Here is a 235,000-nt window from a genome sequence, read left to right on the forward strand (position 1 = left end):
TTAAAGACAAGTGACATTTGTGGGGGGGGGGAGTCTTTAATTTGACCCAAAATGCAACACTGACTTTTAACAAAATGCAGAATACTGTAACTGCAGGTGATAGTGTTCAACAAAAATGACATCAGAGAAATTTCCAGAAGGGAGCTATAAAGGCCGTTTGAATTGGCCATGGGGGGAAGCACATGTAAATAAAACCTTCTGCCTTCGCGTTTCCTTGCTAGCTTGTGATTGTCGACGAAAGGCAATATTAAATACAAAATCCCAACACAAAAGACAAACGGTGAATCGGATACCTTGGCAAGGCTATGCAATTTCGCTTTTGAGCACCGCTGCACTTCATATGAGCATCGTACCTGTGAAGTTTTGAACTTAAGTCTTGGTGCTTCGTTAACATACATCATCACTTTTGCGAAAGCAGAGGATTAGTTTGGTGTTACCAACGTTCCTGCACACCTGAGTCGGGACATAAAACAACATGCAAAGGGGTGCATCCTAATATCCAATGATAACCACGTTTTTTTTTTGGGGGGGGGGCATTATTAATGCACATATTCACATTCATTCACAAATATATATATATATATATATATATAAAACAAAAATTAAGTGTTTTGAAACAGCACACCATTCACTGACTGTAATTATGCAAACTAGAAATGAACCCGTGTCAGCTCCTACATACCAGGATAATCCACAACACAGGCTGTGGCTGTTTGGGAGCTGAATTTGGGTTATAAATATGTGGCACAGGTTAATCCAGGAATGACGCCATGGACAATAACAGTAGATCAGGGTTGGAAATGCATAAATAAGGGTTTTGATACGTACGGGTAAAGAGAAGTTCAGTATTTTTCAAGGATGATGTCCCATTAATGACCTTGGTGTCCTGGTTACCAAGATGATACAGAGAACAGACATGGACTAAAAATACTGTCAGACTCAGAAGGAATAATTGTCTAGCCCTCTGTATCTCCCCATTTCCACTTAGGCATCGGGTATAAATTCCAGTATGCTTGACAAATCCTGTGAAAAATGGTTTCACTAACGTCGAGCGTGACCAGATATAGAAAAGGAATGTCGCCGTGAGGCGTAAACAAAGGAGAAGAGCGAACAGGAAAGCAAAACTTAAGACAAACATTAGTCTCAAACACCCTTCTCTGTCCTATACCCTTGCTTTAGATGTCATAGTTACAGAGGCAAGAAAAAAATGCCTTAGCAAAACCACTGGAGGAAAACATCTCAAAACACTGAAAGTAATGGATGATATTAGCAAAGACATTTGCTTCCATTTCGACCGGTTCAAAGCTATCCTACAGCCACAAACCTAGGTAGAATACAATAATGTATAGGTAAAGCATTTGCTGTACACAGTATTGGCTTGTATCAATCCTGCTTTGGCTTTGTGCCATCACTTATGGAGTGGTGAGGTAGAGAATGATGTACGTACATGCTGTTGTTGGCTGACTAATGACTGAGACTGCATGGTAGCTATATTTGCTTCTGAAATGCATGGCAATACGAGAGGTAGAGGATCTGTACTCCTCACACAGGAAACTGACAATCTGCCCTGAGCCTGATAATGCACTGTTGTGTGTGTATGTGTGTGTGTGTGTGTGTGTGTGTGTGTGTGTGTGTGTGTGTGTGTGTGTGTGTGTGTGTGTGTGTGTGTGTGTGTGTGTGTGTGTAGATGTGTACTGAGAGGTTATGTTGTCTATGGCCTTATGGGTCTCCATAGGCAGAGGCCTTGTCTTTTAACAGGTCCAGACACAGGTGACAACTCCAGCTTCCTGAGGGGGGGGAGAGAGAGAGAGAGAGAGAGAGAGAGAGAGAGAGAGAGAGAGAGAGAGAGAGAGAGAGAGAGAGAGAGAGAGAGAGAGAGAGAGAGAGAGAGAGAGAGAGAGAGAGAGAGAGAATCTTTTCTTATAGAGCCAAGCTGTACACAGGTATCTTTCACACGTGATATAACTCAACAAATCCAATGTAATATGAAAGCTGCGGTGCCCTCACCCTCGGGGGGTTGGGTCATGGGGGGCTTCAGGCAGTACATGTGGTAGCCTCTGTCACAGTCATCACAGAACAGGAGTTGGTCCTGCATTGTACAAAGGGCAAAATACAATAATTATTTCTATAAATTACTGCTTGTTATTTATTATATCCTGCTTTTATCAAATGCACTAACTAGTTTTTTTTATCCCTATATACACTCAAAATGTAATTCTAAACTAAGATACACAAAAAAAACCTTATTACATCAAGGATAATTTGCCATGTGTAAAACCTGCAAGGCAAATTACTAAAAAAATGACAGGGTGTATTATGTTTGACAGGTGGCAAAATGGCTGGAACATTTTGTAGAGTAAAAAGGAGAAATATAAAGGTCAAACTCAGTCAGGAGGGATAAAGATCTGGATAACCTTGTGACGATCATCACATCCAGACAATAATTGCATTGTGTTGACAAATGCAGTGCCATACAGAGATTGCTATTTGGCAACTGTTAATTCCCATGATTGCGTACTGTATGTCCCAGAATGCCTGCTGACGGGCCTGCCGTACTCACGTCATTCTCAGAGGTGCCACAGAGGCTGCAGGACTTGCACTCAATGCACTGCCACTGGTACGTCCTGACCGCCTGCATCATGTTCTCTGTGAACTGCAGACAAGTGGGATGACCTGTGGAGGCAAGGTGGGAAAAATGGGAAATGAGAAAAAGGGGAAAGAAAAGGAGAGATGGGAAGAAACAAGGAAGCACTGAAAAAGTGATTGTCTTTACAGAGTACCATAAGGCACCGTTTCCATTGTTTGACAAGCATTTTACATATCTAATATACCTCCATTATTGGCCAAAAAAAAAAGAAAAAGACTGAAATTTGCTTGTGTCAATGCCTTTGTCAACTGACAGTGTAATAAAAACAATTGTGGAATTATTTCGCTATGCTGAGACCTTGCAGTTTTAACTGTTTCATTTGTTAATGTGAAGGTCTTTAAAAGGCAGAATACGAAAAGTTCTATTTTTTTTCTGTATTCAATGTTTAAAGAAAATCCTCTCATTCAACCTGAATTGAATGACTCCTTACAGGAGTGAACCCAGGACTGGCTCTACAAATTTTGAGATCAGTAAGGCAGCCATTTGCAATAGCCCTGTATCTGCAGGCCACCGATTTGTGTGTCCAGTGCAGAAGAGGATCACTATGTACTGTGTTTTTGGTGCAAACAGTATATGATTAGCAAGTGTCCACATATGGCTTAAGACTCTACATTTCTACTGCATGCCATACTATTGACACTCCAGCTGGATGGACTTGGGGGGGGGGGGGAATACAGTTGAGATGATCATGCAAAGAGAAATCATTACACTGACTCATACCAAAACAATAGGCAGAAAATTCTCTTGGGAATATTATTAGCACTATATATATATATATATATATATATATATATATATATATATATATATATATATATATATATATATATATATATATATATATATATATATATATATATATAAACTGTTAAAAGAAACACTCAATGGTAGGGATAGTGCTCAACAAATAAGGAGCAAAATAATCCATCATTGACAGCTGATGATTGCTTAGAGCATGAAACAGGCTTGTACTCTGTCTCATAGAAAATTTACTTGACTAACTGGATTTTATATATCAGGATGTTGCAATGAAACCTTCGATGTAGAAAAAAGAGCTCAACAATTCAGGAGCAAAGATATATTTTTTTATAACTCAAAGTTGTTAAATGGCAGAACAAGCTTGTTTCATGTTCAATGCACTCGTCAGCTGCTTGTGTATATGTATATATACATATATATATATACATACACACACAAGCAGCTATATATATAAGCTTGTACTGAAATGCATTGAAGTTTTTTTCCTACATCTATCTATCTATCTATCTATCTATCTATCTATCTATCTATCTATCTATCTATCTATCTATCTATCTATCTATCTATCTATCTATCTATCTATCTATCTATCTATCTATCTATCTATCTATCTATCTATCTATCTATCTATCTATCTATCTATCTATCTATCTATCTAGATATATATATGCACCATCATGAATAGGGGAAAAATATCATTGATCCATAAAATGACGGCCTGAACAACACATTTAACAACTTTGATATGGCTTGGAAAATGCTTTAGTCTGTTGTTTTGCTAGCCAATATTTTACCATTACAGCAATTTCCCTAATTTCGGCATACCGTGAACCTGTACAGCATAACACTGTTGCGAAGCTATCAGGATCTCATGCATAGAGCCAGCTCGGCATCATCTTCAGAGGTCAAGCCGTTATCAATGGGGTATCAATGAGCCATAAAAGAGCCATAATGAAGGATTTATCTGGACAGGGAGGGCAGCCAAAAACAGAACACATCTCTCCTAACAGACTGAGAGCCTCTCCTGTCAGCACATTAGGCACAATGAAAAGACAAATGCGACATGACTGGAATTTGAAATGGAAAAAAAAAGCTGCTGCCTGTATCACAAATAAAATGAATTACAATAAAATGGAAATTAATTGTGATCGCGTGATGGCCTATCAGTTTAGATGGACGCCACACGCCATGCGGCGGTAGAGTAAGCATATCTACCCTGTTCTGACGGGTGTCTGTGGATAAATACAAGGGCCTATTTAAATGAACGGAGAGGAGCAATTGAATGCCGATTGGCTCTTACCTCTCGGCTACCTGGCCGCTCTGGCCAATGGAGTGACTCAAGAGTCCACGTACACTCCTCCACCTGCCACATTATTGGCCCTTCATGTTCATGTTGCCATGGAGACCTCATGTCAATCATTCCTTGTTCTTGGCCCACAGTGTCTGCTGTCAGCCTTTTTAATCCAGAGGTAACAGCTATAGCCATGAAGTTTAGTCTGTGACTTGTTTACACTACATAATACAGCCAAGTTTGTGTCCTTTTATTTCTTTTGTGAATGACAAAAAAAAAAATCTTCAGTACCGAGCAGTGAAATCCATACCAGGATGTTTGGAAAAAAATGACTCTGTATTCATCAGGGAGATAAATATGCAAGAAAAAAGCTCTTCTGTTGAGTTCAGTTTTCCTCTGAGGCGGATGCATCCTCATCCCTTCAGAGAAACCAAAAACAAATCCAGAGTCAGCTGTTGCAGATAGAGATGAACTTTGCCGTCAAGGTAAAGAAACTTAAGTTCATTCTGTGCCTTCACGGTCCTTCAGTGGCCCCTTAACAAAAACGTCTCAACTGGGAAATGCGTGTGTTGCGATGAAGCGAAGCTAAAGAGCAGCCTTGTTTCTCAGCTGTCGGCCTCAGCGTCATCATCTGAAAGCAAAATGCCTTCCAGCTCCGCATCCTCAAAGCCATGAAACGTGGATGCCTCGCTGTCTGACGCATTGCAGAACAATTCTTCTAGAGCACTCATCTTCCTCCCATCCTTCTTCACTCCTCCTCTTCCAACTACCATGAAAACATCAGCGTCAGAGAAACAGAGACAAGGCTACACACTCTCTCACAGCTGCTCTATTAGACTCCATAGCATAGCAAACCATGGCAACTCTACTGTGACAAAAAAGAAAATGGTTCTCTTGCTTGAAATGATCATCTTTTTTTTTTTTTTTTTTTTAGTATATGGGATGGTTGGAGTGAATCCATCAATGAATTTGTTGAGGTCCAACAGAAGCAGCCTTGACTAGTAGTTCAAAAAAAAAAAAGGAAATGAAACAAAAATGCAGCCAAATGTGCCATGAAGGAAAAGCATGAAAACGGAGGAACAAAAGAGCGAGTTCCTATCTTCTACAGACAAAAGTCTTTACGGGTGGATGTGGCGACAAGCTGACATGAAGAAGCATGCAAGATGGAGGCAAGCAGCAAATGCTACCAGTCACTGTCATTATTAAAAGAAAAAAAAATGCAAACAATTCAAACTGTTGGCTCTCAGGTCTCAGCAGCTACAAGGCAAGGCTCATTGACAACCCATTGAGATGACATCCTACATAAACCACCATCACAACACAACCCACTGTAAACCATACTTACCTAATTATATCAGTTTAGACTGCGGTAGGCGATGGTACTCACAGGTAGGTATGACAATGATGACTTGGAAAAATGTTGCGTCATGGTATGAAATGGGACTAACCTTTGTGCTTTTGATAATCCCGTTTTTGATTTCCACATTATCAAATTGGCCCTTCTACTTTCCTGGACACCACAATTAGGCTCTGTGATGATAACTGAGCTGTTGATGTGCCTTACAAGAGATTTATGTCCAAACAAAAGCGTGGGATATTTTTTCCGAATCTAAATTTGCTGCACAAATTTCGGTCTTCTGTTGTGGTGTAAAAGCAAAAAGACAGTTCTTTTGTTTTATCATTTATGCTCTGCATCAATGCAGAGTTCTGGTGTACAAGGTTCTGTGTACAATGTCCACCATGCTTCCACAGATACCCTCCAGGTGTCGGAGAGGGGTGACTTACCGGAGCGTCCACAGTCAGAGCAAGAGACCAGCTCCTCGGCCTGGCCTGTCTTCCTGTTCGAGTCCTGGTCCCCCAGGCAGAAGTCACAGTAGTCATTGGGGATGATGGCACCATCTGGGCCCTTTTGAGCTGTCAGTGGGGACAGCTACATTACGATTTACATTTACACATTTAGATGTTTTTTTTCCAAAGCGACTGACAAGAGCCAGCAATTAACAGATAAAATCCAAATGTTACCAACTGGCACTGGCATAATAGACTGCTGAATAGTAATCTTTTTTATTTTGAGGATTTTTTTCCCCCCATTTACTCCTCAATTTTATCTGGCCAATTACTCCACTCTTCCGAGCTGTCCCAATCTCTGCTCCACTCCCGCTGCCGATCCGGGGAGGGCTGCAGACTACCACATGCCTCCTCCGATACATGTGGAGTCGCCAGCCGCTTCTTTTCACCTGGCAGTGAGGAGTTTCGCCAAGGGGACGTAACGCGTGGGAGGATCACGCTATTCCCCCCCAGTTCCCCCTCCCCCCAAACAGGCACTCCGACTGACCAGAGGAGGCGTTAGTGCAGCGACCAGGACACAAACCCACATCCAGCTTCCCACCCGCAGACACGGCCAATTGTGTCTGTGGGGATGCCTGACCAAGCCAGAGGTAACACGGAGATTCAAACCGGAGATCCCCTTGTTGGTAGGCAATGGAATAGACCGCCATGCCACCCGGATGTCCCCATGAATAGTAATTTTACCATGGCCAAGAATGCATGTCGAGTGCATTTAGTGTTGGAGCACCTTAGAGCATCAAGAGTCAGGGAATAGAAGAATAAAGTACATGTAAAAGTGCATTGATACATGTAAGAAGGAGACTTCCAGCTTTGGTGAATGTTGTTACTTTCCGGATTAATTATATCAGACAGTCTGTAATAATGGAGCCATCTGGGCCACTCGAAACTGAATGGCAGAGAGGTGCGTGCATATGCATGAGTGAATGAGTGAATAGCACTGCATGGATATTTGTGTGTCCGTGTGTCAGTTTAATGTTAGTGTGTCTGTGTGTGTTGGGCTGGCGTGACCGCCACTGGCCGGGCAGCCTACTCTTACGTTTATGGTTTTCAGATCGTGGTGGAGGGGACGGAGCCATCTCCATCTCCTTCTCCTCCTCGCCCTCCTCCTCTGCCAGGTGGGTGTGGGTGTAGTGGTAGCTCAGCCCGGGCCGGTTCTTGTAGCGTTTTCCACAGACTGGAGATAACACAGCTCAGATCCATCAGAACCAAACAGAGACCTATGGTGACCTGGGGGCCGCTGCCATATTTAGACTAACCGCCTGCTCAAACTCAACCGTCACAGCTGCTGAAATCACGATTAAGACGATAGTGTGGAGGACGGAGAAGGAACCTTGACAACACTTTGTCCTGCTGTATCATGGCTTCATTGCTTACAGAGCAAAAGTTATAGCAAACAGTCAGCAGTTTTGCCTCATATTTTTTTTATAGAAAAAAATTCGATTGACTGGTTCAATACTTAGTCACTTACAAGTGACTATTTTAACTCCTTGCTGTTTTTTGAGTTGGTTCCCAGTTAGGGTGGCTGTATTTTATATTATTGCAAGAGACTAAAATGTTATCTTCTGTGTATAGGGGGATGTAAAATGAAGCAAATATGCGTAATATATTTTTTGAACAGACATTTTTACCACAATAATTCACACACACCACAATACAAAAGGATAACTGTGGCCAACCGCCTGATTCTCAACAGATGAAGTATCAGAATATAGCAGACATATGGATGTCATATAATAGTGCAAAAGTGAGCTGTTCTTCTGGTTTCTTGACTGCTGAGCATCTCCGATTGCTGCAAAAACTGTGCTACCGAGAGAGCTGTACCCATTCACAGGACACATTTCACCTTAAGAGGTAGAAGAGCATTTTAAACGCTGTGAAATCACCACTTAAAGGCAGTCGCAGTAATGCAATACAACAGACAGGACAGAGAGGAAAAAAAGACCCATCAGATAATAGGACTACTGGGCTTATAGGTCTACTGAGGCCATTTTAAATGCTTGGTAGCTACTTAAGATCAGGTCACAAAGACCTGTTAAAACAATCAGCCTACAACTGCTTTCCAAAACAGCTTATTTTTAAGGGCTCTTAGATCGCTGATTGTGTTGCAATACCCTGACTTATATAAGGCTATTATCATATTCTGTCAAGTCACGGAAGTTGGAAAGTTACTGTTCCACTCTACTTTTTATCTTGTTGTAGTTCATCTGTTCAACTTGGCACCTTTCAGCGCAAGCATTTTACAGCTGTAGCCATCATAGAGGTCCCCCGTCATGCATCAATCTTTCATTCAAGCCATGTTTGGTTAGACTAAAAAGGCATGCACCGATGCAAAACCTCACCCATTCGATGAAACAACTGCCGTCGCAGTTACTTGCTTGTGCCCTCTTGCCCTCTTTCGGCTTGTCATTTATCAAAACTACAAGCATCGAATAAATTCTCGTGGTGTGGTCGTAAAGCAAGGCACATTGTAAAAAGGTACTTCTACTATGGCTACATCTGTAGGTTGTTCCACGTCACAGCTAAAGAAGCCTGAGAAACATGCATGCCTGCACAGCACAGCACAGCCACCTTAGCTGGTTCTTACAGATCACTGGTGCATGCCTGGCAATGAGCAAGCATTAAAGCACGTGGCATGGTGTTAGTGTCATGCAATGCCTGCACCGATTTGAGGAAGCAACGTCTCAGCAACTTTGAAGCGTCGAAAGCATTAGAAATCTCCAATGGATTAGCATTCAGTTAGCCATTCTCAGACCAGATGCCCATGCTCACACAAAGCAGTATAATTAGAACAGCTCATAAGCCCCCTGGAGAGAAAAAGATGGCGGACAGGTTCAGATACCTTCTTCAGCCCTTTTTGAGTTATGCTTTTGTTTGTATCTATCTGGAACAGAGAAGACACAAAAGCAAACAATAAAAGAAAAGAAGGACAGAACAAGACACAAAACACAAAACAAGGATGAGATTCATTCGTTTGAGGCTTGGTCAAAGAAGCTTTCTTTATGGCACATCCCCACGGTGGCCAGGGGGATTCTCTCCAACTAGGAAAGTTGCATGCCAGCCAGGTCTGGATTAGCAGCAAACTCTTTTCTTTCATGCTGCAGAGAGCTGCTTATGTTTTAGGAATAGAGGGAGAGATGGCTTTTGACAGATTAAAACAAATGAACCGTCCAGTACATTTTTCTACCATCATGATGAATTACATTTACATAGCGCTTTTCTAGACACCCGAAGCGCTTCACATTGAAGGGGGGAAACTCACCTCAACCACCACCAATGTGTAGCACCCACCTGGGTGATGCACGGCAGCCATTTTGCACCAGAACGCTTCACCCCACATCAGCTTGAGGTGGAGAGGGAGGAATCATTGAGCCATTTACATGGGGGGATGATAAGGTGGCCAGATGGAGAGCCAGGACACCGGGGATCCCCCAACTCTGCGATAAGTGTCATGGGATCTTTAATGACCACAGTGAGTCAGGACCTCGGTTTAATGCCTCACCCTAAGGACTGCATCTCCTACAGCACAGTGTCCTGTCACTGCACTGGGCTTTTTTTGTTATTAGGACCAGAGGGAAGACTGCCCCCTACTGGCCCACCAACACAACTTACAGCAACAACTCAGTTTTCCCAGGTCTCCCATCCAAGTACTAGCTAAGCCCACATCTGCTTAGCTTCTGTCATTCAGCAGAGACATGTTTGTATGGCTGCTACCACTGCCTAAACGTATTTTTGAGTATATTTCGGGATAACTTGGAGAAATGGGATTGTCACCAATGGAGTAACACTAAATTCGAGTAACACTAAATATAAACACTGTGTAGAGAACATTATATAGGATAAAATGAACTTTTATTTATTTTACACAAGCAATACATTATCTTATTATGTGACTCTTGAATTAATCTAAAATGAAAAGGAAAATTCACAATTAATGGTAATATTTGGGTAAATAGGGTTTTCAAATTACACGAGCTTAGCTGTGAATGATTATTTAATCTCAACAAGGTTTTATTCTAGTATCTTAGAAAAACGTCCTCTGAATGGGTGCAATCATTTCAATTGCACCTGGTGCAAATCAATGCGTTTCACATTTTCACCTTGCTGCTGGAAAATTCCTGACTCCATTGAAAGTGGATTGTAAAATAAGAGGAAATATGTCACCCCACCAGCAGAATTTTACATTTATTAAACAACAGAAGAAAACGGTTTTCAGACCGAACACTACATCTAACCGATTCACTCATCATCAATTCACTCATGTGCTGGAGCCAAAGTGAATCTGAATTCAGAGCCTAGATGTGGTCCAAACTAATATTGTTACTGATCACATGAAATGGTTCTTGATGCAAAAACGGGTATCAAGAGTTTCGTTGTCTCTTACTGTCACAGACGTAAGGCTTGTCCTGGTCATCGTTGGTAACAGCTTCTGTCTTCCTGCGACCTGATCCTCTGCCCTGTTCAGAAATACAGACCGCCTGATTAAATTCACATCATCCAATGAAAAGCATCCGCCACTAAATACCCTGCAGGGGCAGTATTGCATTCAGACATAACCTGAATTTCATCAGTCAGTATTTCAAAACCAGATGATGATCCTAATGAACCTTACTGTTTTGAATGCTCAGGGGTTAAGATACAACTAAATCTCGTTCTCATGTCCTCCTGCCCCCCACCTCTCTCAATTCAATTCAATTCAATTCAATTCAATTCAATTCAATTCAATATGTGCTTTATTGGCACGACATACGTTTGTGTACATATTGCCAAAGCATGTGAAACAACAACAACACAATACAACAATGATTATAATAATAACAGCAACAACAACAATGATTATGATATTAAACAACAACAATCTCTCTCTCTCTCTCTCTCTCTCTCTCTCTCTCTCTCTCTCTCTCTCTCTCTCTCTCTCTCACCCACACACATACACATGCACACAGAATATAGCTGTCTGTGACACTCACTTTCCCTCTGTTCCTGTTTTTCCTCTTCGGGGTGTCAACCTCAAAGTCTTCATCATCGTGGAAACCGTCCCCATTCTCCTCTGCCTCCAGGACTCTCTACAGAGCACAAACAAAACAGAGATAGGTAAGCAGAGACCAACAACAGAACAGCAGAAATACCAGTGAAGAGTTTGGAGTTTGGAGGAGAAAAACAGACAAAATTGAGGTTTGGGTTGATATTTCACTCCTGACATTTTTTTTTTTGGATTTCCCCCCCTTTTTCTTCCCAATTGTACTTGGCCAATTACCCCACTCTTTCGAGCCGTCCCGGTCGCTGCTTCACCCTCTCTGCCGATCTGAGCAGGGCTGCAGACTACCACACCAATACATGTGGAGTCGCCAGCCGCTTCTTTTCACCTGACAGTGAGGAATTCTGTTGTTGTTGCTTCGCCAGGGGGACGTAGCACGTGTGAGGATCACGCTATTCCCCCCCTCCTGAAAAGGTGCCCCGACCAACCAGAGGAGGCGTCAGTAAAGCAAACAGGACACACTCACATCCGGCTTCCCACCCGCAGACATGGTCAACTGTGTCTGTAGGGACACCCGACCAAGCCGGCGGTAACACGGGGATTCGAACCGACAATCCCCGTGTTGGTAGGCAATGAAATAGACCGCCGCATTACCCGGACGCCCCCACTCCTCACATTTTGACCCATCCATAGTTATTTACGTTCATTACATGAGTTTGTGTCTATGTGCGTGCGTGTGCGTGCGTGTGCATGCATATGAGTGTGTGTGTGTACATAGGGGTTGGGGGGGGGCAGTTCTCAATTCCTACATAAAAAAGCAATGCTTGAAGGAAAAACTATGAATACGTTTTTCAATTGACCATCAACAACACACACACTTGCTTGCTTGCTGGTTGTCCATCGTGCCCGATGATGACCATCTTCTTCTATTTGTGGGTCCTTTGGTGGCTGAATAGTCCGATCCTGGATGCACAGTTGCGGTTGCAGACCGGGCATGTAAAAGTGGTGCTGGAGGGGGTAGTGGTAGCTTTGCGAGCATGCCTCTTTGCACGCTTTGCTACACGGTGTTGTGTGCGCTGGTTTTCCATGTACTTCACTCCCTCTGAGATGTGAGAGCGCCAGGTTGTGCGGCAGAAAGCAAGTTCCTCCAAAGAAGAGGGGTTGATCTGACATCTTTTTAGTGTGGTCTTCATTTGGTCTTTGAACCGCTTCTTCTGCCCACCAGCAGTGCGTTGACCAAGGCGTAGTTGGCCGTAGAGGACTTTTCGTGGGAGTCGTTCGCTGGGCATGCGAATAACATGCCCAAGCCACCTGAGTTGATGGTGTTTTAGGGTAGACTCCACGCTGCAGCTGCCTGCCCGCTCCAACACCTCTGTGTGTGGCACCCTGTCCTCCCAAATAATGCCAAGGATCCTCTGGAGACATTTTACATGGAAGGCCTCCAGGCTTCTGAGATGGTGGCTGTAGATGGTCCATGCCTCACATCCATAGAGTAGTGTGGAGATGCACACTGCTCTGTAAACAAGCACTTTAGTGTGGAGATTGAGGTTGCTGTTTTGGAAAACCCTTCTCCTTAGACGGCCAAAAGATGTTGAGGCTTGTTTGAGGCGGTGCTGAATCTCATCGTCTATTTTGCAGGTGTCGGATAGCATACTTCCCAGATATTTGAAGGCAGGAACAGTGGCCAGTTGTTGCCCTTCTGCTGTGAAGGTTGTTGGGTGGTTTGGGAGGCCGGCAGTCAACTGACAGATTACCTCTGTCTTTTGGGTGTTAATAATCAGTCCCATTCTCCTGTATGCAGTTACAACTGCCGACAGAGTGTTTTGTAGAGCTTCTGGTGTGTGAGCTACCAGGGCACAATCGTCGGCATACTGTAGCTCAATAATGGTCTCAGAGGTCAACTTGGTGGTTGCCTGAAACCTCCTGATGTTAAATAGGTTACCATCAAGCCTGAAGTCAATGGTGACTCCAGCCTGCTTCTCCAGCCTCCTTCGTAGCAGTGTTGTAACAGAGACTAAGAAGATATTGAACAGGACTGGGGCTAGCACACAGCCTTGTCTGACTCCAGTCTGCACACCAAAGGGCTCAGAACTGCGGTTCCCCACTACCACTCGGGCCATCATTCCTGAGTGAAACTGTCCAAGAATGGTAAGAAACTTGGGTGGACATCCAAATTTCTTCAGGACTTGCCACAGCAGGGCCCGGTTAACTGTATCAAATGCCTTTGAGAGGTCTATGAATGCTATGTATAAATCCTTGTGCTGTTCTCTGCATTTCTCCTGGAGCTGGCGTGTCACAAAGATCATGTCAATGGTCCCTCTATCCTTTCGGAAGCCGCATTGTGACTCTGGTATGACCTGTTTGGCTATTGCGAGTGTTAGTCTGCGGAGCATGATCTTGGCTAGAACCTTTCCAGCAATGGCCAGCAGTGAAATACCCCTACTGTTGGAGCAGATGGATTTGTCTCCTTTGTTTTTATAAATGGCCACAATGTTGGCATCTTTCCACTGTTGGGGGACACACTCGCGACTCCACACCTCAAGGATAGAGATACAGTGTCCTCGTACAGAGGTAGCCTCCTTCTTTGAGGATTTCAGCTGGAATATTATCAGGTCCAGGGGTTTTGTTGTTTTTTAGGGTCTTGACTGCATGTAGGATTTCTTTAAAAGATGGTGGGAGGTCTAGGTCTTGCAAGGTAGGCTGTTGAGGGAGTTCTGCCAGTACAGTTGAGTCCACTGAGGTGGGCTGGTTGAGCAGGGTGTTAAAATGCTCGGCCCACCGCTCCACTAACAGAGCCTGATCCTTGATGAGAGTTGTTCCATCAGCAGACCTAACGGGTGTCAGGGAGCAGTTTCTGGGGCCATAGATGGCCTTAACTGCATCATAGAAACCATGCATGCCGTTCTTGTCTGCATGAGCCTGGATTTCGTTGGCTTTCAAAATCCACCACTCATTTTGCAGTTTCCGCAGAGTTGCTTGGGCCTCAGAGCGGAGGTCTTGCCATTTTTTCTTGAGAGGTTGGGATAGTGGGTTGCTGAGGGCAGCTCTGTGTGCCTTATGCATGTTGTCCAGGAGGGTGGAGATCGTTCCGGCATTGTCATCAAACCAGTCCTGATGTTTCTTGGTTTTGAAGCCAATGGATTGGGCTGCATTGTCAAAGAGGGTGGTGCTCAGAGAGGTCCACTTTTCATCCATCCCAGACTCTGAGTTGATCAGCTGTTCAATGTCAACTAAGTTGCCGGCTAGAGAACGGCGGAAGGTGTTTCGGGTGTCGCTGTTGGATAGTCTGGCGCAGTGGAGTGGTTTCTTTTTTGGCCCAGATTGGCGTCTCAAGGGTCGGACATGTACTCTGACTTTTGTCAGGATCATACGGTGGTCTGTCCAGCAGTCTGCTCCTCGCATAGCTCTTGTAAGGAGCACGTCTTTAAGATCAACCTGCCTCACGATAGCATAATCAAGCAGGTGCCAGTGTTTGGATCTGGGATGCATCCAGGATGCCTTGTATTTATTCTTTTGTTGGAAAATGGTGTTTGTGATGGTGAGGTCATGTTCCGAGCACAGACTAAGAAGTCTTATGCCATTGGGGTTGACTTTTCCAATGCCGTGGGCGCCAATCACTCCATTCCAATTTTGCATATTCTTCCCAACTCGGGCATTAAAATCACCAAGCAAAATGACTTTGTCGCTCCTTGGGATGTTGATGAGTACATCATCGAGTGCCTGGTAGAAGCGATCTTTCTCTTCATCATGAGATGGTAAAGTTGGAGCATAGGCACTTATCAAGGTGATGTATCGACATTTTGCAAGGGGTATACGGAGAGTCATAAGCCGCTCATTAATGCCCACTGGTGTTTCTTCGAGTTTGGGTAAGAGACTGTTCTTAATTGCAAAACCAACTCCATGGATGTGTTGACCTCCTAGGGGGTATCCTTTCCAAAAGAAGGTATAGCCCTCTCCTACTTCATTGAGCGAGCCCTCTTCAAGGAGCCTGGTCTCACTGAGTGCCACCACATCCACACAATAGCGCCTCAGCTCGCTAGCAATAAGTGCTGTTCTGCGTTGAGGTCTGTCCGTACCATGGCTGACGTCCAGGAGTGTTCTTATGTTCCATGCTGCAAATCTTAGTGGTATAATGTTTGTTTTTCGACCGCATAGTGGAATGGCCCGGCAGGTGCGGTTTCCTGCCCAGGCGCAGTGTTGAGTGGGCAATTTTTGGGCCACCTTTTCTAGGCCGTTCCCTGAAAGGGGTGAGCAGTGCGGTCCCTAAATAGGGCTGCTCAGACGCACAGGGGTCTGCCGGAAACAGCTGCCACTCAATCCCAGCTGCTAACGACCGTTGCCCTGTGCCGCTGGCGTGCAGAGTTCCAACTAAGAGCTCCCAGCTCATTCAGACCTGCTCCCGTCATTGGATACTCCATCGCCGCCAGACTTCATGAGGTCGGGGACTCAGATAGCAGAAGATACCTGCGCAGAGATGGTTTTTAAAGTGGCATGGGGGGTGTGCTTCTCCCAACGCCACATGACTTGATTGTAGAGGAGATGGTTCCGATGGCAAGGGGGATCCCTAGACGACCTGGCACCTCCACACAACTGCAGGGGGCTGCCGGAAATCCGGTTTTTCGGGAACCGCCTCGAAGCGTGCCGCCACAACTTGCTTTTCTGTTGGGGTAAGCTCCCTTAGCCTTATGTCTTCCAGACTCACCCACAAGGCAGCGGGGCAGTGGTTGATAGGTGCCAGGGCGTGTCCACCAGGGTGGGCCTGCACACCATATCTCTGGGGCCCACTGCTGCTCCGAGATCCCCTGCCAAGTTAGCCTGGGGCCGCAAGACCCCAGTTACCATGTGTGGCCACGGGGAGGCCTGGCAGGAGTCTTGGTGAAGGAGAGGCTATGTACTGGCAAGGAAAGGCTTACACGCTAGGATGCTTCCCTATTCGCCACAAAGGCTAGCCAGCGGCAGCAAGCTAAGGGCAGGAGGGACACAAGCGGGTTGGAAGAACACATGCACCTTCCCTCCAACTTTACGCTGCTGCACTAGACGCATCACAACACCCTGTGTGTACCTACACACACACACACACACACACACACACACACACAGCAGCAGTTGTCTGGACTTCCACTATTATGATATTGAAAAAAATTGAATCATCATTTTCGCCTGACTTTAAAAACGGGACGTTGTACCTGTATTTCCAGCAGGGTCTCCTCCTCTTTAGTGAGGCCACTCTTTTTCTCCAGCAGGTTATCCCCCCTCAGCAGGGCCTCCAAAGCTGTGGCCTCCCCAGGGCCCCCTTCTCGCTTGGGGGCTAACTCCGCTTCTGGAGGGTTTGGGGGTCGAACAGAGAAGGGGGGGGGGTCAGGGGAAAGGGGAGTGAGCAAAATGAGAGAATCAAAATAAGAAAGGAGCTTTTGAAAAGGCAGGTGTGTGTGAGTGTGTGTGTGTAGGGTTGTGTATGAGTCATATTGTGGACCGTGTGTGTTTATGTTTGTATGTATGTAAGTGCATGCATGCATGTGCAGATGGGGTTTCTGTGTGTGTGTGTGTGTGTTTGTGTTTGTGTGTCAGGGTGTAAGGCCGGTGGGTGCATGTGCATTTGTGTTCGCGAGTTCGTGGGTGTGGGACATCTGTGTGGGATACAGGGGGAGCTTAAGCTAACGTGGTTTGGCAGGCTGTTTTTTTTTTTTTTCATTTGACTGGACTCCAGAGTTGGTTTCAGACCCAGCGCCCTGACACGCACCAGGTGCTATGGGAGGGATGAAGTGGGCGAACGAGAATGAAAACGAAAAACAACACACAGGTCGGCCAAAGGGAATCTGTTGTTTTTCATATCCGGGTTCATTTTCTCTTTTCAAGGCCCCAACCTTGCAAGTGGCTAAAAAGTGACACCGCTGAAAATTCTTTCCCCACCTTTTCCCACCTTCTGTACCTTGTTTTCTCTTTCTCACTCTGTTAATCGTTCTCTCTCTCTCTCTCTTTTTCCATCACACCATCTCTGTTTTCCATCTCTCCCTCTTTTCCATTTAACATATTTCTTTGCCTCTGATTTTTCTTTCTCTAACTTTTTTCTCCGCCTCTCTCTCTCTCTCTCTCTGCATCGCTCTCTCTCCTTTTTTTCATTTCCGTGAAGGTGGACTTGGTGAGTTCGCCTGTCTGAACTCTAATAAAAGGATGAGACGGGTACATGGACAGAGAAACTGGGTGGTAAAGCCACGCTTATTGAGTGCGCAGCTTCTAGACCTCGATGCCCCCAATATCTTCTGTGTGGGCAGGTCGACTCTGAGCCACCGATGACGAAACAGTTCCTCTCCCCGTCATGCTTATTGCACCCCTCAACACACAGGCTCGCCATATGCCTCCCCGCCTCCTCCAACCAGCTCCCACCCCCTTACTTCTCTCCACTGTCCCCTAACACCTTCTCACCTTCTCTCCACTGAATTGGCTCCACCATTTTACACACACACACACACACACACACACACACACACACACACACACACACACACACACACACACACACACACACACACACTTACTTGTGGGGACCCCTCATTGACTACATTCATTCCCTAGCCATTAACCCTAACCTTAACCATCATAACTACATGCCTAACCTTAACCCTTACCCTAACCTTAACCTCATCCTAATTCTAACCTTAACCCTAAACCCAAGTCCTAACCCTCAAACACCCTTTTCCTCATGTGGACCCATAAAATGTCCCCACAAGGTAGGTGGTTTCAGGCTTTTCTATCCTAGTGGGGACATTTGGTCCCCATTAGGATAGAAAAGCCTGGTACACACACACGGGGAAACCCCTCATTCAATCAATCAATCAATCAATCAATCAATCAATCAATCAATCAATCAATCAATCAATCAATCGATCGATCGATCGATCGATCAATCAATCAATCAATCAATCAATCAAGTTGCATTTTATATAGTGCTTTTCTAGCTGCAACAGTCACTCAAAGCACTCGTTGACTACATTCATTCCCTAGCCCTTAACCCTAACCCTAACCATCATATCTACATGCCTAACCTTAACCTCATCCTAATTCTAACCTTAACCCTAAAACCAAGTGCTAACCCTAAAATAGACCATTTCCCTCAGAGGGACCCATAAAATGTCCCAACACACACAAACACATTTGCCCCCCCTAAGCCATCCTCCATTCTGCTCCTCTTTTCCTAGCCCCCCTCACCCCCCTCCTCCTCTGCCTCTACCTCCTCTGGGAAAAGGGCGCGTCACACTCTTTCAGCCAGGGAGGAGCACATCCCCATCCCTCACACACATATACATATGCACAAACACACTCGCACAGATATACATATATGCAGACACGCATACGCATCCTATTGGTCTGAACCCACCACTGTAAGCCAATAGGATATCAGAAAGGGTGTGATGTCATGGCCATGCACAAAGTTCACGAGCCTACACGTATGCCATGCCGGCTCAGCAGCGAATAAGACAGTGAGATACTTTCATGCAATGAACATTAGGATAACAGGCAGGCTTACACTGGACCACAGTGTAATACCTTGTACCTAATGCTTTCTGCCAGTATTAAACTCATTGTAGGTCAATCACAGATTAAGGCAGAGAAAAAGACTTGCAACATTTTTATGTCGCCCCTCAACAAAAAAAAACAAAACAAAAAAACAGTATGAGTGTTTTTGTCAAGGGGAGACAAAATGATTGCTGATGCAGAGCCCCCGGTATAAGTATCGGCTCTATGAAACACGGTATAAAACGTCTGCTTTCAAATCTCATCAATGCAACTTGTGTTGTGTGTGTGTGTGTGTGTGTGTGTGTGTGTGTGTGTGTGTGTGTGTGTGTGTGTGTGTGTGTGTGTGTGTGTGTATATACATGTACAGACAAATCTGTCTGTTCAGGAAATGTTAAATAAACAGAAAACATTTCTAAAAGCCCAAGAGAGCGGAAGCCACATCCCCCTGTCCTGCAATGATAGATATCTGGGCCAAACTTTTCAGCTCGATGTCTGCAGACTGAAGACACTGAAGACTTCTACTGTTTGACCCTCATCAGAATACCACGGGGTACAAGGGCCTTCCTGTTCTTGCTAACTAGACAGCTGGCTCGCTCTCCCGCCTTGTGTGTATGGCTCTGGTTGGTCAGCTAATGCTCTAGCGAGTTTCTTCTTTCCATTTCTTGAGAACGATTTTGCCTTCTGCTTCAAGCTCCACAGTTCTTGGTGTAATATTGCATCTGGAAGACAGCTAGGGGGAAACAATTGTGTGGCAAAGCTCAGACAAAGACATATTTTTTTCCCCCTTATCAAGTTCCTGGGGCATTCCTCTGCTAAAATCCCCTCACTGTTACTGGATGGATGCACACGCTGGTGCACGTGTGTGCACACACACACACACACACACACACACACACACACACACACACACACACACACACACACACACACACATACACACATTGTATAAACACACACCTCCATCTCATAGGACTCACTTACATTCTAATGCCTCATGGACAAATGATTATGGAGGCCCAGTTAGGGTGCTTCTGTTCTGCAGAGGAGAGGGAGAGTGTATGTATGTGTGTGTGTGTGTGTGTGTGTGTGTGTGTGTGCGTGTGTGTGTGTTTGCATGATTGTGCATGTGTGTGCTTGTGGGTGGGTGTAAACTACAAGAGAACAGAGAAAAAGCATTGATTCAGGGGGAGAACGAACCTGGAGACCCAGAGAGAGAGACAGGCTAACCAGAGCCAGATGGTTAGATAGCCAGCATTAACGCCACTCTGAATGCTAAAACGATGTAAGGCTATACAGGGCGGCTTGGGGGGGGGGGCAAAGTCGCAGTGTACATGAGCCTTTTGGGCAGTAATACTTTGAACAATATGTCGTGTTAGTGGACGATAATATCATGAGGCAAGTCTAGAGCGTAAACAGTGAATTGGATGCAGCATGCAGTGGTTACTCTGACTTTCACTGGATAACTCTTACACATCAATTCTGAATTATTGTGTTGCAGTGAAAAATGATATAATAGCAAATGGGCTGTATTTATATAGCGCTTTTCCAGCTGCTACAGCCACTCAAAGCGCTTTTACAGTTAATGCCTCACATTTACCCACGCACATGCACACACACACACACACACACACACACATATATATATATATATATATATATATACATACACACACACACACACACACACACACACACACACACACACATACCACTCTGACGGTGTCGACTATGCCAAGTTAACAACCAGTTTATGGGGTGCAGTAAGGTATTATGTATCATGCTCAGGGGACACTTTGACATTTTTGGCAGGAGAAGCCATGGATCAAACCAGCAACCCCTCCGGTTGGGAGATGACCTGCCCTACCTCCCGAACCACTGCTGAGAAGGAAACAACTACTATGGCCAAAACAAATTTCTCTTTCCAGAATACTGGTAGTATTCAACCGTGTGCCATGGAGAAGCATTATGCAGGTTCTTTTTCCTAACAAAAACAACACAGGTTGATTTCACCGGGTAGTCTGCTGCTGTTTGGGTGAAGGTGTGTTAATCAGTAAAATCAGATGGTGCTGTGTTGTGCTGCGTGTCATAAACATGGCTCCACATGGCACATGGTTGAATACTAGATGCTCTCAGTATTATGGTCCCTTAACCCTGCATTTGAGTGTGTGTGTGTGTGTGTGTGTGTGTGTGTGTGTGTGTGTGTGTGTGTGTGTGTGTGTGTGTGTGTGTGTGTGTGTGTGTGTGTATGTTGTTTTACCTAATCGCAGCTCACACAGGCGGAGCTGGGGATCCAGGGGAGGATGGAGCCGCCTCTTTTTTCTCCAACAACGAGCTGGGTAGGTGTACATCTGTCCTGCAGCCTGGCCTAGACACAGACACACACACATGCATGCACACATACACACACACACATATCCAAAGACACACAATCACACAGGCACACAGGAAGAATGTTAACAACCGTTGGCAAGTTGACATTCAAACAAAATATGCATTGAGACCTTCCTACACCCCCCCCCACACACACACACACAAACACACTTATACACACATACACATACATACAACACCCACACAGTGCACAGACTGAAGTAGACATGTTTTCCTGACACTTGATATGAGCTGAGGAGTCTTGACTTCGCCATTCAGTTCATAGCGTCCATATATTCTTTCTCCAGACACAGAGACCGCGCTCTCATGGCCAGACCCAAGCAAACACCGCTGGCAGCTCATGATTCAACCATTAGCTCTAGACGTGATGTTGCCACTATCGCAGAATGGGGAAAGATGAAGGGGTAAAAAGTGGAGGGGGGCAGCGTGAGATGAAGGGAGGGGGAGAGGGAGGGTAAGAAGAAAGGAGGGCAAGAGGAGTGTAAGAAGAAAAGAGGGATATAAAAAATAAAAAAGGAGGGGGAGGACTTAACCCAGAATAAATACATACTATAATGCGAGCTGGGTCTGCCACAAAGTATAGGGTGTGGCCCAAGGGCTTTGCATACAAGATGGAGAACAGTCTATTTGTGTCCAGCTCACAGTTAGAAACAGATTGTTCCCTTTGGCTTTACAGATGACCCAGATGTGCATGTAGCATGATGACTGCCTGTCTCAGGTCAAGGCAGGAAAAACAGCGGTGGCAACATTACAAAATTGATGAAAGGCCCGTGGATGTGTTCATAGGTTAGCCGATGCTGGAGAGAATCCAATCATCTACATTAAACATCTATATGCCTCATCATTGTCTTTACATTACTCCACCCAAAGACCGACTTCATTCATTGCTCCTGTTCAAAATACATAGGTGCTTAAACCCAAACCAGTGTCCATAGTAGGATACAAAAATTATTCTGTATATTAGGACCATTTTTGGGTCGTAAGAGTATCTGTATCCCATAGTTTGGCAATATCTTGATATACCATATTTCCCGGACTACAAGTCCTACTGGAGTACAAGTAGCACTCAGCAAAAAACGCATTGTTGTGAAGATAAGTCGCATTTATATGGCGGTACAGTAGAAACTTATTGAAAGTAGAGTGGACATTCCAATTCAAATCAACACAGCAGGATGGTCAGAGCTGCGGCGGCCATTTGAACCGCTGCCATTGCTAAGAACTGTGACCGTTGTAGCGGGCTAACTTCCGTATTTACCCACCGCAGGAAGTCGCTGACTCTTTGTTTTTGTTGTCACTGATTCACTGAAGTGAGGTTTTGCAGTAACAACCAAACGAGCAGTGGAGTAGTACAAACATTTGCGGCCCCACTGACGTGTGGTGTCACCATGACAACTAACAACAATCGCCATTTTCTTTGGAGCTACTCAAATAACCACGGGCAAACAGTTCAGTGTCCGTTCTACTCTCAATTTCTCTCCCCCCCACTTTTTTTCTCCCCACTTGTATCCGGCCAATTACCCCACTCTTCCGAGTGGTCCCAGTCACTGCTCCACCCCCTCTGCCGAGCCGGGGAGGGCTGCAGACTACCACATGCCTCCTCCAATACATGTGGAGTCGCCAGCCACTTCTTTTCACCTGACGGTGAGGCGTCGCGCGTTCTCATTCAGTTTTTAGAGGCGGTACCATATTTTCAACTGAGTCACAAGATTAAATTGAAATGCAGTGTATATGTCCGGCAAAATTACATTGTATAAGTCGTTTTGGAATATAAGTCACAGGACCAGCCAGACGAGTTAAAAAAAAAGTGACTTATAGTCCAGGAAATACGGTAATACTGATAATGTGATATGAGATGAGATATTGCCGGGTATTTTGGTTATCGTAATATTATGATATAACATAAACGTTATAACTCCCTGGTCTTAAAGACTACATTACACTAAAGTGATAAAATTTCGTGAACTTATTAAACTGTTTTAGCCAAATTAAATGTACAATGAATGCCTCTACCTGCTTACTAATGATAATTATGAATGATAAATTCCCAATATTTTCTTGTGTGAAATATTATGTGAGAGCACCAAGAGTCATCATCAAAATATCATCACATTATTGATATTGAGGTATTCAGTCAAAAATATTGTGACATTTGATTTTGTCAAATATTGCCCAGCCCTATATAATCTTTAAGTAACATAATCACAGCATGAGCATAAATCATCTTAATGACACATTTGGCCAAGTTTCGAAAGATCTGAATAGGAATGCACAGAAAAATGTACATTTTTATCCTTAACTTTACCGAACCTGTACCATTTTATGTTAAAGTAAGTAGATAAATGGACATTTAAGTAAGTGATGGAAGTACACCACAAACTGTTGCTAGAAGTTAATGTCAACGGATAAACTGATTGTTTGGCCCCATTCTGATTCTGATTCTGATCTGCATCAGAAAAAAAAATCTTTTAAGCTGGGCGCTAGCAAAAGAGCCCTGAACGATCCCTCACCTGGCTGGCGGTGACGCTGCTCCATCCAGATGTAGCAGTTGTTCTGAGCCACACCTGTCTGAGAGTCCAGGAAGGGCATGCGCACGCTGCGTTCAGCACATAGACGGGCATTATAGCTGCGACAGTGTTCGATGGCCTCCTTATAAAACTGGTCACCCAGCCTAAAGACAGGGAAAGAGGGATTGAATGATGCAGACAGACAGGCAGACAAATAGACAGACAGACAGACAGACAGACAGACAGACAGACAGACAGACAGATAACCATGCAGACAGATGGAAGACAGAAAGACAGATAGGTAGATGGAAGACAGGCAGACAGATAGACAGATGGAAGACAGATAGAAGACAGACAGACGGATGGAAGACAGGCAGACGGACAGACAGACAGGCGAATGGAAGACATGCAGACAGGCAGACAGACAGATGGAAGACAGGCAGACGGATAGACAGACAGGCAGATGGAAGACAGGCAGGCAGATAGACAGACAGACAGATGGAAGACAGAAAGACAGATAGATAGATGGAAGACAGACAGATGGACAGACAGACAGATGGAAGACAGGTAGACAGGCAGACAGACAGACAGACAGACAGATGGAAGACAGGCAGATAGACAGACAATTAGACGGATGGAAGACAGACACAGATGGAAGACAGACAGACAGAGGGAAAACAGGCGGACAGATAGACAGATGGAAGACAGACAGACAGGCAGACAGACAGACAGACAGGGCATCGGTCACACAGACAGACAGATACAGACAACCAAAGCACAGTCAACAAGACAGACACACATGAACAGTAACGTAAGACAAGGCAACTTTATTTGTATTTCATCAACAAGCCAATTCAATGTGCTTTACAGATAAACTATAAAAGGTATTAAGACAAAATGTAAAAGCAACACGAGGCAATAAAAAGAGCCAAAAAAACAAACAAAACAAAACTGTAAGCCAACTGTCTATGTTTAGTTTTGAGTGTGGGGACAGAAAGCAGACCTGTCCCAGACCATCTGAGAGGTCTAGATGTTTCATAGCCTAGCAGAAGATCAGAAATGTTTTTTGGCCCTAAACCATTCAGTGCTTTATAAACCACGAGCAGAGCTTGAAAATCAGTTCTTTGATGGACAGGAAGCCAGTGTAAAGACTATCCTTATGTAGACATAAGACGGACGACGAGACAGAGAGACGGATAAGCAGGCCTGAACACTGGAAGTGTACTTGCCATAATACAACAGACTCATAGATTATACCACATTACAGAACGACTACCTCATTTGCTACAACAAAGAAGATAGATCCTAGATAATTTGCCTGTCAAACGCAAGTCGCCTTTTGTGCTCTTTATCATGCTTTTATTAAAGTGAAATAATCGGATGGTGGGAGGCATTGATTCAAGCTGTTTTGCTGCTATTTCTCCTGTGCTGAGTTATTCCTGCTGGGCGTTGGATGCCTGTCAGCTGAATGCCAAGACTGTTTGGATATTTAATAGCATGTGCTGCAAGACCCGAGGCTTATGGTCTGCAGAGTATTATTCATATATTTTTTTCGATGTTTATTTGATAGGGACAGATGCAGTATACATAGACAATTGCACAACAATTACCCAATGCAATGCATCACAGCATTTATAGCTACTGCTAATTTCCAACACCTCGTCCCTAGATGGGCCTTTAAAACAACAGGCATAAAACATGTTCAGAGATGACAGAGTTCAACTATGCTGTAGATTTTGTTGACCTTATAGGAAGAGCAGTATGACTTGCCAGCATGCACATACACACATATGCATACCTACCCCCCCCCACCCCTACACATGACTACAAGCGTGATTGATTTTTTTTTTTTAATTCCTTCAGTTTGATTTTAAAATGTTGGCAATTTTGGTCTGTTTTGAGTTCAGTAGGCAACGTTATTCCATGTTAGCCCCCTTTATAGAAGAGGATGTGGAAGAAGTAGGCATCAGCAGTCCTGTCCAGCCCTGGTCTACTACAGCTCACATTACCTCACGCTTGGGTTCAATTTGTTTAATAAAGTCTGGTTTGGCCACATAAATTAGCTGGAACAGCATGCAGACAGGGGAGCATAAAGGGAATGTCTATGAGGGCTAAGTGAAATAGGGGCTCTGCAGTTGGAGCCATACAGGCAAATATAAAGGACACAGAGAGAAAAGATGAAGTTTCAACCTATCAAGTACAGATGAGCGACAGTGACAGATAGAAGTCTACCCAAAAGATGGAGGAATGGAGATACTGGCAAGTGTGTGTGAATAACACACACACACACACACACACACACACACACACACACACACACACACACACACACACATACACAACACCACGCACATGTGTGTGCAACACATACACTCGGAAACACACACACACATGCCCTCCCACCCACCCAAGCACTCATTCCCATGCAAACAGACACGCACATATGACCACTCCTACAAACACACACATACCCCAATACAGACACACATAAATGCCCCCCCACACACACACACACTATCCATCACCCAAGGACAGTGCAAGACACAGGCCATAAATCAAGACGAGAACCATCAATAATCTTTATAGACTCAGTCTAGCTCTCTGCAGCTCTGGTCATCAATGACAGAGACAGAAGGGAAGGAAAACATGAACTGACTTTTTGTCAGACACTGCACATAGAGCTCTTCTGCGCTGCTTTTGATTTTATCTTTTATGTTCCATGTTAAACAAGGCACACAACTGCATATAAATGAGTACTTAATTCCTATAAGCGGGCTCAAAATAAAATACTCATCCCAATTTAACACTGAGGGTTTTGGCCACATTCACCTCATTCCATCCATAGCCATCTTACGTTTTGGAGGCATTATCCACTCGGGCTTACACACCCAGATAATCAACATACAGTCAACGCCGATGCGTCTTCAGTGCCTTTCTCATTCCAAGAAACAAGCACCGAACAAAACATATGAAAAAAATTGCAAAGAGCCATCTCAGCTGCAGAAGAAACAGCAAAAATAGGGCAGGCCTCTGTTTTCTGTTTTTTCTGTTACCCCATATGAATGCCTGCCTGCGTGCCCATCTCTTAGTGTTTTTCTGACCGAGTCGGCAGAGATGGGACCTCTGAGGGCCAGTGGAGACACAGATATGTAAAGAATGCCAATCTGGATAAAGACCAAGCACTGGTCACAGTCAATTCCACAAAGATGTGCAGTGTTGGGGGGGGGGGGTTGTGGACAGAGCGAGAGAGGAGAGGGGAGGGTAAAAAAAAATCATGAAAGGTAAAAGGAAATAAAGATGGGGGAGAGAAGAGAATACAGAGAGAGGATTTAAAATATGGGAGGAAAGTTGAGAAATGTGGAGGGAGAGTGAGGCGGGGGTTTCACTGCAATGTACAATGAGCAAGCACAGGTGCTGCAGCTGGAGGGGAGGAGGGGGAGGGTAGAAAAGATGGGAAAGTCAAGTCGACTGTGTTTCCAATGAAGAAGAAGAGAAGGAAAAATAGGAGAAAAAAAAGAGGTGTGAGAAATGAAACGCAAGTTTTGTGGAGTACGGATAAAGATATCTTCTTAAGGCCGTCTTGCTCTGATGCTATTGCACTGGTACTCCAAAGTAGAAGTACTTTGGTGTACTAATGCATCTGGACAGAGATAAGAAATGAACTCTCAGGTCGCCACTTTAGATGCCGTGACAATTGACATGACCATTCCTGACAAGAATTAAGGCGCTGATATTTAGACAAAGCTCTATGCTGACAATGTTCTCCAGATTAGAGGCAGAAAATCGAACTAATTAACATGCTCCATTAGCTAACAACCAATTACTTACACAGACAGTACTTAACTGAAAATGGAGTAATTTGTACAAGTCTATGTTGTTACTAACCCACACATAACCAGGTCAATTTAAAATGCTATCATCGGGCTTTCTAACAGCCTGATTTTACAGGACAGAGGACGGAACCATATCAACAAGCACAGAATTCAACGTGACCCCACCAAACAGCGTCAAATGAGAGCTTTTGGAATGGTGTTACGTAATTTTCCGACTCCCCCGCAGAATCTGACTCCCCTTGGCGTGAGGCTAGGTTAGGTTAGGTTAGGCTAACCCTAACGCCCTCATCACCACCCTAACCTCCTAACCGTGCCCCCCCACCACCACCACCACCACCATGACCCGTTCACGCCAAGGGGAGTCAGATTCTGCGGGGGAGTCGGAAAATTCCATAACACCGGCGTCGGGTGGGTCACCATCCCCTATGGGGCTGTGCGATATGACGATATATATCGTGTGACGACGGAAAAACGTCTATGGTTTCATATTATTGTGTTGTATTTTCTGTATATTGTGTTAAGGACCCCTTGAAAACGAGATGGTTGTTTTCGAGGGGTTTATCCTTGTAATAAAATGTAGCTAAATTATTTATTTGTTTTTATTTATTTATTTTATTACTTTATTGATCCCCGTGGGGGAAACTCTTCCTCTGCATTTAACCCATCGTAGCTGTGTAGCTAGGAGCAGTAGGCAGCTGTGCCGACTGTGTCTGTCTTCGATACACACATTATGCTCTATCGTTTATTTTGATGTGTCGCAAATCACACGCTCTACGGCAATATTTTTCGTCATTTGGAGTCTGTCCATCTTTCAAGCGGATTACGTCAATAAATTGCTCTTATGGGCTTTCTACTCGCGAAGCTTTTGTTGCATTTACAGTATGATAACTAGTGTAGTTGTCAACTCTCCACCACTGGCGGTCTGTCTCCCCTCCACTCCGCTGAGCCCCGCCCGCGGCGAAACAGAGCAGAGAGGAGACGAGAAACTATAACACGACCATAAATGACAGCAAAACACAGCTTAGACTACGTTTATTTAATTTATTCACCTAATTTATGCGCACTCATTTCATTTCAACTCAGTGCGAGAGCTTCTACCGTTTTTTACTGTCACGGTCGCGATACTCTCCTCTGCTTTGTGGCTCAGCAGGGCAGGGCTGTCGCTGGGGGGCAGGGCTGTCGCTGGGGGCGGGGCTTCCCCTCCACACGCACACGCAGCGTGTGCACACGCTTGGGGGGGGGGGCACGGACCAGAAACTATTGTTATTCATTGAATTTACAGAAAATGTGCTATATCGTGATATGTATCGTTATCGCGATATGAAACGACCTATATCGGGATATGAGATTTTGGTCATATCGCACAGCCTTACTATTTCATAAGTTCTATTTTATAAAAACTGAACAAACAATATGTGAGATACGGTATGAGCCTATTTAGAAAAAAAAACAAAGTACAACAGAAAGCCAAATGACAGTGATACACAGCAAAAGCCAAGGGCTGTCCAAACCCATAATGCCTGTATCCTGCAGTGTTTTTCAGGCAGTTTGATGTGCAGTAGATGAGAAGGAGCTGCAACAGAGATTCAGTGAGCGTGTAAGAAACGTGGAACTTATCCGCTAGCTAAATCTGTGCCCTGGTGATCATGATGTATGATGTCTTGGCTACAATACTCTGAATGCATGCTAAGATGCTGTTCAATTACGTCTCTCCATTGACTAAAATGCCAGCCGAAACGTGATTGATTAAGGTTCAGGTATGTGACTAAAAACAACTGAGTGTCAAGCAATTTGCATTTTCTGGAAGTGTGGACTGCATCTTCTCTGTAGTCCCTTCCAGATCCTTGAATTTTAGTATCTACTCTAAGTCACGCTTTGCCATCCTCTCACTTTGTATTTTCCTCTGTTGGTACCTCTCCCTCCTTCCCTCCCTGCTCCCCTCTCCCTCTGTCATTCCATATTCACCCTGTTTCTGTCCCACTTCCTACAAAGAAGAGTCTGTATAATGTCCTCAGGCAGGTTTATAAACTCTTACATAAGCAAGAGAGAGAGAGAGAGAGAGAGAGAGAGAGAGAGAGAGAGAGAGAGAGAGAGAGAGAGAGAGAGAGAGAGAGGGTATACATGTGTGTGTGTGTGCCTGTACATGGCCATGCTTGTTTGTCACTGTGTGTGTGTGTGTGTGTGTGTGTGTGTGTGTGTGTGTGTGTGTGTGTGTGTGTGTGTGGGTGTGTGTGTGTGTGTGTGTGTGTGTGTGTCTGTGTTTGCTTAAGTAAGAGTAAAGAGACAGTAAGGGAGAGTGTGTACGTGTGTGCCTCAGAGACCATCTGTCTATGGCTAGCGTGTCCAATGATCCCCCCTCACCCCCAACCCAACCCAACCATCACACACTGTACCGTTTTCAAATGTGCTCCTATCTGTGCCCATTATGATAGTTGTGCAGAGTATGGCTGATCTGAGAGATGGGGCTTATGTAAGTGGAGTTTTGCATGTCAAAGAACACTTTCCTCTCAGCTAACAGCTTCCTGGATATACTGATGGAATCTCCTGTAGCTGGGTGTACATGTGTGTGTGTGTGTGTGTGTGTGTGTGTGTGTGTGTGTGTGTGTGTGTGTGTGTGTGTGTGTGTGTGTGTGTGTGTGTGTGTGTGTGTGTGTGTGAGTGAATCAGTGCCTGCTGTGTATACCACTGTGCTTGTGTGGTTTTAATCTGAATTGTTTTGTTCCCATACTAGATTAGGGAGGCTCTGTTTTTGAAGGTCACTTTATCAGACCAAGTAGAGGAGAACGATGATGGGAGGACCGCCATCGCGTCTGGTTGTCCCTAATCGTTCACAGTCCAGGTAAGGCTGTAGACACAGCGGAAAAGAAAAGAGCCAGGGGAGGAGAAAAAGAAAAAAAAAAACAGAAGAGAGGAGAGGAGAGGAATAGAGGTACCTGTAAATCTTCTGCCATTCTCAGACTTGCTTTCTCACTAGCTCTCTCTCTCTCTCTCCTCAACTCTTTCTCTCCCATCACCGACTCTTTCATGTTCCTCAAGATCTAGTCGCAGGGCCCTCCTGACGGTTCACATCTGAATTCTCCCTTTTGTTCTGTCAGCGGACACCAAGACCCACCACCATTTTCTCACAGCTCCCCTGTGAATGCTCGAGGGGCTAATTGCTTTCCGTGAGCACCAGGCTACAAGAGAGGCGACGACGTCGCGCTCCCAATGAAGAGCTTGTGAACATTATAAACACTCAAACAGACTTGCTGAATGGCATACGGCCCATCCCTGTTTCTCGTCTGCTGTAGGGTGGACGACCGGGATGGAAAGTTCCTCCAGTTATACGAGTGGGAAACCGAAAGAGTCTTGGCTCTATATCTGTCACTCTTTTTATCACCACTGGTCGTCTGCTGACCTACCTCTCCATCGATCTCACTGCTCTTTACTTCCCCTTGCACACTCGCCCCTTCCATCATTCATTTCTACTGGTTATCCTTTCTTTCCTCTTCGCTGACAGCGCCTCCTCTCTCATTAATCCCTGAAATAATTAATCACTGCCATCGTCCTCCACTTTAGATTTATCTGTTCATTTTCTTCCTTGACACCCTGTTCCCCCTCTCTCTCTCTCCCTCTGTCTTTTTTCTGATGTGTGACGAGTTTAATGTGATTCATGACTCTGGGAAACAGATTTCAGTTTTTTGTTTTTTTGGGGTTTTTTTGGAAGGAATTCTGCCACCACACACACCTTCTATATAAAACTCTGAATCGTCCCCGTATTCAAAAGTGTTTTTTCCCCCTACAATCACATCTCTAACTCTGCAACACCGCCACATATGGTTGTCATCACTCCTATTCCCATCTGTGCTGGTTCAAAGCTCAGCGTCTCTCCACGTCCTCCGAGCAAACGTTGCCCTCTGTCAGTCCGTTCACTAGTGCTCGTCCCAGAAAAAAATGCATAGACGGTAGAATAATGACATGTAATTCGCCAGTCTGAGGAAACGTGTATGAGGCTGTGGGTCAGGCGGTAATCCAATAACACCAACTAATTAAGTCAGAGATGGAAATCCCTGTTTTTTTTTCCTGAACATTGCTGCCCCACAAAATGAGCCCTCCCAATCAGATTAACTTGTTAGAGGTCTGCTTTTTGAACATGGCCTCAGTGCGTGTATACGTCTAACATACGTATACATATCCAGCCCAACTTAAAACAGACAACCTCAAAGTCTTCTCATCTTATCCCGTTTTAGAAAACACATCCTTCTGTTGTGCTTTGTAAACCTAAATTAAAAAAAAACAAACAAAAAAACTTGCACAATATAAGTGCTTGAAGATGATGGTGAGGATCATGGTGATAATGATGACACATTTTGAAAAAACTTACATAATGTAAGTGTTTAAAGATGATGATGAGGATGATGGTGATAATGATGATACATTTTGAAAAAACTTATGTAATATAAGTGTTTAAAGATGATGATGAGGATGATGATGATAATGATACATTTTTTAAAAACTTGCACGATATAAGTGTTTGAAGATGATGATGAGGATGATGATGATGATACATTTAAAAAAAACTTGCACAATATAAGTGTTTGAAGATGATGATAAGGATGATGATGATAATGATAATGATACATTTAAAAAAACTTGCACAATATAAGTGTTTGAAGATGATGATGATGATGTTGATAATGATACATTTTGGGAAAAAACTTACGCAATATGTGTTTGAAGATGATGATGATGATGATGATAATGATTATGATACATTTGGGAAAAAACTTGTGCAATTCAAGTGTTTGAAGATGATGATGATGTTCATCATCAGTTGTAGTAGTGGAAGAAGGGGATTGGTGCAAGTGTAGGAGTCATAGTATTATAGTAGGAGTCGTAGACTGTGATGTCACAGTCTGTGACATCACAGTCTAAGCATTGAAAGTAACAACAACAAAACATCTGCACAGTTTACCTGATTTATACTTGAAACAATGTTTTGCTTCTAAACTGGAGTTCTGACAAAAGGCCAAAAGGTTGACTGATGTCCAGTCAAGAGTCCTGGTTTCACATCCACACAGAGTACATGAAATATGAAACACATTTCCACTTTTCCATGCACTGATTTGGGTATTACATTTTTTAAAACTAGGTGGGATCAGACAGTATTTTTAACAGTATTATTTTACAAAAATATAAAGTTCAAAATTTGAACTGAAGCAACACTACTAATACTACTAGTAGTACTTTTTACTTCACTTTTTGTATTTTCTGTCGCTAATGTGAATTTAATTGAAGAGCAGGACATTATACTATCAACAGTATTCTGATGTGGACAGACAAAATGCAGATCACACCATCTTCATTAAAATGTCATGTCATTTCAAACACCTGGCACAATATTGTTCGTCAAACCCACTACTAGTACCACTGAGTTCTGTAAGCAGATAGCACAACATCCATGTTTCACAATCAATCCAAAATAGGGCCGAAGACGGTGAGGAGATAAGTTGTATTTTCGGCCGGGGCCCCTCCGACTGGGCTTGGAGAGGGTATGGAATAGAAAGGGAAGCGCAGTGCAGGGTAAGAAAATATGGGCAAGCAGTGAGAGGCGTCTTTGTGGCACTTTGTCGGCCAAGCTGGGGGGGAGAGAGACAAGGAGAGAGGAGCGAGACAAGGGGTAAGAGCTGAGGAGACAGAATGGAAAGGAAGAGGAGGGGTCTAATGTGTACCGGGGCACACGTGTTCCCTTTCAAACCCTGTCACACTCATTTTCTCTCACACGTATGCATGTGTGTACGCACGAGCGCACATGCACACACTTACCCCATGCACATGCATGCAGACACACAAAGGAAAAAGGGGGAAATTGTACAGGGTGCAGCTGAGGGGAGATGATGGGGGGGGGGGGGGGAGCCACGAGCAGCTAAGGGGTAGTTTGATATATAACACAGAGGTGCTGGGGTGGTTTTTACATTCTGCTGTTGTTTTGTTCCAGTGGGTGGTGGTTGTGGAGCCAGAGGCTTGTGGCGCGTGCAGGGTGAGGATGTGAAAAGAAACATGGGTTCAGCAGCAACTTACTGCAACACAGCAGGGTATCAGTGGATGAAGTTTAAGAAAATTTATCTCCCAAGCCAAAAGCAACGTGTCTTACACACATTTTCAGCGAGTTAAACATACCCCCCCCATATACACACACAAATATTTCTGTCATAAATACACGCACGTACACATATAAAGAGAGAAACATGCCAGGTCCATGTGCAAAAGGGGAAAAAAGGGGACAGATCACTCCATGGAGCTCGCCTATAAAAAATGTTCCAGGCCAATTTAATTCCCTATACCTGGAAACCATTCCCGTTCCCTAAGACTGGGGAGACAAAGGCCGGGGTTCAATCCTGTGTTGAGAATCTTGCATGAATACATGCAGTAAATGCAGCTAGACGGACAATCCCCCCCATCACTCACTCACTGCCTCTCTCGCGCATGTTGGGGGAGGGGAGCAGACCCCAGAACAGAAAACAATCTGAGCATGCAACACACAAGCAAACACACACACACACGCACACACACATGCACACACACACACGCACCCACATGCATGCAGGCACACACAACACCCCCCCTTACATTTCCCCAAATCTAAGCCTCCATTCTCTCAATCCTTACGAAAACATGGCCACCTGAGCCCTGTCACTCATTGAAACAACCCTAATATAAAAAACATATACGCATAAACACATATCCTGGTGAAATGAATTCCTTTAGTCAATCAGTCCTATGTCAGTTTCTTTTCTCTTTCTCAATCCTTTTTTAAAAATTTTTTTTACCATGACTTTAAGTGTCATTGCACATAACAAATCCAAATAACGACAACCATCTATGAACAAATAAAGCTAACATTGCGTAGATAAACATGACTGAGTGAGTGTAGTAAGCCAGACATATTTAATGCCCCTCGCTGATTCTTGTAATTCATTTTGGACAGCTCTGCACCGGCAAGGGAACGGGCTAGATCATTATCTTCCCCTTATTGAATGCATATGATTTACTAGCCACATCCTGAGCAGAGACAAGTCTCTCCTATTGTTTCAACAGACAATGGACCCAAGTAATCATACCGGCTGAAAAATAGACCGTGGTGAGATTTCTCATGGTAATAAGTGATGTGTAACTTGACGTCATGTCAGATAAACTACCAATCCTAATCTGCCTACATGTCAGTCTCCTGGTGATAGATATAGCTGCAATGCTGATTCTTTTTAAGCATTCATTTTCAAGATAAATGCTGTATTCATAACAAATGTGTTATTGCGGACGGGCCGAGTTGTTTGTTGAAACTGGACTTAATTTTGTCTTCCATGCACATGTGCACGCACACGCACACACACACACACACACACACACACACACACACACACACAAACACACACTTTGGTGATGGGATAGTAGTGAGGTGTGGGGGTGTAGGGAAGAAAGTCTTGCCATAGACGTGGGACAGATGGGACTCCCTCCCTCCATCTCTCCTACCCTGTCTGTCTTTTCATGAACCACTCTTTCAACAGATGCACCCAGGAGGATACTGGGACGTTCTAATCTGCTGCTCGACTTGTAGACCCTGTTTATACACAGCGGCACACACACACACATACACACACACAGCACTTTCTCCAAAAGATAACCTATTTTACCAGCATATTGGTTAATTGCTGACAGGCACAATTTGGAGTGTCATGCAAAAGTGCTTGTTTAAGTGTTGTGCTGTCCCATTTTCTTTGTTACCCCAAAAAAATAAACAAATAAAATAAACAGTCAGAACCCATAACTATTTACTTGAAGGACAAAACTGCATACTTCTTTTGTGTAATCAGAATATATTTACTCGAGCTAATGCCATACTAAGAGGCTTAGGAGGTCCTAAAACGCAAGACCTCTCAATAGAGCCCAACAGTTAATAAATGACAATGGCAAATATGAGCAAAAGGCTTTTTTTCCCCGAATGCATGATGCAAAAAAAAAAAGAAATACCGCACAATACATGCTTTTGTCTGTACACGATAGACGCTGATATCTATCTAACTCTCCCCACATTCCACATGGCAGTGGTAAACATCTGCAGCCAGAGAGTAAAAGGACATATTTCTCGCAGGCGTATACTAAATATGACTAACAGAAGGGCTAACTATTTAAACGGGTCCGCTATATTTACACTGCTCTCCATACATATTTGGAGAAATTAAAAATGGGTGACTCCAGTCTTTTAACTGCAGTCTGCACACAAGGGGGGGGATGCATGTTCAAATACTTTTTTCTCTTCTTCTACGTTTTCAGAAGTTTACATGCGTCTGATACTTCGCCCTGACAAATTAGGAAAGGGGGTCGAAGTGCGCCTCAAGCTGCGTCAATCGTGCCGCTTGGAGCGGAGCGACAAATCCGATTTTAGAGGCAGGAGCTGATGAATAACAACGTCTTAATTCGTTGAGCTATATGTTGTTACTCGGGACAATCTGACAGGAAACACATCTGTCATACAGAGGAGCATACTCCGCACAACGCTGAATAACGCCGTAACATGAAATCCCTGGGAATCCCTCATGACAACGCCTGTTTCCAGCGTAAACAAAGCGCCCCGCAAACTTGTACCAAACACTATTAATTAGACAGGGGACGTTTCCTCCAGGCGAGTGCAGCGCAAGTGAACATGCGAATACATTTGCGTGCGGTTAAAAAAAGAAAAGAAAAAAAGCTTTCTGTTTGGCCTATAACGTACGCTTTTCTCTAAGTTCATCCACCAGCGACAACGATACCTAATTTAAACACACGCGAACCTCACCTTAGTTGATGTCCGATTGTTCAAATTTGTGAATTTTAATTGAACGCGCGTTTTTTTAAATCAGCGCTCACGAGCCTTGGGTCACAGCATCTACTTGGAACATACATTTTTATTTTTTTCATGAGTAATTACAAGAATTTACTTACGATTTTAGAGGATTATGAATGACAGTCGCCATTTTCCAGCAGGACTGTAACGCAATATTGCAAATCTCTGTGTAGTTTGGGACCCTTAAGAAAAAGGGGGAAAAAAAGAAAAAGAAAAGGGGGAAAAAAACAACCAATGCGGTCCTGGGCACCGTGTTCCCTACCAATACAACAGCAGCATCAATGAATTAGGCGTGGCCTCGAGGAAAACTGTCAAAATTGCATCCCTAGTCCCCAACGAGCACGCTAGTCTACGTTTCATAACTTTTTCGAATTAAAAGTTTCGATCGAGCTATTGAAAAGCACAGCTTTTGAAATCACCACGTCTCATTGTGACCTCTGTTGAATATGCAGTGTCCTTTGGGATGCTCCGTGAGAAATTATATTCTATATTGCTTCAAAGATAGTGAGCTTAACCTTCTGGTTTCACCTGCCCATAATATCGCAGTTCTATTTATTGTATCATTTGGGGGAGGGGGGGGCTGTAGTATCACACGTGTGGACGACGGGAATCAGCCGCCGTTTAAAGCAGGAGCTGAATAGTGGTTTGGGCTGTTTGTGTAGAGAGGACTATCCCGTCATGGTCAAAAAAAAATATTTTGATGGAGGGATGGAAGTGATTGACGTAACCAAATAACCAATGGACGCCTGTAACGTCACACACTACGCGGCCGTGTACTCTGAGGCGGGACCTTTACAAATCACGTGGCAGCAACATGGAAGGAACTGTACGGTGTATTTAGCTGTTAGCATATGTCGATGTTTTAACGCTTTGACAGTTTAGGGAAGAGTGAATAATTTACGTCTGGTAGAAATACAGACATAACGAGCCATTAAAATATGGAATACAAAATTTTAATCGTGAATACCATCCCTGCTGTGAAAGATGCCTAGCGAGTGAATGGTAGCTTGCTAGCTAACAAAGTAAACACGCTCTTGTTTCTCTCAGACAAGAAAAAAAAAGTTAATGACATTCAGGATTGAGGATATTTGATTGTCAGACCCATAGATACCAGGGATGAAGAGATCAACAAACCTGCGAGTGAACCAGCGATCACACAGGCGGAACCGTGGTTATCGGCATAATAGGTACAGAGCGTCCGTACTCCGGTCAAAATTGGAAGGAAGGAAATGATAAGATGTTAAGTGCCAGTTAACAGACGGCGACATGCCTCATTTTGCTCCTGTAGTTATCAGCAGCGTATAATTTATACGTGCCAAAACAAACCGACTCTGCGTTTTGCACAAGTCCGGCGATCCTCGTTTTGGTTCGAACATTATTGAATACAGTCGTTTTTCTTATAACTGTAGACCAGACCTGTTTTGTGATGATAGCCAAGTGACGCTTACTATCATGGAAGTGTTGATACATATTCTGATTTTCAATCTGCAGGTTCCAAGATGAGGAAGCAGGGTCATCTTACAGGGCTTCTGAGGGAACCAGTGATGCTGCAAGCTCGACCTCATCTTCGTCGTCTTCCTCCAAGGCCAGTAGTGCTGCACCTGGTCAGTACCAGAGAAGCTAGCCACAACGCCACTCACACTTCTCACACACTTCTGCCATCTACTAGTTCTATAGATGATATGACACAACATATCCAAGGACTTTTGCCCAATGGCCACGGAAGCATTGTGCAGTTGTAACTGAACAGGATTAGTTTTATTCTTTTCCATTTTGCCTTGGTTGTGTCCTTCCTTTCCTTTCTTTTGCCAGGTTACAGTTGTTTATAAGCAAGTGTCAACAAAACTCCCAAAGTACTGTTTTGAGATTATTCGATTATTTATCAAAGATATGACCATATCTTGCTTGGGGTAATGTGGGAGGGGCATGCATAGAAATATTCTTGGCCACAGCATCACCCATATGAGATGAAAGCTTGATGTGAGTCCACACACAGATTTATGACAGTGTGACAGAATAAGAAATCTTATCACTGGGCTCCACATTAATGCAATGCATAGTGTAATGGGGTTGACACATGGGCATATATGTATTGGCCTGACTGTAAGACCATATATTTTTGCTGATAAGTACACCCGAAAACGGATGGTCATCTTAAATTAAGAGGCTAGGCTTTGGAAATGCAATTATGTTTCACAAAAAGCAGTCAAACTTACCACTGGCCAATAGACCAGGAATTTCCTAACCAACTCAACCAGACTGCATACATCACTGCAGTCTTAGAAAGGGCTAGAGGATCGTGAGAGAGATTTAGTAGGTCTAGTGATTATCTGGAGAAAATACTTTTTATAGAAGCCCAAGTAATCAAACAAAGAATAAGGGTTTTAAGCCATTCTTATCATCATGGTGTTTAGGTAAGCAGAGGCGTCAAAAGGTTCCATCTGGCTGCATAAAAATATGGTATAAAAAAAGGCCTCTTGAATGCTAGCCGACAGAGAAAGGCATTTTGTGTAAGCTTTTCAGCATTTGACAGGAGAGTGAGCAAATTTTTCGAAAAAAAACCCCAAATGAAATGAAGATGTGCCATCACCATTATTCCACCGTATAAATATTCTATTATCATAGTTAAAGAGCCCAAAAAACCCACAACTGAGCTCAAAGTGAGACTTGGCTGGTGTAAAAGATTGATACACCACAATGGATTGTCACTGCCATACTTAAAATGCCTATCCCAGCACTTGCCCACAAATCTAAGAGAGGAGCTACTCTATTTTCAGATGTATTTGATTTCCATACAAAAAAGACAAAACACTTTTACCCCTACTCTTAGCTCTCTTACTAAATCAGATCAGCGATGCCGATCCTACTCTCTAATCTATTTTGGTAATCCAATTTTATTTTCTAAATAGGCGAATTCTTTTTGTAAATAGTGTTTTCAGTATGCATAGCCTACCTGTTGTATACTAGACATATATGGTTTTGTGCTACCAGTACACTTCCTTAATTAAAACATCTTTTATTAAAAAACAAAAAACAAAAACATGTATTCTTTCATGGAGCTTCTTTTTTTCTGGAAGTCTTGAGAAAGGGGGATCATTCTCTAATGAAAGTCACCTTATAATTACGTCAGTATGGTATAACTTTTCCTAATGTGTTGACCAGTTTGTGTGGCAAATTAGCTAATTTAAGTTATCTGGCCTTAAAAACACAAAGGGAAACCCTGATGGGTATAGTAGTACTTGAGGAGGTGAGGATACTGCAATACCTCTATTATGGACATTTCAAGTATTTACAGGCTGATACAGCCATAACAATTTTAATACTTTTTCCTACAAATTAAACCTCTTTGCTTTCTCCATTGCCAGAGCTGCCCGGGTTTTACTTTGATCCAGAGAAAAATCGTTATTTTCGACTGTTGCCTGGACACAACAACTGTAACCCACTGACCAAAGAGCAGCTGCAGGAGAAAGAAAGGGAAAAACGTAGAGCTATGCTGCTCACTGAGGATAATAAGGCCAGAAAAGTAGGTCCTTTGTGTGTGCGTGTTGGGGGGTTGACTATCATTTTCTAACTATGAGTTATATTATGTTGTCCTTTTGTTATGTGTTATTAGACTGTCCATAGTAATGAAACAGACAAATACAGACAAATACTCCTCTGGTTGATCGGGGCGCCTGTTTGGGGGGGAGGGGGAACTGGGGGGAATAGCATGATCCTCCCACACACTGCATTCCCCCTGGCGAAACTCCTCACTGTCAGGTTAAAAGAAGTGGCTGGCAATGCCACATGTATTGGAGGAGGCATGTGGTAGTCTGCAGCGCTCCCTGGTTTGACAGAGGGGGTGGAGCAGTGACCAGGACAGCTCGGAAGAGTGGGGCAATTGGCCGGGTACAATTGGGGAGAAAAGGTGGGGGGGGGTTGCTCTGTTCTATTCTCTAGTCTAAGTGCTCCTACAAATTCTTATTTCTCTAAGATAAGGTGTTAAGGCATCTTGATGCATGGTCAATAATCCAAGTAAGTAAATCACAGAAAGGTGAATCAGTTCATCTGGACACGATGTTTATTGATTATGTTGTGTCCATATGAACTGCTTGATTCGCCTTTCTATGAAGGTGTTAAGGCATGGGTACTTTTTGTATTTGATACTTCCTGTTCATGCTACTGACGGCACATGACGCATAACATTTGACTCGAGGCTCTGATTCTGTGCAGGCGTGTGGCTTTTATATTAATGTATTCTCTATTTAGAAAGGTGTCAAATGCCTAAACTGTAATTGTGAATGAAACTGAATGACATGAATTCTGACTAGGGGGTTTAAAGTAATCAGTTTTTCTATCCAATTGGTTTGGTTGAATTGATATAGAGTTCTTACAAAAGAGATGATATCTGATTTGGCACTCAGTGCACTGAAGTGTTTTTATTTATATTGATATGACAACACATTTCTTCTGCTTCATAGAAAGCACCAAGAGCTGGAGTGAACGCAGCACTGCTACTGCAGAAAAGACACCTCGGCCTGTTACCTGGGAACTCCTATTGCAGGTACTGTATCAACTGTGCAGATTTCCCTCTATTAACTTTTTAGGACACTTATTGTGATTATTACAAAAATTAACTTAAATAACAAAGTCCAACTCATTCTGTATGGAGAGACTCTCCTCTCATGTTGTAGCACAGTTGATATATAACTATGTCAATGGTTACAAAATGGCATTATGTTAATACCATAGAAGAAATACTAGACAAGGCACAGAAAACAGAAGAAAACACCAAGGAGGCAACAAAACTAAAAAACTGAAACAGTTTATAAAAGTGCCTCCCCAAACTACCACCACCAACACCTCAAGTTTATTGACATGTGTATGAAGTTGTTGTTCTGATGTCCCGTGGCCTGTTGTAACCACTACTAGTCTGTTTAACCATGGTTATTGCGTTTCTCCAGGTTAGTTCATGAAGTGAAGGCAACTGGAATGAAACGCCACAGAATGGCTATTGAGGGTATAGATGACCCTAACACAGACACTTTCAGACTCATAGTGGTGAGTCAATAAACTACTACTAGTTCTATGGGCTATTAAATAAAGAAAAAAAATCAGGATCAGGTTTTTTTTTTGTATGACGAATTTGAAATAAGGGCAGCACGGTCACCTCACAGCAAGAAGGTCCTGGGTTTGAACCCCGGGGTTGTCCAACCTTGGGGGTCATCCCAGGTCATCCTCTGTGTGGAGTTTGCATGTTCTCTCCGTGTCTGAGTGGGTTTCCTCCTGGTGCTCCGGTTTCCTCCCACAGTCCAAAGACATGTAGTTCAGGTGAATCTGCCTTACTAAATTGTCCCTAGTTGTGAATGTGTCGGCTCTGTGATGGACTGGTGGCCTGTCCAGGGTGTCTCCTTGCCTCCCGCCCAATGACTGCTGGGATAGGCTCCAGCATCCCCGCGACCCCGATTGGGATAAGCGGTTTGGATAATGGATGAATGGATGGAATTTGCAATAATTTTATTCCAAAGCATTAAACATACAAAGCATTTTATATACATTTGTTTTTTCTGCATTTAAAGTAAAAATACAGTATTGTGTTAAAATGTTCCAATCTTCCCCAGGAAGATTGGATGTGGTAGTGATCTGTATCGCTCTTTCAATTTTGTTGACCAGTATAGCAACTCTTAACACATGCAGACACAGGCACTCATTTCTATACACCATGATAAAGACACTTTAAAAACTCCTAGCAAAGAAAGATGCATATTCTCTGGAACACATACACAGCTCAAACGAGTACACTTAGACTCCAAAACAAATGAAAATATGTGAAAACTTTATTTCTCTGTTGTATTTCTCTAATGTATTCTCAGATGTCCTGTTGCTGCTTACTCTAATGTTTTATCAGACAATTTCTTTGTCTTTCCCAGGGGGATTCGACATCCGAGCGAGTGTTCAGCGTCAGCGACGTCTCTCACGGAGGCAGCAAGTACAGCGTTATGAACCTTGGGAGCTGCAGACAAGGCACCCTCTCTGTGGAAATGTGTGACAACCAACATTTTACCAACCGTAAGGTGGGCAGAGGTGAAGCATCGATGCTTAGATCAAACGCAGATCAAAAGTTCATTTCCACCTTCACATGCTCAGTGGGTTCTATAGTGGCATGCCATTAAACCCTATCAAAGACTGGTATATTTAAAGAAAAAAAAAAGTAAAGTCAGCCAGCTTTGCTCAGTTTCTGAACAGCAAGGTTTTTGAGATATAGCCCCACATTTATAAAACTTACCAGCAGGGTTAACAATGCAGTAGTGTGTAATAGCGTGGCGACAGGCATTTTCCCAATTCATAAACGTGAATTTAATTTGTACCTCACTTTATACCACTTGCAGTCTTGATTGCATGGCCTCCTTTTGAGGACTTGTGTGGATTCATAAAAGTACATCACTGGACTAAAATACTGCCTGCTCACGCAAGGCAGTATAGTTTCCAATGTAGATGATCTATACTAAAACAGTTTCATTAATTAACAAAATATCTCTTAATAGTAATGTTTTGTCAGTTTGTGTCAGTTGCATCCTTGGAAACAGGTAGCCAAAATAAAATGCAGTATTTGGCAGTCCATTTTCAGTTGCCTATTATGGACCATATATAAGGTCCATGTCTTTATGCATGCTCAGTAATCCAGTTAAGAAAATCAAAGAAAGAAAGTTGAATCAGTTCATCTGGACACAATGTTTCTTGTATATGTTTCATCACTCATCTAAGTGACCTCTTCAGTCTTAACTTGAGACTGAAGAGGTAACTTAGATAAGTGATGAAACATATCTCTCAATATATATAAGGTCTAGTTTCCACTGAATTGATTTGGATTCGTGGCAAACATTGCAGGTATGCCACCGGAATTGCATGGGGAAGAGGGTGATTTATTAAAGGAATACACAGCAGTTAGATTACAAAGACATTTTGTTATCAGAAATGATAACCTCCTCTCTTAATACACAAGAGTTCTGCTGCTGAAAACTTTGGTTTTCTTTGTATTTCTGGCCAATGGTGATCTATTGTGTTTCTATGGCTGTGGGTGATCAAGAGGTATTAAATATGCAATGTGGATTTTAATTGGCTTTTACTGAAGCCACCACTGACGACACCCCCATGTTAGTGTCTCTGCAGCAGTAAACACTGTCACGCTATTTCTTATAAACTTGGATTACCACGATGTAGATTTTGTGTGACACAATGCTGTTACTGCTGAGTTTTATGAATATAGGCCATAAGGGTTTTTTTTGTTTTTTTTTTTGCTGTCAGTAGTTCATTGTCACACATTTTTTTCTGATTAAACTTCTTGTGTTTCAGGTGAACTCTGTCTGCTGGGCCTCAGTTTGTCACCCAGACTCTCACGTGTTGTATCCTTTCCAATATTCTTACTATGAAGTTGAGTTTTATATATGTCTACTTGTTTTCAATCTCAAGTATCGCTTGCTATTAGTTTGGATTATTTTTATCTTTGCTTAATTTTACTTCTTTTCTCATGGACTATTTCTAGTTTTGACATTGTATTTAAGAATAAACATGTCTACTGGGGAACTCTATTTTATGCTGCTGAACCTCATGACAGGATCTCCTATTAACAGCGCAGACAGTGTGTTCTCTGTGTTCTCAGCATATGGGGCGCGGAAAGTTAAAAATATTTCACAAATGTCAGAAAGTGCCATGTCTCGAAAGGAGCGTTGCCTTCACCCAAGTGTCTGCTAAGTTTACAGGTCTTTATTTTCTTTGACCAAGCTCCTCTTTCAGGCTGTGTGTGATGGGAGTTGGAAAGACCCCTGGCAGTGTCACTTTACTGCCTGCATCCTTCTTCTGCAACTCCAGCCAAGGTGAGATTAGACTGCAACAGTATTTTTCTCAGGCCATTCACATTGACCGTACACTTCCTTTAACCTCTTGTGGGCTGTTAAGATGGGCTTTTAAAAATTTGGACTGCTTTATAATGCAATAGCCTTTAATATTTCATTTAGGCTAACTGGAGATGCAGAGATTTTGTAGGGCTTTGAAATGATATCCTTTGACACTAATTTTCATGACATAAATTTGCTGACCCATATTAATTATCATATAGTATCTGAATTCATTAGCTTTGCCTACAATCTCAGTTGATCAGAAAGCATTTTTGTTAATTAAAGTTGTTGTTGAGGCATCTTGTCTCTACCACCACCATCCCCTCCAATTATTCCTCCTCCTGTCTGCCTCCTTTCTCTCCCCTCAGAGCAGCCGTGGGTGGTATGTAGCTTCAGGATCTATACAGCGTGGTCCTGTGCTTGGTGTCTCAACCCTCAGGCAGACAAGACCTTCAGCACAGGTCGGCCACAGCAACGTCTTTCTACTTCTCATAGTCAGTGGTGTCTCTGCCTATTCAGTGAAAAAGAAAATTAAGTATTTTCTTTTAAATTATTTTATTACTTTATTGATCCCTGTGGGGAAATTCTTCTTCTGCATTTAACCCACCCTAGCTGTGTAGCTAGGAGCAGTGGGCAGCCGCCGTGCAGCGCCCGGGGACCAACTCCAGTTCGTCTTGCCATGCCTCGGTCAGGGGCACAGACAGGAGTACTAACACTAACATACATGTCTTTTTGATGGTTGGGGAAACTGGAGCACCCAGAGAAAACCCACGCAGACACGGGGCGAACATGCAAACTCCACACAGAAAGGACCTGGGATGGCCCCCTAAGGTTGGACAACCCCGAGGTTCGAACCTAGGACCTTCTTGCTGTGAGGCGACAGTGCTAACCACTGCGCCACCGTGCCGCCATATTTCAGACTTTAAAAAATGGTCAGCAAGTTTGGACCCCATGGCTTCAGTATGAAATTTTCTGAAGTTTCAGTCTTAAAGCCACAATTCCTCCAGGGTTGAATGAGGAAATTAATTTCTCCTTTTTTGTGATCACATTATGTGTGATGACATTTGCATTTAATTTATCCCTTTTGGTTAGGGGCGGGTGCTATATTGAATATACTCAATGTATTGTGGGCTGGTCTACGTGGGATGTAGTAAATGACTATATCACCAACATCAAGTGCAAATTGTCACATAATTATTTTAAGCTGCTAGCATGACACTCTTTGGCATTTCGCTTCTCTTGCTGTCCTATGGCTCTCTCCCTCTCACACACACAAGAAGAAAGCACACACATCGCACACAGGTCTGCCCATCCAGACCACTGTCCTGGGCAAGTGTGTGTGATGTATATTGATGAGGCGTGTGGAGAGAGCGAAAGAAGTGAAGCGCCAAAGCGAGTTTATATGTGCTGTGTTTGGAAACGGTAGTAGAAGATGGAGGTGGATGAATTGGTTGGAAACAGCACTGGCTTTGTTGCTTTGAGCTCTGTTTTTCCCACAGCGTGCGCGCAACTGCTGCTATGGGCTATCTGTGGGCTATGCATCGCTAATTGTGGTTACTCCCTCACTCATGGACAAACTGAGAGGGACGTTTAGTAGGGAAGTTTAGTAGGACACGCTCACAACTGATGTATGTACACTTGTAAGACGACAAATAATGACAACAAATAGCACCATGAGTCTGGACAGTTTCATGCTTGTTGTTAAGGGTCTTTGTTGAGCTTGAGGTCAATAGCACGAGACTACAGTATGTAGGCCTACATCATATTTATTTTCAGTTCACAGCTGTTAAAAGCCTATTGCCTGGTTTGAATAAATACTGTTTGGTTAAATTTAACTTGGTTGTGATTTCCCCCATTTTGCATGCAAGTTTAAAGTTGTTCCAATAGAAACCACTCATGAATATAACCAACAATGATTTAATGCAGACATATGTTGCAGGGACTACTAGGCCTTGTTCAGACTGCAGGCAAATCCGATTTGTTTCTCAAATCACATCTGTTTCTCAAATCAGATCTTTAAGACAGACTGTCTGCACTGTTATTTGCAAGGGATCAGATCGGATTTGTGTGTCCAGACATCACCAACCTATCTGCATGGGTTGCTGTGGTAACGACATAGGCGTGAGTCACTATGTACACTGGTGATGCGGTTTAACAACACGGAAGCATAAGAAATGGAGATCCATCGTCTCACCCTCCAAACAATTGCGCTGTCAAGTCGCAGTGCAGAACTCCTCCGTCGCACCAGACAAACTCGGTGATGGAGGAGGAGGCTGGTATACATTGCCGTGTTCTGTGCTGCAGTCATGGGGCAGGCATTCTGGATTTGACGTTGTCGTTGTGTGTCGCATTGAGAGGGACGCAAAAGACAGTTTGAAATTCGATTTGGACAGCCAGAGTGTCCGGACTGAGACGCATCTGTAGAAATCCGATTGGAATCGCATTTCAAACCACCTCCGAAGGTGGTTTAGATCTGATTTGCAAAAATCACATTTAATATGGTTTTTTGCTGTCCAGGCTTTCTCAAATCAATCTGGATATGCCAAAAAATGGATTTGGGCTGGCAGTCTGAACAAGGCCCTAGAATAAACATACTGGTGTGAGGCATCACACCAGTATGATTATTCTGTTTAAATCGAGCATTTATGAAGTGCTTTAGGGGAGATTGCAAAATATCAAGATATATTGTGTATCACGATATAGCCACAAAATATCACAGTATTATTTATAAGCCATATTGCTCAGTCCTACTTTTGGTAGACCTTATTGTACACACAATTAGATGTTTGAAAAGGCCCATGCAAAGAAAAGGGACATTTTTGCACAGTGATGTTGGATTCAAAGTAAGTGTAGAGATAACAACAGAAAGGATTAAAAAAACAAAAACAAAAAAAAAACAGGTAGGCCAGTTGGATACAGTCTGGTTCTCTGCTAAATTACCCTCTAAAAAATCCACATGTCCTCTCCTGCAGATTATAACATTACAGGTGTAATTGTGTTCGTATGTGTTTACAGGTTTGTCCAATGGGGTTTTGGTGAGAGATACAGAAACGGGCCAGACAAAGACATTTGATGTGGCTAGCGACGTCCTCGCACAGCAGTTTGCTGTCAGGGTGAGTTGCCTGATGCAATTAAACTGACTTTGGCATGTGAGATTTCATGATTTTGGGGTCTCTTGGAGTTTGAAGATGAAAGGGAAAATAGTGAGACTTAATGAAAAAAAATAGTGACATTTTAACGAAGGGAGTATATCACATCCTCTGTTTTACATTACCTTACTAAAATGCCACTAGTATTGAAATGTGAAACGTAAACCAGAAAATGCCTTCTTTTGTTGCTCTGTCACTCCTCCATCTATCCTTGCTCAACCCCCCCCCCCCTTACTCCACCTCCTCTCCCCTACCCAAGACTCCTCTGCTGTACAATGGTTGCCGCTCGGGGGAGATTTTCAGCATTGACCTGCGTCAGAAAAGCCACTGGAACTACAACTGGAAATCCACCCAGTTCCACCAGGAGTCAGCAGTTACCTCCATACGCATCCTACAGGATGAGAACTACCTGCTGGCTGCTGACATGCTGGGCCAGGTCAGATATCACACTTTAAAGCGGCACTGATTTGTTTTTGTTTTTTTAAATGACTCAGGACTAAAAATGGGTCACAGACCTATTTGTGGTACGCATCACCAGGCGCCTTTAATACATTGGCATATCAAAATCACTCGGATCCCGAGACTAGGCTAAATTTACCCAGTTTGGGTCATGAGGTGAAATGAATTAGGCAGCCGCTACCTGTTTTTATATCAGCAACTTTTCTACAGCTGAGTTAAGAGGGATTTAAGAGGCTTTAGCCAATTAAGCGTTTACAATATTGTAACGCGGTTTGTTTCTTTGGTGCTATACTTAGTCTACATTAACTTTTGCAAGCCTAAAGAGGCTAAACAAAATTACAGGAAAGTTTAAAAAGGGCAGTTACACAGTAAATATGTTAAAGGCGCTGCATGCTCATTAAGCCCCGTGGTTGAGACCAAACTGTTGACACAAGATGACAATCATCCGTAGCTGCAACTAACCAACCTGATAACCTTTTTCATTTTCTCAAGCCACGTAAATATCACAGGCGTGGACCCAAATAACCCTGATCTAACCTTTTCCCTTGTATTGAGCTGAACAAAGGGCACTCTCAATGGAATCCAAAATCCCTAAATCTTCTCAGCATGGGACCTTCTTAAGCAATGTTTTTCATCCATGTCTCAAGCTCACCAAATAACAAGTGTGACATATCCACACCTGTCATGCTAGCTGTGCTGACAAGTTTATAATCTGTGTTAAATTCTCACCACGCCAAACATTCTGTACTCTTACCTTCCTTATTGCTAAATCCTCTTAAGTGTTGTGGACTTACAATACAATGTTTTCTTTAGTCTGTTGTTTTTAATAATGTTTTGTCTTTTAAGCTTTTTTAATCTGCTTTTAATCGGAGGGGGGGGGTTATAACATAGACATCACTTATCTATACTGAACTGGGAATATGTTTGTTCCACGTTGTGTTTGTGTACAGATCAAATTGTGGGATGTGCGAGTGACAAAGTCAGTGCTGCAGTACAAAGGGCACTACAATGAGCACACCTGCCTCCCCATCCACGTCAATGAGCCAGAGGGGCTGCTGCTGGCAGGTAGGAGGGCAAAACACTGTACAAGAGTTCATGAAAAAATGACACAATATCACCTCATCCTTTTAAATACGTCTTCTCATCCCCCCTCCAGTGGGCCAAGACTGCTACACGAGGCTATGGAGCTTAAGGGATGGCCACTTGCTCAGGACCATCCCATCCCCTCAGCCAGCTGCCAAGGACCTGATCCCCAGCGTGGTTTTCTCCTCCCAGCTGGGTGGCCACAGGGGGCTTCCTGGCCTCCTAATGGCTGTCAAACAAGATGTGTACTACTACCCATACATCGCTGACTATCAGGAGGGAGGGGAGCAGTAGTCTGCTTCCTAAGGGAGGACTCTACGCTGACTGCGATCAGTACAAAGAGACCATTAGCTGACATCATTCAGAGCTGAAGTACTACATTTTATGTAGCCCGGTTTAAAAAGGTGAACATAGGTGGTAGCTACCTCTCAAAATATAACTAAAGCCCCAAGAGACAGAGCTGCAAATCTACATAAACAACACTCTGTGCCCTCTAGCTGAACCCATGAGCCAATTTGCAGTTCATGGCCGAGAGTTTGTACTGTACTTAACATCTCATTAGAAGAATGCTTTCGTCAAGGGAGTTCTTGAAACTCAGGAGAAATTATTTTTATGCAGACGTGTTTGTGCCAACAGGAAACACCAATGCTTCATTTGTGTGTTTTGTTCAATGAAAGTTCCAAATATAAAGCAAATTTGATTTACAATTTTTTTTATATTAGATTTGGGCTGATTTGATGCTTCAAAAAAGATACTGTTTATAATTAAAGATATTCTTATTGTTGAACTCTAAAAATTGTTTGGAAACCAGTGAGTTATTGAATGTCATTTAAATGACGTAGACACTTACAGGTCTTTAAGGTTTTGCAGTTTATTATGAGCATAACATGAACATAAAAGTCAGGATTAATAATACTCTTCTATCAGATCTGTATATTTTCAGCCTTAATCCGAGATGGGAACAGTGGCGATTAGATAGATCACCGTTGTAGTCAAACCATTATTCCAGTTAATTCGTCTACACCCTGATTACACCAACTGTCCAGATCTCACCATGACCTGGATTAGTTTTGAGTACAAAAGCCTACAGCATCAAACGACGTATCTGTCCGGTCAAGTCTCTCACGCCATATCAGTTATTCTGTAACATTTTCCTGAAACTCAGACAATCTGGAACAGTGAGGACTTTGCACTGCAATTAAATAAGTGACTATCTAGCTATCTTTACAGCCTGAGAAGACGGTGAGGATTATCTCCTGCTAACAAACTATTGCAAAATGTTTTGAGGGGCCAGCCTCAGTGTTTTTTTCCTTAATTTCTGGAGGATATTACTCTCGTGAGCCAGCCACTCTAAAAGCAGTTCCCTTTTCTTTTTTTTTTTCCATTCCTCTGCAGTGAGATTTATGTCTCTGATAGTGGTAATACTACTGACATTTAAAGATGAAGGAAGCCGTTTTAAAAAAAAGAAACACTTTTCCCTACTATAGAAAACTCAATGCCGTGTCTCATAAAATCAAACAGGTCAATTTAGAGAGCGTTTTTAAGGCTACTCTAGCATCTTCTGCCTCTTCAAATGCAGATACAACTTGCAAAGGGGTTAAGGGAGTATGCTGATAGTTGTTAAGTCTTAACAGAACATGGAATGCATCTGTGTGCTACGGTACATAACTGCCATCTGTTTCTTTTATTTCCTTAAAATCCAAAGACCACCATGCAGAGAGCTTGTAGAACTGAAGTGGAGGAAAACCGTTGTAGATCTGTGGATTAATGGATACGATGTGTTACAAGAGATCCTTTTCCATGTTTTCTATCTTCTCCAGGTCCGATAATACTTCCAAAATATTGAGGGCCCCCTCACAAAGAATCGTAAAATAAAAGGGCTTAACTGAGATCCATGTACGATACTCAGTCTGTACATACATAGAAGCTTTGTGCATGTTGCATTTTTTTCTACTGAAAGGTGTGAAAACCCTTAACGTGTCTCATCGGGATAGATTGTCAAAGGATTTCGCGTTTGCTGTGCATTAATACAAAAAGATTTGTCAGGATAAAGGAGAATACATGTGAATTTGCCCAAGCACACTTCTCATCTACCAGGTTGAAAAATCATCATCTCACTGTTGTAACAGCATCTGAACTCTGTAACTTCACTTCATTCTAAAAATATCTGCCTTACTCTTTACCCATATTCTTCATTGTCTACCATGCAGACGTATTACAGTGAAAGTTGAATTAAGGGACTGAAGTGAGATGTGACAACAATGTCAAAAAAGGCTAATCCAACACAACGGCGGAGTGGCAGTGACACTCCTCCGAAACGCTTCAGCTGCAGACAGGAGGGAGGGGGTAGAGACTGTCAACCCAGTTCATTGCAAAGGATGGACTGAGATAGGCCTGAGCTGTTCCACCAGCAGCCCCCTCCTCTTCCTCCTCATTCACTCTTAATACTGCTAGAGATCCCCGGGTTTCTGGTTGCAGCCATTGCACACCCTCACTGGGTGGTCCCAGCCCCGGGAAGGCACAGCACGCCGCTCGCAGGAGCAGTCATTGCACACGCCCTGGCCACAGGCGCGACAATGGTGGATGGAGAGGCGTGGAGAAAACTCCCGCTGGCACTCACAGCAGGAAGTGATGTCCTGGTCCGGGACCCAGTAGGCGGGGCGCGCCGCTTCCTTCATCAAGCCTGAGGGGGCACAGGGAAGAGGCCAGGACACATAAATACACAAAATACCTAGGACTGGGGGGCATCTGGGTAGCGTAGCGGTCTATTCCGTTGCCTACCAACACAGGGATCACCGGTTGGAATCCCCATGTTACCTCCGGCTTGGTAAGGTGTCCTTACAGACACAAATGGCCATGTCTGCGGGTGGGAAGCCATGTGGGTATGTGTACTGGTCGCTGCACTAGTAACTCCTCTGGTTGGTCGGGGTGCCAGTTCAGGGGGGAGGGGGAACTGGGGGGAATAGCGTGATCCTCTCATGCGCTACATCCCCCTGGCAAAACTCCTCACTGTCAGGTGAAAAGAAGCGGCTGGTGACTCCACATGTATCGGAGGAAGCATTTGGTAGTCTGCAGCCCTCCCCGGATCGGAAGAGGGGGTAGAGCAGCGACCGGGATGGCTTGGAAGAGTGGGGTAATTGGCCAAGTACAATTGGGGAGAAAAAGAGTGGGGGAGCAAAAAAAAAAAAAAAAACCTTGGGCTGTGCAGTGTGATGATGGAAAAATGTCTATCGTTTCATTTCTGTATATTTGTGTTTAGGACCCGCTTGAAAACAAGATAGTTCATCTCAAGGGGGTTATCCTTCTAATAAAATGTAGCTAAATTATGCTCTATCATTTATTTGGTTGTGTCGCAAATCAAATTTTTACGGCAGTTTTTCGTCATTTGGAGTCTGTCCATCTTTTGCGCGGATTACATCAATAAATTACTGTTATTGGCTTTTTACTCGCGAAGCTTTGATTGCTCTTACAGTAATGTAACTAGTGTAGTTGTCAACTCTCCACCACTGTCTCGCTTCGCTCCGCTGAGCCCTGCCCGCGGTGAAACGGACAGCAGAGAGAAGACGAGAAACTAACACGACCATAAACAACAGCAAAAGGCAGTTGAGACTATTTATTTTATTCACCTAATTTATGTGCACTCGATCATTTCAGCTCAGTGTGAGAGCTTCTACTGTGTTTCGCTGTAATTTATGATCGCATTACTCCCCTCTGCTCTGTGGCTCAGCGTGGGTGGGGCTGCCCTGGGGGGGGGCTGCCCCAGGGGGGCAGGGCTGGCCACAGACCAGAATTGAATGTACTATATTGTGATATGTGTCGTTATCGGGCTATGGGATTGTGGTCATATCGCACAGCCCTAATAATACCAGGATACCGAGAGGAAGTGAAGCAATGTGACTCAATTTATAATTGTTTTTATTTATTTATTTATTTTTATTATTTTTTTTATTTCTGATTTTTCCCTTTTTTCTCCCAATTTAGTAGCCAATCGATCCCTATTTTAATTCAAACACCCACCCTCGTACTACATGCGTTCGCCAACTGCATCTCTCCGGCCGGCAGTCTCGAAAGAGACCGCCTCCCCACTTTCGTGACAAGGCGACTCCAGGCCGAACCACTGTTTTTCCGACACACCAGAGACGCATTCATGTGACGAACACAAGCCGACTCCGCCCCCCTCCCGAAGACAGCGCTGCCAATGATTGCTGGTTCACCGAGTCCGGCCATAGTCGGATCTGACGAGACCGGGGCGCAAACCCCAGTCCCCAGTGGGCAACTGCATCGACACAAAGCCGATGCTTAGACCGCTACTCCACCGCGGACCCTCAATTTATAATTGTAAGAAGCCAAGAAGTTGCTGCCTCAGGTAGCTTTGTAAAACAGCAGCGAAATGGTTATTACAGAGTGCTAGTGCACCTAGCACTACCCAGTTACTGTGACAATGTATGACATTACATTTAAATTTACTCGCTCAGCAGACAATTGTATTCTGAAGTTACTTACAGGAGAGAGCAGTAACCATAGCCAAGAGTGCAAAGTATATCAAGTGAAATTAGTTTAAGTGCACCTCAGATCATCAAGGAGGGATGGGAAATAGCATAGTCATAAATGCATATCATGTCAAGTAGGATGGCACAATAGTAAAAAGAGACATCGGTAGTACTGGTGTCTAAGTAAGTAAGGCCACTACAGTAATATCAGACACTAGCATTTACAGTAATGACTCATAATAGCTGAACAGTGCCATTAATCAATTTAACTGGATTACATTAATATCCATTTTGTACTAGTCTTAGTGTAAAGCTCTCTAAGATTAAGATAATGGTGATTTAAGCAATAGTTGTACTTTTCTCTATGATATTTTGCCAGTTGCCATGCTCACCCAGGGGGATGTCTATGGCACCAACTACAGCTCCAAGAGTATTTTGAACAGCCTCCCCGACCTTCCTGGCAATCAGGGTTCCTCCCTCCTCCTCCTCCAAGGCAGCATCCAACAACTCTGCAACAGAGAAACCCGCATGTACCAAGCCACAAACGCATACACATTTGCAATTCAGACAAACATCTCAGTGCACAGCATCGCATCTCATGACTTGTATGATTTCACATACCAGTTGAGATCCCCCTGTTATGGAAACATGCATCGCAGACCCTGACGGGGGCCAGACCCCAGCCCCTCTCGGGTACAGGCCGGGTCTTTGAGGAGCAGGCATCGCAGAAACCCTCTCCACAGGCACGGCAGTGGTGCTTCGTATCGTTGGGCTGGAACTCCTCCCCACACTTATGGCATTTCTGTAAAAGACAGAGAGCAAATATAGAGTAAACACTACACTTTGAACGTTTGAAATCTGTCTATCACGTGACTACATGTTAGGGACCTACAAGTATATTGGTAAAACTCATAGCTTAATGGAAGTCTAGGCAGTCTACACCAATCTACAGGCCAGTGGCCACTCTTTCAAGGATGAGGATGTGCACATCCTTGATAGGCAGGAACGCTGGTTTGAATAGGAAGTCAAAGAGGCCATCTATGTGAAGAGGGAACGACCATCCCTGAACCGGGGGGGGGGGGAACCTAAGAGTACATCTGTCACCATCTTACAATGCTGTGATTGCAAACATTCCCCAATCCGCTGTGAATAGTACACATGGCCATTGTAACTCCAGTTAATGGTCACGGTAATTTGCATATGAAACTGATCGTTGGTTTCGGTCATTATGCCACTGTATTGTTTATAAGGGTGGGGATACCTGCAGTCAGTTGAGACTGAAGAGGTCACTTAGATGAGTGATGAAACGTATCTCTCTCAGTAAATGTTGTATGCAGATGAACTGATTCAACTTTCTGTGATCAAAGCTTAATGGAAGAATCTTCTCTCTCCTTCACCGCTAATGTGCTTGAGCAACCAATGAATGTTTCTCTCAAGACCCACTCGTGTTTTGAAATGCTGCACCAATGCTATGTTTCTTCTTTTTGTCAGAGCCGTGTGAACTCAAACAAACTGTCTGACCAGTTCATCCGGATCTGGCAAAATGCCCAAAGAACCCTTATCTTAAAACTGTTTCTTGTTGATGGAGAATAATTAACAAAAGAGCTAAAAGCAGTAAACATTGTGCTCACATGCTGGTCTTCAAGGCTTTTTTCTATGTACTGAAGACCTTCTATGTGGAAAGTTGAATCAAGTATGTGAAAGGAAACAACAGAGGACTCTAACCACACAGTAACTACTTAACATAACAAGTTCAGTTCGTGCGAATGGCACTTTGTCGCAATCTATTTTCCCCCCCTTTAAGTATAGTTCTGAAAAAGGAAATTCTGCTGTCAGCACTGGTGGAATGTACAAAGGGTTTTACAGGTTCTAGCTGTTTACCAGGATAAGGGAGTTGGGTATCCAGTAGGCTGGTGCGATCTGATCGGTAAGCCAGGAGGTGACCGCTTTAGCAGGCTTGACGCTGAGCTCGGACACGGACTGGGAAATGTAGTTCACGCCATCCAACAACCTCTGGGCCGCATTGTTGTTGTCTTTAAGAAAACCATCTGACTGAGAGGACAGCAGGAGAGGACACATATATAAACAAGCTGCACAGGTACAAGATCATTGGTTTGAGAAAGATTGGAACGACAGTAACACATCGAATAAACTAGCAGGATTAAGTATAGATGAAGAAGTCAGTACTTTAGACCAGGGCATTTCCAAGCTTTCATGCCGGGATCCATCTGTGCAGCTAAATAAGCAATAAATTCTAATTGCCGGTCAAAAAATTAGATAATTAACAATCTTCTCTATATTGTTCACCAGTGCAGTGTTCCCCTTTTCAGTCTTCACTCATGGCTTACTAATGCTCAAATGAAACAAACGAGCGATGTCAACATGAAACATTTCAATGATATTTTGGGATACAATAAAATCATTGCATTGTTTGCATCGCTTTTAAAAGTATGGGAATTGATGTTTTCTGTATTCTTTTTTAAATTCTTCCTCCAAACAGTGTGTTTATTGTGGACATGCTGTGACCCACACTTTGACAAACACTGTTCTGGACATACAATCTGGGGGCCCTTGGTGAACATCCACAAAGGTGGGTGTACTTTTGTACCCCACTAAAAGACAATCACTGTGTATCTTTAGATTATTACCGACTCCAAACTAAACATTAAAGGCCCTGTAAAATGACATTTAGAGCACCGCAAATATCTGCAATTTGATGTACATCGGGATGTGGGATTATGTGAGGGGTGGGAGTTTACTAACAGCCAGCAGTAGCCAAGCATTTTTAGTAAAATGTGGACATTGATATGCCAATTACTAGTTTTGATTTGGTGGTAGAAGAACACTCATGGGGCATCCGGGTAGCATAGCAATCTATTCCATTGCCTACCAACACGGGGCTCATCGGTTCGAATCCCTGTGTTACCTCTGGTTTGGTTGGGCATCCCTACAAACACAACTGGCCGTGTCTGTGGGTGGGAAGCTGGATGTGGGTATGTGTCCTGGTCGCTGCATTAGCGCCTGTTCAGGGAGGAGGGAGAGCTGGGGGAATAGCATGATCCTCCCACGCGCTATGTCCCCCTGGCGAGACACTTCACTGTCAGGTGAAAAGAGGTGGCTGGAGACTCCACATGTATCAGAGGAGGCATGTGGTAGTAGTCTGCAGATCGGGGGGGGGGGGGGGGGCAGCGACCGGGGCAGCTTGAAAGAGTGGGGTAATTGGACAGGTACAATTGAAAATAGGGGAGAAAAATGGGGAAAAAAAATCAAAGAAAGAAAAAAAGGAATACTCAATTCCTGTCAATGTTGCTCCCATTCATTGGACATTTTTGTTAGCGTCAGTCTGCAAGGATGCAGGATGACGTTAAGGAAAAATGTATTTGCAAGGAAGAGAAAAAACATTCTTAAAAACACAGAAAAAAAAATTTCTTTGAGAATTTCAAGGACATTATGTTAAATAGATGTAAAATTGAGTGCAGATAAAATAGGTGACCAGAATGAAAATAAATTTTTCATTTTATGGGACCTTTAATTTTGCCTTACTGCCAGCCATTAAGACAAAATTATGTATGCTTTTAACACAAGCATAGTCAGCTATTATTCACTGACTGACTGTAAAAATGCAAAAGATCTGATGTTTTTTTTTTATTCGCTAACAGCCAATAATAAAGTCTGGAGGGGTTATAAGCTTTGCTAGCTGAGAATGACTAATTCTTCAACAACGTGTTCATCAACACATAGCAGGGAAAGCATATTGTCATCTCTGTTTTAAACATACACTCTGAAAATAAAGCAAAATTACTGTTTAATGTCAATGAACACATAATTTAGAGCATTTTTTATATTTACTCCGGGGGCATTTTGTTGGTCATCTGTGACCATCTAAGACTGAGAAGAATGTAACCCAGTTGTGACAACGCATGTCTTTGTTTATCCAGATTAGAGGAAAATTCAATGATTCATGTAGGGAAATGGGATTGTTGCAGCGGCATGAGTAAATTGGATGTGAATAGAAAAATTATAAAGGAGACATAAAACACTGGAATGATGCAAATATGTTAAGCTAAAAGATAAGGGTAATGCACGAATTAGCATCATATATGCACAAAGAGCAAAAGCAGAAGTAAAATTTGCCAATTTCATGACAACTGAGCACTGTAAGTAAAAAACATGGAGGACGAGAACTTTAAAAATGCCTAAAAATCACAGGACAGATTTAGCTGTATACAGCAACACTAGAACATTGTCATTTAAGTATGAACCAATTAGAATGTACAAACACCACACTTTAAGGCCTTTAAGGTCTTGGGCCAAAGTCTTAACTGAACCTAGTTTACGTCACCCCTGTGGAGCTTTACCCCAGGCCAGATGTGTTGGATCTCAGTCCGGACGACTGTGTCTACAGGGTCCTGGTTCCCATACCAGTACTGTCTGCTTCTGTAGATCACTGAGCAGTTAGGGCACTCGATCACATACCTGGAGGGAGACCAAAGCATAGAAATGCTAACATGAGAGGCAGAAGATCGAATTCTGTGTGAACCTTTGGCCACTTTGGTCTCAAAGGTGTTAACATAGTTGCAGGCACCATCTGCCCTGTTACACATTTTTTACTGGGACCTGCCATCCATCCATTATCAGTACCTACTAAATCTAATTTTGGGTCATTGGAGGCTGGAGCCAAGGAGGCACTGGGTGCCACTCCATCACAGGGCACGCACACACACACACACACACACACACACACACACACACACACACACACACACACACACACACACACACACACGTATAAACATTTGTAGACCCCAATTCACTGAAAGCCAGGAACACACTAGAAGACTTTTAAAGTCCTACTCAACTAGGAATACACACAGCACCACATGTTTAATGATTGACTTTCACAGATTACAGTCGTGGACATGTACACTGGTCACCACTGCAGTCAGAGGTGCATGCACCAGCTGATGAGTCCAGACTTGTCCAGCTTCCAGCTGTAAAAATCAAACATTCTGGCAGGTTGAAGGCTCATTGGGGAGATGGGCAATGTGAATCTTAAAACCCCACATGTAACACAAGCTAACATGTACCGACCTGTCCATGGTGACCTGCACTATTTTGCGCTGACCAGTACAAGCTTTCCATGATCTTGAAAATCAGACATCACGGCCAAGTCAGGGTTAAAAATCACCCTTTAAATTACATAGTATGTTCCCAGCTTAAAATTACACATACAGCATCGTACCAAGTCAAATTCCTTATATTGATCATACTTCAATAAAACTGACTGTGACTCCCTCTGAGGCGTCTTTGGACTATGGGTAGAAATCTGAGTACCGGGAGGAAGTCCACACACACAAACAGAGAAAACATGCAAACTCCAAAGAGATGGACCGGAAGTGAGCACAGGAATCTCTTTTTGTGAGGCAACAGCAGCACTAACCACTAAACCGCTGTGTTCCCCTTATTGAGACCTGCTCTGTTTTATTTCAGCCGTCAGCCAGCGGGTGAGCTGCTCAGTTTCAATAAGTGGGAGAATTGACACATTTTGTTACCCTAGTTAAGAATAAATTTAATCATTTGTGCTCAGAGGGATAAAATAGCATCTGCTCTCACCCGGACCAGGCGTAGATGGCCAGACCAAACCAAGGCGAGTCAGAGGAGGCAGTTGTTTTGGGTACCACTATCACCTCCTTCCCTCCCTCATAGCAGGCCTGAGAAGTCGAGCACAGATATTCAAGGCCATAGCAAGCATGTGTTTTACAGGGAATAGGTGTTTGTGTGTGTATTTGTTCATCTATGTGTGTGTTTGTACTTATATGTGTATGTTCATACATATGTGTGTGTGTGTGTTTGTACATACTATGCGTGTACATATATGTGTGTGTGTTCGTACATACATGTATGTTTGTTCATATATGTATATTCGTACATATTTGTGTGTGTGTTTATACATATATGTGTGTTCATACATACACTCACCGGCCACTTTATTAGGCACACCCGTCCAACTGCTCGTTAACGCAAATTTCTAATCAGCCAATCACATGGCAGCAACTCAATGCATTTAGGCATGTAGACATGGTCAAGACGATCTGCTGCAGTTCAAACCGAGCATCAGAATGGAGAAGAAAGGTGATTTAAGTGACTTTGAACGTGGCATGGTTGTTGGTGCCAGACGGGCTGGTCTGAGTATTTCAGAAACTGCTGATCTACTGGGATTTTCACGCACAACCATCTCTAGGGTTAACAGAGAATGGTCTGAAAAAGAGAAAATATCCAGTGAGCGGTAGTTCTGTGGGCGAAAATGCCTTGTTGATGCCAGAGGTCAGAGGAGAATGGCCAGACTGGTTTGAGCTGATAGAAAGGCAACAGTAACTCAAATAACCACTCATTACAACCGAGGTATGCAGAAGAGCATCTCTGAACGCACAACACGTCGAACCTTGAGGCAGATGGGCTACAGCAGCAGAAGACCACACCGGGTGCCACTCCTGTCAGCTAAGAACAGGAAACTGAGGCTACAATTCGCACAGGCTCACCAAAATTGGACAATAGAAGATTGGAAAAACGTTGCCTGGTCTGATCAGTCTCGATTTCTGCTGCGACATTCGGATGGTAGGGTCAGAATTTGGCGTCAACAACATGAAAGCATGGATCCATCCTGCCTTGTATCAACGGTTCAGGCTGGTGGTGGTGGTGTAATGGTGTGGGGGATATTTTCTTGGCACACTTTGGGCCCCTTAGTACCAATTGAGCATCGTGTCAACGCCACAGCCTTCCTGAGTATTGTTGCTGACCATGTCCATCCCTTTATGACCACAGTGTTCCCATCTTCTGATGGCTACTTCCAGCAGGATAACGCGGCATGTCATAAAGCTCGAATCATCTCAGACTGGTTTCTTGAACATGACAATGAGTTCACTGTACTCAAATGGCCTCCACAGTCACCAGATCTCAATCCAATAGAGCACCTTTGGGATGTGGTGGACCGGGAGATTCGCATCATGGATGTGCAGCCGACAAATCTGCAGAAACTGCGTGATGCTATCATGTCAATATGAACCAAACTCTCTGAGGAATGTTTCCAGTACCTTGTTGAATCTATGCCACGAAGGATTAAGGCAGTTCTGAAGGCAAAAGGGGGTCCAACCCGGTACTAGCAAGGTGTACCTAATAAAGTGGCCAGTGAGTATATATGTGTGTGTGCCTGAATTCACCTTGCAGGTGTAGATGCGGTTGTCGTACTGTGCAGAGTAGCGACAGCGATGTTTGGCTTCATGGCCAATGTCTTCCTTCAGATGATTCATGCTGTTCTTACAACCTGACCTGGAAGTGGGAGTACACTGGAGTTAGGCCCTGAGCCGGGATTCTTTTGGTGGGACAAATGTAAGGGACATTGAAGGATTCAATGACAAACATCATGGATTCATGAAGTTTGTCACACTTACAGGAAATCAACCTTCTTTTTTATTATTATTTATTTTTTTACTGGCAATGCCAATTGTAACTGAAATTACAGGCCTTTCCCTTTAACGGTTACGACAATATCGATGTGTGCTTCGCAACTGGAAAACCTATGTTTAGCTGTCACATATACTGCCAATCTCTGTATTAAAAGGTAAATCGATTTTAGAGAAAAAAAATATTTCTTCAAGTCCAATTAACCATAACAGAAAAAAGTGAGGACTGAGGTGACCATTACAATTCATTGCGGTTTTTAAATGATGCTTATGTTTCACATCGACCAATAGCAACCTGCTTAAATGTACCAGTTAAATTATGATTAAATAATTATTGCTTTCAATACGAGTTCATGTGCAATGGTTTTGTGAGTACGCCAAAGCTGCTAGACAGGGTGGAAAGTGGCACCTACCCACAACTGAGACATATACTAGAACAGGTGAAGTACTCGTCTGGGAAGAAAGAGTTACTGGCCAATTGCTCATCTGGTATCTCTCCACTGAAACGCTCGCTGAGGGCCTGAAAAACGAAGGACGGATGATATGGAGGGAAAAGAAGACAGCGCATGGAGACTGAGTTCAAAATCCTCATGTTTAGTCACCTTTGGTAAGGATGTCGGCTAAATGCCAAATACTTGAATTTAGATATACACATTTATACACAAATATTGATATCCATAAAGGCACACACACAAATCTACTCCCAACACAGAACAAAAAGTCCAGCTATGTGCTTTCATTAGGGTCTCAGATAAGCACTCCTAGCACCACGCACATACAAATCATTTTCTCTGTGGGCACATCACACAAGAGCATACTCATAGCCTGCTGGATAATTTCCTATTCCCTATCACCACCACCCCTTCCTACCTGCAGGGCCTTGTAAATGACCCTGGCGGAGCGCGGAGAGCGAGTGGTGTTGTTATCCAACTGCTGCTCCAGGCTGCGCAGCAGACCACTGAAGTCTGTGGGAGGGTTGTAGGTTCGAGTCCCCCGGTACTGGATGGAGCTGAATGCTTCTGGGAACAGACCCAACTTCCTGAAACGCTCCTGAATCAAACGCTCAGCTGAATCGGTTGGCTTGTCTGTGGAGTGAGAGATGGAGAGAGAGGGTGGAAAGGAGTGGAAGGTGGGGGGAGGTCAGAGACAGAGAAAGAGTGATGAGAGGAAGTGAATTAGAGAGTATTAAATAAGGATTTTCTAAGAACAATCATGGATTGAGCCCTTTCTGCTTACTCGATCTCTGTAAATTACAAATGAACAAAATGAAAGGGATGCACAAAGCGTATGGTGACCATAGCACCTTGACATTTCGCACAAAATCATGTCATTAAATGCTAACCCAATTTGGCTCAAATTTAACTCAACCCATTGGTGTTGTGTCAGGGGGTGCTGAGGGTGCAGTACACAATAAACTGTTGATTCTGTGGCAAAAGTTTGCAAGAGTCTCAGGCAATGTGATCTGAATATTGTGTTTTTACTGCCACTGAGAAAAAAATGCATTACATCACCACAGTATGTAATAGAGTTAAGCACGCACCCTTAGTCAGCACTGAGTACTCACAGCTTTAAAAAAAGAAATATAATTGCTTTTTCTTTTCTTCATTTTCAGGATAATTTTGCTCTTTCATAAGTCTCTCGCTTTGAAATATGTGAACCGACGGGTATCTTCCAGATAAAAACAACTGCAGACAGATTGCTTGTCTATTAAATCTAATGGTACTTGACCAATAATAATTGTTGGATCCTTTGAAATAAATACTGGAATGCAAATCCTCAAAATCTGAGATGTGCTGGAACAGGATCAGGCACAAATCAAGCACTGTGTTCAAATATTGAGTACACAAAATAAAAAGCAGCATAATTGACGGTCATATTTTTCCTGATATACCTGATCCCAGTAGCTTGGTGTGGACCGTCTCATGGAAGATGATAACTGCAGGCCCCAGAGTAGACAGAGGAACATCCAGGCCGCAGCGAGCCGTAGTGGCCTTCAGCTCCCTGGTGAAGTGTTTCAGGTAGGCATCAGATGCATCACCGAGGAACTTGAAGAGGTCATCGTGGAGCCGGTCAGCGTGGGTTCGGTAGATGACCAGGTCAGAGATAGCCAGGACCTTTAGTAACAGTCGTGTCCGTTGACCTTGGCTGGCTCCTGTTAAACAGCAAAAGAGAGGTGAGTGCACATATATCCCTTCAACTTAGACCAAACTCAATTTGAAGTAAGAAAATCTACCCAGAGTGTTTAGTTTGTTAACACTGGTGTGTTATGTTTCTCCTTGGCTCATATTTGAATGATCTAATGCACTAGATCCCACATTATTACCCCTCGATTAAAGGATAATTCAATTTTTTTACAACCTGGGTCTTATTTTTATAGTTTTTCCCATCAGGCATATCAGTTATGATAACCTTTTACTCGCCGGCTTCGTTGTGGAGATCTTGGATACCAGACCACTTATAGGCACAGCTTTAAAAAAGTGTATTATGAGGCAATGGAGCACAAGTGTCAGATATGTTTCAACAAGTCCAGTTTGTTAAGCCAAACCATGTATTTGGAAGTGAAAACGACAGTGCAGGTTAAACATCATTACCGGTAGTGTCAAATATTGCATTGCTGAGCTACTTCCTGGTTCAAATTGCAAGAATGGCCAGCCTATACTTACTGTAGGTAGAAGTAACCATCAATAAACTATCAGACTGAGAAGTTATAGATAATGCAAAGTCATGGAAACAGTCAAACTGAGACACTAGAGGTTTTTTTAATTTAAAAATTTTGTTCCCCCTAATTGCACTTGTACATGGCCAATTACTCTATTTTCTGAGCCGACCCGATCGCTGCTCCACCCCTCTGCCAATCTGGGGAGGGCTGCAGACTACCACATGCCTCCTCCGATACATGTGGAGTCACCAGCCGCTTCTTTTCAGGGGGACGTAGCGTGTGGGAGGATCACGCTATTCCCACCAGTTCCCCGTCCCCCCGAGTAGGCGCCCCGACTGACCAGAGGGGGCGCTAGTGGAGCGACCAGGATACATACCCACATCCAGCTTCCCACCCGCAGACATGGTCAGTTGTGTTTGTAGGGACGCCCGACCAAGCCGGAGGTAACACAGGGATTCGAACCACTGACCCCCGTGTTGGTAGGCAACGGAATAGACTGCCATGCCACTCGGACACTACCAGAGGTTTTCTTACGTTGTGGTTGTTGTCGAAAGGACAGGTTTAAGACTTATGTTCAGTTGCTCCATAAGATGCTGTTACAAAGCTTCCTAACAGTGGTCCCACATCCAAAATCTCTATGATGATGAAGTTGGTGAGTAAAATATCTTACATGTTACACACGATGACAAAAACTATGGTAATAAGACCCAGGTTGTAAAAAAATGGAATTTTCCTTTAAATAGGCAATTTGGAGTAGGTTCATCTTAATGTGCTTTTTCCCCCCAGAAGAGAGAAAAAGCATAGAGCTCCCTCAAGACATCTCGTTTTTTTTTATTAATTTATCACGAGGGTTATTAATTCTACCATTTTAGGCCCATACCAACATATTTTAACCACATAAAATGTTGGAAAAAAAAGTTTACTACCATCTAAACTATCTACTTTACGTGTACGAGTAGTGGGCAATAGTATGCCATCAATGATTGCACATTTACAAATTCAACTAAAGACTGCAAACTGATTTCGCTATAAGCACACCTTTAAACAGAGAAAGGGAACTAATAATAAATAGTGTTGGGAAGGTTACTTCTGAAATGTAATGGGTTACAGATTACTAGTTACCCTGTTAAAATGTAATAAGGAATGTAACTATTTTAATAACTTCATCAAAGTAATGTAACTCATTACATTTGATTACATTTTGATTTCTTTTCTAACAAATGTTTTAAACTGGGCAATAAAGCTGAAAATCCTAAAATGTAAATTTAAACCAGGCAGTGTAAACCTCACAAGAGTACTCAACACGGAGTACTGATTAAATTTAATTCTGTTATTCAATATAACTTGAATTAAGATTGGAATGTTTTGATTTTAAAGCCCAACCACCAAAACAAATAATCTTTTTTACCGAAAAGAATATATTTGGATGTAACCCCTTTGTAATCACCAACATATTGATTAGTAACTGTAATTTAGTTACATTTTTCAGTAACTGTAATGGATTACAGTTACATTTATTTTGTCATTTAATTACATAACGCCGTTATATGTAACTAGTTACTTCCCAACACTGAAAATAAACTCCGCTGATGGGTTGTTTGGTTGGAATGAAAACCTGCATACACATGATGCTGAATGGCACTATAACAAGTCATCGACACTAATCAGTTTTTCTTTTAAGGGCATGCAGTGAGCAGTGCACTCACCTGTAGTATTTAATTTCTATAGTGGGAAAAGGCTGAAACGGACACAGTACACAGGAGACATAGGAGAGAACCCTCTGGCAGGATTTAATTCTAGGCCAGTGGAGCATATATTTGACTTTGTAGTGTTACATGCTATATGTTGCTATATGCTGAATGCTAAACATGCTTAACTGACTCCAACCTTAGTTTTTGTTTTCCTTAATATCCTCCCCACTTATGGACCATAGCATGTGCTGGTGAATAATATCATAATCCTATTTAATGTTTGTCTCTCACCAGCTCCCAGCAGTCCCTCGGTATCAATGACCACCACCCGGTGTAGGGGGTCCATGGCTGCCCACACACCCACTGTGCAGGACTCTTGGGTTGGAGAAGTCTTAAACACTTCCCTCCCAAGGAAAAATGTATGGTTGAGGGTGTGAGACTTGCCCTCGCCGGTGTTCCCAAAGATAGAAACTACCTTGAGGAGCTCATCTGGTCTGCATTCCAGTCGGCTCACAAAATCCTCTTCATCCTTCACCTGAGAGCAAAGCAGAAATCCACATAGAATATTTGAATCATCACAAAAACAATGATCATCCAAAGATGTTCATATTAGGGGAATATGTATGAATGGTGTTTAGAATAGCAGGCAACACCACGCTGAGTCTATCACTGTTGCTCCCAGTCCAAGCACAGTAGACATCAAAATGACAAATTTCCACTCTAACACTTATATCAATACAGTATAGGCTAAGTTACCCAAAGAGATGGTGATTTGTTGTTCCCTCTTTACCTGCATTTCCTCCTTCTCGTCCACCAATAGAAAGCTGCACACTTTCTCCAGCTTGGCTTTCAGGGCCTCCATCTCTACCTCCACAAAAGCCACGGTACCCTCCTGGGGAACTTTGACTGGGGGGTAAGGGGTCAGTGGGTGCTTTCTTTTGTTGACTCCACTGTGGGTGCGCTTCTGGCAGTCTAAACACAAGTTGATCTTACATCCTTGGCAGCGCACCACTGCTCTCAGACGCCCACCGTTGATGGGGCAGCTGCTGTCGCCTTTGCAGGAGTCGCAGAAAGGGACGTGACCCGGAGCAATCCGAACCCGGTCGTGGTTCCGCATCCGCTCCTGGCGATGGAGCTCCAGTTCACAGCGGACACACTGCAAGCTGCCACATTCATCACATTCAAACGCAGCCTCGTCCGAGCCCCCGCAGGCGTAGCTCTCCTGACAAACTAGGATCGTGTTCATTCCTTTGTCTACAGGTGGACCTTGACCGCTCATCTCAAATCTGACAGATCACCTCGATCACCTTGTTGCCGATAACTTGTCTCAACTGTGGCTGTATTTGTGAGACAAGGCTAGGATTGCAAAACGTAAAAGCAGTGCAAAAGGTCGAGGAAATGGTCACGTTTAACAAATCGCAATACTACGATGTGAAGTTGGAAAAGATATTCTCTGATGTTGTAAACAGCCAATTGACTTCATTGCATTAAGGCCAAGTTGATGAAATTTGTGGAATGTTTTAAGGTATGGGCTCTAAGATTTCAGATTATGCCTTGACCTAAGAGTATGTAACTTGGTTCGCAGCAAAGCAAAACAGTCGAGGCAGCAACCTTAAAAATACATGTCCACATATGTATTTACTTCAAGCGTTGCAAAACAGCTCGCTACACATTAGCTGTTCTTTGCATCTCTTTTCTTATTTGATAAAGCGTTCCGCGGACAATGTCAGTTTGTTAGTTGTAATTAAGCCCGAAAACTCACCATTATTTAGAAACCCAATTTAATGAGCTGTCATAATATGAGGTAACATACGGTTGTAAAAAAAAACAAAAACAAACAGCCTTCATTAAAATCTGCCGACTAGTGGCTCTAGCGATCCGCAGGACGACGACTACTCGTTCATCTAAAAACTCTTCAACAATTGAAAAGCGATCGTCTTCAAGAGATCAAATTCTTTATCTAATAACATATCAAGTACTGCCACAGAAAAGCTTAGATAAAAATTTAGTAGAGATATTTTGCGTTAGATCCCTGTTGATGTTGTGGCTGGTTTACATCAGCTGATCGGCTTGTTTTCATCCAGAGAGGTCAAAGGTTGTACAAACTCGCAGTACATGCTGGGAAATGAAGGATTTGTATGCTGGTCTACAGCGTTTGGATTACAAGGCACAGAATTAATATTTTATATTTTTTTCCTCTATTGTTTTGTGTAATTCATATAATTTATTTTTTTCTGAGGAGTTTTTGTTTTTTTTTTTCGTAAAATTTGTGTCACAGCTTGTGAGGCAAAATAACTCAATTGCCCACAATGCTTTGCAGGTTGCAGTAGCTGGAAACTACGAGAGGTCAAATTTTGTACGTTATGAATTGTACTCTTTGGAAATATTCAGTGTCCTGTGCGATTATATATATATATATATTTTTTTTACAACAGGGTCGTTGGTGAAGGAAATTATCACGAGTGATTTGTTTGTGTGCAATTTGATATGTGTCAGATGTGATACCTTTTCTACCCGGCTAAGCTAGCAGCCGAAACTGTAACGCTAATGTCAGATGACGGTAGTTCAATGAAACATTAGCTAGGTTATTTTCCTTTGTCTGACGTGTGCTTTCCGCAGCTCACCTTTATTCCAACTGTGCCAGACGCTGCTTTGGATTCATTATGGAAGATGAGATTTTTACCGACATTAATGGCAAAGTTATATCGCTGGACTGCCAAAGCCACTCAAGTCTATGCAGGGAGTTCACTGTCAGCTCCCCCAAAGTGTCCATTAGTAGGGTGATGGTGTGCACTTGCTCTGTGTGGCTCTTTGCATACGTGGTTTTCTTCTTCACGGAGGTAAGTCTTAATGGCCGTTGTAGGCTTTTAGAGTTGTTTTCTGCACAATGCAAATGTGTAATACGTCCTTCTTACAGACCATTTGCACACTGTATCAAGAGATTAGTATACTCCAGGGATTTTTAACTTGAAATTTATTCCTATGCATTTGTGTTCTTTTTTGTTACACAAACTTAGGAGTTGCCAGTAAACATGTCACTGCTCATTGTAACTGTACGTGAAGTATGTGACAAATAAACCCTTGATTCTTGCATCTTGAGTTGTGACATGATACTTGGGTGGGCATTCACTTTGTCCTGTTTAGAATTGTTTTGTTTTTTTCATGATCAGTGTTAGTCAATATCCATTGGCAATATTCAGAACATCCTTTTTTAATCATGTACACAGGTGTAATCCTGAGCTTGATATGATGCATAAAAACGTGTCACACAAACTAATACTTTAGCAAGACTATGAAACCTTTTTTCCTCTTTTCACAGAACACTGCTGTTTTATCCAGTGCTATACTCATCACTCTGGTGGGGATGATGCTTCACATTCATTTTGTGAAGATAGACCATGAATCATTGCTTGTCATCGGCTCTTTGGGAGTTCAGGTGTCTTCTAGCTATGCGTCTGGGCGAGAGAGCACTTCCTTTATTGAGATGAGCAAGATCAAGGATATTGTCATAAACGAAGCTATATACATGGTGAATAAAATGTTGCTTTGCCCAGCAATCATTGTCATTCTCCTGCTGTGCTCTGTATTGAAAAGTCCGCATATGAATAGTATTCAGCTAAGTCAGTTCAAGCTTTATTAGGATGGATAAAATGTTTAATCTTTTTGTTTCAGCATCGAATCATATACTACCTATGCATATTGGTAAAAGACACATCAGACCCTGATGCAATTTCAAGCGTGGTCCCATTGTTTCAGGTGAGGCTAGGCTTATTCCTTTCAGAGGGCTTTAAGATGACACTTTATCAATATCTAGGGGGCGGTTTAGTTAATTTGATTAATCTGTATAAGAGTAGATGAATCTGCTGTCCTCGTACTTGTACATTTCTGTCATACAACATTAAATGTTTGGTACCAGATGTTTGTGATTGCACATTGTATTTAAAGAGCTGGTTGGAAACGGGACAGATTCACACTGACCTATTTCTAATGGAGACCCTTTTTCTTTTTCTTTCAGAGTTCAAAGCCCAGGCTCGATTGCTTGGTGAAAGTTTACAAAAGCTGCCAAGAGATTCTGTCTAAGTGCTGACGACATGCTAGAGATCTAAGACTAGCCTTGTATATACAGATGTTTCTAGTCTCTCCATACTTCTCTGCACTGATAACTCGTGTTAATTTTAGTTGAAAAAACAGCCTTTTTGGTCCATTTTGTTCCTTTGATCTCATGTGTTGTACATATGTTGTCCTCCTTTGCCCAAAACGACTTTATTAACAAGTCTATGGAAACGTGCTTTCTGAAGGAGTGTGTGCAAATGTAAGTTTTTACAAGATGCATGTCATCGTGAATCACCTCTTTGTTCCATGCAGCTAATACAATATATTTACAATTACATAATTCAATTCTGTGAAAGAATATAGCACTATTATTGAATAACCTATTTTTACCTGTAAAAACAAACCTTTTTATTAACATTATACTGCAAACAGTTTAAATAAATGTATAATGCTAAATTATGGCAATTGTGTATTTTCTTAGTTTTATTTATGCTTATAGACTAAGAACAATTGAATACTTCACTACATTTTAATCACCTTCTATGTCTGGTTTCTCCACATACTAAGCTTTTAATTATTTTTTAACCGTTATTAAACACATTGTTCATCACCTGTTTGTTTGCTGTGACAGACATGTCTACTCGGTTTTTTTTTGCCCTCTTTTTTTTTCCCTCCAGAAGTTTTTCTGCCCATCTCCTGTGGAGGGCAGCACCGTATTAATTTAAACCGCCTTCAATCAACCTTTTTCACAAACGGTGAGTCAGCTCTGCCTTCCTTCCCCTTCTCCCAACCATGTGAACTTGGGTTCTCATGTGTCCCACTGGTCCCAGTTACACACCACAGACTGCCATTTGTCCCAGGGACCCCAATACAGGAAGACTGTTGTTGATTTAATATGGAATTTTATGTGTGTGTGTGTGTGTGTGTGGGGGGGGGCATAATAATGGTAAGAGTTGATCCTAAGATTACAGAAAGATTGTTGTGTGTGTGTGTGGTGTGTGTGTGTGTGTGTGTGGTGGGGGGCACAATAGTGGTAAGGGTGGAGCCTAAGATTACAAAGGTCATTCTTAAACACTATTAACCGACTTAACGTCCAGTGAATTAGGTGATGGGGAAAGTTAACTATTACGGCCAGTTAAGTGTGATCTGCCAACATAGTCTTCTGAAGTTATTAGATGAAGGCTGTAGTCTGGATGTCCCTGGTGGGTGGTGGATGGAAGCTCTGCCATTTTCAGGAAACAATTTCTTTCTAAACAGCCTTAAGCATTGTAGTTTGCATATATGTTCAGCTTATCAGACAAAAACCAGAGGAGCAATGCTGCACAGGGCAATGGAAACGATCTTCCCTTGCCAATTAAATATCTGTTATAGTGGAAAGACTACAGTGTTACCACTGTTATACAGTATAATGTGAAAACCAGTTACATGTGTATTGCTGCTAGTTTCTAGAAGTAGAGAGGACTGTGAAGTGTAAAGTAGAGGTGGAGGTTTGAGTGCATCGCTAATGATCCTCCAAATTGTTTACACAAACATTAAGTGCTCTTAGACCGTGTAGGCCCAGTGCGTGTCTTGTTGAGCAATACAATTAGGGACAATTATGTTCTGCTAGAAAAAAAAAAAAGAACCGGAAATTTTGAGAAAAGATGACATGGTGCTATTTCTAGGGATGTCATAATCTTTTAATGTGTGCTACTGTTCTGGTGTTGGTAATTTGTTTCCGTTGCTCCTGAATTTGCACCCCATGCTGTTTAACACATGTTTTATGTTACATATTTCATAGCCTCCTATATCTTGTTTTATGCCCATTTTCAAATCTGTATTTTATTTTCCTTTCTGTGTTTGCATGTCCTTTGCTGCAGGTGCAAATCACTTTCTCCACAGGGATCACCCGAGTTTGATCTAATGTCCCTTCTAAACTAATTCTCCACTGACACCCCACCTTTTCTTATTGAAGGGACGATGATGGTAAATGAGGGGTAAGATAAGCAGATGAGAGTGAATGTTTTACTACTGGGTCTGTACTGCCCACAGTTCAAAGTTCAGTGACCTAATTTTTCCCTCCAGTTTGGCCGGTGTTTCCCCTCCAGACGTAGTGTTTTTTTCCCTCCGTTTCGACTCCCAATGACCATCTGTGCAGCTCCCTTTCAGGGCTGTGCGTGAACCCCGTGCTCCCCGGCCATCAAAACAAGCAGTTGGGTGCGATTTTCACAGGGCGAGGTGTTACGCTGCTGTGAAGAGCAGTCCCCTGACACGATAATGGTCCCTCCTGGAGGTGTGAAGCGGGCAGGAACTGGGGTGGGGGGTGGAGGGGTAGAGGAGTCAACCTGGGAGTGACCGGCCCACACCTCAGGGCTCCTGAGCAGGCCTCATAAACCAGCGAGCCCCCCGCTGAGCATAAATCACAGGGTGTAGAGGGGTTTATCAGGGCCGGGACAGAGGGCCTTTCTCATGCCGTGAGAACGAGTCGGCTCTCCGATGAGGTTCATTAGTTATCTGCATTTATATCGGAGCTCTAATTGCACATTAACTCATAGCACGGTCATTGTGAGCATGGTCCATGTTTCACTTATAGCGAATGCTCGGAGTTTATGTCAACTCAACCATGCTTACCTCACTCCTGCTGTGCAACAGGAGGGTTAACCGATCTGATTTTGGCTGTTTGATTTTAGAATTTGCCGGTGTCTTTTTTTAAAAAAAAATCATATTTTGTTCCATTAGTTTCATCTTCTGGTGAGGTTGTAAATGGTGTAAATCAGGTTTATGTTGTGTGGGTATTAAGGGTGTGTGAGCCTAAAAGGAGAAGGAAAAGTTGGGAGTCTACCTTGAGCAAGGCAGTACACTGACCACACACACAGACACACACACACACACACACACACACACACACAGATAAGCACTAATTTTCTGTCTTCTATATTTTCTTTGTCGTTAATATTTCAATTTAATATTTTATCTGCATATGCTATTTTTATCATCTACTTTTATATTACTTTTTATCTTCCATTTTAATTTGATTATTGAGAGCACCTGCAACTAAGAATTTCATTGCATTGGTTGCACTGTCTATAACTGTTGTATAGATACACTTACAACACACACACACACACACACAGCAACATGTGCAGAATAGCATATACACATTTTAACCCGCTTGTGAAAGATATTGCCTTTCCCTGGCCGCAGCGTGTCACATTCACATGCTGTGAGCTAAGCACAACACCACAGTGGTGGAGGATGGAGTCACGTATCCGTGTAACCGGCTCTCGCAGTACAGACCAAGTTAATACAAGCTGCTGAATGGTAAACACTGCTGAATGAATTGTTAAAGAAAACTCATAACACAATATGTTGGACAGCTTATGACTCAAAAGTTTGGTAGTTGGGGGCAGAGGGGCATTTCCTGATTGGGTCTGATTGTTGTAGTCCCGACCCACAGGTGATGAGAGACGAAAGCTTCGCTCTTTCTTTTCAAAAGAAGGTATTGTGCTTATAGTTTCTACCTGTTGGCTCACACAGGCAGTTGCAACTGGATGTCAGTTAATGACTTAGTGCTTTGATTTGAATCTCGAAGACTCGCCTACCCTCACTGATGTCAGAGGGAGTTAACCAAACTCACACACAATCCCCCTCTCCTATCTCTCTCTTGCTCCCTCGTTGTCTCTGTCCCTTGCTTTTGCTCTGCTTCCTCTCTTTGTCTTTGTCTTCCTCCCCGTGTCTCTTCAGCTCTCCCTCACTCCACGGACTTTTCCTTGGGGGCGACGGTTGATTCTCTCTCTCTCTCTCCCTCTCTCTCTCTCTCTCTCTCTCTCTGATCTACAGAAGGGCTTGCTGAAGCCCATTGTTCTCCCTAACGTTTGCCATACATCTGATACTCTCCCTTTACAATGAGTCGGCATCACTGTATTCTGCAGCACTACTGGTTTTTTGGCAGCCCTACACATGCAGTTGTTTAATGGGTGACCGAGTGAGTGATGGAGTTTCACCATTGGTCAGCCGGTCGAGTTGGAGTTTCCCCATTGGCTGTTGCGCTTTTTCAAAATGAATTGGCGCGAATGATTTTCTATTATGTCCTCAGCTGTTCACGGGACCACTGTCAAAACAGCTGCTTTTTAATCAGTCATGCAAAAACAGTCGTTTAATAAATGTAGTAACAGTCCAGCCTTATACTAGGTTTTAACCTCGTCTTGTTCTTCTTAATCCACCAGACACTGGTAGCTGAGGCAAGAAAACTGCCACTGATGCATGCGAGTACTGTGGAATATATACATTTAGAACTTAAACAATATATTATCCAAATGGGAATATGCTCAAGAGGCGGTTAATAGTTAAAAGTTATAAGAAAATAAAACTAACATCGAATTCTGTGTTGCCTGCTGATATGTTACAATGACACACTAATACAATTAAATTTTTTAAAAAAAGTATAATAACTCATTTTATATACTACATCTCGTTAATGGAAACTCCCAAAATGCTAAAATGACTGAAAATAAAAGCAAGGTACAGAACAGTACAGATAGAAGCAGATAGCTCATGGGGCCTAAGGGTTGAAGCAGCTTTAAAAGATGGATATCAGGCTGTTCATAAAAGAAACCAAAGTCTGTGGCGCTATTGACTAACACAGAAAACTCTGACCATGACTGCAAGTTTGCTGGATGAGGCTGTAGCGGGCAGGGCTTGTGCGGCTTATGTACAGATAACAATAATGCAGATAAAAAAAAAACGGTTTTCAACAGCCCCTCTGTCTTATTTGGGAATAAGCCTGTGGTGGGAGGTGCAGGGGCTGGGTGGTGGTGGTGGTGGTGGGGTATTATAAAACTAGACGGCAGTTGGCACAAGTGAGCAAAAAGCACCTTGGGACATTTAAAACAGCATGACCCAGTGTTTAAAAGGGTACTTTGTAGTTGTGACAGATCAGTGTGGAAAAGTTATTAGACATAGTATATAAAGTGGTGCATCCTGGACCAAAATTGGCGTGCAAACCGGGACCAGTTACACAAAGAACACTGTGTAAATGCCTCTGCGTGTCTGCCATCTTGAGCTATCTTTATCTGCTTTCTCGTCATAGTGATAAGATCTTTGAGCTGCTAACTGGCACGCACATCGCACATATGTCCCAGGATTAACTTTCATCCAAAACCTCCCTCATCCTTCCTATTCAAATAAAGGTGTCCAACCTCGGTCCAACCAAAGCTGTGTGTGTCCCTGCATGTTATTTTGACTTTTGTCCCAAAACAGACAATAACTGCTTTGAATATATGGCCCCAACGCTCCTTAGATATTAGGTTCTGATGAATATGGCGTACTGGAACCCATAGTAATAGATGACATTGATATTAGTGTTTATATCAGTCATTCAAAGAAAGTTACAACTTGTGGTTTTCCCACTAAATGACTTAACCTGACTTTTACTTGGGATGCCTTTAAGCCATTGTGATTAATTTGTTTTCCTTCATGGGTGATTTGCTCCCTATTTGCTCTAGAGACCAGTTTTGTCCCTGGACAGGAAAGCCCAGCGCTGTCCTATCATCTCAACAACAATGTGGACATTGTTGGAACATATTTACCAAACGCTTTATCATCATCTCACTCAGCCTGTCTGCACTTTCCTCTGTGAGCGATGACCAAATCTGCACAACTCTTACGATGAGCAACATGCGAGGGGTCCATTTTGTCATAAATAAAGCTTGTGTGCCTCACTCCAACAGCCTAACATCCACCTTCTGTGCTTTTTTAATCTACCGTTGATTCACCACACAATCCACATGCAAATTATGTTAGAAAGCACAATGGAGGGGAGGGAGAGACTACTCATTGTGCCACTCCCTTCTTCTCTGGTTAGTGTTCTGGTGTCACCTGCTAGGTGTGAGGTAAGTGAGATGTATAGTTCAAGTCAAACCGGCTGAGAGGACTTGGTGGCTCTGTGCAGGGGAACGATAAGAGAGAGGCTTGCCAAACTGGTCTGTCAGGTGAACTGACAGGTGAAGGGCAAGGAGAGAGCTGGCTGCAGACACATTCGTTTCCCCTGTTTGGGGCCACAGTGAAGTGTGATATCCGTGTGTGTGTGAGTTTGAGGGATATAGCGCTTCTCATACACACTTGTATCTCCATTTGCAAATCAGTCATATACCATCAAAACGGGGGATTAAAGTTCCTATTAGTTTCACCACTTGGTACCATTAGTGGTGATACCATGTCCTTTAGGGCAGTGGTTCTCAAAGTGGGGTCCGCGGACCCAAAGCCAGGGAGTCCGCGAAATAATTTGCTATAAAATTGTGCTGTATCATTAAAAAGTGCATATCTACAGATGGGGGCCAATTGTGCCAATAAAACAAGCATATTGTGTCCATTACTCCGACCCACATTAGCTTTGGACCAATAGAAACTCTGATATGATTATGACATCACGTCAACCTGTCATGGATCACTTGCCTCACCCAGGGCACAACACACAACAAACTGTTCCTACATCTCAAGTATTGAGGTTGGAAAGTTTTAGAATACAAATAGTTCCAATGGCATCTAAGAGTACAAATGGTAGTAAGCATATGCTTAATCGGTGTTATGATTATGAGGGGGTCCTTGGAAATTTTTCCCCCCTGTAAGGGGGTCCCTGGCTCCAAAAAGTTTGAGAACCCCTGCTTTAAGGGTTAACCACAGTCACTAACTGCGTCAGAAATCATTTCAATTGTACAAAGATTTACAGCCGCAATTAAAAACCAATTTACAAGAGAATGTGACTCAACCGATGTCTCTCTTCACAGGGTCTGTTGAGTTTGATTTGTTTGCAGTGAATTTTACTGAGCGAGCAGACCATAAAACTGAACAAAACATAATTTTCTTTCTTTTATGAAGTCATCTTTCAATGATGAATTACAACAAAAGTTAATGCTTTCCGCAAACAATTAACTGAATTCGACTGGATCTTGGTTTGAGAACTTGCATGCCGACGCCAAAAACTGGCCTCCCACGGCCTTGGAAGGGCTCTTTCCCTGGCTGCAATACAATGAGAGGAGAGGCATGTGCAGTTTGTATGTCATCAATAAGTAAACTTGCTCTGTAATTTGCCATCACAGAGAAGAGGCTTTCCTACATGTTTAGTCACCTGTTCAAAAATACCCCCGTAGTTTTACTGCATAGCGACGCCATGTGTCCTACACATGCAGAATGACATCACCATCAGCAGACAAAACAGGAGATTAGCGGCAGAGGACTGGATTCAGGAAATGGGGTTAACACACACTCCACTGAGTGCGTCCTTTGTACCACAGGGAATCACTCTGTAGGTAGAAAGAAGGGCAAAAGAGAGGCCTCCGCCGTGAGTCCCTACAAGTGTGAGTAAACGCTTGTCTCTGTCCATTCAGTTTGAAAAAAGTGGAAAAAAAAGCACGCAGATGAAGAGGACAGTGATGGTGGTTTGGGTTTAGACTGAAGGTGGCGTCTGGATACCCGGTCTATCCCGTTGCCTACCAACATGGGGATTGCCAGTTCGAATATCCGGCTTGATCGGGCATCCCTACAGACACAATTGGCCGTGTCTGCGGGTGGGAAGCAGGATGTGGGTATGATTCCTGGTCGTTGCTTTAGCGCCTCCTCTGGTCGATCAGGGCACCTGTTCGAGGGGGAGGGGGAACTGGGGGGAATAGCGTGAGCCTCCCACGCGCTACGTCCCCTGGCAAAACTCCTCACTGTCAGGTGAAAAGAAGCAGCTGGCAACTCCACATGTTTCGGAGGAGGCATGTGATAGTCTGCAGCCCCCCGGGATCAGCAGAGGGGGTGGAGCAGCGACCGCTTGGATGAGTGGGGTAATTGGCCGGATACAATTGGGGAGAAAAAGGGGGGGGGTTCAAAAACAAAAAGACTGAAGGTGGCGGTGCTGTAGATGAACATCTTGCCCCAGCTTCTCACAAGTCTACCCAGAGAACTTGGTTGGCTAACACCTGCGTGTCACCTTCTCTTCAACTCATATTTTATTGGTCTACCATGCTAGACCCCCCCGTGTGTTGGCTACGCAATAAAGGGGTTCAGGATCTTTGATACCCTCTGATGACATAAGCAAATTAAAGGGAAAATCGTCAATTTTTCAACCTCATCTCTGTCTGCGACAGGGACAGCACATGAAAAACACCTGGAGTTGGTTCCCATCGTTTCTGCATTTGTGGGGTGGCAGTGAAACAGGTTTTTTTTTCCGGCTGTCAAGTGACGTATCGTGACGTCAGTTGGTGGCAGGAAAAACTACTGCCTAGTAAGGTTTCTAGTACTCTAATCTAATCCAAACACGCTGTCTAAAATACATCCTCGTTCTCTTGGCTAAACTACATTTCTGATGGTGTAAATGTTGTCCTACAACAATAGTACCGAGGATTTTATGGACGATACAGAGGCTTGCATGCAATCCATTCTGGCACGTATAGTGTAATGTTTATGCACATATTACAGCGATTAATATTTACGACAGTGACGTATTGCTGTCATGTGCAGTCATACATTACGTGAGGCAGAACCCGCGAAATCAGTTAGTCAGGCAGTAGTTCACGGTACGGCTGTATGCACTGAACTTGAGCTTCTCCAGTAACGTTCCGCGTTTGTTTAATAAGTTGTCTGCCTATTTGTATTACACACGAGAACATCACATTGGCGACGAGGACAAAAGGATGACGAATGACACACTCTGCACGCAAGTAAAGAAAAGGAGATGAAAGCTAACCCGAACAAACACCAAGTGCTAAGCTAACCAACGGACGACCACGAGTGGCTAACACAAGAGACTGAATGAGAGGCTAGCAAAAGACTGAATTCAAAATGTCCCTCGCAAAAACCGTCACTGCCAGCTTTTGACACAGAAACGGGTCCAAGCTTAGGACCACGGTGGACCCGGGGTCAGAGGTTTGAAAATTGCACTACTGCCATGAACACTACAGGCGATGCAAGGCAAAAAGCATTGCTGCTACACTTAGCAGGAGAGCGCGTGCATGACATTTATGCCACGCTAGCAGCAGAGGCAGACACATTTGCTGAGGGAAAGCTGAAGCTAGGAAAGTACTTCGCGCCTATAAAGAATGTACAATACCAAGTGTATATGTTTAGAAAGGCAGTGTAACAGCCAAGTGAAAATTTAGACACATACTGTACAAGACTACATAAACTAGCGAAGAATTGTGAGGTTAATGACGTCGACTAGGAGATTAAAGCGCAATTGATTCAAAGCTGCTCTTCAACGAGGCTACGCATATGAGCGCTCAGGGAGGGAGTCTGATAGCAGCCTGGAGGAACTCCTCGAGCACGGGATATCGCTGGAATTGTCCAAGCAGCAAGCCGCAGGCATGAAACACAGTGTAGCTGCGTCAGTGAACGCAGTACATCAGAAGGGGCAACCAGCAACCAGCCGACGTGACGGGAGAGCCTAGCCCAACAACCAGTGCCGGAACTGTGGTGGAAAATACCCTCACGATGGAGAATACCCAGCAAAAGGGAAAGATTCTCTAGTATGCCAGTCCAATACACCCATAGCACAGTCGTAACCTTTGAAGATGTCCGAACTACCAGTAGCCCCCTGGCATAATGCCAGTGCAGATTTCTATGGCCCACTCCCTACTGGAGAATACCTGTTAGCTATCATAGACGAATACACACGCTACACAGTAGTTGAAATTGTGAGGGCCACTTCAGCCAACACAGCAATCCCAATCATAGGTAAAGTGTTCTCCATGTTTGGAATTCAGAGAAACCTAAAATCAGACAATGGCCCACCTTTCAATAGTGAACAGCTCTCCAAGTTTGCTGGCCATCTAAGGTTCCACCACCAGAAAATAATGCCCCTCTGGCCTCAAGGAACTGCAACAGCAGAATGCTTCATGCACACACTTGGAAAAGCCATCCACGTGGCAGAAACGCAGCATCCTATGAAAACAGAGACTCAACACATTCCTCCGTGAGTACCGCTCCAGACCACACAGCACCACTGAAACATCACCTGCACAACTGCTGTTCCAACGCACAATCCACACCAAGATCCCAATGATCACCACGGCCATTGAAAGTGACATTGATCACAAAATCAGAGAACAAGACAAGACTGCTAAAGCAAAGATGAAGTCTGACTCAGACGCATGCTGTCATGCCAAGTGAAGCGCACTCACCCCTGGTGATACTGTGCTTCACCAACAACCCAAGCACACCAAGCTCACCCCTCCGTCAACAGTGAGCCTTACACAGTGTCAAAGGTCAAAGGCTCGATGGTCACAGCAACCAAAGATGGACATTCCATAACCAGAGACTCTTCTTTCTTTAAAAAGCTCAATACAGGACACTCAAACAGATCCTAACTAGGATGATAGTGTCACTGTTACTGTTGCAACACCGAGGTATCCTTTCAGAAGCAATCGCCAGCGCCCGTCATACCTCAGTGACTATGATTAAGATGGTTACCTGTAGGCGGTCAATGTGACCAAATGAATGAGTTTAACAATATAGATGAAAACTGTTATGTGTTTCAGACTGTTTACATTCAGTGCATTAATGGATTCATATGAACGACTCTAAAATGACTGTCTTTAAAACCATTTACACTGGGTACACTATGAATGTATTTTAATGATTGTGAATGTTATATCTTTGATACTGTTTGCACTAAGCACACCAATGAGTTTATTTGAACTTGAACTAAGACAATGTAGCATTTGAATTTTAAACTGTATGTTGTGTTGTGATTGAGAATTAATATTGTTATTGCAGATAGTAAGTGAATCAGTTATGTCTAAGACCTTATAACCTGTTTGTGAAGACAGTGGTGTTAATCAAAAGGTAGTGATGTAATGTTTACGGATACGTACAACATTACAGTGATTAATATTTATAACAGTGACGTATTGCCGCCATGTGCAGTCATACATTATGTGAGGCAGAACCCGCGAAATCAGTTAGTCAGACAGTAGTTCACAGTACGGCTGTATGCATTGAACCTGTGCTTCTCCAGTAAAGATCCACATTTGTTTAATAAATTGTCTGCCTATTTGTATTACACATGAGAACATCACATATAGGTGCCATGGGAAAGACTCTGTGAGCAGGAGAACACAGATTTCTCCATCAAGGTGGCACCATGGCCCAGTGATAAGCATTGTTGCCTCACAGCAAGAAGGTCCTGGGTTCGGACCCCGGGCCTTCCCAGGTCCTTTCTGTGTGGAGTTTGCATGTTCTCCCTGTGCCTGTGTGGGTTTCCTCTGGGTGCTCCGGTTTCCTCCCACCATCAAAAAGACATGCATGTTAGGGTTAATATTCCTGTCTGTGTCCCTGACCAAGGCAATGGAAAAAAGAGCTGGAGTTTGTCCCCAGGCGCTGCAGCCGCCCACTGCTCATATACCATAGGATGGGTTAAATGCAGAGAACAAATTTCATTGTAGAAATACAATGTCAAATAAAATGGCTTTCGGCTTTTTTATTACTTCTGTAACTCTTTCACCATAGGCTTGTGGTAAGAGGGACACTACGCTGCAACCAACAACGTACTAAGCCTCCTTAAACACAAATTTATGGCAAGATGATGAAAGAGACATCTCATTGTAAAAGAACCCTGTCTAGGGTAAACTATGACTCTCACTCCCTTTAATAGCTGATGAGAGGCTATGGGAATAATACTGATTTTGATAGTGAAATGGTACAAAATATATGAATTAACCTCTTCAGTTGCACAGCATGTGATAAGGGAATACCACAAATGCAGTAGCTCAGTTTCACCTTTGTACTAATTGAATATAAAACGTCCACATTCAAAATGCAGAAACCCCAGTATGATATAGAATAAAACAGAAAGACCCGGGCAATTTAGTATTTATTCTGTGTTAACCTGAGTGCTCTTTTTGTTCGAATTAGTTCTTTATGCAATCTTGCATTAAGGTTTGTTGGCGCGCTTAACGTTGGAGCTCATGAAGAAACAGAACAGCGGTACCTCCTGGTGTAGAGTGAAAACAGCTCCTACCGCGTCTGTAGAAATCAGTCGGTCGCCAGACTTTTCTCAATCTGCAGCAGCACAGTAGCGATGAGCAGCACGTGATGGAAGATGGCGGCGGGAACTCACGGTTTTTGTCCACGTCTACGTCTGAGTTTGTGTCATCGTGTGTTATTTTGATCGTCGATCCCACCCGTTTAATGGCTAGGAGAGCTAGCGTTGGATCGGCTGGGTGAGCCTGGTCTGGCGCACCTGGTGGGCCCAAGGACCACGGCCCCTACCCAGAGCTGTGCCTGAAGAGGAAACACCGAGGGCGGTCTGACAGGACGCGGAAACTGGGCAGGCTGCTGGCCCATGCAGACCGGGGCTGTGTCCGAGGTCACTAAATTCGCCATTTTGTAGCGCTGTCCGAATGTATAGTGGGAGTTATTTTACCCTATATAGTGGACTCAGTGTATCCCACAATGCATCGTGAAAAGTAGCGTACAACCACGGTCACTAACCAAGCAACATATACCGTCATGCATTGCGCTGAAAGAAAAATGGCAGACGGACGAGAGGAGAGCGCCGTGAGAGAGCTGTCATACAAATGTAAGCAATTTTCGGTTTAATTTTGTTAAATTTATTGAATATATCAGATACTTTTACTTAAGTAAATTGTATTATTATTATTATTATTACTATTTATTATGGACGGTCCACCCGATGTTGATCTGGCACGTTTTAATTGTGCGACAGCAATGACGTAATTAAAGGCGTAGAGAAAATGACCCAAATAGTGTCCGAAAGCGTTTTTTCATTTTGCCGATGAGCTCACTATAAGTCCTCTACATAGAACTCCATTTAAAAGGAGGAGTGAATGAGTGAGTGATTTCGGACACAACTCGGTAGTTCTGATCGTCATCCTGGCTGACGTTCGCTCTCTGGACGGTGTCGTTTATGGACTGTGTTGCACTGAGTGGACTGTGTTTTTTTTTTTTTGCTTTGTTCGCTCTCTTTTTTATGTTTTTGGTGGTGTCATTTTGGATGTGTTTTTATCTTTTGTATTGCACTGCTGTAGGCTGGGAGAAACGACATTTCATTTCTTTTGTGTACGCAGGTACATGATTGAAATGACAGTACACAGTAAAATCCTGACTGTTAATGTAACTTGCTGAGTGTTAATCTAACTCCGAGAGTGTACAAATGGATCTGTACACTCTCGGAGTTAGATTAACACTCAGTTTTTAACTGTGTGCATTGTTCCTGATTCCCGATCCGCAACGACAGCGGACCACCCTCGGCACTCGGCAACACATCTACGATGACCGCTGAATCTCCTCCTGACCAGTCTCCCCTCTCACTCTTTCCCATCCATCCATCCATTATCTGACCCGCTTAACCTGCTGTCAGGGTCACGGGGATGCTGGAGCCTATTCCAGGCCATCACAGGGCTGACACACACACACACACACATTCATACCTAGGGACAAGTTTAGGTTGGCCGATTCACCTGACTTACGTGTCTTTGGACTGTGCGAGGAAACCGAAGCCCCCGGAGGAAACCCATGCAGACCAGTGGGGGAACTAGAGTTTTTTTTACATGGGGTGGCCAAGGGGTGGCCAAGGCTATTCAGGGGGGGGTCCATGATATCATGACAGAAAGTTAATGTGTAGGCTAACCCTAACCTGGCGTCTTAGAAGCATTAATGCCATTATTGCTGATTAGAGGTGTATGAATGAAGAAACATGCCGTCATTTACCTTTATTTAACCAGGTTAGTCCCATTGAGATCACAGAATTGCACGCGACTGGCCTAACAGCCGAAAATCCTCAAATCGAATATGATCCTTTACGCCGTTAGGCCAGAACTTTGTAAACTATATTTTGCAAACTTTTTGTAAGAGTGCATCACAACTGCGATGTTTTGTTTCCGTAAATTTTTCTGATTTTCACTTAAAATGTTGTTCTTGTAAACACAGATCGACAATGCGAACTTCAGCGTAAACTGGTTGCTAAGGTCCAGCTGTCCTCCAACATGGCGGAGCCGTTCATTATCAATGAAAAAGTCACGTGATTGACAGTAACCCATACACTGCAAGACAGTCATCTATGATACACCACGATAGCTGTGTCCCTAAAGAAGAAAAGATACCCCTAAAAAGGCAGGGGGAAAAAAATATATATCTGACATCTCCTCAAGATTGCGGCAGCTAAACTAGCCTAGCTGTCTGGCTTCACAGCAGAAAACACACACACACACACACACACACACACACACACACACACACACACACACACACACACACACACACACACACTCTTCCTCACAGTAAACAGTCCCAAACTCGCACAATTCCGAGTGAGTTAGCCAAGAACAGCTCACAGTCCAACCTTAAATGAAATTACACGGTAAACAATATATAGTCCATTACAATGCTCACTTGTGTTTAACTCGCTGCTCTAACCCATTTCTGTCACCATTTCCTCATCTCCAACTGACTTCCTTCTCCTCTGATTACCCCCAGGTCAACCGGATATCAACTCTTCTGGGTCCTAATTCTCTAAAATAACATGAATTATTAAACTTTTTAAGATATTGAACAAGCCTTGAAACCTCTTGAAAAAAAAAACATATATTACCTGTAAATTATCTAATGCACATTAACATCTACTGAAAATGAATTATGCTGCATCTCTCTACTACTACTACTATTTTTGGCTGCTCCCATTAGGGGGTCGCCACAGCGGATCATCCATTTCCATTTCTTCCTGTCTTCTGCATCTTCCTCTGTCACACCAGCCACCTGCATGTCTTCCCTCATCACATCCATAAACCTCGTCTTTGGCCTTCCTCTTTTCCTCTTCCCTGGCAGCGCCAGTCAGGATCCTTCTCCCAATATACCCAGCATCTCTCCTCCACACACGTCCAAGCCATCTCAATCTTGCCTCTCTTGCTTTGTCTCCAAAGCATCCAACTTGAGCGGTCCCTCTAATATAATCGTTCCTAATCCTGTCCTTCTTCGTCACTCCCAATGAAAATGCTGCATCTCAATAATTGGCAATATTTAAGATGAGAGAAAACAACTGATATAAATCAGGTTATTACACTTAAGTCAATATTGATTACGCATCAATACTGACTGCACATACACAAAATCATTGGTGAAATTTCCCTTTTAATGTGTGTGTGTGTGGGGGGGCATTGTAGTGTGAGTTTTGCTCTGGAAGAAACAAAGAGCAGCATCGGTTTTCTTCCTCAAAGCGACCATCCCACATAATTTATCACCAGGGCAAACAATTTTGCCATCTTAAGGAAATCAGCTCAATATTAAAAAAAATGTTTAATGCCTCTTTAATAGACTCATGATAGCATAATGAGCTTAAATGTGTGGAAGAACCTGCTTTTTATTTGAACTTGGACTCTCTCAAAAGTTTCTGTATCGTTGATAGAAGGTGAAATTACTCTTTCAATGTGAAGAGGGTTGTTTAAGGATAGGGCCAAGTCAATTACTGTAGCTATGTATGTATGTATGTATATGTATGTATGTATGTATGTTTCAAAGTGTGCTGAAGGGCAATTTTGAGGCAGGATACAAATCTAGTTCAGGGTGGGGGGGTTGTTGAGTTATACCAGTTGGGGAAAAAAAACAACCCTGGTTTGGGAGAGGGTTATGATTTCCGGCCCTCAATTCAATATGATCCTGTGGCATCTTGGCTGTCATTTCATGCAAATAATTATGATCACATGACTTGATGATCATGAGAGTTTTAAATACTTGTTTACTCTTCATGCTGTCTCTCTCTTATTGCTTTCCATGATTGTCTGCCTGACATTAGGCCCGGTACTCCCTAAAGTAAATTTCTATTATGTAAGGTCTTGACATATACAAGATGTCCTGAACTTTGTTTTACACTAAATCTAATCAGTGCTGGTCTTCCGTGTCAGCTTTTATTGCCATATTCATTCACATTCAACACTGCTTTGCCCATATGCTCACCACTAACATGCTCCATTGAACTGTGATTGTAGCTTTTCTCAGGAGGAGTTTGCTTGCTTTAGTCTAGTAACTCCTCAGGAAACAACAGAATCTTTTATTTGCATGCATTTGTATTTTCTGTTATGCATAAATAGATCATGATATTTCTGCTTTGTCTTGTTTTCTGTGGCACTTGTGGCAATTTGCAGAATTTCCTTGTGAATTCGGTTATTTCCATACCCCCATACTAAATTTGCTGTGTATGAGTTAATATCCACTTCTAGTGTTCGTTCTTTCCCCGAGCTCTCTGGTGCCATAACTACTGTATACAACTGTGTAAATAGAGGACTGAAAACAAAGAAAAGTATTTTCAGAGATAAGGCTATATAGAGGGGATCAGAATTACACTATAATAATATGAAGGTCTTAGGCCTGGTGGTAAAAAAAAAAAAAACTCTTAAGAATCTGTTGAAAAAATCTTCCATTTGGAGGTCATTGAAGCATGTTCAAACTTTACAGTTTGTCAATGTGTGACAACTTTGGTTGTCTGGTTCTTGGCAAAGGGAGAGGTTTGGTCATGTTCAAACACTTGATTGGTCATAAATCACATGACTATCAAAACTGTGCCAGTTCTCAGACAGAGAGGTCTGTCTGAAGTCCTTGGAGACTTCAGATAAACCTCGTGAGTTTCTCCTCGCTAGCTGACGATGACACATGTTGACGTTGCCACAGACAGCGTCAGACAGTCCTAGCCGGCGTGCTGTGAGTAATGTCCACTAAGACCAGTCACTCACCACAGGACAAGTCCTGACACACCCCCTTGGAAAGTTAACATGCAACTCCATAGTCATTTACCCATTATCTCTCATTAGAGACTGTTTTTTAAATGTAAAGTTTATTTACAATGATAAAATTTGAAATTGTAAGATTACAATTATATATGTATTGGGCTATACAAATAAAATAGACTTGACATCGTATGTGTGTATGTATATATGTGTGCGATCTTGTGATCCTCATGCTGTGTATGTGTTAGTGTGCGCACGGTACACCTGTTCATTGGGACAACATGGGCTGTGTCTGGGTGCATCATGTCTCCACTTGCTTCATTGCCACCTCGCTCGCTGATGTGCATCCTGTGTGGATGTCACAACAACCAGCCTACCTCATCTCTCCTACCCCCCCTTCATTTCCAAAACGCCGGTGTGAGAACATCACACCCCCTTGATTCCCAGACGTGGGCACTCCCAGTTTAGAAAAACTCACCACCAATTGAAATCCACCCTTCCTCCATGCAAATGATGCTTATTCTCTCATAAACAAAGACAACTGTCGCTTCACTAAACTGAGAACTTTGACGTACAGATAACCGACGCAGAATTTGACGAGCCGTGTCAGAGCTGCAGTGGGTTCACCTCTGCCTCATTTCGCCATGTTGGCTGTCGATTAAGATGAGATGATGGGGGTTTATCTCTTGACCTCCAAAATAGAGAATAATGATGTCAGACTGAGACCACAAGGTCACACCGATCATGCACCCAAAATTTTTTTATTTCTGTCATATCTTTTAAATCATATGCCTCATCTGGACAGTGGAGAACCAAATCCTGTCTGTGTCCCAGCATACTGCCCTCACAGCTTAAGAAATTTACATTTGATATAGCCGATATATACTTGATCTTATCATCCAAGATCTGTTTTTATCATATCTTGTTTTGTTGTTTTTTGGGGTTTTTTTGTACTATTTGCCCTCATTCAGTTATTATTTCACCTTTTCCAAAATGGCTATTCATACCTATCATTAAAACAATAGAATAATGACTAACATCATTAGTCATTATCTTGTTACTGGTGTTGTCTATCTGAACTCATCTGGCTCCTCAAGTTGGCATTCTGGTTACATGATAATATTCTTGGTAAGGCAAAGCCATTGCAATTTTATTCTTAATATTGTGCAATATTGCAATTGTATTTTTGGCCAAAAAAATTTCTAATTTGCATATTTCTCACTGTCCGACTGTATATATGCTGCAATGAAACTATCTGAAACTATCGGTTACAGTCTTTGGTGTATTTCCAAGAAGTCGTGAGGGGGAAATTATATCTGGTATGATAGTGTCACAAAGGAAAAGATGGAGTTATGACAAACTTTTTGGCACAGTTTTAGCTAAAAAGAAGTCAGACACTGTTTGCGTTTTCCTCTTTCAATCCACAACTAATGTGTATTTCACTCTTGGGTAGTGGCTAATTGACCATGTATTGTGGCCCTACCAGCAACCCCCACCACACACACACACACAAACAATATCTTCTTTTTTTTTTTTGCCCAAACCTTTCTCTCTTCCCCCAGTCTCCTCACATTATATAGCCACGTCTGACTCATTATATTTATGCAAATGTGTTAAAGTCCTAACACGGATCAGATCTCATCTCTTCTGAAAGGATGATACTGTCTTTCCTTGTGCGATGGTGCTCAAGGAGACAGACTTGTTGAAGGTGGCCTGTGGTGAGGACGATTAAGTGCATGTTGACATCTTTAGGGAATGAACCATCACTCAGCCCAGCAGTAGGCGCGGGGTGAAAATGGAGATAAACTTTATCAGCTTAAACCTAGAGAATGGTTAGCTTATGCAAATGAAGTGCCACCGTTTTGATTTCTCAGTAGGCCCATTCACAAGAATAATATTTCTCTCGGTAGGTTTCAGCATGGCTCAGGGCTTAGGGAGGTCTTCCCCCAGTGGGAGGGCACAGACTTGATCCCCCTTCAAACCCTTGAAACATCCTTGTGTTTGATACTCAACCACTATCTCTCCCTCTGCATTACTGAGCTGACCCTGTGCCCTAACAGAGGAGCAGATCTCAATACCTTTTAGACATACATTAATAAAGTTTAAAATCTATTGACGTAATCTATTAGACAACCCTATAGAGTTACCAGGTTAAAATTATTTTGGGTTTTCTAGGGACATAAAATGGCCCTGAACAAATGGAGAAGTAGAAGACACTTTATTATTTGTCATTGTACATACATACAACGAAACTCATTTTCTGCATTTAACCCATCCTATTGTATAGGAGCAGTGGGCAGCTGCAGCGCCACGGGACCAACTCCAGTTCTTCTTTCCATTGCCTTGCTCAGGGGCACAGGCAGGAGTATTAACCCTAACATGCATATCTTTTTGATGGTGGGAGGAAACTGGAGCACCCGGAGGAAACCCACGGAGACATGGGGAGAACATGCAAACTCCACACAGAAAGGAATTGGGATGGCCTGGGGTTTGAACCCAGGACCTTCTTGCTGTGAGGCAACAGCGCTAACCACTGGGTCGCCTGGTGGAGCTCATTTGCCCTCTTTGTCATGATCACGATGGTGGCAGAACTGTGTCCCCCTTCTGTATGATGATTTAGGTGAATCATAGCACACGGGAAAAAGTGTATGTAATGCACTGGCCTTTTGACCACTACACCAGAAGTAACATGTCATGTACCCCCCATTAAACAAATAATGAGGTCACGGCGGATGAAGGGGCTGATAATGTTCTGGTTCCCTAAAGGTTTGTTAACAGTGTAAAGAGACCCTGGATGAGTTATCTGAAGTGCTAATTATCTTATCAGCCCTCAAATGCTAATTGTCCTCCCCAGCTCTCCTGTCCGGGTGTTACAAAATATGAAACGTAACTTCAGGTCTACGTGACTTTGATCATACGTTGTGATCGGTAGTCTATCTGAAGTCATTATTTCTCTCGTGATGACTAAAAGTCGACAGAAATGTCCAGTCTGAAAACATGCAAAGAAGCTTGCCCTCTCTTAAGCCATCTCTTGCAAAGCTGCCGATAAGATGAAGGATCTGCTGCAGCGCTCTGGAGTTTGTTTACATCTATTTCAGTCTGTTGAAATACAGTTAAAAAAGTGTTCCCATGTGCAGCGCAGCCACATGAAAGAGATAAACAACAGATTCATAACAGTAAGAGGAGGCTATTAGGAGGCATAAATGAGTGTTATTGCCTCCAGGCGAAGTCACAGTCGGCAAACGGGACAGGTCTCACTGTCTTTGCCACACACCCGAAACTGACAGTTTATGCTTTGACAAAACATTTGAAAGGGTTTTTTTTTTATCATCAAACCTGTAGCGTATACACGATTGACATGTTGGCTTTGCTAGATCATGCTTAAGGTAAATCATCAGGGAGCCAACTGCGGAAGGAAGGAAGCTGAAAAACAATGCACTGATGGATTAAAATCTATGAGATAAACATTCAGTGTATATTTCTAATCTATGACTAGCAGTTAAAGGAATTAATGCTGCACTTAACCAGGGTTATTTACACCTTTGCCCAGTCATAATAACACATCAGCTGTTTGCTATTCTCAGATCTCCTAACTACCTGACCAGCAACTAGTTTTCTGTGTCTGTGTGAAAATGGCACAATCTGTGTGATATTGGCAGGTCCTGCCTGAGGCAATAACTGTTTTAACTGCCAATTCGGATGACCACGGAGCAAGCACTAGCAGCCAATAGGGCTCTGTCCTAGCCCGGGAAGACCTGTCAGTACACCTGCTGATTCCCAGGCCTTCTTGCCAAGCTTTGGCTACAGTGAAACTCAGCAGAGTGAGAGTGAAACTGGCCTGCAGCCAGAAGACGAGTTAGCTGACTGCGCCTGACAGGCTGGCTTAAAGCGGGGAGCTCTTTAGGGAGGGACAACCCACCTCCGTGAGGCGAGAGGAATAAAGGGATGACTAACTGTGAGAAGAGTGAGGAGGAAGGAGAGGAGGAGAAGGAACATATCACTATTTATTCATGGGAACCTGAAACCTGTCCAACTAGGCCCGATTGCACAATTAGTGCAATGTGTATTGTGTACTGTGTCTTTACAATTGTGTGTGACCAAGCATACATCATGTGTTCATCTGTCTGCATGTGTGTGCTTGTGTGTGTGTTTCTATAAGCACACGTGTTTGTGTGGAAGGTGGAATATCTTTTGAGTAATAGCTCTGTACCAAAGTGAAAAAAAACACTGTTTTGGATCACAATATTTTCTGACTTTGAATGAAAACACATGTGCTAGTCATCTCTCCCTGCATGTGTGCATTATTTCCTGCCTCTCCCTGCATGTGTGTATGATCCCCCCCCCCCTTTTCACGGTCTATCTTGAGTTTATGTCTCAGTGGAGTGTGACCATATATAAGACATGACTTTCCTGCACGGTTCTCAAGGAGTCTCACGGCCCCACTTGACCCAGGGCTACTGACCTTTGATGGGGGCATTAACCCCAGTACTGCTGACCACCACCTGCCCTAGACTGCAAGATCCTCCACCTTCAAAACACACACACACACACATACAAGTTGATATCAGTCAGTCATATCTAATTGGTTATGCATAGTATGTTTTATTATTCTGAATGAATTATAAGATTCCAGTATTCTTAATGAACTGTTTATATGTACACACGTGATCTCATGTATATTACAATCAAACTTTTTGACGTGTGGAGTCCATTACCCATGTTCTGTTGGTACCTTTACAAAATGCCTTTGCATTGAACTTGTTACCTGTTTGTTTTTTATATTTCTTTGAGGATGGGAGACCCTGCAGACATCGAGGCAGTTAATAGTACACAGAACATTTAAGATTTCCACTGTGAAAACTGCTTTGCCACAGACCAGTTTAATTTACCTCACACCAAATTGTTGGGCTTTTCTGACAAATTGCACCTACCCTGAGCGAAAAAAAACCCCACATTCACCATAAGATTAAATGTGCTCCGGTAGCCAACTAAGGCATTAACGTGGATATTAGCTGCTAATATTATTTCATGAATTGATTTATTAGAGGTTTATATCACGCCTTTCAAAACAAAGGGAATTTTGTTTAAAAGGTGCTATCCGTTTAAACTATGGTAGTCACGTTACACACTTTTAATCAGATTTGGATATTAATTCGGTATTAATCAGTGGGATATTAGGCTTCATGTAAGCTTGGCTATCAGTGTTAATAAAGGAATGGCAAGACAATTAATTTCAAATGGGCAATGAGCAAGATTCTTTGGCCTGCTTTAACCATTTCTCAACTCCAGAAGTTTTGAAAAACAAGAATTTTAGCCTTTTCTTTTCAGTCATTAAAACACTTCTCCTTCCAGTACGGGGGTCACCGGTTCGAATCCCCTTGTTACCTCCGGCTTGGTCAGGCGTCCCTACAGACACAATTGGCCATGTCTGCGGGTGGGAAGCTGGATGTGGGTATGTGTCCTGGTCGCTGCACTAACGCCTCCTCTGGTCGATCAGGGTGCCTGTTCCAGGGGGAGGGGGAACTGGGGGGAATAGCCTGATCCTTCCACGTGCTACATCCCCCTGGTGAAACTCCTCACTGTCAGGTGAAAAAAAAGCGGCTGGTGACCCCACATGTATCAGAGGAGGCATGTGGTAGTCTGCAGCCCTCCCCAGATCGGCAGAGGAGGTGGACCAGTGACTGGGATGACTCAGAAGAGTGAGGTAATTGGACGGGTACAACTGGGGAGAAAAGGGGGGGCGCAGTTCTCCTTCAATTTCCATATTGTGCTTTAGATGTGCTTATTCTATAGTTTGTAGAGTTGTACTTTCTGAAGGTCTTCATCTAGAAAGTGCTCCTCCACAGCAGGCTAGATTTACCCATCAGGGGCTGAGCTCTGACGCCTGTGGGGGGGGGGGTATGGGGGCATTCTCTCCCAGGAGACAATTTAGAGAGAAATTAACCTCTAAATTGTGGATGTTGTGTTGCTGTAAAGCCCACTGAGGCAAATTTGTAATTTGTGATATTGGGCTATACAAATAAAATTGACTTGACTTGACTTGACTTAAAATGGACCATTTTCATGCATTTTCTTCTTTGCTGTGAAGATCTACACACCGACAAAATGAGCACAAATTCTACACACTTGACTAACCGTCTCTAAGTGGGAAAAACTAGCTTGTAAATGAGCCGCAAATCATGCCACAATGGTACTTAGAAAAAAGTGAGAAAACACTGCAAGCAACCGGTAATAAAAAAATGACTTGTGGAATAATGAAAAAAGTAAACCACTGCTCATGCTTTGCTCAAAGAGACTTAAGCCATTTCAAAGGAAGGGATGCATCATTTTGTCAGCTTGGTTCCTTGACTGAACTTGTGAACTTCACAAGATAGCAGTCTTAATTTTGTCTATCTACTGATTATAAAATGCTGGTCACATCTACTTTTGCTTGCCAAAGTTAAATCTAGAAAAGAACAGCAAGTATCATTAATCCTGCCAGGCCAAATTAAGAGTACTCCTCTTTATGACTATTTTTCTATTTATATTATCAGCTGTGTGAGTCATCTGTCGAGTTGTTAGTCTCTGTTCTCTTCCCTAAACTCTCCTTTCCGCTCATCTCCTCTCAGCTATCACAGTAACATAGAAAATACCTGTATTAACAGTTTATCTTTGATGATCTAGATCTATGTATATCCTTCACAAACATATATATATATATATATATATATATATATATATCAATACGGAGGAGTGGAATATCAAAACCTGTATTGATATTCTGCTCCTCATTGGTTGAGCACTTCTATCAACACCACTGGCGGTTTCGGGGGGGGGAAAAACCGCGATATATATATATATATATATATATATATATATATATATATATATATATATATATATATATAGCGTTTTTCTTTTTGGAAACTGTCAGTGGTGTTGGTAAAAATGCTCAGCAAATGAGGAGTGGAATATCATGATAGATGTAGGAAAAAAAACTTTAGAAAAGTTTTTTTATCAACACCATTGACGGTTTCCTGAAAGAAAAAAAACTCTATCTATATAGATCTATATATATATATATCAATCCATTCATCCGTCCATCCATTCATTATCCCAACTGCTTAGCCTGCTCTCAGGGCGGGGGGATGCTGGAGCCTATCCTAACAATCATGGGGCAGCAGGCAGGGAGACACCCTGGACAGGCCACCAGGCCATCCCACAGGGCCGACACACACACACACACAATATATATATATATATATATGTGTGTATAGCTGGTTTTTTTTCTCCCGAAACTGTCAGTGGTGTTGATAGAAGTGCTCAACTAATGATGAGTGGAATATACACTACCGTTCAAATGTTTGGGATCACCCAAACAATTTCGTGTTTTCCATGAAAAGTCACACTTATTCACCACCATATGTTGTGAAATGAATAGAAAATAGAGTCAAGACAGTGACAAGGTTAGAAATAATGATTTTTATTTGAAATAAGATTTTTTTTACATCAAACTTTGCTTTCGTTAAAGAATCCTCCATTTGCAGCAATTACAGCATTGCAGACCTTTGGCATTCTAGCTGTTAATTTGTTGAGGTAATCTGGAGAAATTGCACCCCACGCTTCCAGAAGCAGCTCCCACAAGTTGGATTGGTTGGATGGGCACTTCTTTGAGCAGATTGAGTTTCTGGAGCATCACATTTGTGGGGTCAATTAAACGCTCAAAATGGCCAGAAAAAGAGAACTTTCATCTGAAACTCGACAGTCTATTCTTGTTCTTAGAAATGAAGGCTATTCCATGCGAGAAATTGCTAAGAAATTGAAGATTTCCTACACCGGTGTGTACTACTCCCTTCAGAGGACAGCACAAACAGGCTCTAACAGGTACTATTTAATGAAGATGCCAGTTGGGGACCTGTGAGGCGTCTGTTTCTCAAACTAGAGACTCTAATGTACTTATCTTCTTGCTCAGTTGTGCAACGCGGCCTCCCACTTCTTTTTCTACTCTGGTTAGAGCCTGTTTGTGCTGTCCTCTGAAGGGAGTAGTACACACCGGTGTAGGAAATCTTCAATTTCTTAGCAATTTCTCGCATGGAATAGCCTTCATTTCTAAGAACAAGAATAGACTGTCGAGTTTCAGATGAAAGTTCTCTTTTTCTGGCCATTTTGAGCGTTTAATTGACCCCACAAATGTGATGCTCCAGAAACTCAATCTGCTCAAAGAAGTGCCCATCCAACCAATCCAACTTGTGGGAGCTGCTTCTGGAAGCGTGGGGTGCAATTTCTCCAGATTACCTCAACAAATTAACAGCTAGAATGCCAAAGGTCTGCAATGCTGTAATTGCTGCAAATGGAGGATTCTTTGACGAAAGCAAAGTTTGATGTAAAAAAAATCTTATTTCAAATACAAATCATTATTTCTAACCTTGTCAATGTCTTGACTCTATTTTCTATTCATTTCACAACATATGGTGGTGAATAAGTGTGACTTTTCATGGAAAACACAAAATTGTTTGGGTGATCCCAAACTTTTGAACGGTAGTGTATATATTGTAGCGAATTCGGGGGACAACGCAACCACAGGAACTGCTGCGGCCGAGAAGCCAACCCGTATCGCCCGCACCGCAGGAGACATCGCTAACCGCTCGACTAAAGGGTCAGACCCGCGAGCCAGCGGCCAGCGTGTCTACTTATCCATGCACGTTACAATATCTTGCAGCAGCCTGGATTTGAATCCGGCCCATACCCTTTTGCTGTATGTCATCCCCTCTCTCTCCCCTGCCTTTCCTGTCTCTCTCGACTATCACTATCTAATAAAGTCGGAAAATGCCAAAAAAAAAAAAATCTTAAAAAGAAGAAAAAATTTTATACCACATTACGGTAATGCAGCCTTTAAAACCAGGGAAACACAACCCATATGTCATATCACATTATTATGATATCCAAAATCCCAGACGATCTCTAGTCTCATCTTACGATATCGATATAATATTGATATATTGCCCAGCCCTAGGAAGTGGTGACACTAATTATTTCTGTGAGACGCTGGGGGAGGTGGGGTGGCTTTATAAGGTTTCAGGGCTAGGAAAAAAAAGTAGTCTGGGCTTTATCACTGAGAGAGCCCAAGTCTGGATGCCCTTGTCCCACAGTTCTGACAGTCACAGTCTAGTCTGACCACTTGGCCCTGGGGTCAGTGCAAAGTGCCGTATGAGTCCACTTGTGTCAGGGGTGTCAGATGACAACATGATAGGGCCCGTGACCTGTCCCTATAATCCACCTCACAGTTCATTAGCCATAATTTCATGAGAAGTCTGACTCATTGTCTACTGCCCAAGATGAACAGAGGCTTACTAATAGCAAACAGATTGCAGTGCTGTGTTCCAAAGTATCGAGCTGAGTTCATATGTGTGCATGTGTGTGTTTTCCCCTCAACCTCTCTCATGTTACTAATGAACAAACAAAGACCAGAGCGGTCAGGCCTCTCTCTCACTCTCTCTCTCTCTCTCTCTCTAGCCACCTCCACTTGCTCTACCAGCTTCTATTCCCTTTTAATTTTCCCTCAACTCAGAAACAGGGGGGCGTTTGGGGGAGTTTTTAGTTCCCTGCTCGCTCACCTCGATGTCATTGATGCTGTCATGTTTCATAAACAATTTGCCTAAAGCATTGTGTGGATGAAACAATACACTTGTTTTTTTTTTTAAACTTGTTTATACTGTAAGTCAATTTGGCTGATTGACACTTGTGTGAATGCTTTTCTCCTGTCTCTGCAGACCCGTCTAAAGGGCTTCATTGAAGACACAACAATCGCTCACAGCATGCCGCCACTATTTTATATCATCGGTCACGTGGAATCCATTAAAAATGCTCATCCTGAGCCCAGCAGGTTTCCTGAGGGCACTTATCATATGCTTGGATGAGGGATGGTTAAGGAAAAGTGACAATGCAGATTATTCAGCCCCCCGGTAGACAACAGTTGTCAATGCTTAGGTACTTTCAGTGACTCCCTTGAAAACTCTTTTGTCCTGAATTTAAAGCAGGGCCAACAATAATACCTGGGCGGCATGGTGGCCCAGTGGTTAGCACTGTCGCCTCACAGCAAGAAGATCCTGGGTTTGAACCCTGGGATTGTCCAATCTTGGGGGTCATCCAGGGGCGGACTGGGAATGAAAAAGGGCCCTGGACTTTTTGACTCAGACCGGCCCACCACTAACCCCCTCCCCAGCAATACTCCACCACCCACAAAAACCATGCCACACTTTATGTAAACAAGATTACTACAATATTAAAGTTCTCTGCAGCACTTCAACCTTTTTTTAATGTCCCGCCCCATCCAGGCTGTGATTGGTTGGTTCACGCAAAGTTACACTGACGAGCGCTTGTTTCAACCAAAGGCACCCAATATAGCTAAATAGCCAGCTAGCCGAACTCAAACATTAGGTATCTTATCCATATTCAATTCAATTCAATTCAATTTATCGTCATTAAAAACAATGTGCAGGCACATGTTAAAAATGAAATGAGGGCTGTGGCTTCACCAAACAGTGCAAGACAGACACAGAAAAACACAGCAAACACAATATAAGATATACACACATGAAGACCAAAAGCTAAAAATAAGTTAAAAGAGAGCTGGAGTACAAAATATTTAGAAATAGCTACAGACATTCAGTGGGTAGCCAGGTTCAGTTGGGCAACAGCTTGTGGAAAGAAGCTGTTTTTGAGCCTGGTAGTGTGGGCTCTAAGGTTCCTGTAGCGCCTCCCAGAACGCAGGGGGGAGAACAGTCCATGGTTGGGGTGGGTGGGATCTCTGCTGATGCTCAGACCCCTTCGAAGGAAGAGTTTGTGATAAATGTCTTTTATGGCTGGGAGCTGGGTACCGGTGATATGCTGGGCCGCCTTGACGATCCGCTGCAGGGCTTTCTGGTCTACTGAGGTGCAGTTGCCATACCACACTGAGATGCAGATGGTCAGGATGCTCTCTATGGTGCAGTGGTAGAAGTTGGTGAGAATTTTGGGGGGTAGACGGGCGCTCCTCAGCCTCCTCAGGAAATGCAGGCATTGTTGGACCTTTTTCACAAGGGCCTGGGTGTTTAATGTCCACGAAAGGTCCTCGCTGATGTGGACTCCAAGGAATTTAAAGTTGGAAACACGCTCCACTTCCACCCCATTGATGTGAATGGGGGAGTGGCTGCAGCTTCTAGACCTCCTGAAGTCCACAATCAGCTCCTTTGTCTTCTGCACATTAAGGACAAGATTGTTGGTAGTACACCATGATGTGAGGTGCTCAATCTCGTCTCTGTAGGCCATCTCGTCATTGTTGGTGATTCGGCCAATGACTGTGGTGTCATCTGCAAACTAAACTATAACATTTGAAGGGTGAGTTGGCAGGCAGTCGTGGGTAAAGAGTGAGAAAAGGAGGGGGCTAAGAACACAGCCTTGAGGGGCACCTGTGCTGAGGGTCAGGGTGGAGGAGGAGTGGTCACCTAACCTAACAGACTGAGGTCTGTTGGTCAGGCTGTCCAGGATCCAGTTACAGAGGGAGGGGTTGAGGCCAAGGGAGAGGAGTTTGGTGGTTAGTTTGGTGTTGATGAGAGTGTTGAAGGTAGAGCTGTAATCTATAAACAGCATCCGGATGTATGTGTTGTTAAGTTCAAGGTGGGTCAGAGCAACGTGCAGGGCAGTGGCAATGGCATCCTCAGTAGACCTTTTGGGACGGTAGGCGAACTGATGTGGGTCGAATGTGGGGGGGATAATGTTTTTAATGTGAGCCAGAACCAGTCTTTCAAAGCACTTCATGGCAATGGGGGTGAGCGCTATGGGTCGGTAGTCATTCAGACATGTGGATGTTGGTTTCTTGGAGACAAGAATGATAGAGGTGGCCTTAAAGCATGCCGGGACTTTAGATTGGGACAGTGAGAGGTTAAATACAGGTGTGAAGACCTCAGCCAGCTGGTCGGCACATTCCCGGTAGACCCAACCTGGTATGCCGTCTGGTCCGGCAGCCTTCCGTGTGTTCACTCTGTGCAGTGATTCTCTGACCTCTGCGACTGATAGAGTGAGCACCTGGTTTTCTGGGTGGCTGGGGATTTTTGTGGCTGGGTCAGTATTGTCCTTGTCAAAGCGGGCATAGAAATTATTTAGCTTGTCTGGCAGGGAGTCATCATGGACAGTGGGACCGCGATTAGAGCTTTTGTAGTCTGTGATAGACTGAATGCCTTGCCACATTCGCCGAGGATCAGAGTTATTGTGAAAGTGGTCCTCTATTCGTAGGTAATATTTGTGTTTGGCTGTTCTGATGCCCTTTTTGAAGTTGAATCTGGCTGCGCTGTAGGCCTCACAGTTACCTGACTTGAACGCTGCATCCCGGACTTTCAGCAGCTGCCGGACCTCACTGCTCATCCAGGGTTTCTGGTTTGGAAAGGTGCGGACTGATTTTTTTGTTGTGACACTCTCAGTGCAAAAGTTAATGTAGGCTAGTATGGCAGGTGTCTGCTCATTAATGTCTATATGGGAAACATGGGTAGCTGAATGTGCAAAAATACTCCAGTCTGTGTTTTCAAAACAGTCCTGGAGTTCAGAGACTGCTCCTTCTGGCCGGACAGTGATTGTCTTTACTGCTGGCTTGACCCGTTTTATTAGGGGTTTGTAGGCTGGGACCAGGAACAGGAAGAGGTGGTCAGAATGCCCCAGATGAGGGCAGGGAGTAACTTTGTATGAGTCCTTGATGTTTGTATAGAGATGGTCCAGAGTGTTTTGTCCCCTAGTGGGGCAGGAGACATGCTGATGGAATTTGGGCAATACAGTCCTGAGGTTAGCCTGATTAAAGTCACCACCTATGATAAAGGCATTAACCGGGTGTTTGGTCTGTTGTCTGGCACATTGTAGCTGCTTAAGTGCTTCCTTAGCATTAGCATGTGGGGGGATGTATACAGCGACGATGGTAATGGCCGTTAGCTCCCTGGGCAGGTAAAAAGGCCTGCACTGAATCATAAGGAGCTCTAGATCAGCAGAGTAATGCCTTTCGACGATCTTTATATTGTTGCACCAAGAGTTATTGACATAAATACTCAAACCTCCTCTGCGGATCTTGCCGGAGTCCGCTGCCCTGTCTTCTGTCTTACCGTTTTAGCAGCAAAACCTTGACTAACAGTTGAACTGATATCGTTGGGCTGCTCTCTCTGCTCTCTGTTGCCAGTGCCTTCCCAACAAACAAAAGAACTTCCCCAGCACGCCCCCTAAAGGTCCTCTCCGAACATCCGGTAAATGCCATTGTGTAGGGTTTTCATTACGTCACGGGAACGTTATTGCGTTCCCCGTGACGTCCCGGGGACGTCTAGTAGACGTTCCCCTAATGTCCCTGTAATGTCCTCGGAACATTCTTTGAACGTCACGCAATAACGTCCCCTTGACGTCCCGAGGACGTCTAGAGGACTTTCCGACATTACAGGGACGTCCCGTGATAACATCCCCGGGACAGTGCTGTAACGTCTGAAGGACTTTCCCCTAACGTCCCTGTAATGTTCTCGGGACGTTACAGCGACATCCCGTGATAACATCCCCTTGTCATAGTGAAAACCCTACACAATGACATTTATTAGGCGTTCGGAGAAGACCTCTAGGGGGCGTGCTTTGAACGTCCCCTAAACGTCCGTAATAACGGCCCCATGATGTCCCGGACGTCTTGAGGACTTTCCCCTAACATCCCTGTAATTTCCTCGGGACATTCTTTGAACATCACACAATAACGTCCCCTTGACGTCCCGAGGACGTCTAGAGGACTTTCCGACATTACAGGGACGTCCCGTGATAACGTCCCCGGGACGGTGCTGTAACGTCTGAAGGACTTTCCCCTAACATCCCTGTAATGTCCTCGGGACGTTACAGCGACATCCCGCGATAACATCCCCTTGTCATAGTGAAAACCCTACACAATGACATTTATCGGGCGTTCGGAGAGGACCTCTAGGGGGCGTGCTTTGAACGTCCCCTAAACGTCCATAATAACGGCCCCATGACGTCCCGGACATCTTGAGGACTTTCCCCTAACATCCCTGTAATTTCCTCGGGACGTTACAGGGACATCCCATGATAACGCCCCACGATAACGTCCCCGTGATGTGATGAAAACACTACACAATGACATTTATCGTACGTTCGGAGAGGACCTTTAGGGGACGTGCTGGGGACGTTTTTTGTTTGCTGGGTTCCGGCTCACTAAGCTATGATGATTGGCGGTAAATGGCACCAAATGAATAATTTGTTAAAATGTGGCTTTGGCTGCATCAGCCTCAGTGGACTTCAACATATTCTCTCTCTGCTTTTCAGCACCACCTTTACGATTTTTCTGTTTTTGATTGTCCATCTTGCTCCACTATATATCCAAATGTTGCCACTTCACAGAGACGGGAAAGGGATGGAGCCTAGGAAACATTAGAATGGACCGGACCAAAAGTAATTGGCTGGGAGAGAGAGGCTGACAGATTTAATACCCAACTGCAGTGGGCCGGAAGCCCACTTACCTGGGCCAGTCAGACACACAACACTTGGTTATTTTTATATATGTGGGGGCTGGGATTATTTATATTTTGCGTTGCATTGACCCCAATTGTCAAGCAGCCCACCGGGAAAACTCCCAGTGATCTAGATGGCCAGTCCGCCATTGGGGTCATCCCAGATTGTCCTCTGTGTGGAGTTTGCATATTCTCCCAGTGTCTGCGATGGGTTTTCTCCAGCTGCACTGGTTTCCCCCACCATCAAAAAGACATGTATGTTAGGGTTAGTATTCTTGTCTGTGCCCCTGACCGAGGCATGGCAAAATGAACTGGGGTTGGTCCCCAGGCACTGCACGGCAGCTGCCAACTGCTCCTAGCTACACAGCTAGGATGGGTTAAATGCAGAGCATAATTTCCCCGCGGGGATTAATAAAGCATATCAAAATCAAAAAAGGAAAAAAAGCTCTTGGTGTGTGGACACTTATTTATGGAAAGAAGGGCTTTAGATTTACAGTCAGAATATCCATCTACTCCTCTCTCTGGCAAATAAAGAGAAGCCATCTTCAAAAAGCCAGATGTTGTTCGTCCACGTTCAGTGACGAGGGCACAGACACCTGTTAACCCCTTGTTAGAAGTGGATGTGGGGTTGGAAACGGTTGTTAGGATTACACAGACCTGCATGTGTGTCATCATCATCATCGGTGGTCACTCGGGGTTGAGTATGACCATCCTCCCTCTGGGTCCCTCTGGGCCCTGAGTTGGGTGTAGAGACCGATTCTGGAGCCGTATAATGGGAGGACTGCCTGTGCATGACAGCTTTTTACATGGAGTAGCTGATGCACCTGCAGCCACCACATGGTCCTTGGCAGGCGGTGGCCAGAGTCCAGTGGTATGGAGAACCGAGACCAAGACATGTAGTATTGATATCAATGCAAAAGCAGTCATTATGGATGTGTCGGTAGTCTCATCTGTCATCTGCGTCACCTCTGTCATGTCCTGCCTCCTGCACGCTCTACCCAGGCGCCACCCCTCGCCTAAACCACACTGAGGTGAGAACGCATCTGACATGGACTATCTCCTGTCGGATTAATTAGTATTAGACATGTGTGGACGAGCAACTCTGGACAATGCCCGGATCTGATTCTCTGCACATTATATATATATATATATATATATATATATATATATATATAGTATATAAAATCCAGTGAGTCAATTTATAATGCAGTGAGTCAATATATAATCCAGTGAGAATTTACTTGACTCACTGGATTATTTTGCTCCTTATTTGTTGAGCACTTTCCCTACCATCATTGAATGTTTCTTTTAACAAAGTTTTTATATATATATATATATATATATATATATATATATATATATATATATATATATATATATATAATCCAGTGAGTCAAGTAAATTCTTCATGAGACAGTACAAGCCTGTGTCATGCCATAAGCAATCATCAGCTGTGGATTATGTATATATATAATCAAATCTTACTTTATTCAGACACATACGTAGGTCCATATTAAAAAGAAAACTACAACACAGGGCAACAACACAAAAAATATAGCAAACAGCAGTTCACAAGTCCACAATGATTAAAACCTATTCAGACATTTGTTCCAATGTTTCCAGAAACAAGAGGAGTACCTTGTGTCACTTTGTGTAGGCTCAGTTAAGAGCATTATAATTACATTTTTGGAGTCAATTAATCGACACATAAATGTATACATAAAATTCCTCAACACAGCATGAAAAGTGGGAACATTACTAATCACAAACATATGACTTGCACTTGTCCATCTTGGAAGTTTGAGCAAGATTCTGAATGCATCGGTATATGCCACCTGCAGCTTTTTCACACACTCACACACACACACACACACACACACACACATATATATATATAACTTTGTTAAAAGAAACAGTGGTAGGGAAAGTGTTCAACAAATAAGGAGCAAAATAATTCAGTGAGTCAAGAATTTACTTGACTCACTGGATTTATATATATATATATATATATATATATCAATAAGAGGGAGGAACACAGGGTAACATATAAGAGTGAAGTAAAGTGCACACAGGTGGACTATATTTTATGTAGAAGGAAGGCGCAATCTGAAAGGGATTGGAGACTGCAAGGTGGTGACAGGGGAGAACGTAGCTAGGCAGCATCAGATGGTGGTCTGTAAGATGACTTTGGAGACCAAGAAGAGGAAGCGAGTGAAGGCAGAGCCAAGGATCAAATGGTGGAAGTTGAAGAAGGAAGACTGTTGTGTGGAGTTCAGGGAGGAGTTAAAGCAGGCACTGGGTGAGAGTGAAGTATTACCAGATGGCTGGGAAACAACTGCAGAAATAGTGAGGGAGACAGCTAGGAAGGAACTTGGTGTGTCATCAGGACAGAGGAAGGACGAAAAGGAGACTTGGTGGTGGAACGAGGACGTCCAGCAAAGTATACAGAGGAAGAGGTTGGCAAAGAAAAAGTGGGATGGTCAGAGAGATGAAGAAAGTAGACAGGAGTACAAGGAGATGCAGCGTAAAGCGAAGAGAGAGGTGGCAAAGGCAAATGAAAAGAAGTACGGTGAGTTGTATGAGAGGTTAGAGTTCAGGGGTGGGCAATCTTATCCAGAAAGGGCCAGTGTGGGTGAAGTTTTTTGTTCCAACCAAACAATTACACACGTGTCTCCTAATCAAGTTCCCGAGCAAAGAGTCTACTGGTTGATTAGTGAGATCAGGTGTGTAACTGCTTGGTTGGAACAAAAACCTTCACCCACTCTGGCCGTTTCTGGATAAGATTGCCCATCCCTGGGTTAGACACTAAGGAATGAATAAAGGACTTGTACCAATTGGCTAGACAAAGGGACTAAGCTGGGAAGAATATGCAGCGGGTAAGCGCGATCAAGGATAAAGATGGAAACGTGCTGACAAGTGAGGAGATTGTGTTGAGAAGGTGGAAGGAGTACTTTGAGGGGCTGATGAATGAAGAAAATGAGAGAGAGAAAAGGTTGGATGATGTGGAGATAGTGAGTCAGGAAGTGAAGGCAGCTATGAAGAGGATGAAGAGTGGAAAGCCAGTCGGTCCAGATGACATACCTGTGGAGGCATGGAGATGTTTAGCAGAGATGGCAGTGAACTACTACATGTTTCTTCCAATACATGTGGAGTCGCCATGCAGCCGCTTCTTTTCACCTGACAGTGAGGAGTTTCGCCAGGGGGGCGTAGCGTGTGGGAGGATCACGCCATCCCCCCCCCCAGTTCCCCCTCCCTCCCCCCCAGTTCCCCCTCCCTCTGAACAGGCGTCCTGACCGACCAGAGGAGGCGCTAGTGCAGCGACCAGGACACATAACCACTTCCGGCTTCCCATCCGCAGGCACCGCCAATTGTGTCTGTGGGGACGCCCGACTAAGCTGGAGGTAACGCGGGGATTCAAACCGGCGATCCCCGTGTTGGTAGGCAACGAAATAGACCGCCACGCTGCCCGGACGCCCCCGTCTCTTCTAGAATACGTTATTTTAGACTATATCCTCCATGGGTAATGTTAACTGAAATCATTAAACAAGACATTGCGGCAGTAAATTCTACATTAATTAGCATGCACAGAGCCTAATGCAATGTCGTTTCATATCTCAATTGTTTTGACAGCTTCAGAAGCTCTTTTCTCGCGCATGTGGCGTTAGCTACGTCACCAGGCTGAATTCGTTCTCTTCTCCGACTCTGATGGATTGTGTGTGTGTGTGTGTGCGCGCGCGCGCGCGCGCATGTGGAGGGAGGGGGGGTAGAATCATGTTTCAGCGAAGGTGGGGGGCGTTACAACGCCCACGCTGCCATGTATCGGATGCTTTTGTGTTGCGATCCAAACACAAATAATGCAGCAGTTACACTTTAATTTGTTTCATACGTCATGTCATTTATTTGCATCACATCACTCCAACATGTAAAAAAAAGACAAATAGCTCAGAGCAGAGGATGTTAATCCTTCCATTAGTGACAAAGATATGAAATTTCACAAAGGTTTTACTCATGGATGCTATCAAGACATTTGAAAATCCATGAAATTTTCCAACATTGCAGACAAGAAAAACTTGACAAACGACAAACTGTTTTTCACAAACGGAACATCTTGTTCATTACTTATTGACTTCCACAAGAAGCATAGAAAAGCCTTGCCTGGACGTTGGCCACTTGGCTTTTGTCGTCAAGACGTAATCACACCATAGCTGGGAATATGACTTCCCAAAATACAAACGTGACAGGCACCAGAGCTATTGGACAAAAAAGGGTATGTTTATGTTGAAGTGGAGGCGGTGTAGCTTTCCTTAACTTTGCAACTCTACAGCTTGTGAAGAGGCCTCGGTTATTGGGGAGACAGTGAGGAGTGTATTGTTGCATGTAAACAAAGGGCAGCTTGTAAAAAAAAAAAGGGTCTTGTTTTAGGCAGATCACTGCAGTGGGAGGTTCACCGGGGGGTTGGATTTAAGACTCCAGTGGTGCCCCCGCTTTACAGATGCAGATTATCATGAGGCAGGTATGAAAAGACCGGGATTACTGCTCCCCTGAACCCCTTCACTTCGGGCATGGGAATAGATAAGACATTTCCAAATGGGGTTTCGTTGCTATTGTAAGATTATCAAAACAAGGAAACACACTTGTTTCTCATCTACCATAAACTAATCACCCAACCGTGCCTCTTTTGCATGATTGTTTATTCAGTTCATAACAAATAATTGTTAAATATCAAATGCTCTGGGTGCTAATTCTGTCAGTTGATTGAGTCACCAACATAAGACAGCCACTAGGACAGTTTTGTTTTTGCACACTAGTAAGAGTTTGACACCTTGCATTGCAACTTTGCCTTCTACCCGTTGCGTATGAGTGGGCTGGGGTAACTGGGGCAGCTAAGAGCACAATAGAGATTTGGCTTTCACCGTATCTCCCTATTAACTCCCACTCTTTCCCTTACTGACACACGTGTATACACTCACACATATAATCCAAAGGAAACAGTGGGCAGCAATCCACACCATGCAAATTAACAGTATTTACATGGCTTTGTGTCTTTTCCCTCTTGGGACAGGGTGTTCAGCATGGCCTTGTCGGATGTAGTATCTTTGGGGGGAAAAATGCAGTGCTCTTTCCTATCTACTGGTTGGCCAGTGCTGGCCGAGAATACTTCTCCTATATTGACTTTGTATTCTTTATTTACATTGCGCAATGAAGGATAAAGATGGGAGATTTCTTCCGAATCTGCCCTGCTCTTCCCAGTAGTCCACTGTTCGTCACGCTCGCTGTCCTTTTGGTTTGCCTTAACTTCTGCCTTGTTGGATCCGAGGCAGGGTTAAGCTGAGTGGGGCATGGGCGGGATGCTAAACTGCCACTGCTAATTAGCAACAAAACAGGGGATAGTGGGGTTGTGACATCAAGTGAACACAAGGAATGGTTCAATAAATAACCTTATGTCCTTGGCACAACCCACAGGGCTAATAAATCAATTCAGTGAGTTCAGATGAAGCAGAAGAACTTCTTCCAGCTGCATCTGGAGAAAGCTTTTGTACGTCTGTCGGACGACCTCCTCTTCTTAGCCTTACGGGCCTTATGCTTAATGGCAGCGAAGATCGCCGCGTCAAACGCCTCTTTCAGATTTTTTTGAGTCAGAGAGGAGCACTCCACATAGTCTGTAGCCCTTATCTTTTCCACCATGTTTCTAGCCCGAGAGCTGAGAACTGGCTTGACCTTGTCCTTGTCCAGGTTTATTAGCACGTTAACGTCCAGTAAGAGGTCCGACTGGGTGCCCACCAGAATGATGGGCGAGGAAGGGTTGTGCGCCCGGATCTCTGGGATCCACTTCTTGGTGATGTTGTGAAACGAGGTGGGGTTGACCACACTGAAGCACAGGATGAAGACGTCTGTGTGGGCGTAGGACAGTGACCGGAAATCGTCAAATTCCTCCTAAAAGGGCCACGGTGAAGAGAGAAATCGTGTGTTAGTTTCATCCAAGCTTTGTGTAGTGAGTGGTATGTGAGGACACATAAACGGGATACTGAATATTTTATGGGTGGCTTTCGTGGATATTATGGGATAAATAATGGCTGAGGTCTTCTTACCTGTCCAGCAGTGTCCAACAGTTGAACTTTGACAGGAGCTCCTTCAACTTGGACCTGACCTGTTGGAAGATAAATGGGACACACAGTTTAGCCATAGATTTATAATAGTGCGCTGGAAATGCTCACCGTGCACAAAGTCCACCGAAAAACTGAAACACATTTCAGCAGAATATCAGTGTATCTCAACCTTTTTCAGAGTAGCATACTTTTTAACTCCATTTCAGATTAAATAGATTATATATTCTTGAAAGCGTTGGCAGGGAATGCAACGGTAAACCAAAAACACCCCCCCCCCTTCCCTTTGGTAAACTAATGGTGCTATGTGATATATCTTAATCAAGAAACGTTAATATGCATAAAGAAATTTATTATATTGTTATTTCAAGCTAAAACACTCCGATTTAACATGCAGCGTGTGTTTTCAGCTTGAAGTGCATTTATTTAATGTGCTGTTAACATTGTATAGCGAATGAATATTGTAATAAAGTGAATTCTTGACTCAGTCAGTGCGAACACAGAATAACTAAAATGTGCTGTTAAATAAAGATAATACATATAAATAATCTGAGCTCTCAAAGTCTAAAGTGCTCAGTGAAGACCCCCCCATGCACCCCCACCCAACCTCCAGACCCCAGCATACAACTTGAATTGTCATCATGTATCTATTTTTGTACAAATCGACCACGGACTGAGTGCATGTACGTTCGCTCACCTGAGAAGACGTCAAATCCCGTTTGTCTGTACTCCGCCGGGTATCCGTTGGACGTGTAGCTGACGATCATGCTGGTCTTTCCGACGGCTCCATCCCCGACCAGCATACAGCTGATGGTGCCGGGCTCCAGCTCATCTTCATGGGTCAACCCGCAAGCGGACGGGACGCGCGATTCGTGGTAGAAGTAATCCATGTGAGGTGGCATGTCGAGACGGACATGAAAAGCTGGCGAATCGCACCCTCAGTCTGCTCTTGAATACAGTGAAACTGTATTAAAATATATATATATATATATATATATATTTGACAGACTTTCTTTCGGCTGCTGCTTTCACCCTGACTCGTCTGTGGGAGTGCTGACTGGGAGGACTGGGCTTTGGGATTTAGGCAATTTTCCGCTCAAACAGGTTGTGATTTGCATAACCACCCCCACCGAGAACAAAAAGGTGCGAAAGCTTTCCTGACTGGCAAGCGATTGTCGAAAGTGTCACAACTCTATTGTACCGAATCAACGAGATGGTGGGTTTTCTGTAGAAATTGCAACGTGGATTGGATCGGATTGGATCACACTTGATTAATCTTCCGCGAGAGAAGATTCGAGTGTCATAGCAGCGTAGGAGTCCACACATGGACGGCACCGACCGCTACGTATACCCACACCCGGAGACATAAATTGTACTGAAATGTGTGAATAAATATAATTAAACATGTGATCTGAAATACGTAAATATACCTATGAGCTAAATCTAAAAGTATACCAAACTATATATACTTATATTTATGCAAAATGATAATCTGTTTATAGCATAACTCCTAATTGCCTCGGAAAAATATTTTTGCCTTATAATAAAAGAAAACAGGTACAGAAATTACAGTTTGAATGTCTTAATGCTATGATGCATTGATTAAGTCAGTTATTAGATGCGTTAGTTAAATCAAGTGACAACGGTACGAACAGAGTGAACTCATTCACAATTAGTTTATGATACGCAACACCCCCTTTTGTCCCTATAAAAGGGCAAAGTGACTCGACACTCCAGCTGGCTAAATAGCGCTCTCTAGTGCCACAGACGGAGACCTAAATTAATGCGAGTCACATGATTCCCAGTCGGCTCTGTCACCTGACATTGGGGTCCACCCTGAGCTAGTCTGCGTTTGGAAGCTAAGCTAACGCTAATTGTGTACGTCCATTGAGCGGGTTTATGCTACCATTTAACGAGGCGTTTCCCGCATAGTTTCTTGTTTCTACAGACGCATGTAAATATAAAAAAGAGCGGATTGGCGTGCTCTTTACACGTAGGAACTGAAAATTGCCATGCCATGACAGCCAAGGCTTGCAGCCAAGTTAGTTAGGTCTCCGTTTGCAGGCCCATTTCTCGCCCAAATATCGCCATTGGCAGAACGCGGATCCAGACATGGCTTCAATTCTCGACGAGTACGAAGACTCGCAAAATACGAGGAAATCTGCGCAACACAGCCGTCTCTCAGCTGCCAACATCGGGATAACACACTCAGGTGCGCTGGTTGGTTGGTTGGGATGGGGCCTCGATGTCAGTCTGCCTCCCACATGTCTATAATGTTATTTCATCACTTAAATAAGTAGCTTAAAAAAAAACATGAACCCGAATTTGTCTTTTCCCCAGGCTTTGTAAATGTGAGACTTGAGGAAGAGAAACCGATATTCAACAAACAAAGAATCGATTTTTCACCTCCTGAGAAGATCAACCACCTTGCAGTTTGCAACAATCAGCTATGCATGAGTTTGGGAAAGGACACCATTCTTAGGCAAATTATACATTTAAATGCACGACTCCATCTCAGTGGTCGTTGGTGTAGAGGCAGTTCGTGCTGAAAATGCTGTTTGCATAATTGCAGGCTGATTAGGTTAAACTGCCTCTCATAACAGTTTTCAGCGTGATTAATTGCCCACTCATTTAGTTTGTATTGAGTCTACTGAGACATCTATATATCTTGTCATGTTTTTTTCCGTCTGATTCTGATATTTGGCATGTTAATGCATCGTACATAATGAATGTTTTAACACTTCTACTCTGTCCAGGATTGACCTGGGCAAGCCAGATCAACCCAACCAGATTGAAATAGGGAGGAAAGATGATAGTAAAGTGCACAAACTGTTCCTTGATCCAACAGGTGAGGAAAAACCTCCGTATAACTACATTATCTTAGTCAGATTTTTCCTTTGTGAGTCTTAGTTTATAGTATGCGTTAATGGATATAGAATTGTAATCATTGAGCTTTAAAACATAGTACGGTTTGTATCCATAGACATATGTGTTTGATCAGATATTCACTTGTGCTTTTGGTGTGTCATTATTTGCTCATCAATTTTGATAAATGCCAAACTGTTGAGATATGAACAATGTTTTTAAATTGTGTATATGTGTTATTAGTAATTACTTACCCTCCACCTGCTCAAGTTTTGCTCTCTGTTGTATAGTACACTTTATTTGGGCATTCTAGTGTTATAGTATCACTAAGAAATGGGATTTTATTTCTGTTTTTCTGTAGGTGTAATTCTACATTTTATTCTACTTCTCAGATGATTTTAGCTGATAGTTATCTTTGAACAATCGTATTTTATGTAGTCCAATAAAAATGGCTGCGGAAGTCATGTAAACATCACTGGAAAATTGCCCCAACCCCTTAGGTTCTGTGCCTGATGCTTAGGTTCTGTGCCTGATGCTACTTCCTAATTCATAAAACTGATGTCCCTAATACATGTGTGTGTGTGTGTGTGTGTGTGTGTGTGTGTGTGTGTGTGTGTGTGTGTGTGTGTGTGCGCGCGCGCGCGTGCGTGTGCCTATACCAACTATATTCTCTCACATCTTTCTAATTGCAGGATCCCATCTGCTGATCAGTCTGAGTACCAGCGAGTGTATGTATCTCAACAGGAACACCCAGAAGGTTCGCAGCCTGTCACGCTGGCGGGGCCACCTCATTGAGAGCGTGGGCTGGAACAAGCTGCTGGGGAGCGAGACCAACACTGGACCCATCCTGGTTGGCACGAGCCAAGGCATCATCTTTGAGGCTGAGATCTCTGCCACTGAGGGTAGCTTGTTCAACACCAATCCTGATCAATACTTCAGACAGGTAAGAGAACTGGGCAAACTTTAATTGTGTACATTTAAAGGGTACTATTTTAATATGAATTTACATATTTTATTTTCATAGTCTGCAGCAATGCAATCTGTATTTGAAAACATGAACAACTATTCAGTAAGCTAAAAATTATAAAGTTGAACCTGATATTTTATCAGTACGTTCTTAAAGATGGTTAGGACACTCGGTTGAAAAAAGGTGTATTTTATGTTTCAGAACTTTAAATGCTTCTATTGAATAAATGTCCTTTGTGTTGAACAATTCAAAGTAAAAGGATCCACAAATTCTCCCAGGTCTCATCTGTTGAGCAGCCTATAATTTTTCTTGATATCATCACAGATTTGAACCTTATGTGTCCAAATTGAGGAGGGCACACACACACACACACACACAGGAATAACACACAACCAATGCATTCTTATATTGTTTAATGGCTGTCATGTGAAATACATGAAATGCAATAATTTTTCATATCCTTGTGAAAAGTATGGCCTTGTACATGAAACAAGTTTTGAGGTGTTTTTTCCAGTACCCCATTTTTCAGTATCATTGAGTTTGACTACTGTTAATTCCATAATTATTTAGTACATTGGAAAACACCAGTGCTTTGTCAAGACTGTCAGATTTTTCTCAAACACACGCTGTATGGCTGGATGAATAAAAGGGTTTTGTTCAAAGTAAGATGTCTACCATTTTGTAAATGGGGCATCTACAAAATTATTGATAACGTAAGGTTTTTTTGACAAAGTGACTCAATAGAGTATATATGCCTTATCTCAGAGATGGTGAATGATGAGCTTCAGGTAGGCATTCCTCTTAAAAATGTATGTGTGGTGATTTGGAACAGGCTGGTTTATACACTGTTCCCTTCCTGCGGCAGGTTCACTCCCTGGAAGAGGATGGGAAGCCGGCACCGGTCTGCTGCCTGGAGGTTGAGCGGGGCCTGGAGAACAAGTACTTCATCATCGCCACCACCCGCAAACGCCTATTCCAGTTTGTGGGCAAGGTGGCTGAAGGCTCAGAACAGCAAGGCTTTAGCTCCATCTTCACCCAGAACCAGGATCTGCTGCCCAGCTTTCAGGAGTTCCCAGCCAACATGGGCTACAGCGAGATCACCTTCTACACCTCTAAGCTTCGGTCCTCCCCCAAAGCCTTCGCCTGGATGATGGGAAACGGCGTTCTCTATGGTCAGCTTGACTATGTTAGGCCGGACTCCCTGCTCAGCGATGTGCAGGTGAATATTTGTATAAGAAGGATTTTATTTTTTATAGCGGCAGCTTCTTAGGAGGTTCAAGTATTGCCTGGAAATTATTGTACAAGTTGTAGTTGTTAGTATTCTCTTTTGCAGGTTTCATGCATATATACTATATATATATATATATATATATATATATATATATATATATATATATATATATATATATATAAATTATGCTTGCTTAAGACAAGTTGACATGCTGATGAAGAGATTATACAATGAAGAGTGATGAAACATCGCTTTTGCTGAATTCAGCACTGGCATTTCTTGTCACCCTAAAGATAATAGAAAAAAAATACAGCTGAAAATTTGTTTAACATTGCTAAACGATTTTCTTTGGATAGGAGCATGGCTGTTGTGCTGCATGAACATATGGCCCAATATGACATTGGCATACTGTAGCAATGAGAGATTTATACACAGTTTTGAGAGTTGCCTGCCCAAATGTGTTGAGCCACATGGTCCAACCCAATGTCACTTCCCCTTTCTCATCTTTTTTGTTCCCTCCGGTTCTCCCTCTTTTCACTTCCTGTCCGTTTGACCCCTCCCCCCCTCTTTCTTTCTCTCAATCCATCAGGTGTGGGAGTACACCCCTGACATAGATCTCACTTTCAACAAGCCCATCTCGATTGTGTTGACCCAGTTCCACTTTTTGCTGTTGCTCCCTGACCGAGTCAAGGCCATCTGTACCCTGAATGGCCAGGTGGTATACGAGGACGTGTTCCCAGATAAGTTTGGCAGCTTGAAGAGGATGATCAAGGACCCAGTTGGTGGCTTGGTCTGGATCTACACCGAACGGGCAGTCTTCCGGTACCACATCCAGCGTGAGGCTAGGGATGTCTGGCAGATGTATATGAGCATGAATAAGTTTGACCTTGCCAAGGAGTACTGCCGTGAACGGCCCGAGTGCATGGACATGGTGCTAGCCAAGGAAGCAGAGCACTGCTTCCAAAACAAGCGCTACATAGAGAGTGCCAAGTGTTATGCGCTGACACAGAACTACTTTGAGGAGATAGCACTCAAATTCATTGAGGCCAAACAAGAGGAAGCCCTGAAGGAGTTCTTGCTGAAGAAGCTAAACAACCTGAAGCCGAGCGAGAGAACCCAGATTACTCTGCTGGTCACCTGGCTGACTGAGCTCTACCTTAACCGGTTAGGCCAGATGGAGAATGATGTCAACAGCCCCGTCTTCCAGGAGACTCGGGATGAATTTCGCCACTTCCTCAGCAGCTCCAAACACAAGGAATGCCTCTTCAACAATCGGAGCACAATATACGACCTGCTGGCCAGCCACGGCAATGTGGATGACATGGTCTACTTCTCAGTCATCATGCAGGACTACGAGAGGGTAATTTCCCACCACTGCCAGCATGACGACTACAGTGCTGCTCTTGATGTGCTCTCTAAACACTGTGATGAGAAGCTCTTCTATAAGTTCTCCCCTGTGCTTATGCAACATATACCCAAGAAGGTGGTGGATGCCTGGATTCAGATGGGCAAGCGACTGGACCCCAAAAAGCTCATTCCTGCCTTGATGAACTACAGTCAGATGGGCAGCACACAGCAAATCAATGAGACCATCCGCTACATGGAGTTCTGTGTGTACCAGCTGACTGTGACAGAGGAGGCAATCCATAACTACCTACTGTCTCTCTATGCCAAGTACAAGCCTGACTCTCTGCTGTGGTATCTGGAGCAGGCAGGGACTCACGCTTCAGATATCCACTATGACTTGAAGTATGCCCTCAGACTGTGTGCAGAGCATGGTTACCTCCGTGCCTGTGTTCTTGTCTACAAGATTATGGAGCTCTATGAGGAGGCAGTAGATCTAGCATTACAAGTAAGTAATATTGTGTTTTGGGGTAAGGATAGTATGAGAATGAATCCTTTTTCATTGGATTCCATTCTGAAATCATGTATTTAATTTTGTGTTTCATAAATGCCATAGACTCAGTTTCTCGCATCCATCCACAGGTGGATGTGGACTTGGCCAAGTCATGTGCCGACCTGCCTGAGGATGATGAGGAGCTGAGGAAAAAGCTGTGGCTGAAGATTGCCCGGCATGTGGTGCAAGAGGAGAAAGATGTGAAGAAGGCCATGAACTGTCTGTCCAGCTGCAACTTGCTCAAGATTGAGGACATCCTGCCCTTCTTCCCCGACTTTGTCACCATAGACCACTTTAAGGTTTATTCAGGATCCTTTTATCTCAAAAATGATTTTTTAACAGATTTACTTGTAGTGGATTTACTCATGTAGGTGGGTTTAGGGCTGAAACATAATTCCTGATAGGTACACATAAATGTGCAGAACTATGCATTGTACCAATGCTGATTAGTTGAGCAGGGGAGGATATTGAGTGTTTTTCAGCAAAACACTCCAACAATTCATTCTCTAGCGGAGCACACAAAGTTAAATTGTGGTTCAGTGCATCCTGTGACTGTCTGTATTTGTCCTTTACTTTAGCAATTGTTTGTGTGAAACATTACACATTTATATCAAGAGTTTAAACACACTCTGTTTTGTTCTAGCATAGTTTCTGTTTCCAGATTTCTTCCGCATTTCCAGTTTATTTTGGTTTTGTAAATGCAGTGCTTCCTTCAAGGGCACTCATGAGCGCTTGTGCAAGTATGTAGCCAAGCTTCTATGTGGACATCAGCACTGATGCAGCACACATGCTCACAAATGTGCAGACTTATGATCATGAATCACATTTTATTCAGCATACACACAAAATCTAGGATACAGTATTGAATTACAATTTTATATATAATACACAATACAGAAAGCTCTAGAGAAAACTGCTTTAAAGCGATGCAAAAATTGTCTGCTAACCTCTGAATCACAGGAGGCCATCTGCAGCTCCCTGGAGGAGTACAACCAGCACATAGAGGAGCTAAAGCAGGAGATGGAGGAGGCTACAGAGAGTGCCAAACGCATCCGGGAAGATATCCAAGAAATGAGGAACAAGTATGGTGTGGTGGAGTCCCAGGAGAAGTGTGCAGCCTGTGACTTCCCTTTGCTAAACAGGCCCTTCTATCTGTTCCTGTGTGGACACATGTTCCACTATGATTGTCTGCTCCAGGTAACTCAGGTGTATCTGTGAAATGATACTGAATCTATATAACCTGTTCAGTGGCAATACCAAATTCACAAGACAAGGGCATCTGGGTGGCATGGTGGTCTATTCTGTTGCCTACCAACATGGGGATCGCTGGTTAAAATCCCTATGTTACCTCCAGCTTGGTCGGGTATCCCTACAGACACAATTGGCTGTGTCTGTGGGTGGGAAGCCGGATGTGGGTATGTGTCCTAGTCGCTGCATTAGCGCCCCCTCTGGTCAGTCGGGGCGCCTGTTCGGGGGGGGGGGGCTGGGGGGAATAGAGTGATCCTCCCACGCCCAATGCCCCCCTGGCAAAACTCCTCACTGTCAGGTGAAAAGAAGCGGCTGGCGACTCCACATGTATCGGAGGAAGCATGTGGTAGTCTGCAGCCCTCCCCAGCTCAGCAGAGGGGGGTGGAGCAGCAACCGGGATGGCTTGGAAATGTGGGGTAATTGGCCTAATACAATTGGGGAGAAAAAAGGGGGGGGATTCACAAAACTGCAGAGGTTGTTCCACTAAGGGGGACAAATATTATCTTCTATAATATATTCCAATATAATCTACAATGTTATTTTTTTCCTTGTCTAGGAAGTACACCCACACCTGACAACTTACAAACAGAGTCGCCTGGAGGAGCTTCAGAAGAAGCTGGCAGCAGCCACGCAGTCCTCTAAGTCTCGCCACCGCCCAGCACCCAAAGAGGACATTGACTCTGCTAGCCTGGGAAAGGGCAGCGCAGGCTCCAGTCGCGAGCAAATAAAATCGGACATTGATGACATAATTGCAAGTGAATGTGTGTACTGTGGCGAACTAATGATCAAGTCCATCGACAAGCCATTTATTGATCCTCAGAAATTTGAGGAGGAGAAGTCCAGCTGGCTGTGAATGAGGCCTTCCTTCCCACCATTTCATTTGGCCGGACACACATTTGCCTAATGACCAAAACAATCCCCTCACCTCCAGTTTGATGTAGGATGGATGCACTGACAGATCAGATATGCCTGCTTGCCTACTGATGCCTCCTGCCTAGTATTCACATTCGTTCGATTTCCACAGAATATCCTCATGTTGTTGTCTGTGTTCAAGGCTGATCGCAGCAAAGAGCGACTGTGAACTGTGATTTGTGTCACTGTGATAAAGGGATGACATATTTCAAGCTAACTGACAAGATGTGGTAATTGCCAGAGCTGTCCATGTGTTTGCCTCTCAACCACTGTAGGTACTACTTGGTGTAGAGAAAGAAAAAATAACACAAGTGCTTTAACGCAATACAGAATGCATCTGTACATCTATTAAATCTGGTTAATTTGGTCTCTTGCTTCTGGTAAATGCTTTAACTACCCTTGACCAGCATCTGTATGTCTTGGCACCTTTCATTCACTAAACTGCTTTGCTCTCTTCACCATCTAACAAATAAATTTAACTAGGATTAACAAAATAGTATTTCCCATATCCATTGTATTGCATCTGAACATTGCACATTTATGATTGTTTGTTCAAATGGATGTTGTTATTCATGGTGTATATTTAAATAAATGGTTTTGTTAAGTACCCTTTGCAACTGTCTGATTTTTACATTGTGTAATTTTATATGTGTTTAATAGGATGCAACACTTGTGCAATTTGAGACAATTCAAACCTTTACTGTCAAGAACATTATTCAGAGCAATAAATGTTTGGGGGGAAGCCCAAAACTGAAATAATATTTGTCTTGATGCATCTCAATATCCAGGTAAGGAAATCGGTGTGTGTGAAGGATATATGATTTAATTTTAAAAGCATACCGTTTTAAGACAATATATTGATATATTACTTGATTTTTTTAAAAAAAAAATCTCAAGTTTTCCGTAGGTAATGCATACAGCATATCTACATGACTACGCCAATAGGTTTAAAAATTCATCCAGTTTATCATTCCTAAAACGGAGTTACCTTTGTATGACGTAACACGCAGCTCGGTAATGTTCGCGGCGAGCAGACACGACGAATCGACATCGGAAAACGATCGATCGCGTCAAAATGCTTGCATAACTGTGCTCCCGGAGAGACACACGGGAACGACACGCACACAGCGTGGAATAAATAGACGGAAATGTTCTTTTAATTATAGCGAACTCCTCGAAAACAGCGACGGGATCGCGTCCACTCTCTCTGTAATCGATTAGCTAGCCTGCTCCTTGCTGTATTCTCGCCATGGCGTCGTGTCCCTGCTCCCTCTGTAACAGAAAGTGGCCGCCTCTCTGCTGCTGTCGATTCAAAGCTCACCGACTCACTCGTTGCTTCTCACCGCCATTTTGGAGTCGGAGAACCGAGTGTCGGCAGCAGCATCGAGAGAGACGAAAAAGGGGGATACGGGGCCAAGGTGAGACAGTCCTTAGCGGTTGTTATGAGGCGGGAGCAATGGGGGAAGATGGCCGGGAGGGAGAAAGAATTAGAACATAGGGATCATTCACTGGGCACCGAGTCCCCCCTCATGCCCGTACCAAGTATACGGGAGGAGCAGGCTTACGGGGCCTTGCCGTCGCGGCTTTACCTGCTAGCCAGATAACGTGGTTAAAATGCTAAAAAATAATTCTAAAAAAAGATGTTTAGACAGGGAGGAAGTGCCCTTAAAGAGACAGAACCGATTTGAATACTTCATAATAATGATGTAGGTGACGCCAGTGCCAGAACCTCCTTACAGTATTTTAATCAGCTAATGATAAAACCTGATACAAGCTAGGTAGCTAGTGTACTCCTGTTGAATTTGTCAAAGCTGGATTGATATTTGACGTTGTACGCTTGTGCCAGAGAGCTGCCAAATCCCGTTACATTGGCACATTGACCCTTCGCTATCATTGATCGGGTGCAGTGCAGCGTGCATGTGTGCTCAGTTAGCTAACAGCTCCCAAGCTAACGTTAGCAATATTTTGCCATCTAGATTGGTACGTAAGTGGCGCCGAGCCAAGGTTAGCGAGCAAACCTTTGCTAACATTAGCTTCTGTTTGCTACCTGGTCACTACGGCGCTATTAGCCCCACAACTTAATAAAGTTTAGGATAAGAAATGCATTTCACTTTTTTTTTAAGATGGAGCAAAGTTCTTGCCTGGCTTGAGTGGTTTACCATCCACATAATACACGAATTTAGCAGGCATGTATAATTAATAATGGGCTAACTTGTTTTCTTCAAGTGAATAGTCGCTGGCAATCTACACAACTGTCACTTAACCAATTTATTTTACACTTCCTGTTTCTATGACCTGAAAATGAACGCGCAGACTATTGTATTGTTGGTTTAAGAATTGTTACGGTGCCCTGGAGAAGTTTGGAGGAGATGAGATCAATTTATGTCATACAATATTCACCTGTTTGCCTCACCGCTCACCAGTCTATTCTGTTGTTGCAGTGCACTCAGCTCTGATGTGATGAGAGTCACTGTAACAGCCTGCACGTCATTCTTACAAAATACTGACAAAATAGGAAAAGTCAGGGGTTTGTCGTGTCTCAAAAAAAATAAAAAATAAAAATCTGTCGAGTAACACAAAATGCTCTCTCAAACACACACAAACACACACACACACACACACACACACACACACACACACACACACACACACACACACACACACACACACACACACACACAAATACAACAACTTAGATCTGTATAGCGCCTTTCAAGGAACACATGAAGAGCATATAAGAATATAGTGTATTAGCGCCCAAAATTATTATTGATCAATTTGCCGACTGACTCAAAATCACCTGATTACAACTCTTGTATTCAGTTTCGTCATTTATCATGTAAAAATACCCGACGTGTAGGTTACAATTTCACAAATGTTAAAATTTCCTTGCCTTACTCCAATTCATGTAATTATTAAATGAGTTCTTTAGGGTGGCTCTTTTCTGGCTGCTGGTCATAGCAATTAAACAATTTAATGCCGTCACTCGGTTCTAGGAGCTTTTGATGGGAATTTGTCATTTTTGACATTTTATTCACTAAATGGCTAATTGGCTGAAATAATAATTAACAGAATAAGCGCTAATGAAAATAATCATTAGTTGCAGCCCTTATCTACGTTAAACAGTCCTGCATAGCTGCCAGAAGTATACAGAAGTACCCCATTTAATCTTTTTTTCCCTGACTCTTTGGCAAATGGAGTTAAATTTTTGTTTTTAATGTAAGATCCATGTCACTGAAGAGTCAAAGTATTAGTAACCTTTTGGAAAACTGAAGCAGACACCTGCTATATCAATGTAATACAATGACACTGGATGTGGACAGCAACCAAAACTATGCTGCAGCAGCCATAACATGAAAAGCAAGGCTTGTATTTATTGGTAGAATCATTCTGATATTTATGTTGCATTTCATGAACTGTTAACACTGATTGTCATGCTGTTACATCACTCTCCTCTCTATTCTAGGTCTTTTTAATTCCATTTGTCTTACTGCTCATCTTGGAATTAAAAATGATGTCCCTTATTCAGAAGGTAGGTCCACTGTGTTTCTAATCTAATGGACCAAATTTGGGGTACCATGCTGCCAACCTAAGTGTGGTTTAGAGGGAAAATGTAGAAGAGCGTTTCCAACCCTCAACACCAGAGTAGCTGGTGTGCAGACGTGGAAAACTAGGAAAATCCCTCTCCTTTGGCCCTGTAACTGCTGTTAAACTTCAATGGAGCAAGGCACTGAATTGATAACTGTTCTGAGTTGTCATCATATTGTCTTATTCTGCACCCTTCCCATTAGATTTAGGTGAACTGAAATAAATTTACATAGCCTTTGCAAAATGTTAGGTTTCAATGTCCTGTATTTACCTCGTTCTTATTAATTCTAACATAAACCGATTTTTTTCTGCGTTTTTTGTTTTTTCCTCTTCAATTCTCTACCCCCAGTAAAAGTTCCCACCCTCTTGGGTGGAGGTGTCTGTCCTGCATGGCGTCGGGGCTGGGGCGGCAGGAGACTGTGGTGTCGGGCAGTTCTGGCCTTGCCAAGCCCCTCCACTTGCAACGCATTGAGAGAGCCCTGAGGTTGGACAGCTTTCTCCGCCAGACTGCTGCCATCTTCAACAGAGATATAACCAGGTAAACAAAAAGGGGATTTGACAGGGCGAAAAAAAGATTGCTTGTCATCTGCTGGAACAGCTAAGTAAATGCTGTGTTTCCTGTAAAATTATTTAAAGATGTGGAGGATTATGGAACTAGTTTCCCTGTGTGGATTAATAAAGTTTTCTTATCTTGAGTCTTAAGGCCCAAACATGTGTTTTGAAGTACACCTATTGTTTTAAATGGCTGAATGCACACCAAAAGCATTATGAGGTGCTTCAAACTACCTTGATGCTCCTACTCCAACCTTGTTTTGATTTTGGAGCATCAAATGAGGACCCAGAGACCAAAGCTGTGTTTTTTTCTGCAGCCACAATACCTGTTTAGGGAGTTCTAAAAGGAATAAAAAGGCAAGGATTTTTTTTCCCCAGAGGACAATATTTTATTAAAGAAATAAGTTGTTAATAATAATAATACTAGAAAAATAAATAGATAAAAAATAATTTGACAAGATATGTCCATATGTGGGCGGCACGGTGGCACAGGGGTTAGCGCAGTCGTCTCACAGCAAGAAGATCCTGGGTTCGAGCCCCGGGTAGTCCAACCTTGGTGGGTCATCCCAGGTCGTCCTCTGTGTGGAGTTTGCATGTTCTCCCCGTGTCTGCATGGGTTTCCTCCGGGGGCTCCGGTTTCCTCCCACAGTCCAAAGACATGTAAGTCAGGTGAATTGGCTGTACTAAATTGTCCCTAGGAATGAATGTGTGTGTGTGTGTGTGTGTGTGTGTGTATGTGTGGGCCCTGTGATGGCCTGGCGGCCTGTCCAGGGTGTCTCCCCGCCTGTCGATTAAGATAATGGATGGATGTCCACTCAAATAGAAATGTATAGAAAATTAGTGGGGGGTATTTGTGAAGCATAAAAAGTTGTGCCTGCCTACATATAGTGACCTTTTCCTAAAATTAATGTAATTCTATGGTGTTGGCATTTCATATAACATTACTCAAATAGAAATGTATAGAAAATGAATAATTTATAATGTAATTTCCAAAATTTTGCCTAAATAGCGACCTTTTCCTAAAATACTGCTGGTTCTGTGGTGTTGGTATTTCAAATCTGATGCCTGCTGTGTGTCATAAGAGCATGAAATGACGCGTGTCAAATGAGGTGCGTCAATTATCGCTTTCAGTGCATTTGGACCTTTAGAATCAGGCCTGTCCCATGATCAGTTAGTTCTCAGAGGTTTTGCAGTTGAAGAATGGCTTGCTTATCTATCTATCTATCTATCTATCTATCTATCTATCTATCTATCTATCTATCTATCTATCTATCTATCTATCTATCTATCTATCTATCTATCTATCTATCTATCTATCTATCTATCCATCTATCCATCTATCCATCTATCTATCTATCTATCTATCTATCTATCTATCTATCTATCTATCTATCTATCTATCTATCTATCTATCTATCTATCTATCTATCTATCTATCTATCTATCTATCTATCTATCTATCTATCTATCTTTCTGTCTGTCTGTCTGTCTGTCTGTCTAATCTTATCTTTGTTCCATGATACATGAAAAATTGTGTTTGTAAAGGCTCTTATTTATTTTTGTAAGCAGTCTTAGCAATAAAACTGAATTACCGTTAAGATTTTCAGGAAGTGGCAATAAATTCTCCCTGTTAAAGGAAATAACGAACTGCATTGCAGAATCTTTCCCTACGCACTGTAGATTAGCTACAAACTAAGAAAAAACACAAGTTTGGCCACCATCAACCCTTTACCCTCTGGATACATGAATTGTGAGGGTTGTACCTTTGTCTAGGGTTTTTATCTTTTGAAGATTACCTTAGGTGGGTTAGGCGAACTGTTTTTTAACATTGTACATTACGTAACGCTAACATTAATGTAATACTGAACATCTCTTTGAAGGCATGAATTGACCTGTCTGGGATGCAAAAGATGCAAGTGGTCTCAGTCACAGCTGTATTTTTTTTCATGTCCTAGTGATGACAGTGATGACAGTGATGGTACATTGGGAGAGGGACTATCTCTGGACCCCACCAATCATCACACACTTCTGACAGTGAAGGATGAGTCATGTGACCAAGAGGGTGGGTTAACGGAGGGTAAGCCCCTCAATGGGATCCTGCTGCAAGCCAAAGGTAAGACAACCTGTGACTCTCTTCCTCCACCACCACCATCACCACCACAATCTTGTTGAAAACACCAAGGAAGTACCATTCGTAGCAAACAAATGCTGCTACTGTGCCAAACTTGTAAAGTGTAGCATTAAAGCCAGAGTTTTTAGCTGTAGCACACCTTCCCTCTTGAAATATTGTTTCTCCCCTACTGGCTTTGATTTGTTGTGATTCATTGTGCTGAAGATAATACTCAAATTCAAATTGATTGGGCTTTCAAAACATGCAGTGCAATACGACAGCTAAACATGAGGTTTACTTTTGTCCTCAAATTCTAATGAAAAATACAAGGCACATTTTTCAGGTAGAGGTTGAAATCTACCAAGAATCAGTGACAAAAATTAAAAAAGTGTACGGCCAAAAGGGACTCTGTGCTTTGTATTGCATTTTCCCTGCATAGTCATCAATTTATTCTCACGCAATCATGCTTCCCTTAACTTCCTACAAGGGCACGGTCTCATTTTTTCATATGCATTATTCATTTACATTTTCCATATGTATACAGTATTGAATGTACATCTCTATCTTTACACTCCACAGATCAAAAGACAGACAAAACCAGCCTTTATAATTTCTCCAAACTAAAGAAGAACAGAAAATGGCTTAAGGTACCTATTTTCCCTACCATGCATCTGGTTCTCAGTATTTTTTCTGAATTTTTGACAAGGTAGTACTGACACGCTGGAAATGATATCAAATGATACACTGAATCTGTCTTTTGAGTTACAATTCAAGATGGTGCAGCTCCATTGTAAATTTCGCAGTGAACCTATAAGGTTTTTTTTTAACCTTTGTCCACCTATAACTCTTTCTCCAGCTTGTGTTTGCTTCTTCATATATTGTTGTGCACTTTTCCCCTTGTTTTGTTCATATTGCTCCTCTCTCTGTTGAAGAGTATCCTGTTGAGTGATGACACCACTGACTCAGACACGGACTCTGACAACTCCGACTTCACTATGTCCAGGGAGGAGCTGCATGACATGCTTCGGCTACACCGTTACACCAGGCAGCACCAAAGCAAGTTCCACTCTGACCGGGAGGTACAGACGCATACACATACACGTGCAGCATATACACAATTGATCTGTACAGTCCATGATAGAAATGTACCCGTTATATTGGTTCCCTCTGCATGTACCTCCTATGCAGCTCCACCAATACCAGTACTACAGCACAGGACTCCTTTCGACCCATGACCCCTTTTATGAACAACAGCGACACCTATTGGGGCCAAAGAAGAAGAAACTCAAAGATGAGAAGAAGTTCAAGGGTAAAGGACAAAGGAAAAGGCTGGAAATCGAGCCATAATCCTATTCATGCTATGAAACGTGGTAACTTCATTAGTTTAATAACCTCTGTAATGGTTGGCAGGGTGCCCACTCTGTTTTTTTTGTTTTTGTTTTTGTTTTTTTTGTTTTGTTCTGTTCCTCCTTATCCCTTAGCCAAACTGAAGAAAGTAAAGAAGAAGAAGAAGCGAGGAGAGGGGGACTTCCTGGATGAGGGGCGTCCCTATGTCACTAAGATCTTCGCCAAGTTTTCCCATGATGCCCCACTGCCCATAGTGAAGAAGAAACACCTGACCGTCGAACAACTGAATGCACGGCGACGCAAAGTTTGGCTCACCATTGCCAAGAAAGAGATCCCCAAGGTTAGTATGCACATTTCTAATGGGGAGATGGTTAGCAAATGAACGATGTTGTGTGTTGGTCCTTGTGTTTTTTTTTAATTTTTTTTAATTGAGTATGTTTGCTGTAGTCATACTTGTCTCAACTCTCATCAATATCTCTTTCAGTCTTTCAAGCAGAAAACCTCAGCCAAGAACCTTGTATTGACCAATGCTAAAAAGGTAAGTCAACATTAACTTGTTTTTATGCTGGTTGGTTTTATATAGGTGTGTTGTACAACAAGTATACATATTTGCGTGTATGTTTTCAATGGTCTGATTAAATCTATCAATCCAAAATAATGAAAGAAAGAAAATGTCTTAAGATACTTTATGCAATAAAACATTTTGCTGTCATGTCAGCAAGTTGGGTATATCGTTGTTAATTTTGCAGTCTCATTACAGATGCAGACTCTTTATTTGTTGATTGGTCAGAAATTGAATTTTGGCTTCAGTATAATGGTTAAAGTCTGTCTTTTCTGTCGATTCAGCTGGCTCACCAGTGCATGAGAGAGGTGCGGCGCGCTGCCATCCAAGCACAGAAGAACTGCAAGGAGACGTTGCCCCGTGCCCGTCGCCTCACCAAGGAAATGATGCTCTATTGGAAGAAGTATGACAAGGTAGAGAAGGAGCACAGGAAGCGGGCAGAGAAGGAGGCTCTGGAGCAGCGTAAGCTGGATGAGGAGATGAGGGAGGTATGTATTTTACCTTTGAAATCGCCAACACAATTTTCATTGGTACAGCTTTTTTTTCTTTTGTTTATTTTTTGTTTTGTTTGAAATCTATTCAGAAAATGGTGGATATTGATTTGAAGGACTTTTTGCACAGAAGACAGCTTATTTTCGTATTTACTTCCATGTTGTCCATGTTTTTCATTTTTCTTAAATGTCCTCATCTCTCTCTCCCAGGCCAAGCGACAGCAGCGCAAACTGAATTTCCTCATCACCCAGACAGAGCTGTATGCTCATTTTATGGGTGGCAAAGCCAGCGCAGGGGGTCCAATAGGAGATGTGGCACAGGAGGAAATTCTGAGGAAGCTGGAAGACACCTCGGCTCAGAGGCAGATTGACATCGGGGGAGGGGTGATGGTCAACATGGGGCAGGAGGACTATGGTATGAATGTAATGTTGCTTGACATTGGTTTTATGGGTTATTTCAACATGATTTTTTGATATCTGAGTTGAAACACAGGACTTAAAGTTATCACATAGCTGTATACCCACTCTTAAAATTAAAGAATTGAATTAGAACTGGAAAAAAAGTGGATCCTTGTAGGATTCCTCCAAAAAACATCAAATGGACTATTGACATTTATGCATTTATTGCCGCTGTGACCAGCTATGAATTGGTGATATAAATTTCCCACTTTATCTTCCCTATTTGCGATACACAGATTTCTGTCTACTGGTACCGTAAGGATGTTTTTGCAGAGAGTTAAGTCAGAGAGCTCACAAATTAGAATTGTGTCTATACATCAGAGTTATTTAGACTTTTATATTCTGTTGCTGACTGATATTTTTCAAGATTTAACATTTGAAAAACTTTATTGTCTATCACATAATGATAGGAAATTGTCTTAGGGTAAGGACTCACAAACAGCATAAAAACAAACACCCATACCGGGAACTCTGGTTCGAATCCCTGTTACCTCCGGCTTTGTTGGGTGTCCCTACAGAAACAATTGACCATGTCTGTGGGTGGGAAACCGGATGTGTATGTGTCCTGGTCGCTGCACTAGCCCCTCCTCTGGTCGGTCGGGGCGCCTGTTCGGGGAGGAGGGGGAATTTGGGGGGAATAGCGTGATCCTCCCACCCGCTACGTCTCCCTGGTGAAACTCCTCACTGTCAGGTAAAAAGAAGCGACTGGCGACTTCACATGTATCGGAGGAGGTACGTATGTGGTAGTCTGCAGCCCTCCCCGGATCGGCAGAGGGGGTGGAGCAGCAACCGGGATGGCTCAGAAGAGTGGGGTAATTGGCCGGATACAACTGGGGAGAAAAAGGGGGAACAACCCCGCCCCCCCCCCAAAAAAAAGCAAACACCCATGAAAGACTTATATAAAATTGCATTAAAGCACAAACAATCAAACAATTCCATAAATAAGGGCATGTGAGCAAAGCTGCATTAAAAGGTAGTGACAGTCTATTAATCCTATTTTAAAATGGAAATGCAGTGGGAATGAAAGAGTCGTAAGTTCTCTTTTTGGCTAGAGGTGTTCTGAAGCGTCTGCCTAATGGAGGTAGCTGAAAGGAGTGGTGAAGGAGGTGTGAAGGGTCCTTACTGATGGAGTTCTATTTACTGCGTAACTGTTAAGGTCCGAGAGTTGGGTTTGAGTGGTGCTGGTGATTTTGGTTGCATGCTTGATGATTCTTGTGAGTTTTTTTCTTGCTTTTCTTTGTGAGGAAGTTGCACCAGGGTACAATGTTAAATGTGAAAACTGATTCGATGAGTGATCAGTATACTGCTTTTTGATGTCTTATCTGACATTAAAACCTTTCAGCCTTCTTGGGAGAAACAAGCGCTGTTTGGCCTTTTTGTAGACCCCGTCCGCATGTTGTGTGAAGGACAGGTGGTGGTCGATCTCTCTGCCCAGGTACTTAAAGATCTCAACCTGTTCCACCACCTGATCCTCCAGCCTGAGTGGTCCAGAGAGAGGGTGTGGGGTGTCAGGTGCCCGGCGCCCCCCAGAACACAGCTCTTTGATCTTACTGATGCTCAGTTCCAGGGAGCTCTCCTGGAACCAGAGGACGGACCATGGTGTCCACATACTGCCTGTATGTGGACAGGGAGTACTTGTCTGTCAGCTGGGCCACCAAGGCCATGTCATCAGCTTATTTAAAAAGTGACAGTCTGTTGCTATTGCAGGTGATTTCGTTTGTGTATATGGAGAGGAGGATTGGTGACAAGAATCAGCCCTGTGGGACCCCAGTATTTAAAACAGTGTTGCTGGATTTAAAACCATTTACTCTTAACATATTGGGGTGTGTCCTTTGAAAAAATCCTTAATCCATAAAACCAGCGTTATGTTGACTTGTTGCAGAAGTGTGTTTGTGTTTACTGTATTAAAAGCAGATGAGAAGTCTATGAATAAAATCCTGACATGAGTTTGAAGAGTTGAGGTGCCTAGCCACTGTATCCAGAAGGGTTAGGCTGATATCCTCCACTCTCTGTTTTGCCTTGCAGGCAAACTGGAGCAGGCCCAGACTCTCACCCACCATGGTGGTAAGCTCCCTAGCGACACCCTCTCCATGTATTTGCAGAGGATGTAAATGAGTGCCACAGGCCTGAAATCATTCATGGCTTTGGCATGGAGCTTTTTCAGGACAGGGATGATGGTTGTCTCCTTCATGCCCTGGGGATGAAGTTGGTGTTCAGGAACAGCTGGAAAAGCTGTGCCACCGCACCGCCCAGCTGAGCTGTGCACTCCTTCAGTATGCGGCCCTTGAACCTGTCTGGTCCAGGAGCTGTCCTCGGGTGTGGCTTGGAGAGGAAGGAAACGACCTTCAACTCCTCCACACCGATTGGTGTAGAGGCGTAACTGGGTGTTGGTCAGGGTCCAGTCCTCCATGGTGTCAGTACTGTTGAACCTGGCATAGGTGTTCAGCTGCTCTGCGAAGGAGGCGGGGGCTGGGGACTGCATCTTGGCTGGTTTCTGAGCTCTGCCCATCATTGTGTTGAGACCCTGCGATGCCTCCCTCACATTTCCTCTGATGAACCTCTCCTCCATCTTATTTTTGTATCGGAACTTGGCCAGCTTGGTTTTGTGCTTCAGCCCCCTTTACAGTTCATCGAAAAGTTTTTTGTCTGCTTGTATAAATGCAGTTGTTTTGAGGTTGAGACAGTGTTTGAGCTCTCTGGTGACCCAGGGCTTGTTATTAGGATAGAGCCTGACCTGGTTAGTTGGAATGACACTGCCAGTGCATGACATGTATGTTCAGATCACCCTCGCTACTCTGGAAGAACATCTCCCAGTCAGTGAGCTCAAAACACCCCCTCAGCGTTTCCACAGAGTCATTATTCCAAACCTGGATGGTTTTTAAGTGGATATTATGTGTTTTCAATTTTTGTCTGTATTTTGGCAGCAGTAATATTACATTATGGTCTGAGAAACCAAGGAGAGGGTGAGGCTTGGAGACTTATGCGCTGGGTATATTTCCAAAAAATTAGTCCAGCGTTCTGTCCGGTCACGTTGGAGATGTGAGATACTGTTCCAGGTGTGGGAGTAGTGTAGTGACATCACAGCTATTGAAATCCCCAAGCAAAAAGACAGGCTGCTCAGCTGCAAGCATATTGTCAAGGCCAGGAACATAGGCAAGAATCATGGTCAACTGTGTGAACTTGTGAGGTAGATAGTGGGGACAGAACGACAGTCACAATTTCGTAGCGCCATGAGCAGTCAGTCTCACAAACTGTAAAGTTGATTGCCCCTTCATCGTTTATGGCCATGCAAAGCCCGCCCCCACTTGATTTTTGTGTTTTTCTAGTGTCCCGGTCAAAACGTATGAATGTAAATCCATCAAAACTCACTGTAATGTCTTCAGACAACCACGTTTCAATGGGGTGAGAAAGGTTAGGTGTGGTCACCAGTGACCCTGTTGATAAGGTTGAACCACTTGTTTATATGATTTTATTCAAAACTTGATTATAATCTATTGCAGATAGTGAATATTACAAATCCCAGGCCCTAAGGAATGCCAAAGAAGCCTATCAGATTCACCAGGAGAAAGTAAGTAGACTCCCACCCCTACCACCCCACCCGAGCATGCACACGCGCGCGCACACACACACACACACACACACACACACACACACACACACACACACACACACACACATACACATGAACACAATATTTTGATCGAAACAATCAGTTTGCTTATGGCCATATGTCTCTCCACATAGACACGTATGTTTGATGAGGAGGCCAAAGACAGTCGCAGTGCCTCTCTGAATGCAGCCAGTGGTGCAGCCTCAGCCTCGGGTTCTGGGTTTGGAGAGAGCTACAGCCTGTCCAACCCTTCCATCCAGGCTGGTGAGGACATCCCTCAGCCCACCATCTTCAATGGCAAACTTAAGGGCTACCAGCTCAAAGGCATGAACTGGCTGGCCAACCTTTATGAGCAGGTGACTAAATTTGTTTCTTGCAAAATCTGCCCGAGCTTCTTGAGGCTCTTTTGTCACAAATTTGTTATTTTGGATAGAGACATACAGACACGTGTCTTAAGTCTGATACACTTGGAAAGATTACAATTGAAAAATTGGAATATTATGAAGTTAAAGTCTGTCCTATCACATGTACATGCATATTAACATTTTCTCTCTCCCACCTAAAGGGCATTAATGGAATCCTGGCAGATGAAATGGGACTTGGAAAGACGGTCCAGAGTATTGCGCTGTTGGCGCACCTGGCAGAGGTGAGAGGGGTCATCGGGGCAAAGGGGTTCATTTGCCACACACTTTCAAACAAAGCTTTTTGAATACTCACCCATCTTCACTTTCAGTATCAGGATAGAAAAGATGGAACACATTAGGTTCTCTGTGCATCTGCATCCTCTTAAAGGGCTTTCTCCCATTAGTAAGCAAGCTATTTTGAAAGTGCTCACATGGAGCAGGTCATGTGACTTTTATTGTTCTGCGCACCTGATTAGGAATATCTGCAGACATTTTTATCTTATATCTTCAAAGGGACAAGGATTGGAATTATGGGGAAATGAGCTTTTCAGCGTTGAGGTATTTCTCGCAGGAAGGCAGTGTCGTGTTTCTCTCAGGTTTCCTGTTTTTTCAGTTGCTTGCACACACACACACACACACGGACACACATACACACGGACACACAGATGAGGACCACCTGCCACAGCCGCTGACCATGTTCCCTTTCTTATGTTCCTGTGCAGAGAGACAACATCTGGGGTCCGTTCCTGATCATCTCCCCTGCTTCCACACTCAACAACTGGCATCAGGAGTTCACCCGCTTTGTGCCTAAATTCAAGGTGAGAATGCAGCATGTTGGCGGAAACACCTGCTTGCAAGCTGCAAACCCCGGGGGGGAATATCCCCTCTCCCTTTCTTTCCTCCTGTGAACCTGATACCATCCCACTTGGTTCCTCAATGACATGATCTCTCCACGTTTAAAAACAAAAAACAAACAAAAAATGTGTGAGAATAGAGCACTGGCCGTGGTACTTCTCTCGTAGGCCAAAGTAGTGCTCAGGGGCACTTGCATGATTAAGACTGTTCAATAGGAGGCAGTGTTGTATCAGAGTGTTAGCAACTGTGCAAATCATGGTTGTGAGGTTGTTACTGCTGTGGATGAAGATTAATGACACTGTTTTCTCTTTATCTGTTACTGTGCTGTGTACGTTCTTATAGGAACAAGGCAGTTCATATTCATAAAAAACTAATTATGCACATGCTGCTCTCACGCAAACATGCAAGCATGTGTGCACACATAAGGTAGCACGCATCACCCACTTGTGTTCTCAACTACTTTCTCCCTAGTTTAGATGATAATAAATCATCCCCTGTCTGTTCTGCTAATGAGGTGTGAAAAGACCAAATTACACAATCATGGAGATTAAGAGTTCTGAGTACATTCTAAGAGGCATGGAAATACTGACCTGTAAACAATGGATTCTCAGACTGTGCTTGTGTTGAATGACTTTTGATTGGCAAATATTTACATATTACATATAGCATCAGGAGCACATATCAAGAGATTGACAAATGAAGCTGTAATTTAATATGTGGCTGCTTAGAATGGATTTCCCCTTGGAAGTAGGGCTGTGCGATATGACAATATATATCATGTGTGACGATAGAAAATGTCTATCGTTTCATATTAAGCTCTATCGTTTATTTCGTTGTGTCGCAAATCACATTGTTTACAGCAATATTTTTCGTCATTTGGACGGCCCTTTCCGCTCTTTGCACGGCACGGTCACAGGGAGGAAATTTGCGTGAAGGCAATACAAACAAACATGGAGGACAGTGAATGTAACACAGAACGGGGTAATTCCGAACAGGACTCCGACCAGCCAGGACAAAATGAGGAGCTTTTACCTAAAAGAGGGGCTACTTCTATCATATGGACGTGGTTTGGGTATGAAAAGTCTGACACGAACCAGAAAACCGTACTTTGCAAAATATACCGCACACTGGTCCCCGTAACAGACTCAAACACCACTAGCCTCTTTTACCACCTACACAAGAATCATGTCAAACAGGACGGAGAGAGTCTATTTTAACATGCTTAATTGAAAATGTGCACAGCGGTTCAAGTAAAAGGAGAAAAATAATCAAATATGAGTAAAGACCTTTTATTTGTCGAGTATATGATTCAAAATGTAATAAGAAATAGGCCTTTCCATGTGGTCGTTTTATATAAACTATTTATTCATTGAATTTACAGAAAATGTGCTATATCATGATATGTATTGTTATTGTGTTATGAATGACCTATGTTGTGATATGAGATTTTGGTCATGTTGCACAACCCTACCTGGAAGTATGATTATCCTACATTTATTTAGATTTATTACCTTCATCAATGTGAAGGTAAACATTTTGGCATCATACCTTCTTATCCTTCAGGTGTTGCCGTACTGGGGGAACCCACATGATCGCAAAGTGATTAGAAAATTCTGGAGCCAGGTAAGAAAGAGATGATTTTGATGATAATAATCTTGATCTGGAAGTTGTGCATTGCAGCTATGAAATTGATGTAGTACACAATTTAGTGGGGGGGGTATTGCACTTGTGGTTTTGTGTTTTTCCTTCTCTTTCCAACTCTCCCTCTGTCTCTGTGTGCATAGAAAACGTTGTACACGCAGAATGCACCGTTCCATGTGGTAATCACCAGTTACCAGCTTGTGGTCCAGGATGTCAAGTACTTTCAGAGAGTCAAGTGGCAGTATATGGTTCTGGATGAGGCCCAGGCACTCAAGAGCAGCACCAGGTGAATTTGTTCATTTCAGAATTTGGTTCTGGAAAGTCTGAAAAAAAAAGATAACAATGGATTTTGACAGTTTTCATGTCCTTGAAAAGCTTTGAAAGTAGACAAAAAATTAGAAAAAGTATAAAAAATGGGAGTGGCACAGTGGTTAGCTTGGTCACCTCACAGCAAGAAGGTCCTGGGTTCGAGCCCCAGGGTAGTCCAACCTTGGGGGGGGGTCATCCCGCATTGTCCTCTGTGAAATTTGCATATTCTGGGCGTCCAGGTAGTGTAGCCATCTATTCCATTGCCTACCAACACGGGCTTGCCGGGTCTAATCCCTGTGTTACCTCCGGCTTGGTTGAGCAGCCCTACAGACACAATTGGCCGTGTCTGCGCGTGGGAAGTTGGATGTGTGTATTTGTCCTGGTCGCTGCACTAGCACCTCCTCTGGTCGGTCGGGGCACCCCCCCTCCCCGGATCGGCAGAGAGGGGTGGAGCAGCGACTGGGACGGCTCAAAAAGAGCGGGGTAATTGGCCAGATACAATTGGGGAGAAAAACGGGGAAAATTGGAAAAAAAGAAAAAAGAAATTTGTATGTTCCAGGCTCTAGCATCCCTGCGACACTGAGCAGAATAAGCGGTTTGGATGATGGATGGATGGATGGATGGATGGATAAAAAAAAAAGTTAATCGTCAAAGCAGTGATGGGTATCGTTGATACAGCAGATTAATGATGGGTCTCAAGTCACTGTGTCCCTCTGTGTTGTTAGTGTTCGGTGGAAGATCCTCCTCCAGTTCCAGTGTCGAAACAGGTTGCTGCTCACTGGGACACCAATCCAGAACACTATGGCTGAGGTCAGACAAGCATATGTGTAACGTGTGTGCATGTGTGAGCATGAACATAAACATGGCCAGACGCGTATTTGTGCCTCTGTCAGTGTATGTGTGTTTCTCCCCCTTGTTTGTATATGCAAGATGAAGTTGTTGACATCTATATGTTATTGATGTTTCCCAGCTGTGGGCCCTGCTCCACTTCATCATGCCCACCTTGTTCGACTCCCATGAAGAGTTCAACGAGTGGTTTTCCAAAGACATCGAGAGCCACGCTGAGAACAAATCTGCCATCGACGAGAGTGAGTCAAACTTTTGAGCTCTGAGAGCTGAGCCTCAGCAGTCTACTGTGAGTGTTCGCTCTGACCAGTGGTTTTGTTTTTATATGCTGTGTCTACCAGCTTACATCACACATCAATCTTCAGCCCATTCATATAGAAATTCTCTCATTTGTGCGCCTGTGTTTTGTTGGCGCTCACCCTCGCATGTGATATGTAGATCAACATTGAGCTGTTGGATGTTTGTGTTTCAGACCAGCTCTCCAGGCTGCACATGATCCTCAAGCCCTTCATGTTGCGCAGGATCAAGAAAGATGTGGAGAATGAGCTCTCGGACAAGGTAGGAGAGAGATCATTCACAGATGCCTGTACCCCCCCCCCCCCCCAGAACTGTACACTTAAATTACTTAGATGAAATAAGCTTTGAAATGGTACAAGAGAATCACATAAAACACCTTTGTTTTTGTTTTCTAAACAAAATATTCAGGTTTTCTGTGGAACGGATGGCAGACAGATGAAAATGTTACCAGTAGAAAGTCTAAAAGTATATTTAAATCAAGAATAGAGTAAAAGTTAATATTCAAAATGGTGTGAGTGAATACTTTTTTTGGATCACATTTTTGAGAGGGTGGGCTTATGAGTTGAAATAAAAGGAATTTTGTGAATTACCACATTTTATTTCAGTATCATTAGCCCTTATCCTCTTGTGCCTGCTCTCTCTGTCCATCTGTCTCTCTGTCCAGCTCATGTCACAGGAAGCGCGGTAATAAGCCCATGAATGATGCTTGTGCTGGCAGATACGCTTGACAGATGTTAAACTTTGGGTCTCTCCCTTGTCACACAGTGCACACATTCTCTTGAACAAACACACACACGCACACTCACGCGGTGGGATTCTCAATACACAAGTTTTTAGAATGACAAGAGTTCATCGCTCCCCCGCATCTGTCATTTTCACTTTCCTTCACACCCCCATACCACCCTGCCAGCGCACTTCCCTCCTCTCTTCCCCTCCTTCTGCTCTCTCTTCTCTTTCCAAGGTCAGTGGTAACCAGCAAAGTTAAGTTCTGGTTCACATTGAGGTTTTCACTCCTGGTTTAGATTTTTTTTAGTTTTTTTTTTTAGGTATTTTTATTTTGTTTTTGTGTCCTCTGCCTTTCACATTATGAGTCACAGGCTTAGGTTTGGTCAGGAAATAAGTGGGAGTGTAATTTTTCTAATTGCTCACAGTAAAATTGATAATGATCATAACACATGTGGATGTGTCTACACGTTCATGCAGAGCTCTTTTGTACACATACATTGTCATAATTTTATGAGAAATTAATTTTCACAACATTTATTGTAAATGTATCTTTTTTGGTAAATGATATATTTACACATTATTTACAGTATTGTGGGTGTTGTCTGTCTTTATGACAGTCTAGCTGATAAGTTTCGGTGCTACACCAGTTTCTAAGGTCATATGGCAACATCTTATAGATTTAGAAACTAGATTATCTGTCTTCATACATGATACACTTGTGAGTCAGAAAAGTTGTGAATTTTATATAATTGTAAATTTATCTTGTGTATCATCTTTTACATCTTTCAAGCAAATTAAGAACAATTTAGAAACATTTTTAGTTGCAATTACTTAACTATTCTTAATTTGAGATTATTGAAGGTTTTGTTGGAACCTTTGTTTCTAGATTTGCACCATTTTTGGCCACTCTGACATCCTCAAATGTAGGTCAACTGCAGTAAAATACTCTCTGTGCCTCGTCGACCTTAAACTTGTCAAAACAATTTCAAACACATCGTAGAGCGTCTATAAGCGTTTCCAGAACACTGCTCCGATGGGACAGATTTTCACACCCTAAATGACTGGTGTTTCAGTCATACTAAAAAAAGATAGTTTTTGATGACGTGGCGAAATAATCCACACAGTCTCAGATACCTTCAATTGCCAGTTTTGTTTTCACTTTTTCTTAACCAGTCACGACAAGAAGATGATGACAATTAACACGTTTTACCTGAGGATTTCAATTAAGCCAATTATTTTAGCTGTGGCATGCCTGCAGAATTGTTAGCGTCTCCATTTGCAGGTCGGCAAATTCAAATCAATGGTGCCGATGTACAGGAACCTGTTTTCTGTCTCTTCAGATTGAGATCCTGACATACTGCCAGCTGACCTGTCGACAGAGGCTCCTCTACCAGGCACTGAGGAACAAGATTTCCATCGAGGACCTCCTCCAGTCCTCCATGGGCACAGCCCAGCAAGCCCACAGTACCACTTCATCTCTCATGAACCTGGTTATGCAATTCAGGAAGGTAGGAAACATGACACACAGGCAGGACCCCATCCCATTGTCTTAACATGAAATTAATAATAATGAGCATGTGCATAATGGTGAATAGTTCCTTTACCCTTAGATACAAGATATATATTTGTGATTACACTCTTGATTTATCCACTCCTTGGGCTATACAATATTTGGTTGTTCAATTCTTAGATGTGTGATGGTCATCCTGTTTGGGCTTGTGTGTAGGTGTGTAACCACCCTGACTTGTTTGAGCGGCAGGAGACACGCTCTCCTTTCCATATGTCCCTCAAGCCCTACTTCATGTTGAAGTTCCTCTACCGCCAAGGCCTCTTACACACATTCAGCCAGAACAAGTAAGACATACTGCACACACACCTACATAGACACGCGTACACACACACTGCATGCATACCTAAGTATAAATAGACACGTGCATTCGCACATACACACACAAACACACACACACACACACACACACACACACACACACACACACACACACACACACACACACACACACACACACACACACACACACACACACATTTTTCTTTATCTTGATAACTATGCCCAAATAAGGGAGAATAGGGTGGACAATATTTTCTGTGTTTTATATAATTGTTCTTCATTGTGTATACGTATAATCTGATGTGATTTGCAAACTAAAAACCAATAAATATATTGTTAAAAAAAGTATGCCCAAATCCAACAGGATAGGTCTAGCGAAATGCTAAATATTTCACTTAATTTCTCTTGTTGGGGTTGGGCTTATAGAATTATGTGGAATTTTTGCCATTGGCAGATTTTGAGCTCTTTCCCTCTATCACAAAAAACAATTTTGCAAGGCCCAGCTAGCATCAGGTTCGAGGGCTGACCGAATCGCTCTGTCTGTCTGTCTGTCTGTCTGCCTGTCTGTCTGTCACACACACACACATAATCCTGTATCTGTCTCTCTGTCTTTCCCAGGCTACTTCAGGTGCTGCTGTCTCCCTTTTCGCCAAACCACATTCAGCAGTCTCTTTTTCACAGGAGAGGTGAGCTTATATCAAGCCTCCACTCCAAACCCACACAGCCTGAAAAACTATTAAACCTTTGTCTCTTTATCCAAATGCATCTCTTTGTCTTTTTTTTTTCTAGAAGAAAGCCGTGCTTGTAACTCATGTTTGGAGCACATCTAAATCAGAGCTCCATTTTATTTTCCTCTAGCTCTCTCTATCTCTTTGTTTGCCTCCCACTGCTCCTGCTCCATCTCTTTCTGTTTTCTTTTTCTCCAGGCAACGACCAAGGGAGCTGTTTCTCTTTTCTGCGCTTCATCGATGTGTCACCAGCTGAGATGTCCAACCTCATGCTTCAAGGCACTCTAGTCAGGTGAGCTTTGCGTTTATTACCCTCAGTTATTCACTTTCACATTTCTGGATGGGAGACATTGGCAGGTATTGAATAGGAAAACTACCCTTTGACCGAAAGGCCTGGGGTCACATCCCTGTGTTGGCATACATCTGTCCTGCTAAACTACACTTGAAAAGGATACTGAATCCCCACCTGTTCCAGGGTCACTGTTCTGTAGTTAGCTGACCCTGTACTCTAAACTTCATGGGGAAGAGGTAAGCGAGATGTCATAAAAGATGACATAATTATTTATATAATTCATATTGTCATCTCAAAAGTGAAGTTAAGTCAAAGACTGTAAAATCATAAATGCTACAATATCTTTAAAATATTTGCAAGTATCTGCAAGGCCCATCTTATAAATCCCCTCTTTGTGAGATGGGTCAGCATGTTTAACTAACTTACTGTACTCTCAAAGGCTGATGTCTTGGCCCAACATTAATAAAAACTTGGAAATATCTCTCAAAGAAAGATTTAGCTATTTTCAGGCTCACAAACTTGAAGTGGTTATGTTTCTTTCCTTGCTGCGAGCAAATTGTCTACCCAGGGGGGGGATCACTGAGCAGCTAAGGGTAATGTCTGAATCAGTATGTTCAAGATGTATGTTCAACAGTCAGTGTAGGGTATGTAGGGACGTGAGATTTCGAACTAAAGAATACATAAGACAATAGTTGAGTGTGTCGTTGATTTCTTCTCAAGCATCCTTTCTCCTCTCTTAGGTGGTTAGCCCTTTTTCTGGCCCTGAAAGCTGCCTACCGGCTCCACCATCAACGTCTTTTTGGCCTTGAGAAGGAGGGCATGGACGGAGCAAGTCTATGGCCCAGGAGTATGTGTCTCTCTCACAGAGATCTGATTCTTTGGCCTGACCGACCCACCGCCTTCCCCAACACACACACCAGCCCTGTACTACAGGTGAAGAAAACCCACACACTTATACATACACACACATATGCGTATGTGCAATAAAATTCATTGTGCATGTGCAGGATCCTCTCAAATAGTTGAAGGTGGAACGAGTAGGATTTGTTGGTTGGGGTTTGTAAACGCAACATTCAAAGTTGGTCCCTCCTCCCTGGCTCAACGACACTAGAAGCACACGCCCCCTGATTGCAGTTGCCAGTACACATCTCAATGTACAGGCCAACTCCGCGTCACTCTTCATTCCCATCCTCTCCTTCAGTGCTTGTCGACGGGTGAAAGCAAACCCCAGATTCACTCTCGTTTTGGAACGAGCTTTGTCCACTTGGTTTTTCAACTCGCTATATTTGCGTCTTTTTGGCACTGTGTCCGCCATCGTTGTAGCTTTATCTTGGATGCGTGCTTACGATTTCGATCTGGCACCTGGTCGCTACATTTTTATAGAGCCCTGCTGCCCAAAGGTTAACACCCAGAAACGTCCTGTACACAGCAAAATACGAAAAATAAGAAAATACAGGCAGACGACAGAGTCTCTGCAGATACAGACACTGCCACACACGTCTCGTCGGTCATAAGTGATGATTGAGAGGGATTATTGTATGAGTCTATACATTGGTTTTTAGGAAAATCCTACTCATTCTACCTTTAAATTATGGCACCGCTGTGTACGTGACAGACAGAAGATACTCCACCAGTGAAGCATGCTGCCTCTGACAAAGATGATTTTTTTTTTCCGGAGCGTCACTCAGCATTTGGCCACTCAGTTCACTCTTCGCCCCGGGCCTCCTTGTCCCTCCTCTGGGATCCAGCGTGGAACCTAATCCCCCCCAGCCCTACAGCTATTCCCTCCCCCTATGAGTCTCCAGGGCTTGTGCAAACCAGCATCTCTCCACAATTCACTGCCAGATATTTGGAGGAAAGGTCCTGGATGCTTCACTTATGCCCTGGGCAAAATGGTTTCTGAATATGTTCTCAGCATGTGAAATTTGGAACAGGAATCCTTGGGGTGTTAATATCTAGCAGGCATTATAAGAAACTAGCACAATGCGCGGTACAAATTCTGATGAGGTATAGCTATGGGGGTAACAATTTTCTATACTGCCAGCTACTTTGGTTGACAACCAGCTATTATTTTGACAATCTTTGCTTTCTGTGTTGATGGTGAAATAGTGAAAGTGACTGGAGAATTCTGTCCTTTTTCTTTCCTTCTTGCAAGTGTCAATTTTTAGGCCTGGCAAGGTGTCCTTCTCTTCCTTATAGGCTTGCAAAGAGACAGCAGAGAGAATATTATACATCCTTTATCTTTATTTGTAAAACAGTAACATTACAGAGAGACAGAACAGTAAGTCAAATGTTTGTAAGCAAGCGTGGGTAACAAGTTCAGATACTTTGATCCGATTAGAAAATTTGAACTGGTGAACTAAATGAGATTACTTTTTTTCACCAACTATCATTGAGGTACCCCTGTGCAAGGCATGCTCCCCATAAGTAATATTGAGTAGCTGCTCACTGGGTAAAGGTAAGATGAATAAAAATGTGGTTGTAGTAAAACTTACCTGGATAAAGAAGGGTTTAAAACCCATCACATGACTTTTTCTTTTTACCCAGTTAAGAATTACCCACCGGCAGAAGCATAGTGGCTTATTAGCCTCCACCAATTCCATCTTCATTTGTTCGGTGGAAAATACCCAAATGAAAATGCTGCTGGGGTAATTCCATCCTCCTCTTCCTCCCCTGGCCTCTTCACACTGTCAGGCAGCTGCCTAGCGTCTTAGGTTCCCCCCCTGGAGCGGCTTCTGGAACGAAACAGTAGAGAAAAAAACAGAGGGAACTGAAAAAGAGAGAAACACAGACACAGGCACCTGAAGAGCTAATAAGTGTACTTTGTGACCTAGCTGACTTGAGACTCCCGCATGACCATCAATAACTTACACCCACTACTTAGGCCCAGTTTCTTACTTTAAGATTCTCATTTTTACTGAGGTGGTACTTAAAGTTGGTGCACGTTGCCTCCGCTTTCTCCATGTCTCATCATTTTCTGGCTGTATACTAGAGAGTGTGGTCAGTGTTTTTCTACCCCTGTGGAGAGGAGACCCAGACAGTGAGGCTCCTCTTTTAAATTCCTCCTCTCCACGCCTTGGATTTACCCATATGGCAAAGGGGCACATTTTCTGTGATGATTCTCTGCTCATCTTTACCAGTATATATCCATCGCTCTCTTTGTCTCGGTCTCCTGCTCACTCAATCACTCACTCTCCCACACATTATCTCTTTTTTTTCTCTCCTCTCCGCCATTCATTATGCTTTTTTTTCTACTGGTTACGTAGCTACCCTTTGGCTGACACTGTTTGAGACTCCCACACGTTGGGTTATTGCAACACTCAGATGCACCGATGCCACTTCTGCAATGTCGCTACAGTCTGTGTATTGACTGACTTGTAACACAGCTGATCAGATTTTTTTCCTCAACAATTTAGTATCAGATTGGGTGCATTAGATGATACTAATTATAAAAAAGAAAATTCATGTAATTCTTTAAATCTTGACCAAGTGAGGGTGAGGGGCAAAGAAACAAAGACATCTAGTCTAGTGCCAATTGAGTATTGAGAAGCTTCAGAATGTAAACAATTAAATTATGAAAAATGGTTAACAAGGACAGTTAGAAACTCTGTGTTCATGCTTTGGATGGATCCTACCAATTTTCTCCTATTTAGAGATAATTGCAAGTCTGCTGCAAATTCACCAAGATCTTACTTGTTTGGACTCAGTAACAGGAATGCTCCGCATCTATGACACATGTTTTACCTAAGTTGGCCAATATCTAGTGGCAGTATCAGAGGCATCATGTTTCCTCCTTTGCCAAAAGGTGGCACTATGGATTTAACATTTTCATAGGGTGGCATGGTGGCGCAGAGGGCGGCATGGTGGCGCAGTGGTTAGCGCGATCGCCTCACAGCAAGAAGGTCTTGGCGTTCGAGCCCCGGGGTAGTCCAACTTTGGGGGTTGTCCCGGGTCGTCCTTTGTGTGGAGTTTGCATGTTATCCCCATGTCTGCGTGGGTCTCCTCCAGGTGCTCCAGTTTCCTCCCACAGTCCAAAGACATGTAGATCAGGTGAATCGGCCGCACTAAATTGTCCCTAGATGTGAACGTGTGTGTCGGCCCTGTGATGGCCTGTCCAGGGTGTCTCCCTGCTTGCCTCTCAGTGACTTCTGGGATAGGCTCCAGCATCCCCTTGACCCTGAGAGCAGGATAAGCGGTTTGGATAACGGATGGATGGATAGATTTTCATGGTGTCTTGAGCATGCAGGAATTCAAAGGCAAAAGAAGAGCTCTTTTTATGGGTTTTAGGGAGAGACAAAGTGCCTTATGCGTGTGCACACACACACACACACACACACACACACACACACACACACACACACACACACACACACACACACTCTGTCTCTCTTTCTCTCTCGCACACACACACACACACAGTTGCATATTCTGCCAATGCATTCTACTGACAATGCATTACCCTTGAATTATTCTCTCCTCTCTCTTTTGATCCACATGGTTTTATTTTTCCAAAAAGTTCAGTGTGGAGAAAAATGAAGGAAGGTCATGGAAATATGCTCTATATCCATCCTATCCTATGACATACACTTTTCAAATCATGTAAGCTGCTCCAATCGTACATAATGTTTTCCATCATGTTGTAGGCGTTCAGCCTAAATTTTATATAACATTTCAGGCATGTGTCCAGTGAAACTTTAACATACATTTAACACAGTAACGCGGATCGGCCAATGTCATTAAAACCTATTATGTCATATTTAGAAGAGAATCCTACCTATAAATCAGAGAAAATGGACACCAGATTAACAGGGCTGCTCCTGTGACTCTAATAAGAGGTGATTTATGTTTTGACATCACAGGCAGTTGATTATGGTTCATCCATTACTATAAAGCAATAAATTAATGGTTTTATTTCTTTGCAAACATACTGCTCAAGTTTTGTTAAAGTCATTTTATTGGTGATTTTTGTGTGTGTGTTTTCAGGCCTTGGTGTTCACAGCACACAAGCAAGGTGTGGTGGGACACAGAGATGTGGTGATTCACAGCCGAAACGCTGCAGTCTCCACTTTACGGCCCTGCCAGCTCACACTGCTGCCCAAGTTCCTGCTTACCACTACACCCAGGGTAAGGTGTGTGTGCAGATGTGTGCGTGTGAGCTTGCTTTGGGGAGGATTGGGAGAGATTGACTACTAACCCTCTGGCAACACATGTGTGTTTGTGTGTGTGTGTTGGCCTCTGTATGACAGCAGAGCAGGTTGGGTGGTCGGGAGAGGGGAAAGAGAGGGGGGAGCTTCTTTGTGTTGCCTTTAGAGACTTTCAACAATGAGCAGCTCTTATCTGTGAAACTTATTTTTGTGTGTGTGTGTGTGTGTTGGAGAGATGACTGCAGTGACTTGCAGCTGCATTTAAAATAAACAGAGCTTCTAAAAAAGAGGTTTTGTGCTCAGTTTGTGCACTACTGGGGCCCTTTGTTTGTTTACCTTCTGCCTACCCTAATCTCACTCACTCACACACACACACACACACACACACACACACACACACACACACACACACGCGTAGAACCTGCTGATTCAGTGAGTGTGTTCTTCACACTGGGATTTCTTGGGCTTGTGTATAGATTGAGGTGTTGGAGTTGTCTATGAGTTTGGAGTGAGGACCGAGGGCTTAAGACAGACACACAAAACGTCATGTGCAAAACCAAGTCTGATAGAACCCAGCCCAAAGTCACACCAAGGAAAAGTATACAACAGATTATTCAATGAAAAGCAACCCACAAATATGTTGCATGACATCTTTGGGATCATATATTCTTTTGAAGGGGCCAGAAAAACATGACAGCATGAAGGCCTCAGTTCTCACCTGTAGTAACAGGTGAGAACCCTGTCCATATTAACGTGCTCTGGAAACGTAACACTTATTCACTCCACATTACATTATCTTTGGTGTCGACATTGTAGCATATTTGTCTTCCTTGTGTTAACACAGGTGACAGCGATGCCTATGGAGCGTTACTGTGCTGACCGCAGTGCTGAGTATGAGTGGCGGCTGACACGCAGTGGTGGCGGTGTGGTCTCCAAACAGTGTTTCTTCTACGGCTCCCCCGAACTTGCCTCTGATTGGTGCACCAGTGCCAATACTTTCCATCCACAAACCCCAGGGGGTGTGATGGCCCTCTACCCTCGCCACGGCTGGTCCTTCATTAGAATACCTGGTAAGCAAAGAATGTGTGTGTGAGGATGCACGTATCTGTTTGCGTGTTTCATACCTGTATTTTTTTCTTTAGTGTAACACTGCTATGTTTTGATGGGACTTCACTACAAGTCACTGTCCAGTGTCTTGTGAATGTGTACATGTGTGCTGTGCTTTCCATATAGATTACTCTGCACAAGAAGTATAACATAGCTAAAAAGATTGATCATTTTTTCAAACATCGACATGACATAATCTCATTTACCAATCCCCGTTACCATAACCTGCAACACTGACCATTTGAACTCTTGTCAAAATAGCTGACAGCGCCCCTGTTTGTTAGTAACTATTGTTTGCGGCTGTTTGCTTGGACCAAGGTAACTGTGAGGTGCAACGCCAACTGTTACTTAATAATAAAACTGCAATAATAGCCTGTCTGGTTGTCTGCTGTTGTTTGGCAGTGGCCAACATTTCCATGCCAAAAAACAAAGAAGTTATGGAAACCGTGTTTACATTGTTGCACTTGTTTTAGTTCACTGAGTTCATAGAAAATAAGTGCAGCGACTCTGGATGTCTGGATGTTTTTCTGTCCTCTGTGTCAGCGTGAGGGAAGTCCAGTCATGTAGCAGGCAACCCTGGTCCCCGGTAGGGCAGGGTGAGCAGTATTAAGAGGGGAGGCGAGACCCGTGGGAGAGTCCACATAGGCCAACCCAGGGTCACTAAAGGAGAAATGGTCATCTTGCTCTCCTTCGTCTCTGTCTGTCTTGTCTGCCTGGCAGTTCACCCCTTACAATCTAAGGGAAGTGTTTTTGGTGAAAAGGTTCTACACACGTTTTAACTTGTGTACACACACATACACACGCATCCTTAAAGGTGTGAGTATCTGACTAAATGGCGTGCGTGCGTGCGCATATGTACATACATACATGTGATTACAGGCTCCTTATCATTAGAGCTTGGTTTGTTGGGTCAAGGGTTAGACGGAGCAGAGTGTGAGAAGATTTGCTGCCAAGGGTCATATGACTAATAGCTGATAGGTTAGATAGGCCACTCTAGCTTTACAAAAACTACACTTCCCCTCTCTTTGACCCCCAGCCCTCTTGCCTCTGATAAACAGCTTGCCTCAGCCAGGGATTATGATGACTGCTCTTTTTCAGTTTGTGTCGTTTTGCTGTTTCACCCAAGTGTTTTTCCGATGCAGAAAATGGATGTGTGAGCTTTGGGAGCTGTGATTCCCACCCCAGGGTGGTAATATTAGCAGTTCATTTAAACCTCAAAGCAACAATGTTGCTTCTTAGTGTGTCATGAAATAGTGAGTATTGCCATTTCATTGTCAATTTATCATTTACTGTGATTTGCCATCCCTTCATCTGCTAAACACTGAAATGATAGCCCACAAAGCTAGCCTATAATCCAGGCACACTTTCACAGATTGCAGTGTTTGTGTGTGTTCATATACATATTAATGTGTATACAAACACAAATATGTTTGTGTGTGTGTGTGTGTGTGTGTGTGTGTGTGTGTGTGTGTGTGTGTGTGTGTGTGTGTGTGTGTGTGTGTGTGTGTGTGTGTGTGTTTGCATGCATGCGTGCGTGTGTGTGTGAGAACAGTTGAAAGCCTCTGAAGTTGTATGGGAGGCAGACAAAGTGAGGAAGTTTAGCTACTGGTCATTGTTCAAGCACATAGTTAGGTAACACTAATACATGCTGTGTGTGGGTGTGTGTGGGTGTGTGTGAGAGAGAGTGTGTGTCACATATCATTGGGCTCATTCATGGAACGGCGCTGCGCTCACACGGGTCTGAGGTGTCTCTTACCTCGCCTCATACACGCTCCCACGCTCGGAGCTCTTGGCTCTCCTCACATGCAGACCAATGATCGGCTGAGCCGACCTCCACTCCATCCTATCTCGTTAAAGGACAGGTCTTAGCACTGATCTGAAAACAGCGTCTGGCCACAAATGCTTCCACCCCCCCCTCCCACTTCTTTCTCAGCCTCAGTAGGAAGGAAGTGACCCAACGCTCCGGCAACCGTCATCCCCAGAACATATTGTTGCCACATCAAGGCCCAGATATGTACAGTAGCCCTGCTGAGGTTTCCCACCCTCCCTCCCCACAGCACTCCCTGCCCCACACCTTCAGAACAAATGGCAGAGCTGAAGAGCTGTTTGTTTTGAGTGCCGTGGCGTGAGTAGGGCTGCCCACCGATATCAGTGGAGGAATCTAATCGGAGGGCCTATTAGGGATAGGGCCATGGTGGAGGAAAAAACAATGGCGCACTAAAGGCTCAGGCCTTCAGATTTTTTTCCCAAAGTGTTTGTGATTTGATTATCTTCTTTTATTCTTTTTTTCCACTCCTTGTTTGCATTTTGACTTTTCTAGATAGCACATGTAAAGATAGATCGGAAGGTAATCGGCTGCAAAGTGTCAGTCCTTTGTGCCTACTGATGTGCCTTTGAGAAATGTGGTGAATCCCCAAAATTGACTCCTCCATTGGTGCCAATTTGTAGCTGATTTTACACAACCTTCCTGTTGAGAAAGGCAAGTGACAGGAGACTTTCCAGACAGGAATCGAAGCGTCATTACTGCTACCAGAAAGAAAGGTTAGAATCAGCCAGGATTTGAACCCATGCCGTCATTCACCGACTGAGCTGCCGGAACTCGACAGAAGAAGAGTCCCTACCCTGATTATAGGGTTGAGCTGGCCCTGTTTGTTTGCAAACCCACCCACAGGTTGTGGTTCCCCTTTTACCCACTCCAGGCTCTTAAGTTAAAGTTAATGAGCCATTTTGTTTCTAAACTCAAAATGATATTGCAGCAGTTCCTCGTGCTGGGACAATCAGACTGGGATGAAATTTATTTTGACTTATGTGCGGGAGGGTGTATTTGTAGAACATTCCCCGCTTGGATGAAAATAAACTGTCACTCTTTCTGTGTGGGCCCCATGTTTCTTCCAATAATTAGAAGGAAGTGCTCCAAAAATAAGGGGCTTCTCACTATAGTACTGGCACTGTGCTTGTCTCTGGCTTTCATTTCAGCTGGGAGTTGACAGTTACCACTTTTTGCCAGAGGTTTACACATGTATACAACTCTGTGTGTGTGTGTGTGTGTGTGTGCCTGCCTATGGATAGAGTGAGAGAGAGATGATTAGAGAAAGACCCGAGAGAGAGAATATGGCCTATTTGTATAACATGTTTGCCTCTGTGAGCATCTTATATTTATACGTATGCATATGCATGGTCTTGAATTAGTGTGGTTTTTCTTTTCTTTTGTTTGGCTGTGTGTGTGTGTGTGTGTGTGTGTGTGTGTGTGTGTGTGTGTGTGTGTGTGTGTGTGTGTGTGTGTGTGTGTGTGTGTGTGTGTGTGTATGTGTGTGTTTGCGAGCGAGCCGAGTCAGGTCTGGCCCAGCAGCAGGCTGTGGGAAATGCGGTTGTGCCTTCCTGTTCCTTCAAAGAAACCCTGCTCTCCAGCAAAATGGCAGGAAGCCTCTCTGGCCCTCTGATAGAGGAGCACAAAACAACCCTGACGGCTAAGCTCGCCACATAACTGTCTGACTCTTAAGTCACTCTGTCTCTCCCTCACTGGCACTGCTCGCCGTCCATTGAACTTGGCTATGTTTCAACTGAGCAGCAACAATATACAAAATGACAAAAAAAAAAAAACAAATGAGGAAGAAAATCCCATTTGCAAATTAAAGAAAGAACATATTTTGACATGAATTGTTTTTAGTATCAAAATGCCAGAGAGAATAAGTGCATATACTGTTATTGAAAAAGCATTAAATCGAAGTTTTGAAAATAAGCAAGCCTGAGGGGGGCGACATTAGCCATGTTATGCCGCTATGCTGATGTCTTTGAATGAAGTGGAAAGTAATCTCCGGCTCATCATGTATCCCTCAGCCAGAACTGCGGTGTGGTTTTTGAGTCCAAGATGGCCAAGTATAACTAGACTTTATCTAGCTTAATGACAGTGTTCAGAGTGGGTCGGGCTGCCCTCTCACTCACTCCTATGGCTGTGTGGCGTGGTGATGCTCCCCACTGCTCACTGAACCATCATCAGACTGTCTGTCTATCTGTCTGTCTGTCTGTCTGTCTCTCTCTTCCTCCCTCCCTTTGTCCACCTCACAACTCTCAGGGAGCCAAAGAAGAGCTCCTCTTATGTGTTTTAGGGGGAGATAAAGTGCCTTATACATACACACGCTCTCTCACGCTCTCTCTCTCTCTCTCTCTCTCTCTCTCTCTCTCTCTCTCTCTCTCTCTCTCTCTCTCTCTCTCTCTCTCTCTCTCTCTCTCTCTCTCTCTCTCTCTCTCTCTCTCTCTCTCTCTCTCTCTCTCTCTCTCTGACACATGTGCACACAGACATTATACACAAACACATTTCTGTCCTTTGAGGAAATTGACATTGCCCTTTGACTCTCTCCTGTGTCTCCAGAGTGGAGTTACGGTGTTACAGACATAGATTTGTGCATTGCTTCATTATTACAGCCATAGCAGCCCCTCAAAAGAGGAGGCCTGAATCCCTCACTCTTTGTCAGCAACTTCCCTCAGATATGCACTCAGACCTACCCGCTGGCATCTGGCTCTTAGCTGCCCTTGTGCTTTAGCTGAAGGAAAATTAAGTTTAAGTTGGATTATGTCAATACATGCAGAGGTAGCACCAGAGTAGTGTCAGGCTAATATTTCCCTCCTTGGCAGCCCTGAACAAGTGTTGCACATTGACTTATTGATTGCACAGTGTAATGTATCATTATACAGTGAGGGGCCAGCCACTTGATTCGATCGTTGATTCGATCTGTTCACTGGGCCCCCCATCTGTCTCTCTTTCTCACATAACCGTCTATCCATCATCTTTCATCTTCTCTGGCTTCTGTCTTGCTGCCATCCTCCTCCCTGCTTATCCTCCCTTCTCTTTCACCCTCCATCTATCCGTCCACATCTGGCCCCGTTCCTCTTCCTGCGGAGGGTCTGCTCCTTGGTCTTAGCAACAGTTAAGTGGAAGGGGAGAGGGCAGGAGAAAAACAGAGAATTGTACATAGTGGCGTATTAATGAAATTAGCAGTGTAGCTGGTTTGGGAGTATCAGGCGCCAGGCATCAGGGCTGGGCCGGGGTTAATTAGCTGGCAGCAGGGCTCTAATTGGGTCAGGACCATGTCAGGCCCCAGGCTCTGGCCCTACAGGGATTGGATTACACCGTCCAGGGAGAGACGTAGAGGGGTAGGGTGGGGGGCGGGGCAGCGAGAGGGTGTATTTGGGGATGGCTGGGTAGGGGGGTGGTGATTATTTTGTAGGCGAGATGGGAGGGATGTCGGGTGAAGGTAGGATTGGATGGTGGATATGATAGAAAGAAGAGGGGGAGGGCCGTCTAATCTAGCAGCAGGAGGTAAGGGTGGGGTGGTGAGGAGGTAAAGAGGAGGGTTGGCAGGGTGAAACGGGCTATTAGACTGGATTGGATCGGGGGGGTGAAAGGAGGCATGGCAGGTGGTGAAGCTTGATATATGTAGCCATAGCAACAGCCGAGTGGTTGACACCGCATGCGGTTTTCCTGTGTCCGGGGTGTGGCTCCACACTGTTCTCCTGTTTGCCAGCATACAAAGTTGTTATGTTATGATGTCATTTTAATCCGGATTTTTCAGTATGGTTTTTGTTACTGAAAAAGAATTGCTTTGTACAACTACCAAATGTCTGGCAGTGTTTGTTTACACAATTATATCACTTGTGCACCTGAGGTGATCTGATGCAGCTATTGTTTTGCCATCAACTGTTATGTTAAGCTGTTACCATGTGAACTAATCTTGGCTGGTTGATGCAAAGTCCACAAAATTAAATGAGTCTCTAGCTGAAGTGGAGGGAGAGAATTATCCTTTTTAGTCCATAAGCCCCTCTGTAATCTATATTTCATGTTTGGTCTGTTACATCCAATTTGCTCACTTTTATGACCAATGGTCATCTGTTGTCTGCAGCCATATGTACCCTATTATATAAGCCATAAGTGTCATGTTGGAATGAGGTGGACCACCAAAGCCCACCCAGTTCACAATTATTCATTTTCTTGGCTTTGTTTCTTTAGGGCATGGCACATTTGAAAGTACTGCTATATGTAGTGCTAAATGTTTTGAACTCAGTCACCTCTCTCAGGGTAAGCCATGTTGGAGAGATTGAGGGAGAATTCCTGGTAAAAAGGGTGGAATCTTTTTATGCATTTGGAAAAAAGAAATCCTTTTCATTTCTATTAGACATTTCCTGTACTGACTTTTCCCTCTTTACAATGCTAAATATATTTTTGCACCACTTTACGGAACATTGCAAAAGGCTCTCCAGGCAGGTAGAAAATCACCAGAAAAAGAAAGGAAAACTAAGATATTTGCTTTATTCGTTCATTCATTCATTCATTTGTTATCCAAACCGCTTATCCTTAGGGTATTTACTCAGAATATTTGCTTTATACTTAAAGTAATACTTTTTGATTGTTGAAATACTTTATCGTGCACTCTTTTTTTTCTCCAGTGCCTTACACACCCGTTAAACAATGAGCTCCAATTGTATCAAGGTCCTGAGTCACTACTCAAAAAACAGAAGGCCTCAAATTATTGAAGCTAACTCCCGCAGCAGAGAAGTCCTCATTCTGTTATAGGCCTGTTTCATAATCAAGTCAACTCAATTTTATTTGTATAGCCCAATATTACAAATTTGCCTCAGTGGGCTTTACAGCAACACAACATCCTGTCCTTAGACCCTTTCATCGAATAAGGAACAACTCCCTAAAAAACAAAAACAAAAAAAACCCTTTAACAGGGAGAAAAAACAGGAAGAAACCTCAGGGAGAGCAACAGAGGAGAGATCTCTCTCCCAAGACGGACAACATACAATGGATGTTGTGTTTACACAATTTACACAATATGACATTGAAAGAGGATAAACAGAATTATAATGGACATAAAATTTATGAAGAATATGATGCGCAGGATGCCGAACAGTGTCCAGACGCCACCGGAACAGCCCAGGACCCAAGCCACGCGACCAGCATCATCATGTTAAAAAAAAAAAAGGATTTATAAAATATATAAAAAGAAAATGTGATGAGGGGAATGTCAAGCAACCACGGAGACCTGAGAGGAGAACTGACTGCACGTGCACACAAGGGAGACTCACATGACACCATTCACACACAGAAAAAGAGAAAGGAGAAGACATCATTCAGAGGAGAGAGAAAAGACATGTGAGAGAAGAGAACCGTTTGCAATAGTCAATCATAATCAATTAAGTCATTAATTAGTCATAATCTATATGCTATAATCTCATCAACAGAACAGTGGTTGGTAAATTCATTGAGACAGAAAACAGACCTGCCATGCAGTACAGGTTGTGAAGTACTCAACTTAAAGGAAACTAATTGTAAGCTAAGGCAAAAAGATGAGTTTTAAGTTTGGATTTAAAGAACTCAACAGACTGATTGTCTGATGGCAGCAGGCAGGTTATTCCACAAGAACGGGGCCCAATAGGAAAAGGCCCTGCCACCAGCTGACTTCTTTTTAACTTTGGGTACACACAGGAGCCCTTTATTTTGAGAGTGAAGAGCTCAAGATGGAATGTATGATTTAAGGAGATCAGGCAGGTAAGATGGGGCAAGCCCATTTAGGATTTTATAAGTCAGCAGAGGCACCTTGTATTCTGATCTAACATGGCTAGGAAGCCAATGAAAGGAGGCAGGAATTGGTGTAATATGGCCAAATTTCCTAGATTTAGTTAGGATTCTAGCAGCAGCATTCTGAACCATCTGAAGACTTTTAGTACTAGAATGTGGCAGACCTGCAAACAGAACATTACAGTAATCAAGTCTGGATGAAACAGATGCATGTATTAGAGTCTCTGCGTCAGCCATGGACAAAAAAGACTGAATTTTAGCTATGTTACGTAAGTGAAAAAAGGCAGTCTTGGTGATTTCTTTAATGTGCTTATCAAAGGAAAGGCTGGGATCAAATGTAACACTAAGATTTTTGGCTGCCACACTTTGTGAAACCACAGAGTTGTCGATTGTTATCGTTACTTGATCAAATTGGTGTCTGTGTCTAGCAGGGCCAATGACCAGCATCTCGGTTTTATCCAAATTTAAAAGCAGAAAGTTAAGTGACATCCACTGTTTCACAGTAGCCAAGCAGGCCTCTAAATTAGTCATTTGAGTATGATCATCAGATCACATACGACTGAGTATCATCAGCATAGCAATGGACATTTATTCCATAACTGCGTATAATTTGGCCAAGAGGTGAAATATAAAAAGAGAAAAGTAGAGGGCCAAAAACTGAGCCCTGAGGTACACCATATTTAATCCAGGTTTTGAAATCAAGGGTGGGTCTGCCACCAGTACTCGTAACATGGTATTCAGCCATTCTGTCATTTTCAAGTTGATCTACAAGGCTCTCAAAACAAGGTTTAACAGTATCTGACATCTCACCATGAGTTTCAGTAATACTTTGAAGTGGTAATTTGTTTATGATGTTTGTAAATATTGGAGTTAAGTGGACCCAGGACTATGCTGTGGGCGACAATGGGTTTTAGGAAGTTACAAAAAGCAGATTTCCCTTAGTCTGCAGCGCAAACCCACCAAGAATCTGTTTGAGTAAATATGCCGTTTAGGCCCGTGTGGTCAGAGAATTCCCTTAGATAGGGACTTTAACTTATCAGCAGATATGACATTGGAGTCAGGGGGCTTAAACAGCCTGTTAAACAGAAACAGACTACTGTAGAGTTCAAGACCATTGCCTCATGTGAGTATTTGCAACTTTGCCAAAGTGGTGGTGTGCCTCTTGGTGGCTGACATGGAGACCCATGGCGCTTGTGCCCTTGACTGAGCATCAGCCTTGGTAGACCTGGCACCTGCGGTGAGTGGGCCCCGTCTGATCGAAACCACAACATCACCACCGCCGCCACTAGGCTAATACAGCCTTGCTGTATGCGGAGCCACCACAGAGACACTTCCCCCCTCTCCCCACAAGCCCAAACCCACCCGCCTTCCCACCACAACCTCATCTCCCCCTCTCTGTCTGCCCTTCTTTTCTACCCATGTCTACTTTTTTTCAACTTTTTCATTCTCCTTTTCTCTCTACTCCCTTTTTCAATTCACTCTATCCAGTTTTTTTTTTTACTGCCCTTTTCTGCCCGCTCCGTTTTCTGCGTTCCCTGAACGCCAAAGCCAATTATAAGCCTTTGATGGCGCGACATGGTGTTTGTCTATCTCAGGGCCTGCGGTGCGTCGGCCTCCACATGCACACCACTTTCGAGCCGCAGCGAAGTATAACATTGCGCTTGCCTCATGTTTCTTCTCCCTGCTGTCTCCCTTTCTTTCCTTTTTTTTTCTTGCTCTGTCACACACACACACACACACACACACACACACACACACACACACACTGTCATGCACACACTAAAGTCCTGTTGGCATCACAGGCTAATTTTAATACATGTCTTGAGTCCACTATTCACTGTCATTTTCCACTGATCCGGTGAATCTCGGTTATCTCTCTGTCTTGTTGTTTCTCCTCAGAGTCACTGTCGTATCTTATCTTTTTCCATCTGCTTTGTCTTTTTTCTTTGACTCACCTGTATGAAAAACATCACAAGGAATTTAATCTTTCATTTTGGCGCCACGCTGGCCCAGTGGTTAGCACTGTTGCCTCACAGCAAGACTGTCCTGGGTTCGAACCCCAGGCCATCTCAGATCCCTTCTGTGTGGAGTTTACATGTTCTCCCAGTGTCTGCATGGGTTTTCTCCATTCCTCCCACCATCAAAAAGACATGCAAGACATTCCCCTGACCAAGGCAATGGAAAGAAGAACTGGAGTTGGTCCCTGGGTGCTGCAGCTGCGCACTCCTCCTACACAATAGGATGGGTTAAATGCAGAGAACAAATTTCGTTGTAACCTGTCCAATGACAAAAATAAAGTGGCTTTCTTTCTTCTTCTTAAAGAAAAAAAAAGAGGATTATTATATCCGTTTCAAAAACACTGGCTTTTCAACACCAATGCCTTCATCAGACTGCGGACCAAGGGTTGAGTACCCTAATTTAAATGTCTTGGCAAAGAAATGGCAAAAAAAGAGACAAACTTAATGAAGACTTAATGAAAATGCAGAGCTTCAACCCTGTCATCAGCATCATAGGGAGTTCTTGGGAGTTCAGGCTCTGTGTGTGTGTGTGTGTGTGTGTGTGTGTGTGTGTGTGTGTGTGTGTGTGTGTGTGTGTGTGTTCAACAGGGTGACAACACTCCAGAGTGACCCAGAGGTGAGCGACCCGCTCCCTGCCCATAATGCTCCCCGTTCATCTGTTCTATTAGTTCCTCTTTAACACCTCTACAGGGCCTGACCTTATTGGGGGTTGATACTCAGGGGGTCACAGGTCAGGGTTCAGCCTGAGTACGCATTAGTATTGGATGCTACTGGCTAACAGTTGTGAATGGATTTGGTGGGTTTGGTTGTCCCAGTGGACCGTGGAGGGGATTGTCTGAAAGATTGTGAGTTATCTCATATCCACTGTTTCTTAGAAAGGGTAATGCATGATACATACTTATGTTATTGTAGCCCCGTTCTTAGCTGTTTTGACACTGGATTGTGGGTAATGGAACAGGTTTTTTAAAACTGTTGGTGCTGTAGAGCTGACAAAGCATGGAAACAAAACCTAGCATTATTTATGAGAAGGGGCTTGCACTGTACAGAAGGGCTTGAGAAGAAGTTTTCAACCGGAGTGGGAAACGTCCAAGCTTGCCTCTCCCATTGGGACTCTCTTGTGGCCCTGCCCTGACCCTGGTCCCCTGACCCTGGACCTGGCCTTAGGTACCCCCACTCAGGGTCATGACCCCATGGTCAACTACCATAGTGGGCCTGTCACTGGGTCGATGGCAGCGCCGGCCCCTCTCTCTGTGAGCCATTGTGCCAGATGACGTTAATTCCTCATCAGCTGGACATAGAGGCAACCACTTCAACAACAGACCCTGGGTCAGATTAGAGGGTTGAAGAGCACCTGATGTGATGTCAGCAATTATGTGACCAAGACCAACTGCCAGGCCTATTTGCTCTCCTTTTGTGCCATTGTGTAAGATGGAGTTTAAATCACTTCATCACCCCTCTCTCTCCCTCTTAATATGTGAACTCTTTCGCTCTTTCTGCTGTTTGGTAGTCATCACCAGTGTGGTTGATGAGGGTGCAAGTTTTATGTAAGGGATCACCAGATCAGGGAAGGTTTTGGGGGGTGGGGGGGCGTGGGGATTGATGTGCTGAGCTGATTCACGATGTTGAAAGGTTTTTATCCCAGAGAGTATGGAGGCTTACCAAAGACTGCTGTTGATTCGGGCACAGTTAATAACTTTTGATTTCAATAGGTTATTTTTCTCTATGCTCAGAGTGAGCCAACTATGTTCATATGCTGAACATTTGGACCCAGCTGATACAGGATTTTTGTCTTTGTTTGATGGTTGGGAGAGCTGGCCCTGGATCGGCAGGGAGAGCTTGGTCTGCTGCATCCTGTGGGCCCAGGGACTACGGCCCTGCCCGGAGCTGCGCCCAAAGAGGAAACACTGAGGATGGTCTGACAGGACACGGAAGCAGGGCAGGCTAAGCAAACTGCTAGCCCATACAGACCGGCAGTTCCGATAACACCGAAGGTGGTCTGGTGGTGGCCTCGCCTGGCGTTGACTGTGTTTTAGTGTCATCATGTGGAGTACGGGGAGGTGTGTTGAAGGTGTCTGGCTGGGAGAGGTGGTGTTGGATCGTCTGGGGAAGCCTGGTCTGCTGTGTTTGGTGGGCCCAGGGACCACGGCCCTGCGGAAATTGCAGCCGAGGAGGAAACACTGAGGGAGGTCTGACAGGACACAGAAGCTGGGCAGGCTAAGCTAACTGCTTGCCCATGCAGACCGGTAGTTCCGACAGTCATCCTGCGTTCATTCTCTTGGACAGTGATTTTTTTTCTTTTTTTTTTTTTTAGTTTGATATATGTGTTCTTGTAATTTTTGGATATGCGTTTTTGTCTTTGTGTTGCACTACTGTGGGCTGGGGGAAATGATATTTCATTTCATTTCATGTACTTGCATACATAAAAGGAAATGACAAATAGAGTTCGTGATTCCTGATTCCAGGAAAGACCAAATTTAGCTATGTTACATTAGTGAAAAAAGGCAGTCTTGGTGATTTCTTTAATGTGCTTATCAAAGGAAAGGCTTGGATCAAATGTAATACCAATCTCCTGCAGGCCCGCTTAAGAGCACATGTCGTCGTTAAACCAGGGTGTAGGCCTCTTTAGTAGCCTAGCTCTGGTAGTGAGAGGTGCGACTGAATCGAGGAGATTAGAGAGGGCTACATTTATGTCACTAGTGAAATTTTCAACAGAGTCAGTCTCTAGAGTGAAAGGAGCCAAGACTTCATGCAGCTGCTGGCCAAATGCAGCTACAATGGATGAATCAATGTGGTGAATGGCAATTACATCTGTGCCGACATTAACAGGACAGGCCAATAATGCTTCAAATTTGATGAGAAAATGATCTGACACAGCAGATGTGGTTGGCAAGACATTCAAATCAGAAACAGCTATCCGTTAAGATAAAACCAAATCAAGGGTGTTGCCACTGCAATGAGTCGACTCTTGAACAAACTGAGCACGTTGTCCATCTTGGGAGAGAGATCCCTCCTCTGTTGTTCTCCCTGAGTTTCCTTCCTATTTTTTCTCCCTGTTAAAGGGTTTTTTGTTTTTTTTAGGGAGTTGTTCCTTATCCAATGCGGGGGTCTAAGGACAGGATGTTGTATTGCTGTAAAGCCCCCTGAGGCAAATTTGTAATTTGTGATATTGGGCTATACAAATAGAATTGACTTGACTTGACTGAGTGAATCCAAAAGTATCAAAAAGTGCCAGATAGGCTTTACTTAGAGGATCACCAGCCTTAATCAGATGATTATTGGAATCACCAAGAATTAGAATCTCATCAGAATGAGTAACAAGACCTGAGACAAACTCTGCAAATTCTTCAAGAAATAGTGAGTAAGAGCCAGGAGGTCAATAGAGTATCACAATCTGGACTGAGCAGAGTCTATTCATGGCTGAGGGAGATGGGCCCAGAACAAGAGCCCCAAAAGATTGGAATTTAGATTCAAGTCAAAAAGTCAGATTGAAAATAGACTTAAATATTAAGGCAACACCCCCACCTTGTTTATTTGCCCGAGCTAAATGGGCATAAGTGTAGTTGGGTGGGGAAGCTTCATTTAAAGGAAGGAAAACATTTGGTTTCAGCCATGTTTCACATAACCCAATCACATCAAAACTATGTTCCAAAAATCAGATAATTTATTAGTAAGGCTTTGGTAGACAGTTATGTGATATTTATAAAACCAGATTTAAACATCTTGTTGAAGTGATCAGTAGTAGGCAGAACTTTAGAGCTACCAGTAGGTGACATTTTAATTGGAATTAGACACCTTGAATTATTAGTTGACAATTTTTACAACCTATGCTTTGGACGATATGTGGTCACATTTTTGATAATATTAGTTGTTTGGTTCTGTAGATTATTAGATACTTTGTTGCACATTTCTCCGCCACCAGTAGTAGGAATGGTTACTGGATTATTGTGATTAACATATTTAGGAGAGGAGAGCTTGGAAGCAATACAACAGGGTAGGGAGACAGTCTCAATGTTATAGACCAAGCTGTCAATCTGATAATTATCAGTTTGACAGCTCTCATTGTATACTATGAGAGCTGTCTACTATAATCTATATTATGAGAAATTCCCTGACTAAACATATTAACTAAACTAGTTGATTCCACATCCACACTAAATTTAAACCCTAGCAGGCTTTCTAATCACCTGCAATTTGCTGAATGATAAGTCAAAATAAATGTAGACAATTATCTATATTGCTAGACAAAAGAGCAGTGCTGTCCCCAGTAGGGTGAATGCTGTCCGCGTTCAGCAGGTAAAGGCAGCCCCAGAAAGAAGGCCAGTTATCAACAAAGCCGAATCCCTGCTCATTACAGTAACGAGCCAGCCAGCGGTTCACTGAGGTGAGCCTACTGTACATCTCATTACCCCTCACAGTAAGGGACCAGAGACAATTAATCGATGCCGACACATCTTTCTGGCAAACTCAAGCATCTTGACTGGGCTAGCTTTTGTGACCTATGATTGCTTCATCCTAGCATTTTTGGTGCCAACATGAATAACAATGTTGCTGAAAGTAGCGGTGCTGTGTGCCTGGGTTCCCTGACTCTCCCTCCGTGATGCCAGCACCCTAAGATTGTCCTCTATGTCGGAGACTCCGGCCTCGGGTAAACAGAGAACCAAGGCTGGTGAAGCTAATCTGATGGTAATGGAGTCTCCTATCACTAGCGTGCATTGCTTTACTCTGTCGACAGGAGCGGGAGAGGCATGTAAGACTACCAACAGGGCTGGTGAGGGGCGACAACCGGTTTGCAGTTGGGAGAGGTAACTGCAGACCAGGCCACACCACTGGTGGCTTGCTCTTGCGAGCCTTCCCACGCCGGTAAACAGAGACAAACTCCGCCGCATCTGCTGACAAGGCTGAACTAGTGCTAACAATAGCAGGTCTGCTGTCAGGCCCGGGGCTATCTGGAGTGCCCGTCACATCCAACGTAATCCTTGCCGAAAGAAGCTGCTCTAACTCACGGACACTTCTCTAGTAGAGACAACCTATCTGTAACTGCGGAACAGTCACCACACACCATCGTTTTAACGAGGCTGCTTTGACTGTAAATGCAATAGAGCTAACTGCTAAGCTAGACTTATCTCGAAGCTAGTAACAAACTAGGAATGAGAGGCTGCCTACTAAACACGAGTCATTTGAGAAAGAAAGAAAAGAGAATCTAGATATACGTGAACTAAGCACAGAAAATAGCTAAATCAGTGAACAAATGAAGAGATAAACCTCAGTTATCGATCTCACAAAGCCGACTGTCATTGTAGTATATGGGTTTGAACATATACACATATACGGCAGTACTACCATAGTATAAGCTCACCATCGTATTATGTTATGTATATGTTCAAACCCATATACTACACTCATGAAGGCGGCAGCTGGCAGTGGCGAGCAACCGTATAGGTATTTATTTCAATACAAGCATGCTTTATCTGTTGTGAAAACAGCAGATAAAGCACTCAAATTGAGATGTTTGGTTGAAGAAAAATGGTGATGGCAAGAAGCTCAAATCAGACTCAGAATACTTTATTCATCCCTGAGGGGAAATTGGGTGTTTGGAAAATGGTGGATTTCTTTACGTTTGGAAAAATCCAAACATTTGCTTCCTTTCATTGATTCTACCTCATTGATTTTTGTTTTCAAATCTGGAAACATCGATTATATCTTTTGATACAGTACATTACTATTAGGTAATTGCCTTAAAATATTGCAAGAACAAGTCTGCCTGAGATTCACTGACTTGAGAAATGCATGGATTTTCAAAATGATGGGTAGCTACCAGTTTGCTGTGCCATTTTGAGGCACATTGGCCTGTGCATCACTAAATTCCTGTCACTTTGGCTATCTAAACTGGCAACATTATTTTTTGACTAAACAAAATATAACTCCAGATGATGGTTGTTTGCAAGCCATAGTGACTGGTGGTGTAGTGAAAGTGCCAGTCATGGCTCAAACTTTTTTTGTATTTGCTCCCTGATTATCAATATAAATATATCTAGCTCCATGATCTCAGGGTATTCCAAATGAATAATGATATGGAGCAAAATAATAGTATCTAGCTCTTCAAATGCTAACCCCCCTTCTTGATTTTAATTTCAACTCAAACTTTATTGGAATGATGTGCATATGCACATTTTGCAAAAGCAGCCAAGATTTGAACATAAATGAAACAACGTATTTCTGATAAGTTTGTGTTTTTCTCTCTTCTCTGTCAGATAAGGAGAGCCTTATCACAGAGAGTGGCAAGCTGCGTACCTTGGATGTCCTGCTGAGTCGTCTAAAGGCCCAGGGACACAGAGTCCTCATCTACTCTCAAATGACGCGAATGATAGACCTGTTGGAGGTGACACACACACACACACACACACACACACACACACACACACACACACACACACACACACACACACACACACACACACACACACACACACACACACACACACACCTGTGTGTCCTAAAGTGTATTGCTCTATTAGCGAGAACTCTGAAAATGTTCAAATATAACTTCTGAAATGCTGTTTATGTAGACAAATCATCAGGGAATGGTTTGACTGTTGGACAGCTTGGAGAACTGGAACGCCATTCCTGACTTCAGTCAGACAATTATATGAAAACATCAAAAATTGGTTTTTGTTTTTTTGTTTCGTTTTTTGAAGGTCATCTGCCTAAAGGGTTGTTGCCTCTTGAAGCCAGCCCACAAATTTTATTTCACCCATTGTGGTCTAGCAAGGCTCTTATTACTGTTAGGGTCGACATCAATGGGTTTAGACAGAAAATACTTAAAAGCTGATTGGATCAGCCTTTAATCAGACAGAACTGCAAACCCCTTCACGTAGAACATAGAACCGCAACGCTACATTTCCACATGCGCTAGGAGGTCAGTCAATGTAAATAGTTATTCTGTCGGTACACGATTGTTGCCCGTCTTGTAAATGTCTTTCATAACCTAGTTCTATGGCATCATTAATGCTAACCTCTCCTTGCACTGCCATTGTTGGCATTTTCAAAATACGCCACTGCTTGTTATCATTGTCATCTAAACCACTCCATAAAGTTCACTGATTGGTCCGGCTTCCAGCTGCGGGCACAATCGATTCTCAATCCTTTCCAGACTAATATCCCCTAGTGAACTGAGCTGTGCTTATGAGATTCTGGCTACCTTTGCGAGGCTACAAAGAGAAGTCCTACATCTCGAAATGCCTTCCTGTCAGATTGTTGCCGTGTTTCTCTGGTTAGGTCCCATCAATGTGTCTACCTCTACTGGAGAAGCATTGAGCTCCAGTCCCTCTGATCAGCCTGCCTGTCCCTTGTTAGCGCACTCATTAGGAGGCTAATTAACAGGTCAGGCCTAATTAGTGAGGCCTCATCTGCACGGCAGAGCACCAGATGGGAAGAATGACAAGAGGAATGAAGAAAGAAAGGAGGTGGGGGCAGAAAGGGGAGATGGGAGTGGCAGAGGTCTTGTGGGTTGGGGAGAAAGAAATGGAGGCCTGCAGAAAATGAAAGATGGAAAAAAAAAGGAACAAACATCAGTGATGTATTTTTTTTCTTTTCTCCTTTGTGTGTTCTTGTGTTTGGCTGCATTGAACTTATAGGGAGACATAGGAACTGCCAGGGTGAATACAGCAGGCCCCCATGTAACAACAATCACACTCCTACCATACCAATTCATTGTTGCTCCAAAAGTTGAAGGAAACACCACTTTGGGGTTTAAAGTCTCTGCCATGATGTCATTGGTAATCCCCCCCACCCCGTTCACTCATCACGGTACCCCGTCCAAAGCCAAGTCTTTTGATGGCAGATGGGCCCAGCCCAGGTGGCTAAGGACTGTCTTCCTGTGTGTCTGGAAACTGTGGGAATGCCTAAAGATTAAGACCAAAGGGACAGGGTGGGTATTGGTGAGAATGCTTTTTTGTAACTTGGAAAACTCACCTAACCCATTCTATCCTACTGGGTGTCTCACTACTTACCTCAGCATTAGTCATTATCCTTGTATTGTGACTCGCTCTCACCACACAAATGAGCCATTTGTCATGTTGATCTTACATTGCCATGTTGCATTTTTTGATAGGTGACCTTACACAATTCACCAGCAGAGGGCAGAGTAGACTGTCTCCTCCAATGATGACTTGTAGGTTCACAAACTAAATCATACTGTCTGCTGATCTTACCTCAGTTTGCCCTGCACAAATTATCCTTCTCACTGGCATAGGATGGGAATGCTGCAGATGGAGTTAATTTCCTGAGTATGAGGCTTTGAGTGAGAGAGAGCGAGAGGGACAGAGTAAGAGATTACAAGAGTGGTTGATGGTAATCTCTGTCTCTGGCGTCATTGTTTTTGTCGCCAGTCAGCCGACGGCCTTTTTGGGTGACATCACATCTCTGGGTGATGGATCGTTGAGCTCCGGGTGGCCTGACGGAGAACAACATTGTTGGCTTTCTCTGGCAACAGGCGACGACAACTGCGCTGGACCGCCAAGTCTCTTTGTTTTAAGCGGCACTCCCATTTACTGATCTTTGTGTCTGAGGCTTTTTAGACTCTACTTAACTGTACTGCATGTCTGCGGGGTCAGATTACAATGCTGGCAGTATAGCCTACACCAACTCTTTGGTAGCTCAGCCAAATAATCAACAGAGAATTGTATCAAGTAATAGAGATCTAAGATATACAGCTTTGGCTGAATTTGTCCGTTCAATCCCCCTTTTCACTTACAATTTATTTAATAGTTTGATAGTCAATAACTCAATGCAAAATTTCTTATGTTTACAACACACCAATTTATTTAGCCCTTAATAGCTTGTGATAGTCATAATAACTCAGTGCAATATTTTTTCATGTTTACAACAGATTGGCATTGTAAACTGTAATTTATGTAGCCCTCCTAAGAGCCAGTGCAGAATATCTTGCATAGCTGATGTCAGTTTTTTTTTCCATGGTGTTTTTGATCCAGTGTGGCATGAACAAGCATATAGAGACCTGTAACACAAAATTAAAAGCCAGACTTAAATGTTTGAAGGGCTCATTGATAATGCAGTCTTATTCATTGTGGTCTTTAAGGCCCTGATGGATCAATGGATTACAGTGCTGTATTTTCTAGGTCTTCATCATGACCAGGGATCATATACTACTTCAGAATTGGTCAACTTAGAAGTAATTTATGTCCGTGTGCTTGATCCAAAAATCAGCATCTCAGCTTCAAGCAGAGATGGGCAACATGATCCAGAAAGGGCCGGTGTGGGTACAGGTCTTGGCTCCAACCAAGCAGTTACACACCTGATTCTGTTAGTCAACCAATAGTCTTGTTCCAACCAACTGGTGACAGGCATGGGTGCAAGTCCATGAATACTGGGATGGCATCCAGCACTTCACCTGTGCCCCCATCCATAGGGTTAGTGGTTGTGTCAGGACGAGCATCTGACGTAAGATTTTGGCAAATCATTATGCGGATTGACTAGACCATACCAGATTGTTTGAGGCTCTATACGGGATCGGCCAAGGCCCGGCTTAACAACGGCCACCATTGGTGCTGTGTCCTCACAGTGTACCAATGGAAACTGTAATATCTGCTGTGGTGACCCCTTAGAAACAGGGAATAAGCTGAAAGAAGAAGTCTTGTTCCAACCAAGTAGTTATACGCCTGATGCTATTAGTCAACCAATAGTCTTGTTCCAACCAAGCAGTTACACACCTGATTCTATTAGTCAACCAATAGTCTTGTTCCAACCAAGCCGTTACACACCTGATTCTATTAGTCAACCAATAGTGTTGTTCCAACTAAGCAGTTACACACCATTATATAAGTCAACCAATAGTCTTGTTCCAATCAAGCAGATACATGCCTGAGTCTACACAATCAAGGTCCTTGACAAAGACTATTGATTGACTAATAGAATCAGGTGTGTAACTGCTTGGTTGGAACAAAGACCTGCATCCACACCGGTCCTTTCTGGATTATGTTGCCCATCCCTGAGAGTGTTTAGGAATAGCTGCACAGGATATTGTTAGGACACTTCTTCATCGTACTGGTTTATGTGACCTGAAATTGTTTACTCTATTCAGTTCTTTTGGGGAGGCAAGAGCATATCAGTCAAAAATTGGTGTATATCCATCAGCTACTCCCCAGTCCACATGAGATGTGGACTTGGGCCACATCCAAATGAACTCTAGGGCATTTTGTTTAAAATTAGAATGCAATTTTTCATGAGACAGGGATGTAAGCCAGGGGAAGGCTCATTCAAAAAAGCTGATTGAAAAAAATTTTTTTCTATTTTTTTCTGAAACTCTTTTTATCTCCACCAGGGGATAGCCCGCAGGGGTTTATGCATTTGGTTGGGTGTGCGTGTTTGTGTGTGTGTCTGTTTGCGGCTAATCTTGCAAACTACTCAAATGATTAGCCTAAGTTCTTTTGTGCATAGTTATGAGTGAATGATGAAGAGCCTCTCATGGTTGCGGTGAACCTTTGAAAAAGGTTTGTTCTCACTATCGCTGCGCCTTCATTCACTCTCCAATTCCCTTGACCAATGCTGCTTTGTGTTGCTGCCCGGTCTAAGTCAAAACCAAAACATTATTCGGGTACAAGTCTTGAAAGTAAACGAGAGGTCGATCGTATTTCGTAAGCCTGCAAATCATTCACCTCTGATCTCAGCACTGGAGGAACACTGGATGACCTCGCCGCCATGCAGAAGTGCCATAGTCTCCAGTGTTAAAACGCTGCTATAAAAATACAATTTCAAGAGTAGGATTAATCACAGTCACAGCTGGAAATCATCTCAGTAGCTACAATAAAACATTTCCCATGGCTGAGCTATGTTTTCTTACCGTAGTTTTACGAATGAAAGTCAATCGGCAGAGCAGCCATTCGCCTTGGTTCATTTTATATCATGAAAACGGCAATGGTTAAACACCTTTTTAATAAGGGCTTTGAAATTATGGTGGCCTGATCTCTCATTTCGTGTCAGATTGGGTCGCTTTGGTGCAAGGGTCTGCGTTGGAAGCTGCGTATCCACAGACTGACAGGCAAACATTTTTATTAGGTAGATTTTTTAGCTTGAGCCCTGCATATTAACAATATTTTTTTCCATATTTCCTGTTCAATCAGCTTGGGCATTGCTCAAAAGACTTATAATAGCAGGAAAAACACTGTTTTTCTGTCCTTGTGTGCACATTTATTTCCCTTCTCCCGGTAAGCAAAAAAAGGGGATGGTTTGCCAACAAGTTCGAACACCAGAGCAGAGGCGATACGTATGCCTGACTGAGATCTGCACTCTACTAAATGCACCCCTCTACTTTTACATATCATTTTGGTTTACTGGTAAACTATTGTTGTAATTAGAAAAAAATTTGCATACCAAATGTTATGCGTAATCATTCACAGACTGTAAACATGAATAGACTCTGTCAGTAAATGTCTGATCTGGACATGGCTTTATTTAAAAAATGGCTATTTGTCACCTCGGAGTGAAACACAACTGAGGCAGATAAAAACAACAGAAAAATACAAAATGTTCTGTTTATTTGTAAGAATTCAAACATACCGGGGGCGTCCGGGTGGCGTAGCAGTCCATTCTGTTGCGTACCAACACGGGGATCGCAGGTTCGAATCCCCGTGTTATCTCCAGCTTGGTCAGGCGTCCCATCCCTACAGACACAATTGGCCGTGTCTGCAGGTGGGAAGCCAGATGTGAGCATGTGTTCTGGTTGCCGCACTAGCGCCTCCTCTGGTCGGTTGGGGAAACTGGTGGGAATGGCGTGATCCCCCCACGTGCTGTGTCCCCCTGGCGAAACTCTTCACTCTCAGTTGAAAAGAAGCGGCTGGCAACTCCACATGTATTGAAGGAGACAGTTGGTAGTCTGCAGCCCTCCCCGAATCAGCAGAGGGGGTGAAGCAGCGATCGGGACAGCTCGGAAGAGTGGAGTAATTGGCCAAGTACAATTGGAAGAAACAAGGGGGGGGGGGGAATGCAGCCATACTGCAGAGAAGAATATAACCAACTGTTAAAGTGTATCCCATCAGGTGGGAGTCTGCCAAACACCAGTTGTTGAGTCAGGATAACCGCCTCTTAAGGGATAAATAACTTTTTATATCTTGCACAGGTATGTAGCTTCCAAAGGTTCTGCTCATTTTGTGTCTTTTTTTTTTAAATCAAAGAAGAGTCAACAGAAACTAAACTGTTGAGATGTACCTTTTTATCATCGGGTCCCTGCCTTATGCTAAACTTTTTCCTGCTATTAGAGCAAAGCTTTGAGATCAATTTGATATTAGAAAGACTATAAGGCTTTCAGGGGAGGCAACGATGTCTACAAGGTCTTGCTGGCAAAATACCAACAGCTGATTCAACAAGGTTAGCTGCATTTTGGCGAGCACCACTATAATGGTCCCTAATGTAGTCTTCACTCGGAGCAGATGGGGTTATTGGGATCTGAGCCAGACACATAGAGAGGAGGCCTTGGGCTGCTGGGGCTAAGACCCTGGGTGACATGGTGGTGATGGGAGGGTTGGCAATAGGGGGTGCGGATGAGGCAGAGGTATGGGGCTGGGAGAGGTAGAGTCAGATTAATGTCTACTGTCAAATGATGGATATTATGGGGGGGGGGGGTTAATGACCGGGTGCGCTGTGCTATCAACGTAGAGGTGAGATGCGATGTTTATGGGAGGTGTAATTGGTTCGTAAAGGGGCACTGAGATGTTTCAGCGCACTCTGGGGATGGCGGCGGGGGTTTGGGGTTTAGGGAAGTCCTAAACGAGAGAGATCAACATGTCACCTCATCACTGCTGTTGCTCTGACCCTGCGGGCTCTCCCAGGGTCTCCCATCAGACTCAACACCCACAAAAATGCAAACCTAGAACAGCTTAGCACACTTTCAGGGGGAAAAGCATCAGTCTCTTTGTTTTTCAAGCTCTCTTCACACAGGGATTGAGGTTTGAAACCAAGCAAAAGCACATACGAGATGTGGAAAATGGGTATGTTAGCTTACCAAAGGCCGACCTAAAAACTCCCCCTCTGAAGATGCATTTCCTGACCTTTGGACTTGTGCAGTAAATCTCCAGAATTTATCTGCTCCTTAGAGAACCACTTAAAAGTGCAACACAAGTCTGAAATACCGTTAAATTCAACTAATTTAGTAACAGACTGAGTGGTAAGTGACAACCGCCCCTGGAAGCGGTTGAAAATAATCCTGCATTCCAATTTCCTTAAATTTGGATGACTACAGCCTGAACTGTAAGTTCCGAGGGTCCCAAACCTAATTTAGGGGGCCCTAAGAAGTATTCAAAACCACATATTCATGAATTCAAGAACAATATTCATAAATTATGTACAGGGCCGAAGCCAACTCCAGCAGAGCTCAGTCTAAAATATAAGCTGGAGTGATGGAATAAGACAGTGTTTTTGTTCTTTCCTCAGTGTTTCTCCTCATAATTTTCCTTTGTTTCTTCCCACCCTGTCTTTCCAGGAGTACATGGTTCACCGCAAGCACACCTACATGCGTCTGGATGGATCCTCCAAGATCTCCGAACGTAGAGATATGGTGGCAGACTTCCAGAGCCGGTGGGTAGATTTGTGGACATTCCATGCAGTATCTCTCGCGCTCTCTCTCTCTCTCTCTCTCTCTCTCTCTCTCTCTCTCTCTCTCTCTCTCTCTCTCTCTCTCTCTCTCTCTCTCTCTCACTCACTCTCTCTTGCTGTCTCTCTCGCTGTCTCTCACTCGCTCTCTCTCGCCCTCTCTCTCTCCCTCCCTCTCTCTCTCTCTCTCTCTCTCTCTCTCTCTCTCTCTCTCTCTCTCTCTCTCTCTCTCTCTCTCTCTGTGCTTGTTTTTCTATCCCAATGGGGATGTCCCCATTATGATAGAATAACCAGAAACCACCTTCTTTCTGCGGACATTTTATGGATCCCCATGAGGAAAAGGGTCTATTTTAGGGTTAGGACTTAGGGTTAAGGTTAGGCATGTAGTTAATGATGGTTAGGGTTAAGAGCTGGGGAATGAATGTAATCAATGAGGGGTGCCCACAAGTATAGAGAAACAAACGTGTGTGTGTGTGTTTGTGTTTCTGTGTTTGCGCATGTTTATTTGTCTTAATATACTCGCAAACATTCTAGAGCTTCTACATTTCTCTGTATATGTGTGTTTGTGGGTGGGTGTGCATGTGTTGGAGTACATCTACGTATGTGTGTGTGTGTGTGTGTGTGTGTGTGTGTGTGTGTGTGTGTGTGTGTGTGTGTGTGTGTGTGTGTGTGTGTGTGTGTGTGTGTGTGCATGCACGCACCTACATATCCTTTGCCACAATAAAACTGACTGTAAATCCTCCTCTCTACATACTGTGGTCAGGCATCAATGGACAATTTAATCTTACATGCGTATGTGCACACACATGACTGTGTTTGTGTGCCTGCATGTGCGTTTCCTTGTGAGTCTGCACACTCTGGTTTACATTAGCGTGGCTCTCTGAGGGGCCTGTACCGATCTGGTTCTTATTGAGAGGAGTTCAGGTAAAAGACTTTTGGGTTTTACTGAAACATCCCTGGTTATTACTCTGCAAGACTTTAAAGTGCATTTTGGGTTTTGCTAAACATGCTATAAAGCTAGCAGGGGGTGACTTCCTTCATCCAGTAACAACAAGTGATTTACTCTCTCACTTGCTCATTCACTTTGGTCTATCTGTAAGTTTTTCTGTCCGTCTTTCAGAGTTGTGATGGTTGGTGATTTTACTTATGTCATACAGCAGAAAAGCCACACTAGTATTATTAACTCCACACCTTCACTGCTGTTATTTTGTGGTTACAAAATGAAATGAAAGCACATATTTTGCTCTAGCGCTGAAGTCTGGCAGCTATATTAAATGTATGAAAATGCACAACAATGCACCTCTCATGCTGAACACTAATCAATGTCAGCTGAAAATATGTTTGTGTTACTGTCTGGCCACGTATCGTTGCTTGCTTTTAACAAATTACAATGCCACCTCGATTCAGTTACAGTCTCACATGAGCAGGGCTGCTTCCAAACTTCGGGAGTTAGTATTCATCATGATGTTGACCCCATGATGGTGAAAAAAGAGGCAACAGTTATCATGAGTATTAAAGGGTAGCGAGGGTCTCCCTCTCTCTCTGTCTCTCTCTCTGCTTCTCTTTCCCTGCTATTTTTTTGTACACATGCACTCACACTGTGGTCTCTGTCCCTCCACAGAACGGACATCTTTGTTTTTCTCCTGAGTACGCGGGCTGGAGGACTCGGCATCAACCTGACTGCTGCTGACACTGTAAGTTACCTAAACTTTTAGGAGCAGAGAGTGTATTGTTATAATATCAACATAACTTTTATATATCCTCAAAACATCTCAAATCCAGTCATTTTAATTGCCACGTGCAGTGTTGTCATTACAGGCTGACATACAGGCGTGCACATGAATTGACAAGGCCTTCAAAAGGGCTGAAATCAAACTTACTTTCTTTGTGCAATCCTTTAGTTGAAAACAGAAAAAGTAGGAAGTGTCTTGGTGGTAATGCAATGACATCATTATATGATTGGCTTTACTATGTCACAGATTTGTCACAGGGCTTTGTTTGTATTCCCCCCGGCTTTCCTTTTTCATTTGTCTTTCTCTTGGGATCACTGAAGTGGCTAATGCAAGAACTTTTTGTTGAATTAATATATAGTTATATTTCTATTAAATTTGTTCTTGCAAAAAGTGTGCAATGAGAAAACAACGTCTGATTCATGCGACATTCTTTTTTAATGAATACACTAACAATATAAAAACATTTAACTCACGTGAATTTAACAAATTAGTTAAGAAATTTAGTTAAGCAATTTTTGTGACTAACAAACATTTATTCACCTTGCACAATTCTTGTATGAACAAATTCAAGAGAAATTAAGAAAAAGTTAAGAGAGTCCTCTTGCATGAGTCCAATTCTCTCTCTCTTGCTCTCTCTCGCTCTCACTCTTTTTTTTCCTCATTCTTTCTGTGGTTTCATGACAGAGGAAATAACTAGAGAGATGGGAGCTATAGCGTGGTTGATCAACAGCATAATTTTTCTTTTTTTTTGTATTTTCTCAGTGTTAACATTCAAAATTTTTCTCTCTGCTTTTCTCTAGGAAGGGCTAGAAGGTTTTCTGCTGTAGGTTTTTGGTCAAACATCTCAATGATGACCAGTAACAGTTTCTCTCTCTCTCTATCCTCCATATGTTTGTCCCTTCAGGTGATCTTCTACGACAGCGACTGGAACCCCACAGTGGACCAACAAGCCATGGACAGGGCACATAGGTTGGGCCAGACTAAGCAGGTCACTGTCTACCGCCTCATCTGCCAGGGTACCATCGAGGAGAGGATCCTGCAGCGCGCCAAGGAGAAGAGCGAGGTCTGACTCTCTCTCTCTCTCTCTCTCTCTCTCTCTCTCTCTCTCTCTCTCTCTCTCTCTCTCTCTCTCTCTCTCTCTCTCTCTCTCTCTCTCTCTCACACACACACACACACACAACGCCACATATCGAATGGCAAACACATCCACAATGGCACAAACTTACAGACTGACACAAATACATGTGCAGTCATACAAACTATAAAGGGTGCTAAGACTACAAAGGGTGTGCAGTACCTTATCTCAAAATGCTATAAATGTGCACTTTGTATAGGCATGAGAAGCAGATAAAGCCTTTTAATTCAAACTTATTTCCAGGTGTTTTTGGGCCATTACAAGTATCCTCAGTTATATTAGAGTTAGACTTAATAAGAAAATTGACTTAGAAAATGTTTACCACTTTTTTAGCCCAAATGAAACTGATTTTATTTAATTGTTCTACAACCATTTCAGTGTCTCAAAATTGATAAAACTAAATGGCATGCTTCTACAAACTTCAACCTTGTATGATAAACTATTTCATAGTTTAAAGATATAAAACTATCATCAGTCCAGTAAATAAAAAAAACTTAAACTAAACTAAACAACAGTGTTTCAAAACCAGGTGACATAATGCAAATATAAACTGGGGCCTAAACGTTTACTAAGTGGCTTAACTCATTTTTCCTGTACAACTAGATCCAAAGGGTGGTGATCTCAGGGGGCAACTTCAAGCCCGACACCCTCAAACCCAAAGAGGTGGTCAGCCTGCTACTGGATGATGATGAGCTGGAGAAGAAATGTGAGTGTTTGAGCATGTGCATAAACACACACACAAACACACATGGAAACAAGTTACACTACAAACAGGTACATCTTGATTCTGCCTGCAGTGACATTCCATTTACTTCCATTATTTGCCTTGACTTAAACTCCCGACATTAAATTGCACCACAAATTCTTTCCCAACCTATACCTTAACTTAAAGGCTGAAATAAAAAGCGTATTGTCAAACTATCTGGATCGTTTGCTTTCCCACAGTGCGTCTGAGACAGGAGGAGAAGCGGCAGCAGGAGGAAAGCAGCAAGGTGAAAGATCGTAGGAGGAAGAGAGAGAAGTACGCCGAGAAGGTACAGTCTACCGACTAACTCTAAACCTAACCCAAACCAACGCAACCCTAACCCTGTCTTTAACCAACGTGGTCAGGGGGAGCTTGTTCGGTCAAACACAGGGAAGGATGGATTGCTGGAAAAATGAAAGAAGAGAATATAGATTGGAAGCAAGAAAATATATATGTATTTTAACCTTAAACCTGTTCAGGTAATGAAACAATGACCAGCTTGATGATGTTCATTCATGTACATCTGAAAGCTGCCCTGTTCAACCACAGTCCTTCAGTGTTGGCCGTTGAACTGCTGCACTGGAGCTGAGCTCTTTCAGGAAGTAGCTTTTGTTGAGGATAGAGAGACAATGATTCTTTTACTCTCCAAAAAACACTTTTTTCAGATGGTTTGGGGTTCTGACTTGATGACTTTGGGGTCACATGCCTGCCTCCAAACTGTAGACCACCGCTATCCTTAGAAATGAATAATTCAAGGATGGAAGGAAACTAGAGAGTAAGGGGGGAACACCTGGTAGTAATACTAACAGGGCCTTTAGGTTGAGGAGATTCAAGAAGGAGTTGGATAAAAGTTGAAGTGGCAAAGTGAGGGGGGTGGAATGAGTCCATGATGCCAGCTAAACTGGCCTGGACAAAACAGTGTTAAAGATGATGACCTCTCTCTCTCGCGCGCGCTCTCGCTCTCTCTCTCGCTCTCTCTCTCTCGCTCTGTCTCTTTTCTTTTGCTTTCTGTAGAAGAAGAACGAGGAGTCTGAGCCCAAGAAGAGAAAGGAGGTGAACCTTGTCATCTCCCATGCCCCTTCAGCAGACAACTCCAATCTCTCTGCTGACGGTGACGATTCCTTCATCAGCGTTGACATGGACTCAGCCATGCCCAGCCCCTTCAGCGAGGTGAGACAGTCCTGGCAGAGAGATTGTGGATTGTGGTTGTATCATGTGGATTGTGCTGTGTGTGTGGGGGTGAACCGCCTTACATTCAGACATGCTCAATTTCATGCTCAGTTTCAGAGTGGCAAAACAAGTCAGTTAGAGGGAGATGGTGAGGAATAGGGAGCGAGAGAGAGACATAAGGGGTCATTTTTGAAGGATTCAAGGAGGGTCAGTTTGACCTTGAATCCAAACACTCACTCTGTTATTTTACATTTTCCTCCTCCTGCTTTTAAATTTCTGCCCCTTTTCCAACTCTTACCTGGATCTGCTATTTTCCATCTCTGTCTCATCATGAGATTCATTTTCCTCTCCTCTACATTGTTAATGTGCTTGTTCCCTTCTGACTTTCTTATCTTCTATTTTATCTACCTTGGTATTCCTTCCATTTTTCCATTGATACATCCTTTCTTTTCCTTCCTTCCTTTCTTCCTTCCTTCCTTCCTTTCCCCTCTTTCTCTCCTTATGTCATTCACACTTCATTTTTTGCTGCTTTCCCTCTGATCGGGTTTCGGTTTTCCATTTCCTGCTTCCTGACATCTTTCCTTCCTTCTGCCTTTTTCCAACTTCTCTTTCCCTCTATTTTCTCTGTATCCTTCCATTCTTATTATTCTCCCCTCCTCGTTTTACTTCGTCACCTTTATTCTTTCTCACCTCTTTTCTTTACATCCTTCTTTCTTTCCTTCCTGCCTTCCTTCTTTCCTCCACTTGCTCCTCGCTCCCCGTGGCGCTGACTCCCAGCCTTGTGTGTCTGTGTGTGCTCCTGTTCCCGCCCAGATCTCCCTGAATAGCGAGCTGCAACCTGGCTCGCTGCCACCAGATGCCGATGCCGATGACAGCAGCAGTGACATGCTGGTCATCGTGGACGAGCCGATGTCTTCGGCGCCGCAGTCCCGCGCCACCAACTCCCCTGCCTCCATCGCCGGCTCGGTCTCAGACAACATGAATGGTGAGAGATTGACTCAGGCAGGCTGGTACAGTGGCCACTCAATTGCATGTCTTTTTACACGACATTGGAACATTTACAGGGCACCTGTTGCTGTTGTAAAAAAGAAGAAAAAATAGCATCAGAAGATGAAGTGAGGGCCAGCAGAATAATGGCTCCATTATAGATCAGCACCCCGGGAGCTGGTAGGGATACCGTATAAGGCATGTAAGGCAGGTACCCTACTAACCAGAGGCTTAAGCCAGGATGTATAAACCAACAGCTAAGCTACCCTGGCATCCATACAATTATGCTGCCCAATATAGTATAAGCTACTGCCAAAATGTTCATATTTTATCATAACAGATAATAAAGTCCAGCTTTTTGCTACAGCAGGTCTACTCTCTGCATAAGAGCTGCATTACAACTATACAGCCCACTGCTATTCGAAAAACTCCCAGTATAGCAAATTCTCTGTTATCTATTAGATAGTATTATCATATTTCTGTTCCATTAGCAGGGGTAATCGGTGTGACTTACACTAAGGTCGCAATTAGCATAAACACAAGTTCAGAGTGTTCTCTTTATCAGTCCTGACATATGAATAGGTCCGCATCTGTCAGAACGACTAGTCTCTGACACCTCGTAGGCATTAGAGAGCTGATTATTTAGATTTATGATGGTGAAAGTTTGTCTTGGCTGCAGTATCTTTCAGTGTTCATTCCAATGCCTGTTGGACACTGATAAAGAGTAAATCTATCGTTTCTGTACAGTATCAGTGCTTTGGACGCAACACAAAGAAATAATCCCCCCTATATACTGTACTAGTTTATAAAACACTATGTAGAGTTCAGCCGTTGTGATTCGAAGCTCCTGCCAGGAGAAGTAATTAATGGCTCCTGTTTACCAGGCCCATGAACTGTACTGTGAGCTGGGAGAGGGCTACTCAGTCCAGGGACTGTTGGATTAAGGACTTTCTAAAGAGAGAGTTGTTCGTGGAGGAGTTGCTACAGACAGTAAGGGGAAGTCTGGCCGAAGCAGATGAGGAGCAGTTGTGGAGCTTGGCGAGGTTCGAGAGGGACAACAGGGCAAGGACAGGGACGATCGGTGGAGTGTGGGAGGGAAGGTTTCTTTGGTAGCCAGTGGATGTACAGAGTTTTAGGGAGGAGGGGATTGAGTTTGTGAAGTAATGGGGTTTAGAAAAGGAGAAAGAAGGACAGAGGTTGATGCATTTTGTGGAGCGGTTTAACTTGGTGTAAGGGGTGCTGATGGGGTGCTGATACTTTAGCTCCACCGGAGTATCAAACATCAGATTTTAAATTGTTCTGTTAAAAGTTTGTTGCCTAACACTTTATTTAAACAGACATCTATTGACCTTTTTTAATTTACTATTTGCACACTGTAAGAGACTTCCTTTTTCCTTTTTTCCCCCCCCATTTCATTGCCTATTAAGTGAGGGAAGGGCTAGTTTTAGATGCGTTCATCTGATCTTGTGCCATGTGTTAGTTAGTATATGTTGTATGCAATCAGCCCAACTAGTCAAACTACTTGAGTGTGCAAAGTTACTTAGACATTAAAAACAGATTATGATTCTTAGATTGAATCTAAATTCGGGCCACACTATCTGTCTCATTTAAAAAAAATAGATAAATTGGACAAAATTGCTGAGGAAGGTAGGAGAATGTGGGAGTCAGAAAGTTGGGAGAAGATTTAGGGATACCAGAGGATTAGACATTACCAGTGACTCACAGTCTAGACATGGTTGAAAACAAGTGCATAGTTGCCAATTTTCCCCAGGCCGTGTGCTTAGAATTACAACAAATAATCCAGTGTAATAATTCCTTTCCATTAAAAGTACCTTTTAACCTTTTCAGCTTGCTTGAGGGACTGGTTTTAATGCCAAGCCACGCCCAGCGTCTCCTCTCTCAACTCTTCCAAAGTCATTTTCCATCTATCACTTTTTTTTCTTTTTCTTTTTTTTTTTTAGTGATGGAAAAGAAAATGCCTCAAAACTTGTCTTTGGCAGAGAACAGACACTACTCTTGTCAATATATTATACATATAAATCTATGTAGGATGTGCAAGATAGTTTCACATGCTTGATCATCTGGCCATTGCACATCATTTCAAAATTGTCGGCCTGTTATATATGACTATATGATTTAAGAAACACCAAAGAAACTGCATATTCTTCCTGCAGGTATTTCAGGCCAGGATACAATCAGTTCTGGTCGGGGGCGGTCTGGGCGGAGCCGGGGGCGACCAAAAGGATCTGGAGGCGGAGCGAAATCAGGAAAGGGCCGAGGGCGCAAGTCGACAGCGGGCAGTGCAGCAGCAATGGCAGGAGCAATGGCAGGGGCAGCAGCTGCATCGGCAGCAGCATATGCCGCCTATGGCTACAGTGTTTCCAAGGGTCAGTACGCACCCACGCCGTCGCACAAACACATGCTCAAAAGGTATTAATTCACAACCCTTGCAGATAGTGGACACATGTAGACTTCTGATTGAATAAGATTATCCTGATTTAGTTACCTTTAAGTTTCTTGTCTTGTATTTAGTTACTTATTTACCACATTATAATAATGAAAACCTGATTAAAACCGGACGGGCTCAGCAAGCCGGGGGAAATAGTTCCACAGATATATGGATTGTAATTCCAGTAAATTCAGTTTCTTTCTTCTGATTCAGTCGTTAATATTCTAGTAGCTGTGAAAGTTGTTAATAGTGAGACCACTTTGTTTCTTTCAAAGAAGTGCAATAATTGAATAGGGGTGCCTGTGCAATTGAAGAATCTGAATGATAAATAATTCCACGTAGCTCCCACCATTTAAAGTTTTTGACAAAGGCTGTTTGGAAACCCCTGCACTGAACCAAGAAGATAATGGTTGAAGTTGTTATTTTTACTAGCCTGTAGATACATTTTCCATCTGTGATGTTCAGTCAGGATGCGGTGTCGTTTCCTTCTGCTGCTGTGCATTATTAAAAGTATTACATACTTTTTTGCGAGTGCCGACGACTTCATTTGCTATTTTTGTGCCTTTTGGGTCAGTACCCATCATACTCTGAAGACCTTTTGAGTTGACCTCCCTGTTCCGTTGTTTGAGCAGTCAGGATTAGGGCTGATGAATTTGGGAAAATTATCTAATTTCGATTTTTTTTTAAAGATCAATTTTGCGATTGCGATTTAGTGTGCAATTTTTTTCAAAAGTTCATTATCTTCTGTGTTAGACACTAAACACAAGCAATAAATCATTCTATAGTATGACCAACACAACAGTCAACATATAAACTGCTTCCTCCTGTAGGCCAGGCCTACATTATATGATGAAATGAGATGAATTGATGCATGAATTGATATGAATAACATATCTTCATTTAACTATTTAATTGTAAAAAGAAAAACCTTCTAGAATATTGACTGATTGATTTAACTTCAAGCCTTGTAAAGATGTAATGTAATTATCATGACTTAACTTTAATAAAATCTGAAAAAGGAACAAATAAATACGAACTTCAGTCGGTAACAGTAACAGATCACACAAACTAAACAAATCGGTGGCTGTATCACTCTAAAAATATGTAGATAATGCAATGTTATTGTAATAAACATATAATATGCAAACATGTGGACTGGACTTTTTAATAAAATCTAAAAAGAAACACTGTGAACATACATGTACATATTAAATAAATATCAGTCCAGTCAGTTCCAGTAATAAACCACACAGACTAAAGTGCACAAGGAGTATGGCTCTGTCAGCCATTATGTCGTCCTACTGTATCGTTCTCAGTAGCTCACAGATTTTTTGCCAGGAAAACCAGCATCTCAACTTTTGCTGGTTTTATTAAGGATGAACAAGTGCAAGTTACTATATTCCCTCCAATGCTAAACAGACATTCTGAGGGGGAACTTGTGGTTGTTACACAAAGATACTTGCGGGCCAACTTCTTCTCCATCGATGGCAGGGGTCACTCAGCCTCCATGACATCTTCAAGTTGCACAGGCAAAGCAGGAGATGCCACACTGTTCTTGAAAAAGCTGCTGAGAGACGTCTTTGCCTTTTCCACAGAGGACTTTGCACTTTGAGGCTTTAAAACCATGTGTGTGGGTGTGTGTGAGGATAACATTGTCAGTGTCCTCTTTAGCCAGGACTGATGTGGCCAGAAGATGGAGAACTGGCCTGAGGTAGAAGATGCTGACGTACTCACCAGAAAGAGCATCAGTAAATTCCTGGAGGGGATGTAGTGCCTTGTGAATAGACTCTTAACATGCCAATATCCTACCAAGTCTGGACAAGGCAGCGTGCATTTCGGTCACCTGGATATGGCCTTGATCTGTTCCAGCACTCTTGCAATCATCATTTCTTTGGATCCCTATTTTGTTGGACACTCAACTATGAAGATGTGCTCAGGAAGATTGAGCTCCCTTTGTGCCTCAGTGATTGCTGCCTTCTTCTTCCAACTGTGGGAGAAGTGCTCCACCAGCTTCTTGCACAGCCCTGTTGCTCTTGACTCTCTGTCATCTTTCATTACATTTTCTTAAAGAAATTTAAAAAAAAGATTTAAATTAGTGTACGTCAAACAATTTAAGTTATGTGTTATTAGGCTAGGCGGCATGGTGGCACAGTGGTTAGTGCGATCACCTCACAGCAAGAAGATCCTGGGTTCGAGTCCTGAGGTAGTCCAACCTTGGTGGGGTCATCTCGGGTCGTCCTCTGTGTGGAGTTTGCATGTTCTCCCCATGTCTGCGTGGGTTTCCTGTGGGGGCTCCGGTTTCCTCCCACAGTCCAAAGACATGTAAGTCAGGTGAATTGGCCATACTAAATTGTCCCTAGGTATGAATGTGTGTGTGTGTGTGTGTGTGTGTGTGTGTGTGTGTGTGTGTGTGTGTGTGTGTGTGTGTGTGTGTGTGGGCCGGTCCTGTGGTGGCCTGGCGGCCTGTCCAGGGTGTCTCCCCGCCTGCCGCCCAATGACTGCTGGAGTAGGCTCCTGCATCCCCGCGACCCTGAGAGCAGGATAAGCGGTGCAGATAATGGATGTAGGGATGGATGGGTTATTAGGCTATCACAAGCACACACACGCGCATGCGCGCACACACACACTCACACACACACACACACACACACACACACACACACACACACACACAGCTACATTAGAAAACAAACTTAATCATTCATTCAACCATTCTGTTCTAAATCTTTCACGTTCTCTTATTCTCTCTCTCTCACTCACTTACTCCTCACTCACACAAAAATACTGGAAAAAAAAAACCCAATGGCAATAACCCTTCTCTCAGGCTGGCTGCAATGTTCTCCCCAGTGTGGTCGTCCGGGAAGTAAGCAGTCTGCAGACAGCAAGCTTTGGGGTCGAATTCTTCATTGATGAAATGCACAGCCAGACTCTGATTGGGTTCTGCTGTACGGCTTGACTATATGTCCGTGGTAGTAGCGAAAAACTCGGCTGTTTTTGGTTCTGATGCGACTCTGCCTACACGTTTTATATAGCTCCGGTATGGCAACCTGGCTAAAATGTGTACAGGATGGCATGCTATACAGTTTATCCAGTGTACACCCAATATACTGTCCAGAGCTTGTTTAATCTCCCTCCAAAACGATTTAACTTTATTGCATTCCCAAACACCGAGAAAAAAGGTCCCTTTCTGCTGTCCACACCTGATACGCAAGTCTGGGATAGCGCTATTATACTTGTTTAGCTTGTCATATATGTCCTCATCAGCCAGTTACATTGCAGCAATTTGAGCCGAGTATTCACAGTTTGTGTTTGTGCTTCAGCACATGCTGCTTCCCAGTCCTCGGAAGGGAAATCCTCTTGTAAGTCCTCTCTCCGGGCATTAAGTTTTAGTAAGGAAGACTCAGAGGATCCCTCAACTAAAAGATTCTATAATTTTGAGATAATACCCTTTCCAAAGCGGTTGTTTTGCATTTCTGTTTCCAATATAGATAATGGGGGAATCGACAAACCCTGACTTTGAGATGATCTAATAAAGTTTTTCACCTGTAGGTATTTGAAGAAATGTTTGTTTGAGATATCATATCTGGCAACCAACTGCTCAAATGACATTAAGGTCCCATTATCCGGTACCATGAGGCCCCCTATTGTCTTTAGACCTTTTTTAGTCCACTTCATAAAACCTGCATCTGCTCTGCCTGGTGGGAAAAAATGGTTACCCCATATTGGACAGAAGCGTGAGAGAGAGAGGGTTTCACCCAAATATTTCTTAACCTGATACCACACTGTAATCATATTTCTAACTATGGGATTTTTTTAAATTCTTTTTCAATATTCTGACTTTTCCTGAGTATAAATACTGAAAAAGAGGCAGTGTGACTGAGCAATTTTCAATATTCATCCAAGGTGGAGGGGATTTATCTGAAAAATAAAACATCATTGTCCTTGGTTGGGCTGCCCAATAGTACCAAAGTGGATTGGGGCATTTAAGACCTCCTCTATCATAAGGTATGTACAGGAGTGACAAACGTAGCCTAGGGCATCTATTATTCCGCAGAAATCTTACGAAAACGTTCCTTAAGTTTAAGAATAGGTTAGGAGGAGGTGGCGATTAGATGTTCTGAAACAGATAAGGAGTTTGGGCAGTATGTTGAACTTAAGAATATTAATTCCTCCTATAAACAATAAGGGTAAGGAATACCATCTGTCTATGGAAGAGATAATTGAATCTACCACGGGAGTATAATTAGCCCCCATAATGTCCCTAATACATGGCACGATCTTTATACCCAGGTATGTAAAACAGTCTACTACCTTGAATTGAGAAAATGTTCCAGTATTGTTTCTTTCTTCTGGTATAAGTAGCATCAAGGCAGATTTGTCTTTGTTTACTTTATATCCTGATATCCTTGCAAATGAATTTAGCAGGTCAAGCAAGGCTGGGATAGAATTTTCCAATTTTTTCCAGAAAGAAAATAACGTCATCAGCAAATAAAGCAATTCTGTGTTCCTGTTTGCCTATAGACACACCAGTTATGATTTTGTGAGCTCATACAGCAATGGTAAATGGTTCAAAAAGGGGATAAAGGGCATCCCTGACGACAGCCTCGTTGGATTTTAAATGGTTTGGATGTAATTCCATTTGTTAATATTTCTGCATTTGGATCGTTATATAAACGTTTACCCCATCTGCAGAAGTTATCCCCACAACCAAAGCGTTTTAATAGTTCAAATAAATGAAGCCATTCAACTCTGTCAAAGGCCTTTTTGGTGTCTAGTGACAGTAAGGCAGTGTCTGGCTTTTCCTGCTGATTATCAAGAATATTCAACACTCTTCTGACATTGTGGAATCCTTGTCTGCCTAATATAAATCCATTCTGCTCGCTGTCAATTATGTCTAGCAATATTCTTTCCAGCCTTCGAGCCAACATTTCACAAAGTATCAGATGAGAAAAAGTGAACAAATCTCTCTGACCAAGGCACTCCGTGTAATTAAAATGTCTTTATTGGAACTTGGACATATCCAAAAAGGACCTAAAAATGCCCACACGTAGCGGCTCGGGCCTTCTTCAGGGCATGGTGAGACAAAACAGGAGTGAATGGTTTTTGTGCAGGCACAGAGCACAGGTGGTAGTTGCTTGATTGGATCTGAAGCAGCCAATTGCTAAGATCCGCCCCTCACACAGATCCTAGAGCGCAGTCACGTGCCAAACACAGTTCTTTGTAAAAAGAAAACAAAAACACAGATTAAGTGTACACACACCCACAACTATAGCACAATAAAGGTACATGTTCACAGTGACTCGGAAAGACAGTAGACTATAAATTAGACATTTTTATAAAAAAGGCCTATAGTCTATCTCCTCGTTCAAACCGGGATATTCCATTGCCTTAAAATTCCAGATCCAAAAAGTTTCCTGCTGCAGCAACTTTTTCAATCTATCCCCCCCACGTACAGATTTCTTTTATCATCTCAATACCCTGGACTCTTAAGGATGAAGGGTCGCTATGGTGTATTTCTCTATAGTGTTTGGCCATTGGATAATCTTAATTGTTGATCCTTATTGCATATTTGTGTTCAGAAATACGTTCTTTTAATTTCCTCTTTGTCCTACCTACGTAAAAGCACCCACATGGGCACTGTAGGCGATACACAACAAACTCAGAATTACAATTAATAAAGCCATTGGTTTTGTATTCTTTTTGGGTTTTCAGGTCAAGGAATGTCTTGCACTGAATGACACCCACACAGTGTTTACATGACCCGCACTTATAAGTTCCCCAAAGGTCTTTATGCAACCATGTTTTTTCTTTTGAGCCTGGCAGGTAACTCCTGACAAGTTTGTCTTTTATAGAAGGTGCTTTTCTGAACACTGTCATAGGTGGATTTGGGAAAATTTCCTTTAGAAGTGGATCACTATTAATCATTTTCCAATTGGACCTGATTATTTGTTTCATCCTGGAGGCACAGCGGCTGTATTGTGTGATGAAGCATGGTCTGGGATTGTTTTTAACCATATTAGTTATTTTATTTTTCGTTAAGAGGTCAGACCGATTTTGGAACTGGGCTTTTTTTACTGCATCATCAATCAAAATTGGGGAATAACCCCTTTCACAAAATCTCAATTTCATGTCTTTGGCCTGTTTTTCAAAATCTGAATCATTGCTGCAAATGCGTTTCAAACGCTGAAACTGTCCAAAGGGAATGTTGTCTTTAAGTCCCTTCGCATGGAAACTGTCAGATCTGAGTAAAGTGTTCCTGTCTGTACTCTTTCTATATATTGTGGTTTGTAGAGAGCCACTCCCATCAATAGAAATCGATAAGTCTAGAAAGTTTACAGACATTTTGGAATAGTCAATTGACAACTTAATGTTAGAATTTGCACTTGAATCTTTGACAAAAAATGAACAAATTATTATTAAGCCTGCTGATAAAGGCGGTGCAGTGGTAGTAATGGATAAAAGTTACTATGTCACTGAAGCTCAAAGGCAATTGGGCAATAGTCTGTAAACTTTCTAGACTTATCGATTTCTACAATTACAAGATTTACCAGGTTTGGGCAGCAATGTAATCAGAGCTCCTCTTAATGAAGCAGGTAGGATTTCCCGTTCAAATGAATCTGAGAACATATCTAAGAGAGGGGGGAGAAATTTAGTTTTAAACTTCTTATAAATTTCCACTGGCAGCCCATCTGGGCCTGGGGCCTTAGCTACTTTCATTATCTCTTGTCTGTGAGTTTGTGTATGGTCTGGGTAGATTGTGAAATTGATTTGCCCTTCTGGGATAAATAAAGTTGTCTGAATCTGAATCGTTTGCTATAGATATTTCATCCTTAGTTATAGCTGCACCTAGATCTGTACTGATTAATTCTGAAATATTAGGTATTTGAAGGGCATCTAGGAAGTTTTGCTCTTGTCCCATATGTGTTGTATCTGAACTGTATAATTTTTCAAAAAAAGCTATTTTCAACTGAGGCGATATTTTTTTCATCTTGTAACTGCTGAAAACGCCAGGCCAGTAATTTTTCAGGCTTTTCCCCCCGATCATAAAATGTCTGCTTAAGACACAAGATTTGAGGCTACTTTGGAGGCAGAAAGTTCATTATACTGTGTTTTTAGCAGCAGGAGGTTTTGATGTACCTTTGGACATCCTGTTTGATAATATTCCCCCTCAAGTGACTCAATCTCCACCTCTAACTTTTTTGTTTTCTGATAAGTATGTTTTGTTTTACAACTGTATCATTTTTCAATGTTTTGTTTTATAACTGTATCATTTTTCAAATACTTGGGGTCAACTGTCCAAAGTAACGGGGAGTGCAGGAGAGAGTGCAGGCAGGGTGGAGTGGGTGGAGAAGAGTGTCAGGAGTGATTTGTGACAGAAGGGTACCAGCAAGAGTTAAAGGGAAGGTTTACACGGTGATTGTGAGACCAGCTATGTTATATGGTTTGGAGACAGTGGCACTGACAAAAAGACAGGAGGCGGAGCTGGAGGTGGCAGAGTTGAAGATGCTAAGATTTTCACTGGGGGTGATGAAGAAGGACAGGATTAGGAACGATTATATTAGAGGGACGCTCAAGTTGGACGGTTTGGAGACAAAGCAAGAGAGGCAAGATTGAGATGGCTTGGACATGTGTGGAGGAGAGATGCTGGGTATATTGGGAGAAGGATGCTGAATATTGAGCTGCCAGGGAAGAGGAAAAGTGGAAGACCAAAGAGGAGGTTTATGGATGTGGTGAGAGAAGACATGCAGATGGCTGGTGTGACAGAGGAAGATGCAGAATACAGGACGAAATGGAAACGGGTGATCCGCTGTGGCGATCCCTAACGGGAGCAGCCGAAAGTAGTAATAGTAGTAGTAGATGTTTTGTTTCATAACTAGTAAAACTAATGATCTGACCTCTTATATGGGCTTTGAAGGCTTCCCACCTAGTACAGGCTGAGGTTTCATCTGTATTCATTAAAAAAAAAACATTAATTTGATTGTCTATGAAAGAGATGAATTCTGAGTCTAGGAATCATTTTCGTTTAAATCACCATCTAAGGGGGGAGGGGTCTCTCCTTAATCTTAAATCTTCATACGTTAATGAGTTTGGCACATGATCAGAAATTAAGATACTATCATAAAAATAATCAATACGAGAGTATGATTTATATGTAGTTGAGTAGCAGGAGTATTTGAAGCCATTGGGATTCATGTCTCTGCAAATGCCCCTCAGATAAAGTAATGGAAGGTTTGTCTACTTCTAGAATGAGAATTATCGATAGTCTAGTCTGTCTAGTTCTGGGTTCAATGTACAATTAAAATTCCTTGTTATAATGTAGCTACCAGACAGAGATGAGATTGTAAGAAAGATTATGAAAAAACTTTGGGCCATCATTGTTTGGAACATAGATATTTATCAGGTTCAGTATTTCAGTAATACGTGTGCTCCTTTAAAATTATATACCTTCCAGCCTTGTCTTTAATTATAGTCCATGGGCCAGAGCCCAAAATTTCCTATTTCGGTACACTCAAGGTGGCAAAACTTACTTATAATTTTTGAAAGGATCCATGTCTGTAGATGATATTTTGGTATGATAACCATTCCTGAGTGGCAGCTGTATCACAGTTATCTGCTCATGAAGTTAACCACCCCCTAAAGTAAATTGCATTTTAGACGCTGGTGCATATCCTGGTTTAGCCTCATGGTCAGGACATTTTTCAATGTTCTATAATATTGTCTTTGGTATCATTTTAAAGGGGACCTTCTTAGCTTTCATTCAAGCCCTGTTGTGGATATTTCTCACAAATATAGAGGTCACTTGAGCTCTTCAACCTGTCAATAACACACATCTTTCTGCAATGTTCGTCTAAACTATATACTTTCTTTTAGCCCTGTGGCATCTAGGAATATCAGGGACACAAAACACAAAAACTGGAATACTCACAGGACTGTAAAGATTCAGGAAATGTATAATATACCCATACTATTTCATTGTGTGAGGTGATTGTGAGCCTTAAATTAGAAGGGCATTATTACTAAGAAACTAACTAGACCAAAGCCAGTTAGTCCATGGGTCAGACCAGATATCGATATCACCCAAGGTGACACAACTTCACTGGTGCCATTTTATTTGGTACACTAACAGAAGTAAAATAATACATGATAACCTTTCCAAATGAGCAGCTATTTCATTTTTCTTTCAGGAAACCTGTTTCTGTGCCTCTCACGATTGTGTATTTGCCCAGATTTTTACAAATATAGCATTTCAACACCCCTGGTACTGATTAGCCTAGCTTAAACTCTGGGACAGTTCTTAGTTGGCCAACAACCAAGGATAACCAGTACTGTGTACTTCCATTCATTGTGCTAAGCTAGGCTAACGTGCAGCCAGATAGCTTTCTACTAAACACATATAGAGGAAACTGGTATCTATCTTCTTGTCTCACTCTGGAGAAGATTGTAAGCTAATTTCCCATAATGTTAGCATGTTCTTTTAATGTATATGTTAATATGATTAGTTAAAGTGGCTACGAGGACTTTCATCTTGTGTTGATTTTAGCGGCCTCATGTGGACAAAATACAGCTGTTGCATAGCAACTAGGTAATGTATCTATTTGTGGCTATGTAAGATAAATAATGGTAATATGACGCTGGTGAAGCAAAGTAAACTTTGTTTTAGTAGTGTTCATACACCTAAGTTACATGTATTTGTTTGTATGTGGCAGGTGAAAACTGACTGAATATGGCCACTGGTGAACAAGCAAGTTTTTACCCAATACCAAAGCGCCCACGGGTGGAGTGCATTATCCACTGTTCTGATGATACAGATAAGCTGGTTTCACTACAAAGTGTCGACTCATGGAGAACTCTGCTCAGGGCAGCTCAGATACGAAATCATGCACCAGTTTTGAAACTGGCAAAAGACATTACTGAGGGACAGATTCCAGCAATCTACTACCACAGAAAGTGTCGCAGTATCTTCACTATGAAGCAAATTCTTGATGGCCTCCTTGCAAAAGAAAAGAAAAGTTGTGTCTCTACTGAAGAGAAACAATCTAAGAGAGTAGCTCGACATGCTCCAAGTACATCTAGGACTTATGATGCAGAGTGCATATTTTGTCAGAAAAACAGCAAAAATTCCAAGAGACAGAATATGAGAGAAGTACTGGTGCAGTGTCGAGAACTGCGAGCTGATGCAAAGATCAGGAGTGCAGCCACAAAGAAAAGGGACAGCAGAATCCTTGCCATTGTGAGTAGAGACCTTGTAGCAGCTGAAGGGCACTACCACAGGTCATGCTATAGACTTTACACCAAAGAAGAGGTTTCCAAAGGAGAGGTTGCCAGCAATGAAGATGATGATGCTGCAGCCCAGTATGAAGCTGCTGTGAATAAGGCATACAATGAGCTGTTCCTCTTCATCAGGATGGAGCTTTTTGGCAATCCTCAAGTGATGACAATGACTGATCTCTCTTCTAGACTGGTAGCTTCAATGAACTCCCAAGGCATTGCCCAAGTCAAGGAATCAACCAAGAAGCACATAAGGCGAAACCTGGAGAGTGAGTTTGCTGGAGCCTTGCAGATATTCCCTGATGAGAAAGGAAAATTCCTCCTCTATCCCGATAACTTGTCCATGAGGGAACTTGCCAAAGAAAATCAGTCTCTCAAAAGGGAGCTGCAGACCCTGAAAAGTGTCAGTACACAAGATGTTATAGCCAAAGCAGCCATCAAATTGAGAGCAGACATTAAAAGTCAAGATGTTCCTCAAACCTGGCCGCCTGAAGTCAAACCAGAAGCAGAATGTCCTACCATTCCAGAGTCGCTCATTATCTTCCTGTACTCTCTACTCACAGGCTCAAATGATCCTGATCATGCATCCCAGAGAGTGCAGTGCCTTCTGCAGTCATTTGGCCATGACATAGTATATGCAGTGACATGTGGAAATACCAAGCCTTCCAAGCACATTGTTCTGCCATTCAGTGTCAAATCGTTGACAGGAAATGTAGAGTTGATAAACATCCTCAACCGACTTGGTCACAGTGTGTCCTATTCACAGATGGAAGAGATCAACACTGCCCTGTGTCTCCAGAAACTCTCATCATCAGGGAGTGGCATTGCCCTTCCAGCTAACATCCATCCTGGCATATTCACAACTTTAGCCTGGGACAATATCGACCGTCTTGAAGAAACTGTCAGTGGTGAGGGAACATCTCACAGAGTCAATGGGATTGCTGTGCAAGCAAAGCCAGTCAACCCACTTCCTGTCCAACCCATGCCCACTGTTCCCAAAACAAAGAAGAGAAGCATTGATGGACCCCCACCAATGTTACCAACTTACAATGCTGGACAACGGGTAGGGCCACCACAAAGCAAAAAGTCAGATGCCGATACTGCAGCCAATACTAAGCTTGCCAGAGAGAAAAACCTTCTTTGGGTCCTAGCACGCATGTCACAACAAGAAGAACAGTCAGTCAGCAGCTGGACAGGCTTCAACATCCTGACTCGAGGAGAGATGACGGTCATCCCCGACAATATAGGCTATCTGCCTACCATCAATGCTCCAGCGACACAAATGTCTACTGTCAACGAGGTGCTTAACCAGTCACTGAGCATCATGCAGTGCTTAGGCCTGAGGAAGATTGTCTGTGTCTTTGACCAAGCCCTGTATGCGAAGGCTGTCGAGATCACATGGAAACACCATGACAAGTTCCATGATATCATCGTTAGGCTTGGGTTATTCCACACCATCTGCACACTGCTGGCAATAATAGGAAAGCGTTTCCAAGATGCTGGACTCAAAGACCTCTGCATTGAGTCTGGCATGATTGCAGAAGGCTCAATTGCTGGTGTTATGGATGGCCGCAAGTACAACAGGGCAGTGCGACTACACAAGCTCCTGTATGAGGCTCTCATGCGACTGACCTTGAATGATTTCCTGTCCTGGTTGGAAGAAACTCACAGGAATGACATGGTTCACCTGAATGAGACACTGAAGACCATTGACAGCCTTGGGAAAGAAGTCTCACAACATGCTTTGAAGGAGGTCCTCGAGAACAGCTCTTGTACACGCATCATGGATCTATTTGAAGTCTACCGTGAGTTCCTTAGAGGTGGAAACGGCAGCCTCTCGAACTTCTGGATGTCCTATTTGGACATGGTTGAAATCTTGTTGGGGCTCATCCGAGCATCCAGAGAGGGAGACTGGATGCTACACTTGGCTAGCATTCGAGCAATGATCCCATGGTGCTTTGCTTATGACAGGATGAATTATGCACGCTACCTCCCCTACTACTACGCCCAGATGTCTGAGCTGCCCATCACACACCCAGATGTGTACACAGAATTCATGGAAGGAGGCTTCTCAGTCCAACTGGGCTCCACCAATCCCTTTGGCCGAATCCCTGTTGACCAAGCTATAGAAGAAATGGTGAACAAAGACACCCAAACAGCTGGAGGGACAAAGGGATTCAGCTTGAAGCCAGGAGCTGTGACCAAATATTATCTCACAGCTGAGTATAGAAGCATGTACCTCAGACAGCTGAGAGACCTGACAGGTCAAGGCAGGTGCAAATGGTCTCATCCAGATCTACAGAGTCCAAGGATCAAGAGAGATGAAGCAGATGTCCAGTCTCTCATGGACCTTATGGAGAATAACTGGCTCAATCCTATGTCCCCTGATGAGATTGATTTGGTTAGCCTCTCCACTGGCAACATGGCTCCACCTGATGTGACCATAGATCTCTTGAGAGCTCTTGAGAAAGGAGAAGAGGCCTACCAAGCATTTCAGCAAACAAGGTTAGATGCAGACCCACCACCTGTGAAATTCCACGACAAGATGACCAAGCAAAGTCTGAAAACATTCTCCAATGTCAGCACAAAACAAGCTCATGGAAAGAAAGCACAGGATGTGGTTCTGAAGGCAGATAGAAACCTTTTCAGTCACATGATTCTGGTGGCTGAAAGCAGGAAGGTGAATCTGAAGGATGTCCTTGCCTACCCATTGGGCCCACTACCATGGGCACTGGCAAATGCTGATGGGTCCTTACGAAAAACAAAAAAGGCTGCACTTGCCAGAGAGCTTGAAAAGAATGTATCTCCTGCAGAAGACATCCCAATCCCATCTACTTCCATCATTGATGGGATGAGCCTGGTCCAAAAAATGAATGGCAACAACAAAACCTTTGCACAGGTGGCAGAGTCAGCCTTGACCCAGGTCCTCCATGAGGGAGCACAGAGTGGGAGGATTGATGTTGTTTTTGATGTCTATCACCAGACTTCGATCAAAGATGCTGAACGACTGAACCGGGGTGGAGACATCACTCTCCAGTACAAGAATCTTGCAGGGGGACACCACGTCCAGCAGTGGAGAAAATTTCTGTGCAGTTCCTCCAACAAGACCAGTCTCATCAAGTTTCTGGTGGAAGAGTGGAAACTCCCACGATACAGAGCTATGCTGCATGGCAAGGTGTTGTACATGACCTGTGAGGAAACCTGCTACAAGTTGACAGAAGATGGGTGTGAGGAAGCAGCAGAACTGCACTCCACACATGAAGAAGCTGACACCCGTCTGCTCCTGCATGCATTGCATGCAGCAAATGCGGGCTCAAAGTCAGTTATCATCACAGCTGAGGACACTGATGTCATGGTGCTTTGTCTTGGCTTCCAGAAGGACATCACCTGTCCCATCTACCAGAAGTGTGGGACTCAGAACCGCACACGGTTTGTCGACATCACCAAACTGGCAAGTTCACTTGGAGACAGCATCTGTGACAGCCTAATTGGCTTACATGCCTTCACAGGCTGCGACACTGTCAGTGCATTCGCTGGTCGAGGGAAGCTGAATGCCCTGAAGATAGTGAGAAAGCACACTTCCTGCCAAGAGACTTTTAGTCAACTGGGACAGACATGGAATGTGAGTGATGAGCTGTTCCAGAAAATTGAGCAGTTCACCTGTCGGATGTATGTTGCTAATAGCAGCACTGCTGAGGTGAACAAACTGCGTTACCAGCTCTTCTGCACCAAAAGGGGAGAGGTTGAGTCCAGCCAGCTGCCACCATGTAGAGACTGTCTCTTTATACATGTTCAACGAGCCAACTATCAGGCAGCAATATGGAAGTGCTGTCTGCAGCCCTACTGAGTATGGATGGACAGACGATGAAGGCAAGCTGGCCATTTACTGGATGCGCTCCCCACCTGCACCAGATGTGGTCTTGGAAATGCTAACATGCAAGTGTGTGCATTCATGCAAAATGCCAAGCTGCATGTGCCTGTCAAATGGACTTCCATGCACAGACATGTGCAGGTTACAGACCTGCAGTAACCAAAAACAGCAGGATGGTCCAGAACTGGACTTTGAACTTGGGGAGTCAGATGATGAGAGAAACGAGCAGTTTGATGAATGACAGTGTGATGATTCTGATGGTATTACTGTGGTAGTAGTCTATTGATGCACAGGATGTTGATTCTGGACTTGGTTACCCAGAGCTTGATAACAATAATGTAACCATATTCACATATACCCATTACCCTACCCATTACCATTACATATACCCACTAATGATATGGGATTACATGTATCATTGACTAAGCATATGTAAATGTCAATGTTGTTTAAAATATTAAAATAGTTCATTACCTCACTATGGTATTCCTTTTTATCATGTATTTTGATTGTGTATTTAAACAAATGTATAGAGACCAGTTTGTGACCTAACTGGCTTTGGTCTAGTTCTCATTTAAGGCTCACAATCACCTCACACAATGAAATAGTATGGGTATATTATACATTTCCTGAATCTTTACAGTCCTGTGAGTATTCCAGTTTTTGTGTTTTGTGTCCCTGATATTCCTAGATGCCACAGGGCTAAAAGAAAGTATATAGTTTAGGCGAAAATTGCAGAAAGATGTGTGTTATTGACGGGTTGAAGAGCTCAAGTGACCTCTATATTTGTGAGAAATATCCACAACAGGGCTTGAATGAAAGCTAAGAAGGTCCCCTTTAAAATGATACCAAAGACAATATTATAGAACATTGAAAAATGTCCTGACCATGAGGCTAAACCAGGATATGCACCAGCGTCTAAAATGCAATTTAGTTTAGCGGGTGGTTAACTTCATGAGCTGATAACTGTGATACAGCTGCCACTCAGGAACGGTTATCATACCAAAATATCATCTACAGACATGGATCCTTTCAAAAATTATGAGTAAGTTTTGCCACCTTGAGTGTACCGAAATATCGTCTGGCCCATGGACTATTACCCTTGTCACATGAAATGGTGTTGATTTATGAATTAAAGTCAGAACACCTCTTGTGAGAGGTAAAGGGTGCTAAGTACAAACTGCCCTGCCACCTCCTCCTAATTTTTGCCTCCTGGCCACACAACAGATGAGTTTCCTGAAGGAAGATGACATCCGAATGCATAGATTTTAACCTACTCATTACTTATTTGACCTTTTTCAGTTTTTGTAGTCCTCTGCCGTTCCGAGAAGAAAACTTAATTGTTAGCATCCCAAACATACCAGATAGCCTCGAATAGGCTTCCCAATAAGATTAAAAAAAAATACAGAGAAAGAGAAACAAAACACAGCTGGACGTTAAGAACTACATCCACGGGGCGTCCAGGTAGCGTAGCAGTCACTTTACCCTTGCAGAAGTTCTGAGGGAAGTTTGACTAGCCAGTCTTCATGGGTTTTGTGGACTTGGAGAAGGCTTACGACCATGTACCCCGGGGCACTCTGTGGGGGGTACTGCGGGAGTATGGGGTACCGGGGCAGTTGCTACAAGCCATCCAGTCCTTGTATAACCAAAGTGAGACTCCACCAAGGTTGTCCCTTGTCTCTGATTCTGTTTGTAATATTCATGGACAGGATCTCAAGGCGTAGCCAAGGTGAGGAGTGTGTATCCATTTTGGAAACCTCAGAATTGCATCGCTGCTCTTTGCAGATGATGTGGTTTTGTTGGCTTCATCAGAATGCGACCTCCTGCGCGCACTGGGGCGGTTTGCAGCTGAGTGTGAAATGGCTGGAATAAGAGTCAGCCCCTCCAAGTCTGAGGCCATGGTTCTCTACCAGAAAATGGTAGATTGCTCCCTCCGGGTTTGGGATGAGTTGTTGCCTCAAGTGAAGGAGTTCAAGTACCTCGGGGTCTTGTTCACGAGTAAAGGTAGGATGGAGTGGGAGATTGACAGGCGGATTGGTGCAGCATCAGCAGTAATGCGGACGTTGTACCGGACTGTTTTGGTGAAGAGGGAGCTGAGCCAGAAGGCAAAGCTCTCAATTTACCAGTCAATCTTCGCTCCAACCCTCACCTATGGTCATGAACTTTGGGTACTGACTGAAAGGGTGAGATTGCGGATACAAGTGGTTGAAATGAGTTTCCTCCATAGGGTGTCTGAGCTCAGCCTTAGAGATAGGGTGAGGAGTTCGGACATCCAGAGGGAGCTCGGAGTAGAGCCGCTGCTCCTTCGCATCGAAAGGAGCCAGTTGAGGTGGTTCAGGCATCTGATTAGGATGCCTCCGGGGCACCTTCCTTTGGAGGTTTACCGGGCACGGCAAACTGGGAGGAGACCCAGGGGTAGACCCAGAACTCGTTGGAGGGACTACATGTCCAATCTGGCCTGGGAACGCCTTGGGATCCCCCAGGAGGAGCTGAAGGGCGTTGCTGGAGAGAGGGATGTCCGGAGTACCCTACTTAGCTTGTTGCCACTGCGACCCGCCCCCAGAGAAGTGGCTGAAGATGAATGAATATGTTGCGATGTTGGTTTCAATTCAATTAATTGTTCAGCTCTATTCAGGAAGCAGTATCATCTAGATTTAACTTAAAACTGATATTTGTGTCAATCCAAGGCCTTTCTTGTGATTCAGCTATTAATTTTACCATAAGACACTCAGTATAAAGCGGCATGGTGGTTAGCGGTTATCACTGTTGCCTCACAGTAATTTGGTTTTGGGTTCAATCCTGGCTTTTCTGTGTGGAGTTTTTCATGTTCACATAACGTATTCTGGGTTTCTTCTGGGTGTTCTGGTTTCCATCAACAGTCCAAAGACATGCACATTGGGTTATTCAGAAAATAAATTTCCCATGGGCATTAAAAGGAGTGTGAATGATTGTGTGTGGGCCCTGTGATGCACTTGTGAACTGTCCAGCGTTCTGCTTAATGCCTGCTGGGATAGCCTCCAGCACTTACATAGCCCTAAATTTGATTAAGTTGTGTAGGTAATGGATGAATCAGTGAATGAAAGAGTGAAGTCACTCAATTTGTTGTTTTTCCACGGTGCTCAGAGCACACACACACAGATGCTCTGTTTTTACAGCTATCTTCTTTAGTAAATGTACATGAGTTCATCTAACGTCTCCACATCCATCCCCTTCCAGCAGGTCTCCCTGCAGCCAGCACCCTGCAGCCGTCTCTGGGTCGGTCTGGCACCAGTCCAGCATTCAGCCCGACCAGCAGCTCCTCCCCCCAGGCCAAAGGGGGCACAGGCACCCCCAGCCCCCACAAACAGCCAGCCCACAGCCACCACCACAGCAGCCACAGTTCAGCCAGGAAGGGGAAGGGCCCAAGTGGTCCAGGGGCTCGATAGTGTGAGCTCGTGGGATGCTCTCTCTCTCTCTCTCTCTCTCTCTCTCTCTCTCTCTCTCTCTCTCTCTCTCTCTCTCTCTCTCTCTCTCTCTCTCTCTCTCTCTCTCTCTCTCTCTCTCTCTCTCTTTCTCTCTGCATGCATTCACATAAAACTGACCATCACTCACTGTGACCACATGGATGCTGTGCTCCTGAACCAATTAAAATGGGGGCCTGTATTAACAGTAGCTGAAGCGCAGCACCTGGACGCCCATCTTGTAGCAGCAAGCCCAGCGACTGAAAGGACCGTCTGCACAGACAACACACAATCATTCATAGGTACAATACATCGCCATCCCTCCTAGCCCATGTTGCATCCGTCTTATTTTCATGAGCCTGCATTGTCAGGAGAATTTCTCTTAAGTATTTTCAGTTGTATTGTGGCAAGAGTATCCCAAGAGCTTTTTTTTTTCCTTTTTTTTTTTTTGGAGAGAGAGAACTGTCTTTTTTCTTTTTGCTGCATTTGTGACACATGGGATCGCTGATATCCTAGACAGTTGTGGCATTTCATCAGACTTAAAGGAACATTATTATGCATAAAGGGCTTTGAAAACCTTTTGCTCATCATAGGAGTGATCTGAGGAGTCTCTGTCACATGCACTGAGCCATGTCTTCCGTTAATCTGTTTCATCTGTAGTGTTTTCAGTTCTTACACACGTAGATTAACTCCTCCACAGATACTGCTCGGTGACCTTGTATTTCTGAACAAAATGTGAACCCATGTAACACATACAGCTTTTGTACCATATAGCTCTTATTTTTATAATGAAAAACGTGAGTACCAATGTCAGTATTACAAATTTGAATATTTAGGAAAAAAAATTTAAATCATTAAATCAGTTCAATTGAAATGCGATGGGGAATAAAATGCAGCAGTGCTGTCAATTTTTTGCCTGCTGGACAAATAGAATGAAACATTTGGAAAGTTGAAATATCCTGTTCCATATTCAGGGGCACTACATGATAACGCTATGCGGCAGAACAGTAAATTAATAGCTGACTCAAACTTAAGAATGTCTAATGTATACATTACATGGGTTTAGTTAAAAGGGGGCGATTCGTGACCTTTGTGAAATTCACATATATTGTAAATTGTAATGAAAGCTATTTTATTTTTCAAAAAATTAAAATAATATTTCTGATGAGCGGTCTGCGGTTCCCTTTGATGTTATTTTTTAGAAAAGGCTTAAGTTGATGTCCTTTGTTGAGCACTACATCTGTCATGAGTTTGTTTTGTGGTATAGCCTAAATTTGATGTTCTATATTGATGTACATAATATTGAGAGAAGCATCTTCGCTTGTCTTTTCCCCTTGTTTGCTTGTCTATTTTTATAGATCACATGTACATATGAAAAACACCTGCCATTTTACTAACAGGAAAAGCCAGTTGAAAATAAAGAGCCTGAAATCAGTCTTTGTTTATTATTTTAAGTTGGTGTTTTATTTATTTATTTCAAATTTTGCAACAAATAAGCATCAATGGTCAGTCTTTGATAGCTTCCTGGATGTCTTTTTAAGCCTATAAAACAACAGTTTAGGCAAAATAACCTGCAGTGGAGGAGTAGCAGTGTTATTTCTCATATAGTTTGTTTGAAGGCTCTGATTGCTTCGGAGAAGTTTCGGTACCCATTTACAGGAAATAAGTTTGAGGAACTTGACTGGCATAGCCTAAATGCAAATAACAATACTAACTTGATCTTGGCTTGATCTTTCAAGTGGATGACTCCATTACAAATTATATAACCTGTATGTAATATTGCACCTTACCATTTTAAGTCAAATCTAAACCTGGACTTGCACAGACCATAAGCAAATTCTGAATAAAAATAGTGTCAAAGACGTTTTAGGACATCTTTCGGCCCTCAGACCTGAATGACACGTCCAAATCATCTTTGAGGTGACAGTAATTTGAACCACCGTGTGACTACACAAACTTCTCTAAAAAGCTAAGCGTATATTCTAAAACTCACTTGATTATTGCTTCAGTTAAATGAAGACATATTTCAAATAACTTGCATTTCATATGGATTTACATAAGGGGCTGTAAGTGCTCCAGCAAGTTCTTCCTGGTGCGTTTTGACTTGTCCACAGAGCAGAATGTAAACAGGACTTCCAGGTCTGGGGTTGTTCCTGGGGGGGAAGGTTACATAAGCATGTGCACCTACTGTAGATACACCGACTTGAGTCACAGCCAAGGAACAAACTGCTCCAGCCAATGTTTGGGAGTGCCTTGTGTGTGTGTGTGTGTGTGTGTCAGGCCATGTATGGCAGCCAAATTTGCTATGCGCATATACGCTTGAGTTAACACGTGTTTGTTTGTCGTTTTCGAGCATGTGTTTGGCCAATCCAGTGACTGTGCCTGGATCATAACAACTTGGTAACTCATGGATGGTATGTACTGTACACACATGCACACCCAGCAGGTTTCAGACCATGTGCTTTCCACTAAATGAAATCTGTCACCATGGAAGGATGCTGACATGTTTGACACTAATGGTGATTGGTGAACACCTTAAAAAAAGGATTGACAGTACATTTGTCAATTCCTTTCATTGGAATGAGGCCAAGGCCATAAAACCCTCCGTCATGACAGAATGGTATCGCCATTGGAGAACTTATATTGGGCTAAATATCTCACAGAGTTGGATGCAAACACCACTTCTTTTGACTTTTTATTGGGTTCAGTTGATACATTGGAGAACTTATATTGGGCTAAATATCTAACAGAGTTGGATGCAAACACCACTTCTTTTGACTTTTTAATTGGGTTCAGTTGATACATTGGCCATTGGAGAACTTATATTGGGCTAAATATCTCACAGAGTTGGATGCAAACACCACTTCTTTTGACTTTTTATTAGGTTCAGTTGTTACATTGGGTGGAAACAATACCAAACAGTAAACCTTTTAAAACAAAGGTCTATTAATAATAACACTAATAAAAGAAAAAATTGTCAGCAAGTGTGAATAGATGAGCTGTTATTACTTTTACATTTGTATTCAAGTAATGGAAAGAACTGGTATTGTGAAAATTAAAGTAGTTAATACGCACCATCAATTTGTACAAGTGAAATATTAACTGACAAAGGTTAATAAAATTGAGACAACTTCGGAGGACTGAAACTGACATCTGGGTTTTACAATCAAAATTTACATGGAATCATGCTCGTGTTAAGAATAATAAATAAATTAAAAAAAATAAGTTTCCCACGCTTCCCTTTTGTGTTACTTCAGTCGCATTTAATGGCTTATGATAAGAGTGGATGGGTTTCTGCAGCAACAGGTCTCACTAATACTTAACACAAGTATATCAGGACTTCAACTTGATCACAGGCATGAGATGAAAAGCCTCTGTATGTAGTGTGTATAAGATCTAATTCAGGGTAGTGAACGAAAGGTTACGGGCTACTAGGTAGGGCAGAATGGCCAGGGCTGCTGCCTCAATAGAGAAGAGGTGGGGGTCGTCCACATGTGGACAACTCCTCCTCATGAACTCCGCCAGCCGGAGAAGGTACTCAAGGTTGTGGCCCGTCTTCCCTCGGCATATGGCAATCTGGGCGCCTATCTTCTCTGGACTAGCTGGCCCCAGGTACAAGGGGTTGTCAGGGGTGGCGATGTACAACAAGGCCTGCACTGGAACTTGGTTCTTCCCTTCAGGAAAGAAGTCCACAGCTTTGGTTTTGTAGCCGCCACGGACTCCCTCGCGCACGTTGAGGTACTTCAGAGATTCCTCTATCTGAGAGCCTGTCACCTCGAAAGCAACACCCCAAGTAGTCGCCTGCATGGAGGAAAAAGAGAGAGAAATATTAGCCACCTTCGTCACTCAGGTTTAATCGATCATTCTTTTGAGAATTAAGACGTTCATCTCGTCATGGCTGTAGACTGGTAATCAGTGCTTTCCACTTACGTCATCAGCTTCAATCAGCGTCACCACTCTTCCGGGCTGCAAGGGAGGAGAGAAGAGATGCGGGTCACGCCATCGGTGAAGCCTGATGCAATCATAACCAAGCACTTCCAACACATCATGGGTGTGGTACTGGGATGGGTGGCTACATCACCCAGCTCTGGCGAAATCGATTAAAATGTATAGTCTTACCAACTCATCGTTCCCGCGATGGAAGTTGTCCCCATGCCAGAAACGCCTCTTGTAGCCGCGGATATAACCGACCTTGCTCCTCTTGTATTTGAAGTCAGGTTTCCACACCAATGACCCGTACCCGAAGATCCAGAGACTGGTCTTCCCGGCCACGATGTCTTGAGGCTTCATTCTTGGTAGATAGTATTCAGATGAGTCGATGGATCAATTTGAAAGGAATTAGGTTAGCCGAATTTGGTAGCCGACTAGGTGGTTAGCGTTAGCTTCCTTCGATCGAGGAGGAGAGGCACAGGTTGGCTCGCCGGTATACCGCGGACGGTATTTGAGCCCAACTGCTTGGCAGTTGTGAAGATGGAGTTTCGCTGTTTATGTTGCCTTGTGCAATGCATGCCGATGCTTTAGTGTTGCCGCATATCTGCCTTAAAAATCCATGGTAGCCTCCTGGGCTTTTCTGACCCCCCAAAAAAACCCAAAACCTCGAAAACTGTTCAGCCAGCCGCTGACAGTGCGTATACAAAACAAGCGTATATATATCTAGGAGTCGTTCGCTCGCTTTTATTTACAAATAGCCCGTATTTACAAATAGCCCAGGGCGGCTTGAACTGAACTATAAATCGTTTCTTCGATAACAGACGTAGCCAGTCGTTGTATTTATATATACAGAGAGGCGGGTCGAAGGCACAGATTTTACCCAATCAGATTGTAGTGAGGGGGGTAGTCTCAACGTTTCATCGAATCATATTCTGATGCGCCAAATAGAGCGCCTCTCCGAGCCAGGCGAGTCGTGGGATTGGCTTAAATTTTTAGTCGACGTAGCAACCTTTATCACAAAGGGATTGGCGGGCCAACAGTCATTCCAACAGTATCAAGGTTCGATTGGTCAACTCTGTTGCTCCTTCTATGACTATATTTCCAATGTTTTTTTTCCCAACCGCCGGCTGATGCAATTTACCACTGCGTTTCGAATTCAAAGCGTTATCAAGCAGCAACGAACAGGGACATTGCATCAGATGGGGGAAAGTTGCCCTTTAACAATGATAGCTGTAATGGAACTTATCTCTCTATATGTCTTAGAAAAAGGAAATGGATGAGATAGAAACGACATTTACATTAACACATTTAAAATCAACAAAATACTGACACGTGTTTTGGGGGATGAGAGTAATCTATAATAGTCTAGCACAGAGACAGGATTTAAACCCGAGCATCCTACATTGCTATAATAGATTATTATAGATTATAGATTACTATAATAGTCTAAGACCAGAGACAGGACTTAAACCCGAGCATCCTACATAGATGTTTACATTAGCACTAGACTCGTGACTGTGGTGATCTACACCCCTAAATCAAAGATCTAGCAGTATGATCAAGGCCAGCAGGTCATGCCATTAACAGGACATCCTCAGTTGGCCTTCTTGTCCCACTCTTCATTTCTGCTACATTCAGCCTGTATGTGAGCTGTTTATGGAAGAAGATGTTTCTCCAAAACTTTCCTAAAATTGAAATTCCTTCAGGGCGATTTCCTCGAAATGTATATTAATAAGGGGGATGTTAGCTCACAAGATAATAATGATAATGAAATCGCATGAATGTTTCTTGTTTGGTGTAACGATGATCTTTGTAGATTATTCAGAGCACACTTATTCAGGTAGGGCTATTGAACAATGCAGAATGAAGTATAAATGTTTAAGTTACTTCCTCAATGACATTCCAACAGGCCGGGTGCTTACTGACACATGAACACGGACCTAAACCCATGACCCCCTCGGTAGGTAAGTCTCCCTACTCACCTCTACCTTACCCACAGACACCCTGCTGAAAACATTCAGAGGTTGCCCCTGCAGAAATCCAACTTTTTTACTTACTTCCCATACCCATGTGGCATTGCTACAACACAAAAGGAATGTGCTTCTCACTCATATAACATTTAATAACTTCAAACTTGAACTCGGCAGTGGAAAACCCTTCACTGTGCCACTAAAAATGGCATGATTGTTAGCTGAAACATCTTGACTGCCAATTAAATCCAATATAATTATCCCACCACAATCAGTTAGGATACCATAGCTCCTTATATCTTAGTGTAATTAGTCAAGTAAGAGCCATGTTAGAATTGCCACTCGCTCTCAAAAATGGAAGAAGAGAGATTGTCTGTTTCCCCTGCTCCTCCAACCCCAACCACTGACACGACCACAGAAAATGTCACGTGCATTGAACACAGCAAGAGACAACCTGACAAGAGAACCTGATCAAGTGTTCAAAAATGTCCCATGCTCCTGGAGGATCCGGTGTAATAGCAGAGACTCATCTGTGCTCAGTACATAGATTATCTATAAATAGCAGCATTATCTGTCTTGATAAGATCCAAGACAACTGTATCAGCTCTTTAGCAGTGTAAACCACTCCACAATCCATCCCTTTTGGTGCCCCTGTGCTATATGTGCAAGCTTCCATCCTATGATGCCACGCTTTTTCATGGCATCATAGGATGGATGGGGCTGTCTACTCCCCAAGCCTGCTACCTACGTATGTGTGGGCTACCGGAGGGATTCGCTGAGCTACACCGAGACAAACAGCGATAAAGTAGATTAGAGCATTACTATGTGGATGTGCCGTGTTCTTCACTCATCCCATTTCATACCAGTTTACCTATTCCAAGCTGCCATCAAGCCAGTTAAACATAAAATCCAGACTTTAGTATGCTCATAACCTGTGCTTTAGGCAGCTTGTCCTTTTGCGTTCTGTTTTTGTTGTCTCAAGCGATAAAAATACCAGCCTGGTTAACGTTCAAGGACAGATGACATATGACGCTCCTACTCCAGAGAGTGGTGTTGTTTGTTTTTAGATTCGAGCTAAACATTTCTTCCTACATCAGTGGTGAGTGGTTGGGGCAGTGGGGCGGGGTATCTAAAAGGAGATCCTAAAGAATTTTGCTGACCCTGCATAATAGACTGACATTATGCACATCCAGATCTGTTGCTCTTGAGAAAAATGTTTCGCCTCTTCGTCAACTTTTGCCATCTTGTCCTAGCGGCTGGAGTCCTTTAACCAAATAAAGAGCGTGTTCCATTAACTTTTATTGATTGTTGAATTCAGGATCATGCAAATCAAAAGGAAATTTGCCCATGTGGTCAAATGTTTGTATGTTAGGTGGTGATAGCTCATTGTAAACTATTGTCTGATTAGCTGGTGTGAGAGAGAACTCTGTGCTGAACTTGGCAGTCTTCATGCCTTTGTTCTGGAGTCTACTGTAATAGTGTACAGCGTTACAGTTACTTGCTGTAAGTGGGCTTCTTACTGACACCTAGTGTTAATTAATAAGATGACTCCAAGCGGATGGCATTGGATCCAGCACTGGAAAAAAATGGATAAATGCACCGTGCATCATCACACTCCAACTACACTCTGCATGTATTATGGAATACAGTCCCCATTCACATTTTTCAAATCAAAGTATGCAAAAGGAAGAACCAAATTGGTCTGTCATAGCAAAAGTAAATAAATAAATGAATAAATCTGTGATTTTCAGCTCTGAGAGAAATCTATAGGGCAGTGACATGAGGCCATGTTTAAATTTATGCCCTTATATTTCATGTGTTAAAACGTACATGTTGGAGTGTGTCGTTCTCCCCCGTCAGCCTTTGTTTTCTGCATATTCCTGAGGAGAAGGCCATCGTATTGGGAGCAGTTCTCATAACGCCTGCGCTGGATAGCGACGGGGAGAGATTGGAACTCGATCCTGCTTCCTGATCCTAAAGTCATGACATCAATTCACAGATTTTCCCATTTCCCCTACAGCATAAATAGTGTTGATTAGGGCGTTTGTCTGCCCTCTCACTTGTTTTGAGGTGATTTCCTGAAAACCCCAAGTCATCTGTGTGAACAAGTGCAGATTGCACAGAGAGATGCGTGAGAAAAACAGTTGGCCTTCGCCGGCATGTTCTGCATTTTTTAATCAGAGAGGAAACAGGAACTGATGTCACTGGGTCACAAACAGGATGCTGTGATTATAACACAATGAAAATGCTTGGCCATGCTATGGAGACCTAGGGGCCAAAGAGCAGGGCCTCGGCATGTGTATGAGGCTCGCACTTGTGGTGAACGTGAGCATGTACGACGTATGCATTTGAACGATCGTGGCGGAAAGAAACGGCAAGCGCCACTGTGCTTGCAGACTTGAGACTTGAAGGGTTTTACAAGATAAGAAGTAGTTAAGATAACGCGTACTTTATTTTCAAACCCGGCCCCTTAGAAGCCCCCTTTTTTACAAATCTGTACTGCTGTCAGTGCAATCTTTTTTTTTCTTTTTTTTGTCTCGCACACACAATCTCTCCGCTGAGGATGCATGGGAGGAGAGACTAACAGGATATGTATGAGCCATCCAGATTGTCTGCCGCGTGTTGACTGCTGCTGATGAGAGGGAGTCGACTGTGGCAGGGTGTGTGCTCATTTGATACATTGCACAGACACCCGGATTGCTTTTTGCAATCAAACACAGAGCCTCCAAACGCTGCCTTAGTCATCAACGTTGCCTCTTCCAACATCAGAGGGAAGTGGACATGTAAAGGAAGAGGACCACGCTTCACTCAGCTCGAAGCAAAAGAGTGGCTGCCGCATTACTGAAGTGAGAAAACAAACCGCAGCGGATGGGGCGGCACAGCCCTCGCCTCTCCCCTTTGCTACTAGTGCTTTGAAAGGAGAGCGGGACCCCGGTGTACGTCCACATTGCGTTGACAAGTCAATAAACTTTTTCTGAAACAGTGCTGAGGGTGATGTTTTTATACGTCTCTTTATGGCACATCCACTGGCTCCCATCTGGTTTCCCCTCCTGGTTGCAGCCCTGGTGCCAGGCCCTCTCCAGCGCTTTGTTTGGGGGAGTGGCTGGCATTGAGATATTGCACTTAAGCCTGAAGGGGAGTCACTGAGTCAGGCAGTTTTGGGGAGATGGTGGGGGCGGGGGCGAGGGGGTTGGGATTAGCATTTGTATATTTTTTTTATGGGAGAGGGCCTGTGAAGCGAGTCAGTGTGTGTGCTGTGTAGCTCACACAGAGCGAGAGGCCTGGCATATGCTGCTGTTTTTATGGCAGGGCAGGGTTGCTCCCTGCTCCCCCCACGGCATCTGTTTGGTTGGCTGCGTGTGTGTGTGTGTGTGTGTGTGTGTGTGTGTGTGTGTGCGTGCATGCGCGCACGCTTTGCGAGGGATGGGGGGCGTTCCCCTTTGCCCCGTGCCTGGCTTTGTTTCGCCATTTCCAGCTTGAGGGGGGCTTGTATCCGTGGCAACAGATTAGAATTTCAAGCCAATTGAAGGGAAGAGGGAGAAGAGGGGTGAGGAATTGCACGCTTCGCTGATGTCAGGTGGCTTTATGCCTGCTGCTGTAGCCTGAAACGATGGCTGTGTTGTCCTAAGCATGCGGGGCACCAACCAGAGTTAATATTCATGGGCCCTTTTGACAGTTTCCAAGAGGTCTAGTCGGCCTCTGACAGGGACGCATTTAGCACCGGTTGACATTTGCGGGCCAGCATCTCTCGCCGATTAAAACTCTCCCTCGGTGAGAAAGAAATATGTCGGGTCGCTGTTTTGTTCCCCAGCTTCATTATCTCAAAACACCCCCAAAAATAACTTCCTTCTCATTCGCTCGACATCAAATTAAGAGGTTTTAAAGGAATTAAAGTTTTATTCTTCAGATGTTTGGATTTTATAAATATGCATTATATACAAAATAATATTATAAAACATATAAAGAGCAGTGTGTCATATTTTAAATTAAACTCTGGAAATCATCATTTTAAAAAAAAAATGACATTATTGGTTCTGTATTTTCTGAAACTTGTTATAGGCAGGCAGTGGTGAGACAGTCACTTCTCTGTACTGAGTCTCTTTGTATTTCTCCATCGGTTTGCATAAAAACAGTTTGATTCCCCTCTCTCTTGGATCTTGCTGGCACGGCACTCACTATTGCGCTCTTGTGGCATTGCTCTTCACACCCCAGTTGATTATGAAGTATTTTCCCCACCTGATCTTTTTTTTTTTTTTTTTTTGGTAGTGCAAATGATCCGAGAAGAGACAAGGGTACATACACATTTAGTATTCAAACCCCCTTCTTTTAAGGCTTCTAGTGAATTTTGGGCTGCATACAATCTTCACCATTGCATGGAAAAGTCCAGCCAGTCAGTTTCGTGTGACTGACAGTTGAGAATTATTCTCAGACATTCATTTCTCTCAGTGTTTGCGTGGTTGGTTTCCAACGATGGGGCGCGTTCACTCCTCTTGACCCTGAGTCTTGCATAGCAGGTGAAGCTGGCAGGAGCGGGGTGTGTGTGTGTGCGTGTGCATGTGTGTGTGTGTGTGTGTGTGTGGTGGGTTCTCGGGGGATCAAATCTCAGGCACCTCCTTTTGATTAGTTGGCTGTTATAAAAATCACCATGATTATCACACCAGTCCAGGACGGGTCGTCTACGAGGGCCGAATTATCCTCCGTCGCTTCTTTTTGGTGTCTCTCAGATGGTCGGGGTTTATTACTTCGCCGACACTCTTATTAGGTCCCCGGACGGGGATGGCGTCGGTTCACCCGCCGGACGTATTAATCGTTCCCACAAGCCGGAGGGGTCCATGACTTTACACGTTTTGTATACAGACACTCAGCCATTGTAAGGTTTCTATACTGTTTTTCCATTGCAGGGCAGAGATCCTGCCCGTCTCAGTTCTCAAGTCTTCCAGAGCAGCAGTGGACGTCTTAAAAACAGTCTCCAGTCTGTTGTCAGCATTTGTAAACAATCCAGAATAAGATTTTCTGCCTCGATTGTGTGTCTCTCCTCCTCACTCCCTCGCGCCAAGCCCCCGCGGTTTATACCTGGGGACAAAGAGGGGGAGAAATCGATTAAGGGACATGCCAGGTTGAGAAGCATCACACATCCCATGCCGATGAAGCGGTTTTATCTGCTTTAGCGGGTATTCGATACCGTTTCACTTCACGAGGGAAAACATTCTCAGGATTCCTCTGAGCGCCACAGTGGTAAAACATAGCACCTTGGAGACCCGGCAGAGCCAAACATGTGTGAGGAATCGGGCCCAGTTCGCCGGCCAGGTCATGAAATTGTCAAGATAAAGAATAGCCGGTGACCTTTCTGTAGTTCACAGAAAGGATTGGCGTGTGATTGGGCCATTATGCATCCCTGGCGTACGCTCAGACATGAGGAATACTGCGGTCTGCATGTTGTCTGTCTCCTGGAAGCACCGTCACCCAGCAAAAGCGTAGCTTTACTGGTGAGGGATAGCCTGCCTGGGGTGATGTGACGTGCTTCAGATGGGCGATCTTATGGATCTATGGCTCTATGGAAAAGCTGATCAGATGATTTTTTTTTCAAATCCTTATGTTTTAGGCTTACCTCAGTTGCTATGACGCATTCCCTCCTTTCCTCTGCTATAACGAACACGGACTGGTACATAGAATCTCTCGGGGAACATATCGTTGATATCCTACACTCTGGCTTTTCACTGCAAACACAAATCACACCTTGTGTTAACACAAACACAAAGTAGAAGCACATGGCAGAGCTGTCTATTTGAGTCAGGCGGGGCGGTGCTGTAGACAGTGGAGATGATGGAAGGCATGGGAAAGCATGTGCCAACTGTAAGCTTCCTTTAAATCCAGATGAGGGACAATGGGCTATTTCCATATGCAGAATTGGGAGACAGCTGTTGGCAGTGGAAACTGCGTGTTACAAGCATTTTAGAAATGATCCGGATCTTGGTCCGATTGATTAAGAGTTTGTGCTTGGATGTTTCCGTGGCTTTTCATCAGTAAATACATTCAACATATGGCTTTGTGTGTTCCTATGGGCTGCTGAATGCATTGTTGGTGTGTGTGTGTGTGTGTGTGTGTGTGTGTGTGTAAGTAAAGGAGTGGCAGTGTGAAAACTATTTATGGCAGGATTAATTTTATCCAATTCCTCTTTTCATAGTACACAAGAAGGAGCTAAAACGTGAAGTAATATGAACATGACATGTAATTCTGACACACCTCCTCAAGAGTACTGGGACAGATCCTGCTCAAGATGCAGGAGTACACGCACAAGATTAAAATGACGCGGTGAAGTGAAATGTGCTGAATTACTCGTGCACTGTGGGGGAATGGTTCCTCTTACCTGTAAATTCGACTCAAAGGCATTTTGTCTTCTAAACACTTGTCATAAATAAGACTTTTATCCTCCTGTGGCTGGTCATCCTTGAATTCCTTTGACTTCGAGCTGTAAGAGTCCAAGTGATAGTTTTTATGGATAAAGTTCGATTTCCCCGAATCACAGTCCACCTCCAGGCCAATTTTCTGGTTGGTGTTTTTCAGCTGGGATGCCGGGATCAGGTTGTCCTTCTGAGCATCAGACACGTTGTTCATGGTCTCCGTGTCCCCCCTCTCCCTCTGTGCCTGCCGGTGGATGTGCCTCAGAGCCAGGGCCACCATGAACAGCAACATCAGCAACGCCACCAGCCCCACGCCCAGAGAAACTGCCGCCCACTGGAAGCCATCTTGGATCTCCTCGTTGCTCACGGGGAAGGTCACGGCAGCGAAAAACTCACAGTGGGCGCCAGTGAAACCTGAGAGGCAGACGCAGGTGGCCGGAGTCTTGCCCAGTCCGCCTCCCTCGGTACAGAGACCCCCGTTGAGGCAGGGCCGAGCGGAGCACTCATCCACCAGCTTGTCGCAGTTGCGCCCAGTGTAGCCTGGAGGACACACGCAGGTGTAGTCGTTGATTCGGTCCAGGCAGGTGCCGCCATTGACGCAGGGGTCGCCGGCGCACTCGTTGATGTTGATTTCACAGCGCTGGCCGGTGAATCCTGCTCGACAGCTACAGACACGCATGCCTCCATGGATCACACAGAGACCGCCTGAAGAAAGGAGAACGCTGAAGGTTAGAGTCGACAGAGCGAAGATTCACACAATCACACGAGGGCGGTCGGGATGATACAGCAAACATGTGCACGACTTCACTGAGAAACAAGGGAATTGCTGTTAGATCTATCCAGCACTAAAGGGGGGACATTTCAACAAACAAGGCGTTTCCATGCAAGGCCCTTTCTCCACTTTCCCAGCGCTACATCGGCTCCCCCACTGGTGTCACCACCATACGCTGTGTTGTTCGCTCCAACACGTCAGGACAATCCCTGGGTCTGTATGTGTTTACGGAGGGTCAGAAATCGAGCCAGATTGGATATTTGTCCCCTTTCATCAACAAACGCAGCGAGCAGTAGTGACACTAACAATCTGCTGCTGTAAGCCGCAGGGTGTTTACACGATGGACAATAGACACCGAGTTCCCACCAATTCCTGTTGTTCCTCACTGCTTCCAGTTGCAGGAATTTGGGGGGAGGGGGGGGTTACAGAGCGAAGGGAAGTTCAGAAAAGGGGGTGAGGGGGGAAGCAGGAGAAGGAGGAGGAGGGGGGGCGTACCATTAGCACAGGGAAGCGACGTGCACTTGTCCACCCTCTTCTCGCAGTTGAGTCCGGTGTAGCCGCGGGGACACTCGCACATGTAGCTATGGCCGTTGTCCTTCTCCCAGCACTTGCCGCTGTGGAAGCAGGGGGAATCGGCGCACGTCAGCAGGCTGTGTTCGCAGTGGGTCCCCTCGAAACCCTGGAGACACTCGCACATGTAGCCGCTGTCCAGATTCTGGAGACATGGAGAGGGGGGGATGAGGAGTCAAGTCGGTCAGCAGTTCAAAAACAGCAACAACATAGTCAGCCAAAAAAAAAAGTCTGCGACTACTACGTTACTACTACAATATAATGAAAGACAGCTCTCTCTCTCTTTCTCCCTATTGCAAATTATTTGCTTTTCCCTCTGTTTCTTCTTTTAACGCCCTACTCACGGTGCATATTCCTCCGTTCCTGCAGGGGTTGCTGTCGCACTCCTGCATCTCCAGCTCGCAGTTGACCCCAGTGAAGCCCGGGAGGCAGGTACAGGTGTAGCTGCCCTGGCCCGTGTTCATGCAGGTGGCGCCGTTCACACACGGCCGGTGATGGGTGCAAAAGTTCAGGTCTGCAGGGGGTGGGGGTTGGGGGGAGGGTGGTGGGAGGGTGGGAATAGTGTTTGTTTACACGGAGCCTGCATGGAAAACAAGCTAACTACCCGGGAGTTGGGGGAGAAAGCAAAACTATGAATGGAGTGGCGACATCTGAATGGGCTAACGTCAGTGTATCTAATGAACTTGGGCACTTAGACCACAGTAACCGGGGGGGGAATGTGAGAATATGTGTAAGGATTAGTCCCATTGGTCCACACTGTCTGACGTACCTTGGTCACAGAGTAGGCCTCCCCAACCCTCCTGACAGTTACACTGCCATGGCTGTTGACAAGTGCCATGTTTACAGGCGGGGTACTTCTTGCATTCATCACAGAAAGGACCTTGCCAGCCTTCTCTGCACCTGAAAGTGACAATACATTTTCGATTACTTATTATTGTTCCCATCGATTACTTGGCGTTACAATACCGCAGGCCTGCTACGAGTTTTGCAGATGAACTTCAACTGGGAAACTTAATCCCCTCAAACTTTCATTTGGTCCACTGTGTCCCGACAGAAGTGGAAAACTTGCCTGTGGTTTAATAAAGCCCATCATGAATCAACTGACCACAGTCAGATCAATCATCACACGGCTCAACGCACTCTCATGGCTGAAGCGAAGCTGGCTGTGCCAAGCAAACCATAAAATGTCCGCGTATTATCCGTTTCAGCCATCATGAGAAATTACAGTGTGCGATCTAAAAGGCTGTAGATTATATTTTTGCGGAGGTGGAACATTTCTTTTGCATTATGCTAGCTACAGTGTGCAGCTATTGTCGCCATGAGTACTAGTCAGTGGTTTCTGTCAATCCGTCTACATTGACACCAACCATAGGCAAAAAAATCACAGTAACATATTCCTGTGCTTCGCATGGGTGTTGGAGCATTTTCCGGAAAGGTTTCCAACTGCTATCAAGGTACAAGGTATATAAGCTGCAGCGGATATTGCACTGCCGTAGAATGAGTCAGGCTAAAGGGTCAAATATCGCTTTATGGATTAGGCCGACTGTTAAATGGATGTCTTTTCTCATGTGTCCCAGGGATATCAAATCCCCAGTGGGATGCACGGCAACCTTGTCAGAGTGCGATTGAAGGGTCAGACGTGCTTTTAGCAATCATCCAAAGGAGTTGAATCAAGTGCAACTGGACTTGGTATATATATACCAAGTCCAGTTGCACTTGATTCAACTCCTTTGGATAACCATGACCTGGATGAATGAGAACATTCACAGACATTTTAGCAATCATGTATTTTCAGCTGATGGAGCAAAAACCTGGGGGCGGCTTCAGGGTTGTGGGGTATCTAAAGGGTTTCACCTTAATTTGGGTCAGTTTTACCAGTGGGAAAAGAGAGATTTGCGTCCAAAGAGAGGGCCAAATAGGATTGGAAAGGAGTTTTGTGAGTGAGTGAGCGAGAGTTTTGTTAGTTAAGCAAAAAAAAATGAGCGAAGGAGACCGACCAGCGACACAACGGGATGCTGAGGAGCCTGGATGAAAATGGGCAATCGGGATTAGCAGCACGGATAAATAAGGGAGAGATCTGACATTGGACGTGAGTATTGCTTGGCTTGAATTCATAAAGGATGAAATACGAGTGTTTTCTCCCCCAATCGAATTTGATAACGGATTCGAAATGAACGCGGTGATGAAGAAATGTCAGCGAGGTTCCAGTTGTGTCACAAATCCCTCTGCCCCAGAGCTCCATACAGCAACAACACAAATGTCATCACATCATGTTTTTCACTTTGCTTTACTTACACACACTCGCCAGGTCTGGAGCAGTTCCCGTTCCTCTCACTGCAGCCCTCCAGGCAGATAGCTGAAGCACAGACAGAGACACGAAAAATAAGTCCACTGATCACAGTCACATGTGCCATAACCATCTGGCTTCTAGCATGTGTGGAGAGGCGAAAAGGAGATACAGAGATACGTTCGATTCTACACAATGTTGATTGATACAGTTTCAGAAGAGAAGACGAGGTTGTGCTATTTCCTCACAAGTTGTTATGAAAATCTTTTCTTTTTTTGGGATTTCTCCCCCCCCACACTCTTTTTCTCCCCAATTGTATCAACCAATTACCCCACTCTTCTGAGCCATCCCGATCTCTGCTCCACCCCCTTCTGTCGAACCGGGGACGGCTGCAGACTACCACATGCCTCCTCCGATACATGTGGAGTCGCCAGCCGCTTCTTTTCACCTGACAGTGAGGAGTTTCGCCAGGGGGACGTAGCGCGTGGGAGGATTACGCCATTCCCCCAGTTCCTCCCCCCCCCCCGAACAGGCGCCCCGACCGACCAGAGGAGGCGCTAGTGCAGCGACCAGGACACATACCCACATCCAGCTCTCCATGTAGTCTGTAGGGACACCCGACAAAGCCGGAGGTAACACGGGATTCGAGCCGCCGATCCCTGTGTTGGTAGGCAACGGAATAGACCGCCACGCCACCCGGACGTCCATCATGAGTCTTAAAGCAGGAAAGCCTGCCTATAACAGGCTAATAATATATATATATATATATATATATATATATATATATATATATATATATACATATATATATACACATATATATACATATATATATACATATATATACATATATATATATATACCACAGGCTTAAGTAATCAAACCTTTTTTTTGTAAATAAAAGAGCCAACAACTGCGGCGGGTTGGGTTATTATGGATTGAGTTCGCCGCCACTTAAACCTGTCTCAACTTACTTCAAAAGCCAAGCCGCTCATTTGATCTAAACCCGGTACCCCCCCCCTTCCACCATTCCCCCCCGGACACACGCACACCGCCACCACTACCACCCTCCTGACCCTCATCCACACACACACACAAACACACACACACACAAACACACACACACACACACACACACACACACACACACACACACACACAGACACACACAGACACACACACAGCTGCCACCCAGAAGTCGGTTAGACGTTGTTTGTCCCGTTTTTTGTGCGACGGGCTCAACGTGACACTGATTTCGCAGAACACAGGCCGCTCGGTCCGGAACAGATGCCTGCTCTCTATAGCAGACAGCTGTCGCCATTGTTGTTTGTGGTCTGTGAGAAACCATATTTGCAGCTGCCACGCCGCGCACTCAACAATGGAGCGGACTAAAGCATCGGTGGCGCGTGGCGGGATAATAATGCCGCGATTAACCCCGGCGCGTGCCACCGGCCCGGATTATGTTACCGGGTACGCGCACCGCGGAGCAGGCTACTGTAGGTCCTACAGAGCCTTACGGAGGAGAGAGGGAGGAAGAGATGGAGAGAGAGCGAGAGAGAGACAGAAGCAGAGAGAGAGGGAGGGAAGGAGAGCTAGAGATAGAGGGAGTGACAGAGATGGAGAGAGGGAGGGAGGCAGAGAACCAGAGGGAGAGAGATAGCGAGGGAGAGGAGGGAGGTAGAGAGAGAGGGAGAGATAAAGAGAGAGGTAAAGAGAGTTGTAGAGAGAGCGAGGGGGAGGGAGACAGAGATGTAGAGAGAGGAGGGGGAGGGAGAGAGAGAGCAAGAGAGAGAAAGAGAAAGGGAGAGACAGAGAGGACAGAGAGGGAGATGAAGAGAGGGAGAGAGATGGGGGGGATTATAGCGTTTGAAAGAAGTCCATTTATCTTTCTTATGTATGTTTTCTGTAGTCACAGACGATTGATGTGTCCGTAATTGCAACACGTGAACCCATCTGGTTAGAATTTGGCGCCGCAGTGAAAATAGCACATGCCAATTTCTCTTTCACCAAGCAACATCGATCACAGATCCGCTGTCGCCATGTGGTCACACCAAGCACATGGTAACTATTACTTCCGTCGTGTCTCCGCCTTCCAATCTACACTTTGATTCATTTGCTTAGGTGAACAAGGGGATGTGGCATTGTTTAGCCAAATGGCAATGGGCCTTGTTGATAGAGGGCCATTCATTTCTAGCCAAAATAAGGGAGGGCTGGTTCGTGATTTGGTCTAATGAAGGTACACAAAAATAATGCGCCTGCTGTCTGTCCCTTAACCAAAGCTCAATGACTGCGCACAGACCCACAACCAATTAGGCTTTTCAAATTATACCGTCACCATAATTGCATATCGGGCTTGCCAGCGCCTCTCTATCCTGTCTGGCCTCTGTACTCAGCAGCCCGTGATCTCAGGCTCTTGGAAGGACACTTCCCTTTGCATGAATCCCTGATAAGACATCTAATAAACAATCTTAACAACCTCTGATAGAGGCTGCTGCGATAAGGCATGGGATAAGGAATGCTTAGTGGAGGGCCAAAGGTGCCTGCCATGGAAGAGACATATCTGTCTTACAACTGGCACCAGAGGGACCCTAATGAATGCCTCCTGGCTCTCAGACATATACGTACATATATGTACGTATACGTCTGAGAGTATGCAGGGTAAGGATGGTCCACCAAATGTCACATGGCCCTGGCTCAACTCCCGTCAAGCTCCACAGGTAACTCACTGTACATGCAAATTCCCTCTATAAAAGCCATTCGCAGGGGTCTACGCTACCAAGTCAACGTCAAAGCAATGCATCCACCCAAGGTCAGAGCAGCATCAAAACACTGAACACCAGCGTCAACATCAGCAGAGGTTTCTGAAGCAAGCATATTGTCCAGCTCTGATAGACAGCCTGGCCTGTGCATGCATGAATAAACTGAGGTTTGCTGGCCGGTTGCTTACGTTCTTCACAGTATTTCCCCTTCCAGCCAGGCAGGCAGGATAATTGCCCATCTCGGGTGCAGGTGTAGTGGCCAAATCGGTCGTCCCTCGGCGTGCACTTTTTCGAACAACTTTCTCCGTAGTAATTTTCGTTGCAGATGAACCGATAAGAATACCTCAACTCGGTCTCCTTCCCGGTCTGTGTGTCCTGAGACCATGCGGTCCCGACACCCAGCTGTCTTTGAATGGCAAAAAAGCTAATCAAAAAGTTCGGGTTGTTGGTATCTGGAAAAAAAAAAAGGAAAAGAAGGAGAAACAGAGGACAAAATGAATGTGATGTACATCCTTGCAACTTGCTATCTTGTTTGTTTTGTGTTGACACACGGCTCTTTATTAAGACTCCTACCACCATGTGGTGTGTATTTAAAGTCAGTCAGCTTGATGCATTCTCACCAGAATGAGAGCAGCATTTTGCTATGGCAACATAAAGAGGAAAACAGTAGGGGAAGGGACCGATTTCACCACTGCAGTGGTGGGAACATACTACGGTGGTGGGACCCTAGAGACAGTGGGCTTTAACCACTTAAATGTCCTCAAAGCAACCCAGGGGACATTTTATTATGCAGATACCACCATGCTGCATCCCCTTATCAAAACCCATACAGTTAAGATGAAAGGTTGAAATTTCCTCTTTCTTTCACTCAGCAAAACATTCCCAGGCCTATTCCCCACTTGCAAAGGGCGGAACAGAGTAAGGTGTAAAATACAGGAAGATGTAGTCAGGGGCTTTTGGCAGGCGTTGTGTATTCTCACCAAAGCCCACAGCTCTTTCCCACGCCAAAAATAAACCAAAGGAAGTTCAATTGTATTGTACTATAAGAATGAGAAAGGTGTTCTGAAGCTGACAACAAAGGGGTGAATAATGTGTAAAATGACCATCATTTAACTATTTATGCTGGTTGTCTGCTGATGCTGAGGGTCTACGTGATGTCAGATAGGATTATAGATAATTTTGCAAGCGTTAACTCGCATTTTACGCCTATGGGGGGTGAAATGTGCAGAAAGAGCTCCCTCTTGTGGTGTAAAATCCATTCACACTTACCTGCAGGCACGCTCTCATAAGGTGAATGCCAGGCTTCGATTATCAGAGAAAATGATCCCTAAGGGCAAAAAAAATAATAACAGAAACAGCAAGTTATCACGTGAAGTATCTTATGTTGTATTTTATAGGCTTTATCACTTCCATGAAACGATCAAGGGCAGAAATTACAGTCTTATCTTCCCGATAACGGTGTTTCGATATCGACTATTGACGCGAGCTTTCGCTTTCAAAAACTGCATTATAAGACGACGTAAGGAGGGACGTGTCATGCATGCGTTTTCTATGGGCAGTTTGAAATAAACAACGCTGACCCTGTCCAATCCGTTTGTTGACAAGAGTGTTACCTAATGATAATGGATTAGGCCAGCCATAACCCATAACCTGTGCGCCGCTACCCCCACCCCCCACCCCCACATACACACACACACACACACACACATACACACGAGTCGTTGGCTCGGTGGTAGAAAGAAAGAAAGAAGAAATGCTGTTGGTTTGGTGTAATTGGCTAGCACTCTCCAGCTCTTACCGGCCATCCGAAGTTGAATGGTAATTGAATTGGTCTACTTAAAGCGCCTCCGTCTGCGGCGCTGAAAGAGTTTGTCCCCAGCACCGGTGTCATTGTACTCCCAAAGATGCATTCACCTGGCGAGACCACTGCCTGGTAGTTCTTCAGGCAAACTCGGAAGAAAGTCCGGCAGTTTGGCTTGCACGTGTCCCCGTTGGCCATCAGACCTCTGTGGTTTTTAAATTCGTGGAGATCGAGCTCAAAAACGCCGGACCCAGATGCCTAAAAGAGAAGGGACACAATTAAAAGAAAAGAAAAGGACGTCGTTGCATGGGCTATGCGTTATTTCACATGAAACAAAACGGCTCCCCATCTTGTGTTTTTCTTCGGGGTGGTGGTGGGTGGTGGGTGGTGGTGGTGGTGGGGAGGGGGGGGGGTGTTGGATACAACAGGACGACCGCGGAGCCGCATTATCCCTGCCTCATATATACCTGTGTTATCAACGTGGTGCTGAACGCGATGGTGAAGGTGAACCAAGCTGCCATCCTTCTGCTTCTCCAGGGCAGCCCCGTCACCGATCAATGCAGCTTATATGTACGTCAAAGCCAAAACAAACAACAACAAAAAAATAAAAACAAAAACACCTCTCTAATTCCGAAGTATTTACGCCGAAAATGAAAAGAAAAATGGGGGAAAAAAAGAGAAGATCTAAAAGACGTATAAATCCCTCTTCGCTCGTGGAGATGTTCCCCTTAGCTCCTCGCTGGTGTGTCAGAGCGTCAAAATGGAAGTGTTTACAATTTCCAAGTTATCCGAAAAGATGAAGGAAGGGGGCCAATATCCAAGGCTGGCTGGCTTCTTTTTCTTATCTTGCCTTCTCTCTCTCTCTCTCTCTCTCTCTCTCTCTCTCTCTCTCTCTCTCTCTCTCTCTCTCTCTCTCTCTCTCTCTCTCTCTCTCTCTCTCTCTCTCTCTCTCTCTCTCTTCTCCTCCGTCAGCAGGTGTCCTGTCGCGTGTCCGGTACTCCACAAGGGTCGCGTCGCGCTGTGGGTCGCGGGGCTCCGCTCCTCGTCGTGCTCGTGAGACGGCTCACCGCTCCGTCTTAATACTGCTGAATGAAACCCTCGTGCGTCTCCTCTCCGATATATAGACTTGCACGGCGCTGCTCATTACATAAACTGTCACTCAGCTCCGGGGCGCCGCCCACTTTACATATTCAACCCCCTTCTATGCGACCCAGCAGCAATTATCCAGATTTAATACCCACTGGTACTGTGCTGACTGACCACCGCGGATACCGGGCGATTATTAACAAGCCCCAACATCTGTTGGCTTATTTATAGCGCACGAGAGAGAGAGGAGGCGAGGCACGCGGTGTCGCGTATAGGCGGCACTGAATAAAGGGGAAGATAACGGGGGAGAGCCGAAACTTCGAGAACGAGAAGTGGGAATTCAATTACTGAGCCGCACCGACCACTCTTTTAACACCCCACCCACACCCGTTCCGGTCAATTAGCCCACGCTGAATAGGAGCCGCGTGCGCATCAAAGGCCAGTTTTCTAACAGACGCCCTGCGTCCTTTTGGATTTTGGCTAACGCACGTTGGTCTCTCAGAGAGTACATGGCGCACACGCCGTGAATGAAAAACGCCTTTAAAGCGTTAAAGCGCCGCTTGCTGTTCACGTCGACCCGCTTACCTCGGTGATAACTGATAAAAAAAAAAGTTATTTATTTATTTATTTTTTAATAAAGCAAACTCAACAGTCATATCAATGCCGGCACACCGTAATGCAACCTCCAATTTCACTTTCGCCTTTGCTGGTAACCAATACGTTGCAAACAGCGTTGTCTGCTTCTGGTTCCAGTCTCATCTTTATCATTGTTATTACGGCTTGTTCAGGTTTCACAGTGGCGCGTGCCTCCTTTTGTTGAGACGCGTGGCCCTTTCTCGTGCACATGCGGTTTTATGCGCGGGACTGGATAAATTCAGCTGTATGCAAATGAGCTCTCTCTGTCTCGCTCTCTCTCGCGCGCGCACACAAACACACGCACGCACCCACACACACAATCAGCTGCACCCGTAAAATGGGTTTACTCTTCTTCGCGGCCCTTAACAGCTCGGGCGTTTACTGCACGCGGCGTCTAACAGCTCGCGTGTGTCCGAGGTGTGGGATGAAACTGATTTGATGAGCGTCAAACTAAAAGCGACGGTGCCACATTTAAACCGACCTCTCTTCACGACGGCTCGCCGTTTTAACGTAACAATGAAAACTCTAATCAACGTAATTCTCTGAATTATTCAAACAAATTAATTTTATGAGCCAAAAAAAAAAGAAAAGAAAAAAGAGATGAAGCAACGGAACATCATGTGAAACATCGAGCCCGGGTGATTAGTGTAGTCCGTCCAATTCAATTCGGATCACGAGGAGTTTGTCTTGTCGGACTGCCCCCCCCCAGTAATTAATTGTTTTCAGTGTTTTTGCCAATTTCCAGGGGGCGTTTTTGATTGTCTCTTCGGGTGTTTGTTATTCTATCTTTGTTATTCTACTGCCTCTCTCATTTACCATCTGGCGGGAGACGGGGCGCATCGTTTACTGTCGTCTGTCCATATGAGGGGCGACGCCAGTTCACCCAAACCTGTTAATCTACTCTCTGTCTGGTAGCACTTGGTAGGCACGATAACGAGGTTGCAGATAGGGCGAGAAAATGAACTAATGCCCTTCTATAGGCCAAGTTATGATAACTAAAATCAGACTCTCTAAAACAAAAGTAGCATATATATAGTATATATATATATATACACATACACACGCACACACACACACACACACACACACATATATATATATATATATACACTGCTCAAAAAAATAAAGGGAACACATAAGCAATGCAATGTCGCGCCAAGTCAATCACACGTTTGAGATATCAACCTGTCCAGTTAGGAAGCAACACTGATTTGTGAATCAATTTCACCTGTTGGTAAATTGTCTAATTTCCACCAGGTGGAAATTAGACAATTTTCCACCAGGTGGAAATTAGACAACGATTTGCAGGTGGTGGCCATAGACCATTTGCCTGTCCTCATCTTTTCTGGCCGATCTTTGGTTAGTTTTTCATTTTGCTAGTGCCCTCACCACTAGAGGTGGCATGAGGCGGTATCTGCAACCTACAGAAGTTGCTCAGGTAGTGCAGCTCATCCAGGATGGCACATCAATGCGTGCTGTGGCAAGAAGATTTGATGTGTCTCCCAGCACAGTGTCCAGAGCATGGAGGAGGTACCAGGAGACAGGCCAGTACACCAGGAGACGTGGAGGGGGCCGCAGGAGGACAACAACCCCGCAGCAGGACCGCTATCTGGTCCTTTGTGCAAGGAGGAACAGGAGGAGCGCTGCCGGAGCCCTACAAAACGACCTTCAACAGGCCACTAATGTACAGGTTTCTGCTCAAACAGTGAGAAACAGAATGCATGAGGATGGTATGAGGGCCCGACGTCCACAATTGGGGCCTGTGCTCACAGCCCAACACCGTGCAGCCCGATTGACCTTTGCCAGAGAACATCTAGGTTGGCAGATTCGCCATTGGCGCCCTGTGCTCTTCACAGATGAGAGCAGGTTCACACTGAACACATGTGACAGACGTGAGAGAGTCTGGAGACGCTGTGGAGAACGTTCTGCTGCCTGCAACATCCTCCAGCATGACCCGTTTGGCGGTGGGTCAGTGATGGTCTGGGGAGGCATATCCTTGGAGGGCCGCACAGACCTCTACGTGCTAGCCAGAGGTACCATGACTGCCATTAGGTACCGGGATCAGATCCTCAGACCCATTGTCAGACCATATGCTGGTGCAGTGGGCCCTGGGTTCCTGCTCATGCATGACAATGCTCGTCCTCATGTGGCCAGAGTGTGTCAGCAGTTCCTGTATGTCAAGGGCATTGATGCTATGGACCTGCCTGCACGTTCCCCAGACCTGAATCCAATCGAGCACCTCTGGGACATCATGTCTCGTACCATCCGCCAACGCGATGTCGCACCACAGACTGTCCAGGAGTTGACCGATGCCCCGATCCAGGTCTGGGAGGAGATCCCTCAGGAGACCATCCGTCGTCTCATCAGGAGCATGCCCAGATGTTGTAGGGAGTGCATACAGGCACGTGGAGGCCACACACACTACTGAGCCTCATTTTGAATCGTCTTGAAGAATTTCCACAGAAGTTGGATCAGCCTATGTTCTCATTTTCCACTTTGATTTTGAGTATGATTCTGAATCCAGACCTTAATGGGCTAATGATTTTGATTTTCATTGATCATTCTTAGGTTATTTTGCTCTAAACACATTCCTCTGTCTAATAAATAAAGATTTTCAGCTGAAATATTTCATTCATCGAGGTCTATATTGTGTTTTTAGGTGTTCCCTTTATTTTTTTGAGCAGTGTATATACACATAGCCTCTCTGACAAAGAGAAATAGTGAGGTATCCTAATATTTTATCCCCACTCAGATCAGTTTCCTTGTAATCCACAGAGGCCAACGTAACGTTACGCCCCAAATAGAAAACAGACACAAATGGATCCTGCAAACTCTGTATAGGAATCACACTCAGGCCTATTCTACCCCCACACTGCTGACTGTCGTCAGACGTCAATTCGGGGCAATCAGCACGCTGAGATGGAGGTGTGATCGGAAACTGTTCGTATCTGCAGGGAAGCTATGCGGACACGCGTGCGTTTGGGTTGACGTGGTCTTGGTCTCTGTACGTCTGCGGTCGCCTCTTGCATTCTGACGGCGTATCTGTGCACGGCTGAGAGGGGGCAATGGAGGTCACACATACAGCCCATGTTGCTATGATGCACACATGGCGGACTGGGTTGAATGGCCGCCGTATTGACACACCTGTTGTGTGTCTCAATACGTCCATGGAGAAACAATGCCTCTCCCTGAGCCCGCGCCCCTTCTGCGTCCGCATATAATCACCATCGCTTATTCAGATACCTGTTGACATAATGTTGGTGAGTCATTGTGACCTGTTATAATGGCATTTCTGATTGTTGTCATAACTCTGTCAAGAAAAGCCTAGTCTGCATGTAGTGATTACAGGAGTGCGGCCTGTCTCAGTGTGCTTATGTGCAGCCTTTCCTGAGAAAGGAAACGGCACGCGTGGTTTGCATGTTTCTCCCCCAGCTCTTCTGATGCTCTCTCGGCGGAAAGCTTTTTTCTGTTTTCTCCACCTTGGGTTTCAGTTTCTTGGGAAGACAATAAGAGCTCCGATCCTGTGTTTGCTGTTTTTATTGCAGCGCTCATCTGGCCAATAATGGTTCCTAATGGCAATTTTAACCTTGCTTATCGCCTTTATAGCCGCGTGTCTCTCGCCCAGGCCAGGCACGCCATAAAACTGGTGACACTTGCAATTTATAGGAGCAGTGACGCGGACGCAGCTGATAACACTAAATTTCCTGCGTGTGGGAAATGACGACATGGGTTTTACTACCTACATGCCTTATCCTGCAGATATTTCAAAACTTAAATGCACAAACCCACACGTAGCCTAATCTGCATTTCGCAAAATATGCTGTCAACACAGGGTTGTTGTGGTCTTTATTCAAGTGTTTGTTTAGGACGTCCCTCGGTGGAAAGGCGTTGTGTTATGCTCCTACACAGCACCAGGCAACAAACAAACAAACAAAAAACAAAAAACAAAAACAAACCCCCCCCCCAAAAAAAGAGAACTAAAACAAACCGAGGCTACTTGGTCCAAGCCTATTGAGAGCTGTCCTCTAAACTGGGTGGCCAGTCCCCTGACTATATCAACACCCATCCATCCATTACCCGAATCGCTTATCCTGCTCTCAGGGTGGCAGTGATGCGGGAGCCTACCCCAGCAGTCACTGGGCGGCAGGTGGGGAGACACCCTGGACAGGCCGCCAGGCCATCACAGGGCTGCATCCCGTTTCTCAACTTTCCAGCACATAGGCAGAGTCTCTCTGATCAGATTTTAGCTCCTCACCAAACGACATATCTCCTCGGCTTCCACCTAATCAGCGTGCATCTGATGAAGACCTGCAGACCTGCAGACCTGCAGGCCTCGTTTTACAGCCTGTTCCCCGGTTATTGCATATATTCTAGAAACCCTGTGGAGAAAGCTCGAGTTCCTGTTCTCACCATTCTGGCTGTTTCTCACGAATGAACTGTGATCTCCTGACAAGGAAGTGTAAACAGGTCCGATTGCTCGGGGAGCAGACAGCAGAATATCTATTGTGTTGGCTGGAATGTGGAGAATGCAGCGGGATTAAACAGAATGGTGGAATGATGTAAGCCGCTCCTCTTATACGAGCGATCAGAGAGTTACGTATGTAAGAAAGTGGAAATGATGAGAGAATAGCTTTGTTCGCATTTGTGTATAGTATGACGTATGCAGATTTGAAATCTGTTAGCTGACGATTGCGTATCAGGAGAAGTTATATCTTTGTGGCCAATATTTATAAAGTGCACTGCAATGTGTTGCTGATCCTTCAGCACAACTTGTATCCCGATGTTTTTGTTTGTCTGCAGGCCCGATCGTGGCTAATCGTCTCGTGAAGCCAGTGTGTTCCTTTGCCCCGCTGTGTAATACTGTGCTTCTCTGTCTTGGTATGTTCAGCAGACGAAAATACATCATGCACTGATGGCGGGAGCAGAAAGAAGCAGAGGAGCGTTCATGCCTGCTGTACGGTGAAAGGATATGCTGCTGTCTTATTCCCGTGGAGCTCAGCTGCATACAGGTGGTCTCACTTAAACCCTTGGCCCTTGCTGATTTCACATTTTAATCAGTGGCAGACAGGGGAAGAGATGCCATACACCTAAGACCAAAAACGTGCAACCAGACTATAGCTGAGCATGCACGGCTTCGTTTAAAACACACAGAACATTGTGACTTGCAAATGGTCTGCATTTAAGTAGACTTCACCAGTCTACCGACCACTCCAAGTGCTTTATACTAATGCATGCCTCACATTCACCCATTCACACATTCATTCATACACTGATGGTGGAGGCTGCCACGCAAGGCGCCAACCTGCTCATCAGGAGCAGTTAGGGGGTTCAGTGTCTTGCTCAAGGGCACTTCGACATCCCCTCTGGAGGAGCCAGGGATGGAACCGGCAACCTTCTGATTACTAGACGACCCGCTCCACCTCCTGAGGCATGCCAACCCAACTTGTCTGCCCCCCCCTTCTCCCCAGTTGTATCTGGCCAATTACCCCACTCTTCCAAACCGTCCCGGTCACTGCTCCACCCCCTCTGCTGATTCTGGGAGGGCTGCAGACTACCACATGCCTCCTCCGATACACGTGGAGTCGCCAGCCGCTTCTTTTCAACTGACAGTGAGGCATTTCGCCAGAGGGACGTAGCGCGTGGGAGGATCAAGCTATTCCCCCCCAGTTCCCCCTCCCCCCTGAACAGGCGCCCCGACTGACCAGAGGAGGCACTAGTGCAGTGACCAGGACACAACATACCCACATCCAGCTTCCCACCTGCAGACACAGCCAGCTGCGTCTGCAGGGATGCCCGACCAAGCCGGAGGTAACATAGGGATTCGAACCGGCGATCCCCGTGTTGGTTGGCAACGGAATAGAGCGCTACACTACACCCCCGCTTGTCTGTTTTTATGTGTCCTATCAGCGGACACATATTCGATGCATGACAAAAATCTGTCAGAGGTGCATAATGTGGAATAGATTGAGCCTATCGGTCACGACAACCATATGTGACGACCGGCTGAGCTTGTTCTGTAGAATAATACAGACTGCACGAGGTCATATATAAATATCTGATCCAGCCTCCTCTGAGTGATGGACCACCTGTTATATTGATCAGGAGGCCCTGGCCATATTTGCTCCACTCTGTTGCCTCTCGGCGCAGTTTATGTTTGAAGTCCAGCTGCTCACTATCGTAAAAGTATTGTAAATCTTGATTTAAGTGAGGGGAGGCCAATATGTCGCAGCAGATTGACAGTGACATTGGCAGTTGGACCAAAGGAGCCAGGGGTGCAGGCGGCGGGGGGGGGGGGGGGGGATTTATGACCTGCTCTTTAGACCAACAGGTTCAATTCCCTGGCTATTAACTGGCTCCCTCTGAGCAACACCTGAAAGGGCTCTTTGAAAGAAGTCAACGGCGACCTTTTAAAAGAAAGTCATAGAAAGTCAGGCCTCACGATTCGAGTCTCTCTGGATTTGTCATCTGCTCCAGTTATGGATGAAGGTAATGGCCTGGAGAGGTCGAGCTGTGGAGACGTGTTGGTCTCTCAGATGAAAGCTGATTGGATGTTGATGGCGATTAGAGGGTTGTAAAACCTTTCTATAACCTGCAGTCTTTATACAGGATTCAGTCCTAACAGTGGAAAACCAGACCAGTCTCAGGGCCTGATCCACTGTAAACCAGCATGTACTTAAATTCAGAGAGGTGGCGCCTTGGTTTTGCCGTAATAGTAGATCCTGCACATGTGTTGCTGCATGGTCATCAGCAATAACACCAAGGTCTGAGCTAAACCTGTGGCCCGCCACTATTCATTATTTCACAAAGTTGTGGTGACATTAGGTCTTCATGGGAGCATTATGCCCCTTAACTGTGTTCGACCTGCCTGGCTGATGGCTCCCTTATACACTGTTTTGGAACTTTCCTTCTTTTCCTTTGTCATTCTCGTGTTTACTACAAACAGTGGTGTGCCGTCACTGACCTGGCCTTTTGACGAGAACACTGGCAACACGAGCCACCGGGGGTTATTTCGCTGTGCTGCAGAATGCGAGGGAGGTGACGTCATTGCGTCATCGTCGTCAACCCAGGTCATTTCAGGAAAAGGCGCGACCTTTGCGTGAAGTGCTCAGGGTCAACTTTAACTGTGATGGTGGTTGAAATGAGAGCAGGAACATGTCTATTTTTTTTTCTTTTTTGGAGAGACCCCCCCCCTTTTCCTCCCCAGTTTTATCTGGCCAATTATGCCACTCTTCCGAGCCATCCCGATCGCTGCTCCACCCCCTCTGCCGATCTGGGGAGGGCTTGCAGACATGCCTTCTCCGATCCATGTGGAGTCGCCAGCTGCTTCTTTTCACCTGACAGTGGAGCTTCGCCAGGGGGACGTAGCGCGTGGGAGAATCACGCTACCCCCCCCCCAGTCCCCCCTCCCCTGGACAGGTGCCCCAGTCAACCAGTGGAGGCACTAGTGCAGCGACCAGGACACATGCCCACATCCGGCTTCCCACCCGCAGACACAGCCAATTGTGTCTGTAGGGACGCCTGACCAAGCCGGATGTAACACGGGGATTCGAACCAGCGATCCCCGTGTTGGTAGGCAACAGAGAGTAAGCCTGCCACACTACCCGGATGCCCGAACATGTCTATTTTTGCCCAAAAAGCTGTCTGTGTGAGTTTCGTAAAACACCTCAACCTTGACACAAGGCATGATAGGGATTAGCTAAGAACCGCTAAATAAAATCCCCTCATGGAGCTTCAAGGCTTGACATATAGACGCGGATTGGTTGCTGGGAAGCCAAGATGTACATTGTTTGGATGAGATCCTCGTACAATTGGATCTATTACACGTCTTTAGAGAGGATGATAAACGTGCAAAGTAGTTTTTAGGTGGCATTGCACTGGGCCTGTTAGCATATTATAATCAGATGGAGATTAAATCAGAACGGGCCACACATGGTAGCATGGCTGACATTGTGCCATATCTGGAGTGTATAGATTGTGTACAACTGCTGCCTCGGTTGCACTCTATCCCCGTAGCCATGGAAACGCCGTCTGTACATGCTAAAGATAGTCACATCGCCCCTTTTTAAAGAGCGGCACCTGAAGTTGATGAAAGCACCGCGTGTCATTTACCATACTCAGAGATCCTCCATTACTCATTCAGATAAGGGCGACGGCTCTCACAGCTCCGCGGTAATGGTCAGAGAGAATATTTGAAGCATGTGGCTGAGATGGACAGTAGATTAGCGGGACCTCCTGCTGTAAAATAAGAGGTTTAGCACACAATGAAAGAAGCGCGGCATTAAAACCGGCCTGAGCCACTCTCATCATTTACGGTGTGTTTGCAGCCAGAGCAAATTAGTTGAATTTGCACGTTTTTGCGTATGCTTTTTCATGTGCAAGTCAAAAGGTTTAACCTGATCTTGAATTCCTTAAAACATACCCTTAAAAAAAATCACACAGCTAAATTTTCAAGGTTTAATTTCCTCTGTAAAGTCGTTAAATTGCACAAAGGCTCACAGCAGGAGAATTCACATTGCAAAATCTTGCCTCTGGTATAAAATGTCCCGCTGGACGGGGCCAATAAACACGAGTGTTTGGGAGTGAGAGTAAAGTGGGTGTGCGCAGTCTCTCCAAAGCTTTAACCACAATGAGATTAGTGTCAGTTGGCAGCATTATCCCAATAGTCTCTCAGCAGCATCATGCCGGCCCACCCTTAGCGGGGAAAAACACCACTGGGAGAATGGAGCCAGTGGGACAAGAGCCCAATTTAACCATATAATGGATTAATTAGATACAGTTTGGTGAGACAGGAAGTGCCTTTGTGGAGGGCCAAGAGGATAAATGTTAACAAATTTTAGCCAACGTCAAGACATCTGTACCAAAATACCAAAATAGCACCAGATATGCTGTAGGAACAGTTGTATATGCTTTACTCTTGTCACTGTTTATGTGATGTATGGACATAGATAGATAGATAGATAGATAGATAGATAGATAGATAGATAGATAGATAGATAGATAGATAGATAGATAGATAGATAGATAGATAGATAGATAGATAGATAGATAGATAGATAGATAGATAGATAGATAGATAGATAGATAGATAGATAGATAGATGAGTAGATGGATGAGTAGATAGATGTATGGATTCTTTACTGTCCTGCAAAAACAAATTGCTCCGACAAAGAACGATGTGAGCATTTCAAGGTGGCTATGAGATGGCACAAGCTATAGCCTGTTGGAGCATTGCTTCACGTTTTCCAGATTTATTTTTATAACCCTGTCTTTTCTCAGCCCTGGGTGGGTCATTGAGAATTTGCATGGTCATGGTATGTCTTTTCAGCTTTGCCCACGGCTGAAGGGCAGGGTCTATGACCAAGCACATATGAGCACTTTATGTCTTTATGGAGGTTATAGTTCAGCAGCTACGAGTCTCGTGCAAATGTTGCCTGCCTGTATTGCTAAAGCTCAGTTTTACCCGCTGATTCCCCACTAGAGACATCCCCCATCTCCCGTCCCCTCCCTTCCCCTCCGACGTTGGTACGATCCAAAAAGCCCAGCGGTTTGTTTGCTTGGGAAAGGAGAATATCCTCTGAGGTCAAATCAAACAGGATGTGCTAGAGTGTGGTCCTTCGCTCCTATTGGCTCGTTGTAATAACGCTCACAGTGGGGCTACCACAAGCACAGGCACACACAGACATGAACACACACACACACAAAACACACACGCTCACATACCCACATGCACAAGCGTGCACGCACATATAGACAATCATGCACAAAATACCATACCCCGTAACCACAAGCTTAGTTTTGTGAGATGCCTGTCTGACAGCCTATCCAGTTGTATTTACCTTAAACGTAGAGTTTGTGATTAAAGCCGTGTGCTCGGAGAGGGGCTTGTTTGAATAAGACGTTGCGTTGGGAAAATGTCAAACGCTAAAACTAATAAACAGAAACTGCTGCAGATGAAGACCCCACTTAGTAAAACCAAGAGCAAGACATGGCAATTAGAGGACCCGTCTGCAGCAGCAGGAATTTACTCGATTTTACTTGTACTTTCTTCATGCTAACCACCACAAAAAAGTTAATCAACAACGTAAGCCGTAAGCAGTAAGCAGTGATTGTTAAGATCCACATTCCCAGCCGATGGCATGAGATTGTTTTGCAGTTTCACCGCATGCTTATGTGGTCTCACTGTTTATCAGTGGTGTGGTTCACAGGATAAGGCTTTCACGATGTACTAGCTACTGGCATTTCTCTGATGCTTTTACTGAAAAGCATCCTTAACAACGGCATTTTATTTTTCAATAGTTTCACTGTTTGACAGTGTTTTATTCAAACAAGCCTGCTCCAATCATGCAGATTTAGGCAAAAGCCTGATGGAGTTCAGGAAATAAATAAATAAATAAATCATAGCCTGAAATAGACAGAACGATGTGAAGTTGCTGCACAGCAGTCCTCAAAAACCCGTCGTTCCATACTGGACCAAGTTAAGCACGTCGATGTTTTATCCAATCTACAGTGCATGCAGTGTAGCCTTGAACGCAATAGCAAAGGTTGTGAAGAGGGTCTCCCTTTGGTCATGCTGTGTCAGTACGCTTTCGAATGCCTCTCAAATCCCTGTGCATAAACCACCAAGAAGGATACGATCACAGAGGCTGACGCAACGCAGGCCTCGAAGGCCAAAGAGTTGCGTGTTTACATGCCGATATATTATTCAGCTTCAGTTTCGGGGCTACGCTGCCATCTTTCCATGCTCCAGTTATTGAGTCAGACAACTGCTTATCTGCAGCAGGGCCCGTGTGATGTGACGTTTAAGTGCACAATGCTGAATGGTAAATGGATATTCACACAAAATGAAGTAACTGTACGCTCCTCTCTGTCCTCCTCGTGTCCCCTGTGGCCAGCCAGCCTGGAGCCGAGAGCAGGCAACACCTGAGGGCAAAACAGTGGTCACATGGGGCCCGCCATTGTATTCTCTGTAGGTGATGCACAGGTTAAGGGAGTAACTGATCACATGTAGCAGGTTTACTGTAATCTGCTTACAGCGGAAACAATAAATGTAATCCGCTACAGTTACAGTGCAAGTGCAGTATTTAGATTACAAATATCCTTCCTCGGAAGCACGAGCTGTTATCGTTGTACTGATCTGGAAATGATGTTTCGATCGGGGTTGCAGAAAATAATGACGACCCTACTGAGATTGCGGTCTACAGTTTGGAGTCAAATGTGTATTTACCTGGGTTTTCTACGGGATTTTGAGTCAAGGTAATCTAAAATATTAGTGGTGTCATTAGTATTTCTTATATTATCCTTCCCATAGCTTATAATATGCTGGAGCGGCAGGGCAGAATAGTGCGTTACGGAGAACATCTTTCAACCTGTCGACCTTGATTTCTTTCCTTGCATTGGCAACTGCTGAACTGGTGTAAAGCGAGTAACCGAGTCCCTGCTGTCTCCATCTGACACAACTCGTTGACCTTTCTGTGCAGGAGGGCAAGCACATGTTTTTTTTTTTTTTTTACAGGGATCAATAAAAATATGACAAATAAGGGAACAGTCCTGACCTTTTACCCCACTGGGAAGGTGTTGGTGATTGAAAACGGCTGTGGTGGCATTGCTGTCACACTGTCCTTGCATGCTGTCATATAGGTCAGGTAAACTGAGACACACGCATTCATCATGCCTCCTATGACAGAGTTGTTCTTCCACGTGTGGGGGGCCCATATCTGCTGCATGTCGGCTGGGTTCACTACATTATCTCATTGACATGCTAACGATGCAATTCATAGGCTTGATCTTTTTTTAAAAGAGAGTAAAAACATGGAAATGATACGGCGGATGAATTCATTATCTGTAGCACATGTGACGGCAGGATGAGAGACACACAGTCAGGTCTGGGCAGATGACAACTTGAAAATGTATGGCGTTTTAGAGGCAAAGGAAGAGGATATGGCATAGCAGGTTTTGGTCTATTAGAGTACCCTAATAGGTTGCCATTGGCTTGGAAATTGAATCAATTAGGAAGCAGAGGTCAGAGGAAATGACCCCAGGGTCAGTGACCCCTTCCCTTTAGCCACAGGAAGAGCTCCGTCACGGCGTTGTCCTCTGTCTCTGCGACAACGTGATGAACTCTGCAGAACCACGCAGATTTGAAGTCAACTTTGAGCATATCACTACTTTCCCCACAGCTCATGTTTTTATTTTATCCATAGCGGAGGGTCCTACTTTCTTGAGGGATAAATCTGTGTCTCCAAATGTTACACATTGCTTAGATTTCCTAAAATATTGATGCAAGGTTTATGCATTTTCTGACCATACCAGTTACCACCACAACTCACCACACTCATTACATGAGAAATTTATTTTTATCCACAACCTCTTTAATCTGCACCTAATTTACATCTATTCAACACTACGTTCCAGAAATTCACAAAAAAAACTTTGTTTTATTTTTGTGTTCAAATGTGATCTTTTTTAGTTTACATCATCCCGCACTTGCAACCGTCGAAAACGTCCAATGAATTGGGAGCGAGAGCAATCTTCTACCACCAAAACTGAAACTAGCCAAGTCCAGTTGCACTCAATTGAATTCCTTTGGATAACCATGACCTGGATGAATAAGAACATTCACAGACAACTAGCCAATAGCGTATCAGTGTCCACGTTCTACTAAAAACGCCTGGCCGTGATTGGCTGTTAGTCAAGTCAATCGTCCTCCCCTCAAAAATTCCCACTTGACCGCCCTGTTTCATTCAGATATACGTTGCAGCACGGAAGTTTGTGATGATTTAGATACACCATCATCAGAGTCAGAATCAGGTTTATTTGGCCATGTAGGTTTGCACAAACATGGAATTTGACTGGGGTTTCACAGCTCTCTCAGTGTACGTAACAAAGAATGACAACACTACAACACAGCAGTCTTCAGATATCTACACAAGGACTGACTATATACAGGTGAAATAAGAGGCGATAAGGTGCAATGGTGCATGTTTGCTTGACCGTGGTGCAACGCACACCCCGCTGCACCTCTCTATAGCTGTCATGCAAATGAGAATAGAGGATAAGAAAGCAAAATTGGTAGAACACTTAGCAGGCAGGACCTCATGGAAGAACCAGGACTCATCCCCCACCGGTAGGGTGAACCCAGTGCCGCTGGCTGGAGGTCTGTGATCTGCCATCGATGTCTGAGGAACTCAACGCCTTCACTTACAGCTGATTAAGGCCTAATGAGGCTGATGGCTGGACCCGATGTCTGGCTTTCCTGACTGGTATGAGATGGAAGGAGGATGGGAGAGAAAGTGGGAGGGGGTTCGAATCGCGAGAGGGCAGAACGACAAATATTAGATGGCCTGGCTAGCCAAGTAAAAAGATGGAGTTATCTCATCGTCAAGCAGTTGGTATTATTCCTGTGGCAAGCAAGAGATTGGTGGGGGGTGGGGGGTGGGAAGGAAGAAAGGAAGGAAATACACAAGGAAAGATGTCCTGAGCAAGGGGACGAGAGAAGTGATATTTGTGTTTATCTGCGGAGATGGTCCTGAGGTATTTTTGGACGGCTGCTGTTTTTTCCTCCGTAAATTCCAGGTTCCGGCTGTTTTTCCTTCTTCTTGTTCCCAGCCTGTGAATGCCTGGCCGCTTCCTTTCCCTCCTTCCTATTCTGAGCCTCTGATTGCTTGGAAGAGGGGGTGGTTAGAGGTGTGTGTGTGTGTGTGTGTGTGTGTGTGTGTGTGTGTGTGTGTGTGTGTGTGTGTGTGTGTGTGTGTGTGTGTGTGTGTGTGTGTGTGTGTGCGTGCGTGCATGCGTGTGTGTGCGCGCGTGCGTGTGTGTGTGTCAGTGTATGCATAAGTGTGTGCATGGATGTGTGTGTGAGTGTAAGTGAATGGGTGGGTGTGTTAGAGTGTGAATCAGAGGGAGTAGATGGTGAAATGTTTCTTTTGGGAAGAACTAAGTGTGTGTGTGTGTGTGTGTGTGTGTGTATGTGTGTGTGTGAGTGAGTGTGTATGTGCGTGTGTCTGTGTCTATACCTGTGTATAGGCAAGTGTCTGTGGTGTTGGGTGTGGAGGATATAACCATTAAAGAGATCATCATGTCAACTGTTCCCCAAGTGCTGCTTTCTCTGACCCAGCTGGTGATGGAAGGAGTGTGTGTGTGTGTGTGTGTGTGTGTGTGTGTGTATGTGTGTGTGTGTGTGTGTGTGTGTGTGTGTGTGTGTGTGTGTCTGCCTGTGTGCGAGGGTGTGACGCTACACCCTACACATTTCTCTCAGTCCAGGAAAAGACAGATGGATCTTTGCTCTCGACGCGTTTTTCTCTAAATCTGATCTCTGATCTAACGCTACAGTCCTGCTATAGGCGAATAAACTGTAATAAATACTTGTTTTTACGGTTATAAAACCAAAACAAAACTGCCCGCTGTGGTTGCCAGAACTTTACTGTAATAGCTACAGTAGAACTTTTTCCTACTACTTTTCAACTATATAATACAGTATATTTCCCTAATAAAAACAGTGCAATGGTATTTAACGGTGGAGTAATATATTTTTTCCAAATAAAAAAAAAGGTAAAAATTATTGTTTTGGTTGCTATGTATATACGGTATTCGACCTATTTAGAGTTTACGGTCTTTTACTGTCACGGTTTGACAGTTTTTCACTGCAAGCTCTACAGACATTTTTTACAGTGTACTACTTGAACCTGTGCAGGTTTGCCAGTTAAGGTTGCTTTTCGCTGAACCGGTCGAGAGCCGCAAACAGCCTAGCAGAAAAGAAAGGTTGTGTATGCACCAATACCATACTGTGACAGGGTATATAGACATACAGTACATATATACTGGTTTTGCATGTCCTGGTTGGGTGTAGCGGTTTAGGCTGCAGTGGTTTTCCCTTGTCAATATTTAGTCTGCACTGATTTCATGTGGTAGCACGTCAAGCAATGAGTATTAAAAACACCACAAATATATATATATATATATATATATATATATATATAAAACAAACCTGAACAAATTCTGTCTTGTTACTCAGTTGCTATGAAATCACACTGACATGCAGCATGAACTGTAGGAAAACATCGTGTTTGGCACCTTGAAATGGGAATTTAAGTTGTATTTGCTACTAATGTTAAACAACACGGAGCTGGGGGTGCTATATTTAGATTTTATTTTTTTGCTGTAAAAGATTTTTTTTTTTCCTGGCGAAACCAAACGTGATGGTTTATGCAGAACCTCGGCTCCTGATTGTGTGGTGTGAGTGTAAATATCTTGAAGACATGTTTCCTGCCTTGAATTTGCACTTCTGAATTTCTACTGTTGGATTCTCAATCAAGACGCTTCGTTTCGTTGCTGAGATGTCAGTTTAAAATGTGCACAAATTTGACAGGATGAGTGAGAGGAATGGGGTGGCGTGGTGGCGCAGTGGTTAGCATGGTCACCTCATAGCAAGAAGGTCCTGGGTTCGAGCCCCGGGGGTAGTCCAACCTTGGGGGTCATCCCGGGTCGTCCTCTGTGTGGAGTTTGCATGTTGTCCCTGTGTAGGTCAGGTGAATCGGCTGTACTAAATTGTCACTAGGTGTGTGTGTGTGTGTCTCAGCACTGTGATGGCCTGGCGATCTGTCCAGGGTGTCTCCCCACCTGCCGCCCAATGACTGCTGGGATAGGCTCCAGCATCCCTGAGAGCAGGATAAGCGGTCTGGATGATGGATGGATGGAAACAGAAAGTGATGGAGAGTGAACCTGTTTTTACTTTTCCAAATCTATGAATAGCAAGTTGATGAAAAACTGTTGATGACTTGTTTTTGTAGAATCTAATTTATCCCACGTCCCTTGCAGGGCTCCATCATGCCAAGAGATTTTGAATACTGAAATAAATTCAAATTGAAATATGCATCTGGGTGTGCGTCAGATCTGGTATGAACATACCAAGTTAGGCCTGAAATCCTCTTTCCATCTCTGGTAGAGTGGAGGGCACCTGGAGTTGGGTGTGTTGTAGGTCAAAGGGGAAAGACAAAGGCGTGTGTGTGTTTGTGTGTGTGTGTGTGTGTGTGTGTGTGTGTGTGTGTGTGTCCTCTGCTCGTTTTGGTGAGCAGCTCGATGTTTATATGAAAACAAAGGCACACTGCAGCAGGCTCCTCTGTTTATTGCACAACAATCCACCTAAACCGCCGCCATGTTGGATTTTTCCTCTTTGTCTGCAGTTTTCAGCTTAATCACCCAGTAATGTTGTTTAATGTAGTGTGTAAACATTTAACGTGCGCACACGCGAGCACACGCAAACAGAGATGCGCGCGTGCACACACACACACACACACACACACACACACACACACACACACACACACACACACAAGGTAAACCACCATGTCAAGAGTCATATAAAGCAGACCATGCTGCTTCACATGGGGGGGCGGGGGGTCCTCGTTAATCTTCCAATATCTGCAAATGACACTCGAGCATTTCAACGCATTGACGGTTTGAGGAACCCCTCCAACAGTCCCCAAAACGATGACGGCGTTCCCGGGCGCACGTGGGGCTTTATGTACAGCAGAGAGCGCGCTGGCGTTTCCCTGCTTCTGCTTTTATGATCGCTCGGCGTTCCCGCTCGGAGGGCGGTCGTTTGGTGGAACTGGCGTTGTGAGAATTAGCGTACCACCAACACAACCCCCCCCCCCTCTCTCCCGTCCACAGCTCCACACGACGTTACTCACTCCCACCTACTCTGAGTCTGCTTCCTCTCAGGGATTTTTGAGGAACTTCGGGCTGACAGCTGAGACGCTGGAACCGTTTTGGTTTCAGCTGTATCTCGACGCATCGGTGGGGGGGGGGGCAGAGGGGCAGGGGGGCTGGACTGTAGGATTTTGTGGCGATTATGAAAAATGTTTCTTCTCCAAGGCAGGCAGGAGCTATCAGCTTCAAGAGATGTCTCTTATCCCCTCTCTCCTTATCGGGATGCTGGTCTGGAACATGCAGCTGAAAGCCGGCGATAGGGGTGCTGTTATCTGTGTTTGGACTATAAATGTTTATGAGGGGTAACATTTTGGAGTGTAGCAAAAAACAGGCACTCTCTGTGTGTGCGTGTGTGTGTGTGTGTGTGTGTGTGTGTGTGTGTGTGTGTGTGTGTGTAAACAAAGATGTGTGTGGGTGTGTATTCATGTGTATGTGTGTGTGTGTGTGTGTGTGTGTGTGTGTGTGTGTGTGTGTGTGTGTGTGTGTGTGTAAACAAAGATGTGTGTGTGGGTGTGTATTCATGTGTATGTGTGTGGATGTGTGTGTGTGTGTGTGTGTGTGTGTGTGTGTGTGTAAACAAACATGCAAAGTTGTGTGCGTGTGTGCATGTGTGTGTGTGTGTCTCTCTCACTGTTCGCCATTCTTGTCCGTTACGACACGAAGGGCCGAGCTGTGCAATCACGTCGGTTGTGTGTAAATAGACAATTTAGCAGCTCTCCCTGACTAGTTTTGTTTCACGGGATATTAGGAATTTCTCTTTTCCTGGCCTCGCGTATCCAAATAACAGATGTTTCCTCGAGGACGGATTGTGAGGCTTTTCAGCTGATTCCTAAAACCACCTTAATTGCTATTTGTTTTGTCTCTCGGCCTCGTTCGCCGTTGGTCCTGCGTCAAACATCTGAGGAGCATTTTCAAGAACAAAAACAAAAAAAAAGACACTCAAATCGGTGCTCCGCGCTTGGCCCTCGGACACAAGGGGGGTTCTGGGTATTGTTTCCACGCTTTCATCCGACCACCATTTGATCTCCGCTCCCGTCCCCGAGTGTAAAAGAGGCGCCCGGGGCCGCGTCAACGCTCTCTCATAAAAAGGCCTGAACGGCGGATCCCATTCATGTGGTCCTCGGTGTTTTTCCACGGCCGAGATGGGTATTAGTGCTGATAGGATATCAAGCACACCTAAGTGCTTCCCTTTCCTCTCGCCCTTTATTTTCTTTCCTTTTCTCATCGGCCTCTGCCTCTCTATCGAGCCCCCCGCACATGCTCGGTGTCACGTCCTGGAGCCAGCAGCGGCCCTGCCTTCCCCTGGTAAGGCGCGGTGCAGGCGGCCATAGATCAAACCCCTTACATGTGTTGCCTGTCCTGGAAAACTTGAACGGAAGATTTACTGTGGACGTACGTTGCAGGGCCGACAAGACTAGTCATGTTTTACCCCCCTCTCCCCCCCCGTCCCCTCCTCTTCCTCTTTCTCTGTCGGACGCAACCCGTGCGCGCGCACTCACGCACGCATACGTGCACTCTCTTTTGGGTTTCTTTTTTTATCTTGCTCTCTCTCATCCACGCTGGTATTAGAAGAAAAATAAAGAAACAAAAATGAAAAGGGAAAAAAGGATTTGAGCAGTGCATTAATTTCCCCTCGTATTGTGTGTGTGTGTGTGTGTGTGTGTGTGTGTGTGTGTGTGTGTGTGTGTGTGTGTGTGTGTGTGTGTGTGTGTGTGTGTGTGCTGACCAGCGGCCATTCTTCAACCCTCATCATCATCATCAGGTGGGGCCATATTTGTTTATGTTGCCTCGGCAACAAGGTGGGTTGCCAAGAGACACCCTATCATTGCGAACAAGCAACAAGACCCCAAAGCGTTGCGTTTCAGTTGAGCGGGCCCTCGCTCTGTGTCGGAGGACGGCTTTAAGACCAGCGTCCATGCAGCACCAATGCCCACGGGACGCCGGCACACAACTGCACAGTTGCATAGTACTGATTCATTAAGTAAGAAGGACTCATTACGTACGACGCCATTTAATTGTTCTTTGTTGGGTTTTTTTTGTTGTTGATGAGAACTCATCAAGGACTTTGAGATCAGCAGATTCGCTGCATATTTCCCGAGACTTTGCTACATGATGTTTACACCGGCACATCACACACCAAGTTGGCGGATGTTGATGTTTGGCCATAGTGTGCCACAGTTCTGTCAACCAAACATTACCCAGGTCAAAAGATGAGTTTTCATTCATTCTGCGGTCATCCTTTATTACGTCTCACTTGGATTCCTGGCAAACGCTGTGTTTGGTGTTACATGCGACATGTGATGGTTTTGCCAGGGAAACCGATGCAGGACGAGCTCCGCGCTGACGGACATGTTCATTTCCTACCAAGAAGGTGAGAAGTGACCTCACATTACAGTGACTCAACATTTGCAATGCGCTCTACTTGTACATATCGTTAAAGAGTTGAGTCCCGCATCCAAGATTGTTTCAGTTAGAGTCGAGGATGCGTCCTCCCCCACCTCCCCACTCCCCCCCCCACCACACACACACACACCATGCCGCATTGCTTTACATGGCACCGAGGGAAAGAAATGACCTCACTGTATGGTGGAAGGTATAGCAGGTAATTGGACGGTACGCGAGTGGATATTGTGGTTTATAGCCGCTGCCAGCCCCTCGCCCTCTCTGTGGCAGCGGTGATTCATGTGACTGAGAGGAGTGTGGGAGGGGAAGTGGGGTGGAAGGAGAGGAAGAGAGGGAGGAAGTAGGGGGGGAAAGCTGGTCTATCAACGAGGCCTGATAATGGAGACCCACAGGAAACTGCTGAGGAGGATTTTCCACGAGGTCGCACAGGAGCCCTGGCACTGGACTCACCCAGACACGCAGAAACATACAGACGTTTGCATACATGTGCACACGTGCATGCACGCAAGCACACACAAGTCACATTACACCCCCCCTCTCCCCCATTTCCATCCTCAAACACCCCCCCCCCACACACACACACACATGCACGCACGCACACACGCAATACACAGAGCCACCTCAATCCCAAGCCAATCCCACATGGTCACCGAAGAACACAACAGCGCCACTCAGCCAAAAACCAGCCTTGGATCAATCATCTGAATCAGTCTTTTAAGCTGATCGGAAGATCTGTCAGCGTGTTCTTCTTATCTCCTCTTCTGTCTGCACCTGCTCCGGCAGGGCACCGCGCCAGCTCCCATCCCCTGCCTGTAATTGGCTGGAAACTGTCAGGACCACGGGGCATGTTGGCCAATAAACAAGATGAAAAGAAAGTATACACAGAAATTGACATGTCCCGCAGATCTCCTTCACTCTACACACCGAGACGTAGGGGGAGCTCTGGACAACTGGCTACGACGCGGTGTTTTTTTTTCTGATCCAAGATCAAAATATATTCTTCAAATACCAGACTTAGCCAATAGGGGACAAAACAAAACGCTGCTTTGCAGAGAGAAACGGTTCCAAAAGGAGCTTGGCTCCTCTCCGAATCAGGCTGCAAGGAGGCATGTCTCTATCCCTTTCTGTGTGTGTGTGTGTGTGTGTGTGTGTGTGTGTGTGTGTGTGTGTGTGTGTGTGTGCACGCGCGTGTTAAACATGTTTGTCCCAGACTCAAATAGGGAGGGGTCCTTGTTTTTCTTCTGCTCTTCCCCGTGGTTACACTGTTTCTCAAGACCCCCCCACCACCATAAACGACACATCCCATTAGGAAGGCTACCGCTGCTGAGATTCCATTCACACACATTGCCATTTACACATGCACCCCCCAACACACACACACACACACACACACACACACACACACACACACACACACAGAGCCCTGCACACCACAGACCCAGGAGGGAAAACAATGCTGAGAAGACCTTGCTTTTCTTCCTATGGTGCAGTCGTTAGGGAAATGGAGAGGCACTTCCATCTGCGTATCCCTGCTGCTAATGACATCGTTAGGCCCCTCAAACACCGCTTAGCTGCTGCCGCGACTGTTGTTTTTCAACTGGCGGAAACACCGGTGGTCATGGTAACAGCATCAGTCCGTATATTAGTTTTATACTTCCCCCTCATTTTCACAAAGGACTTCGTTTTTTTTGTATTTCTTTAAATACGCCTTATGATGATTATGACCACGGTCGCGATGTTGTAGTTTGCTTATTGATTAGTGATGCTTTTTGACAGGTGAGACCTTTTTCCCCCTCTTTATTTTGATGCACCGTA

General features: G+C 43.9%; 9 protein-coding genes across 13 annotated transcripts; 4 read left to right on the forward strand and 5 right to left on the reverse strand.

Moving 5' to 3' along the window:
- Window positions 1-1,683: 1,683 nt before the first annotated feature.
- On the reverse strand, window positions 1,684-36,745 carry dpf3 (double PHD fingers 3). Its single transcript, XM_056294674.1, has 12 exons — window positions 36,722-36,745; window positions 23,934-24,094; window positions 21,293-21,400; window positions 16,707-16,840; window positions 11,513-11,608; window positions 10,927-10,999; window positions 9,385-9,426; window positions 7,582-7,719; window positions 6,483-6,611; window positions 2,561-2,673; window positions 2,008-2,089; window positions 1,684-1,787 (listed from the first exon to the last, which is right to left on the reverse strand). Exons 2-12 carry the CDS (start codon window positions 24,010-24,012, stop codon window positions 1,720-1,722), a joined length of 1,062 nt encoding a protein of 353 aa, XP_056150649.1. The 5' UTR covers window positions 24,013-24,094; window positions 36,722-36,745; the 3' UTR covers window positions 1,684-1,719.
- A 693-nt stretch (window positions 36,746-37,438) lies between these two features.
- Window positions 37,439-49,967, forward strand: wdr21 (WD repeat domain 21). Of its 2 annotated transcripts, XM_056294685.1 has the most exons (13): window positions 37,439-37,810; window positions 38,115-38,227; window positions 39,989-40,146; window positions 41,084-41,166; window positions 41,567-41,663; window positions 42,533-42,676; window positions 43,956-44,005; window positions 44,397-44,476; window positions 44,866-44,958; window positions 47,513-47,610; window positions 47,906-48,082; window positions 49,056-49,170; window positions 49,262-49,967. In XM_056294685.1, exons 1-13 carry the CDS (start codon window positions 37,740-37,742, stop codon window positions 49,480-49,482), a joined length of 1,500 nt encoding a protein of 499 aa, XP_056150660.1. In that variant the 5' UTR covers window positions 37,439-37,739; the 3' UTR covers window positions 49,483-49,967. The 2 variants fall into 2 exon arrangements, with proteins under 2 accessions (XP_056150660.1, XP_056150661.1); XM_056294686.1 differs by lacking the exons at window positions 37,439-37,810; window positions 38,115-38,227; window positions 41,567-41,663 and having other exon boundaries at window positions 40,129-40,146.
- Window positions 49,968-50,045: 78 nt separating this feature from the next.
- Window positions 50,046-67,230, reverse strand: zfyve1 (zinc finger, FYVE domain containing 1). Its single transcript, XM_056294276.1, has 12 exons — window positions 66,279-67,230; window positions 65,780-66,023; window positions 63,030-63,290; window positions 62,009-62,223; window positions 61,552-61,658; window positions 60,896-61,004; window positions 59,292-59,389; window positions 58,037-58,154; window positions 55,560-55,730; window positions 54,300-54,480; window positions 54,071-54,187; window positions 50,046-51,871 (listed from the first exon to the last, which is right to left on the reverse strand). Exons 1-12 carry the CDS (start codon window positions 66,765-66,767, stop codon window positions 51,639-51,641), a joined length of 2,343 nt encoding a protein of 780 aa, XP_056150251.1. The 5' UTR covers window positions 66,768-67,230; the 3' UTR covers window positions 50,046-51,638.
- A 171-nt stretch (window positions 67,231-67,401) lies between these two features.
- Window positions 67,402-69,987, forward strand: pigh (phosphatidylinositol glycan anchor biosynthesis, class H). Of its 3 annotated transcripts, none has more exons than XM_056294272.1 (5): window positions 67,402-67,655; window positions 68,133-68,328; window positions 68,808-69,017; window positions 69,161-69,244; window positions 69,504-69,987. In XM_056294272.1, the coding sequence occupies exons 1-5, from the start codon at window positions 67,627-67,629 to the stop codon at window positions 69,573-69,575; spliced, it is 591 nt and encodes a 196-aa protein (XP_056150247.1). In that variant the 5' UTR covers window positions 67,402-67,626; the 3' UTR covers window positions 69,576-69,987. The 3 variants fall into 3 exon arrangements, with proteins under 3 accessions (XP_056150247.1, XP_056150248.1, XP_056150249.1); XM_056294273.1 differs by lacking the exon at window positions 67,402-67,655 and adding an exon at window positions 67,825-67,844 and having other exon boundaries at window positions 68,108-68,328; XM_056294274.1 differs by lacking the exon at window positions 67,402-67,655 and adding an exon at window positions 67,825-67,844.
- Window positions 69,988-104,621: 34,634 nt separating this feature from the next.
- Window positions 104,622-107,854, reverse strand: rhov (ras homolog family member V). Its single transcript, XM_056294604.1, has 3 exons — window positions 107,526-107,854; window positions 106,814-106,872; window positions 104,622-106,658 (listed from the first exon to the last, which is right to left on the reverse strand). Exons 1-3 carry the CDS (start codon window positions 107,728-107,730, stop codon window positions 106,212-106,214), a joined length of 711 nt encoding a protein of 236 aa, XP_056150579.1. The 5' UTR covers window positions 107,731-107,854; the 3' UTR covers window positions 104,622-106,211.
- Window positions 107,855-108,653: 799 nt separating this feature from the next.
- vps18 (VPS18 core subunit of CORVET and HOPS complexes) lies at window positions 108,654-116,547 on the forward strand. Its single transcript, XM_056294601.1, has 9 exons — window positions 108,654-109,040; window positions 109,169-109,310; window positions 109,585-109,676; window positions 110,386-110,636; window positions 111,526-111,879; window positions 112,481-113,743; window positions 113,878-114,087; window positions 114,749-114,985; window positions 115,593-116,547. The coding sequence occupies exons 1-9, from the start codon at window positions 108,941-108,943 to the stop codon at window positions 115,887-115,889; spliced, it is 2,946 nt and encodes a 981-aa protein (XP_056150576.1). The 5' UTR covers window positions 108,654-108,940; the 3' UTR covers window positions 115,890-116,547.
- Window positions 116,548-117,292: 745 nt separating this feature from the next.
- Window positions 117,293-193,286, forward strand: ino80 (INO80 complex ATPase subunit). Its single transcript, XM_056294451.1, has 37 exons — window positions 117,293-117,366; window positions 119,415-119,480; window positions 119,886-120,074; window positions 122,044-122,201; window positions 122,778-122,845; window positions 123,131-123,277; window positions 123,387-123,507; window positions 123,680-123,885; window positions 124,030-124,083; window positions 124,392-124,595; window positions 124,809-125,013; window positions 128,558-128,625; window positions 128,802-129,023; window positions 129,233-129,313; window positions 129,794-129,889; window positions 131,490-131,549; window positions 131,711-131,853; window positions 132,602-132,686; window positions 132,847-132,964; window positions 133,195-133,280; window positions 135,086-135,253; window positions 135,472-135,599; window positions 136,213-136,280; window positions 136,521-136,614; window positions 137,355-137,547; window positions 141,598-141,738; window positions 142,603-142,828; window positions 158,714-158,841; window positions 165,955-166,049; window positions 167,686-167,758; window positions 168,702-168,860; window positions 169,536-169,638; window positions 169,878-169,966; window positions 170,692-170,847; window positions 171,661-171,832; window positions 174,009-174,221; window positions 191,640-193,286. The coding sequence occupies exons 3-37, from the start codon at window positions 119,926-119,928 to the stop codon at window positions 191,846-191,848; spliced, it is 4,686 nt and encodes a 1,561-aa protein (XP_056150426.1). The 5' UTR covers window positions 117,293-117,366; window positions 119,415-119,480; window positions 119,886-119,925; the 3' UTR covers window positions 191,849-193,286.
- A 1,259-nt stretch (window positions 193,287-194,545) lies between these two features.
- Window positions 194,546-196,621, reverse strand: chac1 (ChaC, cation transport regulator homolog 1 (E. coli)). The gene is made up of 3 exons (XM_056295081.1): window positions 195,983-196,621; window positions 195,794-195,829; window positions 194,546-195,664 (listed from the first exon to the last, which is right to left on the reverse strand). The coding sequence occupies exons 1-3, from the start codon at window positions 196,151-196,153 to the stop codon at window positions 195,260-195,262; spliced, it is 612 nt and encodes a 203-aa protein (XP_056151056.1). The 5' UTR covers window positions 196,154-196,621; the 3' UTR covers window positions 194,546-195,259.
- A 5,003-nt stretch (window positions 196,622-201,624) lies between these two features.
- Window positions 201,625-213,614, reverse strand: dll4 (delta-like 4 (Drosophila)). Of its 2 annotated transcripts, XM_056295079.1 has the most exons (11): window positions 212,821-213,614; window positions 212,351-212,611; window positions 211,822-211,879; window positions 210,741-211,004; window positions 207,802-207,862; window positions 206,276-206,406; window positions 205,851-206,020; window positions 205,432-205,651; window positions 204,131-204,869; window positions 203,372-203,480; window positions 201,625-202,836 (listed from the first exon to the last, which is right to left on the reverse strand). In XM_056295079.1, exons 1-11 carry the CDS (start codon window positions 212,872-212,874, stop codon window positions 202,831-202,833), a joined length of 2,073 nt encoding a protein of 690 aa, XP_056151054.1. In that variant the 5' UTR covers window positions 212,875-213,614; the 3' UTR covers window positions 201,625-202,830. The 2 variants fall into 2 exon arrangements, with proteins under 2 accessions (XP_056151054.1, XP_056151055.1); XM_056295080.1 differs by lacking the exon at window positions 203,372-203,480.
- Between the last annotated feature and the right edge of the window lie 21,386 nt (window positions 213,615-235,000).

Source organism: Lampris incognitus, chromosome 15 (genome assembly GCF_029633865.1).
Source record: "Lampris incognitus isolate fLamInc1 chromosome 15, fLamInc1.hap2, whole genome shotgun sequence".
Lineage (NCBI taxonomy): Eukaryota > Metazoa > Chordata > Actinopteri > Lampriformes > Lampridae > Lampris > Lampris incognitus.

Excerpts from the sequence above, each read along its gene's own strand:
- dpf3 (XM_056294674.1), bottom strand. The coding sequence starts at position 24,012 with ATGCCCTTCCTGGACTCTCAGACAGGTGTGGCTCAGAACAACTGCTAC. Across the intron at positions 9,427-10,926 it reads CAAGCCTTACGTCTGTGACA|ATAGATACAAACAAAAGCAT; the intron begins GTAAGAGACAAC and ends TCTCTGTTCCAG. Across the intron at positions 6,612-7,581 it reads ACGATCTGAAAACCATAAAC|CTCAAAAGGGCCCAGATGGT; the intron begins GTAAGAGTAGGC and ends CCCCACTGACAG.
- wdr21 (XM_056294685.1), top strand. The coding sequence starts at position 37,740 with ATGAAGAGATCAACAAACCTGCGAGTGAACCAGCGATCACACAGGCGG. Across the intron at positions 44,006-44,396 it reads CACCCAGACTCTCACGTGTT|GCTGTGTGTGATGGGAGTTG; the intron begins GTATCCTTTCCA and ends CTCCTCTTTCAG. Across the intron at positions 44,959-47,512 it reads AGACAAGACCTTCAGCACAG|GTTTGTCCAATGGGGTTTTG; the intron begins GTCGGCCACAGC and ends ATGTGTTTACAG.
- zfyve1 (XM_056294276.1), bottom strand. The coding sequence starts at position 66,767 with ATGAGCGGTCAAGGTCCACCTGTAGACAAAGGAATGAACACGATCCTA. Across the intron at positions 66,024-66,278 it reads ACGAGAAGGAGGAAATGCAG|GTGAAGGATGAAGAGGATTT; the intron begins GTAAAGAGGGAA and ends CTTTGCTCTCAG. Across the intron at positions 54,188-54,299 it reads TAACAGGGGGATCTCAACTG|AGTTGTTGGATGCTGCCTTG; the intron begins GTATGTGAAATC and ends TCTCTGTTGCAG.
- pigh (XM_056294272.1), top strand. The coding sequence starts at position 67,627 with ATGCTGGTCTACAGCGTTTGGATTACAAG. Across the intron at positions 68,329-68,807 it reads TGGTTTTCTTCTTCACGGAG|AACACTGCTGTTTTATCCAG; the intron begins GTAAGTCTTAAT and ends CTCTTTTCACAG. Across the intron at positions 69,018-69,160 it reads TAAACGAAGCTATATACATG|CATCGAATCATATACTACCT; the intron begins GTGAATAAAATG and ends TTTTTGTTTCAG.
- rhov (XM_056294604.1), bottom strand. The coding sequence starts at position 107,730 with ATGCCACCTCACATGGATTACTTCTACCACGAATCGCGCGTCCCGTCC. Across the intron at positions 106,873-107,525 it reads GGGATTTGACGTCTTCTCAG|GTCAGGTCCAAGTTGAAGGA; the intron begins GTGAGCGAACGT and ends ATCTTCCAACAG. Across the intron at positions 106,659-106,813 it reads TGTTGGACACTGCTGGACAG|GAGGAATTTGACGATTTCCG; the intron begins GTAAGAAGACCT and ends TGGCCCTTTTAG.
- vps18 (XM_056294601.1), top strand. The coding sequence starts at position 108,941 with ATGGCTTCAATTCTCGACGAGTACGAAGACTCGCAAAATACGAGGAAA. Across the intron at positions 109,041-109,168 it reads CATCGGGATAACACACTCAG|GCTTTGTAAATGTGAGACTT; the intron begins GTGCGCTGGTTG and ends TCTTTTCCCCAG. Across the intron at positions 111,880-112,480 it reads CCCTGCTCAGCGATGTGCAG|GTGTGGGAGTACACCCCTGA; the intron begins GTGAATATTTGT and ends TCAATCCATCAG.
- ino80 (XM_056294451.1), top strand. The coding sequence starts at position 119,926 with ATGGCGTCGGGGCTGGGGCGGCAGGAGACTGTGGTGTCGGGCAGTTCT. Across the intron at positions 125,014-128,557 it reads CATGGGGCAGGAGGACTATG|ATAGTGAATATTACAAATCC; the intron begins GTATGAATGTAA and ends AATCTATTGCAG. Across the intron at positions 141,739-142,602 it reads TGCTTACCACTACACCCAGG|GTGACAGCGATGCCTATGGA; the intron begins GTAAGGTGTGTG and ends GTGTTAACACAG.
- chac1 (XM_056295081.1), bottom strand. The coding sequence starts at position 196,153 with ATGAAGCCTCAAGACATCGTGGCCGGGAAGACCAGTCTCTGGATCTTC. Across the intron at positions 195,830-195,982 it reads ATCGCGGGAACGATGAGTTG|CCCGGAAGAGTGGTGACGCT; the intron begins GTAAGACTATAC and ends CCTCCCTTGCAG. Across the intron at positions 195,665-195,793 it reads CGCTGATTGAAGCTGATGAC|GCGACTACTTGGGGTGTTGC; the intron begins GTAAGTGGAAAG and ends TCCTCCATGCAG.
- dll4 (XM_056295079.1), bottom strand. The coding sequence starts at position 212,874 with ATGGCAGCTTGGTTCACCTTCACCATCGCGTTCAGCACCACGTTGATA. Across the intron at positions 207,863-210,740 it reads GGGGAAATACTGTGAAGAAC|CTATCTGCCTGGAGGGCTGC; the intron begins GTAAGCAACCGG and ends TCTGTGCTTCAG. Across the intron at positions 205,652-205,850 it reads GGAACGGAGGAATATGCACC|AATCTGGACAGCGGCTACAT; the intron begins GTGAGTAGGGCG and ends CCATGTCTCCAG.